The 286576-nt window shown below is 39.1% G+C and overlaps 16 protein-coding genes, 1 long non-coding RNA gene and 4 other non-coding genes across 31 annotated transcripts in view; 11 read left to right on the top strand and 10 right to left on the bottom strand.

Moving 5' to 3' along the window:
- Positions 1-2602, top strand: part of ovca2 (OVCA2 serine hydrolase domain containing) — a 6493-nt gene extending 3891 nt beyond the window's left edge. For both annotated transcript variants that reach the window (XM_008427374.3, XM_008427372.3), the window contains exon 2: positions 1-2602. This exon is cut by the window's left edge. The gene's annotated coding sequence lies outside the window, so the exon portion shown is untranslated.
- Positions 2603-20752: 18150 nt separating this feature from the next.
- On the top strand, positions 20753-34425 carry smg6 (SMG6 nonsense mediated mRNA decay factor). Of its 2 annotated transcripts, none has more exons than XM_008427376.3 (19): positions 20753-20957; positions 22086-24318; positions 24453-24645; positions 25309-25419; positions 25572-25678; positions 26148-26226; positions 26808-26918; positions 27122-27334; positions 27520-27581; positions 27735-27880; positions 28181-28294; positions 29100-29271; positions 29557-29776; positions 29901-30080; positions 30170-30337; positions 30434-30578; positions 30706-30968; positions 31978-32059; positions 32140-34425. In XM_008427376.3, exons 1-19 carry the CDS (start codon positions 20867-20869, stop codon positions 32268-32270), a joined length of 4821 nt encoding a protein of 1606 aa, XP_008425598.1. In that variant the 5' UTR covers positions 20753-20866; the 3' UTR covers positions 32271-34425. The 2 variants fall into 2 exon arrangements, with proteins under 2 accessions (XP_008425598.1, XP_008425597.1); XM_008427375.3 differs by having other exon boundaries at positions 20754-20957; positions 29097-29271.
- Positions 34426-36216: 1791 nt separating this feature from the next.
- Positions 36217-58361, top strand: taok1b (TAO kinase 1b). 2 transcript variants are annotated; one of them, XM_008427379.3, is made up of 22 exons: positions 36217-36378; positions 36815-36893; positions 45143-45402; positions 45815-45886; positions 46228-46329; positions 46440-46485; positions 46600-46696; positions 46781-46894; positions 47301-47392; positions 47529-47622; positions 47831-47912; positions 48271-48438; positions 48637-48843; positions 51998-52132; positions 52212-52448; positions 52529-52657; positions 52764-52847; positions 52956-53075; positions 53154-53393; positions 53467-53679; positions 54467-54649; positions 55051-58361. In XM_008427379.3, exons 3-22 carry the CDS (start codon positions 45271-45273, stop codon positions 55549-55551), a joined length of 3048 nt encoding a protein of 1015 aa, XP_008425601.1. In that variant the 5' UTR covers positions 36217-36378; positions 36815-36893; positions 45143-45270; the 3' UTR covers positions 55552-58361. The 2 variants fall into 2 exon arrangements, with proteins under 2 accessions (XP_008425601.1, XP_008425602.1); XM_008427380.3 differs by lacking the exon at positions 36815-36893.
- A 1480-nt stretch (positions 58362-59841) lies between these two features.
- On the bottom strand, positions 59842-90294 carry LOC103475601 (protein ABHD15). 4 transcript variants are annotated; one of them, XM_008427382.3, is made up of 3 exons: positions 62625-65182; positions 61114-61343; positions 59842-60618 (listed from the first exon to the last, which is right to left on the bottom strand). In XM_008427382.3, exons 1-3 carry the CDS (start codon positions 63318-63320, stop codon positions 59901-59903), a joined length of 1644 nt encoding a protein of 547 aa, XP_008425604.2. In that variant the 5' UTR covers positions 63321-65182; the 3' UTR covers positions 59842-59900. The 4 variants fall into 4 exon arrangements, 1 of the variants encoding a protein (XP_008425604.2); XR_014090764.1 differs by lacking the exons at positions 59842-60618; positions 62625-65182 and adding an exon at positions 89544-90294 and having other exon boundaries at positions 61255-61343; XR_014090762.1 differs by lacking the exons at positions 59842-60618; positions 61114-61343; positions 62625-65182 and adding exons at positions 71539-71672; positions 89544-90294.
- On the top strand, positions 65949-72970 carry LOC103475690 (von Willebrand factor A domain-containing protein 7-like). Its single transcript, XM_081615121.1, has 16 exons — positions 65949-66018; positions 66473-66725; positions 66827-67099; positions 67301-67394; positions 67473-67604; positions 67753-67939; positions 68039-68208; positions 68448-68560; positions 68641-68757; positions 69900-70112; positions 70227-70359; positions 70465-70614; positions 71213-71305; positions 71385-71662; positions 71817-72110; positions 72192-72970. The coding sequence occupies exons 2-16, from the start codon at positions 66528-66530 to the stop codon at positions 72651-72653; spliced, it is 2907 nt and encodes a 968-aa protein (XP_081471247.1). The 5' UTR covers positions 65949-66018; positions 66473-66527; the 3' UTR covers positions 72654-72970.
- Positions 77852-92189, top strand: LOC103475600 (von Willebrand factor A domain-containing protein 7-like). 2 transcript variants are annotated; one of them, XM_081615122.1, is made up of 16 exons: positions 77852-78008; positions 79439-79617; positions 79707-79973; positions 81552-81642; positions 81778-81909; positions 82064-82250; positions 83168-83337; positions 86128-86240; positions 86325-86441; positions 86935-87141; positions 87230-87362; positions 90304-90441; positions 90570-90662; positions 90736-91013; positions 91126-91419; positions 91501-92189. In XM_081615122.1, the coding sequence occupies exons 2-16, from the start codon at positions 79441-79443 to the stop codon at positions 91969-91971; spliced, it is 2868 nt and encodes a 955-aa protein (XP_081471248.1). In that variant the 5' UTR covers positions 77852-78008; positions 79439-79440; the 3' UTR covers positions 91972-92189. The 2 variants fall into 2 exon arrangements, with proteins under 2 accessions (XP_081471248.1, XP_081471249.1); XM_081615123.1 differs by having other exon boundaries at positions 77996-78023.
- A 9555-nt stretch (positions 92190-101744) lies between these two features.
- Positions 101745-112351, top strand: LOC103475691 (von Willebrand factor A domain-containing protein 7-like). The gene is made up of 15 exons (XM_081615833.1): positions 101745-101929; positions 102023-102295; positions 102862-102955; positions 103081-103209; positions 103934-104120; positions 104205-104374; positions 107312-107424; positions 107501-107617; positions 108341-108541; positions 108618-108750; positions 108829-108978; positions 109082-109174; positions 109607-109887; positions 109987-110280; positions 111040-112351. Exons 1-15 carry the CDS (start codon positions 101753-101755, stop codon positions 111397-111399), a joined length of 2772 nt encoding a protein of 923 aa, XP_081471959.1. The 5' UTR covers positions 101745-101752; the 3' UTR covers positions 111400-112351.
- Positions 112352-117465: 5114 nt separating this feature from the next.
- Positions 117466-128083, top strand: LOC103475692 (von Willebrand factor A domain-containing protein 7-like). Its single transcript, XM_081615774.1, has 15 exons — positions 117466-117663; positions 117738-118010; positions 118095-118188; positions 118287-118421; positions 119474-119660; positions 121852-122027; positions 122113-122225; positions 122306-122422; positions 123245-123448; positions 123521-123653; positions 123878-124027; positions 125507-125599; positions 125673-125932; positions 126014-126307; positions 126727-128083. Exons 1-15 carry the CDS (start codon positions 117481-117483, stop codon positions 127111-127113), a joined length of 2799 nt encoding a protein of 932 aa, XP_081471900.1. The 5' UTR covers positions 117466-117480; the 3' UTR covers positions 127114-128083.
- A 10108-nt stretch (positions 128084-138191) lies between these two features.
- Positions 138192-148965, top strand: LOC103475693 (von Willebrand factor A domain-containing protein 7-like). Its single transcript, XM_081615668.1, has 15 exons — positions 138192-138493; positions 138598-138870; positions 138955-139048; positions 139147-139281; positions 141367-141553; positions 141631-141806; positions 141892-142004; positions 142085-142201; positions 146351-146554; positions 146627-146759; positions 146921-147070; positions 147553-147645; positions 147718-147977; positions 148059-148352; positions 148778-148965. The coding sequence occupies exons 1-15, from the start codon at positions 138311-138313 to the stop codon at positions 148889-148891; spliced, it is 2526 nt and encodes an 841-aa protein (XP_081471794.1). The 5' UTR covers positions 138192-138310; the 3' UTR covers positions 148892-148965.
- A 1885-nt stretch (positions 148966-150850) lies between these two features.
- coro6 (coronin 6) lies at positions 150851-167879 on the bottom strand. The gene is made up of 11 exons (XM_008427384.3): positions 167646-167879; positions 162215-162414; positions 159012-159134; positions 156284-156413; positions 155521-155699; positions 154364-154483; positions 154172-154276; positions 153817-153962; positions 152505-152562; positions 151939-152166; positions 150851-151626 (listed from the first exon to the last, which is right to left on the bottom strand). Exons 2-11 carry the CDS (start codon positions 162410-162412, stop codon positions 151504-151506), a joined length of 1410 nt encoding a protein of 469 aa, XP_008425606.1. The 5' UTR covers positions 162413-162414; positions 167646-167879; the 3' UTR covers positions 150851-151503.
- A 1082-nt stretch (positions 167880-168961) lies between these two features.
- ssh2b (slingshot protein phosphatase 2b) lies at positions 168962-190011 on the bottom strand. 2 transcript variants are annotated; one of them, XM_017308689.2, is made up of 15 exons: positions 189766-190011; positions 185383-185426; positions 177221-177333; positions 177038-177102; positions 176831-176952; positions 176678-176743; positions 176524-176589; positions 176203-176397; positions 175728-175821; positions 175479-175607; positions 175146-175192; positions 174827-174973; positions 173830-174030; positions 172285-173257; positions 168962-171360 (listed from the first exon to the last, which is right to left on the bottom strand). In XM_017308689.2, the coding sequence occupies exons 1-15, from the start codon at positions 189826-189828 to the stop codon at positions 170152-170154; spliced, it is 3534 nt and encodes a 1177-aa protein (XP_017164178.1). In that variant the 5' UTR covers positions 189829-190011; the 3' UTR covers positions 168962-170151. The 2 variants fall into 2 exon arrangements, with proteins under 2 accessions (XP_017164178.1, XP_008425608.1); XM_008427386.3 differs by lacking the exons at positions 185383-185426; positions 189766-190011 and adding an exon at positions 179531-179985.
- Positions 190012-193653: 3642 nt separating this feature from the next.
- Positions 193654-197476, top strand: nsrp1 (nuclear speckle splicing regulatory protein 1). The gene is made up of 7 exons (XM_008427387.1): positions 193654-193757; positions 194599-194689; positions 194788-194844; positions 194963-195091; positions 195223-195430; positions 195938-196040; positions 196126-197476. The coding sequence occupies exons 1-7, from the start codon at positions 193738-193740 to the stop codon at positions 196949-196951; spliced, it is 1434 nt and encodes a 477-aa protein (XP_008425609.1). The 5' UTR covers positions 193654-193737; the 3' UTR covers positions 196952-197476.
- Positions 197477-197958: 482 nt separating this feature from the next.
- LOC103475610 (uncharacterized) lies at positions 197959-200231 on the bottom strand. Its single transcript, XR_535346.3, has 7 exons — positions 200137-200231; positions 199787-199842; positions 199549-199593; positions 199258-199335; positions 198706-198743; positions 198469-198510; positions 197959-198248 (listed from the first exon to the last, which is right to left on the bottom strand). It is a non-coding gene; the product is annotated as an uncharacterized LOC103475610 (long non-coding RNA).
- On the bottom strand, positions 198590-198664 carry LOC145554969 (small nucleolar RNA SNORD65). The gene has a single exon (XR_014091022.1). It is a non-coding gene; the product is annotated as a small nucleolar RNA SNORD65 (small nucleolar RNA).
- Positions 198811-198887, bottom strand: LOC145554974 (small nucleolar RNA SNORD49). Its single transcript, XR_014091026.1, has one exon. It is a non-coding gene; the product is annotated as a small nucleolar RNA SNORD49 (small nucleolar RNA).
- Positions 199172-209135, top strand: rab34b (RAB34, member RAS oncogene family b). Of its 2 annotated transcripts, none has more exons than XM_008427388.2 (11): positions 199172-199312; positions 202230-202318; positions 202719-202810; positions 204350-204415; positions 205368-205469; positions 205680-205744; positions 205810-205861; positions 205936-206017; positions 206692-206782; positions 206870-206977; positions 208198-209135. In XM_008427388.2, the coding sequence occupies exons 2-11, from the start codon at positions 202271-202273 to the stop codon at positions 208254-208256; spliced, it is 765 nt and encodes a 254-aa protein (XP_008425610.1). In that variant the 5' UTR covers positions 199172-199312; positions 202230-202270; the 3' UTR covers positions 208257-209135. The 2 variants fall into 2 exon arrangements, with proteins under 2 accessions (XP_008425610.1, XP_008425611.1); XM_008427389.2 differs by lacking the exon at positions 199172-199312 and adding an exon at positions 200620-200763.
- On the bottom strand, positions 199424-199496 carry LOC145554970 (small nucleolar RNA SNORD65). Its single transcript, XR_014091023.1, has one exon. It is a non-coding gene; the product is annotated as a small nucleolar RNA SNORD65 (small nucleolar RNA).
- LOC145554966 (small nucleolar RNA SNORD49) lies at positions 199669-199743 on the bottom strand. The gene has a single exon (XR_014091020.1). It is a non-coding gene; the product is annotated as a small nucleolar RNA SNORD49 (small nucleolar RNA).
- Positions 209136-209690: 555 nt separating the features above from the next.
- supt6h (SPT6 homolog, histone chaperone and transcription elongation factor) lies at positions 209691-226247 on the bottom strand. Its single transcript, XM_008427392.3, is given in 39 exon segments — positions 209691-211276; positions 211696-211839; positions 211842-211973; positions 212322-212500; positions 213077-213154; positions 213240-213352; positions 213665-213789; positions 213886-213999; positions 214088-214180; positions 214322-214467; positions 214545-214740; positions 214875-215015; positions 215098-215240; positions 215350-215497; positions 215606-215813; positions 215961-216088; positions 216175-216342; positions 216926-217063; positions 217186-217321; positions 217706-217782; positions 217879-217996; positions 218120-218259; positions 218399-218594; positions 219187-219341; positions 219426-219706; positions 219791-219898; positions 219987-220132; positions 220262-220404; positions 220625-220714; positions 220823-220936; positions 221245-221346; positions 221436-221691; positions 221849-221930; positions 222014-222191; positions 222301-222374; positions 223329-223502; positions 223573-223727; positions 225855-225979; positions 226162-226247. Coding segments are annotated over 39 exon segments (5739 nt in total). The 5' UTR covers positions 226198-226247; the 3' UTR covers positions 209691-210817.
- Positions 226248-226301: 54 nt separating this feature from the next.
- Positions 226302-231548, top strand: sdf2 (stromal cell-derived factor 2). The gene is made up of 3 exons (XM_008427391.3): positions 226302-226485; positions 228370-228566; positions 230661-231548. The coding sequence occupies exons 1-3, from the start codon at positions 226302-226304 to the stop codon at positions 230958-230960; spliced, it is 681 nt and encodes a 226-aa protein (XP_008425613.1). The 3' UTR covers positions 230961-231548.
- A 1245-nt stretch (positions 231549-232793) lies between these two features.
- Positions 232794-274447, bottom strand: caln2 (calneuron 2). Of its 2 annotated transcripts, none has more exons than XM_008427394.2 (6): positions 271739-272007; positions 263870-263994; positions 252692-252835; positions 250238-250350; positions 241655-241808; positions 232794-238449 (listed from the first exon to the last, which is right to left on the bottom strand). In XM_008427394.2, the coding sequence occupies exons 1-6, from the start codon at positions 271825-271827 to the stop codon at positions 238322-238324; spliced, it is 753 nt and encodes a 250-aa protein (XP_008425616.1). In that variant the 5' UTR covers positions 271828-272007; the 3' UTR covers positions 232794-238321. The 2 variants fall into 2 exon arrangements, with proteins under 2 accessions (XP_008425616.1, XP_008425617.1); XM_008427395.3 differs by lacking the exon at positions 271739-272007 and adding an exon at positions 273498-274447 and having other exon boundaries at positions 238198-238449.
- Between the last annotated feature and the right edge of the window lie 12129 nt (positions 274448-286576).

Raw genomic sequence — 286576 nt, 5'->3', positions numbered from 1 at the left:
CGTCGGGTTTCTTCATTATGTCCCACCAGATGTCTTCTCAGAATGAGTTCTTATTCGAAGCAGGTGTCATTCTCAAAAATCTCCATAAAGCGAGGAAGCCACAGGCTCGCTTGCTGTATGGCACACTCTGTTTAAAGTTGTCAACAAATGTGAAAGGTTCTCTCTGAGACGTGACAACAGTTTTGGGTTTAGATTAGTGGTGTTATTTTGCTTATTGCTTTTGAAGGATTTACGACTATGATTGTTAAAAACTCGTTATGCACCAGAACTAAAATCCTGTGTACTTCTTAGTGATAATTCTGGTTGTTTTAAACACCTCGTCCAGTCAAGACATTGACAGTTGTGACAACTTAATCTAGATCTTAGTAAGGCGTTGAATTGTTTCTTTACTGGCAGATCTGGTGTTGAGAGAATGCCTCTTTTTTTGCCTCTTGTTCCATTTCAGATTGTAAAGGATGTTAAAGTCAAAACCTCAAAAGCTGTTTGATTAAACTCCTCAAACACCAATAAACTCCTCAGAAATATTAGATCTTTACTCAGTGCAGATCTATTTAAATGTCACAAAGTGTACGTTTAATTTGTAGTCATCCAGTAGAATTTAAGAAGTAGTTTGGGATTGTTTTGCTTCTCTTTCTTTAATTAATAATTTGTTTAATTATTTAGTCAGTGACTATTGGAGATGCAGTAATGTATCCTTGGTTTTATCTTAGGAAATAAAGAGTAAGAATTCAAAATCCAGATGGATTAAAAAACTAAAATCTAAAAGTAAAGTTTTTAAAAAGCTTGTGAGTGATTTGTTATAAACTGTGTTTATGACACAGTTATAAACCTAAATTGCTCTGTTAACATAAAACTCCACCATAAATACTCTTGTCTTTTACAAACCTGCAGTGCCTCTCACTCAACTTTTCAGCGTTTTTTTTCTTTGCATTTAACTCGCTGTGCATATCTGGGTTGTTTTTTTTTTCAGCTTTTCAGCCACTCATATTCACTCTCTCCAGAGTTCCCTTGTGGCCCTTGTGTCCCTCCAAGACCTTATAAGACACATGCACACACACTCATACACATGGTTTTGATAACAAGTGGAGAGCAATGGAGAGAGTGAGTGAGGGAAGGGGAAACAGTAAAAGAAAAACACAGAGGGTCACCCTTGCCAGTAAGTTTTACAACAGAGCCGTGACTCTCTTCTCAGGAATCTGTTCCTCCTGTTGCACAACAGCCGGGAAATAATGGAATGAGACTGAGACGGATGAGGGTGGAGCTACCCAGCCTCTCTCTTCCACTCTCTGCAGCCGAAACAGGGGAGAGCGAGGACACGTTTTAAGTTTTCTCCACCACCAAGCTATCACTTTTTCCCCCCTTCTTCAGCCCCGGCGTATTTTTCGGGGGAGTTGAAGCAGGGAGCCAGAGGGGTGTGTCGGGGCACAGATGGGCTCTATTTTGATTTTGGAGCGTTTGTTGTTATGGGAGATGGGAGACAGGGGAGGGGCGATTTGGAGGCGTGCGTGTCTATAAAAGAGTTGAACTTAAACTCCAAAGAGCCTGGTCATCCCACGGGCCAGGACACGGAGATAGGAGACCAAAGCTGACCATTCTACCTGGGATAAAACCTTTGACTGACCCATTCAGCTGAGGACTTTATTTTTTAATCTACTGGCCAAACAACTTTTGGATTTAATTCATTTTTTTAATCTGCTCGTCTGTATTATTGTCCTTTACCATTACCACAATCAGAAAGAGGATGCTGATCATCGTAAAGCTTTTAATTTAAGTGACTACTTACCCACTTGAACTGGTGCGCTGCTGCAGAGGATGGGAACCTGCAGAGCTTGGGCCTGTGTCCAGCCTTAATATGGGATTGAAACCATACCTCTTTATTTTCTGTCTGTTTCTGTGGGTGACTGGGCTTCGCTGTGAACAGGCCTGCCTGCACAGTTCACCGCAGAAGAGGAAAAGATGCCTCACGCTGTGAGGTTGTGCTGGAAGGCTCTGCCGTGTGTCTGGCACATGTGGCGGGCGCTGACAAATAAAAAGCAGGAACAGATGGGAGCCTATTTAAAGATGTCAGTTGAATTTCTATTTAAAGAAAAGAAAGAGCAGCATAAGTCGACTGATATCAATTATTGGCATGAAATTGGTTTAGAAATCAATATTGTATGATACGCACTGAGTGTTTGTGCGTGTGTGTGGATGTGGATGTGGGTGGGTGACTGCTCGTGTTTTTCCCCTCTGTGCTGGTGAACTTTGGTCTTCTTATAGTTCTCACATAGTTTTGGTTTTCCTCTGTGGTTTTCTTGTTTTTGTGGACACTGTGAACTTTCCTTTACTTTAGTTCATTCTCTTTATCTCATGTTGACAGTTTCAGAGGCTTATGTTAGATACCCGCAGCCACATAAATGATAGACGTTTGGATTTTTGCATGTTTTTTTCTGCATTTATTGATTATCTATAAATTCCTACAGGCTTGAGCTTCTTTATTCAAAGGAGCTCTGATTCTCCAATTCTCAAGCAGGAGCATTCAGGTCTCACAACCAAATTCTCTTGGATTAAAACAGGGGTGACCACACTTCACTTAAAATATATTCTATGATTGCTTTTTTTTTTAAATAAAATAACATTGACAGAGATAATACCCTGGAAAAATTGCCTAAAAACGGTTATAAGTGGATCTGATCTCCTGGTGTCGTTCGTCACTCAGTGTGAGTGTTTCTGTCCCTTTAACATGCAATCGTTTCCAGAGGTTTGGGTTTGTGTTGATTTGGCGCCAAAAAAGGGAAGATGAGGTGAATTCAGGACATGGATTAGGTCGTCCCCATGTCTGGTGTAGACAGTCCTTTGCAGTCATTTGTGTGCTTGCCTCCTCAGTCGGTCTTGTTTTTGAACATGGTCAGGGTCCTTGGCATGGACAGCTGTGGTTTGGCCGTCCTGTTGGTGCGTGACTGACAATACCAGGGTAAATATTAGTCATCGTGTCTACGGGCTGTGGTGGAAACAAGTAAGGCATGCTTTGGCTCATGCTGAACACAAAAATTTGAGTGCTGTTGTGCAATGTTGGTTGGTTTCAGACAGTTGTAAGGAGAGAAGAGAGATGGCTCTGTGTTTTTTGTAGATAAATCAATGGTGGATTTTTGACCTGAGCAATATGGCTGTCTGCCCATGGTGGTACAGTGTGTATGTGACACTGAAACAGTTTTCAGTTCCTTGTTTTGATTTCTGGTAGTGAGAATGGGCTCCCCCCCACCCCCCCCCATGAAATGTGCACAGTGTTAGGAATCATTTTCCTCCTGGGTGGATTTAGTATCTAATTTGCAGCTTTTGATTCAATGTATATAGCATTTTGAATCATTGCTATATACCTAAATATATAGCATTTGCTATATATTTAGGTATATAGCAAATGCTATATACCTATATATAGCATTTGCTATATACGTATAGCAAATGCTATAGCAAATGCTATACGTATATAGCATTTGCTATAGGTATAGCAAATATACCTATAGCAAAAAAAAATAAAAATTAAAAAATCTGATTTGACAAACAACAAAAAAACAAAGATTTGAGTCACTTTGGTCTGCAGTGTGAACGCAGCTTTAGACGCAGATCCTAATGGTCCATTGAGCTACATTAGAAGAAAGTGAAAATACAAAATAATACCCTATAAATATATATAGGGTATATATATATATATATATATTTATAGGGTATAAATATATATACCCTATATATTTAGGTATATATTACCTAAATATATAGCATTTGCTATATATTTAGGTAATATATAGCAAATGCTAAAAAAAAAAAAAAAGAATGTGAACATATTTTTTTATTAATTGTTCACTTTGCCATTTAAGAAGTGATTCCTCCTCTGTGTTTTGCGAAGAGTAATCAGTGTTTATGGCTATAGATTTCAGATTGATAATGCCAATTGGCAATACCAATGAAGATATCTCAACTCTCTAAAAAAAAGAGAGAGATTTGAGCATAAAAATGTGTTTTTAAAGACGATCATATCTAGTATAAAATCTGAAACATTTCAACTTGTTCATATGGTTAATAGCCATATGGAGGACAGGACTGAGTAAAGGACCAGCGGGTAAGTAATTTGTTTGGATGTTTTTTTAGAAGGATTGCCCTGGAACTAAATACTTCTTTGCCCTGAACAGTAAGAGTTTATGTGCTGTTGTTCACCGATCAGCACATGAGCTTTTACAGTGCAGGGGGTGGAGGACAAACGACAAATCCAAACTTCTGATCATGAGTTTTTATTTACTTTACATCACCTCAGAAACATCAATGCACATTAAATATGTAGGTTAAGTAAAAAGACAGTGATTATGGTCAAATTAAAATATGTATGTGAAAGACTATATCGTATCATTATAACCTACCATCCCCAGTGGATTGATTGATTCAATAATCCATCTCATAATTTAGATGATTCTCTACATTTGTGTTGGGAATGGGTGAGAAGGATGGTTAATGATAAAATAGTCCATCTTACCATTAACCTGAGGTTGTTAAATATCTGGAATTCATTAATCTTTCATAAGCATATATTGCTGACTTTTAAAGAAAGTAATTTTATTCCTTTTTTTATTCTTTGGATGAATTAATTAATTCATCCAAAGAAATATGTGGATGAATTCATACTTATAAGTTATATATTTACTGTAGAAGTGGTCAGTAAAAATAAAATAACTGGTTCGAAATAAAAATTGTGACTTTTTGGTAACTGACAGATTTCAATGTAAATCCTTTGATCATTTTAATTATTTAGCATTCTTTTTTATTAATTAGATAACAATCAATCCATTGACATTTTAGCTGCTAAACAATCATTATTTTTAAAAAACACTTTTTGAAAAACAAAAGCATTAATAATGTTATGACATCTCATGGACAGATGTATAAATATTTTGAATGGAGGTGCATAAACATCTCTTTCTAAATCCCAAAGAGAGATCATATCTTGTCTTATCTGTCACAGTAGTGATGTACTCTAGTAAATCAGACTCAAAATGAATTCAAAAGACTTTTATAAATATCTTTTTAAGATGTTTAATAGAATAAGTTACATCTGGGAACACTAACATAATCTGCCCGCTAGAGGGCAGGCTAACTCTGGATATTGCAGAGTTCGAGTGCTTGGGTCCATTTTATTTCTGAGTGCATGTTTGCTGTGTGCTGATACCAAGTATATATGCTTCTGTGTGTGCATTTCTATACGTATGCGTTATTCCACCTGTGTAGCATCCAGAATGTGCTTGAATCTTCCTGCAGATTTCAGAGCTGATGCCCAATGGGGATTCCTTGCTTTGCTGCTCTCGAGTAAAGCCGCTCTGGTCTGGTAAACAGAGAGCAGAACAGGTGCTGGAGCCAGCTGACTCATCTGTGCAGCACATACTGGTTGCATTCATCACTGTACTGTAATGAATAAACAACATGCTATACATAATAATGAAAAAGTTAAAAAGGAGCAAAGTGTGTGCACATGTGTCCTAAATGACTGAAGGTACAAAGAAATGCTCTGGATTTTGAATAATAATGAAAAGGGTGAAGATTATTTTAGATAAACTTCTGTGAAATATAAAAACTTTTTTGTTGTTATTCTTCCCTGCTGGTTTAAATGGAGGTCTGACTTTGGATTTTATCTTAACCTTCAATAATCAATACGTAGCACATCCAAAGGCTCATTTCATCAAAGCTGGACCATCTAAAGTCAAATTCCTTTTAATGAAACTTGACATGAGAAAATTGATTCATGCTTGACTGCACAACTACACTTATACATAGAATTAGTCAAATATTCCCCAAATTAAAACCATCACTAAACTGATTAATAAAATAAACTTAAATCCTTTCCAATTGTTTCCTCTTAAGCAAATAATTGAGTCTGTCTGTTGGAGCTTATAATAGTAATTCAAACTATTTATTATTAATAATTCCTGATTGTGTATGTATTTTATAGAATAATATTAATATTTTATTGATTTGATTTGTGTCATGTTTATTTAATTGCAGTAATAAAAATAATAAATTAAATTAAAATGTCTAAGTATATTATTGTAAATGGTTGTCCATATGGATGGATGGATGGATGGATGGATGGATGGATGGATGGATGGATGGATGGATGGATGGATGGATGGATGGATGGATGGATGGATGGATGGATGGATGGATGGATGGATGGATGGATGGATGGATGGATGGATGGATGGATGGATGGATGGATGGATTACATTGCTATTTAAAAAGAATTTTCAATGTTTTTCTTTAACAAACACATAAAACTTATTGACCTCAGATTTTCTGTTCCTGATGACATCTGCCCCTAACGACCATGGCTGTAGACTGTTACCATGGTGCTGTTGCTAGAGTAACAATCTAAAGCCACGGTCGCCATGGAGACAGCAGGGTTGAGGTGGAGCTGGAGTTGGCATGGTAACTGGAAACTGCAATGTCTCATTGGTTTTAGTGTGAACGTTACGCACTTGCAGGGTGTAGGACTCCCCCAATGCAAGCCCACACAGGTTTCCTCTCTGAGCAGGAGGGAAAAAACAGACACAGCGGGAGAGAAGGAGAGAGAGAGAGAGAAAAAGAGAGGCAGAGCGAGATCACTGACTCACACGTTGACACTCTGCTATCAGGTCGGCCATTTTAAAAGCACTGCGCACCGTCATCGGGCTGTTTTCCACATCTACGCTCTCCTCACAGAGGTGTCTGATGAATCGCCAGGCTTCAGTAGCCATGACTGTAGACTGTTACTGTACTGTGACACTGTATAAGCAGTAAGCAGTCTAAAGCCAAGGTGCTGATGCGCTGGCAGGATGAGGAAAAGAAGGGGGCAAAGTCCTCTTCCATGTGGAAATCTGCAGCAACCAGCAGAGAGAGAGAAAAAAAAGAGATTTACCATCAGTAAAATAAAACTACTGACCAAGAAATCAATCAAGGAGGGAGGGAGGAAGCACATAAAAAAAATAAAAATAAATCTTTTTTCGGAATCTTCTATTTCTTTATGGTTTAAGCACCAGTTGAAACATTATTATTTAAATGCAGCAAGTTAATTTAGAATTTAGCAAGTTCAATTTTAAGTTATGAAATAGTTTACAGGGATTGCTACAAAGTTATTCACTCAATGCAGCAGAGCAGGTCTCCTGTTCAGATGAATGCATCTGAATGTAAATCTGTCTACATGACTGAGCCGATCTGACTGAATTAATATAAAATTATATAAATTTAAAACTGTTGTAAAATTCCTCGAGTTGACATTTTGTTGTGAATTGGCGGTATTTAAAAAGTATTGAATTCAGTTTAATTACATTTTGATATTCCTAAATGTTTTTCTGTCACAGCTTTAGATGTTTAATTGTGCAAGTGAAGAAACCAAATTGCAGTTTAAGGCTGTAATAAATATCTCTCTTACTTCCTCTTTTTCTGAAAAACTTTTTAAAATGTTCAAGTTTCCTTTTTTTCGACTAACTTTTGGCAAGGCTGCCCTGAGGCATCACCCACCCCCAGTTTTCCGGTCCCTGACCCAGTTAGTGCTTAAATGTGTCCATGTGATGGAGATATTCTGAGAAACAGGAGAGAAGCATTCAGTAACGACTGAACTGGGTTTGACCATCCTGGTCTCATGAAGCACAGGAGCAGCTCCTGACAAACCTGTTAACAGACCATTTTTAGCTACCTACATAGAAAACCTTTGAATTAAAATGATAATTTAAGGGTTTTTACAACGTATTGAACAGGCCAGAAAAAAATGAAAACTGTAAAATTTGGTTTAAGTATTGCTCAATCATGCTAAACATGGAAATAACGGAAATGGAGTAAGGAAAACTTATTTTTTCTAAACTATATTTCCTTTTTTATCCATCCTTCCCAGTTTGCTTCCTCCCTTTCTCACATCTTCCCTTTTATTTTTCTTTCCTCCCTTGTTTTTATGCATCCTCCTTTCATTCTGTCTTCTATAATACATCTCCTTTTTTCTTTTTCACCTTTTTATCCGCTCTTTCTTCCAGACTTCCATCATTGCCTTCTTCCTGAAGTTTTTGCAGCCTGTGTGTTCGTGTTGAACTTAACTTGAATACTCTCCATAACTCCACTGAAAGCTACATTAAATTTTAGAAAAGTATAATTTTTTTCCTCCCCATCCATTCTGCTTCAAAAATAATTTTGAAAACCACGACCAGTCACATGGTTGAGTTAAAATAAAAATCACTCATCAGGCTTAATGTTTTATCCATTTCCTGCAAATTATCTACAGACTCTCCCAAAGTTCACAGTTGTTTTCGTTTCAGCACCAAAGCCTGGACAGCGACACAGCTGAGCGTCACATCGGTGCTGTCCACGGTGCTGAACCGGCCGCCCCAGCAACTGAAAGGGGGCAAATTTTAGTCCTGTTTGCCCCCTCTGCTACAGCTATGCTGTGACCTTTAACCTGAGATTACAATTAGTCTGAAGGCACTTTCTCCTCATCGCATATGTAACCTCACATCTGTCACAACCACATCTAATTCCCTAACAGACGGTGCTGAGGTGACGACTGCCGTCACGTGGTCGAAAGCCCCCGAGGGGTTCGCGCGTCGCGTGTGACGACACCTCACGAGCGCACCAATCGGCTCTCGCTTCATTCTGCCGCGTCTTATCAGAGCGCGTGGGCAGTGACTAGGTCTAGCTCGGTTTCCATGGCGCTGGGGAGAAACCGCGAGGAGATGCGCGTGCTTACACGAAGAAGGGCGCGAATGCTGGACTCCGAGTGCGTTGTTAGGCATCACCGGTCGTAAATCTACACGTCACCGGTTCGGTTCGGTTCGCTCTAGAAATGGCATGATAAATGTTGAAAACGCCGTTTATTTCTCGATTTAACAACATATGTGCCCTAGTTCTTTTGTTATAATTTAATTTTAAAGTGTTACAGAACAGTTTTATGACTTATATTTTTTAACACTTAACTACCGCCACGACCAAAGTCAGAGCTACTGTATGCATTAACAAAGACTTGTGAATGAACAAGGGGGTTTCATTGACTCGTACCACCCACTCCCACCCTCGTGCTGTAAATGCACGCTCCTCTCGCACTGACAGCCGCGCGCACATCTCCCAGAAGATCAAACTGCGGTGCGCGCGTGCGTGAGCGAGCGAGCACAATGCCTTTAAAAGGGTTATAGTAGGTGACTGCGTATCATCTGCAAAGTGCGCAAGAATGACGCAGGAATGACTTCAGCAGTTGACGACGTCACAAAATTAGATCTGAGAGAAAAAAAGATGAAGGAAACGCCGACCGGAAGTGCACAAGGGGGGGCTGGGGGACACAGTTGAGGAGAAAGGGGGATAAGGGACAGAGAGAGAGAGAGAGAGAGAGAGAGAGAGAGCAGTTTAGCGCGCCACCGGAAGAAAGGGATGGCAATAATGTCATCACTATCACCGGAAACCTCCCGGTGCCTCGAGAGATTTTAAAGGAGTCGCTCATCCGCCCACCAACCCACCCCACTCACTTTCTGAGCACATCCCTGTACACTACACTGTGACATTTCCACATCTTTTCCCATCCCGACAAAGCTGAAGTAGCATCCCCACTCCTTAATTAGGCACATCAATTAACCAGCTATATATATATATATATATATATATATATATATATATATATAAAGTTGGGTGGTTTAAAGAAATAAAAGAGAGAGCATATACACTTCATCGCGATTTTGCCCCCATTTCCATCAGAGATAATCTATTTCAGGTGTGGGAGAGAAAATGACTCACACTGCAGCATCTTCCAACCAGCGGCTCTCCACGAGAAAACCAGTTTAAAGCATCTTTTACTTTTAAAAAGACAATCCTTATACGCCTCGTTAGACGTATTAATTAAACTAAGTTTTACGTACATTTTCCTCCAGAGTAAATAGGATTTCAACTTACCTCAGTTAAAGTTTCCTGACTGGCCGCGCTTTGCATAGAAACATCTGTCCCTCTCTGGTCTCTTCATCCCCGCGAAACTGCCGTCCGTCTTCTCCAAAGTCGCTCTCCCAATACAGACCGGGCTCTCCCATCAAACCGTAGGCTTTTTATAGAGATCCCGTAGTATCTAGTGGAGGAGGGGGGTGGGGGCGTAGGAGGGAGGAGTGGCGGAGGGAGGTGGAGGAGGAGGGGGGAGGCTCATTCAAAGATTCACCTACACATGTACGTGCGTATCCCACGTCACTGAAACGGAGTGCAGCTATTTATAAAGCGGAGGAAAAGTATAGCTCGAGTCACTGTGCAGGACTTAAAAAAGGATATTTAAAATAGTATGTTTTGTTGCGTCGTGGAGGGTGAAATTTTACACAATAAAGTTTTTGTTGTTGTTGTGTTTTGAGGAAGGAGTTTGAAATCCATCCCTGTCTGAAGGCAGGTATAACATTCAAACCCAATCAGCTGATCAGAATAAGCTCCTGGACGCAGTTGCAGCTGTAGGTTTTGCAAAAGCTTGTAAAATATACATTTGCAATTTTGCGTTTCGGGGGAAAACGATCATCCCTCTTCTCAATTCTCATTTGCGAGACGATGAGTGTGAAAGATGGCAGCTGACACCTGTAGTCGGGTTAAAACGTGGCCAGCAGTTTGAGCGATTAGTGGATCGTGATGTTCAGACGAGGTGATGCATCACTGCAGCTGCCTGCATTAAAGCGGCAGAAATCTTGAATGCAGCGCACGTTTTTCCCTCTTTTTTTGCACCGTATTGTGATTTTAAAGCTAAAGCGTTACAGAAGAGATCAAAGACTGATCGCATCTTAATACGGAACCAAAAGAAGAGGTTTGAAAAGAGTCGTGCGCAACTGCGCCCCAGAACAAGGTTGTATTCAAGTCACATATTTGGGGGAGATTTTTGGGGAGATCCTCGTGCGTAAAAGAAGCGTGTCAGACTTACGTAGGCGGGCGGATCTAGAGGCTCCTATAATTTACACGCGCTTTGAATACAAATCTCAGGAGGACATAAAAGAAATGTTTCGTGAAGTTGAGAGAAAGAAAGAGAAAAAAGGAATAACGTCACACAAGTTGTTGAGAGAAAAGTTAAGAGCCACACACGCCTCCAACCTGGAGCAGGTGTAGGTGATAACCGGTCCCCGTCCGGCGCCATCACCTCCACCTCCACCTCCGCCACCGCACGCCTCCTTTACCTTCAGATTTAAAATAAAAGATTCATTAGCTGAAATTGGTTAGGAATTTCAAATTAAGAGGTTCTGAAGTGATCTTTTAGTTGTAGTTCAGGACAAAATTATACAAAATTATACAAATTTAAAATAATCGAATTGCTCATCAGGCGCAACCAAGGACAGGCCTGGAAATGTGCAAGTTGTGCGCACAGTAAGACAACCTTTCATAATTTTAAAATTATATAAAAGTATTCATGTTGCTTGGACTTAAATACATTTTGTCACATATGTCAATGTATTTTTACTGGGATTTTATGTTGTAGCCCATATCCTTTATAAATGAAACCTATGCACAGGTTTGTCAGCGAGACCTTCACTCAGAAAGCATCCAACAGGCTCATGACGCTGGAGGAGCTACAGAGAGCCATGGCTCAGGTGGAGGATTATGTTGGCAGTACAGCTAGCTGTGCAATTATGTGTTTAAGAATGAAGGTCAATAGGAAACCCATTGTTTATACTAAAATATTCATTGAAAGTTTACAACAAAGACTGTAGGAGATAAGCACATCCCAAAGAAGGTATTTTGATTTGTAACCTAATTTATGCTTTGAAGCAAAATTAAAAAATCTACTCGAGAAAAAAAAACGTATCACCCTGAATACACTGTCGCCATAGTGACACATGATGGTAGCAGGATCATGCCGAGGGACGTTATCTTTAAGAAAGTCACAGTCAAAGTCTAGACCTGAATCCGACAGAAAAGATTCGAAAAATTACATTTGTCCAATTTTTCTTCATGTTGTACAAAGTCAGTAGAAAGTGTTAAACCTTGTAGGTGTAATTGTAGCAAATGATGGTTCAACAAAGCATAGACTCAGAGAGGCTAAATACAAAATAATCTTTTCAGATTTTTTTTTCTTAAAAATAGTTTTGAAAATCATATTTTGTTTTCCAATTATGCCCTATCTTCTGTTGCTGTATCACATCAACTCCAAAATAAACGCTGACTTTGTATTTAGGAAATTGCAAAGAAATGATATTAATATTACACTTTGATGTAATATTAAATAATTATATTTCCTGTTGCTAATTAAGTTTCACACATCCCTGACAGTTTCATTTAGATATCAGATGTCGCTCATTTTTAATTCTCTACACTTTATTCCTCCTTACTGTAGCACAGAAATGAGCTGGCAGGAAAAAATACATTCATGAGTCCTGAGAAGTGCTGTCTATAACATTCAATTTAGGTAATTAGTTAGCTGAAAAATGTAAATGTGGAATACCAGCACTGTGGCTTCGATGAATATTCAGTCTATTGTCCACACAGTTAGTTTTGTATCTTTCACCTCTATATGGAAATCACCAAAGATTCAAAGACTACTTATTTGAGCTCAGACCTTCATCCAGTTAGAGACATTTGTGTTTCTAAAGGCAAATAATTCACAGCTTTCTATGTCCGTGATTAATATTTAATGTTCAGTGTTGTCTAATGCTTTGAAATGAATGTTGAGTTTCCTGCCTGAAGAAGTTTTTTTGCTCATGAGCTACATGAAGACCATTTTACCTGATTTTCTGTTTGAGTCATTCTTGTGTGTTTCTTATTCTAGCTGCTTCTGTTATATTCAATATCAGAAACATCTCTCCTCTCTGTAGGTTTCACAAATAGAGTAAAAGTGTTAACAATCACAAAAAGAAGATTTTAAAGAACATGTAATAAGTGTAATACATTTCAGTTCAGGTCAAATTAGTTCACTTAATGTGGTTTTCATGCTTGTCCCATTCTAATGAACCTCAAAGCTTTGTGTGTCTTGTTCAAATTCCAGTTTCTTCATTTTTGTGTCAATTTATGTCCCGTTGCGGCTGCATGCGTCTCTGCTGACTGGTCTCACCTGGTCCTTGTCTTCATAGTCACCTGCCAAGCAGCTATGAGCCTCTCAGTTTTATTATCTCCTTGTCAGATTTGTCCATTGACCACCACCGCCTGTTTACCTGTTGTCCTGTGCTTTACCTGTTTGCCAGGTTGTTTTGCTGTTTGCTCTTCTCATCAAATGCTTTCTGCTGCCTCTTGAAGTTGCTCCTCATCTTTTGAAGTTTCTTCAATTAAACTTTCCCCTTTAACACGACTCTCCGTCTCTCCTGCTTACTTGGATCCAACTCCACCACGACACACGATAAACACCAATTATTAGAAGAAAAGTAATTGGTGCTTGATTTTTTTTTTTACCCGTTTGATAAAAATCTTACAAACATTTTGTCTGCATCAGTCCCTTATTATTTTCTTGTTCATTTTAACTTGCTTCACCATTAATTGCAGAAGAAGTGATAAAGATCTTGCATCAAAATTGTAGAAGCTGAATTTACATTATGAATTTGGTGATGTCTGAAGACAATAACACAATTTATTCATATGCAGACTAGAGATGGTAATCAGTAGGTGAATGATTGGAACACCTTTCCTATTTCTGTCCCACAGTACCATCTTATCCGAGTTTTTATTTCAGCGTGATGATTCAGAATTTTGTTTTGAATGATATCTCTAGTTTCTCATTGTCGATCCATCAGTTCATTTTCTGAGACCAAGCAATCAGTCCACAGGCGGTCCAGCTTTTAACTTTCTTTCTGTCGTGAGGCCTGATTCATAAGCTGGGATGCATGTGATTTTCTGTTCAGATCTCCTAAGTGTTTGTCATGCCCAGCCGTTGGCTCTGTCTCTGTGTCCTCATCTGTATTCCAAACAGAAAATGCAGTCAAATAAGTGAGGAGAAAAAAAAATCCCTCCCATACGCTCTTCTCTCTCCTCACAGCCGCCTACCTTACCTTCCCACCTCCCCTTCTCCCGTTCTGACTCATACTGAAATCCCAGCGAGCATCTTCTCTGTAACCCCCCACCACACCCCTCCTTCGCCGTTCTCATTCGTGTTTTCTCTCCCTTTGATTGCCGAGCTGGCTCGAACGCAATGAGCAAGCCAGGAGAGAATGAGCAAATGAAAAAGACTGAGAAACGGGCGGAGGGACGGGGAGAGGAGAGGAAAGGAGAAGAGGAGGAGAAGGAAGAGTTTGTGCTGCCAAACATGCCCGTAATGAGGAATGTGTCAAAGGAGAGCTGGAGAAGAGCAGAAAGAGCGTGTGTGTGTGTGTGTGTGTGTGTGTGTGTGTGTGTGTGTGTGTGTGTGTGTGTGTGTGTGTGTGCGTGCGTGCGTGCGTGCGTGCGTGCGTGCGTGCGTGCGTGCGTGCGTGCGTGCGTGTGTGTGTGCGTGTGTGTGTGTGTGCATGTGTGTGTGTGTGTGTGTGTGTGCGTGTGTGTGTGTGTGTTTAGCATTTGTAAGGCCCATTTTTCCAACAGATACTACATTGTGAGGACCATTTGCTCCATGTGGGGCAGAAAGCCAGGGCCCCATGAGAAGAAGTGCTGTTTTGGGGTTAGGTTTAGGACTAAGGTGTGATTTGAGTTCAGGTTAGGTTTAAGGTGAGTCAGGTACTTGTACTAGTTAGATTTAGAGAAACGGCCAGGGTTAGGTTATAGAAATTAATGAAAAATGAATAGAAGTCAATGCAAAGTCCTTGAGAAATTAGAAAGACTATGTCTGAGTGTGTGCGTGTGAGAGAGAGAAAGAGAGAAGGAGGTTTGGAAGGAGTGGGTGTTTTTTAGTGAAACCCCTCTCGCCCTCACATTCTTTACTCTGCTGCGTCTGTGCTCTTCTTGCCTACATTTTCACACACAGCGGCATTTCCACTTCCACCCACTTCCACACATTCACCTGAGCAGACATACTTATTACAAAACCAGACTTACAAACTTTCAGAGCTTTAGTGTGACGAAGGCAGAGGAAGAGCTGTGTGAGGACACATTTTAATTGGGATGCAAAGTTGTAAAATTAAAATAATCGGAAGTAAAAATAGAAGTTTTATAGAGTAAAGGGAGCTGAATACATCCGGACCCACACTTTTCAGTGTGTCTGTTTCCAGCAGTCATTTGGCAAGAGGCGGGTACACTCTGAACAGGACACCAGTTCATTATAATAAATGTTTTAAATCATGGATCTTTTTTTAATCCGCTTCACACACACATAGATATGTTGAAGTCTAATAAAATAAAATAAAAAAAAATTCCTGCCCCATTCCTGCATCATCTGGCCTTTCTATAATTTATTATGAAATTGTTTAGTGTCTGAAACAGAATATTTTAATGGTTTCTTCTTTAAAATAAAAACACTATGTCTTTCTTCAAATACTACAAAGAATTTGTTTAATTTGACCAAAATCTCTTTGGCTATGTACAAATGAACAACCCTGATTTTTTGGGTATTTATTCCAAAAGTTTCAATTTCTTTATTCTCTTCCTGATTTCGTGGATTATGTTGTTTTTCCAGTGATGCCATGTATTAAAGCAGTCATCTTAGGGTATGTACTTCTGAATTTTAAGAAAATAAAAACATACTTTAGACATAAAATCCTGTCCATTGATCTGATCTAAGTTACTTTGTTCATTCTAATTTGGTAAAGATGGAATAATTAAAACCATCTTTTTCCCTGCCTGGAGTCACATGACAGGATCAATCTCATGATCTGATAACACATAGAGAGACTTGAAGTGATCAGTCTAGAAAATCCTGTACCAACACTTCTGTTATATCTGTATTTGTATCTGTTATAACTCCAACGATGCCTCAGTCAAAACTTCACAACATTATGCCAAGACATATGGTGAATGTAATTCACATGCGATGCCAGCTCTGTGTGTAAAAGTGTGGGAGATGGTTTGTGAATGTACATGTGTGTTTGGGGCTGTCGCTCAGATTTAGTGTGTCTGCTTGCTTGTTTTCAGCAGGAAGTTCAATTTCTATGAGACATAGACCAATTTATAAAATTGCATTACCCAGACTGTTCTGTTGTTTGCTTTTTATTTATTTTTGCTTAAATGTTATTTTATTTGTTCACTGGCTGGAGTATGTGGCATAAATAGTTTTGGTCCTGATTTTAAATATTGTGCCTTGTGGAATCATTTATATTCTTCAGGAAGCCATTGTTGAAGGAAAAACTAAAAACATGTTCTTGTTCGGTTTTTCAGAAGTCATTTGGCAGATGGAGCTCTGGTGAAATGAAACCACACTTCTAATGTTCCTACTCTAAACATGGTGGTGGCAGCATAGTGGTTTGGGAAAAACTGTCTTCAGCTGGCATGGCAAGAAAAGTGAGGTAATTTACTGGGCAACAGAAGAAAACCCGTTTCAAACTGGGTGGAGAACAATGGGTGCTGCTCAGAAAAGCCCAAAACTATTCAATCACCTGGCAGATTTAGATGTAAAATTATTTCATTCAATCAAGATGTTTCAGGTAAAAGAACAGCAAAAGAGGATACAAGTACACATGTTTTTTATCTCAATTAAATACTGCAAAGTTTTTGGCTGTGACAAAATATAAAGAAGTACTTTTTTATATGCTGCTCTGTTTTTGTGTTTCTGAGTTACTGTTTCCCAATAGCAGCACCATAACACAGCATGCTACAAAAAAACCCTGTTCTGAATAACTAGCAGAAATTTACGGCAAACCTACAAAAAAACCTGACCTATACAGTTTGTTTAATGTATGTCATTTATTTAATACAGTGTTACGTTTAGGAGTAGAAAGAATAAGCTAATGTGTGGTAAAATCAGAGTGATCCCTTTGAAACTTTGGATAAAATAAATCATTTGATTCAGCCTCTGAAACTTAAACTTCTCCAATGTCTATTACATTCTGCCTCGGATCTTTGTTTAAAATTCTCTGTTTTCTGTTGCGCCGCACTATTGACTCATCACTCCATGTGGTCCATGTCATATTGTCTCTAGATTCATTCCTCCACTGTTGCTCCCTCTCCATCTTTTTCTGTGAATTATACATTAAAACCCACTTGACATGGATATACTCCAACCGTCTTGTGCCAGAGTTTATGCGTCACACCAGCCTCTGGCCTCTGCCTGTCTTGCTCTTTAGTTTTTCTTCCTGTTCTGTCTTTCACAAAACATGAGACACTGAATCAATAGCAGTCCTCTCACCTCTCTGCCATTTTTTTTACACTTTTAATTGTAACTCAGTAGCAGCATTTTCATTCAGCTCCAGCCTTTACTCCCACTGGCTGTATTCCCCCCATCTGTCCTTCTCCTTCCTCCTCTGCTCCAGTCATCTCTGAAAAGTTATCTCCTCCCACCTGCCGGTGTCCCACATGGGGGGAGACAAGGAGAGAGAGGGACAGAAAAGAGTGAAGTGAGATGGGGGGGCAGGAGAAATGGAGACATGATTGGACTGGAGATCCCCCCACCCTGAACAAACTCCCTTCTTCTTCTTCTTCTTCTTCTTCTTCTCCCCCCCCCGCTTTTCTCATCTGTATTCATGGTCTCCCCTCCTCCTACTCCTCATCCTTCTCCTCCCGCATCATGTCTTCTCACCTCTCTCCCCCCACCGGCTCCCTGCCTCCTCGTCTCTGTCCTTCTGTGGCTCTTGTCATCCTGCATTGCTCCACCTGCACTGTGGTGCAGCGCTGACAATTCCTACTCTCCACACACACACACACACACACACACCCAACACGCACCCCCCGCCCCCCCCCACACACACACACACACACTCTCTCTCTCTCTCTCATACACACACACACACAGAGGGAGACACACGCCCACTACTTCCGGCACCCCCCTCTTGTATCCCCCTCCTTTTCAAATCTCTCCACTGCAGACACGAAACATTCTACAACCCCTGGCGTGCCAGCGCTTCATCAGGACCCACTGCTTGCAGTATCGGAACAGTTATGCATTCACACACAATGTGACTTCTTGTTATATGCAGGAATAATTCATTTATAATGAGCAGTAAAACAAAAAATGGTAAGGAAGTGTGGTAATAATATCACTGATTAAACATTGTAAGAATCCTGAGTGTATTATTTTAATCATAATTTCTGTTAGCTATCCTTTGTGTGGCTTAAATCCGAGTGACTTACAGTACCTGAATATTAATACTGAGCCAAAGTACATCCTGTGCACTTAAAATAAACCTTTTAAAGAAATAGCTCAGAGGTTTTGAAGTGAGGTTATAAGCAGTTACTATCTCCCCTGCAGTGGCTAAACTGTCTTGGCATCTTCATTTACCATAAATCCAGATTCGTTTCTGGATTTATGACTGAAACTATAGGTCGGTCTGAGAAGAGGTTGAAACTGAAATGTTCTTCTGCCATACTTCATTAACTCCATTTCAAAAACATTGAAGCAGGTCACACACAGGCTGTTTCTTTGAAATGTTCAATATGGTCACATATGAATTTGGTGGGTATTTGCAGTAAAGCAGATGATTATTTCCGTGGAAAAGCAGGAATAAGAGGCAATACGGCACTAAAAATGTTCCTTGTTCCTGGCAATATTGCTGGAGAATTGATTGTGGGTCCAACTTCCAGCAAGATTTTGAGGTAAAGCCAATATTTATTTTTCTGTTTAGTGTTTTAATTTTCACCCACACATTAAATGTCCATTGAGATGTCTTTGCTAAGGTCGTATATTTATTCTGTTAATATGATATTTTAGGAATGGGGTCACATTGAAACCAGAACATGTAAAATATTCCTGTTATATAAAGTACCTAATAGAAAATATTTCAATTTATAATGATTAAAAATGATGGCTGAAGGGTTCATTGGCTTCTTTAGACATTAATGAATTTAAAAGTGGTAGCAGTCTGAATGTTTATGACATTGCTTTATTTTTAAAACTAGTATATCTTTTTTTGAAAATAAAAGTGTTTGACACGTTTTCTCTGGTCCTAACTTCTTTCTTGGACTGGTCATCTTCCTCTAGGTCCAACTAATTTGGATTTATATTAAATTAACAGAACAACAGAGTTATATATTCTGCAGGTTTTAATGGAATTGCAAAATCTTGAAATATTCCTTGAATAAAAGTTTACATGTGATAACTGAATCAGTTGTTGTGTAGGGCAATTGTGTTTTTAACCAAGAGGGACTATTATAGCATCAGGATTATTTGATTACCACACAAAATAAGTGAGCCAAATACTGTGAACTAATCATGATGGAGTAACATTTAAGAAGAATGAAACATTCGGTGTGGCAGACTAAAGTAAGGACGGGATGGGAGAGTCTGACTCCTCTAATGTGGTGTTGCTAGGGAAATAAAGCTGGAGAAATAAAGAGAGCATCAGCCACAGAGTTGATTCCAGTATAAATTCTACTTACTGGGTAGAACATTAGAATATAGTCTCTCAAACAGATGCAGAGCTTCTGTATTGCAGGTATGTTTAAATCAAAGTGATGAGAATAAAACAAGACAGGGAAAGTGTGGTAGAAACCCTGAGAGTAGAGGGGAGAAAGTTTGTTGCTGGGCTGATCTTCAGGGTACAGGAAAAAATCAGATTGGGAAAATATCACACCATGTAATCAATCCTGACATCTAGTGGACATGGTGTGGAATACAGTACAAAGTCTTCACATTGTACAGTTTATTAACACTTTCAGTCAGTGTGTTTATGTAATGTGGAGGCCAGACCCCTTCCCCCAGGCTTCACATATGTAGGTCAAGACCTACGTAATAATTATGTAATTCTATTTTTTTTAACTATCTATGCTTATATTTCTTGAAATATTAATCATGAGTTAAAAACAATAAATAAATGATATGAAAAAACTGAACCACTGGTCTCACCATATTATCAAACTAATGTTGCTCAATATTGAAGTGGTGGTTCTGAAACTATTGCTGAGACAAAAATGAAGGTTTAAGATCTTAATTTTCTTACTGAGTAACACAAGTTACTCAGTAAGTAACACATGTTACTCAGTAACACGTTACAGTTCTTTTGTGTTTGCAACACAAAAGAACTGTTTGTGTTACAAACAGTTCTTTTTAGTCTTTTATTGTTGGAATTATTGTCTTTCTACATCTGTGATTGTATAAGTTTTGGGGTACTGCCGGCAGCTAAAAATATGTAGTGAATCAATTGATTTCAGAAAAAGTTATATTGTCATTGAGGTTGGGTATGTTATTTATATCATTTGTTACATTTTACTGTTTACAAAATGCATTTTATATATAGATATATAATACTACAAGTCTTATTCTACTGTTAGTTTTATGTGTTTCATTTCATTTTCAATGTTGACTTCTAAAAGACTAACCAGGGAACAGGTCTGAGGCCATGTAGGCAGGACAATGTCTTCTTTCTTTTAAATGTAATGTTGTTTAATGTCCTACTTAAATAAATTTGAAATAAAATAAACATCTACTGACTTGTTTTATGTATGGTTGGTATGAGTTGTTTTATGACTTGTGTCTTGCTTCTTTTCATATTTCTTGTAAACCCCCGTTTCTGTTTTTGGTCATTTATGTTATTAGATTAATTTAAATATGGTCTTTATGGTTCGACTGGTACAGAGCCCTCCAGGGAACATGGGAAATTATTTTTCTTTTGCATTTCGTCGCAAAACCTTTTGCGTTCCCTCGCAAAATGTTTTGCGTTTTCTCGCAATAACGTACTCATCAATTCACGCAGCATAACTGAATACCGCAAACGCAAACGTGTTGCGAGAGAACCCAAAAGAAAAAAAACATTCCCATGTCCCCTGGGGGGTTTCGTAGACTGGAAACGCACTATATTACCCATCTGTTTAGAATACAAAATTCCCTCCTCTTGAACATTTGACCCGTTCGAGCCACCGTACTTGTTATGTTTGTTTGATAGCGAAGATGGCGAACGAACTGGATAGAGTACGAATCTCAGCAGCGGAACTTCGCGCAGAAGCTACAACTTCAGTGCAAATGACCGATCGTTTGAACGGTAAGAGACAGTGAGCATCTTTCTAGGAGTGCCAGCGCTGGTTAAAGACTCAGTAAACTCTAGTAAAACAGTAGGTGACTGTCTAAGTTAGCAGGAAGTGGCCCGCGGTGCTGCTAAGTTTGTGTGTAGCTAATGTTGTTAGCCGCACAGCTCTGGGCTTATCTGTGCGTTACTTTTTTTGGAAGCTGCGCTACAAACCAGGCCGAATATTTCATTGCTAAATATATGTTTGAATATGCTTTCTATTCTTTCTGTCTTTTAAAAATTTGTATATTTAAACATTTGAGGTTTGTGTGTTTGCATAAATCATGTGTTATTTAAACGGAAAGTTTGTAAAGTAAACGTTCATTAACGGTATGCTACTAGGGGACGTTACCTAACAATTATAGCTACCTTATCGCAGAAGATAACAAATGTTTGTTATTTTAAAACTCTTTACTAAGGGTCGCCGATGGTAATGTCAGTTATCAGGTTTTTTTTTTTACGTTTTTACGTAGCAGTTTGTAGTGTTAGATGTCAAATCTGTGTATTTTCATATGTTTACTGTTACTTCATTGGTTATTAACAATGACATGACAGTTGTTTCATTTTTAAAATACAGGTCTTGCTTGTTATTTGCACTTGTAGATTTAGATTTACTAAGATTATGTTGTCAAACTCTGGTAAATATTATATTCTACTTCATTTTGATTCTCTAACTGCTTGCCCCATATATATATCAGAAGAAATCACAGATCGCTCCTAAATAAAGCAATAAAAGCAGGGAAATAGTAGAAATGGGCCAATAATTATTTTATTGTGGGTCTTACAGTATCATGGTGTCAATCAATGTATATATGTATATATATATATATATTGTGTGAAAATAACTAATAGGCATTGGATTTTAAGATATTTTGAAATAGTTTACACATACAATGTTAGATAGTGCTGCATTTCTCAGGGCAGGTAGATGTTATGTCAAGGCATAACTTATTGCAATAAATAAAGTAATACTAGTAATTATGTATTAAGTAACATACATTTCATTAATGTGTCTTTAGCTGATGCTGCTCTTTAATTCTCACATTCAGCATTTTTTTTTTGTCTTGATGACTGATGTTTACCTTATCTTCCTACCTTCTGCAGAGGAGCAACAGGAACACAAAAAACACAAGCAGCATAAGCAGCGTGAAGCGAAACGACCTGATCTGCAGCGTTACCAGCCAGCGGCTGGACACGGACGCCGTCATCAGGACAGCGAGGAAGGAGAACCTGGTCAGAGGGATTCTCTAGACGCCAAAGCACAACAGAGTGATCAGTCATCGATGAGTGGGAAAAACAGAGTCTCCGAAGACGTTTTACATAGGCAAGGGTGCCCAGACCTCTCAGGTACCAAAAACAAGGATGAAGACAGAATGAGAGGCGACGGTAGTAACAGCCTGAGCTGTAAACAAGGCACCCAGTCTCTGGGTAAAACCGATGCAAACAGTGAAAATGACAAAGAACAAGATGCTTCAGGAGCTCCTAAACCTGCAAAGAAAGTCCGCAAGCCTGACAGAGCATTCTATCAACCAGGGAGCCGCAGGAACGTGCAGGGAAAGGACTGCGGTGTTGGAAGAGAGCTGGATAAACATTCCCCCAAGAAACAAGGGCTAACCCTGGAGCCAGAGTCTCTGTTGAGTGCAGGCGAAGGGAATAGTAAAAAATCAATACCCAAGCATGGAGGGAAAGATAAGGTCAAATTCTCTGACTCTAATGAAGAACCTACAGAGCAAGGAAGACAGACTGTGGACCAAACAGTGGAGAAAATTATGAGCAAAGTAGAAAGACTCAACATAAAAGAGAAAGGGGAGGTTTGGGGTCCAAGTAGAGAAAAAGAAAGAAGCGCTCAAGGTGGAGAAACCAGATGCCAGGAAGAAAAGACGGATAGAAAGGAGAAGGGTAACCGCCGGAGAAGAGGAGGAGAGAAGGAGAAAAAAGAAGAAAATGAGACGTATCTGGAATCCAAACGAGAAGAGGAAGCAAACCAAAGTAGAAAGAACAATCAGCGGAAGCCTGAGAAGGAAAATGACAAGAGAGCTCCTAATACTGACAGGAGAAAATCTGAAAAACCAGGAGAGCCACACCCCAGCAAACGAAACGATAATCCCAGAGAAAATCATAAAATAAAGGACAACAACAGCAACTTTAAAGACACTGAAAAAGCTGCTAAAACAGGGAGCCACCGGGACAAGGTTGTAGAAGAGCGTGATAGACACAGATCTAATTTAAATGCCACTACACCAAACTCCAAGCGATATTCCAAATCAAACATTCGACACTCCCGAAACAGAACTTACAGCAGCAGTTCAGCGAGCAGCGTAACCAGCCAAGACGGCCCCAGGCGACACGTGGGCATGGAGGGCGTCAAGTGGCCACGCCTCCCTGGGCAAAACAACAAGGAGTTGGGGGATAAATGTGAGGGGCCAAGGAGACACTCTTCAACAGAATCACAGGATGGGAATGAGGTGTGTGACAGAGAGGAAGCCGATAGGAGGAGAAGGAGGAGAAAAAGTGTGGGGAAGGAAGAAATTAGTGCAGTAAAACGAGGGGAGGAGTGGAAGGCGTCAAACAAAAGTGGAGGGCGAGGAATCCTTCGGGTTTCTTTAGATAATCAGTCACCTGTCGCAAAGGACACCCCAGTCCCTCGTGGGAGGGGCCGGGGTATCTTGGTGCTGCCAGCCCGCACAGACATCTCCAACTCACCCGAGGTGGGGCAGAGGCTTTTTTCTGCCGGAACCCGGGGAGGAGCAGCTGGCAGGACCAGAGGAGGCAGAGGAGGAGGGGTGAGACGCCTCTGGGACCCCAACAACCCTGACCAGAAACCTGCTCTCGCCAACACCCAGTCATCCAAACACGCAGCACTTAAACAGCCACTGTATCTTCAGAGTGGGACGGGATACGGGCAGCTTCACTTTCTGGACACGGATGACGAGCTTGCCGGCAGCCCTCCGGTGGCGCAAGGGGATCACCTCCAGTCCCAGCAGGCCGCTGCCATGGCATACTACAAATTCCAAAACTCTGACAACCCTTACTGCTACCCCATAGCCACCAACAGCCCAAACTCCACCACCGGCCAGCGCTATCCTTACCCGTATAACATGGGGCCGTACCAAATGACTCACTCTAACGGTATGTACCCGAGTCCGGGCACAAGTCCATTCAGCGGGAGTTTCAGGGGAGCAGGGTATAGCCAGCCAGGCGTAGCAGGCGGGTTGACGTTTGAAGAGGAGCTGGGCCGAATGCTGAAGGCTGCAGATGCTCATGAACTTCAGCTCAGTAACTTGATCTCCAGGGACAGAGTGAGTGTAGATGGCTTGGATCGCATGTCCCAGCTCAGGTGAGCGTTTTGGTTGCTGCGGGGGGGATATGGATTTAATGCTTTAGGGTTGAGTTGGTTGTTTAGTTCGTCTGGACTTACTAAAATAATAATAATATTGGAAATCTTTGTTTGTTTGTTGTTGTTTCTTGAAGAGCCGACCTTTTGGGGCTGTATGAGCGGATCATTCTGACGGACATCGAGTTCTCCGACTCTCAGAATGTGGATCAGGCTCTGTGGAAGAACGTGTTCTACCAGGTGATCGAACGCTTCCGGCAGCTGCTCAAAGACCCCGGCTGTGACAACACGCATGACATCAGGAACATGCTGCTCACGCTTCTAGATGAGGTAACACACTTTGGAAAAGAGCAGGTCAAGAATCCACTTTGCAGTCTCACGCATCATTGGGGTGTAAAGTGTTATTAATTATAATGATTGTGATTTACAGCTAATCAAAACCAAAAGTTCAATTTCTGAGTACAATTTTAATTTACATACAGTAATTTATTGACATTAACCTTGGTGGACAATGAGTCCTCAGAAGTTGAAAACCACTACATTAGATGTTGGTGATAAGCTTTTACAGCACACATGTAGTGTGTTCATGCTTTGGGTGTCCATCTAATCATGAAAAAAAGTTTTTTATTTTGAGTTTAATATGTTCACACAGCAGGCAAATCTGCTTTTTCCCCCCCTTTTCTTAAGGGAATCGTCTAAAACATGCTGGTCAGTTTAACAACACATGGACCCAAGTATTCATTGTCAAAACTGTTCTCAGGATGTAGAACTAAACATGCTGTTCAGAATTAGACATTTAGTTGCCATGACTAGGAAGATAAAACATATTTTTACACTTTACTCTTAAAGAGCTTCTTGAAAAATCGTGTCCATCAAACCGTCCATCTGTCAACAACCGTAACAGTTGTTTGTTTAGGAAGGTGATCTGTTGAAACATGTATGAATGAATCCTATATGGAAAATATCACCGTTTTAATTTTCTTTATTTCACAGGGAGCACTTTTCTTTGACGCGCTGCTTCAGAAGCTGCAGGCAGTGTACCAGTTCACATTAGAAGACTACATGGATGGCATGGCTATCAGGACCCGTCCGTTACGCAAAACGGTATGTAATTCCTGCTTTGTGTGTAAAACCTGTTATTAATTATACTGCTGTCTGTGCCTATACAGGAAGCAACTCACTTACAATCAGACTATTTTCTAAATGTATCTGTTTGGTTTCATACTTACTTTTTCTCTTTGTTTTTTAACTTTTAGGTAAAGTATGCACTCATCAGTGCTCAGCGATGCATGATTTGTCAGGGCGATATTGCACGGTACCGGGAACAGGCCACTAACTCTGCCAACTATGGCAAGGCTCGCAGGTAGGCAGTTATTTCAGGAGGGTTTCTATAAATCCTTATTAAAAAAAAACTCAATTCATGATGAAAATTTTTTGGGGGGTTTTATAAATACATTTTTATTTAGTTAATTTAAAAATGGTCTGGAGTTTATTTCTGACATAAAAAGTAAGTCATCAAGAATATCTTAAATTCACTTTTACTCCACTGGCAGAAATCCTTATGCTATCCTTAAGCTTAATTTTGTTTTACAAATCCTAAACTTAAAGATTTAATCAATCATAAATAGTTCAATAAATATGTATTTTCATAGAGGCATTCAATTTTAGTGTTAAAGTCGTATAACGTTTTAGTCCAGGAAAAATATTTTGAACCATCCTTTTTAGAATATTGTGATGTGCAATATCCTAATTGCAAATTACAGCACCTGTTTAAAGTTATAATGTTCTGCAAACATTGTTGCTCTAATGTTTTCATATTTCTTTCCTCTCAGCTGGTACCTGAAAGCCCAGCAGATTGCGCCTAAAAATGGACGCCCCTACAACCAGCTGGCTTTGTTGGCACTTTATACAGTAAGTGATGTCAAGATTGTTATATTAAATATTTAATCAGACGTTAAGTTGCCATGAATGCTTATGACAGTCATTTTTATTTCATTTATTTTCATGTACTGCACTAGATTACAGCTTTCCCCTGCTAATTACAGAAAAGATCGACAAGAAAACAAAAATATTACACAACACACAGAACCACTAAAGATTCATGTGAGATTCCTGTTAGGATAATCCAGACACTTTCAAGGTTTTGAAATTGAGCTGATCAAATTTGTCCAGAGTTCAAAAAAGTGAAATGGCACTTTTCCATTCTGTAGAATCCAGAGCCAACAGTTGTTGGTTATGAACAAACTGAGAATCTGACAAGGTGGACGTCTTGTCCTAAAAGTCCAGAATTCAAGTATATTTTTTATGTTAATGATGACAGAAAAGATTGCATTGCTTTCTGTCCAGCTGTTGGTGTGTGATGGTTTACAGTCACACTATGTGGATATAATCCATCAGTAATTTCTTTAATTACATCTAGCCTTTAGTGTATAAAAAGAGTTGAAAGTAATTATCTACTCACTTTATAATTTTAAAATCTCTCTCACCTGCAGAAGCGGAAGCTGGATGCTGTGTATTATTACATGCGCAGCTTGGCAGCCTCCAATCCCATCCTGACGGCAAAGGAGAGCCTAATGAGCCTCTTTGAGGAAGTTAAGCGGAAGGTAAGGCAAATGAAAAACCTTTCACAGCTCAACTCGGAAACGCTTTTAAAAAAAAGCCGCCTCCTAGGACGTCAAGTGTTGCACCTTGTCAAAATACTTGGCATGTCTGAGAAAGTCATCGACCGTTTTGAAGAGATAAAGTCAACACTTTGCGGTTTAAATCCGCAGTTGAATCAGAGAAAGTTTGTGATGTATTCTAACAGGCTGAACAGTTTGAGCGAAGGAGGCAGGAGCAGGAAGGAGGCTCCCAGGGTCCAGCAGTGAAAGGAAGAAGGAAATGGGACGACGGCGCACGTGAGGAGATTTGGATCCGTCCCAGTGGCCAGACCACAACCCCGTCCTCACAGAGGGGGGGCAGCGAGTCCAGCAGAGACTCGGAGCAGGATGGAGAGCTGGGCAGTCTTAGTGCTACTGAGGTAAAAGCCATCTAGCTGCAATACATGGTTTGTAGTTAGAAAATATTTCCTGATTGAGGTTTTCCTCTAAAATTATTTTCTGTTTTCATCTTCATACAGCTCTCAGATTTTTCTTACTATAAGTCCTTATAAGTCTTTTCCTGGAGCATTTTTGTTGCTTACTTTTGATCTTCTTTTTTCTCCAGCTGAATAAGAGATTCATTTTGAGTTTCCTGCACGCACACGGAAAGCTCTTCACTAAAGTGGGGTGAGTGGTGGCTCATATTTTCCAGCTTTTTCCTGAATTTAATGTGTAGAATTTAAAATAAGCTAAATTATTATTTGAGAATTGTATTTTCATTTTGATTTGGTGCCGGATAAGTTTGACGGGTGTGTGTTTCTCTGTGTTGCGGCTGCACAGTATGGAGTCCTTCCCCGGAGTGGCGAGCCGTGTTCTGCAGGAGTTTAAGACTCTTCTTCAGCACGGCCCTTCACTGCTCGGATTTACAAACCTGCTGCAGATCATCACCATCAACATGTTTGCCATATACAATGCCCACAGCAGAGGTAACAAATACAGATGATTATAGTTAAAATGACATTTTAAATGGATCGTCATGCCACCGCAATACGTTCAATCTGAATATTTGGTGTAATATGTGCTATGGAAATTTGAGAATACTAAAGCTCTCCTGATGAAATTTAAAGTAGGAAGGCACTGAAAATCTTAACTTGGCTGCTTTAATTTCCTCTTTTTTTATATATATAATTGAGCATTTTATTTATAGTGTTTAATTCAAGTTAAAAAATAAACATGCATGTCCTGATTACACACAAATAATAAATGAAGTACCTTTTCTCTGCCAGGTGAAGAAGGAGATGTCCGGTCTGTTTTATTAGAACAAAGCACAGCTTTAGGCCTGGACATGTTTGCTTTGCTGGTGCAGCGATGCACGGAGCTTCTCAAGGAAACTCCTGCAGGTAAAACTCTTGGTCTATTACCCTGTAGCTCCATTTTTCTCACTTATTTGTTGTGCATGTCCTTGACTACAAATGGGCAAAATTAACTATTTAATCGCATTATTTTGTGATGTTATGATGACTAAAATAAAATGCATAAAAAATGAGTTGTACAGCTCTGCTGCTTCTGCCCATATACAATAAAAAAAAAAACATTTATTTATGCTCTGATACAAGGGATTCTTGGAGAAAAGATTCAAATAGAAAAGAAAATGTCAATCATGCTGTTGGTTTTTGGAGCAGTTGGAATTTGCAGTGTTTATTGCAGGATTGTATTCTTATGCTGTGTTCCTCTCCCACCTGGAACCTTGTAAATATTGCACAAGGTACCCGGTGCAACATATTTGGATATATGTTTATTTATATATCCAAATATATTTTGGTTTCCCCAAAACGTTGCATACATATCCGCTGCCAAGTCCGAGGCGTTTGTCGCTCCGACGCCTGAATAAGACACCGCCGTCTCCTCTGATGGCTGAACTATGAATATGTCATGTAACTGATAATATCTGTCACTGCCATGATTTTTAATGATTTATCGTGTGAACAAGCATATCCATGCGTGATTTTGGTTTAATGGAAATGCCGCAATTGCAAAGAGAATTTTTTTCAACAGCAGAATATCAACAAATATTTGCTCACATTCATGAAGAAAACACAGCTGGTGATTGATAAAATTATCAGCGTGTTTGATTTCATTTATGTTTGGTTATGTATTACTCGGTAATAAAAGAAAAATAAGCTCAGTGTTGCTCTCTTTCAGAAGCAGTACGCATGACAGATGGAGAAGAGGAGGGGAAAACTGAAGAGCTGCAGGGAATGGTCAGAGTCTCTGCTTTCCCACTGGACCTGAGAGAACTGCTGCCCAGCATCAAAGTGTGGTCAGACTGGATGTTAGGACATCCAGAAGAGTGGAACCCACCACCATGCAGTCTGGAGTGAGTAAAAGTTTTGTTTTCCCTTCCATTTAAAGACGGTGGAAATCATTTGTGGACCTGACATTTAGATTCTAGTCTTGAAACTTCATGTTAACTTATTTATGCTCCTTTCAGACTCAATAGCAATGTCATTACTCTGTTATCAGAATCAATTACAGATCTTTGACCGCTTTTTGAATCAAATGTTTACTGAAAGATTTTGGTAGAAAATGAAACCACAAACTTTGCCGCGTTTTATTGATTTTATGTGATCTCACCGATTCTTGTCATAATCTGGTGATCAAGGTGCAGTCCCGACGTTTGGCAGTGCCTTGCTGACTTGTGCAATGCACTGGCACGTGTGGACCACGAGGAGATGCTGCTGTACAAAGTGGATACTGATGAAGGCGAGGGAGACGAGGAACTGACTGTGCTTCAGTTGAAGGAGGACAAACTGCTTGCTGGCTTTGTACCTCTGCTGGCAGCGCCACAGGAGCCATGTTACACGGACAAACACACCGACATGGTGAGTGGGTTGTTACACCAGCACACTGCGGACTACATGCTTTTATTTTCAACATTTGGCACACGGCCCCAACTATCCACATTGTGCCTTGAGGCACATATTAACCTTCATCCTGCTTTCTCAGGCTATAGCAGCAGATTGTAAAAGAGTGACGGTTCTGAAGTACTTCCTGGAGGCTCTGTGTGGACAAGAAGAACCTCTGTTAGCCTTCAAGGGAGGCAAATACGTGTCTGTGGCAATGTCTTCCTCACCTAACCACTCAGAAGATACAAGGAGCAGGCAGGATTCATTAACAGAGAAAGAGGTGACTTTGCATATATGTATCTATAGAAGGAACAAACAGAATCTCACAACAAAAAGCTGATGTTATTGTCATCTTCGTCTGGCTGGCAGTCTGATGACGTCATACTTGAGGCCGAGTCATCTCTTTCTGGGTCGGAAGAAGAGGAGGGTTTGGAGGAGGCAGGAGAAAGTGAGAATGACATCAAGGAGCTAAAGGCGCGGCGGCACGCCCTCGCTAACAAGCTGGCACAGCAGCAGAAGCGCAGAGACAAAATCCAGGTATGAAACGATTTGAGGGAATCGAGCAGGTTTGAACTGAAGAGTTCAGAATTCAACTTTATGCCTTTTCTCTGTGCGTATGTGTGTGTGTTTTAGGCGGTACTGCAAACTGGTGGTCAGTTGGAACTGGAAGTCAGACCCTTGTTTTTGGTGCCGGACACCAATTGCTTCATTGATCACTTGGACGGACTGAAGAATCTCCTCCAGTGTGGAACGTACATAATCGTTGTGCCTCTCATCGGTAAGAGAAACACACAAACGGATAATAAAATCAACAAATTAACTTGAAAGTTTAAAATGACAAATATTGCAAACATGACCTTTTTTTAATTTCATACATACTTTATTATTTGTGCTCTCTCTTCCAGTGATTACAGAGTTGGATGGTTTGGCTAAAGGCCAGGAGCCTTTTGGCGGCTCAGTGGGGATGGGAGGGCGGAGCAGTGGCAGCCGAGGCAACTACAACGTCGGCGTGGCCCACGTGCGGGCCGTGCAGGAACAGGCCCGCTCTGCAGTGGCTTTCTTAGAAAAAGGCTTTGAAGCCAGGGAGCCATGCCTCAGAGCCCTGACCAGCCGAGGAAATCAGCTGGAGTCCATCGCCTTCCGCAGTGAGGACACCTCTGGACAACAGGTGGGAGTCATCTGTCTGCAGACATATTCACATGTTTGACAACTATGCAGGTTTTTTAAAATGAAGTGCAACCAGCTGAGCAGTGAGTAATCTGTATAAATACAACTGTTCTGTGGAGACATCAGAGGTTTGTTGGAGAAAGTTGTGAGCAAACAAAAGGGCGACACTAGAACTACACCAGAGCTACAGTTGTGTCAGAATGGCTCAGTCAAAGTCCTGACATTAATCCAACAGAAAAATCTGTTGCCAGATTTGAAAATCGATGTTCGCAGGCAAACTCTAAGCAGCTTATTGAGCTGATGCCAGTGGTTTTGCAAAGAAAAATGTGCAAAGTTGATAGAAATGTACCTCAAAAGACTAATAGATGAAGTTCTGAGATGGTTTTATTCTGAAAATGATTCACTAATCTCTGTTGTTCTGTCAAACAGAATACATTCAAATACATGATTGTAATATGAGGGGATATGATCAGGTTTTGAGGGGTACAAATACTTTCCAAGGCTCTGTATGAAACTGATACTAAATGTAACAGGTGTTTGTTTTAGTTGGTAATAACTAGATCTGTCACAATGAGCAGTAAATTAAATTAAAACAAACTCGATTGATTGATTTTGTAGTTTTTCTATTTTCTCTCTCTTCCTGCCAAAACACTAGATGACAAAAGTTTTCAGTCTGGTGCTTTTTTCTCAACTGCCCCTTTTTTTGACGGACAGTTTTGTTTACAGAGACTTCATAATTCATTTTATTGGTTATTCTGTTGATTTATTATGGATATTTAAAATGTGTTCCAGTTCCAGTGTTAAATGTTCATTAGAATTAAAAGTTTATGGATTTTTAAGAATGTGTTCTTGCAATATATTACTTAAAAATGGTCTCAAAACAACAACATTATCATTTATTGCCGTAACATCTGGGACAATTATTGTCCAGCGAAATTTGTTGTGTTGACAGGTCTATTAATAGCGCAGTTTTTTTTATCTGCTGTATGTTTTTTTGTGTTTGTTTTCAGGGTAACAATGATGATGTGATTTTGTCCTGCTGTCTCCACTACTGCAAAGACAAAGCAAAAGATTTCATGCCTCCCCAGAGAAGTATGGACTACCGACTCTCTTGAAAACACATTTCATGAGTGAAACCAGCCTTGTGACATAACTTTCTTTCTTCTAAACAGATGGAACGGTGAGGCTCCAGAGAGAGGTGGTCCTCCTTACGGATGATCGCAACCTGCGCGTCAAGGCTTTGACCCGCAACGTCCCCGTGAGGGACATCCCGTCTTTCCTCAGCTGGGCTAAAGTGGGCTGAACCGGGATCGGGATGAAACCATAGGAACCTAGCTGATGAAATCTGCTTGTCACTCAGGAGAGAAGACGCACTCAAAGCAGAGGAGGAAGAAGAGGAAGAGGAGGAGGAGATAAGTGAGGAAAGGAAACGATAATGAGAACGCAAAGAACCACTTCTTCAGGAATACAAGCAAATAAAGAGCAGAGTGGTGTTGATGAGCTGTTTCCCCCTTGTGAGGAAGTGTTTGCGTGTATGTATGTGTTAGGATCACAGAGCTTCCCCTGTTGAGAGAGAGAGAGAGAGACTTGAGAGTCTCTGATAGGTTGTAAGAGAAAGGCAAAAGCGGTAAAACGGAGTGGTTTGGTCTGTGGGTTGCAGGATTCAAGAATAAAATCAGAGAGGGGAACTGTCCACAATCACTTGTTTGATTAGAAACAGCAGTAACGAATATTATACCCACCGCCTGCCTCTGAAGGCATTGGCTTGAACTGAAGAGCTTCTACAGCAGAGTTGAGGGGCGTAGGCAGACCTACAGCAGGAGAATAAAGGGCTGATTCTTGTTTGGGCTTCATTGCGAGTCCAAAACACAAATGCTGCACCTAGAAAGAATCAAATGGAGACGGTGTGTGTGTGTTCCCTGCCTACCAGGAAACACTAGATGCTTCTTTGGCAGCTTTCTCCAGCTTGATGCTAATATGAAACCTTTGTGCTATAAGAAAAACAACACAAGGCAGTAACAAAAACAGCAGCAAAAATCTTTTGTTTGTTTCACTTGTTTTTTTTAATCTCATGTATATAATATTTCAAACTTTTTGGAACTTGGTGAAAAGAATCTGCACAGTTTTTTTTTTGTTTTTGTTTTTTTTTCTATGTAGAGATTTGCAAAAAAAACATTTTTTGAGCAATGCAATTGGTGAATTTAGTTGTTGGGAGTTTTAATCCCAGAAAGATGTGATAAAGTAACTAGCTTGATTATGAGGCCATTTATTAATCAGATGTAATTAAAGGAGGGATTTTTTTTATCTAGTAGCATTGCCAAATATTTCCATATATTTATTGTTCTTTTATATACCTCTTTAGCAATCTGTTCAGTTCATGATGAATTTATTTTAATCAGCATTGCCTGTTTAGAATTAAGGCTTAATTGGGATATTTTATGTTTTCTCTTTCTTTTTGTTAAAGGTAAAATATACCTGATTTGTCACAGTAAATTTGTAGAAAAACACCAATCAGACAAACAGATATTGGAAAAAAAATAATTCTTGATTGGCAGTGATCAATAATCAGCTGGTCAGCTACTAAATAATGAAGTTTGTTTTTCCTTTTCATTAAATACAAAATTATTATCTGCTAGTTTCAGTACATTGTTTTTGTTCTTTTTTTATTATTCTTGGTTTTATGAAAGTCAGAGGTAACAGAAAAGGTTTAATGCTTTTTCTCTACTCTGGTCGTTAAGTTCCACAGTTAATCATGTTTTAGATACGTGTCTGCCTCACCACCTCTGATTTAAATCATTGCATTATTTCCTCCATCTCATCGTGTGCTGGGTAGCCTGTTAATCACTTATTTATTTAAATTAGTTGTGCAGCAGAAGGGAAACCCCTAAAAATGCCTTTAGGACTACGGTTGAGAAACCCTGCAGCTGAAGTTGGGATAATCTTGGGATTCCTTCACTCTCCGTTGGTATCAAAGCAACTACTTCTGTAGAAAGACAGACACTGGCATATTTTCTTTATGCTTCTTATGACAAAATAAGATGATTGGCAAATCAAAGAAATTCAAAACTCAGGTTATTGACCAGAAAAGTTAATCATTTTTAAGGTTTTGCTGGTTTATTATTGCTTTTTGAGACTTCCTTGTTTAATTCTAAGTTACCTTAGTCTGTGTGTGTTTTCATTTTAGTGACATCAGTGCTTAAGTCCTCCTTAGTTGCCATGTCAAATTCTCACTCCCCTTTTAAAGGCTAGTAGCATGTAATTTCAACTATGTTGTACTGGAACTGAATTTGTGGGACTTCCATCATTGACTCGTGTGTTTTTTACTTCTGTGAACCTTTGAGAAAGCTGTTTTCATCGGTGTCTGTTGTGCTTGTGGTTCCGTGACGGGTTTAGTGTGGTGCAAATATAGAAAGCAGCTAAACTGAATTTTCTTCATCAATAAAACTAATTGAAATCGAGTCCTTCTGAGTCGATCTTCCAATGATCATTTTAGAAAGGTGTTATGACAAAAGTAAAAGCGTCAGTTCTTTATTATTCGGTGTTTCAGAGAAATGTGGCAAGAAGGTTGTAAGCTTAATACATTCTGCACAATAAATCTTTGTAAAATATTCAAACTATTAAAAGCACTTTTCACTAAGCGCATATTTTTGTATTAAAATGTTTCCATTTGTCTGGTTTTATATTCTGATAGTTAATGTGTTTTAATCTATTTCACAGCAATAAGGGTTGAAAACGACGTAATTAATGGGTTTCACTTAGAAAATGTTACTGAAATAAACATTTCAATAATATTCCAATTTATTAAATATCTCTAGATACGAGTTTCACTTTTTAAATTATAAACTGAGTTTTTTTTATTATTCAAAAGTAAGTCTTTGCAGGCTAATCAAGTGTTTGGTCCTCATATTGTACTTAGGATCAACAAAAATGTAGTGCTATGTAATAGTAACTGCTTAGAAGAAAATATAGGTTGAATTTTTAAGCAACTATTAAGACTATTTAAGAATTAAAAAATAAGATCATTTTCAAGGAGTACTGGTTTGTTGTGGTAATATTCATTTAGGCACTATAATCAGCTATGAGTTGTTTGTGTAGTAAGAAAAAGTTTGCAGTTACTATGTTTTTCTGTTTGTTAGGTTTTTTGTAATCATTCCTAAAATGTTTACCTATTGCCTTTTCTATCCAATTACATAAATATTTTTGACACCATATTTATAAAAATAAATCTACTGGCAGTTTCAGTTTTATAAATAGAAAATTAAAATATTTATTTTACACCGAATGATTTAATATCAGTCTTTGTATATATAACCATATATATAATATCACATGTTTCACAAATCGGGGCTGTATAAAGTGATCTATTCCTCTTAACCGGTGCTAAAAGTCTCTAAACGTCACATCCAGAGAGGTCTCGGGGATTGGTGCCTCTGCAGCTGAACCATTATCATCCTTTTGCATCCGTAGACTTCCTCGCCTGGATACAGACCACACAGGCAGACCCTGATTCCCATCATCATGACAACAGGGATGCCAGACAACCAATCGAAGCCCCGCTAAGCCTCTTCTGGAAGCTGATTGGTCCGCCCGCCTGCAGCCTGTTGTGGAATGTCCATCTTTAACCTCTCTGCTGCCAGGCACGTTTCCGTCGCCTCTTTATCTTTTCTTGGCGTAGATTACAGCTATGTATGTCGCCCTGCTGTGGAATGTAGCTTAGCGAACACAAAGTTGTTAATTAATGTTTTTTTTATGAATCAGTGATGTGTCTGAAAAATATTAAATTATGCCACAAACTCTTTACTGATTGGACAAAATGAGTCCGTATCATTAAAAACGTCATTCTAGATGTACAAAAGGGTAAAAAAAAAATAAAAATAAATTCAATATATTTCAGCTGACAGAGGTTAAGCTGCTGTTTACATTTTGCAGCATCACACAAGCTATCTTACCACACGTCATCATAATACGGATATTATTATCAATTCTTGAATGAAGTAGTCATATTTTAATCATATGAGGCTATAGTTTATACATTATTACTGTTTACCTTTTACAGTCTGATGCTTGGAAACAGACATATGATCTGAAGAAGATATGATATAATATTGGTGTTGACGATTGGCTATTAATAGACGCCAGATTAAGACTGAAACGGTTAATCAGGTTAGGGTCTCATGAGGGGCTGGAAGTGCATAAAACCAAACACACAAGAAAGACACTCATTCATCCTCTGCAATCATAAATGCCCCCGGACCCAATATCGTGTTGACAAGTCATTATGTGTATGGCTCTCCCTCCGCACACCTCAGTTTGCCTCTGCTGGATGTCACAGCATCGCCTTAACTGGGAGACCAGGGAGAGCTCTGCAGTCAGTCCCCGCATAAAGTGCAACGCGATCCGCTCACGACCAGGTTAAATTCTTTGCTTCGACTCTGTTTTTTAAGAATCAGTCGCTTTCCTTTTCAGTGGAAGGGAGGAGATTCTCTCTTCGCCGCCATTTTTAGAGAAACTTTGCTGGCTGCTGCCTGACGTTAGCAGCTAGCGGGTTTGGCCAGCCAGCTCCCAATGACAGTTAATGCTTGGCTGTCGTTAGCCATCTCCCAGCTTAGCTAGCCTTGCGTTGCTTTAAATTGTTGTTATTCCTGCCGCCCTTGGCAGCAGCATAGGCGACAGACACTAATATCGTTAATGTGGAGAAATAGGGAAGACTTGAAGCCAGCTAGACTGTTATGTGTTTGGGTAGGGCAGTTATGCGGTTTGGTTAGCGAATTAGCATTGCTATCTTTACAACTAGCGAAATTCCCACTTTGATTTCTCTGAACTGCATTGGCTGTCTGTGATTTTTAGCCACCCCGGGCTGCTGCGAGCAGGGTGACTGAATTGTTCACATAATAACTCAACTCATGTGGATTTCCCCATTTACTTGGTGAGTCTAATCTTTTTTTTACTAATAACGGTTGATGGTTTTAGTTTTTACAACAGTTGTTTTTTTTTTTTTTTTTCGGAGGCTTGTTTTCAACGCCTATTAGCATCCGGGCTAGCCAGTCAGATTTACTGCTATTCGCCTGCTAACAGAAAGTTACTGTCACAACTTATATATTGTTTCTCTTCGACATATTTCATATTTCTCAATTTCGGTTTGTGTGGTGATCAGTTGATTGTATAAAAAATGTTTTGTTTTTTTTTAATGTCAACGTGAATCGTAGTTAATCTAAACATGCAGGGACACGGACTAAGGAGCTAATTGGAGATGTAAATAATGGATGCAGATCGCTTTATCAAATAAGTGTTAGCTGGATGCGGTTAGCTTGCTAATCCGCTTTATGCAGCGATCGTTGCAAGCCGTGCCACTCCCTCGGTTTTGTTTTTGTCCAGTGTAGCCTTTCGCTAAACGTCAAGTCCAGCTCGGCTCTGGATGTGTTTTGTTTTGTTTGGTTTGGGAAGTTTTCTTATCCACCAGAGGTATCATGAGTCATGGACTGCTGTGTGTGATTAATTGGTGACATCGGTGCTGGCTCTCCTGCATATGTCGCACATAAGTTTCGTGTTATGGCTGTGTGTTTACGAGCAGCACAGGGCAGTGGAGGACAACGAATCAGTGCCCTAATATCGCGTTAGAGCGGCTGGCAGGGGATCCATCGGCAGCTGATGGCTGTTTTTTTATGCGCTGACGTGAGTCGCATTCCTCAGCTTTGTGTGTTGATATTGCGTAACACGGGCTATAGCACTCAGTACTGCTGGCTTTATCTGGGACTTTTTTTGCCGCTGAAGTTATGCATGGCACGGTGGATCACCTGCATCAGGAGCATTGTTAATATAAATCGTGCATGGCAATACGTTGGGATTTGTAAACAGAGGATGGAGGCAGCTTAAATGTTATGTCAGTGGCTGGATAACCTCATGTACCTGAACACCCACACCGTGTTCTGCGCGCTAGATGGATATAAACCCAGTGAAGCGAGCACTGCAGTATGAGCAGCTCACCTGTAAACGGGTTTAATGCAGTCTTCATGCTAAACCTGAAAGTTATTTTTTTTTTGTGTTGTTTTTGGAGATTTGTGCTCCTGTCATTCTCTTTCTTTCCATCGCTGCGTGATTGCTTCAAGTACAGTGCTTTCAAAGGCTCTAACTGAAGCCCCTTTTTAAGTTTTAATGTTTTACTTGCCAGCTTTGTATCAGAGGGCGCTGAATATGGACAAACAGCATGATGGATTTAAATGTCTCCCAGGAAAAATGGATTAGACTCTGGAATAAAGCCTACCCTGCTTTATTTAGCCATTGATAGTTTGCCTCTGCAGAGCAAATTGCTGCACAGGATGAGCCTCCTAGTTTCCATAATATATGTGATTTTTGCACAGCATTTATAAGGCACATTAACCTTAACCCTACTGTGTTTTTCACGGTTTTTCATTTCACTTGTTGTGCCTGATAACTGCTTCATTGTCTTCTGGTTTTAATGGTGTTGTTCACAGTGAAAAAGGAACGTTTTTTTTATTTTTAATTCAGTTTTTTTTTTGTGATAAAGTAAGCAGAACATTTTTATAGACTACATTATTCAGTGTAATTAAAAAAGACGGTTATATAACCACAAAACTTTTTATTTTCTGGTTTGTAGTCCTTTTACTAAAATGTCAGTAGTTACTGGAGTTATCAGAATGATTAGTTTTCTCTTGGTCTGTGGAGCATAGAGTAGTAGAGTGACAATACTGTTTAAAAAAACACAACTGTTGTTAAACTAGCAGCATATTTGTTAAGCATTTAGCTGCAGGCTAGCAACCACTTTGAGTATGTTATTTACTGCTCTATGAATAGCACAACAGTAAAAATGTTTTTAGTCTTAACTTTAGTAAGGCTTTGTTTTATACTCAAAGTAATGATTAATGAATTCCAGATAACATGATTATAACAGTAACAATCAATGTGGAAGAAGCAGGAATAATTGCAGCTTTTCTACAAGTAGATAATTTATGCGAGTTTTTTTTGTACTTTTTGTGGAAACTGTGAAACCTTCATGTTAGTCGAGGCTTCAAACCTCTATGAAAACCTCTTAGGTGTTCATGTCCACGTGTTTATTATTGGTTTAGACCATATTTGTGCTTTTTTTTTTTTCTTTGAATGACATAAATGTGACACTAGGATCAAGGAAAAAGGTGTCAATCAGATTATTTTATTCTTTTTATGTAGTTCAGCAAATATGCAGTGTAGAAAGTGAAATAATTATTTATAATTTGCTGTTTGATTTGTTCATTACACACTTTACAGTTGGCATGGAAGATTGTAAAAATAGAAACTTTGAGTACAAAAAAAACATGGTTTCAAAATATTAGTAGCAACAAGTGGGGAAGAGGCACCACTCTTTTAATGTTTGTTCATTAAAAGAATAAGTCAATAACATTATAGACAGGTGATCAAAATCAATAAATAACACAGCTGACAGAATTTTCAATGATTTCACTGAACTCCAATCCAGAACCACACAGCATTCTGGGGGATGTAGGCAGAGGAAAGACCAGCTGCTCAACCTCTCATGGCTAGCTAAGCTACGTTGGTACCATCGACTCACTCTTCGGTTGCCTAGCAACAACCTGCTGAGTAACGTGCGCAGCAGCAGTTTCCGGTTTGCCATCATAGCTGCTTAAAAATAAAAAGCAACGGAGTGGATTGAAAACTGTGGATAAAAAAAGAGAGAGGTCGCGCCAGGATTCCAGATATTTAAAACAAAAAAACTAAACACTAATTATCTATCAACTGATATGATTCATTACAATATTTAAAAACTGTAGCAACTCTGGAACCTTTTCAATAAAATAACTTGAATCCATAGGGTTCCAATGAAATTAACATTTTTGGAGTTTTAAAAGTTGCAACTGATGATCTTGATATAAGCAGTAAGTGGTTCGTTCTTGTCTTGTTGAAGGTGCTGCAGTTTTTAACTCGGCTCTCTGAAGTCCAGACACAGTTTAGCACATTGGTGATTTTACAGTGGTGCCATTTATTTTAGTTGCAGGAAGGTGAATGGAGTCCGGCGGTTGAAATGTGGTGGCTTAAATCCTCTTGGAGTTTGGTCACTTCTTTCCTCTCACATCACAATCGTGACTGTAGCTGCAGAAAATGGGACGTGTCACCTTTGTGAATTTGGGGCGGGGTGCTGGAGAGTTTTGACTTCCACCCTTCAGTCAAGTCAACAATCTGTAATCAGTCTGGGAAGCAAGAGCGTGGACGCCCCACCCTCCATCTTGGGATAGAGGTGTGTGTGTGTGTGTGTGTGTGTGTGTGTGTGTGTGTGTGTGTGTGTGTGTGTGTGTGTGTGTGTGTGTGTGTGTGTGTGTGTGTGTGTGTGTGTGTGTGTGTGTGTGTGTGTGTGTGTGTAAGCCGTTTGGATAACAGCTCTGATGTAGGTCCTGAAATTAAGATTTTCTCTGAACAAACGGCTGTAACGTTGCTGTGTTGCATTTATTGAGCTCCTGCCTGATGATGAGTAATCCTACACCAACACTCGGTTTATTGATTGATTCCAGTACTGCTGGTGACTGATGTTTCTTTTTTTACATGTGAACAGTTAAACATATCGCTTATTCGTTTTACTGAACTCTTAAATGGGTTGGAAACACTTAAATAATGTAGCTTCTGTTTATAAATTAATATCTTTTGCAATGAGAAGCTAGGAAATATTTCATGTGCATCAAGGCCAGTTTCATGAAGCCGATCGGTTTAGAAGACGAACAGCCTAAGTGCATTTCTGTTTTGAATTATTTAGTATTGCAGCATTAAGCATCTCTCAGTGAGCATCTGTAAGGAAGGGTGTCTAGATAATATAGTTTATATGAATGAATGAAATAAAACATAATCAATATACAGCTGTTATTCTATACAAACACTATCACGCTTTCTGGAGAATTCTGCTTGATAACTTCATTAAAAACCAACTTAATCTGTCAACATGCACAAAATGGTTTGTCAAAGACGTGAAAAAGGCCTAAAATAAATCCATCTTATGTTTGGAAAACAGAAAACCAAAGCCTTGCATGTGAGCACATTTATTTAATAATTGTTTCTCTGAAAAATGTATTTTTGTTTTTCACCAGGTGTTGACCTTTTATGCATTGTAATCTTTTGCAACAATTCACAAAGATGATTTGCTCTCGTTAGATCGGTGGTTCTTAATTTTTTTAATAACAAGAACCTCCTTCAGTAGCTGCTACCGTATCCGAGAGGTGCTTTTCCACATCCTTTGTTTCATGCCAAACCCACATGGAGTTTGCCAAAAATCTGTTTTGGTCTCATTCAACCAAAGCACACGGCATCCTGTTGAAAGTCCCAGTGGAGTTGAACAAACTTGTTCACTCTTGCGATGATGGGGCAGAAAGGGGCTTTTCCTCAAATCCCGGGTGGCTTTTACTAGCCGACTCATTGACCCTATGATGTCACTTTTTTCTAATAATGAGCTCTGGATGGGTTTGTTTTGTTTGTTTTTTACCTCTCCTTGCTTTTTGTGTGTGGTGACAAGATAAAAATGGTTCCTTGTCCAACCTATTGGACTGTTGCTAACAGAAAACAAGCCTCTGTGTCGCATTATATTTATATAGAAGGAAAACAAGAAGTCATAGATTTCTAAGTAGAGGTTCAGAAGCTCTGATCAGGTTAAAAAATAAATAAAAATACTTTTTTTTTTAAAAGAGACTCTTCTACTATTTTTACTATTGATTTTGTTTCCAGTTTTAGAATGAATAAAAACATATCTTAAGGCTTTTTAATCTTTACAAGGGATGCCATCAAACCTGTCTGCATCTGCAGCAGCAGCGCTTTTATAATTCACTCAAACTTCGTTTAGTTGTGTCCAAAAACTTTGTTATAATTGCATCTAAACATTAGGTGTTACTCTAATTTTTAGAGTAATATCTAAAAATTAGATGTACGTCTTTGAGTAAATTCTTTAGGCTATCAGTTTTTAATATTTTCGAAAAACCAGCAAATTTCAGAGTTGTTTATCCTTTGCCAATAATGTGAAGTTCTAATGAGATTCACTCTAGAAATCAATAAAAGCATTTGATTATTTATTATCCACCTCTCCATGTTTTACTGACTCGTTCTCTGCACTGCACCTTCAGTTCTTCGTCTTTTGCCTCTTCGTCTTTTACTTCTTCGTCTTTTGCCTCTTCATTAACCTCTTTTTGTTTATTTAACAGGTCATAGAAAAGCAATTCACACAACTCATCTAATAATCATTTTCCTCTAGCTGTAAGAGGGGAAACATTCTGTGATTTTTATTTTGAACACACTGTTCCTCTGAGTAATTACACACACACACACACACACACACTGCAGTTGGGCACATCTCTTCCAGATTTAGTCTTGTGACTGTGCTCAGTGTTCTGTTTCATTGAGTGTGTGACAAACAGAGAAATGGCTGATTGTGCTTTAGCTTTTTTCCTTTTCATTCTGTGTGAGTATAATCTCAAAGTATCAGGCTGTTTTTGCTTCATGCTGGATCATAAACTAAAATCCAGCGACCTTAGGACATAAAAGCAAGCGATGAGGATGTTTATCTGAAACGTACGGAGCCAGAAAGAAACGAGGTTCTTAATTGGTCTCCTGCAGAGTTGCAGTCGAGCCTAATAAGGCAATAACATTCTTTATTACTAAGTTTTCACTGATCAATGACAGAACAAGATCAAAACTATTAAAACTAATATAGTGTGAGTAAAGGTAGTCAGATTCACAAACATAATTTAAGGATGCAGTAGCGATTGAGGTCAGCAGATTTTCTTAATCAGCTATGATGCTGAATTTTGTTTTCCTTAGTTTTGATTCTGGGAATCTCTTCAAAAGATGAAACCACATCTAAAGGCGGGGAGACGTCTGACGGATGAGAAGATTACGCTCTGAAATTCACACACATATTTTAGGCCTTTTTTGAGGTGTTAAATATTTTTAGTCACAAAGAGATTTTTTTATAATATCGATACTGTATTCTGGTGTTTTATTTAATGTGTCATTTTAATAAGTACAAGGAAATATCGTGTTTTCCAGCTTGTAATGTTGTTTGCTTGTTGGCATGAGGGGAAAGGAATGCAGCATGAATAGGCCATAACATCTTAAGCATGAGGAAGTACCGTCTGGTTTTAGCTGGAAAAACTTCATGTCTCAAAAACATTACAGGAAATCTTCACTCCTGACCAAGTGTTGGCTCATTACCCAACTGGGCCTGTTATTGTAGGGTAATTTGAGCATTAGGCATTTTTGAGAGTTTTAATAAGCTTTAATTTTATGGTAAAAGAGAAAAGTCAGTTCACTTTGTTGTGTTTTTATGTTGCTCCAGAAAAATGTAGATGAGCAGGATTGGCAACATGAGCTCAGATATCATCAAATGATGCTCTGGGAGGATCACTTTGAAATCGGAGAGGTTTAATGTGTTTTACCGCTGTGGGGTTTCACTGCACATAACAGATATCATCATACAGTTCAATTAAATGGTGGCACGTCTATACATTTCAAGAGAAGAAACTTTTAAAGTTGTGAACATAGTAATTAGTTTTTAATTGGTTGAACTCTTTGAAAGCAAACGGGAAAGTCAAAAATAAACCAACTTGAGATTTATTTTATTTGGTGATCTGTTAATAAAACGGTGACGCCAGATTAGCTCTAAGATGACAAGAGTCTTTGTGGTTTCTGGTCTAACTGAAACCAAAGTTTCGGTCAGATGCTGCGTTGGATTTCACAAAATGTCATGTTTGCTTGGAAAAGAAACACCAAATATTCTATGTAAGGTATTGTTATTGTGTCCCGTATACCTCACTCAGTCAGAAGGTTGTCAGATATGCATTTATTGACGTTTACATCCAGAGTTGTTTCCTGAAATGCTAAGCTAGTGCTAGCATGTTTACTCTGTTCTGATATGACTCATTGATAATTTCACTCTCTGTAACCTTAGTGTCAAGCTGTCAGTTTGAAGGTTCCACATTTTTTTATTATTATTACCAAGATATTTTTTTAGATTCTTTTTTTTTTTACTTTGTCAATAATTAAACACTAATTAAAAAAAAAATAGACTGTGTATTCGGATTATTTTGTGTGTTTTCTACGATATGATCTGTAATCATTCCCTAGAATAATATATGTGTGACTTTTTTTTTTAAGTAAACCTGCTGTTTACGTGCTCTAGTCTGCATGTAAACAATTTAGTTGGTTAAAGGACACATTTTTTGTGCTGTACTTAGCATTGTCCATTTTTTACCAAATTTAATTGTTTTATTTTTAAAATGCATAACTTCAGTGAAAATCCCACCCTATAATTAAAATAATAAAATAAAGTGTGTCTGCAACCATCGCCTGTAAAGTTCTTGAATTGTGGTCGTTGGCCGTTTAAAATCATCCAGAGGGCTGTGAATGGTCCACAGGCCACACTTTTGACCCTCCCCAGTGTACAGCGTGCGTTGGCATGTAAAAGGTGCACACATTTTCTCAGAATATGAATAATATCCTACAGAGTTCATGTTGTAACTGGAGTAAAGTAGATGAATTGCATTTAGAGAAGAGCTTGCATTCCTATTCATCTTGCTTCTCATTACTGTGGGCCGCCTCCTGGTTGTGGACACTAAATCAATCCTGCGATATTTGCATTGCCCCAGTCACGCCGGTAGCTTACAGATCTGCAGTAATTGCTGAAGCGGTCTAAACAGATGCGTTAGTGATGACTCTGTAGTTAGTTCATCCTGCTATTGTCAGCAGCTGGAAGAATAACCAGCTATTTCAGATATTCAAAGAGCTGCTGACATTTCTGAGGAAACTGTTTGTTGTTTACTTTGATTGTCTGGAGAGCTGATGATGAATATATCAGGACTTCCTTCAGCCGCGCTGTCTCACGACTTGTTAATCATTGCACCGGACGTATTTATGTGAAGCTGATTAGGAAAAACATCGTCATAAAGATGTTAGAATGTCATTGTCAGACTGAGGCATCACTCCAGTTTTTCGGCGTAAACAGTTTGAGCTTCAGTAGTTTGAGCTTAAGATGAAGAGATGTTCTGTCCGACTATTCTCACTGTGGATCACACCTTTTTGTTTTTTTTTATCATCTCTGTTCAAATGCTGGCTTTCTGACTCATCCCGCATGTCTCCCTCTTTCTGTGCAAAATGAATGTTTTTTTGTTGTTTTCTTTTCTTCTGCCTGTCCAGGTGCCCATGCGCTGACTTCCTCAGGCTCCCACATAGCTGCCAATGAGTCTTCAGCTGCTTTGGTGTAGCTCTGCGCCCAGATAGTCCCACCCCCTCTGTGCGGGCGATACGGGACTACGTAGACCAGGATGCCTTCCTCTGTGAGGGCGGGGAGCCTGAAGGACCCGGACGTGGCCGAGCTGTTCTTCAAGGAAGATCCAGAGAACCTTTTCTCTGACCTCCGAGAGATTGGTCATGGCAGCTTTGGGGCTGTCTACTTCGTAAGGCAACAATTATTTGCACCCCCTGTACTTTGTGTTCAATTTAGCGGTCAAAGGTTCTATTGAATAGGTATTTTACCTGCCAAATTAAGCCAACAGGGGATTCAAACACAGCCTATGGCATGTTTTCCATACACTGTTTCAGATTTTAGCAGATAAGTGTTGCAGGAGAAGCTGTGTCCTGTTCAGTAAAGCTTGACTGATCTAATCACATCCATCCATGAAGGAGTTTAATTGCACCGAGTTTCTGTGACTTTCCTGATGTTTCACATCTGACTGCAGTTTCTAAATGATCCTTACTCTGCTGGCGTAAACAAGGACCTTCTTGTTGAGATTAACGTACAGAAAGTTAAAGGTCAAACACGTGTTTCCTTTGAAATGCGAATCAACAGATGTGCTTTATGTTTCCCAGGCACGGGACGTGCGAACGAATGAGGTGGTGGCAATTAAGAAGATGTCCTACAGCGGCAAACAGTCTAACGAGGTAAGACACATTTCTTTCTCTTTTTTTTTTGTTACACAATCTATTTTCATAAGTAAAACGAGGCTATTGGGCAGTCTGGAAAAATACAAAATATATCGAGATGACTCAAGAATGAAGAGAAATATTTAGATTTCCAGACATCAAGTGAAAATGTAGAAAATCTCAGTTTGTTTCACCGGTTGAAGTTCGGATTAAGAGCAGTGCTGAGGTTTGAGACGTCGCTTTTTATCTCCCAAAGTTGACACCAATTTCTGCTGTATGTTTCATCGATGCGCTTGCTCCTGCAACCATCTCTGAGCAGACGGCCGATAAAAGCGCTGAACCTGTTTTGTCTCCTGCAGAAATGGCAGGACATCATAAAGGAGGTGAAGTTTCTCCAGAGGATCCGACACCCTAACAGCATAGAATACAAAGGATGCTACCTTCGTGAGCACACAGCATGGGTACGTTATTCATTTCCGTGAGCTGAATTTGATTAAAATGTCACCTTTTTGTATAAGAAATCATTTACTGGTGTATGTGTGGAGGAATTAAGATCGGTGCTTGTTTTTAGCTGGTGATGGAGTATTGCCTTGGCTCAGCCTCCGACCTGCTTGAAGGTGAGTTAAAGTAAAAAAAAAAAAAAAAAAAAAAAAAAAGGATTTCTGGCTGCTTGTTTACCCTGATTAGAAAGTCTGAATCATTACCTCTTAATATTTTTCATTCTGCTTCAGTCCATAAAAAACCTTTACAAGAAGTCGAGATTGCTGCCATTACCCATGGTGCTCTGCAGGGGCTGGCGTACCTTCACTCCCACAACATGATCCACAGGTGAGGGGCTTCACATGACGCAGGTCTGTTTGTGTTCACAGTATGTCACTGATCGCTCTCCGTCGCTCTGATTTTATGTTTCAGGGATGTGAAAGCGGGTAACATCCTGCTGACTGAGCCTGGCCAAGTCAAGCTGGCAGACTTTGGCTCCGCCTCCATCGCCTCACCTGCCAACTCCTTTGTGGGAACGCCATACTGGTAAATAAAAATGGTTTACATGCACCTAAACGGCCTGCCAAGTTTGAACACAAATAAAAAAGATTCTTCCCTACCCCTATAAAAATAGTGTTTGTAGTTTATGACCTCCTGGAAATATTTAGATCTTCCACAGTAGATTTCCATAGTAGTTTACCTCTGTTTGCATATTCATGCTAAAGGCTACCAGCAGCTCCTGCAGTCAAATGTGACTCTCCAGTTTCTCCTCACAGCAGCTTAAATTTAAACATTAACACACGTCAGTGGGAAAGAAAATCTGAACTTTGCCACTGTTTTGTATTTTGTGTTTCTTTAAATTCTGTCACATGAAGGTAAAACGAAGGATGTCAAACAACAGAGCGTGATGGAAGCATCCCGTAGATTTACCGTGATTTGTGCTTTTCCCCAGGATGGCCCCGGAGGTGATTCTAGCTATGGACGAGGGCCAGTATGACGGGAAAGTGGACGTCTGGTCCTTAGGCATTACCTGTATAGAGTTAGGTACGTCACAGCACTTTGTCAGTGTGGACCAGCGGTGTGAGGCGTGTCCCTGAGGAGCTTTACTTGATATTTTCGTCCAGTAGAAGGAGTCATGACCCTGTGACTTAGGTATGTTGTCTGACCATTTCCTTTTCAGCGGAGAAGAAGCCTCCATTGTTTAATATGAATGCAATGAGTGCCTTATACCACATAGCGCAGAATGAGAGCCCCACACTGCAGTCCAGTGAATGGTGAGCACCGGTTTTTATTTTTATCTTCATGTACGTTAAATTATCTGTAATGAAAACAGAAGGGAACAACATATGGTCTGAGCTTAAGAGTACTTATGTTTGCATTTCATTATTGTCACTCAGGGAAACTTTGTATTTTTAGTGCTGATACTTTGATCTGATAGATTCTGTTTAGTTTTGACCTTCTGTCTTTTCACCTTTATTCCAGGACGGATTACTTTAGAAACTTCATCGATTCTTGCCTTCAGAAAAATCCTCAAGACAGGCCACATTCTGACGACATGTTGGGTGTAAGTTCACACACAGGCAGCTCGATTTTACACAGCAAGATCACTGAGCTGAGATGGCAAACTGTCGATAAATGTCGGTCTTCTTCCCTCATTCATTCATCAGAAAAAGATCTTTTTTATTTTTTTGCGATCGTTTGATCATTGGTCAGAGCTAAACTGAAAAATCTGCAAGTGATTTATTGATTCTTCTTGAATTTTGATCTGGTTTCATCATTTTGTGCCTTAAGATTCTGGTGTTTAAATTAGTTTTATCTTTGTTCTGTAATTCCTCGCTGTCACTGTTTGCCCTACTTGGAGTTACTGTGACTCGTGTATTTATCCCAGTTTATTTCTCCCTCCTTGCCGCCCTGCCCTCCAGCACGCGTTTCTCCAGCGTGAGCGTCCGGACTCCGTGTTGATGGATCTCATTCAGAGAACCAAGGATGCAGTTCGGGAGCTGGACAACCTTCAGTACCGCAAGGTGAAGAAGATCCTCCTCCAGGAGGCTCACAATGGGCCCACCACCGAAACCCAGGATGGAGATGAGGTCCGTTGGAGGATTTTGTTTCTGTAATTGCTCCATCATTTAGAGAAAATAATTAAGCATATGCTGGTTTCTGTGCATGTCTGTCCCTCTTTGTACTTTCTGTGCCTCTTGGTCTTTCTTTTGTCTCTTCTCTCTCTCTCTCTTTCTTTCTCTCTCTCCCTTCCTTTCTATCCGTGTGCTCTGTCCACTCTGCTCCAGGACCTGGAGCTCGGCGGAGGTCGCACAGGGACGGTGAACAGCGTCGGCAGCAACCAGTCCATCCCCAGCATGTCCATCAGCGCCAGCTCCCAGAGCAGCTCTGTCAACAGCCTGAACGAAGCGGCGCAGGACAGCCGCAGCGAGCTGGACCTGATGGACGGAGACCACACGGTCATGTCCAACAGCTCCGTGATACACGTCAAACCGGTGGGCAGAGGCACACTGAAATCTGTTACATCATCTTATAACCAGGTTATATATGTTGGAAATTATGAACATATTTAACAAGCAAAAACTGTCAAACAGCATGTTTACCTCTTTGGACCCAAGGTTCATATTCAAAGAATCCTAAACTAAAAGTAGGTCCTAGTGACGTCATTTTAGGATAAATGGCTGAATTTCTGAAGTGTTAAGATTTTTCATAGAACAGAAAAGAGTCGTGGGCCTTAAGAGAGCTTTTAACACGTCAAAATGTCAGGATAGTGAGGAAAATCTTTGCTGAACCACAGAGAAAAGAGCCGTGCAGACAGCAGGTTAAAGCTGTATGGCAATTAATTCAGTTTGTCATAGTTTTACCATCATGACACTCTTCTTAATGAAGTCTAGATTGTATGTTTATCAGCTGATTACTGGAGGCATGTTGGTGTTTTTATGTCTTATTTCGCTTCCAGTATCATCCAACCAAACCTTATTGATTTAAGACTCAAGAAGTAAAAGTTATATTTCTATTTCTATTGTTAAAACCATGTAGTTTAGATGATGAGATATGAATTTTCTTTCTTTTTGGTGACATTTGGTCCACAATCCTTACTTATTGGTGGCCATAATGCTCCATTACATTGTTTGCCAACCACAATTACAAAAGAAGTAGAGGAAGAATAAAAACTGATCTCAGAGGACAGCATCACACCTAGCGACGGGGCCTAACACCTTCCCCACTAAGGTATTATTTCTGTCATCTCCTGGCTCGGAGTGGCTCTCAGCTGACTGAATCGCTGCTAAGCTACGACTTATCGGCAGGAATTTTTAGGCTAAGATGGGAGCGCCCTGTGGTTCTTTGAGAGCACAAGCCCAAATCTGTAGAGTGCAAGAAAAGCAGCCGCTCTCTTGGCTGATCCTCCCTCCTCAGATGTAGATATTGGAAGGTGATCGGCTCCGACAGAAAACCACATTGTTTCCATTCTCCGGTGCCAGATCGAACTGCACTTTATCACCAACCCATCTGCTGTGTTCCTGGTCTTTTATCGTATTTCTTCCATTTTTACAATTGTACAATATTTAATGTTTGACTATGACAGAACTGCTTGATGGGAAATCTTGCGATGGTGATACTTTTGGTAAATATTGGAGTGAGGATATGAGTAGTCACATTTCCTCCAGCGCTGCCTGGACCTTTAGTGTTTCAGACGCTGCCATCTGTGTTTGCTGTGGGCATCAACGGCAATGAAACTCCATCCAACAGGCTTGATCTATTACTGACATGTAGAGTGAGATATCAGGACACTTTGTTTATGATGTGCTAGCCAATAAATATTGGATTTCAAACTGATGAGATGACTTCATATCTGTAACACGTTGAGCAGCCTTTGCTTCTTAGTTAAAATCCAGATTAAATTCTTTGAATTTTATTGTCAAAGCTTGACAGTGTGGAAAAAATTCCTGAAGTTCTAATAGTTACAGTATGTAAGCTGCTTTCAGTGAAGAGAGTTTATTTTGTTCCTACTGGGGCTGCATCTTCTTTTAATTATATTTCTTTGGTCTTCCTGTATTCATTTATCAAGTATTCACTTCACTTCTTCACTTTAAGGCTTAAGAAAAAACCTAAGATTAAAAAAAAATCATCTCCAAACAAAATGGAAATGTTGCTTTTAGTGGCTGTTCTTTTTTTTTTTCTCCTGCCATTTTTTGTGTCCATGAATAATTTGGGCACCGAGACCGATGTGAAATGTTTGTCACTTTGTGTCTCAGTCTTCAGCTTAGCCTACATTATCTGTCCTGTTGTGAAAAGCTAATGGCTCTGCAATGTCCGCCCACTCGTGGCCTGTTCGTTCAAACAAGGTGATGCTAGAAAACCAGAGCTGCACATTGTCGTTGTTTCAGTCCAGGCAGTGAGCCGTTACACAATACGTCTCAAAACGCCGCAGTTTCCATGCCTTTACACAAGTCTTCATTCGACTAGAAGTTTTTCTCATTTTGTCTTGTTTGAACTAAAAGTGTCGATGTTTTTGGTGGATTTGATATAAAAGCAAAAAGGCTTTGCTTTTTTGATGAGGGCAGTGATGAGGGCAAGTTGGCACAAAACTCCGTTGGCATGAAAGAGACCGAAGCCTCATCGCCAAGTTGGTGGGAGGATCGATCAGACCCCACCTCAGTCATGCAAACATGTTTGAAACCAAATCTGGATTCAAACATGAGATATTTGATCACAAACCCAACTGCAAATGAGTGTTTATGCTGGAAGCCCTTTTGTTTCTTTTTGGGTTTTTTGTACTAAACATAAATGCAAAACGTGAGTTATCAACTTACAACCACATGGTGAAGAAAGGAAATGAACAAAACATAAAATAACAGAGAAACCCTTAAATATTTAGGGCTATAATGTAGTAGATAATGGAAGATGTTTATTAAAATAAACCAAGCAATCCACGTTTTGAGTAAAGAAGAAAAAATATTAAATAAAAAATTGTCAGTAAAATATGTTTAGTTTAGGCTTAATTTGGAGAATTGACATTTCTGCATTTTTTTTCAAGTTACAATCAAGTTAATTATCACAAATTCACAAAAACATTTTATTTATGCAATTCAGTTCAAACATTATACCAGCAGCCTAACATGGAAAAGAGATTCCTCCCAAACATCCAATACGAGGCAACACTGTCCAAATAAAACTTTCTTATGAGACATTTGTGGGTTAAACTTAAAGTGTTTTTAATTGCTTTGCTTATTTTACGGGGAGAATAAAAGAAATAGTTTGATTTCTCAGCCACTTTCTGCTTTTTTTGTTTAGCCTGTGAAAGCTGAAGAAATGTGTGGACCACTGCATGGCTGAGATTATGCAATTATTTACATTTATTGAGCACATCCATCCATCCATCCATCCATCCATCCATCCATCCATCCATCCATCCATCCATCCATCCATCGTCTGCACCAGCTTATCCTTGAAGGGTTGCTTTAAACTTTGAGTGTGACTTTCAGGAGCCAGCAGAGGGCGTACTAACCTTAATTTAGGTAGTTTGGGAAATTTGGCACGTCGAAACGAAATGCTGCAGTAATCTAAATGTGTTTTATATATTGTGCAATACTCTTATTCATAGTTTCTAAGCAAAAGGGATGATTTTTATTTCTGCTCTTCATCCAGGAGGAAGAGGAGAGTCTCTCTGGGGAGCAGGCGGCCAGCAGTCAGCCCACCGAGCCACAGCCGGCGCCGGCTCAGGCCCCGAGGAAGCACTACCGCAACAGAGAGCACTTCGCCACCATACGCACGGCGTCACTTGTAAGGCCACCCTCTCTCTTCTCCTCCTCCTCTCTGTCTGGATTCTCCAGCTGTTCTCATCACGGACGACGTCTTGCAGGTGACGCGCGAGATGCAGGAACACGAGCAGGACTCGGAGCTACGGGAGCAGATGTCGGGTTACAAACGCATGAGGCGGCAGCATCAGAAGCACCTGATGGCCCTGGAGAACAAGCTGAAAGGAGAGATGGATGAGCACCGGCTGAGGCTGGACAAGGAGCTGGAGAGCCTGAGGAACAACTTCACTCAGGAGATGGAGAAGCTGCTGAAGAAACACCAGGCCGCACTGGAGAAGGATGTACGTAGCCAAGCTGAAGCTAATTATTATGTCAGGAGCCGTTATTTATGTTGTATTTGTTTATTTTTTATGTGATTTAGCTGAAGACATTTGCCAACGATGAGAAGAAGTTCCAGCAGCACATCCAGGTTCAGCAGAAGAAGGAGCTGAGCAGCTTTTTGGAGTCACAGAAGCGAGAATATAAACTACGCAAGGAGCAGCTAAAAGAGGTAACCCTGCACATGCTCTGGCCGCCTCTGATGGTTGCTGATCAGTTTGAATAATTTCTCAATCTAAATGTCGATCCGGGTGAAATAAATGATACTTGTGGGACAGGAACTTAGCGAGAACCAGTCGACTCCCAAAAAGGAGAAGCAGGAGTGGCTGTCCAAGCAGAAAGAAAACATTCAGCACTTTCAGGTGAGCATTTCAAAGACAGCCTGGGGATCGTGTGCTTTTTAAAAAATAACATAAAGGAAAAGCTCTGCAAGGTTTGTGGGAGTTGACGTGTTTGTCCGATCATTGCAGGCGGAAGAAGAGGCCAACCTGCTGAGGAGGCAGAGGCAGTACCTGGAGCTGGAGTGTCGGCGGTTCAAACGGAGGATCCTCATTGCCAGACACAACGTGGAGCAGGATTTGGCAAGAGAGGTACGTAAAGGCACTTAAACATAAACGCCACTTTTAGCTTATTTCTTTGTTTGAAAGACCTTTTACAACTCCTGCTAGGAGCTGAACAAGCGGCAAACGCAGAAGGACCTGGAACACGCGATGCTGCTGAGGCACCATGAGTCCATGCAGGAGCTGGAGTTCAGGCACCTGGCGACCATCCAGAGGGCGCGCGCCGACCTGATCCGGACCCAGCACCAGACGGAGCTCACCAACCAGCTGGAGTACAACAAGAGGAGGGAGAGGGAGCTGAGGCGCAAGCATGTGATGGAGGTCCGGCTGCAGCCCAAGAGCCTCAAGGTACAAGGATCAGGGCACAAGAGCTTCTTTTCTGAGCAAACAGTCGACCTAAAAACCAACTTATCTTCTTCAGTCCAAGGAGATTCAGATCAAGAAGCAGTTCCAGGAGACGTGTAAGACGCAGACCCGGCAGTACAAGGCCCTCAGGAACCACCTCCTGGAGACCACGCCCAAATCTGAGCACAAGGCCGTCCTGAAGAGGCTGAAGGAGGAGCAGACCAGGAAGCTGGCCATCCTGGCCGAGCAGTACGACCACTCCATCAACGAGATGCTGTCCACCCAGGCGGTGAGCGTCTGCTGCTCTGATCCAATCCTGGAACCGGAAAAAATCCTTGATTAATCGGATTAATCTATTATTGAAATAATAGTCACCTAATTCAGAAATCACTTAATTGTTAACTGGAGGATACAGACTCAAAAAAACGGCCACTTGTTGAAACAACACCAAACTCAGAGCAGCAGTTAAACCAAAATTGTACAAAAGGTATAAACACTTTGCATATAAAATAAAAAAAAAAGGCTTTGTGTAAATATGTTCTATCCAGAACGTCTCCAGTGGCGCAACCGTCACCTTTTATAAACTCTGTAAAAAAAAAATCTATTAATCACCTTTTCCAGTCCAATTATTGATCGCTAATCAAAACAATAATCAACCCATCAGCCCTACACTGCAGTGTTGATGCAAGCAGAAAAAGCTGAGCTAAGAAGTGTTGTTAGTATGTTTTATTGTTTTTTATGCATCCTTTGCAACAAATGATCAAGAATTCACTAAATAAATGTTGCATTTAGTCAATAAAATGTTTTTTTTTCTTTATTCAATTCAAACTATTTATGTAGCTCCAATTCACAACAAATGTAATCTCAGCGCACTTTACAAAAAAATAATTTCAATTCAATTACACATACATGCATCCAAATTATTTATTTTATCCACTAAATCATCAGAATAATCAATAACTTAAGTAATGGTCGGTTGCAGCCCTGATTTTTATGTCTTTGTTGCACGTTTACTATCAGTTGCATTAATGTGGTTAATTCCTTCTCCCTGTGTGATGCGGCCGCCCCGCCTGCAGCTGCGGCTGGACGAGGCCCAGGAGGGCGAGTGTCAGGTTCTGAGGATGCAGCTGCAGCAGGAGCTGGAGCTTCTCAACGCCTACCAGAGCAAGATCAAGATGCAGACGGACGCGCAGCACGACAAGGAGAGGCGGGACCTGGAGCAGCGGGTGTCGCTGCGGAGGGCGCTGCTGGAGCAGAAAGTAAGCAAAGTTCTGCGTTTGTCGGGAAGTTAATGAAGGTGCAAAACCATAAAACTTTACCAAGCATTTCCAGTGCTAATACCTTGGCACATTTTAAATAAGCAAAACTAGCTTACAGGTAGTTTTTAATCAAAAAATAGGTGTTTAATTCCTTAATATTGATGAAAAAGTACATGTTAGAAGTACTAATAATATGGAAAAATGTCTTAGTAGATAACTTTGTTTTCATCAATACTAACGAATTATTGACTCAAAACAAACCTCTGTTTGCTGGAAAGTTACTTATAGGCTAGTTTTGTTTAATTTTAGTGTATGTGCAGAACAAACTAGACCAAAAATCAAGTTGGGTTTTAATGGTTTTTTTGTTCTGTTAACCATATATTTTTTTTCCTCCCCCTCAGATTGAAGAGGAAATGCTTTCCCTCCAGAACGAGCGCTTGGAGCGAATCCGCTCGCTGCTGGAGCGCCAGGCCCGGGAGATCGAGGCCTTCGACTCGGAGTCGCTGCGGCTGGGCTTCAGCAACATGGTGCTCACCAACCTGGCCCCAGACTCCCAAGGAGGCTGGGGGGGCGGAGGCGGTGGAGGAGGCCAGGGAGGTCAGGGGGGAAGCCAGTGGCCCGGAGGCGGTGGAGGAGGCAGCCATCACAGTCACCACCAGGGGGGCTCCAGTTCGCAGCAGCCCTGGGGCCACCCCATGCTTGCAGGTGGCCCGCCGCCCTGGAGCCTCCACCATCCCGGAGGAGGGAGTCAGAGAAGTAGTCAGGGAGGCGCAGGAGGGGTGAGGAACAGCCCACAGGCTATGAGGAGGACGTCATCGGGGGGGAGGAGTGAACAGGGCATGAGCAGGAGCGCCAGCATCACCTCTCAGATCTCCAACGGTTCCCACCTGTCATACACCTAAAAACACAAGAACCACAGTCACTGTAACTAAAACACACACAAAAACACACATTCACAAAGTGCACAGCACAGATAGGTCATATCCCACAATGCACCTCACCATGCAGACTGGTGAGACTGGCCGGTCCTTGGAAACCCATCAGAGCTGAAACCAAGCTGCAGCTCCTGAATGCCATTCCCAGCATGCCGCTGCAGCCAATCGGCTCCATTCGGCCGCTGCAGCCAATCGGCTCCATTCGGCCATTCAGCCTGCGTTGCCATTCAGCCTGCGTTGCCATTCAGCCACCATATTCACCGCAGAGTTTCTCCAGAGAAACCCGTTTTCAGCAGGTTCTGTTATTTTTTAGGGTCTAGTTGATTGAGTCGGATGTTTGCACAATAAATCGTCTCATGAGGAAAAAGTTGCTGCTTTAACTGAAGTTGCATAAATCCTTGAGATCCTGTCAAAACACTCAAAAACACTGAAGTTACTGACGTGATCTTGGATAAATGTTTGGAAGGCAGAAGAGTCGACAGAGCAGAGAAAATTTAAAGGAGGGAAAAACTGAAAGTTGTGTGTTTGTCTGTGGAAGTTTGGATTTACTTTAAGCATCTCCAGATTTAAAGAAGTAAAAAAGCTTTGAAGAAATGTTTGATTTTACAGATTTTGTTCCATGTTTTGTTATCTGCAAGATAATTAAGAATTTAAGTTAATAAAAAAGACAAGTTGATTTTGATTGATTTTCATGGCCTTATGAAATCAATCAAAATTAATTTAAAGTTATTTCCTTAAACTTCTCTTTTTCTAAAAGCAATTAGATTTAAAAAAAACTCTAAAAAGAAATATAAGGGGTTATAAAGGGGCAGAGATTTATAGGTTAAAATAACGCAATAAAAAATAAAAATAAAATTTTAAATGTGCTTTTTTTTGGCTACTAAGTATTTTTGGAACAATATTTTAATCTGAATCTATGTTTTTTTTAAACTAGGTTTGGATGAGATGACATATTTTGCAGAAAATGTTTAAATGTCCAGAAAAACTTTGAAATTGGAGTCTGGAAAGGTTTTGGATTTTAAATAAGAAAACCATAGCAACAGCCGGAGCGAACGCTTCGAGGTCGGAGTCATTTCTAGAAACTTTAGGCCGGTTTCCAACATTTCGTATTTATTGACCTTTGACCCGCTTATACGAATTTTAGTCCATTTTCTTTGAGAACGACATTTAAAAACTGCATTTAAAGTATTTTGTTTTTACCCAGAGCTCCTCATTTGTCCATATTCTCATGTTGTATTGTGAGAGAGCAGTTAGTTGTTTACTCATATGAAGTTACTAATTTAAGTTGATCTGTCGTATTGTAGCCATCACTTTTACTCTGATATTTCCAAAAGGTCGACAACATTTCAAAGCAGCGTGTTCCAGGACTTACTGAGGTTGTAAGGCCTAAAAATCAGAAAAAGTCTCATGTTTTCCTTTCACTCTTCCTGTTATCAGTTGAAGTTGAGTCTGGGTCAGTTTGCCTCTTCCTCGGTTGAACCAAAAGGTTTGAGTTTGCAAAACTTAAAAAGTTGAGTAAAAAAACAACCAAAAGGGCAAAAATACAGAATAATGTCGTCTCTAATGAGTATAATAACTAGTCTCCGTTTAGCTTCTAACGGCTTTGGTTTACTTCAAAACTCCAGAAAACACCTTTTCAGTGTATTTTAGTCACAACTTCCACATGGTGGTGTTAGCATGAACGTGTAGCCTTTAACCCGTTTCTCTATGAATCTCTAGTGAAGGACTTTGAGTCAGACTGCTAGCATGCTAATTGTAGGAGTAGTTCGGGCCACAACTCTCCGTTCCAGCACTGGATCGTGTTTGTCGTTGAGTGCCAGAGAGGCTCAGCCAGTTTAAGCCACACAGCCAAGGAGTAGCAGCGATGATTGGCTCAGCTCCTGGGTTTCCACGGACCTCCGCCCACCCAGTCTCGCTCTGGCGGACGCTGCAGTTAGCCCGCCATGATGGGGACGGCGTTTCAGCAGTAGGTAACTTGAATAAAAGCCGGTGATCGCTCTTCACCTGTCGGCAGTAACTCCACAATGTCCTGAACGATGCAGTAAAAGCCTGTCGGCCTGTTTGGCGGGGTGCAGTCACAGCGAGTCGCACTTTGGCCAAGGCCAACTCAAAATGTTGCGTCTGATTTCACACACACACACACACACACACACACACACACAGTCAAAGCAGCAGGTAAACTCGGATGCATGTACAGAGAAAGTGTAAAGGTTATGAGATGGAAAAACGGCACACATTCAGTGACGAACGGGATGTAAATGCTGATTGAAAGTTTAAAAAAAGGCCTCAGAGATAAAACAAATGACCATCTTGTCTGTCGGTTGGTGACTGCTGAATGTTTCTGCGGATCCATGGGGGGTGATGCTGGGATCTCCGCTGCTGTGCCCCTGCAGAGCCCCTCCCCCGGTGTGACACCCCGCTCTGTCTCACCCTCCGATCTGACCACCGATCTCCCTGCGTCCTTCCACCTTCGCCTCCTTCCCTCCCGCGTCTCTCGAGGGCCCCAAGCCCGGGGGCCGCTCGCTGATCTGCAGGGAAAAATCGACGGACCAGGAAGTGTGCTGGTGTTTATATGAATCTATAAAAGAGAATTTTAGAGAAGATCCAAGTCTTATTGCGAAGCTACAGATGGAATGTACAGTCAACATGTGAATATTGTACAGCCTGGAAATCTAGAGGACAAATCGAAGCGAGATGAACCTGCAGTGAGGGCACACAATGCTGTGGCTTTAGAGTTGCTGTAGTTTGAAAAAAAAAAAAAAAGGGGGGGGGGGGGGGGTTACTGAGTTTTCACCTGTCCCGTTTGCAGCTGTTACACATTGTTTTTCGGCTGTGAACGAACAAAAACACGGCTTTAGGTCAAATTGCCTTGTGGAAGCAGCAACAATTTGTTCAAAAGTGTATGAGGAGGATTTTTGCACATAATTTCTATATTTTTCTCCTTTAGCTCGGACTGTACACTGACAGCAGGTTAGACTCTAAAACCATTTAAATGCCACAGAACTTAATGCACTCTTCACCCTGAGGTAGTTTCCAAAGTCATGCACAAGGCTCTGAAGTCCATTTAGTTTTTGGAAACTTTAGGTCATGTGGGATCCTCTGACATTACTCAGGCTTTAATCTTTGAGACTCGCATTTTACACTTCCATCTAGAAATAAGCAACAAAAATTAGGCCTCCATCCTGTCAAAACATGCTAGTTTCTCAGTTTAGAAACTAAATGAGTGCTTTTCTTTATTCCCCTTCTCTTCATCTCTTTTGTGTTTTATTTTCCTTAAACTGTCTGCAGAGGGCCAAACAACCTGCAGAGGTTTACATGTATTTACTATAGATTTTTTTATTTTTTTTTGCAAGGCAGTGGGGGCAGAGTCTAGCTTTAGACGCTGGTCACTCCGAACTGGATCAGTTGCACTGATTGCACAAGTAGCTGACCAGTTTTACGAGTCTACTGTGACACCCGACCCCCCTCCTCCTCCTGAAGCGGGAGGGGGGGGGGACGTAGGGGGGGGCAGCTGCTGTTGGCGGAGAGTCGGTGGACGGCCGGGTCACTTCTCTGTACAGTCTGTTTATCAGTATTCCTTTTATTCTTCCTGTCATATTTGGTGAATCTTGCTGTTTTATTCTCCCTTGTCCACAGATCTGTATTAAACTGTATTAAAGTGTATAGTTTGTGCAAAAAAAAAAATTACAAATAAAAAAAGCTGAATGTTGCATAGCAGAAGAGACTAGATATTCATTCAGATGAAAAATAAGTGATTTAAAATGTATAAAAGTAATTCAGATGCAAAGTTTAGGGGATAAATGTAATATTTTGTTTGTAATTACTATTTTTTGTTGGAAGAGGGCTACTGGATAAAGAATCATCTGTAATAAAGTAATTTTAATATTTCTCTGTTGCATAGTGTGTATGTTGGCATCATTTTACAAAAAATTCAGTATAAATGTCAGGATTTGTATATTATGACATGTTTATAGTTTATTTACTATAGTTTTTAATATATTGGCATAAAAATTATACTTCTTGATCCTGATTGAAACAAGAGGGAAAAATTTGGTGTCAAACATTTGACACTTTTCTTCGCTGCCAGTGACTTTACACAGGAGCAGACATGTTTTTCACCTGGGTTTATACAATTTCATGAAAATTATCAGTCTCATAAACTGATAAATGTTCCACTGCTGCAGTTTATTTCTGCAGTTTCTAAATATTGGTCTTCAACACAGGAGGTGGAGAAACTCGGCAAACGTGACCCCGGACTGACCTTTTTGGACAAGAATTTATTATCCTAGTTTTGAAAACCTGACGTATAAAATGTCTTATCGCGTGTAAGACCTCTTCCAGGTGAAAGGGTCTCCATCCACATCGTCCACGCCGCTCTGCCCTGCTGGCTGGGGTCTGGATCTCTTCATCATGGCGCCTCTCCTCCGACGAGGCATCGCTGCAGCGTTCATCTTGCTCTTCTGGCCTCTGACGCCGTTCACTTCCTGTTGGCCTCTCCAGCTTTTCCAATCCCTTTCCGCCTCTTTCAGGAAGTCAGACGCCACTCTTAGGAACTCCAGCACTGCGATATGACTCCAGATACCTTCATCCTCATCCTCACTGCTTGTCCTGCCTTCATCCGTCTGCTGCTCGGCGTCCAGGGCGAACCCGCAGTGCCCTCCTCTGTCCGTTAGCGCCAGCAGGAAGTAAGGGTTGCTCTGGAAAAGGGAAACCGGGAGCGTGGAGGCTGGAGGGAGGAGAGGATCATCAGAGCTGCAGATGCAGAGCACTGGGACCGCCACCTCATCTGCATCTCTCAGAGGTTCGTTCCTCGCCCAGTAGCTCTCCCAGTCCGCTGCTGGGTAGGCTCTTTCACCCAGTGCCCAGGCCGCTGCTGACGTTAGGCCCCTGAGGGAGGGAGATGCAGGGTTTCTCTCTGTGGATGGAGAAGCTTTCTCAGTGGGAAAGCAGAAAAGAGCTTCTTCAAAATCTCTGAGGCTGGAGGATCTGAGGGCACGATCCACATCCAGGATTCCTCTGAGCGCACTGACGTATCTATTGAGAGCATGGAAGAAAAGCAAAGATTTTAGCAAATATGGCAAAACTAAAATCTGGAGTTTGTGCAGAGTTGGGTGAAGTTTTGGGAAAAAAATTTGTTTTAGGAGTATTTTGCTATGCTCTGCTTTCTACTGTTACTGAGTAATTTTATTATGATGTATTGCTTCTTTTACTTCAGTCAAATTTCTGGATATTGCTGTGGGTAAGTTCACTGAATAAAGAACAACCTTGTTTTAACCAAAAACAGACACACACCTGCAGGTTTTGTTAAAGTTTCATAATTTTTATATTGAAAGAAACTGATTTGTAACAGTGTGGCAAATTATTTTAATTTTGGTTTTTAAAATACCATTTTAAAGATTTAAATATTAAATGACTCATGTTTTGATCAGTTACTCAGTACTTGAGTAGACTTTTTTTTTTTTTACCAAATACTTGTTTACTCTTCCTTGAGTATATTTTATGGCTACACTGCCAGCCAACAATTCTCACCTGCTCAGCTGCATTTTTCTGTGAAATAGCACCCCCCAGCGGTAAAGAGGCGGCATGGCGCTTTCAAACCACCGTTGCCCCAGCAACACAGGTGAGATGGCTGCAGCTGCTGTTAGGCAGGTGCTTGAACCTCGCTCGCCCAAGTAGGACAGCAGGACGGCGGAGCCCGATCCTTCACTCACCGCAACCAACACGGAGGACGGGTGCCGACTGCGGACATACAGCACCGCCTGAAAACACACGGCATTGATACCGTAAGCTGTAAAAAATATAATAGAAAAATATGTCTGAACTCAAGACAAAATATATCATTTAAAAACTCAACCACAAAGGTAACTTTAATCTAAATGTGTAATAAAACGTAAAATAACAAAAAAGTTAAACCTGAACAAGCACCCAGAAAAAAGTTTTACAAAAGCTTTTGACTCCGTCTAATTAAAGAGTTATTTCAACGATTTAATGCACGGTTAACCTCTAATTTATTCGTAATTATACCACACTGAACATTAATTAATTAGAATGCAAACTGATTAAACCTTTATTGTCTTTTCTAGCTTTTCCTGTTACTGTTTGGCTGCAGAGAAACTGTTTATTTTTCATTGTGAGCATCGTTGTCTCCAACATACCTGATTCAGATAACTTGACTCATTACCAGGCCTCTGCAGAACTTGTTGGCATGTAGAGGAGATATTTAATTTGTTGTTTTCATCTAAATGTCTTGGTGACAGAAAAACTAGATGTTGAACACAGAAGATGGGGTGTGTCTAATAATGTAGGGGCTGAAGAGATAGATTTCTCAAACATTTTGCCAAAATAAGAATGAAATACGATTCAGATATAAGCGAAAACTGCAAGTAGACTGAATTGATGTAATCAGCTGATCCTCTTTTAAAGCAGTTTCCCAAACTTTTCCATGCCACCTAAAGAGGATTAACCTCTGACCCCTTTTTTAAGCCCACGGATACAAAAGATGTAACATCAACTTTTATCATATTTTTATTCACTATTTAATAACTATTACATTTTTTAGCACAAGTTCTGCTTCATATAATCTGATTTTTGTTGGCATTGAGTTCTGTGGCGAAAAATTTTATTATCAGATAATACAATTTTTCATTACAATTCTCTCTTTCGATAATAAATTGTGATATTTAATATTAATCACATCAAATTTTATTTTATTACCAGAGTTCTTACGGTTTTTTGCAGGTGAATCCTCCACAGCTGGGTTGCTTTGCTTGTCAGAAACTTTTCCACTTCCTGCTTGTGATGCTTCATGAACTTAATAGGCAGCCAATCATAAAATAAATTTAACTCTTATTTTATTTTTAAAAAAATTTGAAAAATAAACAAAATTAGGATGAATAATTTAAGATAAAAATATTTATGAGATAGAATTTTTTCTTTTAGTTTTGCATTTTTTTCTCTCATCTTCCCTCCAACTTGCTGAGGCCCCCAGCACAGCGCCCCCTGGCTGCCCCACTTGGAAAAACCAGCGTTTTTAAGTGTACCTGCTCCAGATCCGCCGGGTCTCCAAACTCACAGATTCTTGCTGTGGTGAGGGGCGACCCAGCTGTGCCCCGATGGTGAAACACGACCACAGAGAACCCCTGCCGCGCGGCCTGCTGGCTGAGCCGCCGCAGGTGGGGGGTCGTCCCTCCCCAGGCCTGAGGGATGAGGAGCAGGACGGGGGGCGTCGAGGTGAAACACCCGAGCGCCTTCCTCCCTGACTGCTGCTCCTTCTTCACCTCCGACCTCCTGTTCGCCCAGTCCAGAGCCACGACCCCCCCGTCCTTCAGCAGCAGGAGCTCTCTGGTGAACTGGATGCTGTCTGCATGTTCTCCACACACTTGGCTGGAGACCGTCTGCAGGTGAGGGTCACCCCAGGGCCAGTAGGCCAGTTTTGCCTTTGTGAGCGAGCCACAGTGCTGCAGCAGGTACCTGGCCAGTGCAGAGGGTTTACAGATGAGCCTGGGTCCATCTGAGGTCTGACCTGATGACGTCTCTGGTGGCTTCAGCTCCTCGTCGCTGTGCGGCAGCGGCAGATCCAGGATCAGGCACGTTGTGACCCACAGCTTCCAGCCTGCAGCCCTGACAGCCACATTTACCCAACTGCAGAACCCCGGCCAGCGCAGACCCAAACACAGCAGGAAAAACAAGGAGCATGGGAGCAAACATAACAAACAATCCAACACGTATGACTCCATAGGTGAATAAAAACAAGAGATGTCACTGGGAAGTTTTCCTCATCACCCAGACTCACAGGTGACTGATGCTCAGCTGTCTGTCTTTTTAGGAAACTAAAAAGAAGTAAAGAAATGAAAAATGTTCCCAATGACTGAAAAGCTAGAGGAAAAGCTCCTCCTCCACTCCCCTTTCACCTCTCTTCATAAATCATTTACTACAAGGTCAGTCAGAAGAGGCAAACAGACAACATCAACGGGTCTCATTAATGTCATGGATTCATATTTATTTGTATTCTTCACCCAGTTGGTTGGCAAATGTTTAATCACTTTATCAATCCCCTTAGATGTTACACACTTTAATGGCTATGAACAGCAAAAATGAGCAAAAATAACTCTTATAAAACATATTTTTACAAAATTCCGTCAATTTCCTAAAAAAATAAAGGTGGAGTCACAGCTCTTTGTGTCAGTCAGTCTGGTGCACTGCAGCTTTTCTCTGTGCTTCCTTAAAAAGCTGCTGAAGCTGAATAAAGTTACAATATTTAGTTCCAGAATAAAGTAGAAAAAAATCATCTTTGGGGAAATAAATGGCCAAGAGAAAGAGTTTCTTATCTCACCTCTGTAAATGTTGGCTAAAGCTGCCTCTGTGAGGTTTTGTAGCTTGGAAATGTAGAAATATGTTGTTATAAAGTCATAAGGAAATTCTCTGCATAAACAAAAGGAAATAATTATAACCTAGCCAGATGGGTGGCCAGATTTTATAACTACATAAGAGATTCCTGATCCTGATCCAAAAGAAAACATGTTGGGTTCTTTTGTCTTTCCTTTAGCTTATCTAAAATGTTTTTAAAAAGATATAGGTAACACTTTGCTTGACGGGTGTGGACAAGGCTGACATGACACTATCATAAACATGACTGTTGTGGAGATGAAGGAGTCTTCATGAATGTCTATTACTGTTGTCATGAAATGTCATTTGGTAAACAATGACACTTAATGCAAAGTTGCTCAAAAGTTGCCTTGAAAGTCTATTACAAGTTCAACTTTGCATTAAATTGACATTATTTACAAAACCATGCAGGGCCATTTGGTCAAAATGTGCTTAACAAGTCAAAAACAAAAGAAAAAGTCCTGGTGAAGGTGCTTTTTAAGTATTTGGTAACCAATAAAATGTTCTTAAAAACATCTCTGTCTTTATTCTGACATTTAGCAAATACGAAAAAATAAAGGTAATGCTAATTGACCTAAAACTGAAAATAGATTTTTAATTTTCCATCAGACAGTGTGAAAAAAGCATGTCTTCTTTTATATAGTGAACATAAACTTGTCGTTTCAACTGTATCTACGAACTGTTTGTTCGTGGCTCCCTCTAGTTCTAAGACTTCTATTGGTTCACCAAGCAAAGTCAAATGGGTTTGGAGGTATTTCATAGGCCTTTACATAACCCTGAATTCAACCCAAGAGATACTGTAAACAGGAAATCTCACCCAACATCAGTGTCCGACCTCACAAATGCTTAAATAAGTCAAGTCAAATAGTTTGTCACCTGTTGTTTAGCTTTTTGTAAATAGTTTCTAGAGAAGTTGTTCATGTTTAATCTGTATATGTGTGCAGGACTTGATGCATGAAACTGTCAGTGCATGAGGGCACACCTTCTTGAACTGTTAAGAAATAGCACACCTCACTTGATAGGCATTTGCAAAACAATACTTCTTTGGTGTTGTTTTGCCAGTTCTTGATTGTCAGGAAATGTTTGGATAACATTTCCCGACAGTCAAGTAATGCCACCCTACCAACAAGGTATTAGAAGGTCTAGTCATCCTGCAGCTCTTTAAAACCTCAGCCATTAGATGATGGGAAATACAGACAACTGTACAAACATCAGTTTGTACAGTTGTCTGTATTGGTGTGTTTTGTTCACGGAGAAACAAAACACACCAGCACATGCAAGATTTGGTCGTTGGTCATTAGAAAAACATCCCACTAACCATTCACAGTAAAACATTTTCCTGACATTTATTTGGTAGATGGGTTTGGAAATTGCTTATTATCTTTAACAAACTCATTTATAAAGTGATAAATTATCTTTCTTCACAGAAAAACATATTTTAAGCAAAACTACTTATGCTTCAGCACTCTTCCCACACAAAGCTTCAAAGCAGCTTATGTAAAATGTAAAAGGAAGTAGAATTTCATAACCCTGAAACCGGGTTGGTCAAATCTCCTTTGTTTACATAAAGCAAGCCCAGCAAAGTAGCTCTTTTTGACTCCTTACACTGTTTGTATTAAAAGGTGACAACTTTCTTAAAGCCAAAAACAGGTTCACACACCCTTATGTAATTTTGACCATAAAAACTAAAGACATTTGTTAATTACTTTCGGATTAAATTATGAAAACACCCCAGTCACGTATGATGTTTGATTATTCAAATACATAAAAACATAAAAACAATACATAAAAATACATCAAATACATAAAAATACATAAAAACATAGTTTGAGATATAGTTTCAGTTCTTTTGTTTGAAATGATTGAGTGGTTTGAACAAGATTTTAACAAGATTGAACAAGATAATTGACAAAGAGTTTGACTGGAAGGCTCCACCTTGCTGAAACAATCAGGTGGAGCCCTATCTTTAAAAAACAAAGGATAAAAGAAAGAAATGACAAAGATTCAGCACCAAACGGACTTCACAACCAGGAGAGCTCGGGAAATCAGGTACAGAAAATATTTAGATGTAATTTTTAATCAATTGTGAATAGTTTTTCAATCACATCTATAATATTTGAAAGAATTTCTAAATGTGAATCATAAAGACAGTTATTAGCTTAATATATATGTTTTGAATTTAATTATACATATGAGTGGAATAGTTTTTTGTTGTGTCATTATCAGTTTTGTTGGGGAAAGTATAATCATTGATAATGAAAACCAATTACCGTGTTCAAAAGAGATGCATTAAGATAAGTACTTTTAATATTACTTTGGTGTTTAACTTTACTTTAAAATAAAATGATTTATTGAAGCATAACTTTATAATGGGATTAAGTTTTGTAACTGTCTGATCCAGCACAGTTTGTTAAATGCTGTTATATTTTTGGCTTGTATTTCTGAAATTAATGCTTCTAAAAATTGTTAATGAATTTTTCTAAACTCATTTTATGTCTCGCAGGTTTTTGAAAGATTTGGAAGTTCTGCATAAGCTTTGGAAGAGCTTTTGATCAGGGATGACCAAGTTGGCTGTGTTGTGTTTCCTGCTTCTGCTGACTGGAGTTGAAGGATTTAAAATATCAAATATTGTTTTTAATCATTTTAACGGAGACTCATTGATTCATGAAGAGATCACAGCGAGAGCAATCCTAAATGTCACTCTACAGGTGTGCCGTGCACTGGCTTTGTCTGAGGGAAAGACCTTCTCTTTTCCTGTAAGTATTTAAATTAAACCGTTAAGTTTTACTCTTTTCTCAATTAAAATTGACTTTTGTTGAAGCAAAAGAAACACTTGAATTTGTGTGTATGTGTGCAGCCACAACCTTTCTCTGCTGGGGCTGTAGCAGCTGCATGTGACGCATCAAAATCAACCAAAAGTTTCATCGACACCATTGAGAGGATCCAGAAAAGTAACCACCAAGTAGACAAGGATTATGTGCTGAGTCCAAGTCATCACTGTGATGATGAAAGCATAGCAGCAGGACAGTTTCTCATTACACTTGGCTTAACAGCTGTGAAGGCTTCCAACAAGCAACAAAACTTTGCTTTAGCGACATCAATTCTGGGAGAGACACTCCATACCTTACAGGTATATCTGCTACAGCCTTGATATTGCATTTTATTTTCTTACTGCCTAAAACTGTCACTCATGAGAAATTATCACTTGACATTATTAGGTGGTCTATGTTGATTATCTTTACTCTGCTGCCCACTTGTGGCAGGAAAAGTCACAAAAAAGCTTGATACTTTCCTTTGAGTCAATTAAGCAGTAGTATGTTTTGTTTTGAAGGATTTCTACAGTCACACTAACTGGGTGGAAATAGGCAACACGTTCCCAAACTCCAATCTGATCAAAACAAATGGCGATGTTGGAAAAATAGCAGGTAAAGAAGGTGTTGCTTTGCTTTGTGTGGATTTATGTGCTTCTATTCAAATATACTAAATCTAATGTGGATCTGCAGACATAACGAGACCAACTTGCCGCAGCTGTGATGGAGAGGACTGCAGAAATAATATTTTGGAGGATATCTTAAAGGAACAAATCCTTACTTCGGGATATTTTTCACTGTATCCATTTTCTACAAAACCAGCAGGTAAATATCTGGTTGTCAAATAGTATATCAATGTAGTTATACTTTACTCTGCTGCCCACTTGTGGCAAGAAATGTCACAAAAAAGTTGCACATTTGAAAAGTGTGTCAACAACTAAATATTCTTTGTGATTTGCATGATGATGAGCAGGAAAATGCAGCCATGGAGGGTCATTTGATCGAACAAAAGGAATTGAGCCTACAGGTGGGATCAACAAAGATTCGTTTGACTCTGAACACGGACATCTTCACAACCAAGCAGCAAACGTGGCGATAGCAGCAACCAGTGAGCTGCTGGAGGACGTTCGCAGTGCTGCTGGAGACAAAGCATTCCTTCAGTAGGAAGTTGTTTATTTTCTCTTTACTTGAATTTCTTTATAGAACAATAAAAAACAAATGAGCAGCTTTGCCTCTGCATTTTGCTTGTTGCACCTCAGGATGATGGGACTGTTCAAAGGGAGACCACTTTGTTTTTGCGTGGACACCACAGGAAGCATGGGGGATGACATTGACGCAGTGAGGACGGTCACATCATCGATTATTGACAGTAAAGTGGGAACAGAAGACGAACCGTCCGTTTACATTCTCGTTCCATTCAATGATCCAGGTAGAATCCCAGTGTTCAGGGCTGAACTGGATTTTCTTCCTGATAGTTTCACTTTCAGTGTTCTGAATTTCAACTACGGTGAAACAATCATGACAGAAATTATTCCACTTGTTTTCACATGCTTCATAGTCATTGTATTGCCAACTGAATAAAGGAAAATGGAAAAAACAACATAAATCCAACTGTCTGGATTAAATTGGTGTGAATATGCATATCATTGACTTCTATTTAAATCACAGAATTTGGGCCTCTGCTTCAGACATCAGACCCAGAGGTTTTCAAGAGTTACATCAACTTACTAACACCAAATGGAGGTGGAGATGCTCCAGAAATGAGCCTTTCTGGACTTCAGGTGATCCGATTTACACCATAGAGCTGATTATGTATGAGAAACAAAAACAAAACAACTTGTTCTGTAATTTCTTCATACAGCTGGCTTTAACTGGTGCGCCTCCCAATTCGGAGATCTTCGTTTTCACGGATGCAGCAGCTAAAGACGACTACCTGAAAGACACAGTGGTAGCACTCATAGAGCAGACCAAGTCTGTGGTGAGTACGTCTCTGGTCATGCACTAAAACTCCTTGTAAACTCCTTCTAAAATATTTAGCTGCATGATTTAGAATTTATCAATCTATTTATTTGTGCGGATATCACATACTAATATATATATTTATGTTTGATAGTTTCTCAAGTTAATGTATTGATCCTTTGCACGTGACGTCAGTATCTTCTAAACTCCGCCCACTCCGCCATGATGGACCTCATAACAACCAAAGCGCTCTGTCAAGACTGTCAAAAAACGCACATCTGGTAGCCTAATATCGCTTTTATTTAGTTGATTTCGCAGTAAAAATGGCCACAGAGTGCTGCGCTGTCGGCTGCAGAAACAGACCAAGGTGAAAACCAAACTTGTCTTTTTATTTTATGACTTAGCGAGGAAAGATGCGGTGGCGATGAATAGCAGCCGTCAATCATAATGACTGGCAGCCTTCGGTGTTTCCGCGAATTTGCAGCGAACACGTTTTACAAGGTAAGAAGATTAACGTTCATAAGCTTTATGAACGTTAATCAAACGCGATGTTTGATATCTAGAAAGATATCAAACATCGCGTTATGGTGAAGGTGCGTCTAACCTTTGGTAACCATGGAAACAATGCCCCGCCATCATGTAGCCTTGCTTGTATGGAAATAACTGGTTAGCTTCTCGTCTATTGTACGTTTTTAAGGCTGCTCCGGTTTTAGAGGAAACGCTGCTTATGACCTGATGAAATAAATCATGTGGTGTGAATTCAGGAAAAGTCGGTAATTTGATTAACACGTCAGGAAGGAATAAGTACGGGTCGGTTTCTAAGCTAGTATTTCCAGCTTCGGTATTTCAAACCCTAACCTTGAAAAGAAAGGTACGTTCAAGGATAAATTAGCTTGACTTGAACAATAAGAAGCCATGAATAAACTGACAAAAACAACTTAGGAAAACGCTCAGTTCAAGAATCCGGATCCTCATTTCCAAGGTCCATCATGGCGCCTCGAATGATTAATGACGTAGTTGCAAATGGCCGGTGTCTGTACATGAGCTGCATGTCCCAAGGCAGTTTGATGCTTTAAAAAAAAGAAGAAGAATCATCTCTAAGGTTTCAGGTTGCACGCAGATTCAGTAAATGAGGTTTTTGCCCACCTTATTGTGTTTCAGGTGAACTTCATGATAACTGATGTACTTGGCCTTCGCCGTCGGAGACAAGCAGACAACAACCAACAACAACAACAAAGTGTTCGGATGTCAAGAGCAGGTGGTCAGCTGTACAGAGACCTGGCTCAGGCTTCAGGAGGTCAGGCTGTTGAAGTCACAAAAGGTCAGCTGCTGGAGGCCATCAACATCCTAACTGAATCCACCAGCTCCTCTCTGGTACAGAATAGCTTTATTTATTTATTTATTTATTCATTCATTCATTCATTCATTTATTTATGTTTTAATGTTTGAAGCGTTAAGACTTCACCTTTAAAAGTGTTATTGTTGCAGGTGACCCTTCTGCAAGCATCCAGGAATCCTGGAAAATCAGAACATTTCACTTTTGTAGTTGATGACACAGTAAAAAACTTAACCATTTACATCACAGGAAGTTCTGTAGATTTTAGTCTCGTTAGTCCTTCAGGTAAATAAATTACTCTGTTATTGGGTTGAGGTGGATTAGTTTAGTTTCAAACATTTGGCTGTTGTTACAAACCAGTGTGTATACATTTTGAGCTTTTCTTTTCAGGGGTGATTCAAAATATTGCCAACACAACTGGATCTTCAATCATTTCATATCAGTCGGTTGGAAACCTTCAGACTGTGCAGCTGCAAACAGAAGGAGGACTGTGGGAATTACAAATTTTGTCAACCAGTCCCTACAGTGTGAAAGTTGTAGGTGAGACATCTGTAAATATAAGGCTGCCATTTTCAGAACATCTGGCATATTGAACATCTGGTTAATCTATATTTCTTTTTGTTCATCAGGAAACCAGTTGTTAATGCCTAAATCACTATATTACATTGAAAAATGTGCATGCCTGTTTTCTGTCACTTTTTTTTTTACCACAATCCATTATTTGTAACATTTTTGACCAGATATGGTGAAACATTTCCTGCATATATAAATAAAAAAAATTAAATATGTAACACTAAAAACAACAATGGAAACACTCAACATAAGATTCAGTTTCAGTTTTTAGTATTCTTTGCAAGAAATTTGTAATCTACACCTTGACTTGGCAAAAATGATCATTAAGAAATGGTATGATTGGTTGATTTTTCTGTGAATCATGACACAGTCCTTTATCTGCCTGGCAACAGAGCATATTGAATAGTCATAGGATTATATTATAAAACAAACAGAAAATAACAACACTCACTGAGGTTTGGGTTTGTTCCTTTATAAAATGCCTAAACAATAAATTTAATGTAGATGTTATAAGAGTTCCTGTTTTTTCGTTGGCTTTTTTTCATTGTATTTTCCTTTCTTGCAGGTGAGAGTCCCATTGACTTTCTTTTCAAATTTATTAAGGCGTCAGGCAGCCCATTTGGAGGGTTTGATGTGATTGACAATCGACCGACAGCTGGTAAAAAACCCCACAATTTTGTGACATGTAAAAATTATTAACTTTTAAGTGTAACAGCACTTTTTTCTTCTTTTTGAAGGAGGAAATGCCAGTCTACTGGTGACACTGATTGGAAGCGAAGTCGCCACAGTGACAGAGGTCGCACTGGTTGAATCGTCGGGTTTTGGTCAAGTTAACGGCACCATAGAGACCCAGGGTGGAGGAACATTTATCATCCGCTTCGACAGGATCCCATCGGTTGAGTTTGTTGTGCTTGTGAAGGGCCAGAACAACAACGGCGTCTCCAGAGCCTCTTCAGGGATCTTCCAGAGACAGTCGACCACCAGCCTGAAAGCCTCTGGTCTCACTGTCACTGCTGTAAGCAAACCTAAGCAAAACCAAAATATTTTGTCAATTCATTGCACTGTTATTGTTCTAAGCAAATGAAGTAATCCAGAATCCTCCAAACTTTTCATAGATTAGCTTTACTGTACTTGTCTCTTTTAAATTTTGGTTTCCATTGTTGTTTCAGGATGACTTAGATAGGGTGTTGGAGCCAGGAACACCTCGATCAGTTTCTTTCTCTGTGATGACAACCAGCGAAGGAGGAAGCTTCACCATTCAAGCCACCAATGATCAAGGCTTTACTTTATCTTTTCCATCCAGTTTACAGCTGGATGCTGGAGTTAGTGCCAATGGCACAGTGAACATCACAGCTCCTGCCGGCACTCCATCCGGTACTGGTGCCACCTTGACTATTCAGGCTGTGGCTCCTGGAGGTGCAGACAGCAACTATGATGTTCTGCGTCTAACCGTCCTTTCAAAAGTAATGTCTCATTTTGTTTTCTATGCATTCTGACACATCATTGACGGTAAACATTGATAATATTTCCTGTCACTCTCACAGGTGACTGATTTCACTCCACCAGTGTGCCAGCTGCTCCGCCTGCAGTCCAACTGCTCTGACAACTGCAGCCAGTCAACATGGGAGCTGTCTGTCCAGGTCTCTGACGCAGCGAATGGGACGGGTGTGAACAGTGTCAGTCTCAGAGAAGGCAGTGGCACGTTGAACATCAGCACAGCAGCTGATAATACAACTCTAGTGTCTTATGTGGCTTCCTGCTGCTCACCTGATGTGCAGCTGGTGGCTGTGGATCAAGTAGGCAACGTGGAAATCTGCAGCTACTCTGTTCGTGCAAATGTCACTCAGGCTGTAACAACCAGCAATGAAATAACCACCAACATAACAACCAGCAATGAAACAACCAGCAATGTAACAACAGCTTCCTCTGCAAGAGTTGATTTCTCTGTGTCTCTTTGCTTTGGTTTCTCAGTCCTGAGCTTCTTGCTACAGTCTCTGAGACTGTGATCCTGAATTTTACAAAACAGATTACTGGTGATGGAAATGCAGTAAATATTATGTTCACTCTGGTGGAAGGTTATATATAATCCATAAATAATCAAATGTTTAAACACTTTTTGAAGCTAAATTAAATGTAAGTGCTGCAGTTGAACATTACGGAGAGTTTTAAGAGGAGTTTGCTATTTGCTTTGGTTGAAAGTTTAGGACAAATTAGCATCTTTGAAATCAATTGTTCTAATCTGTATGTATTCATTAATTATCCTATAAAATCAAGTTTTAAGAAGGCATGTAATTCCTGACAGTAATTAAACTATGAAAACTGAGTTTTTACCAAAAAGTTGTTTTTTTCTTCATGAGTTCAGAAATGCCTCTACATGAACTCAAAAAGCTCAAGTATTTAAGCCAACTCTAAATGTCGCACCGGAGAAAGAAACATATCAAAACACTCAAAGGTGAATCCTGATGTGATCAGTTTGCTGAGAGGTGAGACTGAATCGAAGATGGGGAGATAAAAGTTACGAAAAATCTGAAAAGTAAAAAAACTAAAGATCAAAATTTAATCTGCTTTAGTCTGTTATAAATTATGGAAATCCCCTGCTCTGATTCTGCTGCTTTTGAGTGTCTGGTTAGTTTAAATTTTTACTTGTAATGTCTGATAAACTAGAAATTTTACTTCTGAAAATACCAAAATGCAAACTTCATAACAAAGCACAAATATCTAAGAGTAGGTAATAGTAAGAAATGCAGCAATTGTTGCTCTTAGTTAGCACATGTTCAGAGCTTATTCACAATGGCACCAAACATCCAAACTGTGGAGCCACATAAACCTTCATGGTTAGGATGTCAAAGACATTTATATTTTATTTAAACAGACAAGAGCTTAAAAAATCTTTTGTTTTGGCTACAACATATGCACACTTATGTACACTGCTAATTGTGATGTATGCGTATCTTTTTCAAGGACAGTAGAGTTTTTGAGACGAGGTCTTTGTAATCTGAAAATCCCACAATATTTCTGGTCAAAATCAAGTCTGTCTCACAAAGCGCTGTCTGGTTGGTGTATCTGTCAAAGGTGTTAATATGAGCTCTAAATATTAAGTAGTTTATAAGTTAAACCCTCTAACTTTCAAGCTTTAATATTTGAAGTATCAGAATGATATGTTTTGGTTTACAGTATTACACAATATATATGTTAAAATAAAAAATCTGCTCATTTCACTCCTGAATTGATCCATATAAAATGGTATCCCTAATGTTGCCCATCCTAACAAATGGGGGTGTCAAGTTAATCTGCATTGTTGTTACCCTTTGAAGCCTCTTGGTGGCGCCACTGCATCTGATTTTGATTTTAAGCCACTGATGGACAGCGTTCATATAAATGAACAGTGTTATAAATGAATACTGTGATTAGTTATTTATTTGGGGCTGTTATCCTTATGCTTTATTTTTTGTTGCACAACAAACTTTCATAGATTTTCAGCTCTTGCTTTTTTCTTGAATCAGTTTCCTAAAGTTTTATGACTGTGAAACACAAAGATAAGTAGCTTCACTTTCCCTTTTTGGATTTTGTAAACTTTAGTTAGACAAATTATTAATTTTTGCAGATTTTAAATGCACCACATATTTAAAGCTATGCATATTTTTATGTGATCTATTTTTTCATCTGGTCTTTACTGTTTTTTACTCACCAACTAAAAGCCAATTTGTAGGTGATGATTTGTTGTTTTATTTTAAAGTTAATTTGCTTTAGAAAAACAGAACTTGCCAAGTAAACAGTGGATCTGACTCTTGTTTTGTCATCCTCATTGTTATGTGCAGACACTAATTTAGGCTAAATACTTATAAATAATTTCTGAATGTTAATCTGAAATCAATACAACTTTATTAAAATTATGAAAGATTCAAATAAACAATTTATTTATTCAAGTTTTAACAGTCAATAATGATGAGGCAATATATTTAAGTAACAATGAAACTTTCAAATTTAATGTTATTCAGAGTTCATTTTACAAAATACTTTAAAATTCTAAGAAAAAAAGGAAATAAAGTCCACAAGCTTCACATAAACAAAACTTTAAAGTTTTTCATAAAATAAAAATACCAAAAGTTGAAACTAGCAGTAAAAAGAGAAGGCTAATATGTGATTAAGAAATTAAGAACTCCATCATTCATCTTGAAGGGTGTGTTTGAAATTTAGCAACATATTTTAATTTTTACAATCTGTACTGATGTCATCCAATCTGCAAATATTGATATGTTTAACATAAGTCTCAACCTCAAACTTCAGATCTATTTGTTAAATTGAAAATTGACTTGTTAAAATGAATAATCAATTAGCTGTAATTCAATGATGGCTTTTGTCATTTTATAAACATTATAATATTTGGCTTTGTTAGGCCCTGATTAATGCTGCCCATATTATATTGGCACAAATGCCTACAACTTGACTTTGGTTAATATTAGCAAAATTTTATCTGCAGTAAAAACATAGTAGCCACCCATGGGTTTGACGTTTGCCAAATGTGGAAGTAATCATAACTAAAAATCCAGGACAATTTTGAATTTCTGAGACCTAAACAGCAGCTGCCATAAAAAAAAGAAGACACTCAAATTTCTAAATGAAACGTCAGACAGCAGTGAAGGTATGTTTCTTGTGTACTGTTGCAATACAGGTAAGTTTTTGAAGTGGTACAAATAAGTTCTGACACTTGCAGTCAGTTTCAAGTGAAGCAACAGGCAAGAAAGATAACGACACTGTCACACTTACACTTGTTACACTTACACTTGAGTCAAAATATCCATTTCTATTAGGTAACCCAAACCGCATCAGGACAATGTAAGCCCAGATAAAACTTTAGAGAAACACACTGTACCAACTTGCAGAAGCAAAACGGAAACTGTTTCATTCTTTGTTCTCTGCCATTATGTCTAGATTTTATTATCTTACAAATTGCTGCCAAGTTACTTAGAGGCAAAAACAACTTTTCCACAGCCTTCTTTTGAAATGAAAGTTAAATAATGTCTTTCAGTTGTTGGTGCCTTTTAAGAAGCAGTACATCAGGTTTATATCATATCAACTTAATGTTTGTGATGTCACCAGCCTCATGTGTCAGATTTGAATGTAGACTGTTGTAACAGCTGATTGTAGCTGCTGCTAAAGCAGGTAAAGTCCAGTCCTGCAGAGCAACCATCCTGCAACTGTTAGATGAATTGTTACTCCAAAAGACCGGAATAAGCTCCGAACAGGGCTGGTAACGAGCCATTCATTTGATTCAGGTGTGTTGGAGCAGGGAAGCATCTCAGCAGGATGGTAGATCTATGAGGGGCCGTTTAGGACAAAAACTATGTTTTCTCTCTCACACACTACTTAAGACTCATACACAATAAACAAATACTAAAATTCTGCATATACACAACTAAAGTATCACACAAGCATACAAAAATGTGTCACTAAATCAATGTTGTTTTCTGGTTGAACTCTATTGATTGAAATACCAATGTACAATCCAGTGTTTTTCAACACCAGGCCTCCAAGCACACTGCCCTGCAAATTTTAGATATTTCCCTAATTCAGCACACATGATTTTAATTGATGACTGGTTAACAGGGTTTGGGGAACTGAAAACATGCAGGTCAGCTTGCCTTGAGGACCAGTGTCTAATCAATTTTGAATCCAAGTATGCTTTTTGTTGCATCCCTCCTCACCTCCTCATCTCCCCCTACCACCACCAAACGTGCCCCCACCCACCCACTCCTCCCTGACGCTACACGATGCTGCAACTTGATAGGTGAGGGTAACTGCATACGTAAACATTAAGATAAATATTAATGGATATGCATTAGCGTGTCCTAATTAATTTAAGTGAGTGTACATGGGGAACTATATGGTTAGTATTTGTTCTCAGACCTGTAACCAGTACACAGTTTAATATTTCAATGTCTTTCAGAACTTTTCAAATGTTTATCATCTTTCTAACCGGCACCTTCCTCACTTTTATTTTTGTGTTTTTCAGCCGCTGCTCAGCAGTTTAACCTGACTCTTGAGGACTACAGTGAAACTGTCAAGAAGTGGCTTCATTACAATTGATTGATTGATTGATTGATTGATTGATCGATCGATTGCACGCCAGAATGAGAGGAAGGCATTGCAAGGAACCAAAGTGACGCCAACCAGAGTCTAACTGGAGTTACCATAACTTGTACTGTTTTCCTGGTTCATACAGCACAAAGCTTAATCTCACGATGCTATTCTTCCATGGACAATAGACTGTTGCTCTGTCAAAAAGGAGTCAAATATGTTTAAAGATCTATCCCTATTTTCTTAAGTAAAATGTCATATCAATCCCATGTTGTCATTTTTAACCTTTTGGAAATATGTTAATATAAGATACTTTTGAACAACATATACCCATCATCTACCATTAAAACAGTGTGTTTAACAACAGTGAAGAAACTTTTAGTGGTATGTTATGATGTGGACCTATCAGACCTAAAAATGTACATCAATCTTTAGCTTTCATTCAACATAAAATCAACCCAAATCTGCATGTAGATTGACATACAGATGATGGTTGAATTAACATTGATATAGTGTCAGTTGTGGTTGAAACCCCAACGTTGATTCAACATACAAGCCACCGACCACTTTCAATTCCGTTTCAATGCCAACCTTCAACATTGATTCAATGTCTCTGCCTGACATTGTTTCAATGTTGTTTCACTCATATTTTGCTTTCTGGGTTGTTCTTTGAAATTGTTTGGTCTTCAACCAGCTGTTGCATCCTAGAAGTAATTCATTTAAATCATTACTATTTTTCTTTTCTAAATTTATGGATAAAACACTCTATTGATTTCTTTTATATATTTAATTTGCCCCGTTGTTTTTGTTCAGCCGCAGAAGCATTACAGAATCTGAGCTGCGTGCTAACGTCACTGATTGGTTGGGTAGCAGAAGTGTTGTAATGTAGCATGAGGAAGAAGAAACATTGTAATGGTTTTCTGTATTTCTGTGCCTGGCTGCTTCTGAGAAGAACAAATCCCAAAACAATACACACAACGTGGTACAAATAAAGTTGCCGAATCTGAAGGACTTCTGTCTGTTTCGTGAGTGCAACACAGCCATTTTTAAAATGGTAAAGGTCAACGTTCTTTGACATCTGTCCACATTACTCCCACATTTAAGTTTTTATTTCTGCAACTGGAAGGGTTGCAGGTGATCATACAGTCACATTCCTATGTCATCAACTGATTGATATCACGCACATTGTCTGGAAGGCTCCACCCTCTAAGAATAGAACAATATAAATTCATTACCATCAACACTGCAGATACATCCCCATCAGGGCAGCGTCAAGACTTCAGGTAAAGGAAAAAAATGTAATTTTATCTATTGTCATTTTTGTTATAAATTGATCTGCTTCACTAGTAATCTAATCTGTGTGTAATGAAAACTAGCTAAAGTCAGATAAATAAATTCATCTATAAGTGATGACATTAAGTAATAAATATGTGGAGGACAAACTGCAAGTGGCCTGTCTGAAATAATGTATACAGTAAATGCTTCATAGCTGGAAAAAATCCTAGAAGGAGCTAAAGCACAAAGGGATATCAGGTGTCAGTTTATGCTTCCATCACATTTTTGGTACCAGCTGTTTGATAATTGCCCAGCGTCCACATTGTGTTCATGTAGATGTGACCATCTTGAAGAACATCCGGAAATAAAGTTTGAGTAACTACTGAAACTCTGCATGAACATTGATTGATTTATTTGTTACCAATTGAAGGAATTCATATAAATTGGTTCAACTATATTTTTTTCAGTATGAAGGATAGTTGACGAACTAATATAACATGTTAAAACATACATTTACAATTATTTAAATTCAATGTGTATTTTAAATACAATGTGACTGATAATTTAATTTAGGATATTTTAGTTTTTTAGTTTGGAACAACATAAAAGTTTGAGTTGACTTTCTGCAGAATTAAGTCAAAAAGATTTTAATTATTTATTAGAAAAAATAGATTATTTGAGTAAGAGTGACTTTAATTTGCCAAGTTAAACACATTTAATGAATTGTTATAACAACTTGGTTAATTCAGTTGGATAAAGTTCAAGTTAGGATAGGGAACTGGCATTGAACTCAATAGTTTCAGGCAAAGTGAAAGTAAAAGGTTCCTTTAGTTAAACATTTGTAATTTTTAAGTTAATTAAACACAAAAAAGTAAGCTGTCATCACTAAACCAAATTAACTAAATGAGAGTAATGTAAATAAGTTCATAAAATGGACCACAGCCAAACACACTTGTTAGAGTGCAGATTTATATCAGACGCATTTTTTCTTTAACGAGTTACTGCAGAAACTGGTCTGAACCAGTTCTGGTGGGGGATTGAGAACTGTATCATTTAAAAGTGTGCTTGTACTCTTTGGTTTTTGTTCTCTTTGCCAAGGGCCTTCAAAACATTGTTGTGGCCTTTTGAATAAATACAAACACAAAATGCATTTTGCTGTTCTTAACTGTTTCAATGCCTCATGTTAAATAGGATTATTATGTTCATATCAGTAACAACAAAGACAGTTTTATCCCAGAGATAACGTTGTTGTATGGACTACTGTGCTGGAAATACCATTGCCATGAAGGATTTATATGCATATTTAAATTACAGAAAATATTGGATCTAATTTGCATACTTTAATATTTCAGTGACAATTCATATGCATGACATTGTAAACTCTATTGATAAAAAATAGTTGTAATCAATTTTTTATTTTCTCTATCGGGTTTTGCAGTAATGTTCGTGTCGGCAGTCTTGTTTTTCCTGCTTTGGCAGACTGGAGTTCATGGCTTTGATATATCTGAAGGAGCGTCTTTCACCCACCAAGACATCACAGAGAAAGCGATCCTAAATGTCACTGCTCAGGTGTGCCGTAGCCTGGCTCTGGCTAAGGGCAAGGACTTCACCTTTCCTGTGAGAATGAAGTCACAATATCAATATTTTTCCCTTATTCCCAAAATCAATTATTTACGTTAAAATGGCATGCATGTGTGTCTCTGCAGTCTCTTACTGTTTCAGCTGTTGCTGCAGCATGCAAAGTATCAAAATCCTGCAAAAGTTTCATCAATGCCATCCAGACAGTGACGAGTGAGAATAAGCAAACAGACTTTGTCTATTTTTGGAGTGCACGTCATCACTGTGACGATGAAAAAATAAAAGAAGGACAGAAACTAATCACGGATGGTTTGTCAGTGATAAAAGCTGCCAACGACGAGCAAAACTTTGCTTCAGCAATATCGTCTCTGGGAAGAATTCTCCACACCTTACAGGTATTTCTGTTTATATCTTGTATTCTGTGACTGTTCATATTTTAACCTGCACTCAGCCTCGTGGCAACAACTCAAAGCTTACTAATACTTGCAGGCTACCTTTTAAGAGATTTTTTTTAATTTTTGGTAAAAGTGAATATTACCACATTTACTAATATTTCATATTCTTAGTTGTATTTTTCTGAGTTGAAAAGGAATTAACTTTTGTCAAAACACAAAACGCTCCAGACATTTCATGCCATTTGTCATGGTTCAACCACAAACTCCTACTTATCAAACTAGGATTTTATGTGGTAGACCAACACAAAGTATTGCACAGCTGCAAAAAGATCCATGTTTTTTTAATTAGTTTTATAAGTGAAAATCTGAAAAGCACACTTTATATTTGACAAATGTAGCCAAATCATTTGGCAGAAAACTCTGCACTCAGTCCTGAGCTGCATGGTAATACGAGTCACAGTATCAGGCTGTATAGGCTTTTTGTCATAGGAATTACAGTTATTCCAATAAACTGCATTGAAATTTGTTGTTGTAATGTGACAAAAAAAGTGTAAGTACTATGAATGTTGTTGCAAGAAAATAAATATAATGCACTGTAAAAAGTAATAAGTTGAACCAACTTAGTTGAATTGCTTCAATTGGTAACAAGTAATTCAATTAAGTTTATCCAACTTAATTTATTAAGTTTAACAAACTCAATTTATTATTATTATTATTATTATTATTATTATTATTATTTATTATTATAATAGTTCATTGTGGCTGCACAATGGAGCAGTTGGTTGCACAGTTGCCTTGTTGTTCTCTCTGGGTACTCCGGCTTCCTCCAACAGTCCAAAAACATGACTGTTAGGTTAATTGGTCTTTCTAAATTCTCCCTAGGTTGAGTGTGTGTGTGTGTGTGTGTGTGGGTGTGTGTGTGTGTGTGTGTGTGTGTGTGTGTGCGTGTGTGTGTGTGTGTGCGTGTGTGTGTGCATGATTGTGTGTCCTGTCTGTCTTCTTGTTGTCCTGCGACAGACTGGCGACCTGTCCAGGGTGAACCCGCCTCTCGCCCAGAACGTTAGCTGGAGATGGGCACCAGCACCACTCCCAACCCCACTAAGGCACAAGGGTATAAAGAAAATGGATGGATGGATAGTTCACTGTGTGCTTACTCAAATTATTTAGTTTACTTCAAATAAAGACGTAAATAAATAAAGGATGCCATTATTAGACCGAGGACAGCCAGGCAAATTTATTTTTCTAAATTATTTTTAGCTAAATGCTGTGGTTTACAGGCACCAAAGGGCCTCCTGACGCACAGATAAAAAGAACATTCTTTAAAAAATGGGGAAAAAAGGGCACTTGGGACGTCAAGAATAAAGAGGGCAGGAACTCTATACTCTACTGCCCACTTGTGGCAGAAATTATTACAAACTATTAATGAAGTGAATTGCTAAAATGCTTTATTTTAACTGTAAATGATTTTCCTTTAAATGTAGACTTTCAGTTGAAATGTTTTACTGTAAACATTTAAATTGTAAGTGTATTTGTTAAGCAGTTTAATTACAGTTACTTTGTTTTTCTTTTGAAATAAAGGACTTCTACAGCCACTCTAACTGGGTGGAAATGGGCAACCAATTTCCAAACTCTAACTTGATAAAAAACGCTTTTGTTGGAGAGATAGCAGGTGAAGACATTGTGCTACACATTTGGAAAGTGATTGTTTGAGTAAGCTTAGAAAATGTAAAATGGACATTTATTTATGTACATTTCTGTACTTGCATTAAACCCTTTTCATGATTTTTAAAATCTGGATCTGCAGACATAACCAGAGCAACTTGCCACGACTGTGATGGAGAGGACTGCCGCAACAATATTTTGGAGGATATCATAGAGGAACAAATCCTTACTTCGGGATATTTTTCACTTAATCCCTTCCCTTCAAAACCAGAAGGCAAACATCTTTATTTGATTACCAAATAGTATATTAATGTAGTTATACTTTACTCTGCTGCCCACTTGTGGCAAGAAAGGTAAAACAAAGTTTACATTTGAAAAGTGTGTGTCAATAACTAAATATTCTTTGTGACTTGCATGATGATGCGCAGGAAAATGCAGCCATGGAGGGTTTTGGGATAGAACAGAAGGAATTGAGCCCACAGGTGGGATCAATAAAGACAGCGATACTTCTGAACACGGACATCTTAACAAACTAGCAGCAAACGTGGCGATAGCAGCAACCAGTGAGCTGCTGGAGGACGTTCGCAGTTCTGCTGGAGACAGAGGATTCCTTCGGTAGGAAACTTTATTTTCTCTTGACTTAATTGCAAAGCATCACTTTATTTGATGGGATGTGCATAAGACTGACATGACATGACATTGTCATAAACATGACATAACACCTGTCATGAAGATGAAAGAATCTTCATGAATCTTTACAACTTGTAGGTTCCTAAATAATGAAGCCATAAGCTTGAGGCTCTCCGTCTTTCCCCTTCGGTCCACTTGATGACGAAAACGACAAAAAAACCAGACTGGGTCCTCTTGATAAAGGTTAATGCTTTACTTCAAAAATAAAAATTATAGAAATGTTACTTTTCCACAAAAATAATAGAATACACAAAAAAAGATGAGACAGAGGTCAAAAAACTGTGGCTCCACTCCAACTGCCCAACTAACTCAATCTAGCCACACCCTCGAATCCTTAACTGCAATTAGATATGCAAATTTACAAGAAGGCCTTAGTATAATCTAATATAACAAATTAGTATGCAATAGAGATTTAGCTAGTAATCATTTTTATCCAAATACATAAATTAACATAAGAAATATAAACATAATGTATCCTAAAGATATGAATAAACTAAAACTGAATTTAGGCTTCTTCACAACGGTTGTCATAAAGTGTCATTCGATAAATAATGACACATTTAATGCAACGCTGCATTAAAACATATTAAAAGTCCATTAAAATGGCCAATCAATTTTGCATTATATATGTCATTATTTACCAAATGACATTTCATGACAACAGTCATAAACATTCATGAAAACTCCTTCATGTTCATGACAGGTGTTATGTCACGTTTATGACAATATCATGTCAGTCTTATGCACATCCCGTCAAATAACGTGCTACCAAATGGGATAACAGCATGATGGAAAACAAACAACTGGTTTTAATTATTTCCATTTTGCTTGTTGCACATCAGGATGATGGGACTCTCCAATGGGAAACCACTTTGTTTTTCCATGGACACGACAGGAAGCATGGGGGATGACATTGAAGCAGTGAAGAATGTCACATCATCGATTATTGACACTAAAGTGGGAACAGAAGACGAACCGTCCGTTTACATTCTCGTTCCATTCAATGATCCAGGTAGAGTCTTAATGTTGAAGACTAGGAATTAGGGTTTTCTTTGCGGTTTTATCCTGAGTATAATACTCTATGTTTACGGTGTGTAGAAACACGTAAACACCATAAAAAGACATATGACAATTTTTGTCCTCTACATCTCCAGCTTCAGGTACAGTGCTCCTTCCTCATTATGCAATCTATTTCATAAAATGCAACAGTCCCTCGTGCAGCAAAGCACCCTCACAGCATGATGCTGCCACTCCTGTTCTTCACAGTTTGGACGGCGTTCTGTGGCTCACAAGCTTCACCTTAATGTGACAGACAATATAGGCAACACTTCAATCTTAGTTTAATCACAATACATGTCATGTCTCCAAAAAAAAAGGCATACAGTGAGGAAAATACGTGTTTGAACACCCTGCAACTTTGCAATTTCTGCCACTTAGAAACCATGAACGGGTCTAAAATGTTCATCTTAGGTACATGTCCACTGTGAGAGACATAATCTACAACAGCAAAAAAATCAGGAAATCACAATGTATGACTTTTTAGTAATTTAGTGTTACTGCTGCAAATAAGTATTTGAACACATGTGAAAATCAGTGTTAATATCTGGTACAGTACCATTTGCTGTAGTTTTTCAGCAGGTTTGCACTACAGCAGGGATTTTGGCCCCTTCCTCCACACAGATCTGTTCTAGATCAGTCGGCTTTCTGGGCTGTCGCTGAGAAGCACGGAGTTTGAGCTCCTCCAAAGATTTTCTATATGGTTTAGGTCTGGACAATGGCTAGGCCACTCCAGAACCTTAATATGCTTCTTATGAAGCCACACCTTGGTTATCCTGGCTGTGTGGTTTGGATCATTGTCATGTTGGTGTAATGCTCAGAACTGAGGACCCAAAATTTCAGTCAGACACAACGTAAAAATTAATACGTTCTTTATTGAGGATCAGGGTATGGGACAGGCAACCACGAGCAATGGAACAGGAACCTCTTCTTTGTGTTGTGGGGGATGAGGGGTCCAGGTAGCACAGTGGTAGCGACAAGTGGCACACCCAGGGATGGACAGAGCTAGGAGGGCAAGGGGTTGGGGCAGGCAGGACAAAGCAAGACTTCTCTGAGGGTCAGGCGAAGAGCAGTGGTCAGGGCACGGAAAAAGGGCCCAACACTTGCAGGCAATATCAGGCAGACAAAATCCAAGGGCGAGGCAGGAGGCAGAGGTCAAAAGGCAGAAACGGGGTCGAGACCAGAAAACAGTGAAGAATCCGACGTGGGCAAGACAAGGCAGGAAAATCCAAGGGACAAAAATGTGTTCGAGATCGTGGTCAGGTCAGGAAGAAATGCTGGATATCTACTCACTCTGAGGCTTTCAAAAATCTGGCACTGTCTGCCTGCCTGAGAGCTGAATATAACTGCTGGTGAACAGGTGGAAGACATGAGCCTGATTGTGCTCCAGCGCAGCAGCATGCAGGTGAACCAGATGAGCTTGATGAGAGGAGTACCGAGGAGAAAAACATAGCAGGCAGACGGGCCAGAAACATGACAGTTGGAAGACCCAGCCTTGGCCCATCTTCAATTCTCTAACTGAGGGGAAGGAGGTTGATCCCCAAAACCTTGCAATACAAGGCCCTGGTCATCCTCTCCTTAATACAGTGCACTCATCCAGTCCTGTCTGCAGAGAAACACCCCAAAGCATGATGTTTCCACCCCCATGCTTCACATTAGGGATGGTCTTTGTCCTCCAAACATGGCGAGTGGAATTAAGACCCAAAAGTTCTATTTTGGTCTCATCTGACCACAACTTTTTCCCATGACATCATAGTTACCCACAGTAACGTTGGAAACTGTGGGGCCAGCTCTCTTCAGGTCATTTACTAGCTCCTCCTGTGTAGTTCTGGGCTGATTCTTCACCTTTCACCTATCGTTGATACTCCACGAGGTGAGATTTTGCCCAAGGGAGATTGAGAGTAAAGTTTAGCTTCTTCCATTTTCTACCATTTGCTCCAACAGTTGCTCTTTCTCCACCAAGCTGCTTGGCAATTGCCCTGTAACCCTTTCCAGCCTTCTTTTAGATTTTTTTAGACGTCTGTATGTCTCTCACAGCAGACATGCACCAAATATGAAAATTTCAGACTCTCCATGATTTCTAAGTGGGAGAACTTGCAAAGTTGCATGTTGTTCAAATACTTATTTTCCTCACTGTATTTCCCTGAATTCATTTATACATGACTATAAGTGTTCGAACATTTATAAATGGTACCCGTTAGAGATCTGGAAGTTATTCTCAATAATCAACCAAACTCATGGAGCTCCTCAATTCAGCAAGTATCCAACAAGTAGCTTGTTTGACTACTTTTAATTTTTCTGTGATGTCACACAAGGAAGCAGTGGTTGAAGTGTTGATCATCATTTGGCCTTCCCCATATAATTCAAAGACATTACATTTCTGAATTTATGAAATTATCTAAAAATATATTTTCTTATTCTGGCATTTAGTAAATAGAAATATTTAAGGCAATCCTAACTGAACTAAAACAGGAAAAGGCTGGTCTGATTCCACAACAGGCAGTGAGGGAAAAATGGTTGTATGTTTTTAAATATAAATATCTAGTTTCAATTCACTTGATTTTACTGTGTATATGTAGATTTTTATATTGGTTCTGCTCTGTCCTTTATACTGCTGTAACAATGTACATTTCCCCACTGAGGGTTTAATAAAGGAATATCTTATCTTATCTTAATGGTTCATGTAATCTAGGAATAATAAATGCACTAAAACAAGCAGAAATCTGTGTTTTCCTTTGAATCACAGAATTTGGGCCTCTAATTCAGACAACAGACCCAGAGGTTTTCAAGAGTTATATCAACTCACTAACCCCAAGTGGAGGTGGAGATGCTCCAGAAATGAGTCTTTCTGGACTTCAGGTGCTTTTATTGATGGTCGTTTACAAGTTGCTGATTTCAAGAAAGTAGCTTTAGATTTATTCCTTCTGTCCCTCCTTCATACAGCTGGCTTTAACTGCTGCGCCTCCCAATTCGGAGATCTACGTTTTTACGGATGCAGCAGCTAAAGACGAACACCTGAAAGACACAGTGGTAGCACTCATAGAGCAGACCAAGTCTGTGGTGAGTAATACTAAATCAGCTAGTTGAATTATTTGTTCAAAAATAAACTGATTCTTGAACAAAACTCAACAGAGCATATTTTAAAAATATTCTTTAGCTTTAAAATACAGTAGCTTTATAAAATAGTGGAGAGATACTTAAAAGCACACACTGTAAAGATAAACGAGTTAAGTGAAAAAACAAGAGAAACAACTTTGGAAAAATGGGAAACATTTCTACTCATCTTGAATTAAATGACAGAAAATGTGTTTTAACTGTGATATTAGTTAGTCTCGATCTTTAGTCATTTCTAAATAAAAATTGTTTCACAATTTAGCAGCTACTATAAATTTGCTAAATTGACCAAATGAGATTCGCACTGAGTCGGTATAATAATTTTTGATTATGACTCATACAGAGCATTTTCAAGCTCTCAAACTAAATTATGCATATGAGGGTGCACTGTGAATCGTTATCACAGCTGGAAAGTTGACCCACCTGAAACCTGTTTCAGGTGAACTTCATGATAACTAATGTACTTGGCCTTCGCCGTCGAACACAAGCAGACAACAACAAACAACAAAGTGTTCGGATGTCAAGAGCAGGTGGTCAGCTGTACAGAGACCTGGCTCAGGCTTCAGGAGGTCAGGCTGTTGAAGTCACAAAAGGTCAGCTGCTGGAGGCCATCAACATCCTAACTGAATCCACCAGCTCCTCTCAGGTTTGAAAAACATGTTCTTTCAGCTACTACCATCATTTGTTTTTGACATTTAAAGATTTCAGAATTGAACTTATGTTTGATTTTACAGATTGTCCTTCTGCAAGCAGCCAGGAACCTTGGGACTGGTGAAAATTTCACTTTTGTAGTTGATGATTCAACACAAAACGTCAGAATTTACATCACCGGGGTTTCTGTAGATTTTACCCTCATCAATCCATCAGGTATTTAAATACATTCATACAAGAAAGAATCAATAATGTCTTAATATTTTATGGTTTATTAGTCAATCTAAATATAAATGGTCCATCTAACAGATTCAAATAACTTAAAACTATTCTGAAGTGCATTGTTCAGGTCACATGGGGGGTGAACAATAAGACAGGATATATATTGTATCAGTACTGAATAACCATGTAACCAGATATGTAAGAAAACACAGAATAACCTAAACGTTTTCATAATTGCATCCAAACCTTGATAAATCTGAGCAAATTAGCATAAACAAAAGGCTGACTGCGACAGCTGCACCTCCTCATGTGTGACGAAATGGCTGACTTCCTGTCTCATGCCTAACATGACCTTCAAAATAAAAGACTTTATACACTGCCACAAAATTAGCACTAAGAACCAGTAGCGAAACAAGTCAGCGTCGGGCAGGGGGGAAGGGCTAATGGACCTTACCGCAGGAGCCGCGTTTCATTGGCTAATGCCCATTTTACGTCACAGCGCAGCTACCACGTGCTTGACCGTCTCACAAACTCAACCTACTGTAGTAAATACATGCTAATGTACATTGTGGACTAGCAGACCGACAGAAAGTTTTTGCGTCAGGACTCGAAAAAGAATGGTTCTCCACTGTCAGAGGGGTATCTGTACAGGCGATGTCAGGTATCCTAATCGTATTTGTGGAACTAAAATTCACAGATTTCCAAAATCTGAAACGGAATGCCTTGCTTGGATTAAAGCTTGTGCACGACTGCATTTGCAGCTCAACCGTCGTAGGATCAATAAGAACAAAGGATTGTCTGCTGGTGTAAGTATTATTGCGCTGCTTTATTTGTGTTTAGTGAATGAAAAAAAGAAAGTCAATAATAAACACATCCATTATAAAAACCTTTTAGCCAAGTACAGCATAATGGCAGTACCGATACAACTTCTCCACCTTGAAGCCTGTCTTTTACAGTCTTACGTTAGCTGAACAGATCAATATGCAATGTGTACCAGACATCTTTAATGTCTGACATACATTAAAGATGTATGTAAAATTCAGGTAGGTAAAATTCAGGTTATTTTACCTGAAAAGGCTTTTTACTAAACTGTAATTGTGTTAGCCGGGCTAGCACCGAGTACCGTGTATAAGGTCTAGGCACACTCAAACATTTGCCAACAACAGAAATCACTGGTTTTAAAAGTAACCCTCAAAACCATGAATGCCCGACTTACCCAGCCTTGCAAGAACAATAGGCGTCAGTGATCTTGTCCACAGCTATATTTATGCTGAGGGTGTGAGGATCTGCTGTTGTCCTCATCGACCGGTAGCATTTCGCTGTGATGCGCACAATGCTGGAGGCATTGCGTGGCTAAAACATCGTGATGTCGTCCAAAAGAGATGACATGAACTTGTTGGTTCCCCTGTCCATTGTCGTGGCTGATAATTTGTGAAAATCCGGCAGAAATGCTACAATAATCGACTCAGAAATACTCTGCAGAGTCAGTCGAAATGAAAAATGCCATGTTTACATATAGAAGCTAAGCACTGCCAGGCTTTGCTTGTGAGACATGCAGTGACGTGGGACTTTCGAAGGGCGTTTCTGGGCGGAGCTTGGTACGGTCCATGACCGGACCCTATTCCCAAATAATAAAGCTCATAATAATTTAACTTTACAACACAGACATGCCCGCAACAGCGGAGCTTCCAAGTTTCACCACCACAGCGAGAGGCTATGTCATTCTGAAATCCATCAGACATGAAGTATAACAAACTAAGAGAATCACAGAAACATCAGGCTACTGGTCACTAACGATGAAACAACACACATTCAAATCAGTTCAGAACCGCGCGTTGAAGCGAGTAAGCAGCGGCACGCGCCGCATGCGCAGTGTGTAGCAGCACCTCTGGATCTTTGTAACTCGGCGCGGATCGCGCGCGCCGCGGTTCACACAAACTGGATGTTCTGGAAGATGGTCTTCCAATGTAAACCTTAGCTATAATCGCCATACTGCTGTCTTGGCTCGCACCCGCTCAACCCGAACTGTTAAAAGCGCGACTTTAACTCAGCCTCCAGTCCCTTGACGTCACCGCTGTACCACCGACAGAGAGAAAAGGGGACCCAGCGGCTGGGCTGATACACCGTACAGTCTACAGTTAACTCACACTTTGTGAATAATGTTAGTGTTGCTACCTGTAACTAGTCCGGTTCCTTCGCTGGACTGGCAGTTTTGGCGGGTCTGAATCGCTGCCAACAAAAAAGTCCGGTTCATCTCCAAGACGAGGAACAAAATATGCGTCCAGTTTTTGACTTGTCCTTGCTCTCTTTTTTCCATCCTTTTTGCCGCTCCATGGAGCTCCACTCATGTTAACTAGTCCGTAAAAATACTCGATAGTTTGTCATCTGTTGCTAAGTGACCGTTGATGGACGGTTGGTGACAAGCTTTACCCAGAATGCACTTGGAGACAATAAGGACGATCTACTTGTAATTTTGTGTCTCATAAAGTTAAATGTAAGAGTGAAAATGAAGCCAGTCATGTCGCACAACATTTTATTCAATATTTTACACCCACTCTGTCACTAAAATCAGTCGGTCTGGTAAGGTTTTTAGCAACCATGAGTTAACAATGTCTGGGGAAACCTACTATACAATCAACTGGGGTATGGTTATATGTAACTTTACATACACAGTACTCAACAGGCCCACCTTGTCCAGCTCTCATCAGGTGTGATAAAGGCTTGGATTTCTGAAATCATATGCTCCGCGCCTGCTATGTACCTATTTTACAATAAATTAAAGGGCAGAACGCATTGAATTATTTTCATAAAATTTGAATACATTAAGCTTAGCTGCTGATAAGCAGTCTGTCAAAAAGTTTTTCTATGTTGAAGATAAAAACTTACTTTGTTCAATTGTTTGACTTGTTTGCCCAATTTTCCTGGCTTTTTCTAGGTGTGACCAACACAACAGGATCTTCAACATTTTCTTCCCAGTTGGTTGGAAACCTCCAGACACTGCAGCTAAAAACAGAACCTGGAGTGTGGGAAATTAGAATGGAGTCAGGAAATCCCTACAGTCTGAAGGTTGTAGGTGAGACCTCTGTCATTTGATTGAAAAAGGGTCTTTAAAGCAACTTAAAAATACCTGTCAAAAATGCGGAGCCAGCTATGTGTAAAGTCTTTGGTTTCCTTTGCTTGTTTTCAATTCTGCGTTTGCAGGAGAGAGCTCCATTGACTTCCTCTTTGACTTTATTGAAGAGTCAAGTAGCCGATTTGGAGGGTATAGTCTGATCGAGAATCGTCCCACCGCTGGTAATGAAGACACAGTTAACTGGTTCTATGTCAGAATAAAATAGTATAACCTCCAGTTTTCTTGTCTTTGAAGGGCAAAATGCCAGTCTGCTGGTGACGCTGTTTGGAAGCGACTCTGCCACGGTGACAGAGGTCATGCTGGTTGAATCGTCGGGTTCTGGTCAGGTTAACGGCCCCGTGGAGGCCCAGGGTGAAGGAGAATATATCGTCCGCTTCGACAGGATCCCATCGGTTGAGTTTGTTGTGCTTGTGAAGGGCCAGAACAACAATGGCGTGTCCAGAGCTTCTTCAGGGATCTTCCAGAGACAGTCGACCGCCAGCCTGAGAGCCTCTGGTCTCACTGTCACTGCTGTAAGCAAACCTAAGCAAAAGAAAATTAAAATCAATTGTGCGAAATCTTTTGTAATGAGTTCAATTCACTCTATTGTCCACCATGTTTAAATTTCTTTTTGTTTTTTTACAGGATGACTTAGATAGGGTGTTGGAGCCAGGAACACCTCGATCAGTTTCTTTCTCTGTGATGACAACCAGCGAAGGAGGAAGCTTCACCATTCAAGCCACCAATGATCAAGGCTTTACTTTATCTTTTCCATCCAGTTTACAGCTGGATGCTGGAGTTAGTGCCAATGGCACAGTGAACATCACAGCTCCTGCCGGCACTCCATCCGGTACTGGTGTCACCTTGACGATTGTGGCCGTGGCTCCTGGAGGTGCAGACAGCAACTATGATGTTCTGCGTCTAACCGTCCTTTCAAAAGTAATGTCTCATTTTGTTTTCTATGCATTCTGACACATCATTGACGGTAAACATTGATAATATTTCCTGTCACTCTCACAGGTGACTGATTTCACTCCACCAGTGTGCCAGCTGCTCCGCCTGCAGTCCAACTGCTCTGACAACTGCAGCCAGTCAACATGGGAGCTGTCTGTCCAGGTCTCTGACGCAGCGAATGGGACGGGTGTGAACAGTGTCAGTCTCAGAGAAGGCAGTGGCACGTTGAACATCAGTACAGCAGCTGATAATACAACTCTAGTGTCTTATGTGGCTTCCTGCTGCTCACCTGATGTGCAGCTGGTGGCTGTGGATCAAGTAGGCAACGTGGAAATCTGCAGCTACTCTGTTCGTGCAAATGTCACTCAGGCTGTAACAACCAGCAATGTACCAACCAGCAACATAACAACCAGCAATGTAACAACCAGCCCTGTAACTACAGCCGTCACAGCTTCCTCTGCAAGAGTTGATTTCTCCGTGTCTCTTTGCTTTGGTTTCTCAGTCCTGAGCTTCTTGCTACAGTCTCTGAGACTGTGATACTGAATTTTACAAAACAGATTACTGGTGATGGAAATGCAGTAAATATTATGTTCACTCTGGTGGCAGGTATTATATAGTCCATACCTAATCAAATGTTTAAACACTTTTTGAAGCTAAATTAAATGTAAGTGCTGCAGTTGAACATTACGGAGAGTTTTAAGAGGAGTTTTAAGAAGGCATGTAATTCCTGACAGTAATTAAACTATGAAAACTGACTTTTTACCAAAAAGTTGTTTTTTTTCTTCATGAGTTCAGAAATGCCTCTACATGAACTCAAAAAGCTCAAGTATTTAAGCCAACTCTAAATGTCGCACCGGAGAAAGAAACATATCAAAACACTCAAAGGTGAATCCTGATGTGATCAGTTTGCTGAGAGGTGAGACTGAATCGAAGATGGGGAGATAAAAGTTACGAACAATTTGAAATGTAAAAAAAACTAAAGATAAAAATTTTATCTGCTTTAGTCCGTTATAAGTTATGGAAATCCCCTGCTCTGATTCTGCTGCTTTTTGAGTGTCTGGTTAGTTTAAATTTTACTTTTTATGTCTGATAAACTAGAAATTTTACTTCTGAAAATACCAAAATGCAAACTTCATATCAAATCACAAATATCTAAGAGTAGGTAATAGTAAGAAATACAGCAATTGTTGCTCTTAGTTAGCACATGTTCAGAGCTTATTCACAATGGCACCAAACATCCAAACTGTGGAGCCACATAAACCTTCATGGTTAGGATGTCAAAGACATTTATATTTTATTTAAACAGACAAGAGCTTAAAAAATCTTTTGTTTTGGCTACAACATATGCACACTTATGTACACTGCTAATTGTAGTGTTTGTGTATCTTTTTCAAGGACAGTAGAGTTTTTGAGACGAGGTCTTTGTAATCTGAAAATCCCACAATATTTCTGGTCAAAATCAAGTCTGTCTCACAAAGCGCTGTCTGGTTGGTGTATCTGTCAAAGGTGTTAATATGAGCTCTAAATATTAAGTAGTTTATAAGTTAAACCCTCTAACTTTCAAGCTTTTACATTTGAAGTAAGAATGGTATGTTTTGATTCACAATATATTGCACAATACAAAAATGTATATAAATAAAATATATGTGGTCTTTTCACTCCTGAATTGAACCATATAAGATTATATTCCTAATGTTGCTGGGCAGAACAAATGCGGTGTAAAGTTTATCTGGGCTGCGGTTACCCTGTGGAGCCTCTTGGTGGCGCCACTGCATCTGATTTTGATTTTAAGCAAGTTTGCATGAGCACAGTGTTCTAAATTAATAATGTGATTAGTTATTCATTAGGGGTTGTTATCTTCTAAATTTTATATTGATGATGTTACATACTGTACTTTATTTTATGTTTTTAAGAGCCACAACAAATGTCTTACAGTATGTTTGGTATGCCCAATGTACTAAAAGCATTTGAAAATGACATTTAATTATTACAATGTAGCTATCTTTCTATTTTGAGAAGAACAAGACCACTTTGCATCCAAAAAGATATTTGCAGCTCTTTACCTTTTCCACATTTTGTAACAGTACAAGGGACAATTAATCTGTTTTCTATGATAAGGGTCAGTTAAATTTAATAATTATAATTAAAAAAGCTGTGTGTTTTGTCAGTGAAAGATTAAAACAGTTTTAAAACCTGGTAAGAAAGAAAAAAGAAGTTTTCCACAGTTCTCTGCAAAGGTATTCAAAACCCTTGGACTGTATCACATTTTATGCAGAACAGCAAAGCGTGAACTTAATTTCTTTCCTGAATATAACTGTGTTTAAAGAACATACATACACTTTAAAGTCCCGTTTAATGCTGCTTTAAATGACAACATACCAAATTTATGAACAAACCCCCGAGTAGCCATAACCATCAGCCTCCAATTAAATAATTACGCAAGAAATTAAAATTAATAAACAAAGGATGATTCTAATTTCTGCATATGACTCAAACTTTATCCATAAACTTATCCAATAAATACTGACTAATCTTTGCAATTTCCTCTTTGCTCAGAACATAAAAGATTTTCCAGCCCTGCAGCAAAGGGTTAACGCCACTAAGAGTCTTGCTTGAGGAAGTGTTGGGATAAAAAGTTCAAAGTACATTTTCTGTTGACTGAGCAAAGTGTCACAACCGGAGAGAAAAATGAAACCAACTGAGTCTTTGAGACCATTCAAGTGTTTCCATGCAGGTGAAATGTCATAGAAGAAATCAAAGGTGAAACAAACAGCTGAGAGCTTTTTAGGAATTCATCAGAGAGAACAATAAAATCAGGAAAACCTTATTCTGTACACTTGAACATAAAATATTAGTTTGTGCTGTTATAGTCAATAATACCAGAAAGGAAACTGCAATTAATATTTAGCAAGATCAACATATATCCTCTGCTGATATGTTATAAAGAAGCTAATATTTATGATTAATATGTTGCTGTAAAAAAAATAATACAGCACGGTGGGATTTAGAACAAACATGACCCATTTTCTTTTATGACATATCACTGATATGCAGTGTGTTGAAAAAGTATTAAACTCCCTAATAGATTTGTTCTTCTTGTCATCCTACATTTACTTAAATATTTCAAATAACATTCAAAGATAACATGAGTAAATACAAAATACGGTAACATTTTATTTGAAGGGGGTGAATAAGACTGTCATGACACTGTCATAAACATGACATAAAACCTGTCATGAACATGAATAAGCCTTCATGAATATTTATGACTGTTGTCATAAAGCATCATTCGGTAAATTATGACACTTTTAATACAAAGTTGACATTATTCAAAATGTCTGTTATGACAACTTGACATTAACCAAGAAATTATTACTGTTTAAACTTTACCTTTAATAACATAAAGTTACCTTATTTTTAAAGTGCATAATGATCTCTTGGTTAATGTCAAGTTGTCATAAAGACATTTTGAATAATTTCAACTTTGTATTAAATGTGTCATAATTTACCGAATGACGCTTTACAGTCATAAATATTCATGAAGGCTTATTCATGTTCATGACATGTGTTATGTCATGTTTATGAGAGTGTCATGTAAGTCTTATTCACCCTCCTTCAAATAAAGTGTTACCCAAAATACTGATTAAAAGCTTTCCAGACTAACTATTTCCTATTTGGAAAATAATTATCCTTTTATTAAATTTTGAATTAACCATTTTCTGGGTAAAATAAGTTCAGTTTCTTCTACCAGAACTAAGAAAAATCTCTAAAATGGAGCCCACTTAACAGCATGAAGTAGGTGAAAAGGATCAAGTTTTCTTTGGATCTAAGGAAAACCAAGGCGAGATAAGAACCAAAGTCATTAATATCCATAAATGTGGAAAACTCTGCAGTGAATCACAGTGAGAGTGAGAAAACATGAAGCACTGAAACCGTCTGAGGAATGGTCAGCCAACCCAAATTACAGCACACTGAAGCATTTAAATATGGTTTAACTTGAAAATGAAAGTCCACCTGCTGCCTTGAAAATGCAAGTAAATAAGAACATTATTTTGATTTTAACTCAGAAGTTAAAGTTGATGAACTTGATTTAACAACAGTAGACAAACTGCCTAAATATTGTTTTTTAACTTCATTTAACTAGAATTCTGAGTTTTAATGTAACAAAATAATGATCTCACTATATGCAAGAAAAAACTGTCCTTACATGAAGAGCACCACCGTCTATTATTTTTACTCACAATATCAAGCTAAAATAAATACTTATTTTCCTTCAGAATAATTTAAATTCTTGTTTCAAATTGCATGAACAAAACTTCTGATCTGATGATGAATTTTATTAAATTCTGCTCAAAAACATTTAGTGTTTTTGAGCACTAAATGTGCTCAAAAACACATTTAGTGCTCAGTTTTCAAGCTTTGAAAACTGAGAATTACAATAAAATAAACATTTACCTTAATGACAAGAGTCAGATCAGTTTAAGAACATCCCGCTAAGCATTCTGGGAAATAGTTCCCACTCCTATCTTCTTCTTCTTCAGTTTTTTAAACTCAAGTTTATTTACTCTTGGAGGTTTGATAAAATGAATAAAACCTAAACACAACTTATTACTGTAAGTTTATCTTTAATTAACTCACAGGTAGGTTCAGTCTAAAACTCACTAAATGTATTTGACTTAAGGGGTAGAAAATAGTAGACACAACTGAATGCGGCTCAAATATTTTACAGTGCAAGAATGTGTGTCACCCAGTGATCACAGAAAATAGCATTTAAACCCTCTTAGACCTGACATGCCTCAGTTAAGGTCAGAGTTCATGATTCCACAACAGAGAAGACGCAGTCCTAACCTTCCCTCGGTTCCTGAATCGTTTCTCTCTACTGAGTGAGAAAGTTTGGGTCAACTGGTGTCTGCACCCATCAGTAGTTGCTTAAACCTGTGAATCGATTTCCAGCTAAGTAATAACAACCACGTTATCACTTGACTGTTGCTGGAATTGCATGCACTGCTGCCTCACCTTGATGACAGGTACCAGGTGTGGCTTTGTCCCAGGCAAGGAAATGATTAAGCCTGATGAACAGGAACACAACTGATCTGCGTTTTACTGCCGTTTGTGTTGTTATTCTTTGGGTACTGGGTTAACGAGGATAAACTGTTCATTTTATTCCACATCTGCACCTAAAATAAAATAATGCCTTCTTTGTATGTTTTAAACTTACTCTCAGGGATATAAAAAAAAATGATTAGAAAAAGTAAACTGTTTATTTATGATAAAAGTACTTCTGCTTTTGGAGAGTTTAGTTGATACAACAGTCACTAAACTGTGTGTAAATAAGATAAAATAGGATAAAAGTAGCTCTGATCCTTCTTCTAACATGCAGATGCAGATGGGACTGACTAAATTCTTTGAGATCTTCGAGTTTAAGCCTCAGCAGATAAAACATGCCCACTCTGGAGTCACAGTCTGTGAGTTAAAAGGTTAAATATTTTTTATAAAGCAGAGCCTGCAGTTCTCTTCTCTGTCTACAGGGATGCTTGTTTATCTTGATCTGGGCTCATCTCTGCACATTTCCTGCTTCCTCTGTCCTTTTTTCAAAGTTTTTTTGGCCTGATCTTAAATCCCAGATGTTCTAGAAAACATGCAGTTTGCATTCGTGAAACATGAATGCAGTTTGCATTCGTGTTTCCCTATGCAAACTGCACGAATGCAGTTTCCAGGGAAACATGAATGCAGTTTGCATTCGTATTCCCCTGGAAAATCTCAGATTCTTGCAACACTTGATGTCTCAATACCATATGATAATTTCGCCATTCTGTAACATTGGTACACATTTTATACGGTCTTTAAGATCATTACCAAAATCAAAACTCATTTAACTACAACTTCTTTCGTTTACAATTTTAATCTGATTCCTAGTTGCTCACTTCTGAAATCAGACAATTTTAATACATGTCTATTAACCTGGGCCTTACTCAGCTACTCAGAGTTACTATGCTTTGTTTTTAAATGATTTTATATGTAGAAATAAGAAATTATTACACACATTTCTAGTTATTTGCTGCCTGGAAACTGAACTTGCTTCCTTATTTTACAATCTGTAATTTCTCATTTGTGGTTTTGTGACCTTTTCGCTGTTTGCCTCTTTGTATCACACTAACATTACTGTGCACATCATTGCAACATCTCACTTTGTCTTCTTTTTATGCCATAAAAGGAAGACACATTATTAAATACATAAAGAAAATTACCAAAACAGTGTTTACATGAGCACAACTTAATTGATTGCACTGAAGTCTTATTTTATTGTTAGTTCTAGATGTTTCTTTGTATTATTAATTTCAAATGTTGACTTTTAAAAGTCTAATTAGGAACTGGTTCTTGTTGTGGTGTTCTTTTGCTGCAGATGGAAAATAGACGACGTCAATATATGCGTGACATCTTAAAGGGCATCTTAAGACATTATTCAGGAAGTTAAAACTGGAACAGAAACTCCAAATGGACAAAACACATTTGTTGTGACTTTTTTACACTTATATGTTGTTCAGTATGATAAGTGACTGATTTACAATTATATGTTAAGCATAGATTACATGATTATTATTAATTGAATTGAACATGATTGTATATAATTACAAGGATGAAGTGAAATATATTTAAGTACAAGACATGATTTATTTGAATAGAAGAAGTCTTTTATTTTGAAGAATGCTTAAGTATCTGGTTCTGTTTTGTCACTATCTTGCTTTGTTGATATTTTGGTTGTCTTGGTAACGAAAAGCTGTTGCCGTTATCAGCTGTCGCCGTTTTCTCTGTTCAATAAAAAACTGAACAGAAAGGTTCAGTAAAAGACATACGAGCCTCCGTTTTGTTTGAAGAAGCTTCACTCCGTAACAACATTTATCTGAAAACGTGTGTGTCTGATCAAAACTATATTCAAATCAAACCTAGTTAAAGCATTTCTAAAAAAGAAAAATTAGGAAGAATTTCAGCAAACTACTGTGAGAAAACTGTGGAAATGTTTAACAGAAAGTCAAAAAGTTATTATTCTAACACTGCAGACCAGGTTGATGCTGTAAACACAAACTAACCTGGTTAGATTAGATTAATGAAAACAGGAAATATTGATGTATATAAACTACTGACTGATGAAAATAGTCCAACAGCAGGGGCGGATCTAGAAAACTATTTATGGGGTGGCAAGAACGTCTCATTCTCACGTTTAGCTTACACAGACCTAACATTGGACTTAATTTACTTGTTGCAAAATATTGAGAAGCTCGGTCATCCGGGAGGGACTCAGAGTAGAGCCGCTGCTCCTCCACGTCGAGAGGAGCCAGTTGAGGCTCGGGCATCTGGTAAGGATGCCTCCTGGACGCCTCCCTGGTGAGGTGTTCCGGGCACGTCCCACGGGGAGGAGGCCTCGGGGAAGACCCAGGACACGCTGGAGGGATTACGTCTCTCGGCTGGCCTGGGAACGCCTTGGGATTCCCCGGAGGAGCTGGAAGAAGTGGCTGGGGAGAGGGAAGTCTGGGCCTCCCTTCTGAAGCTGCTGCCCCCGCGACCCGACCCCGGATAAGCGGAAGAAAATGGATGGATGGATGGATGGATGGATGTTTCAAAATATACTTCATGTAGCCCTGAGGATTAAATATAATTTCTTAATATAGTATAGTTAATTATTTTTATGTCTTTATTACTCCTGCTAATTGATATATTACAGGATTGGACAGCGCCTATTAGTCACTATGTGATTCATTGAGTTATGTCCAGAAAACCATTTTATCCCAATTCAGGACGAGCAGAAATCTGTCACAAAAATATTCATAGCGCCATTATTTGTTATCAGATATCTCTATTAAATACGACTTAAAATAAAGAGGAGAAAACTGATAAATTCTCCGTGATACAAATCTATAAACAGTTTTGTTTCTGTTACTTCTGTCAAGATGCAAGAAGGGGCAAATTTCTCTTATATTGGTCAATCGTTTTATTTTAAATATGCTGTAGGAGCTGTAGTTTGATGATTAGTTCAGTTTTTGTCGCTTGTTTAACTTATAGGAATTGCAGCGGCTGCAGACAGTGCGCCACAATAAAGGTACAATAAAACTGATAAACAGTTGAAGAACCAAACAGAACCACTTCTATTCTGCCTTTTCTAGCTCTGTGTGTCGGCTTTACACGACCCGTTGCCCTGGCAACCGACAAACAACAGCTCAATGAGCACATAGAGCAGAGATTACCGATCAGGGGAATCAACACCAAAAAACAAACATGTCCCACACAAAAAAGTAGCAAAAACACCAAAACAGAGCATTCAGTCTGTTATATTATGTTGTCAGGCTTGATGTCTGTATTGTCATTATTAATAAGTTTTTGCCTGAGCATAGCGGTGGTTGATTAGCTCATTTAAACATCTGCTTTACTGATGACTTGGTGGGCAGGTTGACCTGTTTTAGTGTTAACGGAACCAAAACACACCGAACTGCACAGCACATGTTAAGGTTATCAAAGTCAATGGAAGGCTAGCAACAGTTAAGCTAGCATAACTAACCCACTGCTCACTTGTTCAATGTTTTCTTTAAGTTAAAACTTTTTCCTCACTTGTTAAATCTGAAGCTCTTGTTATCTAATTCATAGGGTTGAATTAACCGCTAAATATTGCGTCCATTTTTCAGATTCTTTGCGTGACTGTGGTATTTTCTGACCACCCATAATGTTGACTCAATGGACAGCAGTGGCAGGTGTGGCGCACGATAAGTCACAAAATGTCCAGTCCAGTAATTTATATCCATCCATATTTTCTTCTGTCTGGCGCTCAGTCCTTCTCTCTCACTTCCCGCTACTTAGCAGTAGGTGTCAGGTTACATTGTGTTGCATTCAATGTTTTTGGAAAAAAGAGATTCATGCGCTTAATGTCTGATTTCCCATAACTATTTATTGAATTCATAGTCGCCAGCTGGGTTGGCAAGGCTCTCATTTGGGGTGGCAACTGCCACCCCATGCCACCCCAGTAGATCCGCCCCTGTCAACAGCAAAAGTTTAGTTTGACTTGATATCAAACAGTGAATTAAAGTTGAGTTTTTCAATTAAAAACATTAAATGTTAACTGTACATTTAATAGGTATTTTTTAAATGTTCACTAATTTATTCATGTACATTTAAGTTTTAACTTTTTGAAAATTTAAACTTAAACATATAAAAGAGATTTTTCTGATGTTTTTAAATGAAACTTCCATGGAAATAAATCTGAAGGTTACAGTGTAACAAGCAGCTATAAATGTTTTTATTGACCTTCAGGAGTGTTTTTCGATCTTTGTTTGCGTAAAAATGTGCTGATCAAACAATGTGTCACCTCCTCTATCTGAGAGACTCCACCCTTCTGTAGAAACCCATCATAAATTTATAGACATCAACGCTTCAGACACATTACTGTCAGGACATCTGCCACAACCCAGGTAAAAACTACTTTATTCCCTACTTCTCTTTACTTATTGATTAAAAAAAATTCACAATTTAAGAATAATGTCTGAACTTAAGCTAAAATAAAATGTTTTAATTCATTCTGCTGTTAAATAAAATCAATCGATAAGAGAAACCCAGGTGAGAAAGATGCTTTTAGTGAAGCACGGAGTTTTGTATTTCACCCTCATCTTTGTTTTTGCTTTTGAAAACTGTTAAAATCTGCAATCTTAGCAAAAACCATCATATTTTACTAATTTAAGTACATTTAAGAAACTGTTAATATTCAAGACTAATTTATCAAAAGTTACAGTTCTACAAGATTTTGACAAAGGATAATGTTTCCTGTAAACATTATCATTTACATGTTTCCTGTAAACATTATCATTTACATGAAATGTTTACAGGAAACATTTCCTGTAAAATTTCCTGAAAATATTTGTGCTGAAATATTTTCAGCACAAAATATTTAAAATTTTCTGCTGAACTTCACTGTGTATGTAGAAAAAAGAGAGGAAGAAAAAGGGAAAGAAAGTTCTTCCGGTCTCCTGTATATTTTTTATTTATTTTCAGCTACTTGCGTCTTTAAAATCACTTAAAACAAAAAGGTTTTCATTTTGGTGTGTATATGAGAAAAAACAGTGCTGAACATTGTTTAAAAAGTCAATAATGAAAGAGCTGAAGAATATAATATTTCTGCTTTGAATCTTGATCACAATTCAGAATTGAAAAAAAGACCATAAAGCACCAAAACCAGCTCAAATATTACATATTTGATATAAATTGTGTTAGGTTTCCTTGTCGTGACGTTAAAGGTGTTAAACCTCAAACTTTGTGTTTCCCTGCAGTTTTTGCTGTGATGTCTGGCTTGGCTGTGCTGTGTTTCCTGCTGCTGCAGACTGGAGCTCATAGTTTTGGTATATTTAATGGAAAGTCTCTGAGCCACCAAGCCATCACAGAGAGAGCCGCCCTAAATGTCACAGTGCAGGTGTGCCGCAGCCTGGCTGTGTCTGAGGGCAGGGATTTCACTTTTCCTGTAAGAATCAAACAGATTCACCACGTCTTTTAACTCCATTTCCAACCCAATCAGGTTCTGTTTTAATAAAACACAGTGTCTGTGTCTATGCAGCCTCAGCCTTTTACTGCTTCATCTGTTGCTGCTGCCTGCGGAGCATCAAAATCCTTAAGAAGCTTCATCGAAACCATTCAGCGGCTTCAGAGGAAGAACTGGCAGACGGACATTAAATACGTCCTGAGCGCTCGTCGTCACTGCGACAACGAGGAGCTGGACGAAGGGAAGAAGATAGTCACAGATGGTTTATCGGTCGTCAAGGCCTCCAACAAGCAGCAGAACTTTGTTTCAGCAACGTCGAGTCTCGGAAGGATTCTCCACACTTTACAGGTATTTCTGAATGGTTTCCAACTAAAAGTCACGGCAGATAATTCTGCTGGTTACATCTGTTGTACAAATTACACTGAGTGGTAGAGGTTTTACTTCAAATAATTAAAAATATTCACAGGTTTTACGCTATACTTGGTTCTGCTGCCCACTTGTGGAAGAAAGCGTCACAACATGATCATTTTAAAGCACTTATAATAAGAGGTTTCACATTATTATTATTATTACTAAAGCTGCAATTTTGTCTTTTGTTCCTTTGAAAATCTGCCTGCATCCCACCTAAAAATCACAGCAACTAATTCTGCTATTTTTGGATGTTTTTACTTTTAAAATTGTCCGTCTGCTCATGTATAAAGAAAGCAAGCAAATGACACTGACAGTAATTTAAAATATTCACAGGTTTTATGCTACATTTGGTTCTGCTGCCCACTTGTGGAAGAAAGCATCACAAAATGAAAATCTTAACGTGCTTTAATAAGTGGTTTGTGCACTAATTCTGTATTTCTGAATTTAATTCAACATCAGAGATGAAAGCTGTAATTTTGTCTCTTGTTTCTTTGAAAATTAAGGATTTCTACAGTCACAGTAACTGGGTGGAAATAGGCCACAAATTCCCAAACACCAATTTGATCAAAGCAAACGCCCGTGTTGGAAACATAGCAGGTAAAGACATGATGACACTGGCTTTAAGGAGTGTTTGGTAGAGTAACAAACAAAAGGCAGATTTTATTTTGCATTAATTTCTGCTCAAACTTATCTGTTATTTCTGCTCCAATCTGAATCTGCAGCTAAAACCAGAGCAACCTGTCTCAGCTGTAATGGAAATGACTGCAGAAACAACATTCGGAGCGACATTCTGAAAAACAACATACTTACTTCAGGATATTTCAGTCTGAATCCTTTTGCCAAGCCCTCAGGTAAAAAAAGTATTTTATGTGTTGATATTTTAAACTGACACATTTTGTCATTTCTCTGACTTTACACTGTGATGGTGCTGCACTACATTTGATCTGATCTGATTTTTTACCAGGTCTTAAAATTGTTTTAACCCAACTTTGAGAAAACACACAGAAAAGTCTTCATTTATTAAACTTAGAAGACGGAGAAACATATTTGGTTGCAATAATTATTTGGTGCCTTAAAAAAAAACTCAAATTGAACCAAATAATCATTACTATATTTAATCAATCTGATAAAACTATCAGCTGCATTATTGCTCCAAAAATAACATCTGACCATTTGTAATTTTTAGGTGAACTATGTGTGATTTTTCTTTATAATTAGCATTTATTAGCTAATGTAAAGCATTGTGATGCTGATTGATTTAACTTGGTTGAAGACAAGAACCACTAATTTCTGTACAATATTCACCAAAACTAAATATTATCATAAAAAAGCAAGCTTAGATTTATCATAGCAACAAGATCTAACATTGCATGAAAATTCAAATATTACATTGAAAGATCATTCCTCAAAACTTTTAGAATAATTTTCCAGGAGCTTTTGCTGCCTGATGTCTCATTGGACTTTCTTTGACTCAATATTTGTGCTTTTTTGGATACCTGTACATTTCTAAACCCAGTAATTATACACGTTATAGACTGGTTAAATAATTTGTACTCTTTCTATGATGACAAACAGGAAAATGCAGCCATGGCGGTGTACCTGATAGTACAAGTTTAATGGAACCAAAAGGTGGAATCAACAAAGATACGCTGGACTCCAGCCATGGACACCTTCACTCTCAAGCAGCCAATATGGCGATAGCAGCAACCAGTGAGCTGCTGGAGGACGTTCGCAGTGCAGCCGGGGACAAAGCATTCTTTGAGTAATAAATTCAGTACTTCTGGATTAAATTATGCCATTGTGTAATTTATAAAACTGATTTTTGTCTTTATTTGCCATTCCTCAGGATGATGGGGCTGTCCAAAGGGAAACCGTTGTGTTTTGTGGTCGACACAACAGGGAGCATGGGGGATGACATCGCTGCAGTGAGGGAGGTCACAGCCTCAATAATAGACAGCAAGCTGGGAACATCGGATGAGCCGTCGGTTTATGTTCTGGTTCCTTTCAATGATCCAGGTACAATCAGTGTTTCTCAAGCCGTTTCAGGCTGAGGACCAGTTAACTTGAATGAAATGAAGATATTGGTTTCTTTATGCACTTCTTACTGTTTTCTTTGTTCAGTCTTGCTGTTTGGTAAATGTGACTGACTAAAGCCATGAACATTTATTTTTGAGTTATTTACAGATTCTGAAAGTGCGGATTTCCAGTGATGTCAAACACATGAAAATAAAAAAAAAAGTTGTTCTTTACACTAAGTGTTGTGTGCCAGAAACAAAAATCTCTTTCACACAATTAAAAATAAAATTATCCACCAATTCAATAGTATTTAGCTACTTTAATCAATTTTAATTAAATAAAATAAAATAATTATTGATGTCCAAGTCTTATTCTAGACCAGTGTTTCTCAACCTTTTTTGGGCCAGCGCCCCCCTAGCCTTTATCCAGGTCCCTCACTGCCCCCACCAAAGAATTTGGAGGCTACTTTGCACTGACTATTATTTTATTAGTAATATAACTATCACTATTGTAGATGTTTTGATTTTTATGCTTGTTTCTGTATCATCAAAAATAATTTCCCAGAGAACAAAAAAGTCCTGGGAATAAAAATTATTTTCACAGGCGTCTACGAAAAATGCAATGAACATTCAACTTAAAATTGGTAGGCCTAACAGCAGCCAGAGTGGAAAAAATATTCTTATTTTGTGCCATTTTCTAGTTGTTAAATCTTGCACAAAATTACCAGATAAAAGATGTTCAACATGCCAGTTTAAACTTTGAACTATTTGCAAAACGACTGAGCTCTGCAACATTAAAACATGGATAGAACTGTAACTACATTAATCATAGCTCTTCTTCTCTTCAGTGTTTGTCGGTTTCTGGTGGTGCAGCTCTGTGCTGCCTTCAGGAGAATGGGACATCAGAGTATCATCCATACAATTTTACCCACGTGGCATTTATTGTGCAAACCAGAGCTTTCAGTGGAAAAACAAAAGTTCCAGATCCTTTTAATGCCATACAAATATGAGACAGAAACATGGATTATATCTTTATATAGACCTGTCTATTGATTTATAGATTAATAGTTTTACTGGACAGAAATTACAAAGAACAAATCTGGTTCTCAATCAAGTCCTAATGAGTCAAATTGAAAGTGTCATGGAGTCATCAGCCTCATGACATTAACACTGACATGAAAAATAATATTGAAGAAATAAATATATCAAATCTAAATAAAAACATAAATAAATGATCAGTTCTTTACTGTTATGGTCTGTAAGATATATTTATTCTCAGTACTAGATGTGGTCTCAACAAACCCATGACATTTCAACAATATTATTTTACCTTTTATCTGGAAATAGTGTCTACAGTCCTCTGTATTAATTATTGTTCTAAAGGTCTCTTGTCATACCAGTTTATTCCTCTGTATTTACTTTAGTTTCTTAGTTTATTCTTGCATTTTGTTCTTCATTCATTTCCATTTAGTTTCCTTTGATTAGTATAATCCTCTCTTGGTTTATTGCTATGTCCACTTTAGTTTCTTTCCTGTTGCTACATTTATTTTAATATTTATCCATTATAAGACGAATAATATAAGACGAATAATCTTCACTCATCACCTGCTGCTCCGTCTAATCGTCATGTGTTTCACATCATGTGTTGATTTTTTCACTGTTCAGCTCGGATTCTCTGTTTTGATGCCATAATTCACATCTAGTTCGTCGCTCCGTTTTATGTCCCGCTTCTCCTGTTTCGGAGTTTTGCGCAATGTGCGCGTCTTTTTTTAAGCCCCTAAGGTGCAGGGCGGTCGGGAAGCGTATCAATGGGGAAAAGGCAGACTGACATAAACCTTTTAAAACAATGGAAACAATTTCTGCATTCTGATTATTGAAATTTTAAAGTGCTGTGTTGTTCTATTACCTCCGTTTCATACCGGACCACTTACAGCACCGTGTTAACGCTATAAAATGAACGCTCTCTATCGAGGTATCACCCATGGAGGGATTTCTTTATTTAAATGGGTTCATTTTTCAGAAGGATACACAGTGAGGGGTATTGTGATTTTAGCTACCAGTAGCAGGAGAACGGAGCTGCGCCAAGAAGCTAACAGAAGCTAACAAACACTGAATAGAAGAAGAAGAAGAAGAAGAAGAAGAAGAAGAAGAAGAAGAAGAAGAAGAAGAAGAGCTGCCATAGATACAGTTGCAGCCAAGCATGGTTTAATGTTACAAAATACAGTTTTACCAAGTTGCTCAAAGTCTAAACTGGTATTGTTGTGTATTTAAGGTGTAAAGTTTACCTTCGACCAAATGCCCCCCAAAGGCATCCCAGCGCCCCCCTTTTGTAAAAATGTCCGACAGCGCCCCCTGCCGTCCTCTGAACGCCCCCTAGGGGGCGGTACCGCCCACGTTGAGAACCGCTATTCTAGATAATGTATTATTCTTTTTTAATTATACTACATTTTATAAATTCCCCAGCTTTTCTTTCTAGTATTTCCTATCCCATTGTTCTTACCAAAGTTTTGTAAGGTAGTTTTGATATCATACGTCACGACAAATATACGGTTGTTTACATGCAGTACCTTGCAGACCACTATAGGCACCCGCGGAATACTAGTAGTCCGGGGAGATTGTTCTATACCAGGAGTACGTCGGTGTCCTGCAACTCTTAGATGTCTCCCTGGTCCAAAACATTTGAATCCAATAGCTGAATCACCTCCTAAGTGCAGTCAAGTTCTCCAGAGTCCTGCTAACGACCTCATTATTTGACTCAGGTGTGTTGAAGTAGAGATACATCTAAAAGTTGCAGGAGACTGGCCCTCGAGGCCTGGAGTTGCCCACCCCTGTTCTATGCCCTCTAATACTGCTTTCAGTTATTTATTTTTGGTTTAAGATGTAAGAGTTTTGGGAGATAAAAACACAGAAAATGTCTTTGTTTTTCATTAATGTGCAGATTTTGGGCCACTGATACGGACAACCGACCCAGAGATTTTTAAGGCTTACATCAACTCACTGAAAGCAGCTGGAGGTGGAGATATTCCAGAACTGAGTCTTTCTGGACTTCAGGTGCTTTGTTTGATGCTGCAAAATTGATGATACATAAAAATTAAATACTAAAGCATTCCTCTGTTTCTTCATGCAGCTAGCTCTGACTGGCGCGCCTCCTAATTCTGAGATCTTTATTTTTACCGACGCTCCGGCCAAAGACAAACACCTGAGAAACCCAGTGATTGCACTCATCGAGCAGACCAAATCTGTGGTGAGTAATTCTGCAGAAGCAAATATGGAGTCTGTTGATCCAGTCAAATATGATCAACGTGAATTATACAAAAAGAAGATAGCATTGGCCCAATTGTTATCACCAAACAGATTCAGTGTTCTCATAAACATCTTTGTGACACTTCAGTAATGGGCAATTTCACCAAATATTTCACTACCTTCAGCATCTTTTATCTATTCTACTTAAAAAAAAACGATAACAGCTGGATTAGATCATTTTGCTATAGAAGCAAAATGTTTAATACCGAGTTTGTGATTTGTGAAACTTCAGTAAAGGGCAATTTCGCCAAATGTTTCACTCATTTCTTTTATGAGAGAAAGCAAAAAGGTAAAACTGGATATGACAGCAAAATAACGGAAATTTCAGAGGAGGAAGAGTTCAGATGCAAAAAGAGGACTGAAATCGACCTTTATTGAAGTTTCACAATTCAAATAAAGGTTTCACAAATTACAAACTGGGTTTAAAATATTTTGCTATTAATTGACAATAATCTAGTCCAGGTTTCAAGGCTCTAGGTGTTGTAGTATTTTAGCTAGAGTAGATTAAAGATGCCAAATGTAGCAAAATATTTGGTGGAATCGCCCGTTAGTCATTTCCCGAATCAAAAGCTACAATTGGAAACCAAACTTCAGTTTTATTAATTTTTTGGTTTGTAAAAAGTCTCAATATTTCCAGGTTTAATGGTACCGCATTTTGTTTCAGGTGAACTTCATGATAACTAATGTTCTCGGGAGTCGTCAGCCAGCAGAGGGCAACCAGCAACAAAGCTATCGGATGTCGAGAGCAGACGATCAGCTGTACAAAGACCTGGCTCAGACCTCAGGAGGTCAGGCTGTCGAAGTCTCTAAAAGTAATCTGCTGGAGGCTATCAACATCCTAACCGAGTCCACCAGCTCCTCTCTGGTAGGACAACAAGTTAAAATCAAATAGTTTTTTACTTTTAGAAATTTCACCTGCCGAGTTATCTTCAATTTTTCAGGTAACCCTTCTGCAAGCTTCCAGGAACCCTGAAAAAACTGAAAACTTTGCCTTTTCAGTTGATGAGTCAGTGAGAAATTTGACAATTTACATCACTGGAAGTAATGTTGAGTTTACGCTCATCGATCCCTCAGGTCAGTGTCAAAACGTTTCATAAGTTGTGTCAACTTCAATTGCTTTTTTAAACTGGTTTCTATAATTTCTTTGTATAGGTGTGGTTCAAAATAATGTTAGTACATCAGGATCTTCAATCATTTCATCCCAGACAGTTGGAAACCTCCACACTATGAAGCTGCTGACGGTAGCTGGAGTTTGGGAAATAAGAATAGTGTCAAGAAATTCCTACAGTCTGAAAGTTGTAGGTAAAGCTCTGATTTTAACTGTTAAGAGTTACAGAATGATTGAAAAAGTGGTTAAATAAAAAGGTTGGATAACGTAATTCATGATATTTTTCTGCGTTTACAGGAGAGAGCTCCATTGACTTCCTGTTTGACTTCATTTTGGATTCTGACGGTCCGTTTGGAGGATTTGATGTAATTGACAATCGACCCACAGCTGGTAATATAAACAGTTTGGATGTATTGAATCCAAAAAGAATCCTTGTTAAATGATATCTTAACTAAAACTCTGAGGTGTGAGACGTTTAACTGAAGTCCTACAAGGGGTGCGGGTTTTAATGTTTTTATCTTTTTTAACCTCTTTTTATATATATATATATATATATATATATATATATATATATATATATATATATATATATATATATATCTTTGTCTTTCTGTTTATTCACTGTCACATGCTGTTTTTATTTTAATTATGTAAAGCACTTTGAAATGCCTTGCTTCTGAAATGTGCTATACAAATAAAATTTGATTGATTGATTGATTGATTGATTGATTGATTGATTGATTGATTGATTGATTGATTGATTGATTGATTGAAAATTAACCGGCTTTGGATCAAAAAACGTTTCTTTTCTTGTCTTTGAAGGACAAAATGCCAGTCTGCTGGTGACGCTGTTTGGAAGCGACTCTGCCATGGTGACAGAGGTCATGCTGGTTGAATCGTCGGGTTCTGGTCAGGTTAACGGCACCGTGGAGGCCCAGGGGGGAGGAGAATATATCGTCCGCTTCAACAGGATCCCATCGGTTGAGTTTGTTGTGCTTCTGAAGGGCCAGAACAACAATGATGGCGTCTCCAGAGCTTCTTCAGGGATCTTCCAGAGACAGTCGACCACCAGCCTGAGAGCCTCTGGTCTCACGGTCACTGTTGTAAGTGATACAAATAAAAAACAAAATCTTTAAATATTTAAAATATACCAGTATCTCTGTTCTTGTGTCTTAAATGTGCTCGTTGTATTATTTTTTTAGGATGAGTTAGACATCGTGGTGGAGCCAGGAACACTAAAATCAGTTCATTTCTCTGTGATGACAACCGGCGAAGGAGGACGCTTCACCATTCAAGCCACCAATGATCAAGACCTCCCGCTGTTTTACCCAACCAATTTACTGCTGAGTGCTGGAGGCAGCGCCAACGGGACAGTGAACGTCACAGCTCCTGCCGACACGCCGTCCGGTACCGTCGTTACGCTGACCGTTGAGGCCGTGGCTCCTGGAGGTGCAGACACCAACTACGCTGTCCTGCATCTCACCGTCCTGCCAAAAGTAACACGTCATTTTGTTCTTCATACATTTTAAGACATCGTTGTATGATGAAGAATTAGGGCCATGCTAACAAAAAACCAATAGAAATTACGAGAATAAAGTCATAAAATTATGAGAATAAAAACGTACAAGAAAAACGTCATAATGTTTTGAGAATAAAGTCATACTATTACCAGAATAAAGTCGTAATAGTATGAGAATAAAGTCAATATTGTGAGAATAAAGTCAGTACAAATAGAATGAAGTTGTACAAGAATTAAGTCTAAATAATGCAAGAATAACATAATATTTATAGAATAAAGTCATATAACGAGAATAAAGTACTACTAGAACAGAGTCATAATGTAAGAATAAAGTCAATATTGTGAGAATAAAGTCATACTAATGCTAGAAAAACATTTAAAAATAGTCATACTATTACTAGAATAAAGTCACAATGTTATGAGAATTAAGTTGTGCAAGAATAAAGTCTGTATTTTGAGAATAAAGTTGTAATATTATTAACATTACATCATCCAATCATTATTTTCCTGATTGTTTCTGCTATATTTTTTTATATTCATTTAAATATACTTATTATTTTCACTGCCTTCTAGAGTTGCTGCTTTTTACATTTTGTTTTGGTTTCTTACACATTGACAATAAGTCTATCTTATTCTCATGTCATTGTATTTTTTTGTTATTTAACTAGCGTAGCCCAAATACTCTGCCACATTTTTGAGGGTAAATATTGATATTTTTATCGTCACTCTTTTACAGGTGACTGATTTAACTCCACCAGTGTGTAAACAACTTAGCCCGCAGAACAGATGCTCTAAAAACTGCGACAAGTTCATGTGGGAGGTCTCCGTCCAGGTGAGCGATGGTGTTAACGGGACGGGTGTGGACAGCGTCAGTCTCAGAGAAGGCAGCGGCTCGTTGAACATCACCACAGCAGCTGATAACACAACGCTGGTGACTTATGTGGCTTCCTGCTGCTCGTCTAAAATGCAGCTGGTGGCTGTGGATCAAGTAGGAAACGTGGAAATCTGCAGTTACTCTGCTGCATCTTGGTCCTCAAGAGTGGATTACTCAGTTTTACTTGTCTTTGTCTTCACATTGCTGAAAGTTTCCCTGTAATTTTCCAACTTATGAACCATGATGGAAAATTGGACCCTAACTAAATGTCAGCTTTTTTTTGCCTTTTCACAGAATTGAACAGAAAATTAAGTTTTTGATTTCAAAACCAATTATTATTACACAAAACAACAACTATGTCATGCCTGAAGGTGGCACCGATATGGAAATACACCAAGATGTTCGTCTGAACTTAAAGTTGAGTGTTGCAGTTTTTTGTAGAAATCCTTACATACAAAACAATTCAACTGCACATTCAATTAGAAAACCTTCTGTAAAAATAAACAACCAGTTCTGGACCCGGTCCGGTTCTGGACCGATCCTGCTGCACTTTATCTCCTTCCAGAATCAACGTTAAGCTGACGAACATCACAGCCGACTCTGCTGTCAGAAAATATTTCAGTATTTTTTCTCATCTAAAAATATATTTAATGCATCATAAAAGTTTAACATTTCTTGTTGGTCGTCTCACACAGTGACATTTTACAGGCCTTTGTTTGTAAAATAATTTGTAATTTTGATGATTATGGGTAACTATAGATTATTTCAGAAACCTGACTTTAGAGCTTAAAAATCTATTTTTGGTTAGTTTGTGATACTCTTATTTTCAAAGACACTCCTCAGGTTTTCTTAAATTGTGAACCATAATCATTAAAACTAACAAAATAAAAGCTTGATATATGTGTAATAATCTTGAATAAAATAAAAAATTGACTGACTTTCTGAGATGACTGGCTGGACATATTGCACTTGAACACAATATTTTAATTTCTAAGTCTGAGATGTACTGGTGCTTAACTCCAGTTTTCCTTAGTGGGTAAAGTGGGGTTGGGTCTTTGGGTTCCTTGGTTCTGCTCCTTTGGAGGTTCCGTTACTTTTTATTCTGGATGTTTATCATGTTTATTTTCCCTGTTTGCATCTGAGAAACTGATTTAAAATAAACCTTGATTCAGAGTTTCTTTTTAAATGTTTTCTTTCCCTCTGTATCGTTGATGTTTCATGTTTAATTATTCACGGTTTTGCAGTTGTGCTAAGAATATTCCCCTCCTGTAAATCAGCTGGGCCCCAGCGGGGAGCTAATCAGTCACTCTGCACAGAAACGGGCAGTAAATCAATCTTGAAGGTGTTCTGACTGGATTCCAGCACTCAGATATCAGAAAGCTGCTTTTCCCTCTAATTATGTTCAGCACAGGAAAACATGAACCCTCCTCACCAGGGGTGAAAGTAGTTTTAAATTTTTGGGGGTACTATGACAAAAAAATAAATATATATATATATATATATATATATATATATATATATATATACACTGCTCACAAAATAAAGGGAACACTTAAACAACACAATATAACAAGTAAATCAAACTTCATTTAGGAAGCAACACTGATTGACAACGGGGACCCTCGTCGGGTCAATATATATATATATATATGAGCTGGGTATCTCATGCTAGGTTCTGAAAAATTCTTGGGGGTACTATGCTTGGGGGTACTATGCTTCTCTCGGGTATGCTTCTGCTGTCACAACTTGAGATTGACGAGGTACGACACAAGTGCTACGGCAAGGGGAAGGAGCCAGGATGCCAGGTCAGAAGGGAGTCAACTACAACTCTTTGTGTGCTTTGGAGTTTCAGTGCTGATGAATTGTTTAGCGAAGCAATAAAAGCTGGGTAGCTCTTGAATTGCTACCAAATAAAGCCGCATTTCCTCCCTCAGCCCACTGGCTGCAATGTTAACACCTTGAGATGTCATGAGACCTAAATCCTGAACACCATGGCATGGAGTGCATCCCAGTTTTCCATGTCTGGCATATAATAATTCATTTTATATTTTAATCTGTTTCTATTGATCCTGTGTCCAGACAGAGGGATAATCAATAGCCCAGCATCATGACCTGTTTCCTGTTTGTTCTGAAGATCCTGCAGCTTCCACTTCTCTTCCTAACATGGTGCCTCCTCACCCTGAATCTCATTCTGATAGGAGGAACCACAGAGCTCTGTTAGGTTAACGCTCATCTTCTGAAGTTGGGATATTTTTCCTCCAACAGGTTCCAGAGGAATCACCTCAAATCAGATATTAGACTTTTCAACAGTGGAGCTATAAAGGTTGAAAGATTTTATTATTTTGGAGAAAATCTCATCAACATCAATATTTCCACTAAATAAGAGGCAAAAAACAAAGTTGTTTGATAAAGGAAAAGCCTCTCAGACTCTGAACCCGACAGCACCAAACTATTTTTTATATTAGACAATTAATTTAATTTCACATAATTATCGCGGTAGAAGCCATTTGTTTGTTAAATACCTAATGAAATGTATTTACCGTGTTTGATGTTTGTTGTAAATGACATATAGTCACAAAGAACGAGATAATTAGTCCAACTTTGTCGTTTATTGAACGTTCAGAAACTACAGCGGCTGTGATGTGCCACAGCAAAGGTAAACAAAGATAAAACAACCCGAACAGGTGATCAACTCTAAAACACTTGCACATTTTTACTCTCAGTCTCTCTCTGTCATTTAAGCACACCCGTTGCCATGGCAACCTCCTGCAAAAAACCAAACAAAATCGACAAGCAATACAAGAAAGTTCAAAACCCCAAAAGTAGATGCCAAAATATTCAAAAACCCAAAAGTAGATATCAAAACCTTATTACAACGTTAATTCACAACAATGTTGTCGAGGCATTTTACAAAAGTCATTTGAATTTAGTCAGATTATTATTGATCCAAATTAACAGTTCATTAGGTTCAGTTAATTAAAAAGCATTTAAAAAGTTTGTACCAAGTAAAACCCAGCAGATTGTATGGAGTCGTTACTTACAGCATTCACTCCTCCTGACCAGCAGGGGGTAACAGCAAATTGCTTGTGTTGAGTTGTTGACTTTACAGCAGTCCCTCATCCAGAGCATGCATGTAGCGACAGTGGAGAGGAAGAACTCCCCTCTGACAGGAAGAAACCTCCAGCAGAACTAGAACCGGGCCCAGTACCAGCAGCCATCTGCCATGACCGACTGGAGCTGAGAGAAGACTGATCAGAGACACAACAGGTCAACTTTCCATGTTCATGGAAGTGAAAAGGAGAGGAAGAACAGTTAGGTGATGGCAGCATCATGTCAGCCAATGTCGTCCTCCAGGAAGAAACCACAGCCAATCAGAACGCTAGGCCAGGTGTAGAATCTATAGAGAAAAATAGATGCTTTGTAAACAAAATTGTTCTTTTAAAAAAAGAGAGGTTTAGTTGAGACCAGAGACTTCATAATTCCTTTTAATTTGTAGTTTTTTTTATTTTTTATTTAGGATATTTAAAATGTCTTCCAGTTACAGAGTTAAATGTTCATTAGATTTTAAAGTCTGAGAATGATGAGGACTTCTTTCCCTTTGGTCCTTTACTCAGCAGCTTCTTCTCAGTTGGATTTTTATTATGCATCACAACATCATAACAAATGTTGATTAAAAAATAATTCATCCGAGTTCCTGTTTCATCAGGTGTCCCACAGCAGCTTGATGGAGTTGGACTCCGGTACAGTCAGTAATGAGCCAAATGGGTCACTGGTGTGTAAATTGTTCCAATGATATGCTAAGTATAACTCCTAACCTTCAGTCTCATCAGTCAAGGAATGTAATCCAATGACATTTAACATTAACACATTGGTTTGTAAACATGACTGTAGAAAATTTAGACGGGTAGCACTGACGGACCCTATCCATGCTAAGGCAGGAAAATCTGATGAGGTAGCACAAATAGAACACCGGGACAGACTCTTGGTTCTGGTTGATGTTTCAATTCTATTTTGGACTCGTTTTAAATGACAACTGACACACCCAAATATCAATGTAATGGGTGTGAATTGTCAGTGATAAGTGTTCACTTCTTCCTACTCCTTTTCAAACGGGATAGTAAACAAGTTATTCATTCTTGGTTAAGTATCCACATGTTTTCTCTGTTCTACTGGTTTTTAAAAACCTGTTTGAAATAAATCAAAATTAAACTTAAAGATGTTAAGTTTAAGTTTCTCTAAAATACTGTCAATAAATTTTTCCCTGAGGTTTTTTGGAGGTTTTGAGCTGATAAATGTCAATCAATTAATTCTAGAAAATTGGTCAAAACTGTTTCAATGAATAAAGAAATTACAATTATCTCATTCATGCTAGAAAATATTTGATCCCTGACTCAGACAAAAACACATTGTGTTCATGTTGTACAGTGTTTTGGTTTTGGTTTGTTTCCATTTTCTTGTCTTTTCTCTATTATTCACTTTTCCCTCATCCTGCCACTTGGTGCCCTTCCACATCTGTTCCCAGTCACCTGATCTGATCACCAGTATCTAATGGTTTTGTCCACTCTTCCCTCCGTATTTAATCCCACTGGTTTTTGTTGTTTGCAGGATTCTACTCCTGTCATGTCTAATAAATTGCCTGTCAGCCATCACTTTGTTCCTACAACTTCCCTTGTAATTTTCCCTTTTTTGTTTATTAAATTTATCCAGTGAAGCTCTGTCTGCCTGTCTGTCTGTCTTTGAACTTGTTTCTTTCACAACCTGCAGACCATGACAGCTGATGGAAGCAGAAGAGAAAAACCTGTTTTCTTGTCAACCAACCGGTTTGGTCAGTGTTTACGACCAGATGCATTCCTAGATGATCAGACAAGATCAAGTAGAAAGTTTCAACCTGCCAAGCAGGAGAAATGTGATCTTGTCTTTAATATCAGATATGAAAGGGACACTGAATTTCCGTGACCCTGTTTTCCAATAAATAAAAAAAAACTAAATTATTATAAAATAATCAGTTAATATTTTCATTAAAGCTGAAAAAAACTTTACAAGTAGATTTAGTTCTGGAGAAGTCGGATGTGGAGGTGAACAGTTTAGTCGTTTCAAGTTTTCCTTGCCTCATGACAAATAGATTCATATTTTTACAAGATGATAAAGTTACAGTTTTAGCTTGCTAAAGAGTTTTGACTCCAGTCACACTAATGCATAATGTTTTTTTGTTATATATTGATTAAACGCCAGAAGGACTGAACAAATTAATCATATTGCAAATGCGACTCAAATATCGCCTCAATGATCCTTATTCTCATTCTACACTCCCATTTGTTGGTTTTAATTTAATTCAAATTAAATGTCTTTAATGTCTTTTGTTAAACCTTCTTAAAACCACATTTCTAACCCTCAGATTTACTTACTTACAGCAGCAGCAGTGTGGGGCTATTCTCTTAGTTATTGGTTAAACTTCCATTAACTTATTTTTCCAACATCTGAATAAAGTGAACTTTGTTCTCTTAACTCCTGTTGTCCTCATTTTCGGTGTATAGGGAAAACACATACAAATCCCGGTCATTTTGACCTGAGGACAACAGGAGGGTTAAGAAACCAAAAGTGAAAATAAAAGAATCCTGATCAGTGGCTTTTGCATGCTGTAACAAAAGGGAGTGTTTATTAAACTTTACGTCTGGCACCTGCCTGCCTGCCTGCAGAAAGGAAGTATTTGATATCCACCCCACTATCAATCATCTATGAAAATATGAGAAGAATGCAAATAATCAAGCTGTGGTTTGAACAATGATTAAAAATGAAAGTAAAGAACGCCGTTACACTATTTTTCCCCTCCTACTTAACAGAACATAAATCAAAAACCTTTGTGTCTGAATAAGTCTTATTGATTACAGCAACAAATTTCATGTCAACACTTAATTTCTATGTCAGTATAAAATAGCAATCCCAAGGTGCAGACATGACGTTTGCATTATGGTGTGATTAGAAGTAACCAGCAGGACAAGTCCAGCGTGACTCCGCCCTGAAGCTGACCCTTATGAGGTCAGTGTTGACAAAATCATCACAAAGTTTGCTGAGCAGCTGCAAGGTGAGTAGGTTTTTCCTTTAACATCTATGAAAGGGCTCCGACATGAAGGAGACTCTTATCATGGAAAGCTAGAATTGGGATGCATTTCTGACTTTCCAAGATTAATATTTTATGGTTTGGTAAAGCTTTTAATCATCACATCCAATAAGTACTTTAACGGTTTCAAAATGGCCTTTTCAAAGTGATTTTAACTATTTAGGTTTTTAAAGCTGAGCGGAGCCATGATCCGCTCGGTGTTTGCTGTGCTTTGTTTCCTCCTGCTGCACATCGGAGCTCAGGCATTTGAAATTTTGCCTGGAGATTCTTTAAATCACCAGAAAATTACAGAGCAAGCGATTCTCAATGCAACTGTGCAGGGATGCCGCTCTCTAGCCCAAACTGAAGGAACAAACTTCAACTACCCAGTAGGAATACACTCCTGTTGCTTTATTCTTTCTAGACACTGATCTCTTGGTAACGTGTGAATGTGCGTTTTCAGGCTCAGCCTTTCACTGCAGAAGGTGTTGCTGCTGCCTGCGGCGCCTCGCAGTCATCGAAGGCTTTCCGTCAAGCCATCACATCCATCAAGCTGAGGAATATCAGAGTGGATATCCGCTACGCCCTCAAACCGAGCTACCACTTTGATAAGGAGGAGTTTGTTCAGGGAAGGAAGATCATCACAGAGGGAATGGTTGCTGTCAAAGCCAACAACAGGATGGGGAATTATGAGACCGCAAGGAAGAAACTGGGCGAGATCATGCATCCTTTGCAAGTATTCAACATCATTTTTACTTTCTTTTTAAAAAAAAGATTGAAATCTTTTTTGGATTGACTGGTAATTCATCTTATGTTGAAGGATTTCTACAGTCACAGCAACTGGGTGGAGCTGGGAAACACGCTGCCAAACTCTAATCTTATTAAAGCAGAAACCAGCATTGGCAACATCGCAGGTAAAGAGATGGCATGAACTGATGACGCTGCAGAATTCATATCATATCATATGATATCATGAAATCATATAATCTGATGTGGTTTCACTCCATATCAGATGAAAGCAGAGCCACCTGTCGCAGCTGTATCAACGACGACTGCACCAACAACATTCTGGAGGACATCATCGCCGGACAGATCCTGACCTCTGGCTACTTCGGGCTCCTACCCTTTGTCTCAACCAAGCCACCTGGTAAATTCACATGCATTTCAATATATCAATAACCTTTGGAAATTTTATTTTTCTTCTTGAATACAATACTTGGGTCATTGTCCAGCTTTGCCTGTCACAGATTACAGATTTACAAGTTTAAGAGTAATTTTTACCTTGCAGCACTTCTCTGACTCAAAGATCTAGTTGTTTAAAATAGCAAGTGCTAAGAGGAAAAATAACTAGTTGAGTTTGCATGTAAACTGGTCAAATAATACATTAATACTTATAGAAAAGGTGCAGGAATATGAGGTGAAGTTTTAGCTGGTTGTTCTAACACACCACAGTAAACTGGTTTATTTGCTTGAGATTTAAGGTTTAAGAAACAAACTTACATTTTAAAAAATAATTTTTTTGTGAATTCAAGCATTCTTGAAAGGATCCATGGTGGCTTTGGTATACAAGTAGCAATTACTAGACTTTTGTTGTTTTTCTGCTTTGGTTGTTTTCCCATTCATGTTTTTCCGAAGCGATCAGACCTGTCAGACCTCTGCTGCTCTGGGTTCAGCAACGATGTACATCTGAACAATGAGATCATCTCACTTACCAAACAAACTCAGATGGGTTTTCCAACACCGACCAGTTGTGCTTTTAGCCCTCCGATGTTTCAAATGCAAGTCTCAACATGTAGGTTTTTAGTCTAGATTTAAAGGCACTCAGTGTTTCAGCTGTTTTGCAGTTTATGACTTTTATTTTCTGACATGATGCTTAAATCACCCATTTTATTTGTGACATACATTAAAAGATACAATCTCCAGTGGATTTTAAAATCTCTTAATTTCACCAACATGCTTCTTCTAACAGAAAGTTGTTTTTACGTGGAGCTGAAGGTTAGAGGGCAGGAGACCTTCTGACAAAAACTTAAGATAGTCAGAATACCAGTGGAAACATGCAAAAACAGACGTGGGTTTGGTTACTGTAATGCTAAAAAGTATCTTTACACTAATGCAAATGTTCAATTTATTTATTTATTTACGATGCCTGTAAAACCAATCCAACTGTGTAAAAGTACTCAAACTTTTGTTTAATCAAAGGAAAGTGCAGTCATGGAGGATCAATCGATCAAACCAGTAAGATCGAGCCAACCGGTGGGATTAACAAGGATTCCTTCCAGTCCAGCCACGGACATCTCCACACACGAGCCGCAAACCTGGCAATAGCTGCAACCAGCCAGCTTCTGGAGGACATCCGACTGGCAGCTGGAGACCTCCCCTTCCTACGGTACGTTTGGTTAAATTATACACAGGGGTGAAAAATTCTTGGGGGTACTATGCTTCTTTGTGTGCTTTGGAGTTTCTGTGCTGATTAATTGTTTTGTGAAGCAATAAAAGCTAGGTAGCTCTTGAATTGCTACACAATGGAGCCATGTTTCCCTCAGCCCACTGGCTGCTCTGTCGGCACCTTGAGATGTTCAGACCTAAATTCTGAACATCATGGCATGGAGTGCATCCCAGTTTTCCATGTCTGGCATATTAACCATTCATTTTAGCTTTTAACATGGTTATATTGAACCTGTGTCCAGACAGAAGGATAATCAGTAGCTCAGCATCATGAGCTGTTTGTTCTGAAGATCCTGCAGCTTCCACTTCTCTTCCTAACATGGCGCCTCCTCACCCTGACTCTCATACTGACAAGAGGAACCACAGAGCTTTGTTGGGTTAAAGCTCATCTTCTGAAGTTGGGATATTTTTCCTCCAACAGGTTCCAGAGGAATCACCTCAAACCAGATGTTGGACTGGATTTTATTTCAATGTCATTTGTGAATGTTAGAGCCTCAATTTCAACAGTGAAGCTTTAAGGTTGAAAGGTTATTATTTTGGAGAAAATCTAATCAACATCAATATTTCCACTAAATAAGTGGGGGGAAAAAACAACAGTTTAATAGAGGAAAAGCCTCTCAGACTCTAAGCTCAATGCAAGATGTCAGAGAGCATCAAACTTTTTCTTTTTTTTTAAATTAGACAATTCATTTAATTTCACATAATTATCGGGGTACAGGCCATTTGTTTGTTAAATACTTAATGAAACATATTTACTGTGTTTGATGTTTGTTGTGAATGACGTATACTCACAAAGAACGAGATAATTAGTCCAACTTTGTCGTTTATTGAACATTCAGAAACTACAGCGGCTGTGATGCGCCACAGCAAAGGTAAACAAAGATAAAACAACCCGAACAGGTGATCAACTCAAAACCACTCGCCCCTTTTTACTCTCCGTCTCTCTCTGTCATTTAAGCACACCCGTTGCCATGGCAACCTCCTGAGCTCCACAAGCCAAACAGAGATTACGTTAAAAACATAACATTCAGTCCAGGTTTTCAGGCTTGATATTTATTTTTGCAATTATTAATAAGCCTCTCATGAACACAGCTGTGGTTGATTAGTTCATTTTAAACTTATTTTTGTTGGGTCATTCATTTGAACACGTTTTATTGATTCTTTTTTTTTTACTGTTGTTCTTTAATAAAGTTATGAGCGTTTTGATAAGGAGTCAGAGGAGGACGTGCTGGTCTCAGCATCATGGCGGCGTTCAGTTTGTCATCTAATGCCGAGATCGACTCAAAACCTTCCGCGATCGAGGTGTTGCTCCCCTGCTCTAGTAAAGTAGAAACAATATGAAATGAAGAAAAAGCTATTTATTAACTGATTAAGTCGTGTTTTAGGTTGTTCTTGAAAAACGAATCAGTCACAGCTAGTAGCAGCTGTCCCTCAGACCCGGAGAGCTTCGACGGGTGCAGTAGATTCGTATTTGCTCACATTCTTCAGAACAGGCTAAAGGCAGCACAGCTCGGACTTTACCGCCTTAAACTTTGCAGCCCTTGGACAACGCAGTGAGGTACATGTTTAGAGCTCTATAAGTTTGTGAAGTTAGTGTTATTATTATAACGTATTCATGTTTTGTGTCAAACAAAACCACTTAAGGAAATGTATTTTATTTTACTTTAGTTTTCACGGTGTATTTGAAGCACGGTGTATTCAGTGCACTTCAACAACTTGGTTTCGAAATAAGTTGCATTAAGATGAAGAATATCCTCCTCTTCCTCTTGTCCGTGGGATATTTCAGCCCAAAGCGCTGACTGACAGGAGGCTAGCAACATTTCCTCTTATTTTACAGTTTAAATGAAGGCACTAACTCAACATGAACCAAACTACAGCGCCCCTATTGGGTACTATGAGTAACAACCTACAATCAGCATATATTATAAAACATGGAATGGACATTTACACGGCTGATTAGTGGGCGCACTCATGGCTACACAGTGAACCCGTTGATTTTATACAGCAGTCAGCCGCTCCTCTTTCTTGCAGGTACGCAGTACCCGACCGTACCCGCCTACTTTCACCCGATTGTACAGCAATGGGGTTTTATACTTTGCTTCATTTTGTTCCATCTCTTCTGAAAATTTTAGGATGGTGGGGATCTCTAGAGGATTCAGCAAAGCTCTTTGTTTTGTCACTGACACGTCAAAGAGCATGAGCGACAACATTGAGGTGGTGAAGACCGTCACGTCCACCATCATCAACATCGAGGTGGGAACAGAGAACAAACCGTCCGTTTACATCCTCGTCCCATTCAGCGATCCAGGTACGGCTTTAGCTTCTCCACGTTTAGACGCATTTTCTGTCTGAGGAGGAAGAAAACTAAAAACTGATTGGTTTTGTTTGCCAAGGATTTGGGCCAATAATTCGTACAACAGATGCAACACTTTTCAAGGATATTGTGAACCATCTAACAACTACTGGTGGAGGAGATGTTGAGGAAATGAGTCTTTCAGGGCTGCAGGTATTGCTCTCTCTGTTCGACTGTGTTTAAAACCTCAGTTTTTACTGAAACTGATCTTTACTCTATGCATCGTCTTACAGCTGGCGTTAACTAGTGCTCCATTCAACTCCGAGATCTTTCTCTTCACGGATGCTCCTGCTAAAGACAAAGATTTGAAGAACACGGTGATTGCTCTCATAGAGCAGACCCAGACAGTGGTAAGTGTTTGCATGCTAACTACAGTGCATATTTCTATAGAGCCTTGCAGAGACATTTTGTGACAGAAACTTTTGTTAGTATTCACCCCCTTTACTCTGATGCATCAAAATGAAATCAAATGCATTTGGTAGACCAGTGTAGTTGAAATCTGGTGATTATGTGCAAACATTTGACGTTTTTCAGAGAACTGAAAGTGTCTTATTGACGAAGAGACACATAGTTAAAATGTCATAGCAGGTTTGTTTAAAACGATGTTGACAAGTCAAATTACTTTTTGGAAAGAGTGTTAAGAAGAATATTTTAGTTTGTTGCAAGCCATACAGTAAACATGTGTAATACTGGTCAAAACTGAAATACTTTTGCCAATATCTAAAACCTGATTGGAGGAAAACTAGCATACATTCTCATGGTCATGCATGGTTATGGCACCATCATGCTGTGGGAGAGGCTCAGTTCATTCCCCAGATGTGCAACATCAACATACATGCAGCTGTAGCTGCAGTGAAAAGTGGTTCTTCATTGGTTTTCTGAATTACAGACTTTTCCAGTTAAGATTTTTGAAAAACATGATTTTCTTTCTTTCCAGTTGTTCACTGCTTTGTTTTGATCTATCACACAAAATCCTAACAAAGTACACTGAGCTTGGTAACTCAAAAAGTGCAATAAATAAATAAATAAATAAAGTCAAAGGTACATGAAGACTATTTTAGATGATCCACTGCATGTGAAGATATTTTTTCATTTCTTTTGGGGTTTTTTTTGTTTTGTTTTTTTTCTTCCCTAGGATAAACTCTCACTGTATATTTATTTTCTTATTTCAGGTCAACTTTATGATTACAGACTCCGTTGTTACTAATCGCCGCAGAAGAAGCAGCAACCTACTGCAGACCAGAGCAATCTCAGAGTCTGACGCTCAGCTGTACAGAGACCTGGCTCAGGCGTCGGGCGGTCAGGCCATCGAAGTGACGAAGGCCGAACTTCCTGTTGCCGCAGCAACCATAGTCCAGTCTGTCAGATCCTCATTGGTAATGTCAGCCCAGATCTAACTGTGTTTGTGTAAAAGCCTCCTGGTGTAACCTCTTACTGCGATCCGTTAGGTGACCCTTCTGCAGGCGTCCAGGAACCCGGGACAAACCGACAGTTTCACCTTTATTGTTGACGAAACTGTTATAAACCCGACAATTTACATCACCGGCAGGTCCCTCACTTTCACTCTCACAAGCCCGACAGGTAATACCACCGCTCTGTTAAATTTGAGCCAACACAACGATTTGTTTCGGTTTTTAAAATATACAGTTTGCAAAAAAAATCTTTCCAGGTTTTTTTGTGAAAGCAAAGTCACTTATTACCGAAAGAATAATTTATTAATTTCAGAAAGCAATAATTAAGATTAGAAAGGTAACTCGTGTTGCAACATGCACTTAAACTATGCTGATTACTTTTTTTTCCCTCAGGTGTAACTCAGCAGAGCACCGACTCCACAGGCTCATTGATCACTTCTTCAGAGACTGTGGGAAACTTCATAACGGTGCGATTACTAAAGCAAGTTGGACAATGGGCGATAAGAATGGTGTCAAACAACCCCTACACCCTGAGAGTCGTTGGTGAGATTTCCACACGTTAGCGACCACGTTAGCATTTACGCTAACTTAGCATCTGCTCTTATTTAGGCACCGCAGTGAAGTTAGTTTCAAGTTGGATATTCGATATTCGAGTTCTGCAGAGTAACCGACGTTTAACTCAAGGTTGATCCGATTTATGAACGCTAATGTCGGCCCACTTAGGGACTGTCAACAAATTACCGAACCAAACTCTCCTGTCAAACAAATGTTAATAAATGCCTTGAATTGTAACCAACTAACTGTCAGTGCTAATTCATGCTTTTACATGAGACCCAATATCATCTATTAAATGTTAAAGTCATATACAATATTTTCAATAATTTTAATATTGAATTATATAATGTTTTCTTCAATAGCTCCCAGGTCATCTGACCTATTTACTCAGAATCACTTTGAAATCTTTCTACTAGTCTGTATAGCTGATTTTCCTTTTTTTTTTTTTTTTTTTTTTTTTAAGAAAATGGCTTTATGGTTTTTCTTCAAAATAAAATTCTATACTTAACAGAAGAAAACCCAAATTTTAGTTTTGTTCTCAGCTACTTTAACACACACTATCATGTGTCTGTCTTAAGTATTTTTCTTTTCTGCAACGGATATCCACAATTCTGATACCGTAACAAATGCTATGTGTGGAACCTCCATTTACAGAAATGCACCAGGGATTTCTTGGTCAATTTATCCCGTTTTATAGCCTTTATTGTCCCATAAGAGGAAAATTCAGGAAGTTTACATGCACCATCAAAACAAAAGTGCATTATTACTGATGTACAGAAGTGACAGGACTCTGTTTTACAAATGTTTCACTAAAAAAAGTTTTACATTAAAAAAAAATACACCAAAATGTAAAGGAAAAAATTGGAAGCAGCCATTTAGGTCTGCAGTTTGCACTGCTGTGCATCACAGTCTAACTTTGTTTAACTTTGCTGTAAACTTACAAAAAGGTGATAATAAGGCAAAATTATTATTGACTTTTTCCTTTTTATAATAAAATTAGTCAATAGCAATAGCAAAATGTACTTTACTCAGTTTATGTATCTGTACCTGGCATGTCATTTAAGTAAACAGGAGTAAAATAGAGTAACACATCTCTGGTAAAATATAGATCTGTGAGCTGAAAGATACTTTATAAAACTAAAGCTAAAGGAAGAAAAGTGATTCTGCAAACAAAAAAAAACAGTAGCGATGGACAAAACGTGCCATGCTGACAATTTAATATTGCTTACAATTTTCCTTTTGCTCCTTCACTTAAATTGTTCTGTGACTTTAATATTATCCTGTTTCAGCAGAAAAAATTGACCCAAACTGACAGAGAAACACTTTTAATCACACTTATTACAAAACCTCAGTCTGCATTTACATACTCATGCTTAACTCATGTTTAACTTTAACTCATCTATTAGATTACTAAATTTTTAGTTATTCAAAATCAATAAAATGCTTATTAGATTTTTGTATTTGCAGGTGAGAGCTCTGTTGACTTCCTGTTTGACTTTGTCGAACCGTCTCAGGGTCCTTTCAGTGGATTCGATGCTCTCGACACTCGACCCAAAGCAGGTAGACTGCTGCTAATCTAAACTTTAACCGTGATTAGCTCAGCAGTAATCACTCTCTGTTTTGTTCTTTAAAGGTGTCAGTGGCACGTTGTTGATGACTTTATCAGGAAGTGACTCTGCTACTGTGACAGAAGTTGCTCTGGTGGAATCGACGAAGGGGTCGAAGGAGACGTTGGGAGTTGTGTCGCAGGGCAGCGGGAACTTTTTAGTCCAGGTTGATGTGATGCCGACGGTGGAGTTTGTAGTGAGAGTAAAGGGGAGAGTTCAAGGTTCTGCTACTGACTTTCAGAGACAGTCGCCCACCAACTTCAGAGCTTCTAATCTGATTCTTACAGTGAGTGAAAGTGTGGCATAAAAATCAAGACCAAAAACCTGATAAACAATGAAAGGTTAACATTTAAACTCTTTTATTCAGGCCAACTCGGACAGCATCTTGACTGCAGGAACCATGATCTCTGTGCCCTTCACTGTGGCTTCAAGCAGAACCGATGAAAACATAACCATTCGAGCCACCAACTCGAGAAATCTTGACTCGACGTTTCCGACCATTTTATTGGTGCAAAGTGGGAACAGCACTAATGGCACGGTGACCCTGCTGGCTCCGCTGAGCATCCCGTCCGGATCCGACGTCATCCTCACCATCCTGGCCGAGACGCCGGACGGAAGTGACACCAACTACATTGTGCTGCGATTCTCTGTAGTGAACTCGGTAATAAGGCCACAATTAAGTCCTTCAAGCAGTTTTTTAAAATATTCAAACTATCCCAGTTCAACAAATAAACAATGTGATGCTTTTCTTAATGCATTTAATGCAACTAATGTTCCAAATTATAACCAATGCCATTGAAACATAGTTGCTAAAGGGGGGAAAAGTAAATATATTCAGCGAGTCAAATGTTTACAGGTTCCCTGTTAATGACTCGATTTAAACTTTCTGCAGATTGAGTTGGTCTGAAATGCAAATTTCCATTACAGCTCTCAAGAAAAGTGGAAACTTTGCATATAATGGCTGCATTGGTGTTACCATCCCTACTCATGTACAGACTGTTACAGCTACTAAACCATTTTTGCAGTTATTTGCTCATATATTATCAAAAATGTAATCAAATCATCTTGTTTTCCCCACAGTTAAATGATTTCACCCAACCAGCGTGTCAGCTTCTCAGCATGCAGTCCGGCTGTGTTGAGAACTGCAGCCTGTCCACTTGGGTCGCCTCCGTCAGAGTGACTGACGGCGACAGCGGGGCGGGCGTCGAACGCGTCAGCCTCATACAGGGCACCGGCGTCTTCAACACCGGCCTGGAGGCCGGGAACGAGAACGTAACGCTGGTGTCCTACGTCGCCTCCTGCTGTGCGCCTGTAATGCAGCTGCTGGTGGTGGACCGGGTCGGAAACGTTGGCACGTGTCAGTTCACTGCCAGGGTCTCCGGGTCCGCCGCGGCCTCGCTGTCTTTCTTTCTGTCTCTCATCATCATGGGGTTTGGACAACTTTTACTGAGTGAATTCATGAACTGAATGATTCTTATAATACTTTATAACTTATAAGTACTTTTTCTGGCAAATCTAAACCATCTGGAAAGAGATTCAGGAATTTAAAATGCAATTACTTTTTTTTTATTGATATTTGCACTGATATTTTTATTAGGGATGCACTGATAGAAAAATTTGGATAATCGATATCCAATAATAATGCTGTAATGGCTGATAAACAATATTTACTGATATATATATTTCACTCCAGTTTTGACACTTTGGCAAAAAAAAAAAAAAAGTTTTATTTATCCAATACCAATATGTAAAAAAATGTCTATTGTCCAATATCGATGTTGGTGCCGATATTTCGTGGATCCCTAATTTTATAAATGTATAGTTTTCTTTAGACATCCATTTATTTTATTAAAATTATGTTGACGAGCCTTCCTCAAACACATTTTTTTTATTTGTAAGAATCAAACTTCCTGGTTAAATAAAATCAACATTGTCTCTGACAGGCTGATGAATAATTTTGTGAATAATTTGATTTAATTATTTTTTTATACTTAGTGTGGTGCTAGATATATATATTTTATGTATTAGAAAGCAAATTAAGTTGTAAATAGGATAAAAATTATAAAGTGCATTGTGTGTAGAGGAAAAGCTCAAGATGGATGATGTTACTTGAATTGGGAAAACTTGTTGTTCCACAATAAATAATTCAATATATTTGTCTTTTTTTATAGTAGTGAATGCTCTATTAGTCAGTGTTTACACCATGCAGAGCAAAAAATCAACATAACATAGTTGAGGCTTTTTTTGTCAAGTGTATCCAAGAACACAAACATGTTTTTCTTTTGACATAAGTTTGATATTTTATCACCTGTTTTCTTTAGTCACTATTTACATTTTGAAATAAGGATTAAATGTTCACTTCTTCCTACTCCTTTTCAAACGGAATAGTAAACAAATTATTTATTCTTGGTTAAGTATCCACACGTTTTCTCTGTCCTACTTGCTGTTTTAAAAAACCTGTTTGAAATAAATTTATCAAAATTAAACTTAAAGAAGTTAAGTTTAAGTTTCTCTAAAATACTGTCAATAAATTTTTACTTGGTGATTTTTGGAGGTTTTGAGCTGATAAATGTAAATCATTTAATCTTAGGAAATTGGTCAAAACTGTTTCAATGAATAAAGATAAAAAGGTAATTATCTCATCCATGCTAGAAAATATTTGATCCCTGACTCAGACACAAACACACTGTGTTCATATTGTACAGTGTTTTGGTTTTGGTTTGTGTTTCAATCATTTTCTTGTTTTTTCTCTATTATTTTCTTTTCCCTCATCCTGCCACTTGGTTCCCTTCCACATCTGTTCCCAGTCACCTGATCTGATCACCAGTATCTAATGGTTTTGTCCACTCTTCCCTCCACATTTAATCTCACTGGTTTTTGTTGTTTGCTGGTTTCTCCTCCTGTCATGTCTATTAAATTGCTCGAGTCGCTGCCTGTGGTCCATCACCTTTTGTTCCTACAACTTTCCTTGTAATTTTCCCTTTTTGGTCCATTAAATTTATCCAGTGGAGCTCTGTCTGTCCGTCTTTGCACTTGTTTCTTTCACAACCTGCAGACGATGACAGCTGATGGAAGCAGAAGAGAAAAACCTGTTTTCTTGTCAACCAACCAGTTAGTCCATGTCAACGACCAGATGCATCCCTAGATGATCAGATAAGTTCAAGTAGAAAGTTTCAACCTGCCAAGCAGGAGAAATGTGATCCTGTCTTTATTATCAGATATGAAAGGGACACTGAATTTCCGTGACCCTGTTTTCCAATACAGAAAAAAATATGTAATTTATAATATAATCAGTTAACATTTTCATTAAAGCTGAAATTAAGTCAGTAATTTATTTCAATAACTTGAAATAAGAGGTGGGATTAAATGTTCGCTTCTTCCTACTCCTTTTCAAACAGAATAGTAAACAAATTATTTATTCTTGGTTAAGTATCCACACGTTTTCTCTGTCCTACTTGCTGTTTTTAAAACCCTGTTTGAAATAAATTTATCAAAATTAAACTTAAAGATGTTAAGTTTAAGTTTCTCTAAAATACTGTCAATAAATTTTTACCTGACGTTTTTTGGAGGTTTTGAGCTGATAAATGTAAATCATTTAATCCTAGAAAATTGGTCAAAACTGTTTCAATGAATAAAGAAAAAAAGGTAATTATCTCATCCATGCTAGAAAATATTTGATCCCTGACTCAGACACAAACACACTGTGTTCATATTGTACAGTGTGTTTTGGTTTTGGTTTGTGTTTCAATCATTGTCAAGTTAAAACAGCAAATGGTGCATTTGTGGGTACATTTGCTATCTCCACCCAACTGGCACATGCATCAGAGAGAATCAAGCGCACTCATCTCTTTCACTCAGGCCTTCAGAAGCCTATAAGGTAACTTGGCACAGCTGTGCTCTTAATGATCTCTTCAGACAAAGAGCCTCAGCTTCAAGCTTCCACAGAGACACCACTGGTAGGAACTGGACATTATATCATTTAACCTGCATTCAGAAGACCTAATCAGCCTTGTTGATGAAATGGGTTTATGTATTTGGAATGTAGTTTATTCACTGATAACTTAAAAGTAAATTAACATTTCCTGGAAAACTTGTTAATTAGTTCATTGTGATTTGTAATTAACTTTGTTTCATCTGTTTGTAGGTTTTCAACCTGCTCTGTGACTTCTGTAACTATCTTGACTACTTCATGTAAAGTCATGGTAGTTTTGCACTGTCAGTTGGAAGAATCCAAAGACAAAAAGAAAAGATGAATAAAAGATGTCACTGAGACGAGTGGTTCCTGCGTTTCTTTGATGGGAGCAAGCTTTTTTCAAGTTTGGGCAGAAGCCGAGGTGGTTTAAAGAGGGCAAAAAACTTGACAATCATTTTCTTGTTTTTTCTCCAGTTCCCTTTTCCCTCTTCCTGCCACTTGGTTCCCTTCCACATCTGTTCCCAGTCACCTGATCTGATCACCAGTATCTAATGGTTTTGTCCACTCTTCCCTCCATATTTAATCTCACTGGTTTTTGTTGTTTGCTGGTTTCTCCTCCTGTCATGTCTATTAAATTGCTCGACTTGCTGCCTGTGGTCCATCCCTTTTTGTCCCTACAACTTTCCTTGTAATTTTCCCTTTTTGGTCCATTAAATTTATCCAGTGAAGCTCTGTCTGTCCGTCTTTGCACTTGTTTCTTTCACAACCTGCAGATGATGACAGCTGATGGAAGCAGAAGAGAAAAACCTGTTTATCTTGTCAACCAACCAGTTAGTCCATGTCAACAACCAGATGCATCCCTAGATGATCAGATAAGTTCAAGTAGAAAGTTTCAACCTGCCAAGCAGGAGAAATGTGATCCTGTCTTTATTATCAGATATGAAAGGAACACTGAATTTCCGTGGTTTTCCAATACAGAAAAAAATATGTAATTTATAATATAATCAGTTAACATTTTCATTAAAGCTGAAATTAAGTCAGTAATTTCAATAACTTGAAATAAGAGGTGGGATTAAATGTTCACTTCTTCCTACTCCTTTTCAAACGGAATAGTAAACAAATTATTTATTCTTGGTTAAGTATCCACACGTTTTCTCTGTCCTACTGGTTGTTTTTAAAAACCTGTTTGAAATAAATTTATCAAAATTAAACTTAAAGATGTTAAGTTTAAGCTTCTCTAAAATACTGTCAAATTTTTACCTGGTGATTTTTGGAGGTTTTGAGCTGATAAATGTAAATCATTTAATCTTAGGAAATTGGTCAAAACTGTTTCAATGAATAAAGAAAAAAAGGTAATTATCTCATCCATGCTAGAAAATATTTGATCCCTGACTCAGACACAAACACACTGTGTTCATATTGTACAGTGTTTGGTTTTGGTTTGTTTCAATCATTGTCAAGTTAAAACGGCAAATGGTGCATTTGTGGGTACATTTGCTGGTTTCTTCTCCTGTCATGTCTATTAAATTGCTCGAGTCGCTGCCTGTGGTCCATCACTTTTTGTCCCTACAACTTTCCTTGTAATTTTCCCTTTTTGGTTTATTAAATTAATCCATTGAAGCTGTCTGTCTGTGCACTTGTTTTTTTCACAACCTGCAGACCATGACAGCTGATGAAAGCAGAAGAGAAAAACCTGTTTTCTTGTCAACCAACCGATTTGGTCAGTGTTTACGACCAGATGCATTCCTAGATGATCAGACAAGATCAAGTAGAAAGTTTCAACCTGCCAAGCAGGAGAAATGTGATCCTGTCTTAATTATCAGATATGAAAGTGACACTGAATTTCCGTGACCCTGTTTTCCAATTTTAAAAAACCTGTAATTTATAATAAAATTTTCATTAAAGCTGAAAAAAACTTTACAAGTAGATTTAGTTCTGGAGAAGTCGGATGTGGAGGTGAACGGATCAGTCGTTTCAAGTTTTCCTTGCCTCATGACAAATATTCATATTTTTACAAGATGATGAAATTTAATATTTAGCTTGCCAAAGAGTTTTGACTCCTGTCACACTAATGTATAATGTTTTTTTGTTATATATTGTGGATAAAACGCCAGATGGACTGAACAAGTACATCATATTGCAAATGCGACTCAAATGTTGCTGCAATGATCCTTATTCTCATTCTACACTCCCATTTTTTGGTTTTAATTTAATTCAAATTAGTTTTTAATTTAATGTCTTTTATTAAACCATTTTAAAACCACATTTCCAACCCTCAGATTTACTTATTTACAGCAGCAGTATTGTTTACCTTCAGAATTCACAGCAAATACTGACCGTTGTACTGCCAGCGCACAGTAACAGATGCTTCAACGGACACACTTTACCAACTTCCACAACCCAAAGAACAAATCTAACATTTTGGTGACTTGAGCTGACATATTTAAAGCACTGTCCTACATCCACCCATTGTTTAATTGATGGCGTCCCAGTCATAAGGCTAAGTACAAAACGATGAGCGTATAAATACAAAGACTGTGTGGTGTGTGTCAATGGCCAGTATATACTCCATTAAGTGGAATTTTCTAAGAGTTTTAGTGCTTTTATGGCTTTAGCTTTCTCCCACAGCTTCCGTCCTCTTCTGTTGAGTGTCTTCATTTTCCACTACTTGTGACTACAGGAAAATTTGTTTGGAGGGTGCCGATTCCTCTGCATGTTCCTTCTCTGAGCACTGCGTCCAGGGACTGAAGTGATACCCCCATCTGTTACATGTTCTCTCCATCCTTTAGATTTTGTCTGGCATATTCACCCCTTCCATTTCAGGCTGCTCCACCTATTTATCTGTTGTCTCACCTGCAACTTCCTCCACATTTTCCTCCAACCTCTTGGGCTCAGAGTCCTCCATCCCCTACACAGTCACTCCAGAGGCTTGTCCTGTCATATTCTCTGTGTTCTCCATCATCTATTCTGCTGTGCCTGCCTCTGCCTGCTCTACTGGGAGGAACATACATTGGGTCAGAAGGTTCTGGTGGACCAACCTCTCAGTATTACCGTTTTCTGGTCGCACCACATGCACAGGTATGTTGGGTTGCTTTTTCACCACAATGTAAAGTTGCGACTCCCATTTGTCCCCTAGTCTGGTCATAGTACTTTTTTTGTTGACCTTTGGCCTGGTGAGAGGTCTGGTTTGCTTGGGCGTATGTCTGTGACAGACAGTCATGAAGTCTCTGCACATATGCACCGTATTCTCCTGGTTCATTAGAAGTTTGGAGCCCAAAGATTAGGTCAACTGGGAGTCTAGGATGTCTGCCGAGCATCAGAAAGTATGGCTTATAGCTGGTAGAGTCATGGCGTGAACAGTTATATGCATGTGTCATTGCATCTAAGTGCTCGTGCCACCGAGGTTTCAGATGTGGCTCTAATGTCCCAAGCATATTCATGAGCGTGCAGTTGAACCGCTCAGTGATGCCATTGCCTTGTGGGTGGTAAGAGGTCGTGTGGGTTTTAGTGATGCCCATACATTTGCACAGCTCCTTCACTACAGCACTTTCAAAGTTGCGCTCCTGGTCAGTGTGCAACTTAGCAGGAAGCCCAAACTGGCAGAAGTAGTTTCTCCATGACTGTGCTTAGCGTGAGAAATGATCCGTGACCACAAGGACATTCTCCATTCCACCCTTTGGCTTCTCCAAAGTCAAAAGGTCTACGCACACTAGTTCCATGGGGGCATAACTGTGAACACTGACCAATGGGGCCTTGACTCCCAAAGTTGCTGTTTTCCTGAGGCAGCATTTCTCACACTGCTCACACCAGATCTTGATCTCTTGGAACATCTGAGGCCAATGAAATCTCTCTTTTAACAACTGAACTGTTCTCTCAAAACCCAAGTGCCCGGAGTCATTGTGAAGAGCCTTCATAGCTCCCTCACGCAGCTTCTCCGGTAGCATCAACTGTTTCACCACTCCTCTTTGACAATCACAGCTGCGACAATACATGACACCGTCCCTGATCACTAGCCTCTTCCACTCTTTTGGGAGAAGACAGACCTGTCGGCCACCACTGACCCTCTCACTGCAACTCGGTTTCACATTCCGACTTTTGTAGTGCCAGACAGGACCAATAACAGGATCCTCCTTTTGTCCTGCGCGGATCTCTAGCTTCATCATGGCGGGAAGTGACTCTATACCCATGTCTCCGTATGGCTCATTAGATCTAGGTGATTCTGAGTCCAAGTTGGCCGAGACCGCTGTGTTCTGGTTTGAGGAGTTGTCTGGATCTTGTATGGACTGATCTGCACAATGTTCAGGCTTTTTGGTGCACACCCGCAGAGGGCATGAGTGCAGAGTCTCTGTAACCTCCTGATTGGACATACGGGAGAGGGCATCGGCATTTGCATTGCTTTGTCCTCTCCGGTACTGGACGTCAAAGTTAAAAGCAGCCAAACGGGAGACCCACCTTGCCCCGTGGCATCCAACTTTGCAGAGCTCATGATGTACTTGAGGGGGTTATTGTCTGTCTGGACAGAGAACTTGTGCCCATAGAAATGGTCGTAGAATTTGTCTGTTACTTTGTCTGTTACCGCCCATTCAGGGCAAGGAACTCTAGCTTGTGGGTGGGATACCTTGCCTCTGCTGGACTCAACCCTCGGCTGGCGAAGGCTATGACTCTCTCTATGCCATCTTGAACCTGGACCATGCAGGACAGCACCTAGACCTTCCCCTGATGCATCTATCTGAAGCACAAACAATAGGTTGTAGTCTGGGTACAGTGGTGCAGTCGTAAGTCTGTGCTTTAAGGCCAGGAATGCCTCCTCACATTCCTCTGTCCATAAGAATGGTGGGTCAGATGCCAGGCCTTTTCCCCCTTTCTTTTCTTCATTCTCTGGTCACCACCCGTGAGCCGGTATATGGGAGCTGCCAGGACAGAGTACCCAGTGACATAGCGCCTGTAGTAGCCAGCAAATCCTAGAAATTGCAGTACCTCCCTGTAGTTTGTTCAGAGTCCAGTCTTTGACTCTACGAATCTTCTCTGGGTCAGTCCGGATTCCCTCAGCAGATACAAGATGGCCTAGGTTTTGCACTTCTTTTCTCATCAGCTGGCAATTAGAGGGTTTAAGTTTTAGACCGTGTTCCCGGAGCCGATCGAACACTAACTGCAGTCTGTTTAGATGCTCATCAAAGGTTTTAGAAAAGATAAGGTCATCCAGATATATTAGAAGTTGGGGGAAGTTCAGGCTCCAAAACAGCAAGTCATGAGCCTCTGGAAGGTTGATGGAGCATTCTGTAACCCAAAAGACATTCGGTTGGCCTCATACAGACCCATTGGTGTACTGAATGCTGTTTTATGCTTGTCCTGCTCTGCCACCTCCACCTACCAATAGCCATCTACATCAACATCTTCCTGACATCTTGCTGCTGTGATGGGGGAATCTTGCAGTAGGGAAGCTTGAATGGCTTAGAATCTACTAGTGGAATTTTGTGTTGCACTGTCTTTGTGTGACCATAATCTAGAGGATGTTGGGAGAATACATCAACATTCCTCTCTACCAGCTTTTTAAGAGTGGAGCGCTGGTTCTCGTCCTCGACTGCAGCATCATTCAGGTCAACACAACAACTCAAAATTGCCTGAGTCAGACTCAGGCATGTGTCTTTGGATCTGCTTCCATGGCTTTGGCCCTGCTTTTTGACTGAGAAATCCACAACACCATCCACTAGGGACACATTGGCTAGGTGTGTATGGCTTGATTGTGACTGGATGTTGAGACAGGTTCATCACTCTGACAGAGGTGCATCCTCTTTTCACATTAGCCAGGACCTTGGCAACCAGAAGGTATTGATGAAGCTACAGGGAGTGGTGGCCCTCAGTCAGTGCTGTATACGTCCTTATCTGTGGGCCAGCTGTCACCTTGCACATTAGATCCATTTCTTTTCCCCCAGGGATGTGTATTTTGTGGCCTGTATACTCTGTCTTCCACGTTATAATATCCCGTGTCACCCACCTCCCAGAGGGAGGTGTACCATTCTGGATGGATTCTGGATGGCTCTCTATGACATGCTGGAGAAATTGTTGGCCATAAGTTGCTTGGAGATGGGTTCTGGAGGCACGGAGAACATTAGTTCCTATCAGAAGAGGGACAGACAGGCGATATTCTGAGTCCTCAACCACAAAAGCTGGCATATTTGAACTCTTTTTCCAACACTTTCAAGTTAATGGTGTTCTAACACCATGGTGGGTTACACTCTGACCAACTGCGCCTTCTATAGGTATCAGAGAGGGCTGTAACTTCTGTTTTTGAAGGATAGGGTGGCTGCACCAGTAGTTGTGGGTAATACTGGTTACCTGAGAGCTGGAGTCAATGAGCGCTCTGCACTTCATTCCACTGACTTCCACCTCACCTTCGTTTCTAGGACCCACTAGTGGAGTGCTCTCTCCTCCATCAGTCCTCTTTATGGCTTGTGGCTGGGGGTCTGACTGCTCTCCCATGGTTGCCCCGGTGACCATGGGCTCTACCCATTTAAAGGCTGAGCTCGGTGGGGATTGTTCCCATTCACTTGACTGGGATCTGGTAACACTGCTCTGCAGACTCTGGCTATGTGCCCTTGTTTACCGCATCTGTGGCATGTCACAGTTGAGATTTGGGCTCGGATTGGAGGCCCCACTGGTCCCTGGACTTGGTGGGACAGGCAATGGAGCAGCAACTCTTGATTCATGGTAGGTCAATTTAGTCATTTGCTCTGCTTGGCAAAGGGCTAACTTTTTAACCAGTTCTGTGAGCTCTGACAACTCTGATACATGGGTGGTCTTCTCCACTGTCAGGTTTCCCTCAGGTTGGGCTGCTGCCTGATGCAGTCTGGATCTGGGTGTGAGCTCGCTTTGATTTGTGGAATGACTGGAACTTTTTAGTTTTTTTGGTCATGTCTCTGAGCTCAGCCTGCAGCTCTCGAAAGCTTAAGAGCCTGGCCTTAGGTGGAGCGATCCTCATGCATACCTCCTCATCATTAAAATCCCTTAAAAACTGCCGAGTGAGTTTGCAGTCCCGGTCTGGAAATGGCTTGCTTCCTCTTTGGCTGTCCTCTACCGCTCTCAGATTAGCTTCCAGCGATATTGCATATGAGCAGGCGGACTCCCCTGGTCTTTGGCTCCGCTCGTAGAAGTCAGCCAATGGATCTAGGGAGCTCTGTGTCGCCAAACTCAGTCCTCAGTTCTTCAAAAGCCCTCTCAGGGGTTTGGACATATAGAGGTAGGTTCAGGACCAATTTCCTGGCCTCGCCACTCAGGTAACGCACCACAGTGGAAAACCGCAGGTGTGGCAGGAACTCAATCGCTTTCAGAAGATATTGGATGTCCCAAGTCCAATTTTCCATCAGCATCCTACTACCAGAATATCCTGGTGAATATAGGAACACTTCTGACCTGGTGGGTCTGCAGGAATCCACCGTACGCAGCCCAGCTGTGTCTGTAGAACGCATCTGTATGGTTGTGAGCTGAGTGATTCATAAATTGGGGCTTGGGCCTGTTTGGATGAACACCCCATGGACAACTGGCCGCTGAATACAGTGGGGCTAACTGTATTCATCGGTTAAGAGAAACTTTTAGTTTCTCTTAAGAAACTAAAAGTAATCATGCAGGAATCCTGCTCAGTTTCTTTTGCATCCTGTAACTGAAGGGATTGTTTATTAAACTTTAGGCCTGGCACCTGCCTGCCTGCCAAAAGGAAGTATATGAAATACAAGAAGAATGCAGATAATCAAGCTGTGGTTTGAGAAATGATTAAAAATGAAAGTAAAGAACACTGTTGCATTTCCCTCCCCCCCCCTCCTCCTTAGCAGAGCATAAGTCAAAAACCCTGAGGAGTCACCCTTATAAGGTCAGTGTTGACAAAATCACCACAAAGTTTGCTGAGCAGCTGCAAGGTGAGTAGGTTTTTCCTTTAATGTCTATGAAAGGGATCCGACATGAAGGAGACTCTTATCATGGAAAGCTAGAATTGGGATGCATTTCTGACTTTCCAAGATTAATATTTTATGGTTTGGTAAAGCTTTTAATCATCACATCCAATAAGTACTTTAACGGTTTCAAAATGGCCTTTTCAAAGTGATTTTAACTATTTAGGTTTTTAAAGCTGAGCTTGATGGTACAAAAGGAACTGAATAGAAAGTGTTCATAATCCTGGTAAGTATGTGGGAGACAAAGTTCATGCTTGAAGGTTTAAAATTTGGAGCAGGAGACTCTTTGTTGGGTATTTTCTCTTCAGTTATTACGATCAAAACCAATTTCATTTCATCTGAAAGTGACAGTTTAGGTTACCCTTAAATTAAATTTGTGGACAGTTTGGTGTTTTAACAGGACAAAGAGATTTTGGAAGGAATAAAACAATCCAACATTATGCTTTTTTTTAACAGCTTAGACTTCAACTTTAGTGAAAATTAAAACTCAAGTCTGCTTGAGCTCCTGGTTTGCATCCTGATTAAAGGGTGTAAGGGTTGAGAAAAAAATTATCCTAAAAATTTACGTAATGATATTTCAACTTGCTTAAGTGCATTTAACGAAATGACATTGAAGATATATTGATATGAGCCTGAATAAGTTGAAAAAGATTTTTTAATTGAAATGTTTCTGCATTTGTATGTTTGACTGAACTATTGTTATAGAGCTTTTAAAAAGATTAAAACTGACTAGAACAATATTTGTATTGTCAAAAATGACTGAAGATCTAAATTGTAGATATTCGTTTCCTTTCAGAAAATTGGAGCCATGATCCGCTCAGTATTTGCTGTGCTTTGTTTCCTCCTGCTGCACATCGGAGCTCAGGCATTTCAAATATTGCCTGGAGTCTCTTTAAGTCACCAGGAAATTACAGAGCAAGCGATTCTCAAAGTAACTGTGCAGGCATGCCGCTCTCTAGCCCAAACTGAAGGAACAAGCTTCAACGACCCAGTAGGAATACACTCCTGTTACATTATTCTTTCTAGACACTGATCTCTTGGTTGAGATCCTAACCTAACCCTAATTCACACATTTGTGTGAATGTGCGTTTTCAGGCTCAGCCTTTCACTGCAGAAGGCGTTGCTGCTGCCTGCGGCGCCTCGCAGTCATCGAAGGCTTTCCGTCAAGCCATCACATCCATCAAGCTGAGGAATATCAGAGTGGATATCCGCTACGCCCTCACATCGAGCTACCACTTTGATAAGGAGGAGTTTGTTCAGGGAAGGAGGATCATCACAGAGGGAATGGTTGCTGTCAAAGCCAACAACAGGATGGGGAATTATGAGACCGCAAGGGAGAAACTGGGCGAGATCATGCATCCTTTGCAAGTATTCAACATCATTTTTACTTTCTTTTTAAAAAAAAGATTGAAATCTTTTTTGGATTGACTGGTAATTCATCTTATATTGAAGGATTTCTACAGTCACAGCAACTGGGTGGAGCTGGGAAACACGCTGCCAAACTCTAATCTGATTAAAGCAGAAACCAGCATTGGCAACATCGCAGGCAAGTAGATGGCAGGAGCTGATGACACTGCAGAATTCATATCATATCATATGATATCATGAAATCATATAATCTGATGTGGTTTCACTCCATATCAGATGAAAGTAGAGCCACCTGTCGCAGCTGTATTGACGACGACTGCACCAACAACATTCTGGAGGACATCATCACTGGACAGATCCTGACCTCTGGCTACACTGGGCACGAACCTTTTGTCTCAACCAAGCCACCTGGTAAATTCACATGCATTTCAATATATCAATAACCTTTGGAAATTTTATTTTTCTTCTCGAATACAATACTTGGGTCATTGTCCAGCTTTGCCTGTCACAGATTACAGATTTACAATTTTACAAGTAACTTTTACCTTGCAGCACTTCTCAGACTCAAAGATCTAGTTGTTTAAAATAGCAGAGGAAAATAGTTTTTAAACTGGTCAATTAATATATTAATACTTTAAGAAAAGGTGTACGAGTATAGGCAGAATTAGGAATATGAGGTGAAGTTTTAGCTGGTTGTTCTTCTAACACACCAAAATAAAGTGGTTTACTTGCTTGAGAATTAAGGTTTAAGAAACAGTTTCATTTTAAAAATGTATTTTTTTTGTGTGGAAAATAGTTACTTGTGTGAATTCAAGTAACTATTCTGCAGGCATTAAGGGATTTAAGCGGCAATTACTAGACTTTTGTTGTTTTTCTGCTTTGGTTGTTTTCCCATTCATGTTTTCCCGAAGCGATCTGCTCACCACAACCTGAGGGAAACCTGTCAGACCTCTGCTGCTCTGGGTTCAGCAACGATGTACATCTGAACGATGAGATCATCTCACTTACGAAACAAACTCGGATGGGTTTTCCAACACCGACCAGTTGTGCTTTTAGCCCTCTGACATTTTCCAACCGCTCCTTTGCCTGGTCTGGTTCAGGACAAGTTCAGAATAGAAATTCCTTTATCAATCAAATCAAAGTTTATTTTGAGATTTCAGCAACAAGCCAGTTCAAGGTGTTTTTACATCATAAAAATACAAAGTCATAGAACACAGTCAACAATTAAAACACATCAAAATGTTTCATTTATAATGTTTCAAATGCAACATTGGTGGGTTTTTAGTCTAGATCAGAGGTCTCATTCTTGTAGCCCGCGGGCCAATTTAGGCCCGCAGGACGATGTCTGGTGGCCCCCACCGTGATATGAAAGTATATTAGTGCGGCCCACAGGTCCCGCCCGCCGTTCCTCGTCTTGGCTAACATTCGGTGCTAGGCTAAGCCACACTGACTTCATGCACAATACGCTTGAGCGGCGGATGATGGAACAGCCCGGTACCAGTTTCCCTTACCTGCAGTCGCCATTCCGGTACTTTCTACCATTAACAAATGCCACGATCAAACGCAGAGAAAGGCCACTGCTACCGGGCTGCTCGTCATCTGCCGCGCTGTTGTGACAAGTAGTAGCGGTAATGACGACACGCGTCGAGATGTTCTCCATACGTAGAACAAGAGCGACGCCAAGTTCCACTGCAGCCCGAAGTGACCCAATTCCGATTTTTTTTTTTGTTTGTTTTGACGTAATGCGACCTGTATCTGATCTTTTCATGACAGTCTGAACAACACAGGTCGGATTCTTTTCGAATGCGACCCATATCCGATACTTATCCGATTCAAATGCGACCTAACGTCCAGGCCGCATTCATCCGAACTGAACGTCACTGATACTCAACAAATTCTGAGTCCTGATACGCGCAAGTGGGAAGAAAAACAACTATGACGGACTCTAATGAGGATTAAGTTGTTAATATGCTGCTCCGGTAGGACAACAACTTAAAATATGTAAGTTAAGCTCCACCGTTAGCCGCCATGTTTACTTCCGCAAACACTGAGCTCTTCTTCTTTTTATGGCCGTTGGGAGAACATTGAGAACGCTGACGCTATTGCGCCCTCTACTGCGCATGCCCGACACTTTCAGATTTGGCAGTTTATGGCTTCTATTTCCTGACATGATGCTTAAATCACCCATTTTATTTGTGATATACATTAAAAGATACAATTTCCAGTGGATTTTAAAATCTCTTAATTTCACCAACATGCTTCTTCTAACAGAAAGTTGTTTTTACGTGGAGCTGAAGGTTAGAGGGCAGGAGACCTTCTGACAAAGACTTAAGATAGTCAGAATACCAGTGGAAACATGCAAAAACAGACGTGGGTTTGGTTACTGTAATGCTAAAAAGTATCTTTACACTAATGCAAATGTTCAATTTATTTTTTGAGATGCCTGTAAAACCAACCCAACTGTGTAAAAGTACTCAAACTTTTGTTTAATCAAAGGAAAGTGCAGTCATGGAGGATCAATCGATCTAACCAGTTACATCGAGCCAACTGGTGGGATTAACAAGGATTCCTTGCAGTCCAGCCACGGACATCTCCACACACGAGCCGCAAACCTGGCAATAGCTGCAACCAGCCAGCTTCTGGAGGACATCCGACTGGCAGCTGGAGACCTCCCCTTCCTACGGTACGTTTGGTTAAATTATACACCAGTGGGTTTTTATATTTGGCTTCATTTTGTTACATCTCTTCTGAAAATTTTAGGATGGTGGGGATCTCTAGAGGATCCAGCAAAACTCTTTGTTTTGTCACTGACACGTCAAAGAGCATGAGCGACGACATTGAGGTGGTGAAGACTGTCACGTCCACCATCATCAACAGCCAGGTGGGAACAGAGAACAAACCGTCCGTTTACATCCTTGTCCCATTCAGCGATCCAGGTACGGCTTTAGCTTCTCCACATTTAGACGCATTTTCTGTCTGAGGAGGAAGAAAACTAAAAACTGATTTGCTTTGTTTGCCAAGGATTTGGGCCAATAATTCGTACAACAGATGCAACACTTTTCAAGGATATTGTGAACCATCTAACAACTACTGGTGGAGGAGATGTTGAGGAAATGAGTCTTTCAGGGCTGCAGGTATTGCTCTCTCTGTTCGACTGTGTTTAAAACCTCAGTTTTTACTGAAACTGATCTTTACTCTATGCATCGTCTTACAGCTGGCGTTAACTAGTGCTCCATTCAACTCCGAGATCTTTCTCTTCACGGATGCTCCTGCTAAAGACAAAGATTTGAAGAACACGGTGATTGCTCTCATAGAGCAGACCCAGACAGTGGTAAGTGTTTGCATGCTAAATACAGTGCATATTTCTATAGAGCCTTGTACAGAGGATATATCGCAAACATTTTGTCACAGAAACTAAAACATTTTTACTGGAATTTTCATTTTAATCACCCCCTTTACTCTGATGCATCAAAATGAAATCAAATGCAATTGGTAGACCAGTGTAGTTTAAATCTGGTGATACTGTGCAAAACGTTCTGTGTCTTAATGACAAAGAGAAACACCGGACAGGTCCATATGTAACATTTGGAAAAAAGGGGTCAAGCACACTGTAATCAGATCTGCATCGGTTTATTCCTGTTTAAAACTAAAATACTCTCAGCACAGCAGTTTTTGGGCTTTGGCTTCCCCACACAGACCTTAACCAACCAAAAGGACAAAAATAACCACGTTGGCATGGTAAACTCGATAAATGTCACTACTGTGGAAATTAAATACCCAGTACAGTGCTGCGCTAAACATAAAAAAAAGTTAATAACATAAAGCAACTTGTGAGTTTATCAAATATACATTTTTGAATATTTCAATACACAAACAGAAGACAGCTCTGTACGCCTTCCTCTCCCTAGCGCAGCTCGGCGTGAACTGAGGAGGTCAGAGGGAACACGCAGGATGTGACACGGAAACAGGAAGCAAGAAAATAAAAGTTTCTCCACCAAAATAAAATACAATTCAAAAACCAAGAAAAACAAATATACATTCCTGATCAAAATCTTAAGACCAGTTAAAAAACTGCAAGAATTTGCATTTTGCACTATTGGATCTTAAGAAGGTTCTAAGTAGAACTTCACAATGTTAAAGGAAGAAATCAGCGTAAGAGACAAACAATTTAGTGGGGAATTAATTGAAAACTGCATTTACACTCAAACATGATTTTTTCAGCTGATCAAAAGTTTAAGACCATAGCTAAAAACCCCCGAAAACCCCCAAAACAGAAATCAAAGTGTCAAAAAAAAGGACTCAGTAATGAGTAGCTTCACCATTCTCGTTGATGACTTCAAACAATTGTTTAGGCTTGATGCCAGTGTTTCCAGGAGGCTAGTGGGAACGTTTCTCCAAGTGTTGAAGATGGCTTCACGAAGGGCATCCACTGTCTGGAACTGATGTCCATTTCTGTAAACTTCCCTTGCCATCCATCCCCAAATGTTCTCAATTGGGTTTAGATCCGGGGAACATGCAGGATGGTCCAAAAGAGTGATGTTATTTTCCTTGAAGAACTCCTTAGTCAGGTGGGCATTGTGAACTGCAGCATTGTCCTGTTGAAAAACCCAATCATTACCACACAAACGAGAGCCCTCAGTCATGAGGGATGCCCGCTGCAACATCTCCACATAGCCAGCTGCTGTTTGACGCCCCTGCACAACCTGAAGCTCCATGGACCTTACCACAGGGGCCGCATTTCATTGGCTAATGCCCATTTTACGTCACAGCGCAGCTATCACGTGCCTTACCGTCTCACAAACTCATGCTAATATACATTGTGGACTACCAGACCGACAGAAAGTTTTTGCGTCAGGACTCGGAAAAAAATTGGTTCACCGTCAGTGGGGTATCTGTACAGGCGATGTCAGGTATCCAGATCGTGTTTATGGAACTAAAATTCACAGATTTCCAAAATCTGAAACGGAATGCCTTGCTTGGATCAAAGCTTGTGCACGACCGCATTTGCAGCTCAACCGTCGTAGGATCAATAAGAACAAAGGAGTGTCTGCTGGTGTAAGTATTATCGCTTTGCTTTCTTTGTGTTTAGTGAATGAAAAAAAGAAAGTCAATAATAAACACATCCATTATGAAAACCTTTTAGCCAAGTACAGCATAATGGCAGTACCGATACAACTTCTACATCCTGAAGCCTGTCTGTTACAGTCTTACGTTAGCTGAACAGATCAATACGCAATGTGTACCGTATCTGACATACATTAAAGATTTTATTTCACCTGAAAAGGCTTTTTACTAAACTGTAATTGTGTTAGCCACGCTAGCTTTTACTAAACTGTAATTGTGTTAGCCACGCTAGGACAGAGTACCGTGTATAAGTCCTAGGCAAATTCGAACCCTCTAAACCATGAATGCCCGACTTACCCAGCCTTGCAAGAACAACAGGCATCAGTGATCTTGTCCACAGCTATATTTATGCTGAGGGTGTGAGAATCTGCTGTTTTTCTCATCGGTAGCGTTTAGCTGTGACGCGCACAATGTTGGAGGCATCGCGTGGCTCAAACACCTTGATGTCGTCCAAAAAAGATGACATGAACTTGTTGGTTCCCCTGTCCATTGTCGTGGCTGATATTTTGTGAAAATCCGGCAGAAATGCTACACTAATCAACTGAGAAATACTCTGCAGAGAACTAAAAATGCCATGTTTAGACATTGGAGCTAAGTTGTTAATGTGAGACATGAAGTCACGTGGGACTTTCGAGGGGCGTTTCTGGGCGGAGCTTGGTAAGGTCCATTGTTCCATTGAAGGAAAACGTACCCCAAATCATGATGGTGCCCCCCACCACTGTGCCGTGTAGAAAACATCTCAGGTGGGATCTCCTTGTCATGCCAGTAACGTTGGAAGCCATCAGGACCATCAAGGTTACATTTTTTCTCATCAGAGGAGACAACTTTCTTCCCCCTTTCAATGTTCCATGTTTGGTGCACCCTTGCAAGTCCAAACGGGCAATTTTGTGGAGTTGAAGAAGACGTGGCCTTTGAAGACGTTTTTTGTTTCTGAAGCCCTTCTCTCGCAGATGCCGTCTGATGGTTATTGGGCTGCAGTCAGCACCAGTAATGGCCTTAATTTGGGTAGAGGATCGTCCCGTGTCTTGACGGCCAGCCAATCGGATCCTGCAGCTCAGAGCTGGTGAAATTTTTTTGGGTCTACCACTTGACTTTTTTGTTCCATAACCCTCAGGATCATTTAAAAAATGCAAAATGACTGTCTTACTGCGTCCAACCTCAGCAGTGATGGTATGTTGTGAGAGGCCTTGCTTATGCAGCTCAGCAATCTTACCACGTTCAAAGTCAGTGAGCTCTTCTGCTTTTGCCATCAGGAGGTCTTGACAGTGTAAAGACTTGACAGAAAATTACATGGAATCCTGATTTTTTTCTCAGCTTTTGGCTTTTAAAGACTATGGTCTTAAACTTTTGATCAGCTGAAAAAATCATGTTTGAGTGTAAATGCAGTTTTCAGAAAATTCCCCGCTCAAAAGTTCTTGTCTCTTGCACTAATTTTTTTCCATTAACATTGTGAAGCTCTACTTAGAACCTTTTTAAGATCCAATAGTGCAAAATGCAAATTCTTGCAATTTTTTGACTGGTCTTAAGATTTTGATCAGGAGTATACATAAATAATGAGGATGGATTTGGGGTGAAATATAAACACTTTTACACACTTGCTACATTAGAAACCAAAAATAAAAGCAGTATAAAACAGAAATAGCCCTGCTGCAGTGCAAAGGCAATAACAGACATGCCAATTCAAAGAAAAGGAGTTTTGAGAAAGTTCATAAGAAAAATTAAAAATAAATAAGTAAATAAAATGAACACTGCTACACATAGTTGAAATGTTAAAGAAGGTTTGTTTAAAAACAATTTTGAGAAGTCAAATAACTTTTTGGAAAGAGTGTTAAGAAGACACTTTTAGTTTGTTGCAAGCCAGTAAACATTGTAATACTGAATACTGTTGAAGCTGAAATACTTTTGCCAATATCTAAAACCTGATTGGAGGAAAACTAGCATACATCCTCATGGTCATGCATGGTTGTGGCACCATCATGCTGTGGGAGAGGCTCAGTTCATTCCCCAGATGTGCAACATCAACATACATGCAGCTGTAGCTGCAGTGAAAAGTGGTTCTTCATGGGTTTTCTGAATTACAGATTTTTCCAGTTAAGATTTTTGAAAAACATGATTTTCTTTCTTTCCAGTTGTTCACTGCTTTGTTTTGATCTATCACACAAAATCCTAACAAAGTACACTGAGCTTGGTAACTCAAAAAGTGCAATAAATAAATAAAGTCAAAGGTACATGAAGACTATTTTAGATGATCCACTGCATGTGAAGATATTTTTTCATTTCTTTTGGGGTTTTTTTTGTTTTGTTTTTTTTCTTCCCTAGGATAAACTCTCACTGTATATTTATTTTCTTATTTCAGGTCAACTTTATGATTACAGACTCCGTTGTTACTAATCGCCGCAGAAGAAGCAGCAACCTACTGCAGACCAGAGCAATCTCAGAGTCTGACGCTCAGCTGTACAGAGACCTGGCTCAGGCGTCGGGCGGTCAGGCCATCGAAGTGACGAAGGCCGAACTTCCTGTTGCCGCAGCAACCATAGTCCAGTCTGTCAGATCCTCATTGGTAATGTCAGCCCAGATCTAACTGTGTTTGTGTAAAAGCCTCCTGGTGTAACCTCTTACTGCGATCCGTTAGGTGACCCTTCTGCAGGCGTCCAGGAACCCGGGACAAACCGACAGTTTCACCTTTATTGTTGATGAAACTGTTAAAAACTCGACAATTTACATCACCGGCAGGTCCCTCACTTTCACTCTCACAAGCCCGACAGGTAATACCACCGCTCTGTTAAATTTGAGCCAACACAACGATTTGTTTCGGTTTTTAAAATATACAGTTTGCAAAAAAAATCTTTATAATATTTAGGATTAGAAAGGTAATTTGTGTTACAACATTTACTTAAACTATGCTGATTACTTTTTTTTTTCTCAGGTGTAACTCAGCAGAGCACCGACTCCACAGGCTCATTGATCACTTCTTCAGAGACTGTGGGAAACTTCATAACGGTGCGATTACTAAAGCAAGTTGGACAATGGGCGATAAGAATGGTGTCAAACAATCCCTACACCCTGAGAGTCGTTGGTGAGATTTCCACACGTTAGCGACCACTTTAGCATTTACGCTAACTTAGCATCTGCTCTTATTTGGGGTAATTATAATGTAATTATAATGTATGTAACTTATTTGTAGCCCTTTTTAAATAAAAAACTAACTTCTGTACTTAGGTAGAACAGAAGAAAACCCAAATGTTAGTTTTGTTCTCAGCCACTTTAACATAGACTATCATGTGTCTGTCTTAAGTATTTTTCTTTTCCACAATTCTGATACTGTCCTTTTGCTCCTTCACTTAAATTGTTCTGTGACTTTAATATTATCCTGTTTCAGCAGAAAAAATTGACCCAAACTGACAGAGAAATACTTTTAATCACACTTATTACAAAACCTCAGTCTGCATTTACATACTCATGTTTAACCCATGCTTAACTTTAACTCATCTACTAGATTTGCTAAATTTTAAGTTATTCAAAATCAATAAAATGCTTATTAGATTTTTGTATTTGCAGGCGAGAGCTCTGTTGACTTCCTGTTTGACTTTGTCGAACCGTCTCAGGGTCTTTTCGGTGGATTCGATGCTCTCGACACTCGACCCAAAGCAGGTAGACTGCTGCTAATCTAAATTTAACCGTGATTAGCTCAGCAGTAATCACTCTCTGTTTTGTTGTTTAAAGGCGTCAGTGGCACTTTGTTGATGACTTTATCAGGAAGTGACTCTGCTACTGTGACAGAAGTTGCTCTGGTGGAATCGACGAAGGGGTCGAAGGAGACGTTGGGAGTTGTGTCGCAGGGCAGCGGGAACTTTTTAGTCCAGGTTGATGTGATGCCGACGGTGGAGTTTGTAGTGAGAGTAAAGGGGAGAGTTCAAGGTTCTGCTACTGACTTTCAGAGACAGTCGCCCACCAACTTCAGAGCTTCTAATCTGATTCTTACAGTGAGTGAAAGTGTGGCATAAAAATCAAGACCAAAAACCTGATAAACAATGAAAGGTTAACATTTAAACTCTTTTATTCAGGCCAACTCGGACAGCATCTTGACTGCAGGAACCATGATCTCTGTGCCCTTCACTGTGGCTTCAAGCAGAGCCGATGAAAACATAACCATTCGAGCCACCAACTCGAGAAATCTTGACTCGACGTTTCCGACCGTTTTATTGGTGCAAAGTGGGAACAGCACTAATGGCACGGTGACCCTGCTGGCTCCGCTGAGCATCCCGTCCGGGTCCGATGTCATCCTCACCATCCTGGCCGAGACGCCGGACGGAAGTGACACCAACTACATTGTGCTGCGATTCTCTGTAGTGAACTCGGTAATAAGGCCACAATTAAGTCCTTCAAGCAGTTCTTTAAAATATTCAAACCGGTTCTCAGCTGGTTCAACAAATAAACAATGTGATGCTTTTCTTAATGCATTTAATGCAACTAATGTTCCAAATTATAACCAATGCCATTGAAACATAGTTGCTAAAGGGGGGAAAAGTAAATATATTCAGCGAGTCAAATGTTTACAGGTTCCCTGTTAATGACTCGATTTAAACTTTCTGCAGATTGAGTTGGTCTGAAATGCAAATTTCCATTACAGCTCACAAGAAAAGTGGAAACTTTGCATATAATGGCTGCATTGGTGTTACCATCCCTACTCATGTACAGACTGTTACAGCTACTAAACCATTTTTGCAGTTATTCGCTCATATTTTAGCAAAAATTTAATTAAATTATCTTGTTTTCTCCACAGTTAAATGATTTCACCCAACCAGCGTGTCAGATTCTCAGCATGCTGTCCAGGTGTGTTGAGAACTTCATCATCATGGGGTTTGGACAACTTTTACTGAGTGGATTTATGAAATGAATGATTCTTATAACACTTTGACTTATAAATACTTTACCAACCACTCTGACAAATATAAAACATCTGGAAAGAGATTCAGGAATTTAAAATGCAATTTCTTTCTTTTTTTTTTACTGATATTAGGGATGTAAAGATAGAAACATTTGTATAATCGATATCCAATAATAATGCTGTGATGGCTGATAACCAATATCTACTGATATTATATATATTTCACTTCAGTTTCGACATGTTTGGTGAAGAAAACGACCAAAAAAAAAGAAATCGGCAGTTTTTTTTATTGCACCGATACCAATTTGTTAAAAAATGGCTAATATTATCCAATTCTGATGTTGGTGTCGATGTAATGAAGTAATCTTGTATTTTGATTTAATGATGATTGAAGTGTGTTATTTTTGGTTCAGTATCATGTAATGAATATAATCTAAGTAATCTTGTATTTTGATTTAATGATGATTGAAGTGTGTTATTTTTGGTTCAGTATCATGTAATGAATATAATCTGATTTAGAAAGAGATGATTTAACGGATGGCGGAGCATAACTCAATTACTGCAGAAAGGAATTAAGTTACAAGAGCTGAACTTTAATCCCTTATGCTGTGTCATGAACCCATGGATGGAGGAGTGAGAGGCTGCGGGATAGACGGGAAAGGATACAATGATGTCGACTGCGAGATAAGGTCAACTGTTGTCACGGATCTAGTGATAAGAGGCAACCACCCCCGTTTTCCTCTGAATCGGATGATACCGATAAACGCCCACTCTTAAAATAGAAAAGCCAGAGAGTTTAAAACTTATGAGAAAGCGGAACCAGGCGTTCTTTGTTCCTCTGTGCTCGAGTCGACAGCCACACGAAGATGCAGAATCAGCGGAGGACCACGCCCTGAAACCCCGGGGAGGTGGAGACATCGCACTGCTTAGAAAGGAACGGGGTCCGTTAGCCCACAGCCCGGGTTTCTGAGCGTAGACGGCTGTCCTACGCTCATCCCAAGGATCACAACCGGGCTACAGCAGACTTGGAGAACAGACGAAGATCATGGAGAGTCAAGAAACTGAGTCCATGGAGGACAGTCAGCAGTTCATCTTCGTTCTGTTCTAAGAAGGATTTTGCCTCATCAGGACGGGACTCTAACCAAGGACATACATTTTTCTGCTGCTGAGATCATTTCAACATCTGGGTATGAGTGGAATTGCATCCCAAGGCCTCACTTATCCATTCTAATGACACAGTATAGAGATACAGTTTTGGAAAGTTATGTGTGATTTTTAATCTCTTATATTAAAATTTTAATCCCACCATTAAAAGAAGCTGTATGTCCATTTTCCCCCTGCAAAAGCTGTCTAATAAAATATATTATAAATTCTAATTAGAGTTGTGGACAGTTTAATTTATTGAGTGTATTCTTGAGTTACTTCTTCTGATTAAAGTAAAATCAATGGTCATGATTCTAGAAATTAGGGAGCTTGGGACTCCTGCCGAGTCTCTAAAATTCATCCAGACTGTAACAAATGCATATTGTTGAAAGAGAGGGCTGCCGTTAACAGGAGCGGTTGTTGGAACCAAGCAGTTGCAGGGCCACTCAGCTGACTCTTACATGAACTGAAACAGGTTGTAGCTTCTGGACAGGAGGTAGTCGGAGTCTGGACACACCTCTCTCGCCGCCGGCTTAAACAGATTGTCCTCTATATGCTCAGCTGGAGTAATACTCAGGAGCTTTCCGGACCCGTTAGTAGAAGAGCTGGTCAGTAGTCAGTCAGACTATTGCGCAATAACACAAAATGTTTCTTTTTCTTATAGTAGAGATGAATTAATGCACTATTAGTCAGTGTTTACACCATGCAGAGTATTTCAAAATCAATTAAACATAGTTGAGTTTTTTGTGTGAAGTGTATCCAAGGTGAAATCCTTTGTGAAATTTAGTTGATAAAAAGTCCAACAATGAAATAATGAAGCAGCCCTTTAAAAAAAAAACAGATTTTATTGTGGTTATGTGTCTATTTTTACTCTTTTACAGAACACAAACATGTTTTTCTTTTAACATAAGTTTGATATTTTATCACCTGTTTTCTTTAGTCACTATTTACATTTTGAAATGTATTCAGAGAAATCTGGTAATATCTGCCCATCTGGTACATGTGTATGCTCTTTTCCTTTCTTTTTGCTCTCTTTACTTATTTTTATTTTGGGGGGGGAAATGAAAAGCTAAGAGCCCCCTGTGTACACATGCGCTGCCATCTTTTTCCGTTAAATTCTGTAAACATTGCTAACTTTTATCCTCGCATCTGACTTGCCTATATCCTTCAATTGCACAGTCCCACAGCTCCACAGTTTTCAGTCCATTCAAATCAATAAAGCTATGACTTCACAAATGCATTGCCTTTGCCATTAAGGTACATTCTCTTCAAACTCGGATTAGAATTTTGCAGAAATGAACACAAAGCCTCTGAGTTCGGCTGGAATTTGATTATTTAACAAATTATTTGGATTATTTAACAATATGTTCAAGAAGGCAAAAGGGTGATTTCTTGCCAGTGCAGTGGAAATGCATTTCTATAATAACAGTGATTCTGAAATTCAGACCAGTTCTTTAACTGATGTGTTCACTTGCACATCAGGCAGTACCGTTGGCGTACTGGGAAAGCTTATTCTCCAAGTCGCAGATCCGCTTCTCCTGAGACAAAACTGTGGCCTTCAGATTCTGAATCTCCTCCAGTAGCCTCTCAAGCAGCTGAGGCTGGACAGGAGGAAACGGGAAAGACGAGAAACACAGGGGGGAAAAGGAAAACGGAAAGTGATGAAAGGGGGGAGAATGATAAAGAAAGAAGGGAAAAGAAGGTCAAGGGTAGTGAGAAACTAAACCAAAACAGAGATGGGTGCTTGAAGGGAAAAGTTGTGCACAATAAGAAAAAGGTTCAACAGAGAGGGAAATGTTTGAAAAGCCGTATAAATGTAAAATCATTTATTTAGATGAAGTTCAAGCGAATCCCTGTGAAAACTAGCAAATCAGCAGATCAAGCTTTGGATGCTCAACATGTCCAAAACTTACAGGCAAGCTGTTGGTGTCCAAGGCGGACATGCTACGTCTGGTGGTGGGTCTGGAGTCCAGCACGTTCTTCTTCGCCACTTTGAGCTCTCGGCTCTTGGGCGGCACGTAGCCGTCCCTCATGGAGATGAGGATGGGATCTTCGTCACGGCCGTCCAGCCACTCTTCAGGCTCCATGGCGGGATCAGGCCCTGCCGTGTCAGGGTAAAGGTCATCCTGGAAGAGGTCCGACTGCCCCACACAGAGGCAAGCAGGAACCAGAGAGAGATTTTAGTCTGTTTATGTTTTGAACAATAAACTGTAGATCTTTGTTGCTACCAAATGTGGGCAGAGTCCCCAGAAAATGTAATCAAGTAAAGGTAAAAAGTAGCCATTACAAAAACTTACTCAAGAGTGAAAAAGTATTTGGTAAAAAGTCTACTCAAGTAACTGATTAAGTTATCAATGATTTAATATAAAAAAATGACATCCTCAGATGGACCAAATTAAAGTTAAGTGGAAATGTGGGTATTTTATGGATGAAAAATAATAATTCATATAAATAACAAAAAACGGTCAGGATTACTTACTTTTCTAGGAACTGTCATGGTGATGGGCTCGCACTTTTTGTCAAGCAGCTTGTATAACCTGGGACAGAATAAAGGAACGACAAACAGGAAAAGCAGAGCGATCCATCAGCCTCGAGTTTGTTTACACTTTGATTTCTGTTTTAAGGATGGCAAACGATTTACAGAAATGAGCGTTCATGATGTAACAGAAATTCAGAGTCTCAGCTTGAGGAAAAAATATTACAGAATGAATAAAAGCCTTTTTTTTATCAAGGTGTGTTGAAACCTATGGTTGAAACAACTTACAACTTGTAAGTAGCATAAAATGCACTTTAGGGAATAACAGAGACATAACAGAGAAAACACAACTTCTAAGGTTAATTTAGTCCAGCCTCCACTAACCATTTTCTACATCAGTGGTTCTTAACCTGGGTTCGATCGAACCTCAGGGGTTCGGTGAGTCAGAATCAGGGGTTCGGCGGAGCCTCTGCCGCGGAGGTAAAGACACACTTGTGTAAAGTGGTGATGACGTCCCGCTTTGCCATCACTTGCTGCAGAAGATCACGTTACATTGCTTAGCCAATCAGAGCTGCGAAGGAGCCCTGATTGAAGGAGCTCCACTCAGCATGGATTTGAACTTGTGTCTTTATTTACTTCAGCAAAGCTCACAGTTTTTACCAAATTCTGTAGCTTTCGGTGAACTTCTAAATCTGCTCCTTAGTCGCATCTTTTCGGGGTTGCTACTGCCTCTAGTGGCGTGGGGGTGGTAACACAACTAATATAATTACATTACTAAATCAGAATACCGCAAAGTCTTTATTTATTAATTTTTCATTCTCTTAAGAATGTAGAGCTAATTAAATGATCTAAATAAGACCTTAAAGTGGTTCCAGTTTCTCTCGATGGCCAACCCGTTGAAACTGGCAAATTTTAAATACCTTGGGTCGTTCCTGGACAGTCAGTTCAACTTTGCTGAAAACACTGACTATATTTTGAAGAACTGTTCTCAGAGACTCTACCTTTTAAGAAGACTTAGTGATCATGGGGTGACCCCATGATCACCCCATTGGGGGTGACCCCCATTGGGGAGTCTTGAACCTAGAGTTCAAGACTCTAGGTCTTGAACTCTAGGTTCAAGACCCAACTCTAGTTGGGTCTTGAATTTGGGGGGAAAAAAATCACATTTTATTTATCACTACAGAAGGGTTCAGTGAATGGGCATATGAAACTGGTGGGTTCGGTACCTCAAAAAAGGTTAAGAACCACTGTTCTACATCAAATTAAGTCGCATATTTTCACTTTTTAAAAAGCGGTAGAGCAGCAGCCGTCTTACCGTGCAATCTCACATTTGGTGACGTCCACTCCTCTCTTTGGCATGAAGCCCATCCCTCTCTGCGGCTCTTTACTGCTAAAGGTGCTGAGGTAATGGACGTACGGCGGCTCCTCCGTGATCTCAAAGTAACGGATACTACTGTCGCCCTGCACGGAAAAAACATTTAAACTAAAATATCTCTCCTAATCAGAGCCAGAAATATAGGACATATTTACAAAAGAAGCTGCATTCAGTGCTTTATATGTAGGATCAAATTGGAAGTTTCCATATGATTAGATAAATGGGGTCTTTTTCAGTTGATAGATAAACTGAAATGAGCTGAATTTAAAGAAAATGTTTTCTTATATTAGCTTACCTTCCCACACAAGTAGACCATGTTTGCGTCTGCATCATAATATGGTAACAATACTCCGTTACTCGTGTCCAGCTCCAAAAGTGCTATAGGCTCTTCAAAGTTTGTCTGAACAGAGTGAAAACAGCCAAAATGTGAAATATGATCAACTTGTGGTCCTTTGCCTTCTGATGCAGTGTGAAGCGTGTTTGTTACCGGATCCCAGAGGCCGAGCTCTCGCTGGCTCATCCGGGTGAATCCGGTGGTGAAAATGTTTCCGTCTCTGATGAAGATGGCTCTCATTGGTCGGATGCCTTCATGTGGAGCCAGACGTTCCTGTTAGGAAGCACCAGGAAAGATGGGACAACAGAAACTTTTTCAAGAACAAAGATAAGTCTGTTTTAAATTCTGATTCTCTATTCAAATCAACCAAAAACCTACATTTATCTATCTAAAGACTTATTAGATTTCTGTCTCTTTGGAAACATCGCTCTTAGAGAAGGAGGTTCTTAGTTTCCAAATTAAAAGCTTGACTTCTGTCTAACTTTGGTTCACACAGTGATATTTTTGAAGGCTGCAAACTGACATGAGGGAATCTCAAAAGCAGCAGATAAAAAGTGGGTGAACTAAACTGGGGATGCAGAGTCACAACAGGCCCAAGAAATTAAAATATATTCTAAAAGTCTTTATATATTTAGATTTTCTTTGCTATCTTTGAATCATATTAAACGTATTTACATGCATGCTTGCTTTTGCACAATCACTTACTCTGATTTTACAAATTTTTAAATAGCGTGTTTTTACAAACTGATCTACCTTATGGCAAATAATCTGACTTTTTCAGTGTTTAATAAACATTTACATTATGTAATTTTTTGAAAAAATGATGCGACTCAGTTGCACATCCCTTGAATTGCGAGTCAGATATTTTTATTTCTAATAACCGCACAGTATTTTCTGTTATAGTTTTATACAGTATATTATTATTATTGTTATTATTATTAATCTGGTTTTTATATATATATATTTTTTTAACGCTTTAATAACTTTTTTGTGTGAATCTTTTGCTTCAATTTCCCCTTTGTAGGACAATAAAGGATGTTTCTATTCTATTCTATTCTATTCTATTCTATTCTATTCTATTCTATTCTATTCTAGTAAACTTGTCATTGTGGGTCATTCTACTCCAAAATGAATTCTGATCATGTTTGACACTTTATTTCTATATATAAAAAACCTTTTTCACTCTTTTACCATACACCACACTGTTTTGGTCACATAGTCACATAAAATCCCAACCAAACTCATTGAAGTTTGCGGCAATAAGATGGGAAAATGTAAAAAGTTTAATCGGTTAGTACTTCCTGACTCACCGCCACCACTTCCCTCTTTCGGGGGTCACAGACACGCAGGCGTCGATCCTTACAGGTGGTGCAAAACAAGCTGCCGTTTCGGTTCCAACTGACGCTGTAGATGAGGTCCGGATGGTCGTCCATGGATATGAGAGGTTCGCCTGTTCCCACGTTCCAGATTATTATCAGATTGTCACTGCCTGGAAGCAGACAGAGTCAGAAAAGAAAGATTTTAGTCAATGCCTTTTCTGGTTCAAGCACATTACTAGTTACATTTACTCAATTATATTTACTTCAGTAATGTTTCTTGAAAAAATTTACTTTTAGGAGTATTTTTACTATGCTGTGCTTTTTTACTTTTAGAGGAATAATTTTATTTTGAAATATCTCCACCCTTCCTTGAGTAAAGTGTCTGGATTTTCTACCCACTGAATGAAAAACAAACATGTAAAAATTCACCAGACACACACCTGCAGTTTCTGTTAAAGTTTTATAAGTAACTGAAGAGAGAGAAACTGATTTGGAAAAATTTTTCTTTTGCCTGATTTTATATATGAATTATTGTCATTTTGGTCCTTAAAATACCAAAATTTCCACTTAACTCTATATTTTGGTCCATCCGGTGATGTAATTTAAAAATACTGAAGTAATTCCAGGATGGCTACTTTTTACTTTTACTTGAGTGATTTTATTTTGAAGCACTGCCACTCCTCTGTGAGTTTTCGGGTCCTGAGCTCAGGTCTGCTGCCTGATGAAGATCTGTGTCTGCGTCAGTGAAACCCACCAGCAGTGAGGAGGATGTTGCGTGCGGTCGGGTGCCAGCTGACGATGCCGACCCGTTTGGAGTGACCCTCCAGCACCACGATGGGATCGGACAGGGGGCGGGTCAGGGAGTGATCTGGGATTTGCCAAACCTGAAAAATATCATAAAAAACTGTCTTTATTACTGGTTTTTTTACAGCTTTGCAGAGATATTCATGCAAAATGACATAAGTTAATCAATTAAATATTTGATTACATCTCAAGTAATATTAATATATTATGTTTAAACAGTTTGATATACATCAGCTTAGAGGGTGGCAGCATATTAGAGTAACTCTGGGCTTTTTTGAGATTTGTTATTTTATTTTTCAATGAAAGAGAAATTGTTTTTATCTTTTTACAACCATTCCTTCTTGTTTTGGATGCTGATTTATACTTTTATTTAATTTTTCTTTGGGATAAACAAAGTATTTATGAATTGAATAGCATTGAATTGCAGAGATAAATCGATATATAAATCACAAAGATAAAATACTAAGAATTCAATATTTTATCATGCCAAAAATAAACAAATGAGAGATTTTTTTGTTGTTTTTTTTAACTAAAATGTTTTATTTTTCAGCTAAATTCAGCAAACAGCCCCACCTAAATTGATTTCTAAATTTTTAGGGAAAAATTATGATATTTCTTTCTGCAGATTTAAACCATCAATAAAGTTACGGACACAACTTAAAGCCTGTTGTCTCTTAAAAGTTCACTTTTAAATCTTAATGCATTCTGCATTTAGACATCTTCACATTAAATCAATTATGGTCAAACTTTTTCACAAATGGGTCAAAAAAGGGTGGAAATTTATTTATTATGTATTTTGATTAATTTCTTATCATGATAAAACTTTGATTCACTGATTCCACATAGATATTATTTACTGTCGAATCAAAACCGTCTGTATTGTCAGGATTAATAGTTTTATTTTTCTTTCCACTGTTTGATCAATAAAAGCATCAATAAAAGTTACAATGAGCCATTTAGTGATACAAAATAAATCACATTTTTATGTCCTAAAGAAAGTTTTCAAGAGTATTATTTGTGTGATTGGTGTGGCACAGAGTCGCAGCGATTTACTACTTATCACCTAACAAAGATGCAATAAATAGTTCTCATCATCTCTTTTAGTGTTATCACAACAGTACAGCAAAAATATAAAATAACATTTTATTCATTTATATATTTTTCTGTATAAAAACGTTTCCAGAAGAGTTTTTTTTTTTTAAAGCATGACAGGTTGCCATGGCGACAGAGCCAGGTAATAAGTAACCCGGCTTCGTGAGTCTGAAAATCCGTCTTAGAACCCAAAGTTACCCTGATAAAAACACTCATCCTGGTTTGTGACAGTCCCAAGGTGATGACTGAACTACTTCACAACACACACACACACACACACACACACACACACACACACGCACACACACACACGCACGCACGCACACACACTCTCTCTAAAGAACCGTTTGCTGGAGCAATGACCCGAAATAAGGAGAATGACTTCACAGTTTTGGCCTTTCTGCAAATCCACTACAGTAACAGCTGCGACTGTCTGTCTGTGTGCTGTTTGATATAAACAAAGCCCACACGCACACACCTAATAAACACACACACACAATAAACACACACATACTCAAACAGCGTCCATGCAGCTGCTGCCAGAAAAGAAGAAGCAATTCAGTCTTCACATTCCTGCAGCCGTGACACGACAAGTGGGCGGATCAGTGACAGGTGCTGCGATGCACATATGTTGAAACAAGCTGCCGTTTTACTACAAAAAATGTTACATCAGAACATATGCGCACAGACTTAAATCACTCTGCTAGAATATTTAACATTTAAAAATGAAAACGTTTGAGATTAAGTTGCAGTTTGTCTGCTCTGATGCAGAGTTTGATATAAAATATCTTTTGAGGAAAATAATGTTCAATAAATTCCAGTTAAAGCGTGTTTTGTTTATATCCTAACCAAAGAAACAAATCAGGTTTTGGACAATACAATGTCATTATTAGATGCATGACCAGAAATCTTTGTAAAAAGGTTTCAATCTGATGGGTTTTCTTATGAATCCCACCAGACAAAACTCCGAACCTGCTGCCTCCTCCTCCAGCCTACTGCCTCCTTTTTAAGGAAAACAGTACTGAGAAATTCAAGTAATATGAATAAAGAAGAAAAGCTAGAAAATACATTTTACATTTTTAATGAACTGCACTTGAAATACAGTTTCTGGTGGAGAAAACATATGATAAACCACATATTTCATCCCACTTATAGTGTCTAAAATCACACACAGGTGATCAGAACACCATTACTCAACATTCTGAAGAAATGTTGATATTTCAGGTATTTCATTTTGTTCACTTCTGACAGCTGAAGTGAAACTGAACCCATAATTATTAGAAAGATGTTTGAAACCCTAAAGGTTGTTAAGAGGCATCAAAATCAGATGTTTTACTCAGCAACCATGTTCAGCTGCGCCTGTCAAAGAAAGACAAAGCAAACCAGAAAATACTCAAATCTGTAACATTTCAGGACCTACAGCAGGGTTTGAAAACTCATTCATTTCCTGACAACAAGCAGATGAATCAGGAGATTCAGCAGATTAATATCAGTGTCCCAGCTTAATAGATCAACCATTTAAATCCATGATGTATTCTCCACACAAACACATCTAAACACGAGAAGAATACAGAAATGGTCCTGACCATTGCTGTGCAGTCTTCTGAGCAGCTGGCCAGGATGTTGTCGTCATGAGGGCACCAGTCGATGTCCAGGATGGGTCCAGAGTGGCCGATGACCAGCGGGTAGTTCTTATCCACACGGCCTGTCTGCAGCGCCAGGGGCAGACACATGCAAGAAAGAATATTATAAAATAGCTGCATTTTTCAACTCGTTTAGCCAAAATGTAAAGCAATGTATAAATATAATTAAAGAGAAAATTCAAGCCTTAGCACAAAACGATTCAATTCAGTTTTTATTTATATTTTATTTAGATTATTTACATTGGGTTTGAAAAAGCACAGCTCTTTAAAACAAATAAGAGACGACTGAACTGAACCACATTGAAAACCTTCTGGTTAATCCACCAAATATCTGAAATCTTCCTGAGTTAAAACATTATTATTGTTGTTTCTAAATGAATATGAACTTGTTTTCTTTGCATTATTTAAGGTCTGACAGCATCTTTTTTGTTATTTTGACCACTTCTCATTTTCTGCAAATAAATACTAAATATTTGCTTGTAATTTCAGACATGTTGTCAGAAGTTCATAGAATAAAAGAACAAAGTTCATTTTACTCAAACATAAACCTACAAAGAGTAAAATCAGATCAGAGAAACTGATCATTTTAAGTGAGATATATATATATATATATATATATATATATATATATATATATATATATAAAAGACGGATATATATAACACACCGTGCTGGATGATGAAAGCAGTCGCTCTCTCCTACTTTCGCCTGCTATCGAGGTAAAGTGCTAACTAGCATTTTCTCATGTTTCTGGATAAACATTGTGGCTGTAGCCACATGCTATCATAGCGGCCTCTTAAATAAACAGATTGCATAAGGAAAAAGAAAAGCAAAAATGTGTTTCTTATCATGTATGAGCATTAGAAATATCCCTGCCTCCACAGACACACACACTCGGCGTATTAATAGATCGAATGACAAGCTGTTGAAAGGGGAGTTTTTCTTGTTGCCTGTTGGGGGGAGGAGGATGAAGATCACCCTGCGGCATATAAATAGCACGACTGTTCACCATGACTTTTCACTGAGTTTGAAAATGCTGGAGATTACTTTGCATTTTTCAACTCTTTTCCACAAATTTCAAAAAGATTTTAAAATGTTCCTGTTTAAAATTAAGAAGACAAATCAATTGAAATTGCTTCTTATGATTTATGCTTGTGTTTTCAAATGTCGCAAACGTTGTGGACGTTTTACCACTAAGGGTAACAGATCACTTTGGCCAAATACTTAAAATTATGAAGCCTTAAAGATATAAAAACACTGAATGCCAATATTATTTTAACATTTTTCAAAAGCTCGTCAATTTTACCACCTGCTGTGAAATTTAAAAAACTCAGCTCAAATAGTTTCTGCAGATATTTATGATTATTGTAAAACTGCTAGGAAGAGCAGGTAAAAAAATCTCAGCGTAAAAAGACCAAAAATAACAAAAAAGTTTATAAATATTAGAAAAAAGAAACTATCATGATTTAACAGGCTGGTAGAATTAGCATAAAATAAAAACATTTAATAAGATCTAACTGCTTTTATTTAATGATTAATTTATTTATATTGTTCAAAATTAATTAACTCATAATTGCAGGTATGTACAACAATTAGCTATTATTTTCATTATCTATTATTTTTCAATTATGAAAATGTTGTCACTTTTTGTTTTTTTATTTTGCAAGGGAATTGATCAGAATATTTGATATTTTGTAGCATTTTAACTCATAAGATAAAAGTTATGGATGATTCACTTCATAAAAATAATAAAAACTATCATTATCACTGGACCATAAAAATGTACCATGGTAAATTTAAACACGCTTTAATGTTGTACAAATGCTGTAAATCTAGGCACTTTTATATATTTTTATTTAAAAAATAAGTACGATAGATGAAATGCAACAAAGCAGCATTCCTTGTTGTTATTTTTATTTTCTTTTTAGTAACAATCCCCAGTTCATTTTAAAAACCGCCGTAATTATTTTCTCACTCTGGCCTCGGTCGTCGCTTTTACCTTCCAGCCTTAAAGGAGGAGATATTGACTTTTCTGTGTATTTCAAACATTTGGGGTCAAAGCAAATATTTGACCCCACACAGCTGAACGTTTTGTCATGAATGACTGGAGCCTGGAGTAGCTGAATACTACAAGAAACTCAACCTTGAAACAACATTTAAACGTCGTCTAAAGCCTCTTCTACTGAGTGTTGTTACAAAAACTGAAATTTAATACAAGTTTAGTCGTAGTGGAGTGAAGACGAACCACGATCATGTTCTCAAAATCGAATGACACGTTTAAAAATGAAAAAAATTACAAATTTTTTGCAACTTATATTGCCATGAAAAATAAATTCTGTAATTATTGAAAAAACATTTCTCTTCTTTCTCCTTCTTTTCACTCATGTAGAGTAAATCTTCTAACGATAAAATTTGTTAAATCGAGTGAATAAACTTATTGATCGATTGAAAGTCAGAGTATCCCTGGTTTTGATTAAATGCATATAAACTTCTGAATTTGAAGGAGAAAAAAAAGTATCTGAAAATATTCTCAATAAGTTTTTTGGCATTTAACAAATATAAATAATTTTGGGAATTATGACCGAAAGCAAAAGAAGTTTGGTCTGATTTAAATGTGTTCCTGTCTTTCTATTCATGTATGTAAATATCTTTTTTCAGTTATGAATCTGTTTATGGTAAATAACCTTAAAACAGAAATGACAGAAATTATGTTAAAAATGTAAATCATCCATGAAACGTATTAAAATTTACAAGCAGCTGTTATTTAACAAAAAATCACCATGGGAAATACAATCAGGATGACGTGTGACAGCTATTTTGAATTTCACCAATTATTAACTTATTTTTATTAACCTTAAAAATAATGTAAATGTCCCTACAGTAACTTGTCATCTGTCACTGTACTTTATATGTAATAAAAAATTTCAAATTTCAAGGTTAAGAGCGTGTTTTATCCGTAAATTATCCAAAACAGATTTAATACACCTGAAAATAAAGGAAATAACAGAAATATCATTACAGTACTTAAGTAAAGAACGACAAAGAAACTATAAAACCTTCAGCAGCCTATTATTAGTAAAACTTTGAATTTATGATAATTTACAGCAAAATGTTCCAGTGTGTCAACATTAAATCCTTTGACCCACCTTGGAGAGGGGCAGGACGAGGAACGCTCCTCCTCCACTCGACTCGACGATGACGGCCAGAAACTTTGGGTTGACGGCGCAGAAGGAGCTGTCCCACGTCACCTTGGAGACGCGGATGTCATCGTAACCCTGCTCAGCCTTGACCGCCTGCCCGAAGACGTGGCGAAACTTACTCTGCCGCACGATGCTGCGACTCATGACTGGACAAGAGGAGGAAGAGAGAGGAGGGCAAGGATGAGCAGAGAGGAATGGAAACTGTCATTAAACAAAAGTAACTCAAAACTCAACTTATAAGATGTGGCAGAAAAGTAACTCCACATCAAAGTCTGGTCTGACTTGGGAAGTAAATTTAGTAAATTCCCACTGCAGCCTGTAGTGACCCAATTCCGATTTTTTGGCAATTCCGATTTTTTTGCCGGGGCCGTTCACACTGCCAGTAAATGCGACCTGTATGTGTTCTGCAGTGTAAACGGACTAACGACCTGAGAGTGTCCCGCATGCGCAGTAGAGGGCGCTATAACGTCAGCGTTCTCAGTGTTCTGCCAACCGCCATAAAAAGAAGAAGAAGAGCTCAGTGTTTGCGGAAGTAAATATGGAGGCTAACGGTGGAGCTTAGCTTACATATTTGAAGTTGTTGTCCAACCGTAGCAGCATATTAACAACTTAATCCTCATTATAGTCCGTCATGATTGTTGTTTTTCTTCCCACCTGCGTGTATCAGGACGCATAATAGTGAGATTTGTTGAGAATCAGTGACGTTCAGTTCGGATGAATGCGACCTGGACGTTATGGTCACATTTGAATCGGATACGTATCGGATATGGGTCACATTCGAAAAAGAATCCGACCTGTGCTGTTCACACTGCCATGAAAAGATCGGATACAGGTGGCATTACGTCAAAAAAAAAAAAAGAAATCGGAATTGGGTCACTTCAGGCTGCAGTGAACGCACCTTATTCTGCTGCAAGGCGAATGCTATTAAGTTTTGCTATAAGTTTAACATTACGTTGTGTTGGTAATTGGGACTCTTATTACTAAGTCAAATATCTTAAGGCATGTTTGATATAAAACAACTGAAGGTAATATCTGCTTGATTGCGCTATAAATTGAAAAATATGTAACCCTGCTCCTTCAAAGTCCTAAAGTAGAAAATCTGAGCTTCTACCCGGTCCAGGAGTTTCCATTTCTTAGTTAGTTGATTTCAACGTGAAATATGAAGAAGTTCTGCTTCAGCCTAATTTTCTGATATCTCAACTTGTGTTACACAATAAGATTATATTTAATTTTTAATTAAACAATTATTTTTGATTAATAAAGTATTTTTGAATTTAAATTCATGGTGGATTCTTTGATGGTAAAATAGTCAGGTCCTAAAACTTCCCCAAACCATGACTCTTCCAGCTCCGTGCTTCACAATTCGTGAGTCTTTTTTTTTTTTTTTTTTTTTAAGTCCAAAGTGAGCTCTGTTTGGCTGTTGAGCAATACAGACAATCTGGTCTTTGTCTATATTCTTTCTACCAAAATGTTTGTCCTTTATTCAACTTGTTTTTCTTTCAGATGAACATAAACTGCAGTTTTCCTTTGAACTGATAAAACTACAAACTGTTTCATAGTTATTACATCCTTCAGATTCTGATGCCACAGAAAGGAGTAAGAAAATTATACTTCTTTAAACAAGTTAATCAAATTTCAAAATATAAATTTTAATCAAAATGTATTTCTTCCAATGTAAAATCTTAGTAAAGTAATAAATGTGTTGGAGTTTCATTTTTGCAGTGTTATATGTATGGTACAAACATAAATTAAACATTTTTATTCCTGTAACCAACAAAAAAGTATTTTATATTATATGAAAATTACTTTTGGAAAGATGAGCGCAACCTTAAACTGGCATTGGTCACCTGTAATAATTAGATCCGCCACCAGAGGGCAGAATACCAGAGTATGATTTTAGACAACAGGTTTTTAAGACAAATACAAAATTTGTTAAATAGTTTAAGGTCTTAGTAACATGCATATAAAAATTATAAGTTTTCATTTCTTGGGTTAAGGAATATAGACTGAAATCTTAAATATAGTTGTGATGCTGAGATTGTTCTACTTCAACCGAAAAATAAATAATAACAAATACAGTTTGAAAGATGGAAACTTTCTACTTGTTTGCATTTCAAGTTGTTTTCGTATTATTGTTCACTGATTACAGATTCTTCAAAACACTTTAGTTTGACCGTTTTTTAAGAAGACATTTTAGTTTCTCCACAAATATAAAAAGCTACTGCGGTTTTCATGAAATAGACGTTTCACCACTCCTCAATTTATCCACAAGTAAAGTATTGTTAAACTATTTTAATTCAATTAAATCTTAAATTTCAATTATTTTATTTTTACATTCTTAAAGAAAAAAGACGAGTTATTTTAAATGTATTTTTATTTACTTCTGCTTCAGCATTCATCTTGAAGTTGAAACGTCTTCTGCTTCCATCATTGTTTAACTGAAGCAGCTTTAAATAACCCTGAGTGTGTGTTAGCTACATGAAATAACAGCCCATCTGCATGTTTTAGCTCCGTTTGTTGACTGACATGTAGCTGTCCTGTGGCCACTGCAGACAGCAGATCCCTAATCCTCCAAAACACTGGGGATATTGTATAACCGAGATGATATTAATAGTTGATTGTCCCAGCAAACACTGTGTGCGATCAAAACATCAAAAGCAAACACACATAATACGGATAGAGCAGATAAAAGGTGGGAGAGAAAATAAAAATCTACATCTGCTTGGATGTTATCCTGATGACAGTATGACAATAGGTTTTAGCTGCACAAAGGTCAAAGTTTAAAATTAAATCTAAAATAAAGAAGACGACTATTTTAGATGCTCCTTGTTGCTCAGAAACCTTTACTCTAATTTTTAAAAAAGTGTCAATATATATATATATATTTTAATATCTAAAGGTCTTTAAAGTTTTACTTTGGCTAAAGAACTTTTGTTTTTCACCCCAGATTATTTTCAGAGGACAGATTTTTGCTTATCAAGCCACTTTAATTCCAGACCTTTGAAACATTTTGGTAGAAAGTAGCTCCAAAACTCAAACACCCAAGCAGCGTTATTTTACAAAACATGCAACTAGAACTATTATTTAATCACTAATTGTTGCCAGCCTATCTCAATAACAGTTTGATCCAATTCCTTTGGATAAAAAAATAAATTTCATCACCACTGACTTGGAGTAACGCAGCCTGGCCACGAAAAGAACAGAACTGCTAAGTGGTTGTAAAATTGTTTTTAAAAAAAACATTTTGCTTATAAAGTACAAATCTTTTTCCCGGTCCCATTTATTTTGAATGACTAATTGGGGAATATTCTGTGACAGGGAAATAGGTCAACAAGCAGTCAATGTCCAAAGAATAAAGAAACTTTTAGAGAATGTACAGAACAAATGTGTTTCTTATAATGAAGCCTTGAAGAGAGTCTGCTGAAACGGGGATGTTGGTTGAGTTCACAGTACATAATCCAGAAATGACCTCAGAGACGAGGGGAGACATGAGTGTGATGAGAGGACAGAAAGCCCTCGCTGCTTTCCTAGAAGCTCTACTTTATCTAGAGATTTACATTCCAGACTGGCAACTGTGGGGCGTTCAGGGCCCCTCGATCCGCACCTTCAAACTGTGGTTGGTTTATGTTTTTATATATTTCAACAATGTTAAAACTTGACTGCTGAAAAAGGGGATTTTGGAGTGTAATAAATATAAGACGTTACAATTATTTCACATTTATCGAGCATATAACTTTCTGAACTGCTGGATATAATGGTTGAGAAAATTGCAAACATTCAATGCCTAACTTATTTTGATTAAAAGCTAATGTGTTCACATTGGGTGACACGTTAATGAATATATCAACAATGTACGAGCCACAACAAATCTCCGATTTGGAGCAAGAACCTAAGTTTGTATTTAGCTTGAAGTAGCTTAGCAACAGCTAAGCTAATGTCAAACTTGCTAACTAGCTTCGCTGCTCAACTCTAAGGCTGTATTTGCCAATGAACAACATCTTAGCTCTAATTTGAGTAAATGTAATTTTAAAAAGTTTGTTACTATAAATCAATTCTTATTTTTTTCTACCATGTTTGGTTTCATTCACTCAGCTAGGTGTGTTTGTGATTCTACTGCCAACAAGGTTAGCAGCAGAAGATCCAAAAGAAATGTTTGCAGATTAAAGACTGCAGCCATGAAATGTTTCTTTAACAGGAAGATATATTTGGGATTGAGGAACTGGTTTTAAATACATGTGAAGGAAGAGAAATTTGAATTAATGCATGTTATTATCCCGTTGTTTACAAACTGTTAATGCTGCTGGTATTTTGCACGTCCTTTTCATGAATTAAAAATAAAATTTCAAACGCTGCCAGTGAAGCTTGTAACGGTGGCGTCCCAAACCTGCAGCATGGTCAGCTGGTGGTCTGAGCTTGTTTTTGATTTTGATTTTTTTAACAACAAAAAAACAGTTCTGTCAACATAGCTAAATAAAACTAGGGGTTACCTTATGGTCTAAATTTCACAGCTGCTATTTTTTGGTTTATATGTATTTTGTAGCACAAATTTACAGGCTATTTTGTTACGTTTTAATCCTAGGAATGTTTGTTTTTTAACAAAGAAATAATTATAATCTGCCATTGTAATATAGCTAAATAAAACTTTAAATTATCTTATTCGTTTTGGTGTGCACACTTCCAATATTTCTAGACATTAACTTTGTTGAGATGTCTCTGGAAAAAAAAAAAAAAAAAAAAAAAGCTTTGCTTTGCTTTTAAATATGATGATCTACCAATTAAATATTTATTGAAATAAAAAATAGTAATTATATGGGTTACACTAACAGTTTGTTTTAAAAGTGCGCTGTTTTGGCCTTTTCAGTAATTATGTGTAACTGATATATCCATAAGTGGGAAAAAAAAATCTCCGAAAACTGTCCTCAGTCTTGTACAGGTTAATGAGCCCCGTTCGTGTGTGTGAGAGCTGCGCATGGCACGGAGCGAAAGAATGACACGGCCACTTTCCTAATATAGACATGACAAACTGATGCGTCCCACCCGGAGGGCCCGCTCCTCCCACCTGCCTGCAACGTCCCAAATAGTCCCAGAAAGCAGGCGGCGGCCCCTGTGGCGCTCTGCCGCTAATGAACAGACAGTAAATTTAAACAGCCGCTGCGAACAGCCTGCGCAAACACTCATAAACACCGGCTCATAAGTCTCAAGAGGTGAAGGGCGTCAGAGGTCGGTTGATCTACCTGCAAAACGCACTAAAGAAATGGCAGCAGTGCAGAGTCACTGAGTGCTCAGTCCTTTCTGTCTCCATGCGTCAGGACGCACAGCAATAAATAACCCGACGCACCTCTAACGCCAATGCAGCAAACACCGACACGCAGCTCACCTCAGGTTTTGGGGAGTCCCCTCTTCCCTAGAGAACTTCTTCTGCGGTGTTGCCTCCTTCTTCTTCTTCTTCTTCTCTTCCTCTTGATGGCTTATGAGTTATATGAAGTCCCACGGTCCGCTGTCCTGGAGTGCAGAGTCCTGGCGAGGGGACGCACTGGGTGACTGCGCGACGCTCCTCGGCAGGGGGAGAGAAAGAGGGGAGACAGCGCCGGGGCAGAGCAGGCAAGACAGGGCGGTGGGAGGACGGGGGAGGGTGGGTTACCGTCTATTTTAGACCAGGCTCCGTCAGTACGGGGAAACGCGAACATAGGGGCGGGGGGGGATGTGCGGACACTGCCGACCAGAGGTCAATCACTGATGCCCCCTGGCTATTAGGGGCTAAATAAGTGATAACACTGTTAAAACCAACTGTTAGAATTACATGAATAAAACTGATGCAGCAACTTTTGATGCATTGAATGCGAGTGGAAAAGTTAAAGTAAAAAGATCTATTTTATCATATTATCTGAATGATGTAGACAAAATTATATTCAAATTTGGGTATTTTTAAAATGAGTCAAAATAAATAGCATCTTCACAAAAAAGTTAGATAATTTATCAGTTGAACACTTTTGAAACAGATATATTAGAAAAACTTAACTGATGTTTACGAGCAATCTTTGAACATCTTAAACAATGGGACTCTTGTGAAAGCTGTGTTTTGCAACTTGGCTTGATTACAATCCTCTGCTATCATTTATAATCAATTTATAATTATTTAACTGGCAAATCATTTGACTGTAGAGAGGATTTTTGTCCAACGTAACCACTCACTTTTTCTTCCATTTATGTTTCTATATTACCAAAAGCTCTTTAATAAAGAACATTGGTATTTTAACATTTTAAGGAATTATATACAGAATCAAAACATATTATGGTTCCATTTTGCAACTTTTGAGTGATATTATGCTAGATAGAAAGTTTAGGGGTGGCAGAGGATGCTATCTGGACATATTAAAGCAACATCTGAAGAAATCCATCAGGAACTGAAATCGGTCTTCCAAATAAACAATCAGTGTAAGCTTGCATAAGTGACGGAAATATAAAGTCAATGTTTTAGAGTGACCATCAAAGACAGACCATTAATGGGCAGTCGATAAGGTTTGCCTGATCAAGATGGCTGACCTTCCTGACTGAGCTACACCAGTTGTACCCAGGAGGAAAAGGCCAAAATGACTTTATAGTTTAAAGCTAAAATAATCCAAAACAAACTTTTCTCTCGTCGTTTTACCAGAAGACTTTAAGGCTCTTTAACAAACTCAGAGAAAACACAAATTTTAATAATCTCCATTTTTATGGTCACAGTTGAAGCACAATATAAAATATTTACATCAACGAATTAAAATAAAATCCAAAATGTGGTTGACATTACATACACACACACACCCGACATCTACTACCGCCTAAGCATGCTCCCCCAAAAGTAGCAAACCCACGTAAAAATAAAAAGTCACAATCAAAAGTAAAAAAAGGGAGTAAAGTGCATGTATGACAGACGTCCCTGTACAGATATTTCTGATTGCAGAGAAGCTTCACTTGCCAGTCACAGGCACACTCCTAAAAGCTGTACTACAAAGATCCATTCAAAATAAAACTCAGTCACCGACACATTCCAGATGTTTATATAAAAAAAAAAAAAACACGTAGTTTCTAAACACTCAGAATATAGACTTACATCCAAAAGAGATCACAGCAGGGAACTCATAAATATACACTCTGCCATTATAGCCCCCAAAACTACCCTTCCTCCCTCACAGCTAAACACCCGAGGAATCGGCTCTGAGCGGCTTCAGAGCTGAGAGAACGAAAGACACCAGTTTTTTTTTTCCAGTTTATCAAGTGTAGTTCAAATTGTTTCAGACGGAGGAGGACATTCCAGAAAACCAGAGCCTGACGACTGCGCAGGTCAGATTTGGTTGAGGTATTGATATTGTGTTACGCAAAAAAAAAAAAAAAATAATTCTTCCACTCTTTCCATTTCAAAATCCAAAATTTGGGTTTCCACTTCCCGATGAAGCGTTTCTAATCTGCATTCAAGAGACGGTTGGCGGTTACGATTTCTGCCCGATTTTGACAGTTACGCAAAAATATTGGCTCAAAATGAATAAAACTCTCCAGAAAATATGTTTTAAAAAACTTTAGCAGGAGGCAGAAATAACAGAGGCAACATTCCACCTTCCTGTGATATACGAGAACGATCAAGAAAACCAGCAATGATGGGCACAGGGAGTATGTACAGGCTCAGGAACAAGTTTGGGTTTTGATTATGCTTCGGATCAGGCGCCGTGTCGCTGATTTCAGAGGCTCTTGGTGGATCTGTAGGGAAAAATGTACAAAAACAACAACTAAACACTATCCTTTAAGGCAAGAGGCTTCGGTTTGCTGAATAAATCCAACATGTGCACTTGATTTCCACTTAAGAGGTGCACGCACACAAACACACACGCATACACACACAGTGAGGGTCACATGGTGTTGTACAGGGTGCCAACAGTTCTTTTCTGAAGCTGCCTCAGTGGGTGAGTCTTCCCATACTGCTGCCTGTTGGTCAGAAGAGTCAGCCCAGGAGAATGTAGAGAGTCTTGGTCAGCGTTTGGAAGTTTTTTTGACGATGGAAAGCCTTCTCCAGCAGTAGAAACGTTCTTAGCTTCTTTGCTGCTGGATAGAGGAGAACTGTGCACTCGCTGCTTTTTGGATTCATCACCAGCGGCGTGGAGAGGAGCCTGAGAAGAGGGCGGCGCTGCAGCGGAGCAGCTGCGCTCCAGCTCAGTCAGATCGTTGGCTAGGAGCTCCAGGCAGCCCAGTTTGGCCAGCGACGCCGAGCGCTTCATCAGAGACGGAGGGGTCAGGCCCGCCTGCCGGATCCTGGCTTCCACCTCCCTGACCCTTTTCTGCAGGCTGCTGCCTTGCTTCGGAGCGCTTCCTGAGCCCTGGCCGAAGCAGGCTCCCGCCGAGCCGACCTGCTGCAGGAAGACACCCAGCTCACACAGGGTCTCCCATGTCTCCCTCAGGGCGACGTCAGCGTGGAGTCCCTCGGCGAAACAGTCCCAGTCCACGCAAGACTCGAGCTCCGTCACACCTTCCAAACACAGGAAGTTTACCGACGCAAAAGGAGATGGTGCAGAGTGTTGGAAAGGAGAAGAGGTAGACAGCAATCTGGTGTCAGCAGGCTGGAGTTTGAGTCCCTTTGTGCTTTTCTCAACATTTCCCAGAACCCCCCACGTGTTCCCCCTTCCAACCGGTCTAAACATGCCATCCCCGCCCTCCTGCGCTCCCTCCACAGACACCTGCGGGGAAACCGATGCGTCCTGTGGCACTGACGTCGTCATGGAGTGGATGCTGTTTGGACGCCGCTGGGAGCCGCAGGTGCTGCCAGAGGACGAGGCCAACGGCGTCTCGTGTTCCTGTTTCATCCGCTGCTCTAGCTGTTGCGTAGCTCGCCGCACAGACCCCCTGGTCCAGTCGCTGTAGAGGCGAGGGGGGGTGGCCTCCTCGTCCTCTTTCTGTTTGGATTCCTCTCTTACACTCTTGGCCTCCTTCTGAGGGTCAGCGTCCAGATTCTCCATTTCCTGCTTCGACCTCGTCCCGTCTTGGTCATGGGAGCTCTGTGGTTCTGGTGGGGTGAGGGTCTCTGTGGGGTTCACTCCTGCGACCTGCGCAGGAGCTGGGATTTCCTACAGAGCAGAGATCATTCAGAAGCAAAAATATTAATAAAGTGAAACCAATAAAAACACGTTTGAACTTTTCTACAAGCAACCACTAGAGGGCACACTTGAATCATGAGAATCCAAATGCTTATTTGGAATGATTTCAATTATATATTGGTACGTAAATACAAAATTCAAATATACTTGAACACACAAAACTATCATTGAGACACTAATTTCAAAAATTCAATTCAAAAAGTCAAACTTATACTATTCATTATACAAAAGATGATATATCAGGGAGTGTCTAAGTACCTAATGTAAAGTTAGGTGTAAGGAAAAAAGGTATATTAGGAAAAATGAATTCATGCTACAAGGATAACTGAAGCCTTGAGAAGCCTACTGAAGAGCAGGGAGAGATTCACAGCTGTTGCATTCTTCATCTTAACCTGAACCAGAGAAATCATCAAAGAACTTGGCTGCTTATTGGTCCAAAGGCCTCTTAAGACTAAATATTTTCTACATTTCACTTAGAAATTACAGATCTCAGTGTCTGGTTGTACAGCAGAAAAGTTTCTTCTGTGGATGAGCTTTAAGAAGATGCTGATTTCACTCTGCCAACAGCACAAATGCCAGAACTAATGATCATGGTGTCACTGTTACCTCAGTGCCAGAAAATCGACTTGATTTTAACCACAGAGGAACAATGGTCGGCTGTTAGGAAATAAATAAATGTATCACTTTGTGCTTAATGAGTTCATCTGAGTTAGACTTTTTGAATTGAATTACTGAAAATAACTTGTTTTCAATGATATTTAAAGTTAAAGATATGTAAATACTGCAGGATTTCTAAGATAGCTGAACTTCTCAGAAAATCCACTCACTCTCTCACTCACACTAAGGACAAAGACTGAAAGAAGGTATAGAGGAAAACTTACAAGCAATGGTTACCTTTGTGTTCTCCTCCTCCTCCTGCCCCCCACTGTTTACGTCCTCCTGTGGTAGATGGTCTTTGCCACAGCTCTTCAGCTGCACAGCAGCACTCTGAGTTTTGCCATCGTGACTCATTCCCTTGAATTTTTCCCTGGCACTAAAAAAGTTTATGTGATCTGCACTGTGGCCGAACAGCAGCACATTGTCCTGTGGAGCCGCGGTGGGAGAGCTGCTGATGTCGTTGGAGGACGGCGGATCTGAGTCACATGTCTGATGATCGTCCGTTTCTTTAATAGGCACTGGTGCAGATAAACAGTGGGGTCCAGGCTGGTGTGTGTTTGGTGGCTCAGGCTCCGACGCCAGGTGGGTAGAGGAGGAAACCTGCGGTTTGGCGGTTTCATTCGTGGTTGATTGAGCTGGAGAGGGGGGGAGGTGGTGAACAGAGGGAGGTGGGTGAGGCTGGCCCACCAAAACGCTTTGTGCAACAGTCACCACGTCTGTCCGCTCAGGCTTAGGGACCACTGTAGCCGCCCTTGGCTGGGAGGGGGGAGGCGACGATGGCTGCTCCTCCGAGTCACACAGACCATTGGAGAGGGTGGGAGAAAACACAGAACCAGCTGTGGAGTCGGGGTGGAGGTGGGCGAGCTGCCTGCTGGCGGCCGTATCAGCCTGAGAGGATTCCTCCAGGCTCTTAGCTTTAGCATCACCTGATAAAGACGGCGCATCATCAAAGGCAGAGGAGCCGAGCCAACTGGACTGGGTGCCGGTGTCAGGCTGGCTCGTGGAGTATGTTGTTTTTCCAGCGCTCTGCGACGGTCCCAGAGAGTCCAGCAGATCTCTCACAGAGGGGCCCGGCATGCTGCTGGCCTGGTTATGGGGGTCCGCGCGACCCAGACTGTTGGGTTGGGCGAGGGACTTGGACAGGGGCTCATGGTGCTCAGACAGATCGCTGTCAGAGTGAGAACGCCATAACTTGTTGTGCCGTTGCTTGCTACAAAATAAATGACAGATGTAAAGACAAAATTAACTAAATTTAGCAGAATTTGTTGATTCACATAATCTATGTCAAAGTTATGTCCTGTTGTGCAAGTTTATCGTCTCAACGATGATTCAATTCTGAAAATGATTTTTATTATTTAGATTTTCTGTCATCAACCAACCAGTAAAACACTAGAACTCTAACAATTTCCCTTTAATAGGCCAGGATTGGTGAATGGAAAATCAAATTAAGGAAAAAGAAAAAAACATTAACAAAAAAACAAAAAACATTTTTGTGCATATAAAAAAAAAATGGCATTCATCTAACAAAAATATCTGATTTAGTGAAGGTTTGTTGTATGTTGGATAAGCAGAAACACATCTTTCATAAAAAGCTCAAGATATTGTTATTATGTTTAGGTGTATATTTAAATTCAAAACTTACAAAATTACTAAGGCAGTAAAATCTCTCACAGCACAGACACTAATGCACCAAATAAGAAGATAGGTTCAATCACATATTCCACTAAAATGCTAAAATAAAATGTTGTTCCAAATATAAGGCGGTTAAAATGTTACATGTACCTGGCTAGCAGAATGCCCTGGTACTCCTCCAGCTGCCTCATAAAGGACGGGTTTGGTTTGGTCACAGTCCGGCGCTCCTTTACGTAATCAAAGGCGTTTTTCAGATCCCAGCCGTACTCCTTCATGGCGTAGGCGATCACCGTGGCTGCAGAGCGGCTTATTCCCATTTTACAGTGGACCAGGCACTTTGAGCCAGATTTCCTGGTGCAGACCAGAACAAGTCAGTTATTCGTTGTCATTTTGTGTTTAAAACTGGCATGTAGAACAAATGAGCTGATTTAGAAGCAAAATCTCAAAAAAAAAAAAAAAAAAAAAAAAACTACACTTTTGGAACAGAGAAAAAAAAAAAGACTGTTTATGTTCAAGTAAAAAAAATCCTTCTCTTGTAAACATTTTTTGCCATTTCAGTTTAAAGTGAAACTATAGTTGTGTTGATTAATTTGGGGTAGAGTTTTTCTGCAGGCTCAAATGCAGAAAAATGTACATTATTTACATTATGTAAACATTTGGAAGTAAATGAGAGTAATACTAAACAACTATACAAAATAATCAGTTTCATGATTAGATGCAACAAAATCACTAAATCATAAATTATCACCAACCCTGACAAAACATTTGTCTGTTGGGATTTATTCACTGTAAGTTCCAAAAATCATTGAACGCGACAAAAAACGTTTCCCCTTTATCCTATTTTTTTGCTTATAAACTAATTCAGATCAAGTGAAATTTTAAATCTATCCTCCATCTTGAATTTATTTGCTGAAGCACAGCTGATATATTGGTCTGTAAAAAGTCCAGGTTGTGATGTTGTAAATCAAAGATAAGACAATTAAAATGAGCTTTTGTTCTTTATTTCTCTTTCAGAAATTTAGATTTTAATCTTATAACAGGGAAAATGAATTAAGACTGGAAACACTGTTCTTGTTACACATCGATACATATTTTTTAAAAAGTCTTTGTACTTCTCCAGATTGCACAGGAATCCAGTAAAACTCACTTTGCTCTAGATATGAACTTGTAGGTGTCGTTCCAGTAAGCAAGCAGGTCAGTGGCTTCCTCGTCGTAGACGCGGATGTTGTGGTATTCAAACACACCGGGGAAGAAATTATCGATCTCCCTCGTTACATTCAGGATGTACTGAACCCTAGAGAGGAAATGAACAGAGGTTAGATGAAAATAAGAGACTGCTCGTCTGCTGCAGTTTAACTCTAAACACACCAAGCTACAATGTTCTCATTTTAAGCATATTTATTCTTTACTGTTTTCATTGCTATCCATGCTATATTGATGTTTCGTTGCATTTTGCTTTTCCTTACCCACTCTTCTGCAGCTCTTCCAAATTAGATGCATTCCACTCAGATCCCTGTAGGAAACAAAAGCAATCCTCAGTGTTGTTCTAGGCCTTCCTCAGAGCTTTTCATCAGTCCTAAATCCCATGGCAAGTCATGCCTCATGTACAGTATGTCTTTACAAACCAAACAAGCCCCAAGTACCTTAAAATTGCAAGCAGTTTATTACACAAGACTGCATCAGGTTGCTCTGGTTTAATACACAAAGTGAAGCTAAACAGTTCAAATGTATGTAGCTAAAGCTTTTTTCTGTTTAGAGTAACGTCCAAAATAAGTGTTTAATGTTTGCTGCCAAAATACCAAGAAGACGTGGTCAAAGATCTCCGTAGGACTGTCCATCTGGCCCAGGATAACAATCATCTCTTTGTCGATGAACTCCTTGAACTCTCGCAGGTTGCATGTCATGTGCATTTCCAGCTCGGTCCGGATCTGTGGGACACATTCAGTCAGAGGACAGGCTGTTCAGTTTAACCTAATTTGGAGCAACATCTAAATAAATGACTGCTTCTGCTTGACAGATCTTTACACCAAGCATCTGAGGCAGCTCACTTCTTTACAGGTGACATTCTCGAGATCTTTCTGCATCATGATCTCCCTCAAACTGGTTTTTATCTGTCGTTCTGTGAGCTCTCTCTCTGTGGGGCTGGAGAAACAAGACAACATACAAAGTTAGACAAAAGTATCTACAACAAATGTCTTTAAAAGCACAAACTTCAATGTATTTTATTAGGATTTTACATCAAAACCCAATATAAATTAGAATGCATTTGTGATTGCAACATGGAGTCTGTGGCAAGACTTAAAATCATTATCTCCAGATGCTTTTAATGTTCAGCAATTTTGCAAAAAACTTGCAATTCATAAATAATAGTTCTACAAATTGCTGAGTGATATGGGTTCATCACAAACACCCTTCAGAATTTTGTACAGTAGAGAAAGATGGAAAATATTGAAAAATCATAAGACTTTTGCATCATAGTGTAAATTAGCAGTATGCCAACTAATATAGGATTTGAATATTTACACATCAGAGAAAAGGACGGGTGAGTCTGCGCGGTGTGACTGCACATCCTGCATGGCGTTCCACTCGTTGATGCGGGCCTGGTCGGAGGACACCCTGCTCTGATAATAGCTGACCCAGGTGAGGAACAAGCTGCCTGGGAAGTAGTTGTGGCAGCGAGCCACTTCGCAGGCCTTGTGGAGCGACTGCAAAGACGACCTGCCAATATGAGTTGGAAAGCGTCACAATTCAGACAGTGAAGAGGTTTTTGAGAATGGAATAAAGATGATGGCAGGGTAAAAGCTGTTAAAACAATAAGATCCATTTGCTTTTCTTTAGACTCACCACATGGCTTGCACAGAGACAGGCTTGAATACATGCACTTTGTTGTCTGTTGATACGCTGAATCCTCTGAGAGCAAACAAAGAACAGGAAACTTTCATTTTGCCATCTTTTGCTTGCACTGTACTCAGTTTCATCATGTTTAGAAATGTCTCACCCATCTCCATCCAGGTGTATTAAGGTGTCACTCCATAAAGGCAAAACCATACCAACTGAACATGAGCTGTAAGGAGAAGAAAAACCCACCATTTGACAACTTTATGACATCATCAAAGCTGGAAACATGAACTTGGGTGCTTCATTTTCTCACCTATCAATGGGACTAAAATCCATGCCTAAAACCACGCTCTCCTCCGTGTCCTGGCGCCCGATGGTTGAGACCACCACCATGTAGCGCGTGGCCTGAGTGCTGGCGCTCTCCAAACGAACCGCCTGGAGCAGGAATGGTTAAAGTCAGAACCAATTTAAACACCAGCGCTGAAGGCAGACCGTGCTTTGAGCAGCGTTGTGCACCCACCAGCTTGATGTTGTCCTCTGGTCTGAGGAGAGTGAACATGGTCTGCAGATGCTGCTGGATGTCTCCTGTTAGGATTCAAGAAACAAGTCTGATCAGACTGAATTAATGCTACATCGTCGAGCTAAAAAAAAAGAAAACACTAGAGAAAAAGGTAGTCGATTTAAACAGAACCTTCCGCCTCACCTGCATGTTTACTCCGCAGCTGAGTGAAGCGAGAGGCTGAAGTTGGAGAAGAGCCATTTCCTCGGGGCAGGAAGAGAGCAGCTCCTTTGACTGTCAGGAAACTTTCACTGATGCTGCACAGACACAAAAAAGAAATTGGTTGAAAAAAATGTAATTAAAAAAGAAACACATTAACACCTTTCTTGGGACTTTGCACAACAAACATTCAGATCAAGAAAAATCTTACTCTGGAGGCTACATTCATTAGCATCCCTGGTGTAGTTTGCTAAAAAGCCTAAAAAGTGAAATCATTGCTGCAGCACAGTCAAGCTAAAAATGCTGAAAAATCCCCAGTTTAATGTATTCATTGGTTTATGTCAAGGTTTACTGGGATGTTAGATGAAACTTTTTACTTTGGTCAAATGAGAGACCAAGGATTCAGCCTTTTGGCAATAAAACACTGCAGGCGAAAATGAAAATGTAGAAAAGCACCTCATCCCCCACTGCTAGGTATAGGTGGAGGATCAATGCACCAGAACTAAAAGGGTTTTTTTAAATCATTTTTTATCATTTGCAGTGAGGTAATTTTATTACTATAAAACATTTATAGTAATAAAATGTTTTATCATATATACACATTTTTAAATGTTGCCAGCACTGGAGCCGTTTGTTGCAATGTGCCACTTTAACTTTCACCGAAAGTTGAGATACTTCTGTAGCTTTTCATTCCCAGCCATATCAAGCAACCATAAAAATGTTTGTTCAACAATATCTGGTAAATGCCTGCAATCAAAGCTTGGCTGAAAGGGGAATTGCACTTCAAAAGTTCCATTTTGATTTCAAGTTTGTTCTGGGCTCTAGTAAAACAAACAAATAATCTCGTGCACAACCATTACAGGCCAGATTTATGATCTTAAGACAGTTGAGATTGCTATGTGAAACAAAACCCAGCCACATATAGCCATGTTTGCCGAGTTGGATTTTAAGTGTTCCTAAAATAGAGGCACGACAAAAATTAACTGGTTTGCAAAGTAAATCAAAGCAACTTGCACTTTGACATAACAATTTCTACTTTCTTTTGAATTTCCTCAACTTCTCTGCGATATCACCACTTGTTCACACAAACCTGAACAACTATCTGGCACAGACTTAGCACCTCTCACTAAGCCACTTAAGCCGAGAACTCTTTGGATAATTGAATTATGTAATGGACTTAAGATACCCAACTCAATCTGATTGCAAAGTTCTCAGGAGTTTTTATTGCCAATTGTTACCAAAATTCAGTGTAGTGGTGATTATATGTTTTGCTTAGCAACTTGTTGGCATTCTCAGGATTAGTCCAACGCTGAAACTCAAGTCTGTTTGTATTTTATGACGACGGTGAAGGCAGATCCTGTCAGCACTGATGACTGAGTGTCCATATCCGTCACTCATTTCAAAGCCAGAACATAAACACAGGGCAAGGATGAGGTGGAGAGACAGAAAGTCTGGAAATATAACCACCTGTCATCAAGACAGGAGTCATTACAAGACAAAAGGGACTAAAAAAAAAGACAAATGTTGGCTTTAGGCAAGCAGCTTTATGCTACAAAATTCCACTGTAAAAGTAGATTCTAATCAAGCAAACTACATTTTTTAAGAGAAACTTTGGTTTTTCTGTGAAGGATTAAGAGGATCAACAAGGATTACACATCCTAAAAACACCAGTAACACTCAGAAATGACAGCACTGACCGTGTGATGACAATATCCACATGCCACTCTTCAAGACAAAAAATAAATCTGCATGTTAGCACAATGCCGTTAGCATGCCTTCGGGATCTTCATACCAAGATCTTGTGAAAGAGCCGAGTTTGCACACACAGACCCACACAGCATGTCTTATGGAAGTGTTAATAATGAATAGGTGCAGGAAATATTTCGTGCTTCGTTGATCAAACACATAAATCACCAATAAATGCCAGCATGATCCAGAGTGTTCACTCCAGAGTTGACAGATTAATTATAAGATATGAAAGTGTCTGGGGTACACAGTGTGCTTGCTGCCCTGGGCTCCTTCAGATGCATGGAAACGGAGGTGGGTGGAGGGGAAGAGCATGTGAGCAGGTGAAGCATCTGCAGGCAAGTTTGTAAGGAGGCAAAAGCAAGAGAAACCGTTTCATCCAGGCTGCTGGCATACTTTCTATAAGACATCAAGACTGTAAGCCATTTTAATCCAAGCCTATTTAGTGCACGACAAAGACTTAAGAAAAGTGGGGTAAAGAAAACAACTTAAGAGGAGTACAAAATGGTACAGTAGCTCACATTCTGATGATTTCCGATCAGAACTTACAGCTGATAGATTTTCCCCTGGGAGATCACGGAGTTCTCGGTGAAATAGGGTCTGATCCTGATCCCGCAGCAGGCGCAGAAGCAGCCGGCAGACGAGCTGCGAGGGGCGGTCACCACTCCGGGAGGCATCGCTGCTCCGGCGGCGGGGACGGGACGCGCTAAAACGGGGTTAGCTACGGATAACCGCCGACTAAAATGCGTGAATCCTACAAGGATTAGCTCAAACGTAAAAACTACGTTAACTCACACTTTGTCGTTTTTTTTAAATTATTGTTCATGGCATCGCAACAAACGAGTCTCCGGTTGCTGCTCACAGCTGCGCGGTGTTACGGTGCGCACAAAATAAAAATAAAAAATCCCGCAAAGACGCTGACACGTTTATTATCAGAAACTGTGACGGAGCAGGTGCATCACCATCTGCTCAGCGGCTACTTTCTCATGTGTCTGCGGCAAGCTGCGGTAAATCCTCCCGCTGAAGGGGAGGAGACACTCGCATGGTCCAATCGGAGGAAACGGCAGGATGTGGAGGTCTGGATGACGGATTATCAGGGGGGAGAAATGTTAGAGAGGGGCTCTTGAGTAAGAGACCTAGATTAAGAAATATTTTTCTTTCAAACGTATATTTCAACATACTGAAAAAGGTTGCATCGCCATTGGTCTTTTTTTTTTTTCTCTGAATGATATCTGGCAAAACATTGTAACCTCTGACAGGTTATGTAAATATGACTATTTTCATCATGGCTCCTGAAGGTGGTCGGACATATTAGGCAGGGAGTGAATATTTTGCCCTCGAAGTTGGTATTTTAAGCAGGAAAATGTAAGGATTTGAGCGAAGAGCCAAATTGTGAAGGACACAACTGCTGTTTTTGTGGGGCGCCCCGTTCTCCTTAAAGCAGTTTCTGTTTAAGACAGAAACAGTGGTAAACATGTAAAACAAGCCACTATAGCTCACAACATAAAATCGCAGAATATACAGAGCGTCACAGTTTTTGTGAATGGTGCTGAATAGTCAGAGATTTGTCCTGTCACCAAAAATGCCAAATATTGGGAACATAGGGATTACATTTGGACCAAAGAGCAATAAAAAACCATGTAGAAACCTGCTTTGCTAAGGAACACTGTGGAAACAAAAGGCTTTGCTAAACTAAAATGTGCTGTCAGACGGCACAGCACAGAGGTCTAGTCCAGGTCTCGACAGGTCACGGTTGTTGTGGCAGCAAAGAGAAGACAAACTTTTAGGTAGGTTGTCATGCTTGTTTATCACATGATGCAGTAAAAGCCAGCTGACATAATCAGGAAGTAGGAAGTCTGACAAGTACAATTATTAGAAAGCCCCTCCGCAACACTGAAAGCATAATTCGGTTTAGATAACTAGATGGATGGATATTCAGATTTACCTTCTTTAAACAGCTTGTTGCAACTTTTCAGCTTCTTCCGACTTTAACTTTTTGAAAATTTGCCTAAGATGTTTCTCATGTTTTCAATCCTGGTAAGACAAAATCCCATTCTTGTGACTCTTGTTTAAGGAGTAATAATCTTCCCTCAGCATAAAGCATCTTTTGAATAGAGTGAGCTGCACATTGATCATGTCTTTGTTTACTGATCACTTCTGCTGGGAAAATAGCATAACATATAGCAGGTCTGCTGTGTTTGAGCCAGCTACTCCTGATACCGTGGGCGTTTCCACAACAACAACAACGGAAAAAGATGATTGAGAAATCAAAACTGACAGTCCAGCCTTCCCATGTGTGTAGCAGGAACCTGATCACCGACTTGAGTCACACTACCCGTTGATCACACATGGTTTCAGTTTTTAGGCTACGTTACATGCTGAGAACTGCTTGGTCACCACCTGACAGCAAAACACTCCCCAGGATAAACAACAACTGCAGTGGTCTGCTGCTGTGGCTCTTGTATTACTTATGTCTGTGTAGACATTTATTTTTGGGCATTCAAAGGTCATCTCTGGTCTTTGATCAAGGAGGAGATTGCTGAGACCAAAATACTTGCAGCAATCTTTAATCACTTTCATAATCTGAGTTACCAAAACAACATGTAAACACACTGTTTACCTGGCCAACAATACTGACTTTTTTCCCTAAATAAGCACCTTTACATAGTTCTCTGATTCTTTGTTACACACTTTTACAAGTGATAAGGGCGTGTTGGTGCCATTATTCATACCACACATCACAGGTCGAGCTAGAAAAGCTAGAAAAGGTCAGAGGCCACCAGCAGGGTCATGTTTGTGTTTGTGTTGTTGAAGCCGTTTCTCAAGTTCCACCTGACTGCTCCGTTTGTCTGCTGAAACTCACAGCATCCAATGACACGCGACAAAGGCAAGGATGTGGTTTTTGCAAACAGACACCAGACTGTTGCCACATGTATAAACATATACAGCGGCCTTACTGATCACAGAACAGCCTTAAGTATTTAATTTAACACACACTCGCTCTTCAGCAGGAATATCACATGGTCTGTTAAATCTGATTAGCAGTCTCATCAAGGATGCAAAATACTTTCTGCACACTAAAGTACAACAGGATTGAATTGAAATGCTAAATTAAACCCTCATTCTATTTTTTTCTCCATCTGAGATTATAAGGGATCATGAATACTGATCAAAACTATGAGAATCATGTTTAAATCCTCAGTCTCTCAGTAATTTCCCCTCTGTGGGTCAGCCAGTGAATGCTGCTGCTGTAGCTACCGCCATAAAGTGCTGATGTCACAAGGTTTAATCAGCAGCGCTGCAGTGGGCCTCGCTTACGCAGGCACAACCGCTGCATCACCACATGAGTCTGAATGAACGTCTGCTGCAGAACACACACACACACACACACACACACACACACACACACACACACACACACACACACACACACTTTAGCAACGTCAAGACGAATAAACCCGCTCAGATCCCTGCATAGTGGGAAAATTCATTCAGAATGGCGTCTGATTCAGGATCCATCTGAGAGCATCTTGACGTGGATTTAAAAGACAAAGAGAATAAAAAATAAAAAAAATTAAAAGTTTCTATTAGTATTTAGCGAAAATATAGAGCTGGAACCACACTGGCCTCTGACAAGGGTTTTGTTTCTGCTCTGGCAATATTGGATTTATGCGTTACTTTCAACATCGCAGAATTATTGTACAAAGACTTTAAAACATAGTTGGGATTAGATTTTATAGACTTAAGTTTCATTATGAACACAATGAACCCATTGTTCATACCAAAATCATGCGCGATGTTCCCCAGGGGTCTGTACTTGGACCTATTCTGATCATTTTTAAATATGCTTCCCCTGGGACATATTTTTAAAAAACATGATATACAGTTGTACTCTAAAGCTGATGGCATCATGCTCCATTTATTAATAAAATAAATCGCTACTTAAATTAAAAGCCTTCTTAAAGAAATTAACTCTTTGATACCCTGCAGCTTTTTTAAGATGGATGTTTTGGATGTTATAAATTTCATCTTAAATAAATCAAATAAAAAAAGTAATGTTACTCTTTCAACAAGTCTACTGGGGAGAAAGATTTAACACGTGCATTAGAAATCATGCTTATCTTTATCTGAATAAACAATATTATATAAAACTACTCTCATACACAGAAACAGAAATACTTCAGGTTAAAAATCCTGCACTGCACGAGCATACATGTGAAAACTTTGACTTTTGTCCCACTAAATGACTATAATTACTGTAATTCCACTATTTTGGTGACAGCTGGAGAATTTTATATAGACGTCGTTCAGCTTTGGGTAGAGGATAATACTCAGGTTCTCCACCAGCAGTAACTTCTGGTTACAGTGGCTCAAAACAAAAGTCCCAGGGAGGAAACAAAGGTTTCTATTGTGAGCTATAAACGAAGACTGTAGAAAAGTTGTGACAGCACTTTAATTATAATGCCAGCCGTCAGGGATTCTGGACCATCACAGAAGCAACCTGGCCAGCTTACAAAACCCAGGTTGGGCGAAGTTAGTTTAACAAGCTGCAAAGACTGATTAAAATGGGTCAGAATACATCTGCATGAGGCACGGCAAAATACTCCAAAGGCTTTCATTCAACGAACGGCAGACAGAGAAAACTGTGTCAGATCACGAGTGGATGTGATCTTCACAACCCTTGAGAATTTGATTCTTTTTCCGATCAATTCATACTTGATTTTTTTTCAAGTATGAAAACGAGTCGTCTTCCAGGGGATGTTTCGGTTCAACCATGATGTGCCACTTAATTTCCATGTTGAATTGCTGTGATTTACAACTATTTTCTATAATCTGATCAATATTGTTCATCAGCAGGAGGTGGCTTAGCGTTACTTTGTTTAGATCACAGTTCATATGTGATATGATCCCATTCACACAAACAGTGGAAACATGGTGTAATACAAATTCTTCATTAAGATTATATAAATCTTTTCATCTTTTGTTCATTTATTTATTTCCACAATGTTTACCAAAAGTTTAACTACCAAGAAAGATCAACTGATCTACAATGGTTCAGTAAATGAGTACAAAATTTGGAGAAATTATAACCTGTTAATAAAAATCCTAGTTTGACAGCAAATTAATATGCAAGTATAGCATTTCTGATACAGTACAGTTCTTTCTACAGAAATAAAAATATATAACCATCAGATTATTCAATAAATAAACTTAATTTTACAGACAAACACATACAAGAGTCTTCAAAACAACTGGTGGCATTTGAAATGTATGAGTGACAGACATTTTCTCAAGCCTGTTATCAGAAGTACATTAAACCTGGAAAACAGTATGATGAAAATCTTGATTAGTTTAACGGACACCAAAAACTGGATTTCAAATAACCTTCAGTTATTAGCTTCTGCAGCATCACCTTGAACAAGTTTAAGGAAGAAATTTTATCTCCTACTTCTCTAAACTAAAAGCTTTTTTACTGACCGCATGGTGCTGTTCAGAAATAGTAGAAGACATAAACATCACTGAAAGTCTGAGAGAATTTTTAAGTCAAGTGCCAAGACTTCAAACTGAACGTTGTACATTAACTTAAATAAATTAAAAAGATGATAGATCTTCTATATAGAGAGCAAATACCATGAGGGGAAAAAAAAAAAATCAGCCAAATGCTGCCTTATTTTACTACAAATCTTCACATTTTTAGAAACCGATTTGCTTTCAGATCAGATGACATCAAGTTAATATGACATCCGATCGTGTACCTTTAACTATGTAAACATAATCAGCCCCTATATGCAAGCAAAGATTTCCATGCCAGCTGCTCCAACACAGACAGCTGTTTCTCTCAGAGGGATGGCGCAGAGCTCTGATGACCAGACAGACACACAAATGCTCTGAATTTGGGAGTGGTTACCAATCTGTCCCTGGATCAGCAGGGCAGCTTTCCTGACCCACATTCTGACATCAGCCCAACACAGGCGCTGCTGCCCTCTAAAGGACAGACAGAAAATAACCATTAATCACCACCAGAGGATTTCAGGCTTTCACTTGTGCTTAAAGTGCTGAATCTAGCAAAGGAGTAAGAATGCTCAACATTTAAACACATTTGGCAACGGATGTGATTACTGATCACTGTTGGGTCAAAAGCAGTTACAGCTGCGTTTGAGAGAAACCGGGTAAACCAGCTCTCCAGCTATGCAGCAGCGAGGGGCAACCCTGGACTGAGACGTGACAACAGCAGCAGCAGCTCTCAGTCTCATCAGACTTACAGAGAAAGATGGTCTGACGCGTCATACAAGCACAAGTTCAACCTAGTATATAACAACATTGGATTTAGGACATAGAAATCATAGTCTACACACATGAGCTTCGTCTGAGACAAAAAAACATGGGGTTAAAAATGTTACCTCCTTGGCTGAGAGCGGCGATCATCCTCCCCACTACCGGACTCCTGAGAACAAACAAATAATATATCAGATTATATATATAATGCACACTCTTTATTAAACATTCTAAGATCTAAGACATGGCATTATTGTGAAAATGGAAAAAGACTGAGGCAAGTTGGTTTAATCGGATTTTCTATTACAAAATTCAACAAAGATATTGGAATTTCACATTTTCCTAACATTGTGAAGCCCTAGTTTAAGGTAATATGCTTACTATAAATGTCCTTTTTTAAAACTCCATGTTTTTTCAGATTCAAGCGTCAATTCAATAGCGGATAAAAGGAAAAACTATTTCAGTTTTCAGACATCTGTTCAATTTTAAAATATGTAACACTATTCTCAAATCTGGAATGTATTATTCTAAACTAAAAACAGCCTTTGTAAGGCACACTTTGTGATCTGTAATTCATTTTAGTTGTTTGAAAAACATCAACAATAAAAAATAGTGTCAAAGTTGTCAATGGCATTCAAACCAGATCCAAATGAGGAACCACTGGTTCTGTTTTAAAGGTAGAAACAGAAAGACAATTACTTTTGGAACTGCTGTCATGAAATTTCACTGCTGATTTTATAATAAATTAGAAAACAATTGAAATAAAACCATACAAGGTGTCATACAGTTAGTTTGGGATTCTGTCTTTTTTCAAACAATTTATAGCCAAACATAAAAAAAAACAACCTGTTATGATGGGTGACAAAGCAGTAAGTTCAACATTCACACACACAGGAGTCACACAAAGAGAATAAAAGTACAAGTGGCATCCGTAGAGTACTGCCCGGCAGAGCCAGGCGAAGGGGGCAGAGTTCAGCTCCAACTCAATTTACACACTCTGCAGGAAAATGATCTCATTCCGTTTTTAAGGTGTGGCTGGGCAGAGAATAACGTTTTCACACACACACAAACACCAACAAGCAGGGAGATGGGGAAAGCCAAAGAGTAAATAAACGTAATATGAAGCCTCGTTAAATGTAAAAGCCGAGGCTTGGCAGCAGATGAACACTTGGTGCTTATCTTGTAAGGCCCGGTACTTATCTTGTTTATTCTAACTAGCCTTAACGACATTACTAAAACATCAGCAGCTTTACAAAAGGCAAGGGTGGATAGGAGGTTGATGGTGGGCAACAATGAGCACAGACAAAAGATGACTGAACCAAGGAAGAAAGCTATAATGGGGTATTATTTGCTGATTCATTCATGCAAATTGCAAACATGACCGTGGCATATTTTGTATGCAAGAGTACAAAGAGGATAGGAAGATTTTGACCAAGCCATCTTTGGGGAAAAAAAAGATGAAAATAGTGTTAAACTATCATTGGCAGTTTTGACAACGCTGCTGTGGCTGTAGCTTAATATAATAACCACAACGGGTGGCGCTCATCCTCTTTCAGGCAACATATCCGCAGGTTTCCATTGTCGGCTGTCAGACAGAACAGCCCAGGAGACAGTTCAAATAAATCCTAAGCACAGATGCATGTCTGAGGTAAACTATGAGCAGCCGGAAACATGAGTCCAATAACATGATTGCTCTGTTCATGGCTTATTCGAACAGAAATAAACAAAGCATCAGTGAACAAACCTAAAAAGCTCTAATTCGTATACGGTAACATGCATCCTTGTATCGTTTGGTGGCCATAACATTTAAATATCATAGAAGTCACAATTATGGAAAAAATCTGTTATACCAGTGATCAGCAAAAAGACAGCTCTCTGAATGACTGCACAAATGTAAAGAACTTTATCGTAAAGATGGAAGGTTTTGATTTTGCGTCAGAAGATTGATGTCTGCTTTTTTATGCAGGCGTGTCACGTGTTGCTACCACCTGAACTTTGTTTGGATAAGAAAACAAAGATTTTGCATACATGAAAATGTGAGAATTTTCCAAGGTGAATGGAAATGTGAGGCCTGAGCAAAAGGGGCAACAGAAACTGGGAACATGTTTCTGTTCATGTACAACATCCTGTACCATCTGCCTTCATTAGAAAAATACTAAAAAGATTGTAATCAAGAGGCCAACGGACGGCTTCAGCATGTGTGCGGCACACGATGGATTTCCCCCAACTCAGGTATAGTTCAAGGAAATGTTACAAAAAACATGTTGAGGGTAAACAGCTAAATTGGCATTTCATTAAACGTCTTCGCACACACACACACACACACACATCACATGTATTCAAATACGGGAAGCTGTGTAACTTGTTATTTCAGTATTTGAGCACAGGTCACAAGTTAAAAGCATATTTCCACCTGAAAGTACTTCCCTACCATTTACTCCATTACTTCAGCAGCTTTTCTTTCCCTGGCTCAAAAATAAAACCTCTATAAAATCAGATTAAAACTCAGATGGGCTACTAATAGTTGCAGCATTCTCTCCTCTATGCTGTTTGTTTCTGTGCTTCATGAGGAAAACAAGACAAAAAATGTGTGTGTGCACAGCAAGGCGGTTATCACTATGCCTACTCACAGAACCTGTTTTCCTCTCAGAATACAAAAGGCACAGGGTCAATTTTCAAGGCCATCATACTAAGACTGAAATTCTTTCTGTTTAAAAAGTAACATAACATCAGCGTCTTATTCGGGAGCACAGCAAGGGGAAAGCAAATAGATTATTAATCTGATATACTAATGGTTTACTTGTAGGGAAACTGTAATTCTGAAACACTTTAGCAATTATATTTGACTGGATGGCGTAGGTTTGGGTCAGTGTTAGAGATTTGCACTATGAAAGCCATGACTCTTTCAGCAGTTTCACAGTGTTGTCACAAATCAATTACAAAGGTATGATGTGACAGGAAGAAGCACAGTGGTCAGCAGTGCTGCCTTGCACCAAGAAAGCTCCGGGTTTGAATCCTTGCCCAAGTTCTTTCTGCATTGCGTTTGCATGTTTTCTCCTACGGTTTTCTTCAAGACTCCAGCTTCCACCCACAGTCCAAAAACCTGACTGTTCTGCTCATTGATCTCTGGCTCTTGTGGTTGTTTTTCCTGTCTGTCAAGCCTGTTTGTTGCCCTGTGATGGACTGGTGACCTGTCCAGGGTTTACCCTACCTCTTCTCCAATGACTGCTGGAGGTAGGGAACCACATCACTGGATGGATGATCTAATTGTTTTTATATAGCAGAAAAGTTATAGTATTGTTATACAAAACAAATTACCTATATAAACTTAAGAAAAAAAAAAGAAGAATAACCACTCACTAGACATAGTAATCTTTCTGCAAAGATGACCCAATAAAATGGCCTGAGATTTAAATCGGACACGTGACCCTCTGATTAGTGATTAGCTGGCAAACTACTGAAAAAAACATTTCTCAGTATATCCTTCAAAACTTACAACTTGCGCAACTTCAAGTATATAACTGCAATAACTAAGACCATTAATGTGCTTTTATTAAGTGGCAAAAATATATACGTCAACCTCTTCAGATTGCATGCGTCTTTCAAATTATACAATGACACTTGCATTTCTAAGCAAGCATGTACAGGTAAAAAAGAAAATCTTTAAACTTCACTGCCTAAGGCGTCGCAAACATTACACAAACAGCTGCACCTACACAGGAAGTGTGCACACAAGCCTGATTTTTTTGTGTACAAGTTTGCTTGTAGATTACTTCCTCTCTCTATTTCAGGCTTTCTGAGGTGGTTCCTGTTTCTCTGGACCTTAGACCTCCAAAGGAAAAGACAACTCCAAAAACACCTGTGTTTCTCATTTGCATGGGGCTACCTTCACAACACACCACCACACACAGAAACAGGAAGACTGGTAGAAACTATGCAGAGTGTGTCTGGGGAGGTGGCAGACATGCAAAGACAGACACACACGTCCATATTCGCCCATATACAAAAAGTTCACATAACTCCTTTAAGAGGAAGCACAAATCCCATGGTATTTTGTTAGTTCTCGCATAGCTGAAACAATACCTCACATGTAGATAAAAGAGAGGAACTTAGTTAAGTATCTGAGTGGAACATAAGCTTTTCATCTGGGTGGAAATATACATACAAGAACCATTTTAAAGGGACACTATGTAAAGCTTAATTACTCTGAAAGGCAATGGTGTAATGCTTTGAAAACTAAATACGACCAATACAGACCAAAACGCAATTTCTGAGCAGGTTTACTTTGCATTAAGTAACTAACTGAAAAATGATGTGCTATATTTCACGCATGCGCACGGGTACAAAGGCGAAGCACTTGGAGACAGTCAGCAGCCGTTAAAAAAGACAGCGGAAACGGAGCCCTGGGCCGCCTTCGACGACAAGAACATGTGGTTTAAGGTGACAGTGGAAGCTATAGTGGAGGAGGGTGAATTAAATTAAAAAACAAAAATGAAAGCGGCTCTCACCGAAACGCAGGGGCTGGAGCTGGTGCTGGGGGTCGGTGAACGCTGTACGGTAACCAGCGCCATTCAGCGACCGGGAAGCGGACACCTGTGAGGAAGCGATGGCGTCGAGACGAACATAGCTGTCCTGAGAGGGGGAAACCTCCGTAGAAGCCGAGTTATTTGTTCCTCTGGCTGTTTTCCCTCTTCTTCTTTCTCTCTGGTCGTGGACAGTTTGACTACTCCCCGGCTGTTTCCTCTGTCAGTTTCAGCTGCGCATGCGCAACTATCCCCAGCTTGTCAATCTCGATTAACCGTCTGAGTGCCGGGTGTAAACAAAGCAGCTGTGAGACGTGTGCCTTAGGCTAGCCATAATTTAACTTCAAACAACATAGTTATGAATTTCAGTGAAAAAACTTGAATTTCTTTCCTGACAATACAGTACAGTCATTAGATACACAAATATGTCCCTGACAGACCTCCTCTGTCATAATTAAACAAAACTAATAGATTAAACTGGATAAGTAAGTCTTTGTGTGGGATTTAATGGCCCACCTGCCATCTAACCATGTCTTATGGTCATGAAAGTTTGTTGGTAACTGAAATAACAGTTGGCTGAAGAATGTAAGTGATGCATGTCTCACTATTAGCAGGGAGCTCAATGCGATTCTTAATAAACTGAAGTACAAATACGCTTATCTAACATTTCAGAAAACAAAAAAGCATTTACCGTATACATTTTGTGAAGGTAAACGTTTAAAGATATTATGCAAAATCAATCGGTTGTCAAAGCAAGTGACAATGTCTTAACTTATTTCTGTACCTGAAAAAAAATTTGAGAAATGATCTAAACACAAATTTACCATGGGTTAAATAACCAAGTATGGCAAAATCTTATTACCTATAGAAGTAGAAGACTTATGCATTCATGGGAAAAAATAAAAATAAATACTCTGCACACAAAAGTTAAAACTCAGCATTAAAACCCATCACTTTCTATCTGCGGCAAGAATAGACTCCGCTTTTTTCAAAACAATAAAGCATTTACTGAAAATGACTCAGAAAAGCCACAAATAATAAAAATTACTGGGGAAATTATAGAGACTAAAACACAAATTAAGGGATTTCTGATAATGGAGACGCAAACTACTGAAAAACAAATCAATAGACAGAGCTGCTAAATATGCAACAAGAATAAAATGAACAGCAATAGCATCAGAGAAAGTACAAACAGTGACAAACTCAAAGATGGCATTTTCAACAAATCCATTAAAAATGAATTTGTGTCTTGACTTCTCGTTTCTTCAGTTAAAATATTTGTGATTCACAATAGCTCGCGGTTCAACACCACAGAGCTGGCGAGAAGTGTATGAGAAAATTCTCATAATACACAAAGAGTTTATATACTGGTAATAGATCATTTTATAAAATAAGCACCACTGACAGACTGCTACTTTTTAGTTCTTTAGTTTAAAACTGTGTTATGGGAGCCAACCAGTGCAGTTCTCACTGAAAGATATATGTTTGTTTTCCCAACGGTTGCCAACTCGTACATTATTTTATTTGCATATACAAAGTGAAGTGGCTATAGGAAGTTGGGTTACATTTCACAACTCTGGTGATGTAGCCTGTCTGTCTAAACCTGCACTGCTGCAGTGTTATCTTCACCGCCTGAGGCCGTGCACAGATTGATGATAACAGGAACTATACTGCTCAAAAAAATAAAGGGAACACTTCAGTGTTCACTTAAATGTTAAAGTGTTCCCTTTATTTTTTTGAGCAGTGTACATAGCCTGTAACAAACACTCGTATGTGTGTCATTGAAAGAGGCAGCACAGCCCAGATACCAGACTGTGCAGCAGTATGCATATATGGAGAAAATGTTGCACCTATTCTTACGAGCTGTGTACAGACTGGTTTCTTTTTGATAATCAATCAGGAATGTCAAAAAAAATTACAGATTAAAGCGATGAATCACAATGCTTGGAGTCAATCTGAAGCAAATATTCAAACCATTCATGCCGTTTCCTGGTTGTTGTCAGTTCTCTTCTATTTATTCGTCATTCAACAGCATGAGGAGGAATTTTTATATCTCATTTTTGTCCTTTCTTTTAACATCCTTTGTCTTTATGGCCGCCTGCGTGTCGTTTTAGTCATTCACATCTGAGCTCCCTCTATCAGCACTCTTTTCATTCATGTGTCAGGCTGCTTTGGCTGTTCTATTTGTACCAGGGGGATTAGCAGTAAGTGCAGAGAGGAGATGACATGCAGATTACGACAGAGATAATAGTCTTTGGATTTGGACTCATTCAGAGGAAGCTGTGGGAATATGAAACCACAGGTTTAATCACAGGTGAGCCATGAGCTCTGTGATCTGCCCCAACATAATGGCTTACCACTTAAACAGAGGCGAGACAGCAGTGAAACCGTGTCTATTTCTGTCCGCAGATGCTGTTATTGCTCGTCCAGCTCCACTCTGACAATGATAGCAAAATCACTTTTAATTTTTACAGTATTTCGATAGAGATATACTGTATCCCTGGGCCTCCTATTTAATGTTAATTATTGTATTTGAAACACCAATGAACCATGGGCTCCATGCATGTTCGGAAAGACCTGTGGTCATTTTAACTTGATAAACTTAACTGGATTTAGCAGGATTGTTAGAATCAACATTTTAATTTGCTAGATAATTTATTTCTGTTGGATATAGTTTGAATCTCCACACAACAAAAAATAAAAACAGAATTTATAGTCAAAAGCACATAAATTATGCAGTACATTTGTGTCCCAAAAATATCAAGTAATAGTACTTTAAGATAAATTTAATTAATTTTAAATTAATTAATGAAAATAGTTTCATATTTATCACATTTAATGTACACTCCATGCAGATTTGGACTTTGACTGGGCCCCTCAAACACATGGACTTACTGTGATCTAATCATTCTGGCTGTATGTTTAGTTTTCTGCTGAAAGATTAACTTCTTCTGGTTGCTGTGCCCCTTATTTGGTTGTGGCAAACTACAAACAGGGCACCAAACAGCAGTTTTTCAGCAGTTGTTTTCTTCTTACCAATCATTATAGTCATACATAATAAATTAGAATGTTATTGGAATGTTTGCTATTTTGGTAACACAATTCAGCCAGTGAAACAGATTACTGAGATTAATTATGCACAAGTTGATGTTTCCAAGCCTTAGTTTCTGTTAATTACAATGATTTTCCACCTACAGCTATGAAAGCTTGACATTTTGTTATTCTGTACAATATAAAAAGTACAGAAATGTGACCTTATTGAAAGACTTACTAAATGCCAGCTCAAATGTTATTTTCAAAGTGTACTTTTAACCTGACAAACATGCATCATTTGAACACATTAGAGAAGTGATTGAATATGAACTCGAGTAACTTTTAGACCTTGAATGTGATAAAATGTATCGGCTTAGAGGAATATTGAGTGTCCACACAATAAGCAACTAAAAGCCTCAGAAAACACCTGAAGTCTCACATGCTGAACAAATCTTTTTAATGTAAAGAAATCGCCATACTTACACAGAGCTACCATTATGATTGGGTCTAAACATCATTATATTGTTTAAATTAACATATTATTATTTGGGTGCAATAACGCTCTCTATTGGCAGAAGTAATTGTAACACTTATACCTGTACTAAGTTGTTAAAATGCTGTGCAATACTGAGATTTATATGAAGTATAAATACTTTTAAAACATTAAGCCAAAAAAAAAGAAGATAAATGAATGACTAATGTACAGTTCTGTTGGAATGTTCTATTTTCAAACTACTCTGAAATCTATTTTCATCTATTTTAATTAGACAAATTACTGAAAAAAATACACCTCGTGTTTGAAGTGGTTGTGTTCATATTTTAAAATATATGTTTCATAGCTTTTATTAGTTTGTGCGGCGAAATAATTTTTGTGATATTTCTGTGTCGAATCTGCTGTGCACGATCGCAGTCAGCAGGGCAAAGATGGCGCTCCCTACAAAACAGTAAGTTACAAACAAGCTAACAGGACTAAAGCTATGAGTGAATGTTTTTCTAGTTTATAATAAAACAGTTTGGTGTTGTATCTGATATTATTATCTTTATAATCTTAATATAGGACTCACTGAATTATTAAAAATGGCAGATTTGTATTGCTGCTGTTTGAAAACAGTTAACGTTATGCTAACCTACAGCAGAGAGGTAGCTTTCGTTAATTATGACTTTTTTACTACAGTTTTTATAAAGGTGTATTTGTTTTTAAACTGGTTAAAATATAACTTTAACCTAACTCGTGAATGTTATCGGGGAACGTTAGTTAATCTTGGCATCTACTAGCATCCCATTTATACTCTGAAGCGATGCAGTTTTACCACAAATCGGGTGCAAAGCACAAATCTTTGATACATTTGTGTTTAGCATGATGTTCACCAGTGTGTGCTTGAATATTTCGTTAGTTTTGCAAATTGCTTATAGTTTTAACTACTGAACGGAAATATCTTCTAATACATCTGGCTTCAGGAAAAAGCTAGGGCTGTTTGTGTGCTGTGTAGTTCGTTTATATTCATTTATCTGGCGCCAATTTACCCCAATTCCTTTATATTAACACACAAAAATGCACATTGTTTTTGGATTATATATCCACGTTTTTAGTGAACAGTGCCTCTTAACTGCAAAACTGAACTGCAACGTTCTTCTGTTTAAAACTTGGAAATATTGTCACAAAGACGTAGACTATTACTCAACCCACGATGTCTTTTCTTAATACCAGTTGTTGTTTATAATTAACACTTAGTTTAAACACATACCACCAGACAGAGTTTAATAAACGCTTTTGTTGTCCTTCAGGTATGGGCTTATCTTGCCCCAGAAGAAAGGAGGCTCAAAAAACACAATCCTGCCAAAACCCTCAGTTTTTGGAGATGACTCAGATGATGAAGTGGGTAAACTTTTGAGTTTACTATGTGTCGTTAGCCAATGTTATGGAAAACTTAATTAATTTCTACCAAACACCAAATGTCCTGTTTCATTCTTCAGACATCAGTTGGAGAGACTCTACAGAAAGAGGCTATCAAGAAGAAGATGATGAAACAGGTGGGAGAAATAAAATATTTAATTTGTTGGTTTTGATAAGTGTCCTTTCTCTGCGATTTACTTTTTTTCTGGAGTCTGTCCATTTTTCTTTCTTCCCTTTTTTTTTTTTTGTTCAAAGACTCGTTTGGAGATGCAGAAGGCCCTGGAGCAGGACAGCACCGTTTACGACTACGATGCGGTCTACGATGACATGCAAAAGCAGAAACTCGAGAGCAGCAAGAAAGTCCTGACAGGAGCTGACAAAAGGGTAAATTCTCTTCGGCTAAACGCTGTGTGATGCATGTAGCTGCTCTTATTATAACGGTTCTCTCATTTCAGTGTGGCTGAATAAAAAACAAACCACAAGCCTTAAGAGCAAATCTTTTTGTTTTGTTACAGCCTAAATATATCCACCAGTTAATGAAAGCGGTGGAGGAGCGAAAGAAAGAACAAGAGCGGAGAGATGAGCGGAAGATTCAGAAGGAGAGGGAGGCGGAGGGGGAGAAGTTTGCTGATAAAGAGGCCTACGTAACCTCGGCCTACAAGAAGAAGCTGGAGGAGCAGAAGGAGGAAGAGGAGAGAGAGAGAAGACAGGCAGAGATAGAAGGTTGGACTAATGCTTTCCACCTGCATTCACACTGTCTGCACTTGTTAACACATTGTTCTGAGTTTAAATGAAACAAAGTTTGTGTCTTACTGTAATTCACTTATTGAACTACAATACAAGCTAGGTACAGCAGCCCCTACACTTAATACCACCAAAGGTAAAAAAGATATATATAAAAAAAGTGATTTAAATGCCTTAAATTGATGTAATCTTTTATTACAGTTGTACAACCCAGATTTTTTAAAATAAAATCTTATTTATTGGTGCCCCAGGTAAATAAAATTAATTCATTTATACTCAAATGCTTTTTAAATGTCATCATAGTGTCTAGAAAGGCCGATATTGATGCTCTGTCACCTCCTGTTTCCCTGGATTATGAGATTAGTGTGATACACAACACCCAGGTGTTGAATTTGTAAAGGGTTTGGACAGCAGTATTTCATATTTATGTAAGAGATTATATAAATTGTACATTTTTTTGTTTTTTTTTTTCTTCCCCCCATTCAGCTGCTCTGGACGTGAGGAAGCAGAAAGATCTGAGCGGCTTCTATCGGCACCTGCTGAATCAGACTGTTGGAGAGGAGGAGATCCCAGATCGCTCAGCTAACAAGTTAGCTTAAGCTAAATTAAAGCGCTATTATTTTTCAAAGCTTCTGGTAATCTTAATCTCTCTTAATGTATTTTTCAATCCACAGAAATCAACCTTCAGAATCCTCAAAAGAAGCTGACAGGACCTCGCCTGCTACATCCCCTCCAGCCCAGGAAAACATCCCCAGCTCAGGCAGCGACTCTGAGGAGGACCAAAAGCCAAAGACTGGATTTAATAAACCAGGCGGAGCCTTGGCTCACTCTAACCGTCAGTACAGGCAGAGGTCGCCTTCATCCGGGAGCGGAGAGGAGAAGGGAACAGAGAGGGACAGAGACAGACACAAGAAGAGCCACAGAGACAGAGACAGAGGGAGGGACAGAGACAGACACCATGGGAGGGAAAGGGACGACAGACATGGAGACAGAAGAAGTGACCGGGACAGACGGAAGGATAGGGACAGGGACAGAGGCAGAGGTAGAGACGATGACAGAAGCAGAGGCAGAAGGGATTCGGAGAGGGAAGAAAGGCATGGAAAGAAGGAAAGAAGTCCTAAAGAAAGGCACGGGAAGAGGGAGAGAAGTCCAAGAGAGAGGGAGCGGGAGAAAAATGGCGAAAAGGATAAAAGGAGGAATTCAGAAGAAGACAAACAGAGGGACAAAGATCAGGAGGAAGAGAAGGAGAGGAAGAAAGAGCCAGAGAGGGAAAAGGCAGGAGCGAATGAGGAAGATGCTGATGATGTGGAATCAGTGAGGCAGGGCTCAAAGCAAAAAGACGACAAACAGGAAAAAGAGGGTGAGGAGGCAGAGGAAAAGGCCAACAAGTTCGCAAAGCGCAGCACCGAACAGACTGTGACTTCAGCACGAGATCGCTACATGGCCCGACAGATGGCCCGCTCTGCAAATAAGACCTACATCGAGAAGGAGGAGGACTGACACCACGCATAACTCAAGATCATCATCTCTGCTTTTCACTTGACTTTCAACTGAGTTCATAAGATTAGAATAAGGTTGTAGTGGAGTTTTCACAAAAAAAAAAACATTGAAAAAGAAACTTCAGTGAACGCTCCTCTCATCACTTTGTGTTTTTGAACCATCTAGTCTGCAGATTTCAGCACAATCTAAACACATTTTATTTAACTTCCCAAAATACTGTAGAAATGAATAAATATCTCTGAAAAGGAAAAGAATCCACCTTCACACGAAAACACATTGTTGCAGAAGAGTTTACAGGCCAAATGCAGGTTGAAATAAACTCAGGTCAGTAAAAAACGAGCTGTTAGTACACATTGGGTAAAGTCCAGTGAATGTGTAGTGCTTTTTATGACGGTTTTGTTTTATTCTTGGATAAGAACCGACACCATTAGCTATGAGAGATGATATTTTACCAGGGTGTTGAAGCAATTGGATACTTTGGGAAGTTTTTTTTAATGAGTTCATTAAATTTCTGGTCCAACCTTCTCCTGCTGCCTGAATTACTTTTTGTGATGTTTTGAGGTTTGCATGTGTGAAAGTGACGCTCAGTGGAGTTCTCTGCAATTATTGCCCTGCAGAAAACAATTTTAGCACACAGGAAACTAATGTTTTTAGCAAGATACAGTAGATGCTTGTAAGCAAATAATTCCTTAATGTTGATGGAAAAGGATTTGATCCATTGGCAAATTTACATGTTTTAAGTTTCTCCACTAACCAATATTAAATTTACTTAAAACAAGACACTTGTATGCTGAAGTTACTTTTAAGTTGGTCTTATTTTGTACCGAGATATTTGCACTAGAAACTAGTCCAAAAGTCACCGTACCCAAGATTTTTTGTTTTTGCAGGCTTGAAAAATGTTTAATATCCAAACAGTTTTCAGTTATGGTGGTAATTTAATCATAGCCTCAGTAGAAAGATGCCAGTTTCACTTTTTAAAAGTGTATGGATTTATGAACAGACCACAATGACAAGTCAGTTGAATCTTTAATATGCAACACCTATATTCATTCATTATGCAGCATTTTATCCAGACTACAGGCGTATACCAGAGCAACCTATAGCAAGAAACCCAGAAACATTACCTAAAAATATTAGCATTCAAGATGTTCCTGACAGTTCACCATACGACACAGCTAAAAGGATTAGCAATACTGTCAATTAGCAAGAATCCAAAAGACAGACTGTAGAATCAGGTTTTGCTGATGTCAAAAGGAGTAGTGTGGTATTGTTCTCCAAACTTCACTTGTTCCATCACCTGAGAAAAAGGAGATCAGTTAGATTTCAGGTAGGCAGGAATCCCACAGCAGATGCACCAAAACAGGAAGTTGTTTTTAGCCTCTTTAATACTTATGATGCAAAAACTCAATATTCCTGGAAGGTGAAACCTTCTGTGTAAAGACTAAGACATTTTCCTGTTTCTCACTGGTAATCTCACCATGACACTTTCATGTGATTGAATTAAATCTACATCTTACCACAGAGGCGTGGACAAAGTGCGGTAGCCTCCATGTCCGATCCTTACAGAGGGAGAGAAGAAGAAAAAAAGTCAAGTCTCCATAAAAAGTCAAAGGAAGATTTGATGCTGCGATTCAGGATGTTCAGAAAACCAAGGGTCACCACTGTACAATCTGCCGGTAATTCCAGCTTTTCTCAGTTTAGCTTTCATCACAACAATACAGCAAAGTAAAACACATTTCACACGCAATGACTACCTTCCATTCTGATCCATGTGTTCAGGAGGCAGCATCATCTGCAGGATAGAAAACAAGTTAGAGCAGAAATATTCCTTCTGACAAAATTCAGATACATTTTAAATGACTCAGAAAGCTGGATCAGAATAATCGTCAGTTGTCGCATCTGACGGCACTTCCTATTCCAGGTTTTCATCACTGATCAAATGACGCTCGGTAGCAGAGCTCTGACCAACCAAGGCTAATTTCTACACCATTTAATTCTATTAAACTAAGATGCAGCATGTTTTGACCCAGGGGTGTCAAACTCCAGCCCAGGGCCACCGTCCTGCAGCTTTAGATGTGCCACAGGTGCAAAACACTGGAAAGAAATGGCTTAATTACCTCCTTCTCATAGAGGCCTGCTAATGACCTAATTATCCTATTCAGGTGTGGTGCAGCAGAGGCACATCTAAAAGTTGCAGGGCAGTGGCCCTCCAGGACAGGAGTTTGACACCTGTGCTTTAACCCATCTGATGACAGAAAGGGAAATTTAATCTGATGAATAATAGCTATAAACGTGGTAAAACTTACAAGATCCACTTCAAATGAGAGGCTCCGTGTTTTTTGGAGGGAAACCAGATTTCAGGTAACTCGTCACCATGCGGGCACCTTTAAAGAAAATATGGAAATGAAAGGTTAAATTAGTTGTACTCAATTGGTCAAACCGCTTCCATAAAATAAGTTACTGCTATTCGACGCTCAGAAACTAAGTGATCAACACTGAACAATCTGCCGGTAATTCCAGCTGTATAGTTCAAGTTTCATCATAACAAAAGCAACCAGATTTATATCAATTAAAGCTACGCAAGAAGAAGAACGTACCTTCATCTCAACTCTGTCCTCTTCAGCTTCCAGCAAGTAAAAAATCTGGTAAAAGGAAAATGTATATTTAATGAACGGATTTAGTTTGCGGCACAATCTAAACCCATCTTGAGGTTTGAGGCTCAGAACAGTGACAGAAACATCGTCAGTTGTCGCATCAGACGGCACTTCCTATTCACAGTTTTCATCACTGACAAAGTTTAACTAAAACGGCTGGAAGCATTTTGTATTAATTTACCTTTCAGAAAGGACGGTGGGTCCAGACACGACGGGTTGTTGAGTTAGTCATTTTTCCTGAAAGGAAGAAAAAGCTTTTAATAACTTGCAGCATAAAGCATAAAAGCTGAAATCAAACACTGAGAATTAACACTCATTTAGAGTTGGAAACTTGGGCAATTCAAGAATATAATCTTAAGTCATTGCAGTAAATCTGGCGCTAACGTCGTCCACCACGTGGCTCTCCGAGGCCCATTAAACTACATTTTGCAGCAGCTAACAAAAAACACGACGTTTATCCAAGAACCCTGCTACTAAAGCGACGCGCAGCGATTTAAAGCATCTTGAATTTTATTTAGAAAATTGTTATACCTTGTAATAGTAAGGACTTCTCTCGTCTGACAACGACCAACACAAGAGAGCAGAAGCAGAAAGGAGAGACCAGGAGGTTGGTGTGCTTTATAAACCGCGACAGTCGCGGTTTTATGACGTCAACCGCATCCTTAAAAATCAAAAAAGATTATTTTCTTTATTTTAAAAGTAACATATTTTATGGAACAAAGCAAGCAGATAACCTCAATTTCAGACACAAACTTTATCTGATAAAGTTAATAGAAAATATAATTTTTAAAATGTTTTTGCAAAGCTGCTGTTCAAATTTCAGATTTTCATCACTTTTTAGACTACTTTATCTTGCTACATTTCGCTTCCTAAAAGCACGTCCCGCCGTGCCTTTCTTTAGGAATAGCACAAGAAAAAAACGAACAATATAAACGCTGACTTTCGTAGTGTGCGTTAAAAAAGTAAAAGCCACTAGGGGGTGCTGTTTACACATCTTTCTCGCCAGTAGAGTTGGCTACTGTTCAGTCTTTATAGGACCAGTTTGTCTGTGTGGAGTGTTGTCTTTGGAGGCTGACTTCTTCATTATGAGCGCTTTGTTTTACTACATATATCTGGAGTTTTATCACATTTACAATACCACCTCTTGATCTGCTTCAGGTAAAGTTTTTTCTTTTTGTGTCTATAGATCGTGTTTCAATCCAAATATCCTTTTGGTTTGTTCTGTAGAGATTTAAATTTTTGCTGTCCAATTTGGTGATTCAATAAAACGGCTAGAAAGCTTTGACTGTGTTGAATTTGCTGAATTTCCTTGCATGTACAATGGATAAAATTGCCATTATTTATTTATTTGAAAGGGGGAAAAAAACACTCTTGTAGCAATTACACACAATAATGCAGGTTTTTATGTTTTTATAAACATAAAACTTGCAATAATCTGGCTAAATCAGTCTGCACATCATTAAAATAGTAATATGTTGGAACACCTTGCAAAAATTGTCCAGATGTGTCAGAATTTGAGGACATCTCTTGTCCACAGATCTCTCCAGATAACCACATGGATTGCATGGGACAGGGTTCTGCACACTGGTTAAGAAAAACCTTTCGCTCATGAATCCAATCTTTTGTTGATTTCAATCAGAAATGCCTCTTGAACTTTATCAGATAGTTTTGGATCAAAACTGGCTGTTCATGATTTCACCAAACTTCACAAGACGTACAAAGTTATATTTTGGAAAGAGCGTTTTGTTTTTGTGTCGAATGCATGACTTTTTTTAGAAAACTAGATCTAGAGCTCCATTTAGAGAATGTCATCGTCTTCCAGAGAGTTTTAGGAGATTTAACACATCCTGTGATGGTTTCTTTTGTGAAAAACTTTCTCCTTAAACACACAGAGAAAAGAATATATTTCAGAAATTCCTGCAGATTCTTCAGTGTTAATGTCAGGCTCTTGGCAGCCTCCCAGTTTCCATCCATATTTTTAGTAATTAAAGAGAAATGTCTGGTTTTATTAATGTTCCATGTTTTCTCAAGTTGTCCAACTGCCTTCAATGTGACTTTCTGTGGATTTCTGTTGCTCCCCATGACCAATGAGCTGATTTTGATCCTCTCTGCAAGTATCGATTTAGAGAAAATATGAAGAACATTAGACTGAACTGAACTTCATTTCAGGTTAATCGGATTCAGTTCAGATAATAGCAGGTCTGAACCCAAGAAGGCTGAATCCTTTGTGACTCAATACAAATTTAAGCACATTTATATTTAATCTTTTAACAGATTTATTATATTTTCTGATTCAATAATACAGTGCATGTGTCACAATGATTGAAAACAAACTGATTCTTCTTTAACATCTACTGAGCACAACATTCAGAATCAGATCAACAGAATTTGCTTCCGGCATTTTTATTTACAACATACTCTGCCCATTTATTGAAATTAATGTAAGATTTCAAAAAATATTTTAAGTTCAATAATATGCACCATCCCATTCAAATTATTGAACATTTTCTTTTAAACTGTGAAGATCTTAACTGTGGCTTTTGCTTGGTTTCTGAAATGAGTCTAAACATGGCAAAGTGCCATTGCTACCTGCTCTAAAATATGTCTGTATGTGTCTCTCATAGTGTGGCAGTGATTCTCTCTAGGTTTTAAAATAACTGGCAGCATGTTGCCTCCTGTGAAGAAGGACAGAATCATCACTCACCTCCCAAAGGTTGGTAAACACAAATAATATTCCATAAAAACAAGAATTATTCAGAAATCCCTTAATTCTGAGGGATAACTCAAATCTGGGGATGTACGTTCTGCATGTTTCTGCAAAATCACGATCTGAAGCTTTATCAGGTAAAGGTAATTATAAGTTAAGATGGGATTTAGACACAGTGGGGTAGTAAACGACAGAGTGATTATTTATTGTTGACTACTTCTCTGTATTTGACATTTTACCACATTACAGCTGCAACCTTCAGTGTGTTGAAAGACGCCTTCAGTCCTGATCTGAGCACAAATCTGAAATCTCTGGGTGTAGATTGAACCAGCATTTCTCTTGATTTTCAGCCAGAAAAACTATTTTCATTTAATCCAAGGTTTTCTTCCGTTTGATATGTCTTTAGTGTTTTAGTCCAAATGCAGCTCTGCACACCAAAGACGGCTTCCACCCACAGGTGAGAGCTGCATGCCAGGTTCAGAAGACGGACGGCGTGAGGTAAGATCCGTTTTTACAGCCTCCACACTGGGATATGTGTGGAAGATAAACGAATTAGCTCTGGTTTGGGCCGTGAAGTCACGCTAAAGTATGTCTGAGGGATCAGCTGATAGACGTCTGCAAAGCCTGCCATAGCTGACAACATTATTCTGAAAAAAAGAGAAGGCTGAAGATTTCTTTTTTAGGAAAAGAAGAGGCAAAAAATTACCACATACAAAAGGAGACACCGATACAGGAGTAATTGGAGCATTATATTAGATCAGTGGTTTTTAACCTTTTTTGAGGTACCGAACCCACCAGATGCGCATTCACTGAACCCTTCTGTAGTGATAAATAAAATTTGATTCCCCCGACTGATTCCCCTGATTGATCTTGAGGTGACCCAACTAGAGTCTAGTTGGGTCACCTCAAGATCAATCAGTCTTCTTAAAAGGTAGAGTCTCTGAGAACAGTTCTTCAAAATATAGTCAGTGTTTCCAGCAAAGTTGAGCTGACTGTCCAGGAACGACCAAAGGTATTTAAAATTTGCCACAGTTTCAACAGGTTGGCCATTGAGAGAAACTGGAACCACTTTAAGGTCTTGTTTAGATCATTTAATTGGCTCTACATTCTTAAGAGAATGAACAATTAATAAATAAAGACTTTGCGGTATTCTGATTTTAGTAATGTAATTATATTAGTTGTGTTACCACCCCCACGCCACTAGAGGCAGTAGCAACCCCGAAAAGATGCGACTAAGGAGCAGATTTAGAAGTAAACCGAAAGCTACAGAATTTCGTAAAAACTGAGCTTTGCTGAAGTAAATAAAGACACAAGTTCAAATCCATGCTGAGTGGAGCTCCTTCAATCAGGGCTCCTCCGCAGCTCTGATTGGCTAAGCAATGTAACATGATCCTCTGCAGCAAGTGATGGCAAAGCGGGGCATCATCACGACTTTACACAAGTGTGTCTTTACCTCCGCGGCAGAGGCTCTGCCGAACCCCTGAGACCGACTCACCGAACCCCTGGGGTTCGATCGAACCCAGGTTAAGAACCACTGTATTAGATGATTGTGTGAAATCAGCCTCTAAAGTAATTTTCCATTATAATGTAAAGTCAAAGCTTGTGCAGTAAACCTGAGCATGGTTCCTGTTAACACCCAGAAACGTTCTTCCATAAACGTAGAAACACATCAGCAAAATGTGACGAATGTCCAACAATTTCTATGAAATATGTTTGAAGTGTTGTTGTTATTGCAGACGCTCGTTTCTATTATTTGAAAATAATACAAACACGACTTAATTACACATTTAACGTCAGTCCTTTGAAATATTTACACCTTTACACCAGTTGCATCGTTTTTCAGAGAATTTGTTAAGAAATTCCTCTACGGGACAATTTGCATGAAACACAATTTCACAAATTCATTCTGAACTCATCAATGTTGAATTGCAAATATTCTGGATTTGACTAACTTTTCCATTTTCTGTAGTTAAAATTTTCAGGTAAAAATCCAAAAGTTGGCAAAGTTAAACGTATTTTCTGGCTTTCTGATTCCAGCTTTAATATCGCCAAAGTCATCGTTGTGGGAGACGTTTCTGTTGGGAAAACCTGTTTAATCAGCAGGTGAGGCAAAGTTTACGCAGAACGAGCTATTTTATAATCACACAGAGTTCATCACTATAAATGCAAAGGAACATCCATTTAATGCTCCTTCAACTTTTTCACATTTTTCTCCTATTATAACGACAAACTTTAAGAATTATATTAAGATTTTATCTAAAGTGAAAGGAAAATTACTGATGCTTTTTAACATTTTCCAAATATTATTATTATTATTCATTTAAACTCGCTATGCATGCCTTTCAGATTTTTATTTTCTGAAAAAAATCAGAAAAGTTTTCTTCCACTTGACTGTCAGAGTACTTTTCATTTATTTAACCTTTATTTTCCCAGAATAATAATAAAAAAAACTTCTTTTTCAATAGAGTTCTGTCCAAGATGCAACAACAAATAAATAATATGTATGTCAGAGAACCGGCCTCAATAACCTTTATTTTAGATTTAAAAGCACTAAGCAGGATTAATTATGTCAATCTAAAAGTTTCTTATAGCTTCATGAAGAGAAAACGGAGTGAATGAAAACCCAATTCAGTCCAAACAAAAGGAGAAGATTGTCAACAATATGGACCACTTTGTGTTGGGCTGTCACATGAAATCCCAATGAAAAAATGTGAAAAAGTGAACTTTTGAAAGCTTTTCCTCAAACATGGTAAATTTTAAGCAATTTTTCAAACTTGTGTTACAGAAATTTGAACGAGTTTTCTGTGATAATCATTCTTCTGTATGTTGAAATGAGAGATGAGACTTTAATCTCATAACGTTTATAACGTAACCAGTTCTGGGTAGTTTGATCACCGTTGTTTTACTCCTTACTGTGAGCTCTATGGCGTTAATTAATCAAAATTATGAGCTTATGTGTTGATGGAGGAAAAACACACAGCGCTTGTTTCCGATTCTCAAATGTTTTTGATGCTTTTCTTTGCAAAGTTCTGAGTTTTCCTGGTTTCTCCTTCAGGTTCTGCAGAGGAGCGTTCGACAGGAACTACAAAGCGACGATCGGGGTGGACTTTGAGATGGAGCGCTTCGAGGTGCTTGGCGTTCCCTTCAGTCTGCAGCTGTAAGTCCTGAACTGGCAACAGATTTATCCACTTCTATGGATAAATGCGTCACAAAGGAATCTGTGATCTCCCTTTTATTTTATTTTATAATTATGAGATTCTAAAAAGTTGGACCTAAGTTCCCTTCAATGTGTTGATTTAGTGTAACTTCACAGTAATAAGCTGCCAGTGTGTGGTTTTATTTTGAAAGTGTGTTTAATGTTTTCCAGGTGGGATACAGCAGGTCAGGAGCGCTTCAAGTGCATCGCCTCAACGTATTACAGAGGAGCACAAGGTGAGCGCTGCAATAATCTGGATCTAAACTGAGCTGACTTGTATCTAATCAAACTGTGTCCCCAGCCATCATGGTGGTGTTTGACTTGAGCAGCGTGAACTCATTGGCACACGCCAGGTATGCAGCAACACATTGTTTTTAAAATATTTCCTTCTCCTTCTGCATCTAAAACTGTGGATTTGTGTGTGCAGAGAGTGGCTGGAGGATGCCATGAAGGAAAACGACCCGTCCAGTGTTTTACTGTTCCTCGTCGGGACCAAGAAAGACCTGAGCGTGGGTGAACCTAACGAAAGAGAGACTGTGACCAGATCAGAGCCGAACCGTGCGATTCGCTAACAGATCAGTCAAGATGGAGCAAATGATTTCGTTTGATGTCTTTGACAAAAATTGATATGTAACAGATCTATGTCTGGAAGATTGTATATGGATAAAATAATCAGTTGGACAAATGTTTACATTTTGAATAAGCAACATTTTCTAGAAAAATATTGAAAGATTGTTTTTAAAAAACTTTGAAAAGGAGAGAATTTCATCGCATCTGGGTTAACTGTAGCATTTCAAACGTGGGAGTTTTGTATGATAAATGCTTTTAAGGGGCCTAGTTAAAGTCTAAGATTCATCTCCAGTTGTAGAAACTTCTTAACAGTTTAAAGAAGTGTTAGGAGGGAATTACTTTTTCACTTGCATCCAGATTGATTTCAGCATCTTTTTTTCCCTAAATAAATTATAATTTTAAAATAAGTTTAATGCTCTGAGGCACATGGACATGAAAATAAATAAATCTGTGAAGGGGGCAACAGTTTTAAAACGCAAAGACTTTTTCTGAAACATGAACTGAAAAGGAGGTGAACTAAGACACTAAATCTTCTGCCAACCCTGAGTTTATTGGTTATTTGTCTTGAAAGATGTGAGGATTTACTTTCCCAATATTGATGTTTTATTTCTAGTCTCCTGACCAGTTGGCCGAGACGGAACAGGAAGCTATCAGACTATCGCAGGAAATCAAAGCAGAGTACTGGGCCGTGTCTGCAAAGTCAGGTGGGCAACAAAGTAGCTCCAATCAGAGCTTTACGCCTGAATCTGATTTTTATCTCACAGACGTTTGATTCCTTTTTGTTTTTTCAGGAGACGGAGTCAGGAATCTTTTCCTTCGTGTGGCTTCTTTGACTTTTGAGGCGAATGTTTTGGCTGAGCTTGAGAGGAGTGGGTCGAGACACGTCAAAGACATAATCAGTGAGTTGATCATTTACCACAGTTAGCTGCTGTCTGTCTGTCGTCTCATGAAAAGTTTAAAAAAATGTCTTTTCATGCAGCTAAAAGAAATGATTTAAATCATTAGTTTAATGAAGTCCAAACTGGGGAAAAGTCAGATTAGGACCACAAGCTTGCGTGTCTTTTATTGGGATTTCATGTGACAGACCAACAGGAAGTGGGGCGTGACTGTGAAGCAGAAGAAAAGGGACGCATTGTTTTCCAAGGTTTATTGACAGAAATCTCCAAAAACTGTCTTCCCTCCCAATGTCGGTACTTTGAAGGACTCTTTATTTGGCTGAACTTACTGTCTTTGTGAAGTAGCTTAACCTCAGTCAGGTTAAACGGAAAACATCTGTGAATGTTACTTTCCATGTCTTGATACAGATTTTCAATGAGATTTAAGCCACAATAACTTGTCCCAGTAATTATTGTGATAAACGATAATATTGTTGCTTTGGGACCATTTTCAGTGACAAATTAAAAATGGCCTAACACAAAGTTCTCATCACACTTCTGGAAACTCTGTAGCTGACAGCCATCTTGGTAGGTATCTGTAGCTATAGCAGTTTCTACGGAGTTCCTATGATGACAATAAAACAATACGGGTCGATCCTGATAGCAGCAATTTTGTTTATATTTCTCTTGCACAAGAGTGTCAGAATACTTTATTTAGGTTGGTGTGGGAGCCATGGTTCATCTATGCTTTGTGTTGCGGTTGCCAACCAAGATGGCGATTCAGTGGCTTGAATCACTATTTAGTGCAGGTTTGCTCTCTCAGAGAGCAGACATTTTGAGAGAGCAAACTTGTATTGTACTTAGTTATTGTGCAAGTTTATATCTACCACTTTAAGCTCTAAAGTGGAAGATATTTTAAATATTCAAAATAAAATAACAAAAAGCGATAAATGAAATTGCAACTCAAAAAATATGAATCATCAGATTGGAAATGATCTATTATTTTAGGTTTGAAGTCATTTTCTTCCACTTCATTGTCTGTTATTCAATAGACAATGGGTGTCTATTGAATAACATCCATTAATCTCTCCATTTCCTGTGCAGCTGATTCCGTTTTTCATCTATTTGTTGTCGGTAACCTGGCGTTAACATGCATGCAGCTGGAAAACAAACTCTTGATTTGATTCATTTGATATTTGTGAGAAACTTGAAGATTTTCTGACGTGTATTTCTGTTGCACACAGGAATCACAGACAGCTCAGAAGCCAATCATAAACAAAAGAAGAAGGCCAACTGTTGCTGAGAAAGCCTGATCTCACTGGTTCCTAAACTGGTGTGGATCCCCTGAGCTGGGCTGTCAGAAGCAGCAGCAGCTCAGCAGGCTGTCTCTGCAGGATCCAGGAAACCACTTGAGAAAAATATTTGTCATGATCCAAGTTGTAGCTCCAACATAATGCCTCCTATTGAGCCTGCAAACAAGTCTGTTAGCAGAATGACTCAAACTGTTTCTCAGGAATGTTTAGTGCTGACCAGATTTGCAACAAGTAATTCTTTGTCGTATTCAGGATTATAAAGATAATTTTCCCAAAGCCGCAGCAGCACTTCACAAGAACATCGTCTGTGTGAACCAACATTTTATCCCGTTAGGAGAGGATTTGTCTGAATATCGTCCTCTGTATCTCTTCCTCCCTGCTGACCTCTGGTCATGTGTCTCTGCTCTTGCTAATATGGTGCATACATCGGATCAAATGACCACTGTCATTCCCATCATGCCTCTCTCCGCTCCGACACAAGTGCTCATATGATCTGGGAGTGGAAAGTTTGTTTGGTGGGAGAGTCTCAGAAAGCGGAAAGGAAAGCTTCATCTTCCTAAACTATCCTGCTGGACATTTAATCCCAAAACGATTCAAACTCCTGGTTGATTTAGAGGTTGGAAGGCCTCCTTGCCATTACCCTAATCTCCAGAGTTTCTCTTTCAGGATTTGACTGAGCCACTCCAGTGTTAATATTTCTTCCAGACAGAAGAAACATTCTGGTAAAATTATTATATCAACTCATATTACATCAGGAGTGTGAATAATTTTGGGCTTAACTGGATATCTTTGGAGAAAGTATTGAAATGTTTTTGTAATTCATTGAACACTTAAAAATGTAAGTTAATAAATCACTTGATTACATGAAATATCAGGATTTATTATATTTTAAATCTCTTATACCAGCGATATTAAAGGGGAAAATGTTATTCCTTCCCCTGCGCCTCCACAATCAGTCCCTCCAGACTAGCGGCAGCAACAATGGACCTGTGGATCTGCTGAGCTCATCATAGGAGCTACTTCTTAGTCCAACGCAGGTAAAACTATTGCTAAAGGCTTAATGGAGAAACACTGTTGTGTTGAGCAGGAGCGTCTTAAAGAGACAGAACCCCAATTTTAAGTTAAATTTCTTTGAAGTTACACTTCAAAATTGAAAAAAATTGTACTTTGTGCCTGGAAAAATTCATTTAAATTTTGTTTCATCTCATTGGTTTTACGCTAAGAATTACTAACACAGAGTAAGTTAATATTTGCAAACCCCAAGAATCAAGTGTGTTTGCTCTTCTGCTAATATTTCCATTACTGGTTCCATGAAAGTATCACTGAATACTTTCCAGTAAAAACGGTTGCACCAAACATATTGATACTTTAATCCCATCTCCAGAGGTTCTGTGTTTTCAATTAGGCATGAACAAGACAGAGAGTTTACTATGAACACTTTTATTAAAGAGATGTCAGGTAGAAAAGGTCATCAGCAGAATCAAAGACGACATTTCTCTACCAGAACCAACTGCTGCTGACAACCAACCAGTCCCTCAGGTTCAGTTTCATAACCTGGCAACTCAAACCAAGTCTGCTTACTTAAAAACATTATTTTAAAAGAAAATGCATCTCATGAAACCATGATACGTTGCACAACGCAGATTTAAGCACACCATTACAAACCAGTGCTGCTTGCTTGTACTGTGGGACACAGACACGAGTCAAGAGGGAAGCAGAGCGGCCTTGAAATGCCAAAAAGACGATCACAAAATGTGTTTTTTTTAATATTCATTCTACTGAAATAAATGCGTGCAGTTCTGAATATTACAGAGTTGGGAATATGAACAGAGTAGGCAGGAATCTGTCTGATCGGATCTTCTTCCAGTAGTGTTGCAAAAACTAAATCCTCCGCTGAAGCATCGTGACTTCACAGCTGCAGGTGTGAAACATTTTGCTGATGCCGTCTCGTGACGAGTTAAGAGTGGAAAACGTAACTCTGGGTAAAGTGAAACCGCAAACATTTAAAATGCATCGAGTTCGGGTAAACTTGAAGACGCGTAGCTGACAAAACTAGGATTTTGTCAAACATCTCAGTTTCCTATTAAAAAAATCAACTTTTAAAACAAAAAGGTAACTAAGGGGAGCCACTGTTCCCAGAGTTGCTCATGTTCACATCAGGGGATTTCTGCCAAAGTCAGCTGATCATAACACAATTAGCATTAGCCCACGTCTGTCCTTCAGAAACCCCGCTCTGCTAACTCGCTATCAGTCTGTTCAGTTACGTTTGTGTTTATTTTGACAGATGTGACGAGCAGAGTCTTAAAGTTCAAAGAAAAAAATAAGTCTTTATTCATACTGACGCATTTCCGTACAAATATTAAATTTCCTGATTGGCTTGGCAAAGCGTTGTTTTGGCAACTGCTTTCAAAACTCCACATGTCGACGCTTCCCTTCTGCCAAAACCGCTCAAAGATCAAACTAAAAGCAGAACCAAAGATAGGACAGCTTGTCTGTCAGTGTCTGTGCAGGTCCATTTCCCAAATGTAACTCAAACTTCAAGTATTTTTTTTTATATATATATATATCTTTGTACTACTTTTCTGCATGACATGCAAAAACGCTTTGCGGCCAGAGGAGATTGGCAAAAGGAGAGGACATAAAACACCTGGCATGAGATGACAGCAGGAAATGAGGTGGCATGAATGTTGACACCATGTCGACTGCTGCATGAATACATGAACGGAATAAAGGGTGAAAGGTCATCCAGGTGAGGCAGTACAAAGGGTGAAGTAGAGGGGGGTGAGGGGGTGCAGCAACGCCCCCCTCTGTGTCCTATCGGTCCATTTCGTCCAGCAGGGGCGTGGCGTCTCCGGCGAGCGACATGGGCGTGCTCTCGATCATGGGGCTGGGCGAAGGCCGCGGCGTCATCCTCTGGGTTTTCTTCCTGTCCTCTGCTTCCTTCTCCTTCAGCCACTGTTCGGCCATCTTGCCCCAGTCGACCGCCGAGGAGGAGGCGCTGCTGCTCGGCCTGTAGGGGAGGAGAGAGAGGGATGTCAGGACTGGAGGTTCCCCACCGCCACCTGGTGGCAGAACGCCAACGCAGTCAGAAAAGCATCAGTTCAGAACAGGGACGCAAGATATCGATTAATGATTTAATCTAAAGTTCATTGATCTTATAGATCAACTAATGATTAATTGCCAAGCTGCCATTTTCTAAAAACCTGAGTTTTCTCTTGAATGAAGACGGCGTGTACGTGTGGGTAATTTCCTGGACGGCTACTTTTTGCTTTTACTTGAGTAAAAAAATGTAGTGCTACTCTTAGACGACTGCTTCACCTCTGGTTATTAATTCATCAGTTGGGACTAATTTTAATCTAACAAACCACAAATTGACAATCATTGATTAACTGTTGAGGACAAAATAAGTGCTTGAGGAGATGAACTCACTTTGGCTGCTGCGGCGTCGTCGGCGCCTGCTGCTGCTGCGGCGTTCCTCTGCGGGACGAGGAGGAGGAGGACGGCGTGCTGGAGGCGTGGCCGTGGTGGCTGCTGGCGGCGCCGTGGTGGCTGGGATGTGGCAGGTGTGGGTGGGCGTGTACGTGTGAGGACTGGGGGGTGGAGCCCGGATACTGGGGGGTGCCGAGGGCCTGCTGGCTCGGCGTTGTGTAGGAGTAACTGGGCGTCATCATGGGCGTCGCCATGGGCTGCTGCGGTGTAGCAAACACCTGCGAGGAAACAAAGACCTCAGAATTAAATCCTTTGTTATGTGTGGCTGAAGTGCAGCTGTAATTATCTCAAAATGACTCGGCTTCAGTCTGAAATAAAGTCTTAGCTTCCACAACTGATCACTGATGTCTTACTGCTAATGTTTCACTTACTCTTGGTAATGCTGTGCCTAAACAGAAGGTGACATTTATCCTGAGCTGCAGCGATTTTCTCTAAGCCTCCTGTTTCACTAACACCACAAGAGCTCAGGTCGTCTTGTATCTTTCATCACCACAAATAGACCGCTGCATCCTCTAGAAATCATGAAATGAAGCTTTATTCGGCCTGCTTTAAGCCCCAACAGTTACATGATAAGCAGAGGAGCTGCCTCCCCCTCCTCCTGTGCTGCCGCCGTAGCCGTACTGGCTGGAGCCCCACTGTGCAGGGGTGGCGTTGGGGTTCTGGCCCTGGCCCGTCACCGCGGCGATGGCGTTGAACATCTGGGAAGTCATGTTGCGTGGGAGGGCGTTGACGGCTCGCGTTAAGTCTGAGGAGGAAGGAGGGACAGAGTTTGTAAAATTCAATCACTTCTTTGAGCTTTTCCAGCATCTTTCTCTGGAGAAAATACAAGTGAATTATTCACTATTATATGGTTTTATTTATTACTGTTATTGTGATAGTATTCTATATTCTAGGGGAAACAAAAAGAAAAAGAAAAGTTAGGAAAAGTCTATTTCACTTGTATCGTATAGAACTGACTGAACTAAGAACTAATTCAACAAAATAATCCCCTAATTTCAGTTACGTTGTTTAACGTTAAAATAAAACCAACTTTTATCCCGGTTACACAAATCAATTGAGCCATTTGACAATAAATATTCATGATGTCACAATAAACGACCTTCCTGCTCAAATTAGACGCTTAGCAAAGTATTTAAAGTTACAAAAAGAAAACGCTGTTTCCAAATTTAGGCTTTTAATCAAACTGTACAGTTTGAATATCAAGCACTTTCCAACCCTTGAAAACATTTTCAAGGATTTCAAGCACCTGCCCGAACCCTGGAGGGAATATGTTGCACTAAAAAATGCGTCAGGATTTTAGTGTGGAGGAATCTGGACTCACCTGCGATGTTAATATTGGCTGGCGTTGCGTTGAGAGATGCAGGGGTTCTGGTTCTGCTGCTGTTGGTGGGAGTGATACCTGTGAAGGGGGAGAAAATGTCAGACCTCTGCGGCGCTTTAACGGATTTATGAGGCTCTTTCAGTGAAAGTTACTGCTTTAATACCTGGCACCGGCTCCTGATAGTGGTCCTTGAACCATCGAAAGAGTCCGTTCACTGTGGGAAATATCTGGGAACGGTACCGGAAACCATCTGGGGTGATGGTCACATACTCAACCCTACAGGCAGAAGGAAAAAACAAGGACATTTAGCTTTAACACAGTTTATTTCACAGGATTTTTTTCCATTTTCTTTTCTTTTGCCCCAAATTAAAATAGTTCAGATTATTGTTTTATTTCTTATTACTAAAAGATGACTTCATGTAGAGGTACAGTAAAGTTAAAAGCTGCTTTCTGCCTGAAGTTCTGTGGAGGAGAATCCACCTCAAACAGTAACTTTTTATCAGAATCTGTCCGTCTCTAAAAGAAAACTCGGTGTTCTTTGTAAAAACATTTCACCAAGCCGTTATTACAACGAGACGTTCGACCTACCGAGGTTTTCCACGAGGCTGGTAGCCCAAAATAAACTTTCCTGGCAGTTCTTTGCAGGCTGAAATAAAGTAAGGAATGAAAGTCGGCTTCTCTCGCTTCGTCCTGATCAATAATTCCTCCATTTTCTATCAAAGACACAACAAAACAAACGGCATGAGAAGACAGAGGACTACAAATAAATGACAATCTAAAGACAGCAGAAAAAAGAAATCCATGCAAACCTCCTTATTTCCTCCATTGCAGTCCTGGAAGTATTTATGTCCCAACAGATCTCGTGCAAACGAGGCCATCGGCTGAATGTACCGAGCTGTAATTTCATCTAGATCTTCAAACTCCTGCAGAGCGGAGCAGCAAGTCGTCTTTAAAAGACGTGGCAACCACAGAAATATGTCCGAACGTTAAATGTGAAGTAAAATAACTCACCTCAGTATTGATCCAGAGTGTGTGGCCCAAGCTGAAAGCATTTTCTTTACCTTCTTCCCTCACATCCACGTGCTGGTAGATACCGTCAGCCACCTAAAAAGAAAACACGCAGATTGGAGACAAATTAAACAATAATGGATTGATAATAATCAATCCAAAGTTTATTTTGAGATTTACATTTTCTTTTTGCACCAGCTGAATTATCCCCCCCCCGTTCCCGTCTGTCTCGCTTACTTTCCAGGTGACGGTGAGGTGGTTCTCCCCTTTGCTGCTGGGCCTGATGATCAGGTCTCCCTGGTCCAGCGTCTCCATCATCTTCTCTGCCTGGCTGAAACTGATGTTGTGGAAGTTGGGGTGGGCGATCACACGCTTTATGTACGCTGAGGGGAGAAACCAGAAGTGCAATCGTAAGGAGCTCGACTGTGCGGGTGTATGAACTCTTTTTGTTTATACTGACGTGTGCGCTGCTGTTTCTTTTTGAGCTCCTCGTCCAGCTTCTGGTCCTCGGCCTCCATGTCAAAGTCGTAGTAACTGTCCTTGGGAAGCTTCCACTCGTTGTTCTTGTCCATCAGATCTGAGGTGCGGCACGTGAGGTCAACGCTGAACTTCTCGATATCGATCTTCATGATCCTGCAGTGAACCGTCATGCCCACCTGAGGCAACAGACGAACATTTTTTTTTAAAATCACACAAGTCAAAGGTTTATAGGACTGGGAATGGAGTTCTTTTTTGCAGGTGAAGTAAACAAAAGAAAAAAAAGTCAGCAAATCAAGCACGGATTATTCACCTTGACCCTCTCCTCAGGGTGTTTCACCACTTTGTCGCTCAGGAATTTGGTGGGAATGAATCCCTGGACGCCGTTATCTAGCCTGCTCCGAACCCCGATGGCCTGACCGGGACAGGAGCCGCTGTCAAAGTGATTCCACACCTAAACAAAGACAAAATGTCAGGAACAAAGACGACTCTCAGCTCTGAGAGTTCATTCTGTTTCCTTTTAGCGGCTCTGGTACCTCACTCAGCTCTGGGAAATTGTCCTGCTGGCAGAAGGGACACTGCCACAGGCCTGTGGCGTCGTTCCGGATGGCCTGGTCGTAGCTCTCTCCCTGAGGCCGCCGGTGAGCGATACCGGTCACTACACTCGTTATTAGCTTACCTGAAAGAAAAAGGGTGCAGAAATGTAAACAATGCAACACATTTTCCACCTGTGAGGTTTAGGATTTCTACTGCAAAGAGGTTTGTGAGTATTGGGAGTCTATGTGTACCGATATAAAAGGTCTCTGGGGTTTCCTTGGTGAGCAGATTGAAGACCTCCTCTGTGTTGGGAACTCTGTAAGGAACCCTGAGGTCTTTGTACCTGCAGCTCAGCTCTGCTCGGATGTCATACAGTGTGATTCCCTTGTTGCCGTAGCCCTACAGGGAGAGGAAAAAAGCAGAAAGAGACCGCCCGCCTCCTCAGCTTCATTTCACTCTGACTACGTCTTCACTGTCTGAGCATCTCCTCTCTCACTGCTCACTGACCTGTCTCTCCAGCTCCTCAGCGAAGGCGTCCAGGTCCAGATCCTTGAGGCGTTCCGGGTTTTCCAGGATCTCCTCCAGAGCTCCGGCCGGGTTCGCATCTTCTGCAGACTCGTCGTACTCGAGGGCATCAACGGCCATCTTGCGAGCCCACTCGTACGTCTCGGGGTGGACCCGAGAGCCGTCCAGCACTTCTATGTAGGAGTCCGTACTGCCGTGAGTTTCAGAGAGAAGATGTCGATTAAAAAAACAAAACAAACTGGTGCAACAATATGCCGTAGATATCAACATTTCTGCTTTTGTGTTAAATAAAGTTTCAAACAGTTTATTGTTATAAATCCCACGTTAATGCACCGACCTGTCGCCCAGTGATGCCGTGTCGATCTTGATGAAACCAGCGCAGTTGATGAAAACTTTGGGTCCCATGTGGCACATGGTGACCAGCTGCGTTCTGTTCTCCAGACGAGTGTTGTTCTGCTTTAAGATCTGCTCAGATAAACACAGATGGTCCGCAGACAGAAAATGATGAAGAAATGTTTGATTTGAATCGAGATGACCAGTGAAATTCTGACCTTGAGGAGGTGGGCTCCCTTCCTTGGCCCCAGACCGCAGACATACTGGACCAGGCTCTGAGTGTGGGGATGAGCAATCGCTCGGTTCACGTCCACACCGACCTCGTTGACCCGGTTGATGAATTCACAGTAGAGCGCGTTAAGCAAATCCTCCTTCACCACATGTTCCTAAGAAAGAGCAAACATTCATGAATATGTGCTTTAGGTGTACGCCATGTTTGTTTGACAAACAGAGCATAAAATGATGAGCATAAAAAAACCAAGCCTGTTCATTAGCATTAACCCTCTAAGGTCGTGGGTCGACTCATGAACTCTAACACTTACAGTCCTAAAAACTCATCCAAAACACTCCCAGTAAAATCCAAAACGTCACGCGCTCCGTTCTCTTCCCGTCTCCAAAACTCTCTCCACCGACAAAAACGTTTCATTAGTTGTTTTAGAAATGTGGTGCATTTAAGAAAACTGGAAAAATGGGTGTCGTATTGCAATCAAGCACTTCCTGGTCACAAGGCGTTCACCGAATGAGCAGCAAATGCGAAAAATGCTCACAAATTTATGGTGAAAATGCTTGATCATAAATCTGGTTTTATTTGGAAGTAAATAAAAAACAAAACTGACATAAAAACACAACTTTCATAAAGCTTGAAGTCAGTGCTGTCCAACCGAGTTGAAATGAGCATTTTTGTCACAGTAGCCTTTTATATGTGATTTACGGGTTAAAGTTCATGAATCCGCCTCCGAGGAGTCTCACCTGCAGTGGGTGTAACTTGAGGCAGAGAATGTCTTCATCGGTGCTGCAGACCTGAGCGTATTCGATCAGGGGATCCTGGATCTTCCTGGCGACGGAGACAGCTTGTCGCAGCAGGGGAGGGTAATCCCTGAAATCATTCTGCAAAAATAAGAAGGTTCTGATGAAAACCAGCAATACAACTGTAAAAAAAAAACAAAAAAAAACCTTGATGGTTAAAATGTTGCATAAAACTCAGTCTGCAGGATTAATCAAGAATTTACCTCCGACTTCTTGCTGTTCATGTACAGCGTGGCCAGTTCGTTGTCCACCAGCTCCACCCCGACGGCCGGCAGAGAAGACTCTTGCTCCAGCTCACTGATGGTCCTCTTGATGTCCTCCATGATCATCTGAGCATCTCTGCACAGGAAGCTCATATTTAGCCTCTTAGATCCGTCATAACTTCTAATAAATCTGATCAGTTCCTAAAGTACATTCAGTGTTTCCTGCTCAGTTATATTTAGCTGGTGTGGGTAAAATAAAAAACACAGTTTAGAAGAGACGTGGAGCTGCTATAACTTATAACTGCAGATCCACACAAAGGATGTGAAATGAAACTACTGTGGAGGATGCAGTGGAACAAAACTCTGTACTGAAATGTTAGGAACAACAATTTATTTGGCCACAAAACCATGTTTTTTAAGTGTTGAACATGATAAATCTTTAATACTTTATTGAAAATCCTTCATCCCAGTTATATCAGTATCAATAGGCACTGATATAATAAAATAACCAATTTCTCACCTATTCTCCCCAGCAACAGCCACTACATGAGGTTTCTTGCTGGAAAGAAACCTCTTCAGATTTTCAACGTCATGAGCCTGTAGGTGATGGAGACAACAGAAAAAATATTTCAAAAATTCACTCAGAGACCAAATCTGAACATCTAAAATCAAAACCAGTTTCTGTTTATGAACCTTTTTCTCTCTCTCGTCCTCCCTGAAGGCATTCCTCCTCTTCATGAAGTACGGCAAGCGCAGGAAGTCCACTACCTCTCCATCCCCGTTGATCAAAGCACAGAAAACTGGAGTGTCTCTGTCAGAGGAAACAGAAATCTTTAAAGCTCTTCCAAAAGCAAACGCTACATGATTTTCTATCTTCAAACTTGACTTCCTTGTATGAATTTTAGCAAAAGATAAGTAACTGTTGGACACCGACCTGCTGGGAGCGTAGGCCACACCCAGCACACGGATGCCTTTCCCCTGGCTCTCATCCATCAGGTCGTCATCTTCCTCCACCTGCTGGTCGGGCCGGTAAGGAGCCACCTTCAGCCAGTTATACAACCGGCGGCAGCAGGACTTTAAAAACAAATGAGAAACAAGTTATTTAACAATCATTTCAGAAAAATAGATCAGCAAGAAGTTTGCCTTGGGGGCAATCTGATGTAAAACTGTGGTGAATGTTAAAAGACTTATTGTGGATTGTCTGAGGCGTTACCTTGACGATGCTCTCTTTAGCCTCAGCGATCAGTTTGCTCTTGAGCTCTTTGGCCATCTGGGGGTAAAGGAACTGGTTGAGCGCTCGCTCTATGGCGAGCGTTCGCTGCCTGTTCCACTCCTGCACCTGGTGGCTGAACTCGTCCCTGTAGTAAAACTGCTTGATCTCATCAAAGTAGGTCTGGTCCCCAGCATACCTACAAAACAGAAGAAACACGGGAGTGAGGAGAGAACGTGAGCTTCAGCTCATCGTTTATTGAGCTTCAGCTCATCGTTTACTGAGCTTCAGCTCATCGTTGCTGAGCTTCAGCTCATCGTTTACTGAGTTTAAAGCTACAACTTTAAACTTTAAACTGATCCCCATTCAGGTCTGTGTCCGACAGTTACTTATCTTTTGCTAAAATTCATACAAGTTAGGAAACCAACTGCTGCTTAAAAAGTTTAGAATTAAGAGTTTATAATTTTATTAACCTCTTTATTTCCCTCTGTAAATTCAATAACGTTGTCAGTAATGTACAAAAAACTGAAGTAGAGTAGTGCATATTTTTAAAACAAAAGGAAAAAGATAAAGTTCTCAATTTTTTTCAATTGAAAAGTCAGAAATATGAAAGTCATAAACATTTAGTTGTGCAGATTCTTCAGCTCTGATGCCGTCACACAATGCTCACATTTAAACCGAGAGTAAATTACATAAAAACAAACGCTGTTATCAACTCTGATTAGGTGAATTTATTAAACTGGATTTTAAGTAGGGGTATCAGAGTAAAGGGGAAGTTATTGTTAACTTACCCTTTGACTCCTATTAGATCTATGCAGATATCAATGGAAAGAAGACCCTCGTCCTCTGCCAGGCACATCTTCAGGAACTGATCCCCATTCAGCTCTTTCACAGGTTTATTCTTCAGATATTTAAAGGAATATGCAAAATGAGCTTCGTCTACCTCCTGTTGGACAGAAAACAAGACGAGTTAGGAAACTGTTTTCCCCCACATGTCCACATTTAAAGCTCATTCTGCTCGTTCTCGTACCTTTTTGCCTTTCTTTGTAGGTTTGGTGTTGATCTTGGCTCTCTCCTGGAACGTCTGACGGAGAACGTGCCTGACCAGCGGCTCTCGGGCAATCTGCATGGCCACCATGTACCGGGTCCCTTCCAGCACCGCCTCGGGAGTCGAGAACTGACTGCAGATGTAATCTTTGGCCAGCTCCAGTGGCTCGGCGGGGAACTGCTCTGTCTCGTGGCGTTGGTAACTGTCTCGCAGATTCTCTCCGAACTGCTCTGGGGTCAATCCGAACTTTTTAGCCAGGCCGTCTGGTGGAAATATGGACACAGAAATATAACGGCGTTGCTCTGACACAACACTTGGTGGGATGTGTAGCAGGAAAAGTGACGAACCGAGTCCAACACTTTGACAGATGCTGTACATATCCCTACGAGACGCCAGCTTCAGGTCGGGACCTTTCTGCTCCTCCTCTTCTTCAACCTCATACTCCTCTTCCTCTCCTAAAATTAGAGAACGTCAGAACACGGCCAAAAAGGTTTCAACTCACCAGGAAATAATAAATCGGTTTTCTCGTGTAATCCTGCTTACCGTCTTCTGACACTTCTTTGATTTTCTTGAGTTTCTTCTTCTTGGATTTTGCCGCGTTCTGCATCTTCGGGATGTCTCGGCCGTAGTAGAGCAAAAAGTGATTGTAAACATCGCTCAGCTCTTCGAGAGTCTGCACGTCCTTCAGCCTTTAAAATGTGATAAAAGATGTTGGAGTTTACTAGAACTGAGAGGCAGACACAAATACATTTAAAAACATGAACTTTATTGTGCTGCTGCGTGTTTTCCTGTGCAGTCCAGTCAGAAACAAGCCGTACCGCTCCATGTCTGCTGTGTCCAGAGGGCGGATGCCGTCAGCCAGCGGTTTGTCCGGGTCTGCAGATATCTGCTCAAACTGGAAGGACTGCATCTTCTGGAACAGACGGGTCAGGTTCTGCTTCCGGGTTTTCAGCTGCGTCCACTGATCAGAGGAAGGAAAATTAAAAAGTCAATAACAGATTGAAGACTTTCATCATCCAGTTTTTGGTAGAGAGAGAAGAGAGAAAAACAATAAATCATGCAAATGGAAATTAAGAATTATATTTATAATCAAGCTTATTTAGAAGCAACATGTACAGTATAATTGTTTAAGTGTTGAACTTGTGATAAATTGCTTTGAGAGAAGCTGGTTGTTAGAATACCTTCTCATCCCACTGCCACACCTTCCACAGGTCGTTGATGTTCAGCTCTGGCTCTACATATTCCTTTCTATAGAAAGCTATGAATGGAACCTGGAGAAAAGGTTTCAACATAAAACAAATCTGTCAGGTTCTAGATTCCAACATGGAAACAACTCAGTAATGAGTTGAAGTTTCACGACTTGATGAAACCCACCGCACCTCAAACTGCTGATTTCTCATGAAGTTCAGAGCCTCTTTGATTTTGGCAATGGTGCTGGGTCCTTTCCTGCTGAAGTTTGTTGTGGTTCCTCTATCAAGATAGTCGGTGCTTTCCTTTAGTGGTCATCAAAACAGAAAGAACATTAATATTTGTGAGAATAAGCTTGAAAACGAGACCCAAAAAGTGGACTAAACAGGGATGAAGTCTTTAGATTCTGCCTCAATGATAATCTTGAATAAAAATACCACAACATCACAAAATGTAAAAATAAAATCTACAACAAAAAAGTGCAGGTTCTGTCTTCCAGCTTTTCTGTTTATATAACTTGTTGGATTTAATTAAACAGAGGTAGCAGAGCTCCTCTACATCTTGATTCCGATAACCAGTCTGTGCTTAATGAGGCCTGGAACGAAACCAGTACCTGCATGGAGATGGTCAGAGTGGAGAATCCGTGTCTGAAGATCCACTCTGCTTCTTCCTCCAACTCATCATCCTCAGCAGGTTTAACAGGGATTGAACGCAACTGCAGAGCAGAGCAGCAGCAGATCCAGCAACAACGCCAAGCTCAACATGGAAAACCGGGTTTACACAAACAGAACCAGCAGCACAGACCTGGAACCGCTCTGGCATGTCAGTGGAGCGGATCTCGTTGTCCTGGTCGGTCATGTGACTGCTCTCCAGCTCGCTGGGCTCATACAGCTCAAAGATGCTCTTCCTCCCCTGCCTCCTCTTGGTCTGCTTCTTGGGCCGGTCCCAGCCCTCTTCGTCTTGATCCTCCTCTTCCTCTTCCCCCTGGTCATAGGCGTCTGCGTCAAAGTCGGCAAAGTCAAAGTCTCCGCCAAAAATCTCCTGGGCCTCCTGGAGGGCTCTGGAAAACAAAAAGAGAAATCTGTTTTCAGGGATTCCTGACGTCAACCTTCCACACTGATGGATTCGTTTCTTAGAGAAAACATAAAAAGACACAAAAGCGTCTCGCTGGAAACATTTTCAGGACAATAAATTTCAGCAGAAATCTGGGAACTCACGCGTCTGTGTATCCTGAGAACTTCTTTCCTCTCTTCTTGGTGATGGGCTGTCCGTCATCATCCACGATAAAATCATCTATGTCTGTGGGTCAAACACACACTCGCATTAACACATCGAGAGTTACAACATTAACAACAGGATCTCTTTTAGATCTTTTTGCCAACCTGACTCTTCATCTTCGCCCTCTTCTTCCTCGTCTGCTTGTTGAATGGGTTCGTCGACGGCTTCGCCGTCCTCCAGCTCTCCCTCACCGTCAACGTGAAAAATCTCATCCGCGATCAAGTCCTTCTCGTCGTCATCTTCATCGTCGTCCAGCATTTTAACGCGGTCGTATTTCTTCTTCTATAAAACAAGCCGATAAGCAGGTTTGAGATTGAAAAAGGAGGCAACGAAAGAGCGGAAACATCATGTGTTCGACGCTGAACGGGAGGAAAATATTTTATTTTCTTACCCTCCTTTTCACTTTGACACCAAGATTTTCCTCAATCAAGTCAAGATCATCGTCGTCCAGGCAGTCATCGTAAGCTACGACAAAAAAACAGGAAAAAGGTTTGGCAACAGAGACGAGATGAATTTACATTTACAATAAATAAACAAATGATTTGTACTTCAACATCTTGTGTTTTTTGTGACATAAAAATATTGGCATTTCAGCTGGAAAACTAAAAAACATCTTAAACATTTTTAATTTGCTGTTCAGTCACAAACTAAGAATCATTTTAGCCGTTCCTACCCAGAACCAATAAATCCCATCTGAATATATATTTGGATCCATTTCTGAAAAAGGAAAACATGAAGGTAGATTTTTTTTTATCTGTTTAAGCAAACCTTTGTTTCTCTGGATTTAAAGTGGGAGAAACTTGAGGAAAGAGAGAAGATTTAAAGGAAGAGATTAATTTTTTTCCCCTCAATGTGATAAATTTTTCCAAAACAATATTAAAACTTTTGTCAATTTCTGTGCAGGTTTCATTTGAAGTTTACGTCATGTAATAAAAAAACCCATTCAGTTGGTGAACGCTTGTTCATTTAAATCAAGGGATTCATCATCAGCAGTTAATTTTTTTATGATCACTGCGTTCTGATTTGTGTTTTCTTTCAGCAGTGTATTCACAACTAGCAGCTCACAACTGGAAAGAACAAGTTGCTCAAACACTTACTGTGTGTTCTTCTCAATCTAAATGCATCTGATGATATTTTGAAAAAAAAATTGCAGCTGTATAGCCAACAATGCCTTTGTGGTTTAATCATTTTAGCAAATCAAACACAATGATAAAAAAAAAAAAATAGAGGTAAATGGTAAAGCAAAGGATATTTCCATTCAAATGTCAGAATCAAAACCACAAAAGCTTGATCAGAGCATCTCTGCTGTAATCCATGTAATAACACAGTTAGTAGACATTTATTACATCTACAAATAATTTAATAATAGTTTGATTAGTGATATTAGACACCGTTAAAATTAACATCAAGTAAACTTACTCCGCTTTTTCCGCCAATGTTTTACTTCCTCCTCTGAGTCGCTTCCTGCACCACTGTTGCTTTTCCCGGCCTCTTCTTCCCCCTCTCCCTCCTCATCATCATCGTCGTCAATTAGTCCGCGTAGATTTCCGTGCTCATCCTGCTCCTCTGGATTCTCAACATCCTCTTCTTCATCTGTTGTGAAATGAGGAATGAGAAAACCGAAAGCCCTCAAAGGTTTCGAGCTAAAGCGTCCGCATCTTACCATCTTCCTCCAAGAACCTCTGGGTCTTCTTAGGTTTCAGGTCGCTCTCTTCAAACTCCTCCTCCGATTCCTCGGCCTCGCTATCAATGAAGTCTGACATGGCTGCGGTGGCTGGGAAGACGCACAACGCTGTGGGACGACAACTTCCCTGACACCTAAACGTGCATCAGGGTCAACAAGAAGCTGTCATGTCATGTTTCAATGATTTTGAACATTTTAACACATTAATGTGTAACACACAATCCAACTGCTTTTATTTGAAACAGAAATGCAACAATTAACCCTACCGCAGCAATAATGTAACAATTAATTGCATAATTTATTGGCAAAGTTTAAGTGGCTCTGCTTTAAATTTAACATTATGGCTGACGTTTGATGTTTTTGAGTCTGAAAATAACAGAAAAATGAATCAGACAACTTTGAGCCAGAGGACCAGCTGTGTGTTGCTACAGATGGGGAAGGGTTTGTACTATATAATCCTTCCACCCCCCCAAAAAACTGTTTACTGCAGGATATTCTCTGGCATCTCATTAAAATAACTTAGACTCAGGAATAGGCCAGCAACTGCTGGTTATGTTGAAAATGGTTCAAAAAAGATAGTTTCAAAACTACTAAAATGTTCACTGTTAAAATCCTTTTGGTAAGATGTGAGATAACCTTACAGAGTAATGAAGAGTTTTCTTTGACTGTATCAAGCAGAGTCCTGCACATTTATCTTTCATGTAGGAAAGAAAATCACCTGTTTGGATAATAAAGAAGCACAACCCATAAATGTAATATTATGTTTATGTCACTACTTGGGACAGAAAGAGAACCGAATCCTTGTTTTTTGTTTTACATTTATTTAGCTAAAAAAAGCAGCAGCAGCAGTAAGAGGATAATCTCGCTGCAATGGAGGACTGAGATTCAAAAGTCCTTTCCTCCCTCAAAGCCCTTAGACTTTTACATAATGATTCTTCATTTGTGGCACAGAGAATTAACATTAATAGAGATTAAATTATTCAGGCCAGGGATAAAACCGGGATTGCTTTGAGTCTGAGTCGTTATTTTCAGTCAATAAATTATAATACCTGCGTTACAACAAGAAAACTACAACAACGCTTTTAAAAATATGTCGCAGTGCGTAGATCCAACATCGTCGGAATTAACCACAAGGCAAACTGCCTCCAATACAATAACTAGCTACATATGCAAATACTGCTACCTGGTGAGAATTAAATATTTCCTTTTAACGAATGATAAATAGTACAACTGGTATGTTACAACCCGTTAGAACAACAAAATGAAATCACGCTAACATTACTAGCAAAGTTAGCAAGTTAGCTAACGACAAATCGTTCTACACTGGAGTGATTTCATGCTAAACGGTTTTATTGACATTTTAATGACTAAAGGTAACAGTAGAAATCCAGTTGCAACAAGTTCGCGGTAGTGGAAAATAAACCGTTGCTTCTGAAGCCAAGCTTGGAGGCGACCATTAGCAAGCTTACGCGTTAGCGTAGCGGTGCGTTAGCTTGAACAAAAACAAGCAGCGTTAGATTTAACGACCGTTACCAATACGTCATAATGTTGACATCTTTCTAAAAAGTCAACAATGAATTTCAACTTACACGTCTCAGTGTGGTGATATAGCCCGAATATGGTTTTAATAAAAACTGTTTAATGCTGTGTTTTGCGTTTCTGAGCTTACACTACTAAAAATGGCCGAGAACAAGCGGCGTGATGACAATTCCGGTGTAATGTAAAATTGTGCGTCCCGGAAAAGATTCACCTTCTTCTTTTGTGTAAGTAGTACACCAACTCTATGGCGGATTGCCGCCACCTAGTGGACACTCATTTGGAACCAACAAACGTGCAAACAATATAATCAGGCCTCTTGCTTGCGTCTAGAGAGGATGAGGAATAATTCAAATAAATTTAACTAGACGTGAACTTAAATATTTTGTTTCTCACACTATCACTAAACAACAATAATAATCATCATCAACGTAAAAATCATAATATGATTGATTTGATTGCTTTATTCAACACACTCATGGTCCACAGTCTGTTATCTACCAATATGGTGGTAGTAGTCAGATAACTGAAAGAAAAAAAATCAGGATTTACATCCCTGCTGTTATTTGCACAGTTTAATTTTGTTGTAGTCTGTTGTTTTTACGCACTTTTTATTATTATTGTTATAATCTGCATATGAGATACAGCAATAAATGTATAAGCAACCAAAACTGAACGCCATAAATCATAAAACATTCACCGCCTCACGAGAAAATGGGTCTTACATTACGCAACGGAACTTCCTCCAGGAGTTGAGGCGCAGACTTAGATGGGTGACTAAATATTTTGTAGCACCCATATGGAACTTCTGCCTTCCATGATGGAAAAACGATGCCCCCTGCTGGTTTATCTTAAAGTCCACAAGAAAAGATAAAGAAAAAGAAAAGATAGCAGTACATATAATCTGCGCTCTGTAATCTTATATTTTGAAATAAGTTGAAAATGTGTTCAGTTTAACCAATTATATCAAAGTATTACCAAGGCACGGTCAGTTAGTAGGCAAAAACAACGGAAAGCACAGAAAGTACCTACCTTAGTATTCCAAGTCGCTAGAGGCGCTAGTTCCATGTTTTCAGATGGATGCTGTACAATTGTAATGACGTAGCGAAAACTGATACAAATCTGAAAAGAGCCATAGACCGGTGACAGCTCGATTTTGTGGTGTTGTCGGAATGGATACCTCAAACTGTCCGAATTTTCTAGGCTTTCTACTCAGAATTTTCGTACTACTCTCCAGCATCTGTGGGCTGTCCGTTGGCTCCGAACTCAGCTTTGTTACGTGCGGATCAGTTATTAAACTTTTGAATGTAAAGCACAACGTCAGGCTGCACTCGCACGACGTTCGCTACGGATCTGGTGAGTTTAAACGTCAACGAATGATTTAATGTAAAAATTATGTTATCGCAACTTTCAAGCACCAGCAACGGCTTTATTGATCAATCACATCTGTAAACGTGTCCTTACTGAATAGGATATCACCGGTTTCTGTGTTCAAAGGTTCTCAGTGGGTTAGTGTGACATATTTCACTTCATATTGGCTCCATATCGCATATGTTGTCGGTTATTTGTGTCCACAACTGAACATAACGCCGATTTAAAGGTTTCCTACACAATCAGGTGTAATTTTGAGCCTTTTTCAGTCGTTTTTTTACTATCCCTTCAATGCGTTGTCACCTTTCTTTCACTTAAATTAAGTTTTACTGTTTAATCAGGCATTTTGTGTTGTTAAAAATGAAAATACCCTGAAAATAAAAATACTTAAGTCAAAACCAAAGTGCACATATAATGCTCAAACGTGTACTTTTAGGTCAGAAGTACACAGTGCCTTGCAAAATCCATTCTTCTTAAATTATTTTATATTTTGTCTTGTTACAGCCTGTAACTCCTACTGGGATTTTATGTGACAAAGTAAAATAACAGTGCTTGTTTATGAATTAAAGAAAATCAAAACATGGTTTTTAATATTTTCTAAGAATTTATAATAAAAAACAACTAAACCAAGTGGCATGCATTTGTATTTAGTGTTCTGTCCTCAGAAATGATAAGTAAAACCTAAGAGCCCATCTGTGTGTAATACTATCTCAGGATAAATCCAACCATTTGTGAAGGCTTCAGAGGTTTATAGTAGAAAATTAATTAACAGGCAGCTTTTAAAAAACCAAAAACACACCGGAAGGGTCAGACATAATATGGAAACGTTTAAAGCGGAGAAATCGCTAAATCGCGCAGTTAATGCCTCACAGAGCGCGGCTTAACACATCATCTGAAAATGGATAGATTAAGGCACAAAATAAAACTTAAGCTGGCAGGCTGGGTAAGGGAGTATTAATGAGAAAAGCAGCCAAGAAACGAACAACAAATCTGGAGGAGCAGCAGTGATCCACGGCTCAGATGAGATCATCTGCTGACAGGAACCTCACACATCTTTTATAGAAGAAATAGTCTTGTTAATGTCGAAAGGAAACCATAACAAGACAATAGATATGAAACTGGGTGAATGTTTCCACCATCCACCAAGAAAATAAACACCAACGGAGAGAAAGAGCTGCAAGGAACCCATTTAGAGCAAATCATAGTCAAAGATCTAAATCCAATCATGAATCAATGGCATAAGTTAACTAATTTCGGCAGACTGGTAATCAGCCAATACTTGCACGTGAAACCGATGTTATCCACCGATCTTTTCAACCTCAGCAAACGTCTAAAAATCACTCGCTCTCCTCTTCTGTGATTTGGCTGTTAGTCCCACCCACCCTGTCTGCACACTTCTGCTATATTTAGCAACATTTCAAACAAACAAGCAAATTGGTATCAGTCAAAATCGAAATCAGCAGGTTTTTCACTCCTAGATGAGATCAATCCAATCTGATGTAATAAAGTTATGTTTAATTCTGCAAAGAAGAACTCAGAGGATTCCTAGGGAGACTAAAGAATAGTGTAGATCACACTGCTCAGGTTTTTACATGTTAAAGAGAAAAAATAAAACATGGTTCCCAGTTATGCATTACTTATTTTTGGGCTATATATATATATATATATATATATATATATATATATATAAAAAATCCAGATAAGACACAAATGTTTGTAAGTAGACAAACCTGAAGTAAACTATTAAGATTTGTTCTGTAATTCCCAGTAAATGTTGAAACATCTAAAATGTAAATGGACTTGCTTTTTATTTCGTAAAGTAGTCGGTTTGATCTCTTTGAAATAAAAGCCATAAACTCTGTGCGGCAGGCAGTGGGCAGCAGTCTGTGACGGGCGTCTCTGCGGTGGAGGACAGCAACAGCTACTGGAGCATCCGAGGGACGAGCGGCGCCTCCTGCACTCGGGGAACGGCGGTCAAATGCGGGCAGACGATTCGCCTCACTCATGTCAACACGGGCCGCAACCTGCACAGCCACTACTTCGCCTCGCCGCTGTCCTCCAATCAGGTGATTTATTCATTTATTTAACCTCCACTGGGTAAGTTCTCATTTTCAACAACAGCAGAATTTTATAATACAAACAAACAAAAATACAACCATATTCATACTGACTAAACACGCTATATTAGGGATGTCATGATTATACATTTTGCTGGACGATAAATTGCTAAACAACAATGTTCTTGTTTGTGACCATTATCAATTAATATAATGATAATGGCTTAATACACTGAAAAAAACACTAAATCCTATCAAGTATTTTTGTTGTTTCTAGCGCAAATATCTTAGTAAACTGGAAATAAGACAAAACTAACTGAGAAGTAACCTTTCAGCAAGACATAGCAGGTTGTTTTAAGTAAATAATTCCTTAATATTGATTTTAAAAAAAGCATTAGCTCCACTGGCAGATTATTTCACTTATAACATGGGAAAATGTCTTGTTATAAGTGAATTTATCTGCCAGTGGAACTAGTAATTGTTGTTGGAAATATTGATGAGTGAGTGAAGGTATGGAGGGTTTTTTAGATTAATTTATACAATAATTATTAATGTGAGGGAATAGAGTGAGTGTTGGTTTACAGGTGAGTGTAGACGTATGTGTTGTGATGCAGAGGGGATTTCAGAGTTAGAAGGATTACACAGAAAGCTCCCTGCTGAGGTTGGTTAAAATCGTTCACATGTAAAAAAAAAAAACAGCCTTGTAATTTGTAGGCTTATTTAAAAAAATAAAACGGATTATTAAAATGTTTCAGAAACGTGCCAGAATTCACCAGCATGCAGTCATATTCAAGCCGCCTGACTAAACATAGTAACTAAGTCTAAATTAAGTATGTGCAAATGTAAAATAATAATAAGTTACCCTTCGAGTTTATTTATGCTCTGGGCCAAATTTATATTATTAAACTGAACTAACTGAAAGCAGATTCAGGTATGAAGTATGAAAAAACTGTTTAGCTTCAATAATAATTAGAAGAAAAAAAAATTTGCTAAACGATATATTTTGATTTTATGTGTTATTTGGTAGCCATTATTTTTACCCTTTCTGCATTTCAATCCAAACAGATGGAATCTGCGTTCATACTGCAGCCTGAAGTGAAGGTCACTTCAGGTCACTATGTATCGATACGTATCCGATTCAAATGTGGCCTAACATCCAGGTCGCATTCCGACCTGAACGTCACTGATACTCGACAAACGTCACTATTCTGCGTCCTGAAACGCGCAAGCGGGATGAAAAACAACAAGCATGACGGACTAAAATGATGATTAAGTTGTTAATATGCTGCTCCGGTCGGACAACAACCTCAGATGTGTAAGCTAAGCTCCACCGTTAGCCTCCATGTTTACTTCCGCAAACACGGAGCACTTCTTCTTATGGCGGTTGGCAGAACACTGAGAACGCTGACGTTATTGCGCCCTCTACTGCGCATGCGGGAAACGTTCAGGTCGTTTCTGGCTCACACTGGAGATCACATGCAGGTCGCGTTTATTTGGCAAAAACATCCGATTCGACAAAAAGTCGGAATTGGGTCACTTCAGGATGCAGTGTGAACGCAGCCAAAAATACATATAAAATGTATAAATCAGGTAAAAACAAGACAATAAAACAATGAGAACCTCTAAAAATAATGGGGATTAAATCTAATAAAAATGTTACATTGAAAAGTAAAATATCCAAACAGCTAAAAGTGGAAATGAGATAATTATAAATAAATAAAATGTAAGTCAGAAACAGCAAACATCATCCAGTCGAAAACATATTCAGTATTTGTTACTCAAATTCGACCTTGTTGTGGTGTCTTAAAATAGGATTTTGTTGTCACTACTCTAAGCAAAGAATATGGATTATTTGGGGCAGAACCAGAACTTTTTGGCCGAGTAACGCCTTGGATCAGCTGGATAAACGCTCATAAAGATCTTCAGACAAAAATGCTGATCAAACATTACAAAGAAGCTGAGCTGCTTTAACATAAAATGAAATAAATGAAGGGCGACTCAGTACTTTTGCACAGGGTACTTTTGCTGCATGCAAAAAAAAAAAAAAGACGAGAAGCAGTACCAGACATGTCTCATCCTCTCATGTGGCGCTCGTGTCTGCAGGAAGTGAGTGCGTTTGGCGAAGAAGGGGAGGGCGACCACCTTGACGAGTGGACAGTCCAGTGCAGCGGATCTGTGTGGAAGCGCGAGGAATCCGTCCGCTTCCGCCATAAATCCACCGACGGCCTGCTGTCCGTGACGGGGGAGCAGTACGGGCGGCCAATCCACGGGCAGATGGAGGTCCACGCCATGTCGAATCCCAGCCAGCACAGCTTGTGGAAGGTGATGGAGGGCGTCTTCATGAAGCCGAGCGAGAGCCCAGCAGGCGGCCGGGACTTTGCTCACACACACACAGAGTTCTGACTTTCCTCTGTTCATCCTCAGCTACATCTGTACCAGCAGCCACCTTCACTGTCCCAAAATGTTTAAGTCCGTGGATAAGAACCGTGAAAGATTCAGCAGCCACACTCAGTTGGAAAAAATTAGTAAGCCAGACATATTTGAACCTTCTTTGTACCTTCCATGTTTTTTGCGTTAGGTCCAGATGGGGGTTTCTTCTCTGCTGTTGGTTGTTACTCTGCAGCTCAGGAAGCCTTCTAAGTGAACATATTGTTTCACTTGTGCCTTTATCTGCCAAAACAAGAAGTAGGTGTTTACATTGCAATGAAAGCATTTTATATGTTAATCCTTTATGGCATTTAGGCCACACACCTCCAAGATCAAAACTCAAACAGTATTCCTGTCTAAAATTACCCCTTTTTTCTTATAAATTATTCCACATGCCAGAACAAACTTTGTTTAGGATTTTTTTTCCTCTTTAATGATGTTGTTACTTGTCAGTGTTCAATTGGTTCTTAAGTCTCGGGAGAGTGCAGTGTTACAAACGCAGACGTTTTATTACGACATCAAACTGACAATGAATACCTCATAATAAAGATTTTTTTATGCAAACAGTCTTCAGCGTGACTTTCTTTTCTTTAATTTGATGTCAAGCAGTTTTCATCACCTCATAAATCCTTTAATTAATAAAGGATTTGCCAGTGAGGCAAGCTGCTAATGTCTGTCTGGACCATTAGACGAGCCTAATGCCTTGTTTGTCCAGATAATGGCATATTTGGGTTCATTATCTGACAGATAATGGGGTTTGAGGGGATGAGGGAATCAGTTAGGAGGATAATCTAACTTGTATTTGACCTGCACATTTACAATGAGTCCCGATGCTGAAGCTGCTCTGCAGGACGTGCAGCGAAGCGTTAGTTCACTTTAGTTCACAGACTTCATTGTTTTTTTTACGCAGCAGTTCTTGTTAATATTTTTTTTTTTGCGTCTTTTCACGCCCACGAGTTAATTAATGACCTGCATTGACTTTATGACTCAGTCCATGAAAGAACTACTGAACATTTCTCTCCGTTTTACAGGTTTGCATTTAAAACGACACCAAAGATAAACTTCTGTATTGTTCTTCCGATTGTTCTGCATGAACACATTTAGATTAACAGATTAATAAGTGGAGTTCACTTTTCTAATAACTTGAATTTGAATGATGCTGCTTTACATGTAAGAATATCAACTTAATCTTTAAAACTACAGATTAAACAGAGTTTTTGTCACCCTGGATTTCATTAGTTATGGGTGTCAAAAAAACGTCTTAAGGCCTTAAATGTACGTAGGCTGCAATTTAATCTGGTTCAGATTTCATTTTAGATTTATCAAAACATTCCCATGTGCAATTGGCATAGGTCTCACAAAATCAACATAAGACTCAATGACGTCCCTTAATCTCCTTGCTATGCAGACTGCGATGTGTCTGCACATGGTGGATTGTTCAAATGTTTTCAGGTTAATTTTTGAAACTGCAGCTGGTCAACAATGACTGAAAACCGCTTTTGTCTCGACTCCAGGTTGACAACCCAGTTCCTTTAGTTTTGTCTACACTTGGAAGTTTTCATTTTTAGTTTACAGTTGAAAATGCGTAAAGTTCAGCTTCTGAATTATATTTTTTTTCTGACTTGGAACCACAGGATAAACACCACTGCTCCATCATTCCATAATCTGATTTCCAACATGAATCCAACTCAACAGAAATCTAAAATCAGCATAAAATAATGAAGATATTCATCTTTTTCAGATGATATTAACCCTTTCACTGAACCAAATATTCTTTAAAATGTAGACCAGTAAACACAGGTACACCAGTTTCTATCAAAACAAGGTTTTATTGCATAAACATATATAGATATACTTTTTTAGAATACTCAGATTAAACTTTGCATTTTAAATATCCATTCAGTTGGTAACTATTGCTGTTTTCGTTCTTCTTTTCTAAGCAGCATGCCGAGGTTGTATTAGCTATCCGTGTTTAGTTTTATCTCTGTACAATATACAACTGGTAAAAACATGTTTTGGTAAAAACAAACTTCAAAAACATGGAAACCATAAACCGGTTCTTGTCCTGTTACAGAAGCATGTGTACAATAATGTGAACCTTAAACAGGTTTCCCTTGCACAGTCATGCAATGATCTCAAAATGAAACATTTTTATTTAGGTAAACTGCAGGGATAAAGTGAGTAATGCTGGTTTCAAAAGGGCCGTGATGCTTACAGGAAAAGGAAAACATCAAGTCAAATGTGCCGGGAATTTCAAAGACAAACGGACGTACAAGGATAAACGCAAGATGCTTTACGCAGAAGTTTGTAGGGGACAATGAGGATGTTATATTAGACTCAAGTGATTAAAATACATGACATATTGGATCAGCGTGTAGTACCATCCACAGTGAGACTCTTCTACAGATGATGCGACACGTAGATAATGATGATGATGATGTGACCTTGTATTTGCATATTTATGAAAATGCCCTCTTCTGCTCTCTGATTTGATTAATAGCTGGTAGAAACTATAAAAATGGCTATTACAATATAAATAGGAAAGTCAAATATGTGACAGTAATACATACATAATTACATTTAAACCAACAGGAAAGAGGAACTGGATCCCTTTAACAACATGACAACAACATGCTCACTGATTTACAGTATTATACAGTTTAGCTGTGATACTTGACCTTGTTTTGAAAGAAAAAGTCCTCTCGCTGATTTATTTTCTTTACATTTTCATAAAGTCTTGCTGTAAACCCACATGGATGCACTACAGCTTGACTGGAACTTCTGTCTCAGGTTTAATCCACCTGGGCAACAGTATGAAACCCCCCAGCAGAATATTGTAAGAGAACAAAGGGAACAATTAGTCTCCGGTCCAATGTTTGTCCCACAGGGAGCACCATGCAGTTAGGGAATCCACACAGAGTAGAAACCAGATATTTATATACACTGTATAAAAAGATAACAGTTTGTTCATTGTGCAGTGAAACAAAACCTTCCCTGTAACGCCAGGGTTTCGCCAGAGTATTATAAGCCTGGCGGGCCACCAGGCTTTACTTGTGCCTCCACCAGGCTTAGCATTACTTATTTAAGCTTTTTTTTTATGTTTGCATTTTTAAGACTTTATAGTTGGTGTTCAGATATTAATCTTCCAATAAAACATAATTATCATGAGATGTTTTCAAATTTCCTGTCCACTTTAAACAAAAACACGACAAATGACTGCCGATGCCCCAACCACCAGGCTTAGCAAGTTTTCTGGGGGCAAACTTGAACGCTGAATTTGAACACTACTGGAAGTCATCTCATCATATATCATATCATATCATATGCTTTCATAAGCCTTTGACTATTTCACAGCATCTCAGTTAATAAACGGACCTGTGGATAAATTGAGACCAAAAACACATTACCTTCTTGTTTGACATCATGGAAAATGTAAAGAAATCAGGAAAAATGCACTGTAAAAAAACCCCTAAAATTCTAGCAACTGTGGTTCCCAGAATTTTGTAGTTTTTATACGAGTTTAAATCCGTATAAATATGAGTTGTACCATATTTATATGTGTTTTGCCGTATAAAAATAGATGTTACCGTATAAATACGGGCTTTACCGTATTTATAAAAAATTCTTTCCACCACAGGTGTCGTATATTAGAGAAAATTTTTTTACAGTGCACTTTTTCTGATTTCTTTAGATTTTCCATGATATCAAAAAAGGAGGCAATGTGTTTTTGGAGGCAGCTCGTATTTATGAGTATAAATATCATAAAATTGATACTTATACGGTAACCTCTGGCCACCACAGCTGCCATTATTTTACCGTAAATTAGCAATGTTTTTTTTACAGTGTGCAATGCCCTGATGTCTGAAAATACAGGGGTCATCTTTTTTTTTTAAACAATAATTTCCAAGTATGAACAGAATAGGAATGTCCATCTGTGTTTTGTTCAGGAAAGAGATGCTTTCTGTGCACCAGAGGTTTAGTGTAAAATGTGCTCATCAACCACAGATAAAAAAAAAAGTGAAAATCCTGGCTGAAGTCAGGAAGAGAGTCCTGGACTGATATGGGCAGGAAAAGACATTTACTCTAAAAGCAACATAAAATGCCAGATTATAGTTTGTAAATACAAGAACCAAGACCTTAAATTTTATAGAGATTTCCTGTCTTCTAATGAATCTAAACTGAAATGTTTGACCACAATGACCAACATCATACTTGTTATTTAAAAGACAGGATAATTTTCGCCCAACTTTCTGTCAGATTTTGATAAAAGTGGTAATGTGTCTTTTTGTATAGTGTATTTAAATATCTGGTTCCAATTGCACATGAATATAATGAAGTCAATGTCAGGAGCAATGATCTACACAGGGCTGGACAGGTTAGCTGAAGTGACATTTATGATACAAGATACTTTAAATTCACATAATTATCTTATAAAAACTAATTTATTGATTAGACATGGGCTGGTTAGCAGTACCAGGGCACCATAATTAAAAAAAACGTGGTTTAATTCTGTTCCTCCAGATTAAAGTCATGTTAATGGGCTGTCAGAGAAAGTCCCATGTTGAGCAGAATCTTCTCTGGCTGTGTGGTGCTGCACACTGCCGTCAGCTGGCTGAAATGAAGCTACCACATCTCTGGTTAGTAAAATTTCCCAGAGTGATGACGTTAAAGCTAAAAGTAGTGCCAACCTTCAATTTCATTTAGGCTGCTGTATTGGAAAAACAGTGACTTTTCTGTCAAATAAAAAAAACAAAAACTACACTCTAAAATATATTAAGATAAACTTATTTCAAACGTTTGTGTTAATACCCTGCTACTGTAAAAATGGAGGTCAGCCCATGTCTATTAACCATGTTTTTGTTACTACGTCCCACATATTCTTTATATCTGTTTGTTAATACATAACTTATAATCTGAAGCAGAAATTTCAGAATTATTTGGTCATTTTCATCCTTAAATTAAAATTTTGTGTGTGAGGTGATCTTGTGTGGTTTTAAAGTGTCTCAAGGTTAATTTTCTTGTAAGATGGCAGTTTTTTTTTTTTTTTTAAAGAGCTAAACCAAAATGTCTGGAAAATATTACAGTTTTCCATTTAGTCCTGAGCAAAACAAAAACAGAATAATGGGTTGAATTTATATATTTTTTTACAGACATCCAACAACACACCTGAAGGCTCAGATTAAGCTTTAGTTCCCGTTTTGGCCACTAGAGGGAAACCTTTTCCAAGAACCTAACTACATGTCACATGTCTCCTGTTTATCCAGACTCACCTTCCACTTTATTAGGTACACCTGGTTAGTTTGGATTCAGACTTTAGAACCGCCTTGATTCTCCGTAGCATAGATTCTCTAGTGGGTCAGAAACGGTCCTCTGGACCGTCTTCACATGCTTGATTTAGATTTGTTAGCTGTAACTCCATGAATTGAAGGTGCTCTGTTGAATTGACACCTGAAAGACTCCAATGAACCAATTCTCAATTTAAGAAGATCTTAAGCTTCCTCACGTGGACCGTGATCCTGCGGGAAGTATCCTTCAGGAAATGGGTCCACTGAGGCCGTAAAGGAAGGGACATTATCAGATTAGTACCAAGGGGCCAAAATTGAAAGTATTCCCCTACATCATTACATCACCAGCAACCTGCTGTGCTTTCATGCGTTATACTCCAAATTCTGTTTCTAAAAGCTGAATGTTGCAGCTGAAGACATGTTTTACTGGCCCACCTTGGTTTTAACAAGTGGTTATTTGAACTACACTTGTCTTATATCATCTCAAACCAGTCTGATCATCCTCCTCTGATGCCAAACAGATTTTCTCCACAGAGCTGTTTCTCAGGGGATATTTTCTCTTATTTGGGTCATTCTCTGTGGACCTGAGAGATGGTCTGCATGAAACTGTAGCTCCGCAACAATCCTGCCAATTTCAAAGTCATCAAAATGCAGCGACTTGCTGCCATGTTATTGTTGTTTGTGTTAACAGAGGAATCTAAAAAAGTGGCCAGTGGGAAAATATTAAAGCTTAGTAGTTTTTCTTATTTTGTACACTGTAAAAACACCAAATCTTAGCAGGTATTTTTGGCCTAGTTTCTAGTGCAAATATTTTAGTTCACTTGAAATGAGACAGAACTAACAAGTAACTTTTCAGCAAAAAATAAGAGCTTGTTTTAAGTAAATTATTCCTTAATATTGATTAAAAAGTTCTAGTTCCATTGGAAGATTATTTCATTTGTAACAAGACATTTCCCCCATGTTATATTGAGAAATTATTTACTCCAAAAAGCTCTTATATGTTGCTGAAAATTTACTTATGAGTTAGTACACTTAAAATAGGACAACGCTAAGACAATTCCACTAGAACTAAACCAAAATTACTTGGTAATATTTTGTGTTTTTGCAGTGTACTTTCTGCTGCAGAGAGGAGTAAAAGATTACATAAGCTAGGTAGCAGAAATCTATGGGGAAATCTTTAGTTAATGGCAATATACATATATACTGGCATGCTGTCAGGGGGTTTCTACAGATGAGCCGTATAACAATGAAATGCAAATATGAGGCCTTTTCCCCACAAATGCATACCTGATAATAACTGAATCCAGTTTGGTGTATTTTTACAACGCTCATGAGGTTTTTGCAAATTATCTATATACATAGTCTTTTCCACGCCACAAGAACATCGGACTAAAACGTGACGGGAATCCAGTGGTCCCTTTCTGAGAGTTGAGTTGTGCTTCCTCTAGATACACATAAAGATTTGACACAGTAGCACAAACAGCAGACTGAGCTGAGGATGCAAATGCTTCACGCTAAACGTGACGTTGATGCACGGCTACATGAGATGTGAGGAAACTGGTATGAATTTCAATGCTGTGGCCAGGATAGAGTGCTCACATTCACTCACTTCACATTCCCTGCACATTTTCAAGAGTAAATATGCAGCTTTTTGATGTATTCACTGTTTTGAAAACCAAGAATGGCTCAAAGCACCTGATAAGCATTTCTGGTAATTGTAAAATTAAGTTTAAAGGGTCGTTTTCACCTTGAAAACAGCAAAGTAATTCTTGTTTAGTGTCACAATTTATAGAAAACCATAACTGTTTTGCATTTAAAATTCAAGTGACTTCACCTGGTGACATCTTCATTGCAAAACAAGCAAACCTCTCCATGTTTAATGCACACTGTCCGTTTTCTAATAATAATTCACACAAAAACAAAGAAAACAAAGGTCAACTGATTGTTTTGAGAAGTGCTTGGGTTGTGGCTGGTCCAGCTTTGGCTGCAAAGAGAAAATGTGAGGTCATGGCTGTTTCTGTCCCACTCCCCATGCTCACAGTGCAACTGGTTTCACTCCATGCCGTTCCGCAGCATCTGATTGGCTGCGATAAGCATGACACTGATGATGAAAGCCATGGCGAAGGCGCAGATGAGGCTCTTCCTGACACATGTCTGCCGATTCTTCTTCTTAGGATGAACTGGAAGGAATGACAAGAATAAGAAAGAAAAACATGAGAATGTCATTGTTTTGTAATTCCTAGTGATTCATAATTAGACTATTATATAAACCCGTCAAACCCCAAATCCTATCAGCTAATCAGATTTTAACAGGGAAATAAGAGAAACTATCCACAGGAGAATAACAGAAATCTATTAAAGTTTCATATTTGCAACATACGAACACATGAACAAAAATACATGTTAAAAGGTTGAAGGACTGGGAGCACACACTCAAGAAATCCCTGTTTGAGGCACAGCTATATGCAGAAATGTGAACATATAACATGCAAAAATGAGTCAAATTTGTTTTCATGATGCCTAACAGGAAAACAAAAACATTTACATTCGTTGGACTTTCTATCTTCTAAAATAAAAACCGATGGGAAAAACAAACGAATACAACTTTTGTAGCTGTCAATTTGTCTTGTGAAGTCTGAGTGAGATTCTACTGTTTCACGGCCAGTTATTAAACTGTTACATTTCTGCCCAATGCTCCCAAAAAAAGAGAAGAAGAAGCTGAATTAAAAAATAATTTTGTTGTCATCTCACCCTAAACCAGTCTTTCTCAAACTATGAGAAGGTTGCAAACTATGGTCGCAATCCTGTGGTAAGCTAACTGTAGCGTCGCGCTTAGAGCTGACGTCACAGCAAATAAACGGTCGTTTACATGCAGTACCTCGCGGGCCTCTAGGGGGCGTAAGGTCCACGAGGTACTGCATGTAAACAACCGTTTATTTGCCGTTACGTTAGCTCTAAGCGCGACGCTACAATTAGCTTACCAAAGGATTGCGTTTAAAATTAAAAATAGATAAATGCCTTAAGTTTAAGTGGTAAGTGAGAGTTTATTAAATGGGATAAGTGGTCCTTGGCCTGAAAAGGTTTGAGAAACTGTCCAAAACGTATCTGACCACAGGGATTATAGTAGCGCCTCATATGACTTTATTTCATTTTCTATATTAATGACTCAATTCCCTTTAGGACTTGAGAATCTGATGATAACGTTTATGCACTTGTATTTAAAGTTATAAAGGATTCGCTCATCTAATTTGGGCACAGTTGTGCAACCATTGAGTTCATAACACCAGCCATAAAATCTTAAATAGACTTCTGAGAATGTCAGCTATAATCATGCTAAAAGATTTTAGAGTTTCCGAAGTAATAAATTCATTCCTATGTGTCTTCTGTTGAACCAAGATTAAAATTTTAGGTTTTAGGATTTCTCCTTTGCTCCCCAGGGACCCACCGATTCTTTGACTGAAACAAATATAGATGACACAGCAGCTAAGATTTCTTGCTGCCTTGTTTTGCTTCTCATGTCTGTGACCCAGATTATGAGAGCATCATCTCTGATGTAAAAAGAATGGTACATAACAGGCACAGACTGGTTACAAACTTGTACAGCAGCAGCAAAAACAAAGAAAGACAGACGGAGGTGGAAGTTTTGCTCCGCTGCTGTTTGGGCTGAGAGAGCTTTTGTTCTCCAAAGACAGAGCCTCCCGGAGATTAAAAATGAGAGCGATGGGAAGAGGCAGACGTGTTCTCCAACAGGCCGAAGTAAAAAGCCAAAAGTTTCCTCTGTCAGGTCCCATGTCTCAGCCTGTTAGAATCACACACTGCATCAATAAGTCAGCGTCAAAGCTCCGACTGCTGGATCTAAGGGAAACTGTCAAAAGTACAGAGGTCCCACTGGTCGGATGGGAAAGAAGCCGGCATGAAAGAGGGAAGAGGAGGATGTGAGATCAGGGTTAATGTGGGGGAAAAAGACGGCTGATTTTCCATTTCCTCTTTTCTAAACTCCTAATTTTCCTCTTCCAATAACCCCATGGTACGGCCATTCCCCCCTTATCACCCCCCCACCCTTATCACCTCCTCAACCAACACTTCTGCATTAATTTCTAATCCCTTCTTTTTATTGAGGAATACCTCAGTCTGCACACCAAGACCAGGAGGATTCAGTCAGTTCTGAAAAGCGACAAAATTTTATTTTAATTCTCCACTTGCATGCATCTAAAACCTGCAGAGGACTAAGGTTGAAGACCCCCTGAACTATTTCTGTATGCAAAAATGCCAGAATAATGACATAAAATTAATTCTTAAAGAATTTGTATGTGTGTGTGTGTATGCATCAGGGTTTCCCACAGTGTATTATAAGCATGATGGGCTTTTGGCTTGTGTCCCCACCAGGCTTAACATTGTTTATTTATTTTGTTGTTGTTTTTTTTATTACTATTGCATTTTTTAAGATTTTCCAGTCTCCCAATAACATATAACTGTCAGGTGATATTTTCACATTTCCTGTCAACTTCAAACATTTTTTAACTCGAAAACACGACAAATGACTGTCGACGCCCCAACCACCGCGCTTAGCAAGTTTTCTGGGGGCAACACCTTGAACGCTATATTTTAACACTATTGGAAGTCATCATATCATACCTTATTTATATGGTTTTTACCATAAAATCCATATTTATACTGTAAAATTCTGGCAACCACAGCTGCCGGTATTTACTGTAAATTAGAGACGTTTGTTGTTTTACAATGTGGAGGAGAATCAATGTAGCTCCAACACATTGGTCCTCATGTGACATCATGGAAAAGAAAATAAATCAACAAAGATAAAAGAAAGATCACTTTGAATCTGAACATGTTTGGTTCATATTTGGGTAAAATATTCAGATTCCTAGTATGTGCTGCATTCATCTCATCTAACAATTACTGATTTGTTCCCCTTTTTTAAAAACCACCTTGTGTTCATTCAAGTAGCAGACTGCTGATGTTTTTGATTTTGGAAGTAAAATCAGTAGCAGGTGCTATTGATTTACTGATTGGTGTATTTTCTTCTACAAACAGCAACATTGACTTTCAAAATGTTCATGAATGCAAAGTATCGACAGAAAAACTTAAATATTTATTTTGATTCTTCAGGTAAAGCACTTTTAGATCTGTGGTCTCTCTTAGAGGACGAGGACTTAGAGTCTAGTTTTCTAATCAGCCAAATGGGAAAAGAGCAAAACAACATTTCACTCTATTTTCCGATCATATAAATTGATAACAAATGTTTCAGTCCATTAGTGTTGACCTTGTGAAATAACAGCAGCAACAACAGAGCACAATATTTCCCGTGAGAAACTTTCCAAGTCTTTATTAGAGGACCAAGACTTTCCCCGAGAGCAGCTTCCTCACCTCCTTCGTACTCAGGGCAGTTCCCTGAGGTTTCGTTGAGGCTCTCCTCCTCCGTGATGATGATGTTCTCTATGTCCTTCATCGTCAGGTGGTCCCGGAAGGCGTGAAACAGAACCTGCTTGAGCTCATCCAGAGACAGCTGCTGCATGTCAAACTGCAGGGGCACAACGTGATCAACGCAGAGAAACAGAAACATCAGCAAAATTAGAAAATATGTCGTCATGCAAAGGAACACTGGCGCTACTTTTAGTCTAATTCTGTGTGAAATTCTGATTGTATTTAAAGGAAGAAGTTCCTAAAATAATGGTCTATTTGACATCAACATGCACAACACCAGCCCTCTAATAGCTTCAATAAATACAGTAAAAACAGAGACATATTTGCATCTCTGTTTGTAGACGTTCAAGATGATTTATGAGGCCGTCACCTGCTTCTCATTCAACATCAGACTCTTTTTCCGCCTCCACTGATCCAAAAACTTCACCTGCTTTCCGAAACCCTCAGCAGACTCCACTAATAGGCGAGCGCCCAGCGTCCTGAAACCCGCTAGCATGTCTGGAATATTTACATCCCTGGCTTCCTGGAATACCATCAGCCGCATGGTTTAGCACAACAGATGGCCTCTCTGAGGCAGGCATGGCGAAAAACGAGCGGAAAGAGGGAGGCTGAGAAAGGGAAAGTATGATGAAGTTCAAGAAAAGCCAGATGAATGAAGTAGTGAGAGGCAGATGGAGAAAACAGAACTGGCAGACAATAGTGGTAGAGATGAGGAAGAGTTGTAACAGGAGAAGATGCTCATTTTAGCAAGGGAATGATAGTCTTGCTCATCTTGTGCTGCAAAAATAAATAGATTTTTTCTTTTAGGAAACGTAACCTCCAAGTTTAATTTGTGGTTCCGAATTATTCTTTGTCCCCAAACACAACAGATCACTTGGAGGCTGGACGTTTTCCAAACTGGAGAGGGGATTTGTTCCCAAATCCTTCCTCTGGTGGCTGAATGATATTAAAAAGGACTAGACATCCAGAGTGCAAATACATAATAGAAAGGCTGTCTGTGGATGAGAAACGCATTGTGAAGTGCTTTGTGGAACCTCCACTAGATTAGAAAAGGATCATATACGTGCACAACATTTGTCTTGGTATTTAATTCTTTCCTGTTCAATAATTTGTGTCTTTGGAAATGTATATTATTTATCATCCTGAGTGCTTTTGTTGGAAACACAAACACTTTAAAAATGTGCCCAGCTAATAGAAGTTAGGTATTGATTTAACACAAATCAAATCAACCAGGTGAGCATTATTAAAATGTCTACATATTAGTTAAAAAGTGAGACTTTTCTCAGATCGTGATGTACTTGTAAGCATCCCTCTCTGTGCATAAGTCTTAATTTACAGTTTCTATTGCCTTTTTGAGTGATTTGCACTGTAATTATGGAAACTCCCACACAAACACAGAAATGGGAACAGAAGAAAACAGAAATACTATCAATTTAAAACCCAGGAGGCGTCACAAACAAACAGCAATTTCAACGAGCTGCAACAATCTAGTGTTCATTCTGAGCCTCTTTTCCCTGTCTGAGCAAAGAAAAGAAACACAGACGATGATATCGACTTCAACCAGACATGGCAACTTGAAACAGCTTTTTTCTTTTTTTTAACCCTGCAACCTTAAAAAAATGTGTAAAAATGTGCAAGAAGCAGTAAGAATAATAAGGTTAAAACAGGCAAGACAAGGTAATTTTCAGAAACTATGTCTTTGTGATGAGCGCCGCCAGGGTTTGATCAGGAATGATCCGCATCCTTTTCAAATCAAAACTACATGAAAACTACATGACTGTACACTTTTAAAAACCCTAATGTGCAATTTGACATTTCAGTAAGAGTCAGGTATTCAGTTTCATTTTGTGTTTTTGACTGTCACAAAACACTTTAAAAAGACAAAATAAAAAACTGCAACGTTAGTAAACATTGTCTGACATAAGCATTTTTTGAGGGTGACAACTAAAGGGTTAAACTCCTAAGAGCTCAAGAAATATGCCACAAATTTTTTATTTTTAATCAGATATCCCTAAAGCTTCTCATTTGTGCTGTAGAGTATTTGGAGAGTTGATTTTGTTTTATTTCATTTATTTTTGTTTCTTTTAACTCAGCAGAGACATTAGGCTGATTAATGATAAAATTAATTCTGATTACCAGTTCCAATTGTTTGTGCCTTTTGTCCCTTAATTGAAGTGTAATCATTTTTGATTTATGCCAAATAGATATTAATGTGAGAAACACAGAGAGATCTGCTTGCTTCTCTGAATGGATGGTTTAATGTAGAGACATTAATTCTGCAGACTGATTTTCAGCTAATTAAAACACTTACTTGCTTCTATTAATATATAAATATAATCATTGTTGCATGAAACAACAGTTAGAAGCAAAAGCAAAACAATGATGTCCTCTGCACTGAAAAAATGTTTCTTTGGACCAACTTAAAATAATTTGTTAGAGCTAATCTTCTGATTTGATTTCAGAATGATGGCTTAAGCAAAACTAATGACATTGTCTTTACTTCTGATTCTTCAGAAGATGCTCAATATGAATTAGATCTGTCAGGTTTTCACATTTGTCTTGCTGTGCAGCAGTGCAACTCTGCTGAAGAAGATATTTTACAAAACACGGGACAGGATGCACTCAAAAACTACCCTGAGGGCACAGGAACAGTTAGTGGCAACAGCAGTTAGAGGGGCAGCTTGATTCCCGTCTCAGCCCAAAACACGAGCAACGAAAAAGAAGAACAAGTCTTTGAACAGCAGCGGCAGGACAGATGACATGACAGCTGAAGGCAGAGAGAAAACGCACAATGTTCCCGTCTGTCTGCGCCGAGACCCGCTACCTGCAACTACCCGGCAGAATGTTTTATTTTCCTCCTCTGCTGTCTCTGAAGGACAAACACAGAGTGACGAACGGGGCAGACAAAAATATTGAGTTTTCTTGTCTTTGTCTTTTCTGAATCACTTCTAGCGGTGTGTTTGTGCGTGCATATGATCGAGCGGCTACCAGGAGCCCAGCAGGGGACTCGGCGACGTGCAGAAGCAGCCAAGACGCATCAATCAGAGGAACAGGTGCTAACACGGCGTCCTTCCTGTCTAATCCTCCTGGCCTTCAAGCAGCACAAGCTTGTTTCCTCAGACCCTCCACCTGCTGACCCTTCTTCGAAAAGCCACCAACACTGACTGGATGCAGTCACTTCTTGTTTTACTCCGCGCTATTTTCACTTAAGTTTGAGTAAAGTTTATGTTGTGTGGTGTCAGCAGGTCACACAGATGCGGTAAAAGTCTCAATCTACAGAAGAAAATCAGATTTTGTCAGCATAACACAACATTCTGAAGATGAAAAGCCCCACTCAGTGTTTGGATGCCACATTGAAAGCATTTCCACACAAAGAGCCGCACTGCAGATCAAAGCATCCACCAAACGGCTGATATTACATAACATGCATGTAATGTTTTTTTAAAAAGATTCATTAGAAATAGCTTTTCGTACTGCTTCAACCGATGAAAATGGAAGAGATTCTTTACACTCTATCACCCACGTTTTACTTATTTTTTTTACTTATTTTTCCACTTTTGTGTCAGAAATTTGCATACCCTGATCATCAGCATTGGATTTTTCCAAACCATTTTTCTTCCACAGCTGAATGATGATACAACAAAGAACTTCAAAAATAATTGGATGCACACGTTTGAAGACATTGTGAACTTTGTCAGATCTGCATGAGTCAAACTTGCACATAATGAACAAAAAGTGTTCATAGGAAAGCTGCAGAAATCCTCATTCGTCTGGATGATGTTTTAAAAACATTTTGTTTTTTCAGAAGTGATTAGAGTCACTACATGAATCCAGATTTTAGGAACTGAACGTACATTTTCATTAGACTCCAAGTCAAGGCTTTAGGTTACGACCAACAATGCAAAAACACAAAATCTTACAAAGTAGTTTTAGTTTCTAGTGCCAATATCTTTATCCACTTGAGAAAAGACAAAACTAACTTAGAAGTAAGCATTTAGCAAGATACAAAAATACAAGATCTTGCCAGGTGTTTTTGTTTGGTTTCTAGTGCAAATATCTTTGTTCACTTGAGATAAGAAAAAAAAATACAAGTAACATTTCAGCAAGAGCTTCTTTTAAGTAAATAATTCCTTAATATTGATTAAACATTACTAGTTGTAAAATAATTTAACCCTGAAAAAGAAAACATAGATTAAAAGCTCAACAATATTAATGTCAGACTGTCTAGACAAGTCATCATTCAAGAAGCTGTAACCTTGACTTAACTTTGGAAATGTTTTCTAAATTCAGTTCATAAGGTGCCAGTTCAAAGCAGAATCCATCTCAGAGCGCACAACATAAAGAAACCATTTAATTTATTGGCTCAAGTAACTTTGATCAATAGTCTGGCTGGCAGGAAGGCATTTTCCCATTCTGAATCAGATTTGACAAACTGCCAACCAAAACAACTGTGAGCAGTCAGGACCAGAGGGCCGGGCTGCTGGGATGAACTGGGATGTTTTGCACTGAGCTTCTATGAATCAGGCTTGATTCAATGTTTACGTTGGGATCAGGGAAGCTTAGAGGAAAAGTTTTCTGTGCAGTTTAGCCCCTCAAAGTGCAATTTTCTGCAATGGTGTGTGAAACGAGCGTAGTTAGGAGCATCGGCCAAGGGGGGGAGGGTGAAAGAGCTGTTATTAGTGAAAAAAATAACAGCTTTTTTACTTCTCATGTTCTCCCTTAATTTGTTTACATATGGAGTCAGAGAGGAGGCGAAAGATTGTTGGGTTAATTTTAGCACATATCCAGGTCTGAGGGTCTGGTTTTCTGACGCTAACCCAGAATTTCACTCAGGGCACCAAATTGATGAAAACAGACTTTGTTTACTCTTCAGTTTCCATATTTATAACGTTCAGAAAGAGCCAAAAGTCTTGGGGGGTTTAGCAATGTAGACCAGAAAAAAATGAGCAAAAAGAAAAAGTTTCTTTTAATCACGTGCCAGAATATAGATCCCACTGGAAAGCTTTGGTGGGAGTTAAAATACGCCTTTGACAAAAAGGAAAACTTTTAAAAAGGGGAATAAATAAGGAGAGCCAGCACAAGACGCTACAAGAAAACATCTGATTACAACACAAAGGTGCTGTAATCAGATGTGGATTTGAATCTTATTGCTCTATAAGATCTGCTTTCCTCAAAGCTATTTAAAATTAATTCATATCCAACAACAAAGTTTGAATTTATTTTACCTAAAAGTGCTATAACTCTACTGGCTGAGTGTCTTTCTCGATATGTGTCAAAGTTTCTCATTCATGAATGACCTTGTTTTGCTAAATTGAAATTATTTGTGATCAATTAACATTAAAGGTTGAATGTATTAAACTGAATGTGAATTTTCATTTTCCACTTTTCCATTTCCATTTTCATTTTAAAATCTGGGATGGAAAAAATAGATGTTGCATCTACAAAAAACCACAAACTGAAAACGTCGAAGTTTTTCCACCAGATACAGATTCCTGAACTCTTCCCGAGTTAAAACATTAATATTGTTGCTTCTAAATTATTATGAACGCGTTTTCTTTGCATTATTTCAGGTCTGAAATCACAGTACCTTTTTCATAATTTTGTCCATTTCTCATTTTCTGCAAATAAATACGAAATATTTGCTTGTAATTTCAGAGACATGTTGTCAGTAGTTCATAGTATGAAAGAACAACGTTAATTTTACTCAAACCTATAAAAAGTAAATTCAGATAAGCTGATCATTTTAAGTGCTCTCTTAATTTTTTCCAGAGCTGTATTTTATTCACCAAACCACAAAATGATCACAGAACTTTTCACGGGTTTGGATATATGATGCATGCGTCAAAACTTATTTATCTCATGTCACATAATAAACAAAATGACAACAAATAGCAGGTGTGTATCAGCTGCTCAGGTAGCAGACATGTTGTGCTCATACAGGTAGCGCTGCAAGATGCTACCTATCAGATAATAAAATGCAAATATACCATAAAGCTGTATTTTATGCAGCACCATCTTGAGTATCCTTAAAAGATAATAAAATGCAACAAAATCTGTTTATTTCTGTTATTCCAGCAGCCCTCTAAGGCATGCCCACCTAATAATTCAGATAATTCTGTCCAGCGCCGAACAAAACAAGCCAATTCCCCAAAGAACCGCATCATCTGAACAAGCTGAACTGAGTCATTATGGCTCAGCGTGCCGTATCCATCATGGAGAGCCTCTTCCATCTCTCCCTTTTTTAACACAATGACTCCCCTGTCTCCCTCTGAGCTCTGTGAAATATAAACAGACACTTGCAAAATGCAGCTCTCACAATCCTCAGAGACACTCTTCCTCCCACCATTTCATCCCCCCTCCCGCCTCCTCTCCACTTATATATTCTTTTGCTTTATGCTTTTATTTTACGCTTCCTCCATCTTTTCCTGCTCTCCTCTACTTTTCTTCCTGTTTGCCTTCAGTCTGCCGTTTCCCTTTGTGGGAGGTGAGCGTTTTAAATCACCCCAGAGATGCTCACTGTCTGCGACCTTCGTGAATCACAGTCTCTTGTACTTCTTTAATTTTCTCCCCCTTTCTCCCTCCTTTGTGATTTTCCTTTATGTTCCCAAATCTTTATGTGGGGCATCCTCTCCTCTCCTCCATCATTCCCACCCCTTTCCTCTCTCATCCCTGTTCATTGTCCAGCTTACCTCTCTTTTCCCCCTCTCTCTCTCAGCCCGTCTGGCTGCTTTATTCTTCCACTTTGTGTCTCATTTACAAAAGGTGTTCTAAATCTGCATATTTTTGCATTAAATTAGTTTATTTTTCCCTGACGGAATGAACACACCGTTGTTGCTTCAATTATACTTCTTGAAGAGATGCACAATGAAATCTGGAATGAGGGGAATCTTTGTGGATGTCCTGGTGGTTAAATGTAATTCTCTAAATCAGAGATTATGAATGTTCTCTAGGACCGGTTGTGCCAGATTAAATCTGTTAAAACATTAATAAATACCTGTTGATAATTACTTCTTTAAACTAAATAAATTTGATCAGTTTCTCCAGCATTTAATAACTGTTTTTTTGCAAAAAAAAATAATTTTGCGATCAAAATCACAGATTTTGTGGTTCTAATTTAGAAGTATATATGACGTTAAATGTGACTTTTTGACTATAATTTGACATCCAGTAAGGCTGAAGTAGAAGTCGTAAAAGTAAGAAACACTGCCACCTGCAGGAGGGAGTTAGTGGCCACTTAAACTTGACATTTTTGACCATTTTTCTGGAAAATTTGCAATAAACTGCAGGAATTTTCACATAATTACAAAACATTAGAGAGACTGATTGATATAATTTTGTGTCTGGAGTCTAGAGGGCGGGCTGCACAGTGGCGCAGTTGATAGAGCTGTTGCCTTGCAGCAAGAAGGTTCTGGGTTCGATTCCCGGCCCCGGTCTTTCTGCATGGAGTTTGCATGTTCTCCTTGTGCATGGTGGGTTTTCTCCGGTTTCCTCCCACGGTCCAAAAACATGACTGTCAGGTTAATTGGCCTCTCCAAATTGTCCCTAGGTGTGAGTGTGCGTGGTTGTTTGTCCTGTGTCTCTGTGTTGCCCTGCGACAGACTGGCGACCTGTCCAGGGTGACCCCGCCTCTCGCCCGGAACGTTAGCTGGAGATGGGCACCAGCAACCCTCCCGACCCCACTAAGGGACAAAGGTGCAAGAAAATGGATGGATGGATGGCGTCTAGAGGGCCACATAAAAAGCTCTGGTGGGCCAGACCCACCTAGGAGCTGAGACTCAACTAGTCCATGCTTTTAAAACACACACTCATAAACATTCATGCATTTCCATAATGTCATATTCTTTTACCCATGAGGCACAAAATGCATGTTCTTCGTCTGGAGCTGCTTTCATAAACAAAGTCAGGATGTAAAAAGAGCTTGTTCATGAGCCGCAGCACTAATGAACAGTTCGGATTCTCAAACGCAGACATGCTCTGACATTTTTGAGACAGTGCTGCATCTCTAAAATCCTTATTTTGGCAATGCCTCCTTCAACACTGTGAATGGTAAACACACACACACACACGCACACGCACGCACACGCACACACACACACACACACACACACACACACACACACACACACACACACACACACACACACACACACACACACACACACACACCCAGAATCACTCCTGCATACAAAAACCCAAGTAAAATCTCTGCAGGTCTCCTTTCCTTCAAGTCTCTAAGTAAAAACAATTTCTGGCAGGCAGGCAGCAGAAGCAGGTAGGGGGGACTGGAGCGTGTGTGTGTGTGTGTGTGTTTGTGTGTGCGCGTGTGTTTTCTTATTTGTGTCGGTGCAGAGCCCCTGCAGGAACCAGAGCCGAGCTTAAGCATGTAAGCACTCCTCTGAATGCTGAAATGCGCAGCCAGAGGTGAGCTAGATGAGGTGAAAAAGATGGAGCCGGTAAGTAACAGGGCGCCTGAGTGATGAGGAGCAGACTGTCTGCCCGCAGGTAGGAGGAAGGTTTGTCTCTCACCTGCCAGAAGATGTTGTCAATGGTGTTGCCCAGGAATCCTTCTCTGTTGTCGGACGACAGCAGCTTAGGCCCCAGTATCGTCATGAACTCCTCGAAGTCCACCTGGCCGTCCCCTGCAGGAGGAAACGCATCAGAGGCTGCTGCAGCATGGACCATGTTGACTGAACATATTCAAAGCAATAAAAAATGAGACAGAACAACAACTAAATATGCTTTGATTTGTGACACTATCGACACACATAAAGAGCTGCAGCAAACTTTCGCCAACTCAGACGTGTGTCTTTAAGATTTTGGGCGTAGGTGTTCTTATGACAGATCAGGGAATATTTGGCTAATTTAAATTCACAAGACACGACTCGTAAAAATGTTTGCATTATGTATTCTGCTGCTGCATGTAGTTAATGATACCCATCAGCAGCTTGAACAGCTTCATTACAGGAACTTGTAAACACCATCATTTTCACCCAGATTTATAGATGTTAACCTGAAGATGCTGCGATCACGACTGTCAGCTTTATTTAACTTTTAGTTCATTAAGCTACACCAGGCAGCATAAAAAACCTTAGCAGTAAAGCAACAGCATTGGAAAGGATTCAGTAAATTATTTTGCAAAAGTATTAAAATCCTCTGAACACAATGCAAATACAAACTGCAGAGTATTTTACTCAGATTTTATGTGACACAACAAATGTAATGGTGAAGTGAACGGAAGATGATACTGGGTTTTCAAACTCAATTACAGTAATTAAGTAATTACTTGCATATATATAACATAAACATGCTTTATTTAAGCAATTTTAAAATAACTGGTTGTATATTTAAGGTGATTGACCTGAAAATAAATAACCTGTAAGTAATGGCAAAATAATGAAAAACAAAAATGCAGTGCTTTCAGAGCTCAAATAATGCAAATAAAACAAGTTTATATTCATTTAGAAACAACAATATTAATGTCTTAACTCAGAAAGAGTTAAAAAATTAGTATTTGGTGGAATAACCAGGAGGTTTCCTATGCACTGCAGTGGGCTCTTCATGTAAAGAAGCATAAAAAGTCACAACATTAAAACCTTGTCGAAAAAAAACAAAACAAAAAAAAACAGGTTTCAAATGGTTTTTAATAATGTTTACAAAGCTCCATCCATCTACCTCTTAAGGATTTTCCAGTACCTGTGAAAAACTATCATATTCATATCAAAGTAAGAGGTTTCTGAGTACATTACACAGCACACTTTTTACATTTTTATCTGTAAACTTTGTTTTGGTCAATGCCACGTTTTTAGAATAAAACACAAACGTTTGTAGCTAAGGTTCAATGGATATTATTACTTTTGTAAGTTATTAATAATTATATCAGGGGAATTCCTAATATCCTTTGCCTTAGCATCAAAAAACCAAACTTTTATTAAGTACCATTTGCACAAACACAACCTGGCAACAAATACTAATTCTGTATAAGCTGTATTCTCTCCAGCTTGGAGAGTCTTTTGTTTTGGCCACATCTACAAAAGGTAAGGTTTACTTTGAACAGTGGTTTCAAAGAGATTGGATTTTGCCTTGAGTTGTTGCCCAATTACCCAGCCTCGACTGGAAAGCTCCAGGAAAGATGAAAACTGACAGCAGAGAGATCACAGACCTAACGGTGTGTTTAATGCTGCACAGTGTCTAACATTATGTTCATCACTGCAAAGCCGGATTAAATGATGCTCTGAAAGAACATCATTTAATCAGGAATAACTGAGGCTTACAGAAGGATAGTTCAAGATATACTGTTAATTCTTACGCTGATATTTAATAACATAAAATGAGCATGAAAGACAGTGCAGGTTGTGATGTGTTGACTGTGAAAGTCAAAGGTAAACAGGATTTTAGGAAAGATAGCATCTCGCCTCAGGACAAATGGTAGTGCTGCTTTCAGGTGGTCGGTTACTCACAGACGCAAAAGCAAAAAGCTTTTAGCTTTGACCTTTGATATTTATGGCAAACTGTGAAATCAAGAGCCGAGAGCAGCCAGAGAAGAAACCGCTGAAAGACTGAATGGGTTTTTCCTGATGCAAGTTCTGCCTTGGAGTAATTGCAATCTGCTGTGAATATACAAGTAGAGCGCGACTTTTAAGTACGAGGAGCAGACAGGCTAGTTCTTTATTGTCTCGGGGGAAATTTGTCCTTTAAATCTGGCCTTCTGCTGCACTTTAGGTCATTTACAAGGTGTTTTAGTGAAGCATTTCCGAAGAAAACATGTTCGATCCAAATTTTTGTATCCAAAGCAAGTGAAAGAGGTATTCTAATTCAAATTCAACACTCCATACCTCTGCTCAAGCAAATGACTCCTCCCTGTACCATGCAGAAGTAAAGAAAACAAAGATCCCCAAGCAGAAAAGCATTAAAACAGGATGAGGATGTTCTGCACGCTCTGAAAATGGCCCCCCGAGTGTGTATCCTTATGTAGCGCCTCACCGTCCATGTCCAGTCTCTGCATAATGATGGCCAGCTCCACTTCGCTGGGCATGTAACCCAGGGAGCGCATGGCCATGCCCAGCTCCTGCTTGGAGATGAAGCCATTCCCATCTCGGTCCAAAACCCGGAATGCCTCACGGATCTCTGCGCAGGATAAAAACACAACATGTCACCGCAAAGTGCGCACACTGTCTGTGCTTCTTTTTGTGAAAATACACATTATTCATTTAGTATGGAAAAATGTGAAATGCTGCAATTTTTCTGTCATGGAGCATCTGGTGTGAGAGAGTCTGGTTGATCTTTCTCACACGTCTAATCGCTCACTGTGTTTTATAAGGCGTCTTATTACAGGGGATGAAAATATCTTTTCTTTATTGGTGTTCCCCTTTGCACTTCTTTCCGATGAGTAATCATTGCTGGTTGCTCTTTCATTTGTTTGGTGGTTGCACTTGTTGCAGAGGTTAATGGTACACATCTTTCCTGTTTATCATAATTTAAATCTAATCTAGTTTCTACTCATCTAAAGCACATCCCTTATTGCAGTCGGTTGATATATGTTCTTGTTTTGTTTGTAATTTTAAAGTGTCTTTTTATGAGATTGTCAAATCCTTTTTTATCTTGTTGCTGGTGCGTGATGCGTTTTCTTTGTCAGTGCCGCATGACCGATTTTCAGAAGACTGAACAATTGTGAGTCTTTGTTTTCTCTTAAGGATCAATAAATGTTGTGTTCAGCTCGTCTTGGTGAGGAGTTTTATTTTCAAAGAATCCGCTGCTATCTGTGTCTCAGAAATAAAAGCAGGGCTTAGAAAAGCAGATATCCTTCAAATTATTGCATTTCTCCAATTATTTTCAAACTCAACCACAACAAATTCTCATCTCAATTGCTTATGATTTATCACCTAATGTTGCTTGAAAAATTGTAATTGTAAGTTGAAGTGCTCTTGCAAGAATTATTCATCTAATTTTTGTAATTTATCAATTGAGACTCCATAAATAAGCCCTGATTGCATTACTGTATCAAACTGGAAATAGTAGCTGATCTTTTCATTCAACAGAATTTTATCTTCTAAGATGGTTCCAATCTTGGTTTCTCTCTTGTCTGAAAAATATTGCAGAATCCATTTTCTTATGTTGTTTCATTGGCTGATCTCTACCTCCTGATGGCTCCTTCCCAATAATCTCCAGATACAGAGTAGCTTTGTTCCGACTAGGTCAAAAAATAAATAAAAATACAAACACAAAACAGCAAAAGGTTTGAAATGTGTTATTTACTACTTTGCTAAACAAAGTTACAGCAAATTTTATTACAAGGTTTGTTTAATTTTTTAATTTCATACTTTGTCAGCCTTAACCGAAAGTGTTTTATTGAAATATACTTAGACACTATTTACATAGTACTTACAAATATTAAGGTTTACTAAAATATACACAGAACCTATTTGAAAATATTACTAAAAGTACAATGTCAGAAAAGTATTGTTTATATTTATATCTGTAAAATATGTTTAAAATGTACTTTCAAAATATACATTTTTACAAATACATGCAAAGTTTATTTTTAAAAGGATTGTCCAATGTATAATTTTAGTAATATATTTAATTAGAACTTAAAGTGTATTTCAGAAAAGATATACTTTTAGAAAGTGTACCAAAATAAGTTTCTAAATACATACTTACTTTACATTTTTAATATGATCTCAATAAGTATTTTCACTTGATAACATTCTTAAATGTATTTCGGAGAAATGCAGAATAGTACATTACATCTACAAAAGATGAAGTTTACTTTGAACAGAGGCTTCAAAGAGATTTTGAAAATTAAAAACACAAAACCAGCAAAAGGTTTTACCAAGTCAGCAGAGTGCTGTTTGTATTTTTTATTGTAACTGTTTGTATTTTTTATTGTAAATGTTTTTATTTTTATTGTAACTGTATTTTTTTTGTAACTGTTTTTATCTTTTGCATCCTATCTTTAGCTGCGTTTGCCTAATGTGGTGCATAATTGTTTTATTTATATCACCAGTTTCTGAATCCAAAATGAGTAACAACCAAGAGAAACAACAATCTGAATCTGAATCTTGAAGAACGTTATAAAACGTTGTACACTTAATGTCCCCCTGACCTCTTCAATGAGATTAGAGTACGGTTATTATTTAGAAGATTTTCTCTCTCAGCGGTAGTTTCCAGAGAAGTTTAATTATCTTTGCTTTTATTTTTGTTTTTGATGTTACTTTTGATCTAATTAAAGCATTTTAAAATAGACCTCAGTGGAATGATTCATACCATTAATTCTTGATGATGTTAATTACCAGTTCCCACTGATTTTCCTCATAATCCATAACTTGGGTATAAATATCGTTGATTAATGCTAAATAAATCTGGGAAATACACAGCATTTGTTTTGTTTTAGAGATCATGCAGCGGGAAGGGAAATTATAAATCTTTTGTCTAATTCTGCTAGATTATGAGACAAATTTACTTTCATCTTATCATAGTTCAACACAGCTTTTAAATGGTAGGATGAGTTTGTCAGTATGACAAAGTAAACAGTCTTACGGAATAATTACAAAATAATTTTTTATTGACTTCAGTTTTGGTTGTGCCTCCTTTCTGGTTTATTTTTATGCCCAGTTACTACAGCTACTGCAAAAGCGTGAATGGGTTTTGATCAATACTCTTCTGTAAGAGTTGATGACCTAATTCTTGTGTCCTTAAAACATTTCCTAATCAGAAAGTTATACCTTTATCTTTCCAGAGTCCAGCTCACCATTAAATTTTTCAGTAAATGCCTGGGTTCAGTCTCGCTGCTCTTAAAGTTGCTGTGGGATGCAACACGCTTTCTGTGATAAAACTCCCATAACCAGCAGCTTCTCTGGGACCAAACAGCAGACAGACAAATTAGTTTTGGAGCGGGACCGATTCCTGCGGGAAATGGAGTTGGTAGACAGAAAAACAAGTCCTAAATCACAGCAGCAGTTAACCTCAAGTGTAAAAACACTTCAAGTGGTCTGCAGCGTCTGCAGAGCTGCTGCTAGTGACCAGAGCTGAACCCCCAGCGGACCTGACCCATGAAAAAAAGAAAACAACGACCCATAGAAATATTTGGTACAAATGTTTTTGATTAGTGTTATTACCAACATGGTGTGTGGAATTATTTTAATCTTTTTGCATTTCACAATTTTCAGGAAATCAAACTGTGCTTTCCGGGAATAAAGAAAAAGACATTATTCTTCTCTGCTTGTGGGCATTAAAAATTTAGAGATTGTTGAATTACAAATAAACTTCAACTGCAACTTTTCAGCAGCCGCCACAGTGTAACTGTAGCCACTAAGATGTTTTGTAAACAAAGACGCTCATAAAAAAGATCTTAGTAGCAGCATTTTCACATAAAAAATTATTGCTCTCCTTTATTTACAAGCAAGTACTAGCACTGCAGCACAGTCAACTGACACAGGAAATAAGAAAAGCAGTAGTTGAGAAACATCTCATTATATTCCGATTTTCTGATGCTGAATTTTTGTCCTGTGCACTTATGCATATGATTTTAAAAAAATTTTTACTTTGAATTTCATAGTAAAATACTAGCTGCAGAAATTTTCTTGGAAGAAATTCTTTTTTTAAGCAAATTTTTGCAGGTGAAATATTTACTGGTGAATTTAAATAAAAAAATCAAGCACATAATTTCACAGGATAAAAATGTAGTGTTAATTCAAAGACTACAAAACAAGTCAAAATCTAATGAAACTAAGGGAAGGAGAAAATAAACAGAGCAAAGACAAAAAAGAAAACCACTAATCTAAGTGGAAACAACCCAAACGGCAAAATAAATAAAAGAAGTAACACAAACGGAAAACTATTTTACAGACTTTTTAATTTGTATTGGATTTGGAGAGAATGTAGCTTTGGCTAACAAAGAGTTATTTACTTAATTTTGTCTTAATACTTTTTTATTTATCTTAGGGAAACGTTGTCTAAATAGCACAGAAGTATTTTTCCAATTGGGGCTTTTTGTACAACACATAAAAAATGTAAAAGGTTTGTTTTAAAAGCACACTTTTTCAATTTTGGTCTTTTCACTGTAAAAATTACAACTCTAATAAAACAACAACAACAATAATAATAATAAGGCAACATTTTCAAAGCAATTCTTTTTAAGTTTAAAACACTTTTGGGTTTTATAAATCCTAAAATGAAATAAACTGAAAAAAAAGAAAGTTGAAAATTAAAAGAAAGAAAAATTGCTACACTAAATTGAGAATAATTAGCATTTTAAATGTAATTAAAATGAGTAACTTATGATATTTGCATTAATTTTACTCTATTATTTTAATTTTTTTCAATTTGCTTCATTTCACCATAATTAGTCTTTTATTCTAGCAGATGGACAAAAAATCTTGGTTTTACCTAAAAGAAATGATGCTTCTTTTGTAAAACCATGGCTTTGGAGTGTTGTAAATTTTTGCAATAAAATTTATTTATTGAAAATGTTGCTTATCAAGCAACATTTTTATAATTCATCCATCCATCCATTTTCTAACACCCTCGTCCCTCAGTGGGGTCAGGAGGATTGTTGGTGTCCATCTCCAGCTAACGTTCCGGACGAGAGGTTGGGTCATCCTGGATCAATTAAATTCAAAAATACTTTAATAATCCCAAAGGGAAATTAAATAAGAATACAAGTATTAGTAGAAGATGTTTTTTATGGACTATCATGTTGAAAAAAAAAAAAAAACAAAGAAAAAATAAATCCAAAGATTTATTTTGGATTTATTCAAAAATAAATCCAAAATATTTTGATTTATTTTGATTCATTTTAATTTTGGTTAAAGTGGTTAAATTCTCACTTTAACCAAAGTGAGAATTTAAATTGAAAAACACAAATATAGTTGTGCCAAAATGCAGAAAAAAGATTTAAGGTCTTGGAATAAATAACATATAGTTTGTTTTGATGTGAGTTTATGATTCTGAAAATAATCTATATTTCTAACTTATTTCAAATATAAATTGTAATTTAAGTATAACTAATATATTGCAATATACTGACAACTAGTAATTTTTTTAGGTTGGCTCACTGTAACATTTTTTCAGTGCAGGAAGAGGTGTTATTGCAAAGTAAATGACCAAATCTGAAGCTCAGATAACTTAAAACCAACTGGCATTGTAAATTAAATTAAACTGCATCATAATAAACAATCTTAATAAATGTCAGGAACGTCATGATGACACGGATTTGACCCATTTGTCTCATAAGGTTACTTTAAATTACATTTGTAGTGAATCAACAATATCAGAAAACTGAATTGAATTGAAAATTATAGAAGAGAATCAAATCAAATCTTCAGAAAGTCTTAGATATCACATTTATTTATTTTTTCTCTACTGTTTGTCATATTGCAGCCATTTTGTACCGAGTTATAAAACAAAGCACCTGCTGTGGTTCAGGAGCTTGTTGAACTATTACAGTATCTATATCTGAACTTATTCATTACTGTTCTAATGTTCCATCTTAAATGATTTCCACTTATAAATATGTCCAAACTTCAAGCAGCTTGACCATATTGATTGATTGGCAGCCGCAATTGCTTCTCTAAAGTTATTTATGATGTTTTCACTTCTTGGCACTGTGTTAGCTTACACATGAATGTTTCAGACCAGCAAACTGCCTAGATTGATGTTTTTGTAAGGGCACGCGATTAATAACGACTGCTACATTCCTCTTATTCACCGTGGAAGCAGAAAATGGAAACTCAGTTTTATGAGTGGTTGTTTTGACTCTCATTGTTCTCCTTTGCATTTCTTTCTGATAAGTGATCAGTTATCTTCACCACCGACTCATAATTTCATCTCCTAACTGTCCCGGTGGGTTTTGGAGAGCTAAATTGGAGACAACTGCTGAGGTGTGGCAAAAAAACCTAAATAGCCAGTGAGACAAGAGAGTGGCATAACAAAGATGTAAGGTGGGTTCAGTGGGTTTGATTGCTGGACTGAGGAACTTGAACCAAAAGGAAAGAATTTAATAAATACAAATACAGAAGAAGTGTAACTAAGAAAACCAAAATACAGGTAGAAGAAGAAGAAAAAAACTGGTAATCAGAGCTAAAACTAGACATGGAGTGGCATGACAAAACCTGATTAGCAAGGAGTAAAATAAACTGATAGAAAATGAAAAGACTTAAACTAGAATTAACTAAGCTCGACAGAGGCTATTTGTGCAGGTTACCACCAGAATAAAATATAATAATTAGCAACTGGTGGATTTTAGCAAGTCTGCGTGGAGATGAAAGGTGCTTCCCTGGAGTAGATAAGAGGTTTCCCCATTACCTGTAAGTGCAGGAGCTTTTCTCACAGACAAACCAAGGTGAGAGTCGACTCCCTCCTCCTCTCCGCCACACTGCCTGTCTAAGTCCCTTTTCTTGTCTCCCTCGCATCTTTTTTATACTCGCCATATCTTACAAACCCCGAGGGGCCTCCACAAAGAACAATCACCACCATCTCTGCCAAGATCGCTTCCGACTCCGTGTTCCCACGCAAAATGAGGATTCTTCCTAACAAGAAGTTGTGATTAAATGCACACAACCCAGAGGGAATGAGTGCGTTTGTGCAGCAGAAACACTCCGAGCATTCTAGCAGAATGGCCACAGTTTGCAACATATAACCTGTCAATCACTGCAAAAACACAAAATCTCAAATAGTGTTATCAGTCTGGTTTCTAGTGAAAATATCTCTTTACTTGAAATAAGACAAAACTAAAACTAAGTCAAAAATTCTTTTTTATTGAAGAAAAAGTTCTTGTTCCACTGGGAGATTATTTCACTCATTATAGTGAAAATAAACTATAATGAGTGAAATAAACAACCAACAAAATTTTTTCATCAACATTACTGCCTAGAAAGTCATATTGGGTGAGTTCACAGTGCAGCCTGAAGTGACCCAATTCCGATTTTTTTGACGTCATGCGACCTGTATCCAATCTTTTCATGGCAGTGTGAACAGCACAGGTCGGATTCTTTTACGAATGTGACCCATATCCGATACATATCCGATTCAAATGCGACCATAACGTTCAGGTCGTATTCATCCGAACTGAATGTCACTGATTCTCAACAAATCTCACTATTCTGCGTCCTGATACGCGCAGGTGGGAAGAAAAACAACAATCATGACGGACTATATGAGGATTAAGTTGTTAATATGGTGCTACGGTTGGACAACAACTTCAAATATGTAAGCTAAGCTCCACCGTTAGCCTCCATGTTTACTACTGCAAACACTGAGCGCTTCTTTTATGACAGTTGGCAGAACACTGACGCTATTGCGCCCTCTACTGCGCATGCGGGTCACTTTCAAGTCGTTTGCCCGTTTACACTGCAGAATGCATAGAGGTCGCATTTATTGGCAGTGTGAACGACCCCGGCAAAAAAATCGGAATTGCCAAAAAATCGGAATTGGGTCACTACAGGCTGCAGTGGGAACGCAGCCATTGATGAAATACACCTTATTTCAAGACAAAACTACATGTCCATCCATCCATCCATCCATCCATCCATCCATCCATCCATCCATCCATCCATCCATCCATCCATCCATCCATCCATCCATCCATCCATCCATCCATCCATCCATCCGTCTAAGCTCTGTCTGTCTGCATTTTCTGTCTGTTTGAATGTTGGAGCGTAAAGCTGAATTCCAGTCGCAGCTTGTAAACATCCCTCACGGCTCATAACTGGACTCGTCCTCCATGCCGCCGCCTCTCGTTTTTCGGGCTTTCTTCAAAGGGTGAGAATCCCAGGCAAGGTGAGGCGCTGCGAACAAGACCTAGTGTGCAGCCTCCCAGAACACGCTGAGGTCTATTTGTATGCAGCCCAACAGAGGGGACCACGTTTTCAATAGGGTACAAATGAGCTGGTCCCTGATGTGTTGATATAGAATGTGCGTGCATGTGTGTTAGACTGCAGCCTCTACCAATGGTTGGGTGTTGCAAAGGAAGCTCCCAGGTCTGCACATGTTCACATATGAAAAGCAGAGATGCTTTAAAAGTACAGAAAAGGTTTGAAGCGGTTCGTTCAAGGCATTATTAACAATTCATCTGTCTATACAAACAGATAAACCTGCGAGAAACTTCTGAATCTCTCTGAAGTGGGATTAGACGTTTCATATGCAGGCAACAGCTTCCAGCCTGGATATTTTGTCCACATCAAACAAACTTGTTGTTTACTCGGGATCTCCGGCTCACTGCAGCTTCACTTTAGAGTTTAAGAAACTGAATTCAGTTCATGCAGTTCTTTGCAAAAAGAAAACTTTTATCGTCTTGTTTTGTACATTTTATTGCTTCACAACCACAAATTGCAATGTTTTTATCAGAACTTTGTGAGATAAACAAACACAAACTGTTGCACAACCGTGAACCTGCACTGCCTCGTTTACTCTGATTCTCCTAAATTAAAACAAGTGCAAACATATGTCTTCAGAAGTTAACTAATTAGTAAAAAGTCAGACTGTGTGCAGTTTAGGTAAGGTAATTTTATTTATCTAGCACATTTTCAGCAACAGGCTGCACAGTAGTGCAGTTGGTAGAGCTGTTGCCTTTCAGCAAGAAGGTTCTGGGTTCGATTCCCGGCCCCAGGTCTTTCTGCATGGAGTTTGCATGTTCTCCCTGTGCATGGTGGGTTTTCTTCGGGTACTCTGGTTTCCTCCAACAGTCCAAAAACATGACTGTTAGGTTAACTGGCCTCTCCAAATTGCAACAGGGACACTGGATTAAAAGATTTGTACACCCCTAGGTGTGAGTGTGTGTGTGTGTGCGTGGTTGTTTGTCCTGTGTGTCTCTGTGTTGCCCTGCAACAGACTGGCGACCTGTCCAGGGTGACCCCGCCTCTCGCCCGGAACGTTGGCTGGAGATAGGCGCCAGCACCCCTCCTGACCCCACTAAGGGACAAGGGTGTAAAGAAAATGGATGGATGGATTTTCAGCAACAAGGCAACTCAAAGTGCTTTACATAAATCAGAAGAAAATACAAACAAAACAACAAACCCAAAGAAAGACAAAAAGGTAAAAGTAGAAAACTACATATCGGTTCCCCATGTTTAATAAGAATAAGTAGTCTGTAATTTATAAACTAGTAAGGGTTTCTCTGGATTCTGATAAAACTAATGTTGGCTCTCCATGTTTGGTTCTATAAAGTAGACGGTACTTTCTAAGTTTGCTCTAGATTTGTAAACTAACAGGAGTTTCTCTAGATATTAAAAGTTTTAAGCTAAATGTTGATCTAAGTTCATGAGAACTCCACAATCTCTAAAAGTAATAAACCAAACAGAGACAGAGTTTAATTTTAGTGTAATAAATAGCTAATAAAATCTTAAAAATGGAAAGCCACTGTTGCATGAAAAGTTCTGTTTAAATGTGTTTTGCTCAGACTTAACTAAATTTGAACATTTGAACTTCCTGAAAAATAGCATATATAGCAGAAAACTGATCATGTGCATCATCAAGATCTGCTGTGAAACATGGTGGAGGCAGCATAATGGAGCTGCAACAGAGTGGTTTAGATCAGTGCATATTCATGTGTTAAAATGGCCTAGTCAAACTCCAGACATAAACCAATCTATAAGCTGTGACGAGACAAAAAAATTAATCTGTAGTTTTTCCAAAGCTGGTGCATATAAATGTTGAAGTGATTATAGTGGCGGAATAAAAATCATGTTTCAGGTTTTTATGAAAAAGTGTTTCCTTTCACCTCCCAGTTTGTGGGACTTGGTGTAAAAACAAATGAAATGCACCTTTGTTTGTGGTTGTGACAGAAAATATGCAGAAAAATTCAAAGAGATGTGAGCATTTTGGGATGAAGCTCTCCACATGACCAGGCCCCCTGAAAACAGACCAGTCATGATGACACATTTGAGTCAGTGGTGCAGTTTGGCTTTTGGTGCAGAAAAAATGTCTCTGCAGACTGGGCTGAGTCAATTCATGCAACAGGGACACTGGATTAAAAGATTTGTACAACAAAGTACTTCATAGCAAAGCGCAGAGAGCGTTCATTCAAACTGCAGCAGGGCTTCGTGTAGGAACACAAACAACAAACAGCCAGACACACTTTCATGCTCAGTCCTCACTCTGTGGCAGGATTAGCTGTTTGAGCAACCCCCTAACAGAGACACTCACTGCCTGCTGCAACTCTTTGTTTTGATCAAGAAGCACAAAATGAACAGCGAATCTCCAATCAAACTGATTTTAAGGCAAACTACAGCTTTTTTTTTTCCAAAAAAAATGTTATAACTAGGCCATTAATTATTATAATTATTAACCACTCACCAACGTAATCACAGAGAGCCATTACAGAAAACACCATCAAGTCTTCTCATCAGCTACAATTTTATGTGATATTGATGCTGAATGTCAATGTAATGATGCGGTTGTACTTAATGCTCAAGCAGAATCAAACTGTGAGGCCAATCAGCGCCTGCAGGAAACGTTAATCAAAGCAGAACCAGAGAGTCCGTATTCATTTTGTGCTGGATGTTCATATCCAGACTGAGCTTTAATTTTACTCAACTGTTTTCTAGCAAACCTTCAGATTTGTTTGCAGTCTGCTTGTGAGCCAGTGTGTGCTTGTTGCACCGTTTGACCTAATTTTAGAGACGACGCAGAGCTCCACAGTAAATCAAAATTGGCTTTGTTGAGTTTAACGTCACCGTGACTGATTATACACGAACAGCGAGAGCCATAAGAAATAAAGCCCCGGAAGTCATTTTTGGTTGGTTAAGTGCAGAGCAAATGGCTCCACTTTAGCGCCGATTATTGATGTTCGCAGTTACTCTGCCGTAATATTTATTACATCCAAACCAACTTTTGTGGGGACTAGTAACATCAATTTTCACGCAAGATAAAATATGAATGGGAAACTAATTAGGGTACCACCATAGATACACTAGTGTTCTGTCAAGCTCCACTTCCTTCTGAGTCGTCTGACTGATTTTATTTCCTAAGCTCCATAATTGGAAACCAATGCATCTAGTCAAGCTCTGACAAAATGGCTAAATGGAAAATCTTCAACTCTAGAGAATTGGAGCGTTGTAACTGCATTGTTCCACCAGCGACCCATTAATTGTCTGTACCTCACACTTTGTTCTGCATCCACACATTCCTCCTCCTCCTCCTCCGCTGCTGGGTTGGCACACTCACCTCCCAGCTCCTCAGTGGAGAGGCTGGTGAGCTGGAAGGCTTCGCTGCCCTCGGTCAGGGAGCTGCTCAGGTAGTTGTCCGGATAGAGCAGGCCTGCCCGCACATGGTGGAATGGCATCTTTTCCCTGCAAAGCAAATCCACGTTGTTGTTCAGAAATGTTACATGTGACTGTATTACAGGGGAATTTTTCTGCCATAAGCGAGCAGAGAGGTCTGCAAGCGGAGATTTGATCTGAGCAGAGACGAGTTTCGAGTGCGAGGAGGGCGGTTTGAGAAAGCACAGTGAATATTAGAAGGAGAGCACAAGTTTTGAGTACAAGTTTTGAGAAGAAAGGCATGAAGTCCAGCTTTCAAACTGAAATGTAAGCACAATTATTAAACGTTTAGAAATACTGATTTCAGACTGACAAAGTGTGCTCTTAAATTATGGCAGAAAAATTCCCCCATACTCTATTATATTTATTATAATAATAATTAATAATTTGGAAGGTATTGCAGTGCTTTCTTAGACTTTAGGGCCCCTGAACAGAATTCAAGAATAAATTAAACAAATTAGGACAATAATACAACTTTTAAATTAAGATAATTACATTTCTACATTTTTTATTGAAAGAAACTGATTTGGAAACATTTTATTTTGCATGATTTTGTTATTTTTTTGTCACCAATATGAATTATTGTCATCTCTGTCCAAAATTTTCCCTTAAAGATGGGCCATATTTTGGCCCATCTGATTATGTAAGTTTTAAATATTAAATGATTGATAATTTCATCAGGTACTCAGTTACTTAAGTAGACGTTTTACCAGAGACTTTTTTATTCTTGAGTAATTTCTTGGACAGCTACTTTTTACTTTGTACAATTTTTGGGTATTCTATTTAAAAATGGTCTTTTTTCAAAAAGTCATATGACATTTGCGGCTTTAATGCATTTTATTTGGCCGTCCCCAGAGCAAAATAGCTCCTTAGGTTGTAAAAGTTGCAGCTTAGTGTCAAACATTTGAGTTAGTTTTCAGAAAAGTCTTTCCGGCTCTTTCTCCTCCTTGTTCTGTTTCTTGCTCAACAGAGGAGAAAATCACGTCAGCTGTTGTTTCTTCTAACCTTCCCTGTCAAACCCGCAGACTCCCCGTCCCGCAGGACAATCCCACCACCAGACACCTCGACATGAGGCCTCAGGCCTGGTGACAGCACGCCACAGCTGCAGCAGCTGCTGCATGATCAGAGCGGCTCCTCTTTGATTTGTCAGCGCTGTCCTGCTCCATGTGTCACAGTCTGACATTTTGGTGATACGCTTCATGTCACATTCATCCTAAGTTTAGATTTCGAGGTAAGAAAGAAATCCCGACGGAGCCAGGACAGAAAGGATGGGGATGGAAGTGGGCATATCTACGGTAACTAAAACAGCCACTTCTATGTTCTTGCAAGAGAAGATTTTGACCTGAATGTTGGTGTGGATCTTAGAATCAAAGCTGCAGCGAGTGTGAAACAAAAAGTGGGATTGTCAGCTCTGTTGAACTGCAAAGGGTGCCAGGTGTGAAAGCTGAGTCTCTCAATGAGACAGTGACAGACAGCGGCGTGTGTGTTACTGTGTGTGAGAAGTGGCATTAATGTGTACACGGCTCGTAAACTCAGAGGAAATTTGCTCTTCAGTCCATCTGCTGCTGATTCTAAACATGCCTCACCTGCACACTGAACTCGCTCAGGTCACCACAGCAACATGCGTCTCTTCTCAAGACAAAAGCATCTGCTAGGAAGGTGGAAACACACATCCACTAATATACACAAGGCTTTTAATTCAAAACTTTACATACTAGCAGTTGGATTCCTTTTGGATGAGCAAACAGGCAGATGAAGAGCATAAACAACATTAAACAAAACTAACATTTTCAGCAGCTCAGTTATTTGTAAATGTATACAAATTGACCTAAATACCTAAAACATTTTTTCATCCCATAAAATACGAAGTTCATGGATGATGACACAATGATGATAGCTGGAAGATTTTGTTGAATTTTTTTTTACATTTTTAAAAGGTAAATATTCAAATGGACAAACACAGGAAATGCATGGAGTGAGCACTCTTGTTACAAAGATCATCTGTGCAATGAACACTAAAGCGACTCTTGCAGGGGTTTTTTGTGAGCATAAAGTTTTTAATTTAAAAAGCAGGTTTTATGTTTTTGTGTTCCCTGTCATTTCAAAACATCTGCTGATGCCTGTGGAGCGAGTTTAATGACTTTCCGCCCTCTCCAAGTGGTCCTCCTGAGTTTGGCATAATTAGCTTCAGCAGCGACTTTCTCCATGTTTGAGCCAGATGACGAAGAGCGTTTGACTCCGAAATTGTTCAAACCCCTGTCAGGTCTTGATTACAAAATGTTCATTCAACATGTTTGTTTTTGAAAGAAAATGAGATGCTCAAAAGATTATAAAACAATGTGGGAGTTAAAATAAGACCTTTGCTCAAAGTATGTTGTATTAGGTTAAATTTGCAGCTTCAGTCAGCTTTCTAAAACAGTCATCGCTTTTCTATTGCTCCGCTATCTTTCTAACTTTCTGTATCTACCAAGTTTTATGTTGTGCAGCATTTTTGCATTTTGCTGTTTAGCAAAATTTAGCTGTAAGATTTCTTACCGTCTATGCCAACAGCTATTCTGGCTTTGTTTGTCACTACCAACCAACGATTACATAACTAGGAAAACAGGAAATTATGCCACAGTTGCTTTTTAATGTTTATGTAAATGTGCTTGCAGACATATAATGTTTGGCTGAACTGTTCAAGCACATCTAGATATCAGAACCAAATTGAAAATGGTAAAAATCGAAATAAAATTTCAAAAAGGGAGTAAATAAACATAACGACTACTTTGCAAAACAAAAAGAAGCAGTTCAAATATTTTTATGAGCGACCTTTAAGGGATTCTTTTAGCATGTCTGTGTTTTAGCAGGTTATAGAGGGTGCAGTGTTTATTTCACCTAAGAAAAGCTTTGGTTTTTTATTTGTCATATTCAAAATGTTAAAAGGTAAATGACCTGTAGTTGTCAAGTGTTTTTTCAAGCCTGATGACTCCAAAGCAAACCATAGATTTGTAAGTGAATCATTTACAACTGTGACAATGATGTGCAAAATGTTTCAATTAAAATATAACTTTAACTGCAGGAGCATTAATTTGTCCAACCTTTATTTTGGACACATTAATTCAATGGGAAGAGTCACAGTTTGTACAGCACACAATTATTGTCAAAAAATAATAATAAAAATAAATAAACCCTTTTTTATTTATTTACACTGTACTTTTAAGCTAATATAACTCATGACTTTCTGTTTACTATAATACATAAACGGTGAGTCAGAAATTTATTTTACAAAGATATTTAAAAAGTTTCAACTTCCTGGCTGATTTCTTAAGATATTGTTTCAATATTTTCCACATATAACTCAAAAGATTAAAAGTTTTTTGTCTCTGAGTGTATTTGAAAACTACAACCTGGACTTTTTTGTTATTTTTGAAGTAGCAGCTGTGAAGAATGACATTCTCCTATAGGGTAAAGACAATGAATTGGATTAATCACAATTAATCGATTATTGAAATAATTGCCAACTAATTTAGTAATAGCACTTAATCAAAATATTAATATTTAACAACACACCATGTGCATTGCTTTTTCATTATTTTGCATGTGTTCTTTTTTCATCTGAAAAAATAACTTTGCTGTAAGAAATAACAACTGAAGAATTAAATACATGCATGAAAACTGCTAATTTACGCATATGAGGTTTCACATGTTTCATCCGTAGAGAATCCATTTCTCGACATTAAATTAATAACATAAACTGGAGGATTATTTCCATCAGTATGCTGCAATTGCCAAATTACTCAGTTACCTTAAATTAAACAGTGTGCGCAAATTAATTATAATTAATAGACAAATTAATTAGACATATGACATAAAAGTAATTTGGGTATTTCAGCGTCCATCTGTTCTCATAATTGTTCCCCGAACAGAAAACACCCACTCAGCCACTGCAGAATCCAGCACACACACATGGACACGCACCTACACACACACACACACACACACACACACACACACACACACACACACACACACACACACACACACACACACACACACACACACACACACACACACACACACACAAATCACAAAAATCTGTCCCATTTGTATCCTTTTTCCTTTATCTGTCAATGTCTGTTATCTTTCTTTCTATTCTGATAATTTTTTTTAACCAACTTGTGAAATCACTGAATGTTGTCAAAGAGATGGACATCGGAGCTGACAGACACAGTCTTTAGCAGAAAGCCTCCATCTGATAAGCTCCATTGCCTCCATCGCCTGAGTGTAGGAAGAAGAGTGGCGTAAAGATAGACGGGTATGCGGGTTGATAGGTGGGTTGGGATGGAGGGAGCGGGATGAAGAGAGCGAAATAAAGTGGGCTGGCTGACGGTGTTTGAACTGTGGGGTTACCTGAATGCCAGGGAGCCCAGTTTCCAGCCTGCAGTGAGAACAAATTTACACCCAACGGAGAGGCTCAAATTAAGGAAAAAAGACTGAGAACAGGCTTTGAGGGGGAGAATCAGCCCTTTTCCCCCTCCACATTCCTCATATTATTCCCCAGAGAGACAAATGCATTACCAGAATGGCAGAAAGGGGTCAGAACTGTGTTTTTTTTTCAGCTGCAGATCCACAGGCCATCACAGCCAGACAGCACTAATAGGATAACATAGAGGAATCAAACCAGACCTGCATTTGGGCTCAACGTGCATTCGATATGCAGAACATTGCAAAAGTAAAAATACCTGTTAAACCTTTCCTCACACAACCACAAACTTCAAAATGTTACTGGGATTTTATGCGAGACCAACATAAAGTTGTTGGTGTCACCTAAACGGAATAAAAAACAAAAAGACCATAAAATTATAACATGCATTTGTATGAAGCCCCTTTTTTATCCGATACTAAAAAATAAAAACCACAGCAACCAACTGACTCAGAAGAAAAATGTCTAAATAATTACAAACCAAAAAAAATAAAAAATCATAATAATAATGAAACTTAAACAACAAAACGTCCAGGTCCAGCTTGAAAAGGAATAGACAGAAGACTAATAAATCCTACCCCCAATTGTCTCATTCAAATTTGTCCCACATTATACATGAATACGCATCTAATTTTTAGATATGAAGAAACTCTTGAGAAAGATCAGGAATAAAGTTGTGGAAATGTTTAAATCTGGCTTATGGAAGAGTGGAGAAGAAAATACTTGTCAAAATCCAAGAATGACAAAGTGCGCCTGTTAGTTGAAATCAAAATGAGATATTTTAGCCTATCTGGAAACTGCCAAACAGCACTTCACTTTGCTCTGAATGCTTCATTCCTACTGGGAAACATGGTGGCGGAAGGAGAAATATTCTCTATTTCTGTCTCACTTCGGATCAAACCTTTCAAGATCCTCAGTAAAGGTGAAAGATGGATTTTTCTCTGAAACTGCAGGTCGGTTTAGATTAAAACATGTTCATGTGTTAGAAGAGAAAAGCCAGAATTTGTGGCTTAAAAACATGTTGCTCACAAAAGTCCTTCATCTCGTCTGACTGAGCAATTCTGCATCAGTCTCTAGATCTGAAGATGGTGGAAACAAACTCCAAAGACTTGTGCAGCTAGAGACAAGTTCAGATTTTTACCTTTAAAAATGTTGGAAAACATGCATTATTTTTTTGCTGCATCATAATTATGCACTATGTTGTGCTTTTCCTATATTGAAGGTTTAAAGCAGGTTTACATTGAATTCTGTAATATTTAAATCAACAAGTCAGTAAAACAGTATGTTACTCTGCATGTCTTTACCAATAAGAGCTCAAGCAAAGTGACGAAAACAATGAAACATAAGTTGAAGCACCGATGCTGTGATTTATCATTTGCCACAGACCACAAAGCCAAACAAATGAGGGAGTGTCAATTTATGGATCAAAGGAGGACATGTGCAACATCAACAAACCACCTACAATAAAAGTGCTTTTTTATTGGATTTACAGAACTTAAACCAATAATAAAATGATAAATGGAAATCAAATTATTCCCAGTGTCCTTGGTTTCCCCCTTCTGCACAACAACACATTGTCAGTGTCCCATAGTGATGTCACCTTGGGCATATCCAGGCAGTCACAGCACAGCTGTGATCTCAGCTGTCTTTCTCAAACCCATCAAGCCGCTTTCTAAAACCATTTCCTCAGGAGAGGCGCTGCAGTCGCCTCGCTGCAACTTCAGCTTGGGTCACTCAGATCAATCTAATGCCGGAAATAAGCTGCTGCAACAGTTCATCATTTTGGACAAGACAAGACAATCAGTCAATATGGAAATATAGTGATACTTCAAGTCAAAAGTTTTTAATTTTTAATGCATTAGTTTATTTTCTAAAAAAAAATGAATCACTCTCAGTCACCTTCAGGCCTTCTGGGAGCTCATTAAAAGATTTTAGATCAGATTTCTTTTGGCATAATTAAATCATTCAACCAGAAGACCTGGCTGTTCTGGAACACCTAAAAAAACGATTTCTGCTTTAGTTTGGGGAAAGGGTCTTAAAATTCTCCCTGAAAGAAACATGTAGCCAATGAAGGGACTTTAAAATGTGCGAGGTGTTGACTTCATTTCTTGTTAACATTCTCACAGACAAAAGGTCATCCCAATTTTTGGGGGGGTTGTAAAATCTCATATTACTTGCCGATTTAGCAGGAAATTAGGAGTATACATAAGGACAAGATTCACACTGGCTAAATTATAAGTTGCCCAGTCACGATAACAAATTTTGATGGGCAGTAAAATGTTCCAGAGGTTATTGCGATAAACAATAATATTGTTCAATTAACTTTTAATTTTGATGAACATTTAACATTGAACTCAAAGATATTTAAATATCGAAAATAAGTAAAGAAAACAACAGAAACTAATAAAAAAATAATTATAAAGTAAATAAAAAGTAAATATAATATAAAGTAAACAAAACTGTCCTCCAAACAAAAGGCTAGTTGAGACTGAAGCACCAGACTAAAAACTTTTGTCATCCAGTTTTTGGCAGAAAGAGAAAAAACAATAACAAATCATGCCAATGGAAATTACTGAGTTTGATTTAATTTATCATGAAATTAATTGATTTATTGATTGTTGTGACAGGTCTACTTATGAGAGCTGAATGACTGGTTTGGAGCGTCTCTAAAATGTCACTTTTCGTGGAATGTTTCCAGTCTGGATCAGTAAATCTCTCTCAAAAATCGAGAAAGATACTGGATATGCACCATGAACCAGTTTATAATCTGCTTCAGTTTACAGAAAACTGTTGGTATACTGACCCTTTGCAACTACGTCACTAAGCGCCAGCATGGACGCCGGAAGTGAGGATCCGAAGTATGGAACTAAAGTTATTTTTCTAAATTGTTTTTGTCAGTTTATTCATGGCTTCTCCTTGTTCGAGTCAAGCTAATTTGTCTGTGAACGTAACACACCTGGGTTGGGGCTCAAAGACGGCGGGATTTATAGAAGTTAGAAACAGCTAGCTAACAAACCGACCCATACCTGCTCCCTCCTGACGTGCTGATCAAATTACCGACTTTGCCTGAATTCACACATGATTTATGTCACTATGTCATAAATGGCAATTCCCCTTAAACCGGAGCAGCCTTAAAAACGTACAGAAGAGACGCTAATCAGTTGTTTTCGTGCATGCTAGGCTACATGGCGGTGGGGCACTGTTTCCATGGTTACTGACGGTTAAACGCGTATCTTCTCCATAATACGATATTTGATATGTTTCTAATCATACTTACTTAAAAAAGCTTATGAACATTAATCTTCTTACCTTGTAAAAAATGTTCGCTGCAAATCCGCGGTTACACCGAAAGGCTGCCAGTCAGTATGACTGACGGCTGCTATCCACCGCCGCCGCATCTTTCCTCATTAAAAGTTATACAATAAACTGACAAGTTTGGTTTTCATCCTTGTCTGGTTGTGCAGCCGGCCGCGCAGCGCCCTGTGACCATTTTTACTGCGAAATCAACTAAATAAAAGCGATTTTAGGCTACCAGGTGTGCGTTTTCTTTTTTGTTTTGTAGCGCGCAGGTTGTTTTAATGTCGTCATGGCGGAGTGGGCGGGGTTTCGAATAGAGTGACGTCACGCGGAAAGGATTTATACTGTGCAAGACTTTATGGGTGACTGCTATTTGAGCTGCAAAAGGGGGGTCGATACATCTTTAGGCAGGTGGTCATAATGTTACGCCTGATCAGTGCAGAGTTAAAGAGGTTGTTAGTTTATGTTGTAATGTTTTGTGTTGTTTGCTTAGATATTGAAATTAAGGTTGTTTCTACTTAGCATATGAAGCCTAAACAGCGTTGGACCTAAAATTAAGCCATGCGGGACACCGTAGTGAACTCTGAATGCCGACTGACAGAAAAACAATCAAACTAGTTGATCAATTAACATGTTGATTTAAGCCTTCTGTGGATCAAGAAGACCCGACCAAGAAGGGAAACGCAGATAGAACCATCAATGTGCTGCAACAAATTAAATGAAAATAGATTTTTTTTTTTTTTTTGCCTGTGAAGTTGAGTGACAATGTTATCAAAACAAAACAGGTAATCACTGAAAAACTATTGCACCTCAAATCAAACCATGTGGAACAGTACAATTCACTCTGTTGCAACTAAACTTGGTGATCAGCTGAAGCAGCAGCGCTGGATATAAATTTGAATCACTGTCCTTCTCTCAGGTGGTCTGAAATGACAATGACAGATTTCACCACATGGGGAGAAAAAAAAAAGACTGGGCATCATGGTCTGAGGCGTCTAGAAAAGGGGAACACGGCTGGTGCCTCCCAGCTTGAAGCTTCAATCTGCTGCTACATGTCAAATATATATGTGTGTGTGTATAAACTAACAACCCCTCCTCCTTCATACTCACCCACGCATTAAAAAAAAGAAAAGAAAAAGCTTGGCTTGCACCAACAAACTCGGTTTCCTGGAGGACAAATGTCCACCAGTTGTCCTCAGGACTGTCTCCTACTTGGCGTTGATGAGTGTGAGCAGGGCAGGTGACAGATCTGACCATGATGTGACGGAGACTGTGGAGTTGACAGTGAGTGCTGTTGAGGTTTGGACTGCAGTCAGTCTCCATTTATCAGAGCCGAGCTGCTACACGCTGAACATCAGAGCCGCTGATGAAGCCACCAAGCTTGATATATGATGTAGAGCTTCACACCCCGCTGCGCGCACAGACAATTACACTGTAATTACACTTATGGCTCGCGATGGACCTATAATCACCTAATCACATCGATCAAAACCCACGCAGCGCGTACTGACGCGCGCCGCGCACACCTGCGTCCGCGCAGAGATGGCCAGAAACACGCTGAAATAGTGGGACATATAGACACACGCATCGTGTTTGTCAGCCATTAAGACGAGCATAAGGTGCAGATGGAAGTGATAACACGCACGCTTCACGCATCCACAACAGGTGTAGCCACCAGCTCGGCTCTGCGGGCATCAGGAGGAGCGACCTGTGGGTAATCACCTTCAGCACCTTTAGCACCCTCACCCAGAGGTGACCAGCGCAGCCATACCTGCCAAAGAAGCTGGTCCCCCGGTGTCAGAGTCCCCTCCCGTTCCGCTAGTGCGCCGGTGGCCGAGAGGCTGGTGCTGATTTGAGCTGCCGAGGTGTGTTTAGTCCGTTTGCATCCGTCCTGTCCGCTGGAGGAGTCCGACCAACAGAAGATGGACTCATTCAGTCTCGGTGCTGGACCTGGCTTCGGGAATCCACCGGTGTGTCATGTGCCCCCCTCACTTTTCTTTTTTTTTTTTTTTTTTATTCAGACACTTGTTCAGGAAAATATCAACTGGTTAGGTGAAAACGCTGGTGAACCAACATGAATTAATCAGAATATAGTTTCCTTTTAAAGCCCACTTCTCCTCGCCATGTCTTGAAGATGTGGGGTTGTTGGGATGAAGCAGTGTTGCCCAGACGGACGCACCCGCAGCCGCCCACGGGTCTGTGTCTGAGATGCGCTGCTCCTGCTGCTGCTGCTGCTGCTGCTGGTCCTCCTTCTTCTACAAACACAATCACGATTAAAATTCAGCCTGCACTGTTGAATCAGAGGAGAGAGCCCGGAGCTCAGATCGTCCAAGCGTTGGATTGAAGGGAAGGGATCTCCCGCGGCTCCCGGTCAGGCTTAACCCATTTAATGTGTCGGTCCAGAACTATGAAGGAGGGGCCGCATCGGAACCAACCCGGGCAGCTGATTCTCAGAGGGAGCTCATCTCAGGTGTGTCTGTGAAAGCGAGAGGCAGAGAGAGAGAGAGAGACTGCGAGGTCCGAGCAATTAAGGTTTAAGTGGCTCAGTGAGGCACCGACCTCCTCTCTCTCCCGGACCGAGTGTTGCGTTTATGTGTTTTCATTTAGCCATTCTGCACAGCTGGATGTTGGCATTGATGTCCAATTATGGTGTTTAGGAAATGACATCAGCCGCAGTACCCAATGCAGTATGTATTCTTCTCCCTTCCTCTCACCAAAACATCCTAATCTTCATCTCTTCCCTCTCCCAAAAAATTAGACAGATGAGCTCCTATAAAGTGTTAAAAACATGAAAATGTATGTTCTGATTAAAAATTAAAACCTTAATTCTCAAATCTCTGTAAAAGATAGAAAGAAAGTAAATGAAACGACATTTTAGTATCTTATAAAGCTTTTATAAGGTAGACTGTCACAGTGCTGGTGAAGTGGAAGGAAAATTACAGTTTATAGAACATTATGGTGGCTATTATGCTGTGGGGATCCTTTTTCTTCAGAATTGATATAAAATTAAAGGGTTGAATATAAATACACAGCAATCCTGGGAGAAATCTGTCAGAAGATACAACAGACTTGAGTTTGGGTTGGAGGTGAAACTAAACATTAAGCTGGTGCCAAAACTGAATGTTTCAGCAGGACTCACTCAAAGTTCAGACCTGAATCCATTAAAAATCTGCTCCAAAACCTGAAACTTGATGTTCTATGCAAGCTGAAGTATATCATAAGAAAAATCTGCAAATAAAATTCAGTTTCGTACAAAGCTGGTGAAGACACACCCTAAAAGACTTGCAGCTGTAATTTCAGCAGAAGGTATTTGCAGAAAAGCTAAATACCAATCTACACATCAATTTCTAGATTCTTATGTGTTAAAAATTGAAAAACATCCCTATCTCACATTTACTATCACATATTATCCCAATAAATCTGTTTAAATATGAAGTTTGTAGATTTAATGTAACAGAATAGTGAAAAAGTCAAAATGTTAAGCCCTTATTTTACCCTCCACAAACTTTACTGTCCCTGAATTTAATATATTTTCACCTTCTTAAAAAAATACCCTAAGTCACATTTTGCCAAAAGATGAATAAGGTAAAAAAAAAAAAAAAAATTCCATTTATTTTACTATAACACGATACTATAATTGAACATTCAAAAAGGGCTATGTAAGACAGCGTGTAAAGAAAATAAAAATAAATTATTGCTTCTGTGACAGCTGACCACACAAACCTGAATGATACCTGTTTGTTTTGTTAATTTAGACATTAATTAGTGATTAGTTCAGATTTTTATCTTTGAAAATAATTTTCATTAGCCTGACTTTTTAGTTAACTATTTGCAGTGCACACATTTAGTTAACTTTGTCAGTTCTTTATATTTTTGTTAAATGCAACAAATTAATTTATTTGCTTTGAGTTACCAGTTTCCTTTGGAGCTGCTGCTGGAGGGTCACAGAAGAGCTCCAGCTAATTGACGTCCTCAGCGGGACGTTCCATTTGTTTGCCAGGGGACGGGGAAATTTTGTTTTCTCTAATTTAATTTGACCATTTCTTTAATGTTTCTTCTATTTGGTAGTTTCATTCTAATGTTTATTTAATTTAAAGATTTGGTATTGTATTGACTATTATTTATTTAAGTTCTTGTATGTTTAATTACCCCTCGTGTGTCGGCAGTGGTCTGATCAGCCACTATTTAAGTTCCCCTCATGTCTTGTTTGTTAGGTCAGTTTTGTGCTCGAGTTCTTTTTGTTACCACCTGAGTTGTAGTTTGTTATGTTGACCTCAGTTTAGGCTCCAATTCTTTATTGTTTAATTATTTTTTAACTTTTTTGTAATAAATTAAGATTATTTTTGGATTCCATTCAGCGTCTCTCTGGCTGGTCTATGTAAGAACCCTCACAGCTTCATTTAACCGAATGATCCACTGAGATTTCAAATCCCATTTACAACGATGACCTGAACAATAAATATTGACATTAAAAAAAAAAGTTGCAGCACAAAGCTTTCTTTTCTTAAATTCACACAATAAAAACAACATCCAAATAAGGTCTGTGTGCTCAGGGAGGAAGGACAGTGGCTTCACTGCTCAAACCTCTGTTCAACCTCCAACATCTTCTGCCCTCCTTATCTCGCTGTCGTCTCCTGCTTGCCTCCTCATTAACATACCCTACCAGCATCCCATTTGCAGCCAGCATACTAATTACATAATATACCCATCACTGGGACCGCAGCAGCTCTATTGAAGTTCTTCTAGCCTGCAGGTTCAGAACCGTGTTTCCCACTCCTCTGTGTGGTTGTAATTAAACGGAGTAGCTGCACCGCATTCAAGCAGCCGTTCTTGTGCGAAGGGTTAACGCGTCGTGTTTGCACCCGGGGGCCATAACTGTGTGACGGGCCACCAGGCTGCTGTTTCTCACTGGAAGCTGAAGCAACACAAGTGAGCCTGAAAGCGCTCTGGGCAAATCCAACGAGCCGCTTCAAGGTTTTAAGCAATTTGTCTCGAGATTAGGCACAAATTAAACCAACTTAATAAATAAAGTGATTTAATTCTCACAGTGATCACGCTGAAAAGGTGAAAGTTTCTTTGGGGAAACCGATCCTCGTTTTGGCACCGGCCGTGGCGCTGAAGGGCTCTCCGAGCGCAGCAGAGGCAGGACAAATGAAGGTGAAGCCTGCGCCTCATGTCAGCCTTTAGAAACAGACAGACGGAAATTTATGGTTGTTCAAATGAGATCTGAGCTCCTTCAAAGAGATTGTCCTCAAAGAGAGAGCAAAGGAAACAATATTGTTTTCCTGCAGCACACTCATTTTATAAAACATTGATAGAAATGGATTGAGAAGCACTAATTTTATGTTTCTCATTCATCAAAATAATATTTTATGATCTCTTCCTTACTATTTTTTTAAGAACCTATTGCTTAGTTGACTTTTTGATCAAAATTAAAGAAGATAAACTACTAAACCAAAGTAGATGAAGTAATATTCTGGGAGCCCAGTCAGAAAGAAATTAATTTGAGTGATTTGTAAACCTTTGGAAATGGAAAGAAAATCTTCTTTTTCTAGATTCAATTTGCTTAGGACGAAAAAAATGTTGCTTTTAACTCAGAAATGAAAGACAGATGTTACTTTAAATATTTCCTGAAACTTAGATCCATTTATGCAACTTAGAGCTCCGGTGGGCAGCATTGGCAGGGATGAGATACGACTTTGCAAAAAGTCTATATGATCATCAGAGTTGTACCTTTTTGAGAACCAAAACACATGTGATCAATAACTTTCAACCAACCCTTTGTTTTGACGAAGGCTTCTTAGCTACATTTGTGCAAAAACACAACAAAACAGTACTGGCAACTTTCAAAGGTGAGCCTTTAATATTTATTTTCATAGATTTTATCTGCAGTTTGAGTTGATTGAAATCTCAAGATTCTCATCGACATTTCATTAAATTTTGTTACAGCACCTTGTTAATTGGACTTTTTATGACTGTCATTGCACCATTTGTTCTTGTATTTCATTGCAAATTGACTATTAAATCCCCACAACTTCACTGACCTTGGACAAATTCAGCGCATACAGAAAGGCCAGAAATGTCCAAATTCTGATTCATCAGATATATTATTAGAAATTCATCCATCCATCCATTTTCTTGACACCTTTGTCCCTTAGTGGGGTTGGGAGGGTTGCTGGTGCCCATCTCCAGCTAACGTTCCGGGCGAGAAGCGGGGTCACCCTGGACAGGTCGCCAGTCTGTCGCAGTTATTAGAAATTATTACCTTTCATTTTCAAGAACAACAGAATATTTTTTATCATTTCAGCATTTAGTAAAACATGGTCCCCCTTACAGTCTTGGCACACTCGATAAAGACCAATAACATGCACTGAAAAAAATTTCCCTAAAATCTGAAAACAATTTAGCATTTAATTAATTAATTTACATGACAAGAATAAATATTTTTTTTAAAAATCAACAAAAAAAAAAAAAAAGAATTGCATCTCTGCTGTTAAATATTTCTGCAGATCTGTTTTTGCCAATGAGACAGAAATTAGTTTTCTTCCAGACTGAACCATTAATCTTTGTCCAGACTACTGGGCTCTTCTTCACTCTTCAGCTTTTCTGCAGCATTTAAGCCTGAAGGCTGAGCTGGAGATGAAACCAGCCTCATTCTGTGTCTCATGTATTATTGCTGTGTTGTTTGGGATGACAATGGAAAAAAAACTCAGATTCAAAATCTGGAAAAAGAAAATTAACTTGGAAGAGATTTGATCTTAGTTCAGCATATATCACTCACCTGAAACCATCCAGCAGCTTTTAATCACTTGCATGTCTTTTTTTATATCAGTAGGTTTCATTTGATATTGAATCAGTATTTCATAAAATATAAAATAATGAAATTTGCAGCAGAATAACAGGCTATTACTCAATGTGATGTGCTGCAATGGTTGGTTTATTTCTGTGTTTATTTGATTTATTTGTTCGTTTGGGACGGCCCCACCTGTTCAGTGAGTGGCTGCCTGGGTGATCATCTGAGTTTTAATCCCTTTCTTTGGTTGAGCGATCCCATTTTCTGCGTTCGGTTTCCGGTGTTGATGCTCAATCAAATATTATTTCACCACCCAACCAAATGTCAGCAGCTCCTATTGTGTGTTTCCTACAATAAGAACCTTTGCAGTGAATCTATAAAGTTGACTTATTTCCAGCGTCTTGATCCGCAGCGCTATCCCTCCCCGCTGACACAGTGAAACACTTCACCCCGAGTACTACATGGATTTTACGCTCACAATTGATACCTGCCAGGTGACCTGAGAGAATTGCCAATTGGGTAAAAAAAAAACTTGGGCTTTGCAGGCATGAAAAGAGGAGTCGCAGGAGGAAGTTTGAGCTGTCAAATGGAGCCGTGGGGTGCACTAACTCTGACCTCACAACAAATCAATACAGACAGTCATGTCTACAGAGTCTAACTTTTCTTTTCTTTCTTTTTAAGACTGTGAGACCTTTTTAGGATAGTGTTTTATCCAAGCCTTGCAGCTTTAATTACTCCATATATGAGACCACGATTAAAACATAGCCTGAGAGAAAGACTCAACACTCTGTCTGTTATTTAATTAGACTGTTGACAACTGGGAGCGCCAAGAATTTCTCAGAATGACACGCACTTAAAGGTTTAAATGGGAACCCCGACTAATCTGACTTGGACGGCTTAATAGGGTAACACTGGCACTGGTTGTGTAAAGGAGAAGAGCACAAGACTGGAAATGTTTTTGTCATTAAATTGCTCAAAAGGATTCTTCAATTTGCAGATTAGTGTAGTCGCTTCTGATGATTTTCTGCTAGTAGTGATGTAGAATGAAGACTACACTGGAAACATTGGTGAGGAAAATCAGAGCAAAATCTAATCATAATCTAGTACTTAATCCTTTTTTATTCAATTAGATGAAGAACTTTACTGATTAAGATCAAAAGACCTGATTTACTTTAAGACTTTCACACATTTTTACTAGATATGTAACAAATAAAACATTGCTCGTATTTCATATTCAGAAAACGTATTTCCTGCTGTTACTACCTGCAACTAATATTTTTTCCTGATTTGTGGATTATTGGTTTGCAGGATTGTTGTCTCGCTTGGCATTTCAAACACACCACTTTTCAACTGACATTTGCGACAATGCTTTTGGATGTCATCTCTTACTTAAAATGCAAAATAAATATCTTTTTTTGGTCTGGCTCTTCCTGCACAGTTACAGAAACATGTAGATTTATTTTAGATCAAGTTGAAATACCTTTGCTATCAGACAACATTGGTATGTTTTGAAGACACTGAAGAAACACATTGACAGTCATTTCATAAGAATTAAAGAAATAAAGTTTTATTCCAGGTTTCCCTTTTTTCATTAGACAACAGATTAAAATGGCTCAAAATACAATTTCTGTCCTGTACACAAAGTTTGTGCTGATTTGTGGTCGAGAAAGACAAAGAAAGTAAATTTAATTCAAAACGGGGAGCATTCTGAACAAGATCATCAGCATTTTAAAGCTCAAGTTCAGGTACATCAATGCATTTCCCTCATAAGCAGGAAAGGTGATGTTAATGCCCCCCCCCCCCCCCCCCCCACCCCCCTGTTAATAAACACAAACAGGTTTGTTTTATCAGATTAGTTGGGAAATAAAAACCTAAATTATAGGCTCAGTGCAGGAAAGTGAAACTGTAACATTGTAGAAAACACATTTCTTCTACTTCAAACATTTTATCTAATCCAGAGAGTTGCAGAGAAGCAAACCCTTGATCTTGTTTCCCTCCTGAGGTGGAAGATTTCGCGTTCAGATCATAACCTTGCTCTGTGACACATTCCTCATCTCTCCCGTTCCAACCTAATTTTCATTAGCATTTAAATCTTGTCATCATCCATTCCACTCCACCACTCCTGCTTGGTAATTTCATGTCCCGAGGATTTGATGACCTTCCGTGGGGAGAAATCTGGATGCTGTCAGCCAGAGTTTCGCGCTATAGGCATCATCGAGAATTATATCTAAAAAAAAAAAACCCCAACAACCCGTAAGCAGGTTAATTCATATTCACCTGTGTGCTCAGGGATGTGAGTAGGGAGGTGTACTAAAACAATCAGCCATGCGGGGTTTGTGTCTGTGTGCTGGAGTGTGAAGCTGGAGTAAAAGAGACAGGGATCAGGAGAATTATGCTCAGAGCAGGTGAATCCTGCAGGCGGACGTGACAAAAATTCATCACAGTTTAAAGGTCAGCCAGCCTAATAATGTCAGGAGGTCGTGGAAAACGCTTGAACACATGCAGGGTTTTTTTTGTTTTTTTTTCTCACTGTACAGCAAACTAAAGATTTCCTGCACTGGGTCAGTTAGTAATAACTAAATTATTTAAATGTATCAAAGCATTACAATTTTTATAAAATGTGTCTAAAACATCATAAAAGCGTGGAGCATCCAAGAACTAGAAAATAAAACATATCTCTGGAAAAAATTAAGAGTCCACTTAAAAAGATCAGTTTCACTGAATTTACTGTTTTCCAGAGCTGTATATTTTGTCTGTCAGTTGTCCCCTGAGCAAGTTTGCTACTACTACTGATTTCTGCTACAAAAATAAATAAAAAAAGCAAATAAATGTTTGCATTTTAATTGGCTGAAGTGCAGCAGAAGGAGGACCTCCCTCAAGGAACCATTCTTGAACCCCCAACTGTCATGTCCAAGTATAAACAGCATGGGAATGTCCAGCCTTTACATAATTCAGATAAAACTCAGGTTGCTGCATATTAATGTGTTTCTGGCCCCTAATGTGTGTTTTAACTCTACAAACACTGTGAAGATGTTGGCTGAGGCTGATAACAGATTGTCACCCATAATGAACACGTGCTGAAGGTCACTCAGCGAGGAAGATGTCACCACACATGCACCCAGAGAGGAACACTTTGATTTTTGTAGAAGTGTCCTGTTGAAACTAAATGGAAACTAAATGAAAATCATTTGGCCATTTTGGCGCTTGCAAGCCGCAGTGATGTACAGAGGTGGTAGCATCATGTTTTTAAAGAAACCTTTCCTTTTTAAGCTTCTCTGCCAGATGCCGTGTTAATATTACTGAGCTGCGGTCGGCATCAGACAGACTTAGTTGGGGTCGAGGATTTGCCTGAGTCTTCATTAGATTCTCCAGATCAGAGAAAGTGAATTTCTCTCATGTCTACTGCTTCTCTTTTTTTGTCAACCCCCTAAGGATCTTTTAAGAAATTTAAGATCTCTGTCTTTCTGCGTCTAACCTCTGCATTGATGGTTCGTCCTGACGTACGGTTTAACAATCCTGCCACGTTCGAAGACAGAAAGCCCTTTGCTTTCATTGTGAAAGCCTGACAGAGAATGACATAAAACCCTGATTTATGCACGGATTTAGACATTTTAGAACTATATCATGTTACACATTTGAACAGCTGATGGTCTGTTTGAATTGAAAGGCAGTTTTTAGTCGTTTAGTTTGAGTTTTAGTGTTACAACCTGATTACATTTCACCCAAAAAATTTAAAAAACATGATTTTTTTTCCTGACATTTTCATCAGGAGTGTAATAATTCTGGAGGGGCAAATGGGACGAACGGACGGACAGACAGAAAGACAATTTATTATATTTTTTCTACAGATCATTCCTTGCATCACAAATGTAAAAAAATTAATTTGTGATAAAACAAATTCCATATATTTCATTTATAATTCATACTAATACTGCAAGTAAAACATCTTGAAACTTCTTTAAATGGATTATTTTGCAGCCTTCTAACATGGATGATAAAGTTTTCGTTTTATTTTCTTACTCTTGACTCTGCTCTTAATTTTAAAACACTCAGCCTGCAGTTTTAAAAGAACTCATAAATCAATGCTTTCATAAACTTAATTATGCAGTAATGGTGTCCATTCAGAGGCCATTAGGAGGCTTTTCATTATTTAGTGTGCATCTTCTTTGTACAGGAGTGTTAAATGAAATTTGAACTGTAATAGAAAAACAAGAAACGATGTGCTTTTGTGAAAGCCAGTGAAGCTTTACCTGCTGCTACGCTGTAATCTGAGCCACTCATCCTCAATAACGTATGTCTGACAGTCTGTAATGACATTAGCCACGCTAAGTTTAACATAGTTTTGTTGCTCCTGCTGTCCAAAGACCATAAAATTAGGAATTACAGACAACTTCAGGAGAGTGACAGAAAAAGCAAGAGTTGAACTGCAGCTACCTAGAAACACTGTCTATATACCACCAGTAGTTGGAGATTACTGTGTGACTCATCGATTTCCTTAAATAGATCCGTTTATGAATGCACGAGAAAAGCATCACAAGTAGCCACATTATCTTGAGTTTATCATCCTGATCCTGTTAGTCAGCATCTGATCCAAACACCCATCGTTCTGTTCTGTGCACATTTTATCTCCCTGTTCAATTATTTATTTAATGTTTTGCTAAATTAAAAAACTCATTTGATTTCTGAGTTTTCTCAAGAATTCAGCAGGAGGATAAATCTCAGAAGAGTTTAATCTTTCATGAGTTGCTGGGGAGGCATAATAGTGTCAGCTTGGACATTCCTTGAGGTTTTTTTCCATCTGATATAAAAAAATAATAATAATCAAGGATTATTAGAGATAATCTCCAATGATTAGATGTAATGCAGAACATGTCAGCTTTAGGAAAACTTGGTGCAAAAATATCTAAAGCAGCCTTGAAAAAAAAGAACCTTGTATCAGCTGCCCCCCTGACAGACGTACACACACCCACACACACAATGCTGCCTGAATAAATCTCACACCTTGGTAGGTTTAAGCTGCTTGAGTCTGTTTTTTCCTCTGAAGCAGGCAGCTGCCAGTCCATCATCCCCCGAAGACACGCAAGTTCAGCAGCAGCGCTTTGCTTTTCATCCTGTCTGGTTTAAGCTTGAATTATCTCCAGCACACACCGATACGCAGAACGGGATGGTGGCAGCAAACTAATGAAAATGTTTATGTTGAGTTCTCATATGTTTTTCTGCACGAGAAGTCAAGAGAAGACACATCGTCGTTTCCATTGAGGTGTTAACTTAGCATGTAGCGTGTTAGCATGTAGCGTGTTAGCATGTAGCGTGTTAGCATGTAGCGTGTTAGCATGTAGCGTGTTAGCATGTAACGTGTTAGCATGTAGCGACGCTGGGAAGGAAAACCCTCCAGCACAACTTGACCTGATATTTCTCCAGTCTGCCTTAGAAAAGTTTCAGGTTGTGAGGATATCTCTTGGGTTCATCTGAATCTGGATGTTTTCTTTGGAATAACACAGCACTTACATTTACTCAACTACATTTACTTGAGCAACGAGTAAAATATGCACTTTCAGGATGATTTTGTAATTTTTACTTTTACTTGAGTAACTTGAGTAACTTTATTATGAGTAACATTTCCTGAAGTAGAAATGTTCCTACTTCAGGAACATTTCTGGATTTTCTGCTCTCTGAATGAAAAGCAAACATGTTTTAACAAAAAATTCACCAGATACATCTGTAGTTTTTGTAAAAGCTTCATTAGTTTTTTATTGAAAGAAACTGATTTGGGGAAAAAAATATTTTGCCTGATTTTGTTATTTTTTGATACTTATATGAATGAATGTCCTTAAAATACCAAAATTTCCACTGAATTTTACATTTTGTTTGTCTGATGATGTAATCTTTTAATATCACGATACATGATTTGATCAGTTAATCAGACTTTTTGGTAAAAATCAAACTTTTTACCAAATACTTTTTTTATTTCTTGTATGACTACTTTTCACTTTTACTTGAGTAAAAATGCGTTAAAGTATTGCTACTCTTACTTCAGTCAAAGTTTTGGGTACTCTGTCCACCTCTGGACATATTTACACAGAATAGTTTCATGGTTCTGTCTGGTGTTTTCACAAACTTTAGCGAAATATGCAGTTTCTGTAATTCCTGTTTATTATTTTCTGTAATCACTGGTGACTACAGCCTTCACTGTGACAGAGCTTAAATATAACGGCAGGATTTGTTACCTACATTTATCCTGATATCTTCATGCACTGAGATCTTTTTCATATTTTGTAGCATTTCTGCAAAATATGGCTTAAGCTAAATAATGCAAATGAGAGAATATTAAGAAAATTCATCAATGATGGCAGGTGTGAACTCAAGAGGAATGAATCTTCAAATGAAATCAAAAGGTTCTTCTTTTAATCTTAGTTTTAGAGGTTATTTCAGAGTTTTTTTTTTTTTTTTTTCATTTTTCCATTCTATACATTTATTTGTTTTTAAAAAAAATAAAGCTTCCTTTTTTACCAGGGTTCTTTTAAGAGTCTGCAAATTATGCTCATAAATGCACATATGTAAATTATTCACTTCATCCACATCTTCACACAAATACACACACATACGCTGTAACTCATGCTGTTAACAGATCCAACGAAGTCTAATTAAAGCAAAATTAAATTACTTTTAATTCATGATATGGTAATTCTGCTGCAGGCATCTTGGTGGCTGTCTGAGAGTTTAAGGGATTAAATTAACAGGATTTCAACAGAGCTCCAAACATGATGCTTATGGAGCAACAAACAGATTAAGTAGCAAAGAAATGCCCTGAATCATGATAACAGAAAACAAGATCAAAGACTAAAGATAAAAAAAAAACTTTTTAATTGTTTATCTGGGAGTATTTTTAGAGTAGTTTAATGTGAAACATTCTGCATTGCAACTATTTTTATACAAATACAAATAAAACAGTATCTGGCATCAGACATGAAGAGCATCTAAAGGTTTAACGGTCAACAGGTTATCTGAGCAGACCAATTCAAAGACAGTATTACCTTCTGTCTCTATCTTAAATCTTCTTCTTGGGGCTCAGAGCGCAGCGGGAACTGCACCCGTCCTCAAAGCAGCGAATCACAGCAGTCTGAGATGATTGCAAGTGAAGAGCATTGCCTCGAGCTTATAATTCGCTTGTCAATAATGCATAAAGTCTTATAAATCACAGTATGTCTGTTTATATGGCCTCTTCAAGGTTATTCAGCCTCTTCCTCTTCTTATCATTTATTTCCCATCCTGCGCCCCTCATTTCTTCCCAGCTATGGATGTCTGAACATTAACCCTCGTTATCCGTTCATTGCAGATTTTCCTGCCGTCTCCCACCTCTTCCTCAGCCGTGTAAATAAATGATGACCGTCTTGGCAATGATTGTAAGTTAGTTTATTTTTTTTCACAGGCAAACCCAGACTGCAAAAATCAAACACTTATGCTCAGCCGAGTGGGCACATCTGTGTGTGTGTGCACAGCAAAGATCTGTAAACGCGCGCACATGCCTCTCCACACACACACACACACACGCACACACACACCCACACACACACACCCACACACACACACACACACACACACACACACACACAGAAGAGACAGAGAGAGCAGAGCGCTGCTACACTCCTGAATCCCTGCAGGGCCATTGCAAGTCACGGCTCTCTAAATTAAATAACACCCAATTAGATTAAAGTAAATGAAACATCTCTGATGAGCAGGGGGACGAGGAAAAGGACGGAGTTTTGCAAAGACGGCGAAGGGATGGAGAACGTGGGAAGGTGGGCAGCGGTTTCTGTGGATTTAAGGTGAAAGAGAGGTCGTGGAGCGGAAGAGAGGAGGAAATAGAGACAGACGGAAATGAGAAGGTCAGGAGGAAAAAGGGAAAGTAAATTAAAAGAAGAGTGAGGAGAGATGAGTAAACACAGGAGAGTGAGGAGGCAGAGGTGGGAAGCTGTATGTGTGGCAAACTACAGATCCAGAAGCTACAGGAGCAAAATGGGCTCTGTGGCTTGATGTTTGAATATTTGCTATTTGGA

This window comes from Poecilia reticulata, chromosome 14, assembly GCF_904066995.2.
Source record: "Poecilia reticulata chromosome 14, P_reticulata-male-v2, whole genome shotgun sequence".
Classification (NCBI taxonomy): domain Eukaryota; kingdom Metazoa; phylum Chordata; class Actinopteri; order Cyprinodontiformes; family Poeciliidae; genus Poecilia; species Poecilia reticulata.
Note: the sequence above shows the minus strand (reverse complement) of the source record. Positions and strands in the feature narration are given on the sequence as shown.

Coding starts and splice junctions, on each gene's coding strand:
- LOC103475692 (XM_081615774.1), top strand. CDS start 117,481: ATGATCCGCTCGGTGTTTGCTGTGCTTTGTTTCCTCCTGCTGCACATC. Junction 119,661..121,851: donor GGAGACCTCCCCTTCCTACG/GTACGTTTGGTT, acceptor TGAAAATTTTAG/GATGGTGGGGATCTCTAGAG. Junction 126,308..126,726: donor GATTCTCTGTAGTGAACTCG/GTAATAAGGCCA, acceptor TTTTCCCCACAG/TTAAATGATTTCACCCAACC.
- nsrp1 (XM_008427387.1), top strand. CDS start 193,738: ATGGCGCTCCCTACAAAACA. Junction 194,690..194,787: donor GAGATGACTCAGATGATGAA/GTGGGTAAACTT, acceptor TTCATTCTTCAG/ACATCAGTTGGAGAGACTCT. Junction 196,041..196,125: donor CCAGATCGCTCAGCTAACAA/GTTAGCTTAAGC, acceptor TTCAATCCACAG/AAATCAACCTTCAGAATCCT.
- LOC103475691 (XM_081615833.1), top strand. CDS start 101,753: ATGTCTGGCTTGGCTGTGCTGTGTTTCCTGCTGCTGCAGACTGGAGCT. Junction 104,375..107,311: donor GGTTCCTTTCAATGATCCAG/GTACAATCAGTG, acceptor ATTAATGTGCAG/ATTTTGGGCCACTGATACGG. Junction 108,751..108,828: donor TACGCTCATCGATCCCTCAG/GTCAGTGTCAAA, acceptor TTCTTTGTATAG/GTGTGGTTCAAAATAATGTT.
- ssh2b (XM_008427386.3), bottom strand. CDS start 179,658: ATGCCTCCCGGAGTGGTGACCGCCCCTCGCAGCTCGTCTGCCGGCTGC. Junction 175,193..175,478: donor TCTTTGACCACGTCTTCTTG/GTATTTTGGCAG, acceptor TGTTTCCTACAG/GGATCTGAGTGGAATGCATC. Junction 171,361..172,284: donor AGGAGGAGGAGAACACAAAG/GTAACCATTGCT, acceptor TCTGCTCTGTAG/GAAATCCCAGCTCCTGCGCA.
- LOC103475693 (XM_081615668.1), top strand. CDS start 138,311: ATGATCCGCTCAGTATTTGCTGTGCTTTGTTTCCTCCTGCTGCACATC. Junction 138,871..138,954: donor AGATCATGCATCCTTTGCAA/GTATTCAACATC, acceptor CTTATATTGAAG/GATTTCTACAGTCACAGCAA. Junction 148,353..148,777: donor GATTCTCTGTAGTGAACTCG/GTAATAAGGCCA, acceptor TTTTCTCCACAG/TTAAATGATTTCACCCAACC.
- caln2 (XM_008427394.2), bottom strand. CDS start 271,827: ATGCGGCGGCGGTGGATAGCAGCCGTCAGTCATACTGACTGGCAGCCT. Junction 263,995..271,738: donor CAGCGAACATTTTTTACAAG/GTAAGAAGATTA, acceptor TTTGCTTTGCAG/GGAAAAGATGCCATTCCACC. Junction 250,351..252,691: donor GCAGAGACTGGACATGGACG/GTGAGGCGCTAC, acceptor TTCCTCCTGCAG/GGGACGGCCAGGTGGACTTC.
- rab34b (XM_008427388.2), top strand. CDS start 202,271: ATGTTGCCTCCTGTGAAGAAGGACAGAATCATCACTCACCTCCCAAAG. Junction 204,416..205,367: donor AAAACCTGTTTAATCAGCAG/GTGAGGCAAAGT, acceptor TTTCTCCTTCAG/GTTCTGCAGAGGAGCGTTCG. Junction 206,018..206,691: donor GGACCAAGAAAGACCTGAGC/GTGGGTGAACCT, acceptor TTTTATTTCTAG/TCTCCTGACCAGTTGGCCGA.
- LOC103475601 (XM_008427382.3), bottom strand. CDS start 63,320: ATGGAGTCATACGTGTTGGATTGTTTGTTATGTTTGCTCCCATGCTCC. Junction 61,344..62,624: donor ACCCGGCGGATCTGGAGCAG/GTACACTTAAAA, acceptor GTGTGTTTTCAG/GCGGTGCTGTATGTCCGCAG. Junction 60,619..61,113: donor AGAAAAATGCAGCTGAGCAG/GTGAGAATTGTT, acceptor TGCTCTCAATAG/ATACGTCAGTGCGCTCAGAG.
- smg6 (XM_008427375.3), top strand. CDS start 20,867: ATGGCGAACGAACTGGATAGAGTACGAATCTCAGCAGCGGAACTTCGC. Junction 26,919..27,121: donor TTGAGGAAGTTAAGCGGAAG/GTAAGGCAAATG, acceptor GTATTCTAACAG/GCTGAACAGTTTGAGCGAAG. Junction 27,582..27,734: donor AAGCTCTTCACTAAAGTGGG/GTGAGTGGTGGC, acceptor GCGGCTGCACAG/TATGGAGTCCTTCCCCGGAG.
- sdf2 (XM_008427391.3), top strand. CDS start 226,302: ATGGATACCTCAAACTGTCCGAATTTTCTAGGCTTTCTACTCAGAATT. Junction 226,486..228,369: donor CGACGTTCGCTACGGATCTG/GTGAGTTTAAAC, acceptor TCTGTGCGGCAG/GCAGTGGGCAGCAGTCTGTG. Junction 228,567..230,660: donor CGCCGCTGTCCTCCAATCAG/GTGATTTATTCA, acceptor TCGTGTCTGCAG/GAAGTGAGTGCGTTTGGCGA.
- coro6 (XM_008427384.3), bottom strand. CDS start 162,412: ATGAGTCGCAGCATCGTGCGGCAGAGTAAGTTTCGCCACGTCTTCGGG. Junction 154,484..155,520: donor GAAAGAGGGAAGTGGTGGCG/GTGAGTCAGGAA, acceptor GCTTCCTAACAG/GAACGTCTGGCTCCACATGA. Junction 151,627..151,938: donor TGGACACCAACAGCTTGCCT/GTAAGTTTTGGA, acceptor CCTCCTGTCCAG/CCTCAGCTGCTTGAGAGGCT.
- taok1b (XM_008427380.3), top strand. CDS start 45,271: ATGCCTTCCTCTGTGAGGGCGGGGAGCCTGAAGGACCCGGACGTGGCC. Junction 45,403..45,814: donor GCTTTGGGGCTGTCTACTTC/GTAAGGCAACAA, acceptor TATGTTTCCCAG/GCACGGGACGTGCGAACGAA. Junction 52,449..52,528: donor AGGCCGCACTGGAGAAGGAT/GTACGTAGCCAA, acceptor TATGTGATTTAG/CTGAAGACATTTGCCAACGA.
- LOC103475690 (XM_081615121.1), top strand. CDS start 66,528: ATGACCAAGTTGGCTGTGTTGTGTTTCCTGCTTCTGCTGACTGGAGTT. Junction 70,113..70,226: donor AATCCACCAGCTCCTCTCTG/GTACAGAATAGC, acceptor TTATTGTTGCAG/GTGACCCTTCTGCAAGCATC. Junction 71,306..71,384: donor TGACAATCGACCGACAGCTG/GTAAAAAACCCC, acceptor TTCTTTTTGAAG/GAGGAAATGCCAGTCTACTG.
- LOC103475600 (XM_081615122.1), top strand. CDS start 79,441: ATGTTCGTGTCGGCAGTCTTGTTTTTCCTGCTTTGGCAGACTGGAGTT. Junction 86,241..86,324: donor TGAGTCTTTCTGGACTTCAG/GTGCTTTTATTG, acceptor TCCTTCATACAG/CTGGCTTTAACTGCTGCGCC. Junction 90,663..90,735: donor CGAGAATCGTCCCACCGCTG/GTAATGAAGACA, acceptor TTGTCTTTGAAG/GGCAAAATGCCAGTCTGCTG.